Source organism: Acanthochromis polyacanthus, chromosome 11, assembly GCF_021347895.1.
Source record: "Acanthochromis polyacanthus isolate Apoly-LR-REF ecotype Palm Island chromosome 11, KAUST_Apoly_ChrSc, whole genome shotgun sequence".
Lineage (NCBI taxonomy): Eukaryota > Metazoa > Chordata > Actinopteri > Pomacentridae > Acanthochromis > Acanthochromis polyacanthus.
The window spans coordinates 10849338-11137695 of NC_067123.1; the positions used below are offsets into that span (position 1 = coordinate 10849338).

At 38.2% G+C, this 288358-nt stretch overlaps 8 protein-coding genes and 2 long non-coding RNA genes across 13 annotated transcripts; 5 read left to right on the top strand and 5 right to left on the bottom strand.

The window, feature by feature from the left end:
• Nucleotides 1-43761: 43761 nt before the first annotated feature.
• si:ch211-191i18.2 (uncharacterized protein LOC564095 homolog) lies at nt 43762-68758 on the top strand. 3 transcript variants are annotated; one of them, XM_051956068.1, is made up of 5 exons: nt 43762-44014; nt 55705-55791; nt 55911-56107; nt 61162-61258; nt 65654-68758. In XM_051956068.1, exons 1-4 carry the CDS (start codon nt 43951-43953, stop codon nt 61222-61224), a joined length of 411 nt encoding a protein of 136 aa, XP_051812028.1. In that variant the 5' UTR covers nt 43762-43950; the 3' UTR covers nt 61225-61258; nt 65654-68758. The 3 variants fall into 3 exon arrangements, with proteins under 3 accessions (XP_051812028.1, XP_051812029.1, XP_051812030.1); XM_051956069.1 differs by having other exon boundaries at nt 61162-61254; XM_051956070.1 differs by having other exon boundaries at nt 61162-61232.
• Nucleotides 68759-72693: 3935 nt separating this feature from the next.
• LOC110968369 (uncharacterized) lies at nt 72694-188710 on the bottom strand. The gene is made up of 4 exons (XR_007945240.1): nt 180510-188710; nt 178231-178284; nt 175568-178101; nt 72694-73160 (listed from the first exon to the last, which is right to left on the bottom strand). It is a non-coding gene; the product is annotated as an uncharacterized LOC110968369 (long non-coding RNA).
• Nucleotides 78680-83720, top strand: cart4 (cocaine- and amphetamine-regulated transcript 4). Its single transcript, XM_022215266.2, has 4 exons — nt 78680-78820; nt 78910-79063; nt 82491-82574; nt 83395-83720. The coding sequence occupies exons 2-4, from the start codon at nt 78923-78925 to the stop codon at nt 83500-83502; spliced, it is 333 nt and encodes a 110-aa protein (XP_022070958.1). The 5' UTR covers nt 78680-78820; nt 78910-78922; the 3' UTR covers nt 83503-83720.
• LOC127536228 (zinc finger and SCAN domain-containing protein 31-like) lies at nt 94080-97828 on the top strand. Its single transcript, XM_051956045.1, has 2 exons — nt 94080-94390; nt 95368-97828. The coding sequence occupies exons 1-2, from the start codon at nt 94216-94218 to the stop codon at nt 96279-96281; spliced, it is 1089 nt and encodes a 362-aa protein (XP_051812005.1). The 5' UTR covers nt 94080-94215; the 3' UTR covers nt 96282-97828.
• Nucleotides 98772-105224, top strand: LOC110966038 (gastrula zinc finger protein XlCGF8.2DB-like). Of its 2 annotated transcripts, none has more exons than XM_022215265.2 (2): nt 98772-99167; nt 103102-105224. In XM_022215265.2, exons 1-2 carry the CDS (start codon nt 99086-99088, stop codon nt 104040-104042), a joined length of 1023 nt encoding a protein of 340 aa, XP_022070957.2. In that variant the 5' UTR covers nt 98772-99085; the 3' UTR covers nt 104043-105224. The 2 variants fall into 2 exon arrangements, with proteins under 2 accessions (XP_022070957.2, XP_051812015.1); XM_051956055.1 differs by having other exon boundaries at nt 98772-99100.
• mindy1 (MINDY lysine 48 deubiquitinase 1) lies at nt 112233-136526 on the bottom strand. The gene is made up of 12 exons (XM_022215263.2): nt 136397-136526; nt 133274-134141; nt 130665-130916; nt 129675-129898; nt 128559-128616; nt 127918-127982; nt 126712-126870; nt 125804-125906; nt 124923-125065; nt 120941-121135; nt 120698-120865; nt 112233-119703 (listed from the first exon to the last, which is right to left on the bottom strand). The coding sequence occupies exons 2-12, from the start codon at nt 133641-133643 to the stop codon at nt 119638-119640; spliced, it is 1803 nt and encodes a 600-aa protein (XP_022070955.1). The 5' UTR covers nt 133644-134141; nt 136397-136526; the 3' UTR covers nt 112233-119637.
• LOC110966036 (saxitoxin and tetrodotoxin-binding protein 2-like) lies at nt 140859-145683 on the bottom strand. Its single transcript, XM_022215261.2, has 6 exons — nt 145480-145683; nt 143147-143286; nt 141574-141758; nt 141306-141431; nt 141081-141200; nt 140859-140979 (listed from the first exon to the last, which is right to left on the bottom strand). The coding sequence occupies exons 1-6, from the start codon at nt 145633-145635 to the stop codon at nt 140918-140920; spliced, it is 789 nt and encodes a 262-aa protein (XP_022070953.2). The 5' UTR covers nt 145636-145683; the 3' UTR covers nt 140859-140917.
• On the top strand, nt 147420-151145 carry LOC110966035 (uncharacterized). The gene is made up of 6 exons (XM_022215260.2): nt 147420-147699; nt 148800-148930; nt 150022-150086; nt 150589-150753; nt 150835-150939; nt 151041-151145. The coding sequence occupies exons 1-6, from the start codon at nt 147583-147585 to the stop codon at nt 151073-151075; spliced, it is 618 nt and encodes a 205-aa protein (XP_022070952.1). The 5' UTR covers nt 147420-147582; the 3' UTR covers nt 151076-151145.
• Nucleotides 188711-191006: 2296 nt separating the features above from the next.
• Nucleotides 191007-206350, bottom strand: LOC127536249 (uncharacterized). Its single transcript, XR_007945239.1, has 2 exons — nt 203927-206350; nt 191007-202164 (listed from the first exon to the last, which is right to left on the bottom strand). It is a non-coding gene; the product is annotated as an uncharacterized LOC127536249 (long non-coding RNA).
• Nucleotides 206351-266135: 59785 nt separating this feature from the next.
• LOC110971568 (toll-like receptor 13) lies at nt 266136-283336 on the bottom strand. Its single transcript, XM_022221937.2, has 3 exons — nt 279268-283336; nt 273913-274030; nt 266136-269687 (listed from the first exon to the last, which is right to left on the bottom strand). Exons 1-3 carry the CDS (start codon nt 281753-281755, stop codon nt 269447-269449), a joined length of 2847 nt encoding a protein of 948 aa, XP_022077629.2. The 5' UTR covers nt 281756-283336; the 3' UTR covers nt 266136-269446.
• Nucleotides 283337-288358: the final 5022 nt, after the last annotated feature.

The window sequence follows — 288358 nt, forward strand, 5'->3', positions numbered from 1 at the left end:
AGACCAACTGCACATGGCTGCACGTTTTTGTTTTTGTTTTTTTAATGTCACTCAGGTAACTTCCTGTGTAGGAAATTAGCTCGGCATTGTTTGCTGGCTGCTCTTAGAGGAAGCTAAAATTTCTATATTGTGACATAATAAGCTCCACCGGATACAAATTTAAACATTGTTATCATTGTGGTGGTAATTATTCTCTTTACTTGGCCAGTTTAGGTACTTAATGTCTAGATTAACTTAACAAGGAGCTAGCCAGATGCAGCTAACCAACAGTCTGCCCAACTAGCTTATTGTTAAACGGAATTGCCTAGAGGTAAGGTGATCAAATAGTTATTTTTTTGGAAATGCTGAATTACTGTACCTGGATGTAAACTACAGCCTAGTTTCTGATTTAACTTTAGTACTCGGTTAATCTGTTGTTTGCTAACATTGCCTCATCTAAAGTTTGACTCCACAATAGCTGTTTAAAAAAAACGCCAGTGGAAGTCTGATTAATCACCGTTTTACTGGTTTAAATCGCGTATTTTTTAAAAAATGTGATTGAAGTCCGACCCCTTAGTGTTTAGTAGCGTGTTCATGGCGAACCTGGAGAACTCATTGTTGTGTAACGTTAGCATGCTAATCAGGTTAGCACACAGATCTGAGGATCACTTCTACTTCAGGCTGAATGCTGTTTGTACTGACATTACGCCGTAGTGTTGTTGCGCGTATTTTGTTCTCAAATAAATGTTCAAGGATGACACGGGGGAGTTTTATACAGTGTTTATTAACAGTATTACAGTGGTTACAACTAACTGTGTCTGCAGGAACAAGTATTACTCCGCCCCGTCTGCATGTAGTGCCATAAAAAGACACCAGCTGAAGTGAAATGGCGGAGGGATACGGTAGCGCTTTTAACGCCAAACAGCTTCAAACCAAACGTGTGCACGGGCTAACTGCTAGCTGCTGGCACTCTGAAGATCACAGATTTCTCATTTTATTTAAAGAAAACACGAATTTTTACGCCGGAATTTTAACGGAATAAATAATTACTTAGCATATTAAAGGTCCGTTTAAGGTAAGTGCGCGCCTGTTTTGTATATTACAGAGTTACTGAAGTCTCTTGAGTGAGCTTCCCTGCTAGTTGTGAACCTATTAGCACGGTTAGCTTAATTGCTAAGCAGACAGAGGAGGTTGGAGGGGGGCTGGTGGAGGAGTTTAGCAACACTGCAGTGAAACACACCGATCTGTTTGTTACTTATGTTACCTTAAGTCTGGATAAGTAGACAGAAAGTAAGTAAAGTTAGTAACCTGAGTATTTAGCACGCTCTGTTGGTGCACTGTGTTGGTAATGTGTTTTAATTAGCTGTGAATGGTACATTAGCATGCTAGCCTAGCTTGCTAATTGCATGAAGTTAAATCTTTCAAAGCCATCCTGCTTTCTGTTAGGATCTGGGTTAGTAAATGAAATAGTAACTTGGTTAGGGTAACTTTAAATGCACATTTTCAGTCATGTTTTTACCAAAACTATGATGGAAAGCTAACTGGAGTTCCTTAATATTCCAGTGGGCATTAGCAGCTTTGAGCTAACACTTAGCAGTATGTTAAAATAGAGCAAATGAAAAAAAAATAAAATTATTAATACAGTATATAATATTCAGTGCTTTTGGATGTTCTGGAGAGCTGAAGCAATTAGTGAATCGATAAAGCAGTCAAATGACCATACAGTTATTGTTAGCTTGTGATAATTTTGTTAGTGTTTAATTAATTTTTGTAACAAATAAATATAAAATATGTCTTGTTTTTACCTTTTCAAACAAATAGTTTTAAAGTTTTTCTTTGTCATAAATGTCCTTTGTCATAAGCAGCAGTAAATAGAATATTTTTGTCTTGGACTGTTGGGCAGATTGAACATTTTAACTTAGATCTTTTGATTTCTACATCCTGAAAATATTCAAAGAGAACTAGAAAATATTCCAGTGTGAGAATATTTTTGCCTAATTTTATTTGTCTTTATCTTTATTATTTACTTTTTTACTTTTGTGATCACTAATGATAAAAATTGTAGGTAGTTTTTTTGTCAGTCAGCTGATTGATTAATTTATTAATTGTTGTTCTTCATTTAATAGAACAAACTGCAGTGATATGAGGAGTATTTGTCTCCCAGTTTAGTGTTCAAAAATAATAGTTATGACATTTAAAAGTGAATTCATTCATTCTGACTGTGTCATCAGAGTTTTTTGATGGGCTACTGTAATGTGTTGGTTTGTTTGTTATATTGAGCTGCAATGAAAGAAATTATTGATTATTTTCATCATCATTTATAATTTTCCCCCCTAGTCAATGTGATTGATTATTTTAATCATTTGTTCATATAAAGAAAAAGAAAAAGGCCCCATTATGAATCCCATATTTCTAAGTGGTCACTTGCCCTTCACCCCAAAATATTCAGTACATTGTCAAGTATTTCTATATTTGGATCGTCATTAGCTTTAGCCACTGAGTTATTTGTTTTTATATGTTTATATTTTTTTGGCTTTGAAAACTTTATCTTGTGAAGTCTAAACAATTTCAGATCAATTTTTCATTCACAGGAGGTTCATTTTTCACTGCAGTATTAAGTCCTGCACCTCTATGAAAACAGAACTATGACTAGAAGTAGAGAGAAGTCAGAAATGTCTTCTGTTTACTATAATGAGTGATAATGTCATAAATCATTAACAGGTAAAAGTTTAAACATCCAATAAGTTGAGTAAAACTGGAATCACCTTGTACAACATCTTTTCCAATCTCCAGAGGCATTATGAGTATAGTTTCTTTTTTTTTTTTTTTTTTTTTTACAAAATCTGGTGCAAAGGGTTTATTATTGTTTTTAAAGGAAGACATTTAAAATAAAGGAATTTTGATGAAATGATACAATTTTAAGCTTAGATTTGTTTTGTTTCTTTCCTGAACTGAAATGCAGACGACTGATTAATAGTTCAAGGACCCTCTGAAAGGTGAAATTTTCTCTTTTCTTTCAGTTTTTACAGTTTCTGGCTGTGATTAATGTCGCAGTTTTGGTGTTTTTTGTTTTGTACCTGCTGACGGGCCTTCAGGTTCAAAGTGTTAAATAACTAAATAAGTGAAATTTGAGGATCAGGTTTGAAATGGATTAAAGTTTACATCTCATTTATGCAACTGTCCAAAAACCAATGAAAATCAATTTAAATAAAGTAAGAAAATCAAACTGACAACAGAGCATGGAGGAGTAGAGCTCATAAATAATTTGATTGTTAAATTTTTGATGATGGGTTTAATAGTTTAGTAATATTTTCAAAATCTAAATCTTCTAAATACTGTGTGATTTCAGCATTTCTAGTCTGAGAAGTTTCTTTTTTCTGTTTTTCACCCAAGCAAAATGAAGAGTTTATCATTTCTGTGGTTTGTTTGACACAAGAAAACATCTTGATCAAATACTATCAATATATTTTTCAGACCAAGTAGCTGGATTAATCAAGCAACATAACAGCAAATCCTGCTAATTAAAGTTTATAATTAATTATTTTATTAGACTAGGAGTTAGGGCTGGGCAATATGGCCAAAAAGTAAAATCTCAATTTTTTTATTTTTATTTTTAGTCATCTTGGACGATTACGATTTTAATCGATTGTTGTTGTTTCTTTGTGGTCTATTTGCTATGACTAGTGCTAGCCATGCAGCACTCCCATAGCTGCGAGCACTCTTCCCATTCTTTAGGATGCCTCTGCCAGAGGTGCTGAAAGAGGTTAGTTGTGCTGCTACTCTTCGTTTTCACAGTACTTTTGCAAACCTTGCACATGACTGTAGTTTGCTCTGTGTCAGTCTTGTCAAAGCTGAACCACTTCCATAATCGATCTAACATGAGGCCCTTTTCTCGCGACCAACTCTTCGTCTGCTGTTGTCCGCCATGACGGGGGTGTGAGTGTTTTGGCGGAAGGAGATGAGAGGCGGAAGCAAACGCCAGTGCACAAATCGTAAAAGGCAGAAGAAGAATCTGTATTGTTATATATTTAAGCTCACCTTGATTTTTCGATTTGGCAAATTTTCAAATCGTCACGTTTTAAAAACGCGAATTAATTCGATTTATCACCCAGCCATACAAGGAGTCAATCAGTTGAGTCTGGGTTTACAGTATTTCACACAAAAGCTGGAGGTTATATGTTTAATGTTGTAGATGAGGTGTGTCTGACAGGTGTGTCCTTCCTGCAGGATGATGGAGACTGCAGCAGGAGGCTGTACTGACCTTCTGATGGAGTGTGATGAAGAGGAGTACATTTGGCCTGCAACATCAGCAGAGAGACGTGAAGAAGAAGCAGAGGAAAAGCATGAAGGTTAGAGTGGTTCAGAACATGTCAGTAACTGTGGGACTCATAAACCAAACAAACCAGCAGATGAATAGAGCAAGTGTCTCAGCAGAGAGATCCTTACTGCAGTTTGCTAAATGTCTATTCCAGGCAGTTAGTTTCTGTGTTTCCTCGCCATCAGACTGAAAACCAAAATTGATTCATTGAGAAATCTTTTTTGGGGGGCCCTGAGAAACAGTTTTATTCTTGTTTCTGGAGGTGGAGAGTACAAAATTCGTGTAGCCTGTAATGACACTATAGTGACACAACATAATGAAGAATTCAGCAGCCAGTAAATACATGAGCTCAAGTGATTTCAGGATTTTCTCTGTGTCCACCAGTAAAATCACTATTAGAAGTAAAACTGCTGTATCAAAGTCAGATCGCAGGTTATAAAATATATTAAATATTAAGTTCTACATGTCATAAAAGCTTTATTTTATGCGTGTCTTAGGTGTGTTGAATGTGTGAACCAAGCTTGTGTTAATCGTGTGTGTGCAGGTTGGCAGGCTGCTGTCGAGGAGCAGATTTCCTCCCAACCAGTCAGGATCATCCCCATCCCAGCCCAACCGGTGGAGAGCTGCAGCCCCACCAAAGCCAGCAGCACAGTGAAGGTAACTGGCCGTGCCGCATGATGACGCTGCAGTATTTTAAAAGTGGAACTTCACTTCTGTTTAACTGCTGCTCAGTGTTTAAACACGTAATGTGTTCAGTCTGCAGGTGCTCCTCTGAGCTTCATGGTCAACGGACAACAGGTTCCTCTGCTGCCTGGAGGTCAGTCCACCTCAGGGTGTAACTCCTTTTTATCAGGCCAGTGGAGTGATTTTTTTTAACTGTTTGTGGCTCCTCTTTTTACTGACAGATGAAACTTTGTATAAATCCAGTTCTGTAAGGTTCAGACCAGTAATGACATCTGTCATATAGAACCACCTGCACATGAGTCACACATCATTATAAAAGGTGAAACTGAATTTAAAATTTCCAACTTTTTATCAATTTCCTGCTGCAAACAGCCATGTATAGAGATTTAGTGTCTCTATGTTTATAGCCCAACACTTAAGGTGAAAAACAATGGATCTGTAGTGAACCAAAGCAAGTCTTGGTGGCCTGAAATTGGACCTACTTCTCAACTAATTGATTGGTTGTGTGGGGAAAGGTCACACAACCAATCATCTTTAGTAAAACTAAATGGACCACATTGAGTTTACTTTACCTGCAAGCCGTATTAGCTGAAATTAATTCCACATAAACATTTAAAGCTAGTGTTTGCAGTATTAAGAGCATATCAAATAATTTGAACCTAGTTGTGGTATACTGAAATAAAATGATTATAAAAACTAACCTTCCTATATTCATATGATTTCTGCAAACAGAAGTATGTCAACTGATGATTGCAGCACAAGAGCTATTGAGGAATATAACACAGACAAGTTAGTTACTGTTTTTAGATGATCTGACATGTTGGTTGTTGAGCTGTGAAATGCAATCTGCCCTTGACACTCGTTTTTTTGGCCATCAGTTGTGGTGTCTCTCAGTTTGAAGCCAAAGAATAGGCTCAGTAAATGTTAAATATGTTCGACCTTGTACTCTCATTAGGTTGGGCTGGTTCAAAGTGGTGAAAACAGAGAGATGTTTGCAGACAATCTGTTCTTCCTGCTGCCAAAAACAATGTTATGATTCTGAAAGGCTGTTCATGTAGTGCTTTTGTTTTTATGAAAGTAACCACCATAATTGTCCAACCAATGGAAATTTGGTCAAAAAAGAGAATATCAACATATCAATCTACCAGTCCACCTGGACATCACAACCCTTAGACACTCAAATCCAAACCCAGATGCTGATAAGTGCTTAACAAACAAACAACAACTCAAATCAGATGAAATGAGTTGACAGCTTTGCCAGTTTCAAAATTGTTTGGACTTTAATACACATCTACAAACACATAAAGCATAGGTTACTCTTAATGTTAGAACATGTTTTCATGTGGATTTATTAATCATCCAGTTTGATACAGCTCATAACTGGCTGAAAGTGAGTTAGGAAATCTGCTAGCGACATCATTCAACAAAACAGTAAAGAACAGAGAAAGAAGACGCTTTGGTTTCTTTATGGAGTGACGGCTCCTTGGTTAAGTGAGACCCAAGAATACTATCAAAAGCAACAAAGAAGTGTTTAGAGTGATTGATATGACCAAGTTCACAGACATGGAGCAAAACAGCTTTGAAGTGTTTAAATGTTAATATTAGTCTGGTACCTATTTTGTCAAACCAGCCATTGTTAATGTTAGAAATACGGGTGTTGGTCACTGTTTAAAAAGCTGATGAAAACCATTTTATATGATCAGAAGCTGTGGAATCAGTCGGTGAATGTTGGATTCAGGTGCAGTGGTGTATGAATGTTTTCTATGTGCATCCTGCAGGTGGTGGTGCAGAGCTGAAGCTTCGCTCTTATCCTAAAGGTTCAGCTAGCGGCTTTACCACAGTCCACATCCCCGTCACTCTGACCCTCCACAGTCCATCAGGCATCCAACACATCAACACCACCGCCTCCCTGTCTGCCACCGTCAGCTCCTCCACACATTCAGCTGCTTCTGGTGCACCTGGCCCCACCCCATCATCACAGGTAGACCACAGCCAGCTGCAGAAGTGGACACAGTCAAGTCTTCTGTAAACTGAAACCGATTCTCTATGTCCAGGTGTGGTTTCAGGTGAAGCAGCCCAGAAGGTTCTTAGCAACCACAATGTGAACTTTACATCCAGTCCCTCTCAGATGAGACTGAAGACTCCGGCCTCACCGAAAACTACACCCCAACACAAGCTGCTTCGCAAAGGTTTGTTTCATCATCTGAAGCTGAAAGCATCTACTGCTTCATAAGAGAGAAAAGCTTTATGTTGGCTCTAGTCTGACCTGCAGAGACGCGAGCGCTCCAGGAAGTGAAGAATAAATACGGCAGTAATGGTTACTGCCTTTTTCTGGTGATGTCAATCACAGCCAGAGTCTGTGAAGTCATAGTTCTGAGTCACAGTCAGTGTATAGGGAACTGTTGGAGCTGATCCTCATTCTACCCACAAGTAGACTATGTGTTAGCTAGCTTCTGCACATTCGTTGAATGAAGCGATAGGAGAAGGTATTTAGGTCTCGGTCAGTATATTTATTGCAAGCAGATTGAATATAGCGTACAGAGCTCTGAATCCAACTTCCTATCCCTGACAGCAACAGAGTTCGTTGTCAGGTCATGAAGTCTGACACGCTATTCTTCCCCTGACCCAGCCTTATACCTAGTTTTCACAGGTGCATAAGCATTCAGGGTGTGTTTTTCTTCTGATTGGTTGTCTTCTGCGCGCATCTGACCCCCTCCTTTGCGTATGAGCAGCCATCTTGTTGTCCTGCTCCTGAACTGGATGCTGTGCTCCGAGCCCCACAGGCGTGAAGATGGTTCCTCTTTGTGTGGGAGGATGAAACCTCAGCAGTTGTTCTTATCTGTGGAACAGAGTCTTCCTAGCACAACCATGAAACAGAGTCTTCATCATAACTTTTCACCTAGTACTTTTTCACTCCTGTATACCTCCCTTATCCAGTATTTTTCCATCATCATAAACAGTGTTAAATATTTATAAAAATCACTAAAATGACACCAATTTATCAGCCAGAATCTTTAAAAGCAGGAATAATAATTTGATTTTTGGCATTCTTTGAACTATCTGTGAACCTGCAGTTCCTTCAGGTCAACTAAACCAATTGAAGCTTGAAGTCATATTTGATCCAAATCACTTATTTTCTTGTTTTTATTTTAGAAAATTCTCCAAAAATGCACCATTGAAAACAGATTCTGTAAAATCCACTCTCTTCAGCACAATCTTGATGCTATTTGTGGCTCAGTTGCAGCAAACTGTCACATGATCAAAATTCAGAAACTATTTGGCTGCACTGCAGGCTGCATTCAGACAGAACAGACAAAATTTGGATGAAGACAAGTTAAGATTCAGGAGAAAATTCTGGGGAAGATTTGGTTGCAGACTCAGGTGAAGACTCAGGTGTGTTGTTGTCGTTTCTCCCATCAGGTGAGCTTCGTCCTGTCCCTCCTCCAGACTGTCCGGTCTGCAGGTCTCAGTACAAACTGATCACAGAGCTGCGAGGATTCATGTGTGTAAGTCCTGCAGACACGCCCACCACACCTGTACCTGTGACATCACACAGCCTGACCCTTCCCACTAACCATCCTCTTCCTTCATCACATTCCCTCTTCGTCCTCCTTTTCCTCCAGCTGTGCAGCCCAGCCATCGCTCAGAGTCTGCAGAACCTGAAGCAGAAAAAGAAGCAGCCCAAACTTACCAGGAGGAGCCGAGAGAACAAGACGTCTAATAAAGTCTCCAGGAATCGACCAGGACTCTCTGCTGTTAGTTTACACAACTAATAAACACATCTGACAGTTTGGTAACTTTATTTGAAAATCAAAGTAGCAGCCCCTGTTTGCAGTGCTTCACGGATTTACAGATATGACTCTAAAACTAATTTCATGACATTTGAGTGGCATCATTCCTTTGTCTCTCCTCTTCAGACGAGTCGCAGATCATCTGATGACTTACAGTTGGACCAGTTCTCCAGCCCTACGCCCCCCTTCACCGCCGTCAAGCCCCTGAAGGAAGAGGACCAGTCTGGACCTCTGCCCGAGCCCCCTCACGGCAAACTGGTGATACTGGTGGAGGATTTTTATTACGGTTCCGCCCCCGGACGAAGCTCTGATATTCCCGAGCCGCTGAGCAAGAAGTTCAATGGACCATACCGCTGCATCCACTGTGCTGAGATGCTGCACAACAACATCATGTGAGACTCGCATATTTAATTTCACACACCTGTAATACAACACGGTGCTTTTCTCTGTTAAAGTTAGAACCGAGTGTTGCTTTCCTACATAATAAATGCTGCTGATCTACATTATGTCATCATAAATACTGTCAGATCTGATGGTGAGGGAGTGTAACTGTCTGAACTCCAAATAGATGCTGAGCGCTTTTTGCAGCTTTCACATTTTCATTGCAGTGTAAAATCCTTCACTTCTATGGAAACAGACCAACCATGACTAGAAGGAGAGAGAATTCAAAACTGTCTTCTGTGCAGTATGACAGTTATAATGGCATGAATCATAAAAATAAAGAAAAAATGTTGAATTTCTTTAAATTTTTAATTTACAAAAAATTTTAAGTCTCATATTCAAATGACTGTTGCTCCTAAGACAGTCATGGCCTCTCAGCCAATTACTGCAGAAGTTTTAATTTTTACACTATACATAAGTCCTTTGCACTAAATAGATTTTGTTGAAATATATTGATTTTAAGGTAGATTTGTTTAAGTTTAAATGGAAGGTTTCAGATGATGGGTTCAAATACTGTCAGAAAATTTTCCGTCTTACAATTCTCTGACTGATAATTTGTATAATTTTGGTCATCATTATTTTCAACATGCTTTTCAAACTGCCCGGTGGATTTTGGGGTTAAAACATGCCCCCAAATTACACTATTTAAAAACTAAAAGAATCATTGGATTTTCAACTTCCTGAAGGTGCATGAACTAATCCTGTGTGAATTTCAGCTTTGTCAGGAAAATTAACCAAATCTAAGCCCAACATCATGACTTTTAATCAGGTTATATTTTATTTGCATGATTATATTTTAACAAATTAGCCAAAAATATACTGATTGCATCACATCCTGTAAAAAAAAATCCTAAAATTCTGCACTCCTTGGTGCAGCCATGAAGTCAGTAGTTACTCCGTTGTGATCGACTTTCACATGAAAAAATTCTAAGAGTTTTTGGATCAACTGCAGGTTGTGCTTACCGAATAGAGAGAAGACATATGTGGTAGCAAATTAAAAATATAAAATATCTTGGTGCGTAGGGTTACCATTATTGCTGTTATTGGGAACAACTCTAGACTCTTGTTTGTGTTGATTCTGGGCTCTTTTTAATTTTTGTGAAACAAATGATGAAATTATTCAAATAAATGTTTTTCTATTTTACAATCAAGGCATTATTGAGTTCATTTACTCCTAGTCATGGTTGTTCTTAGGGCTGCAACTAACGATTATTTTGATAATTGATTAATCGGTCGTTTTTGTTTTTTTTCTCGATTAATCAGTTTATGCACTTCCATTTTAGTTTTGCCTTTATTTTCCAATGTAAAATATTAATAAAGGGCCTTTGTCATTTCACGTACGTTTTAAGAGCTTTTAACTATGTTACAATGTCCTAAATTCTTCAAAAACCTATAGTTGGATTTTAGTATGTCTCAATTAGCAGCAATCAAAACACTGACTCATCAACACATACATACTCATACAACCATCCAACGTCACAAGATCTTAAAGGAAGTTTCACCAAGGCAACATTTATACTTTAAAAACATCTTTCCTGTAAAGAAGCATTTTCTGGGCACCCATGTATTTTAAGCTATACCACAATAATATCACAAGTAAGGACTCCAAAAGTAGTGAACTAAATTTAAGGTAGTAATTTGAGAACAGAAAGAAAATAAAAACAATTTTGCTGTTAACTGCATTTTGTTTTTTCCAAAAAACACAGATTTCACCTGAGAGCGAAGGCAGGGGACACCCTGGACAGGTCGCCAGTCTGTCGCAGGGCTACATATACAGACTGACAATCACACTCGCATTCACACCTACGGGCAATTTAGAGAGTAACCAATTAATCTCAGCATATTTTTGGACTGTGGGAGAAAGCTGGAGTACTCGGAGAAAACCCACGCATGCACAGGGAGAACATGCAAACTCCATGCAGAAAGATCCCAGGCTGGGACGTGAACCGGGGATCTTCTTGCTGCAAGGCGAAAGTGCTAACCACTACGGCACTGTGCAGCCCTGTTACGGATTTTCTCCCTTGGAAACTGGCTTCTCACCGAAGTATGTGAGGACCTCATGTTGGACTTTCCCAGTGAGTACACAGCCGCTGAGCGTGAATCTATGACGCTGAGTGAACATCACGTGACCTAAAGCAACGCAACCTATTGGTCGTTTGCTTCTTCTCCTGCAGTTCTGGTTGCGTAAAACCTACACTGGCTCATGACTGCCACACCTGGTCACCGCGATTACAGGCTGGCTTAAAATATGCACGAAACATGCCGCTTACGGTAAAAATAGACTTATTACCCAACTAATCGATGACCAAAATAGTTGACAACTATTTTAATAATCGATTAAATCGATTAATTGTTTCAGCTCTAGTTGTTCTGCTTCCATGGAGGTGCTCGACTTTACATTACAGTGAAAAATGAGCCAACAGTGAGTATAAAACACCCAGAAACTGATGTTTAGAAGGTTAAGCACTGCTGCCCTTAATAATTTCATTAGAAACACCCTCACATCTGTTTTTGAAGGAGTTTACGACATTTACAGTTTCACACAAACCAAAGCAGAGCCTCCATATCTGGACCTGATGGACACGTGAGTTTTAGGTTCCTGACGTCTGCTGTCCGTCTGTGTTGCAGGTTGATGAGCCACATGCTGCAGCACGTGTCCAATATGGACTCTCAGACGTCGTGTCCTCACTGTTTCCGTCACTTCACGTCTCTTATCAGACTTCAGAAGCACTTGGAGGCTGTTCACAGTCACTATGAGTCAACAGGTCTGTACCACAGTAAAGGGTCTTTACTAGGGCTGGGACTTTAACGCGTTAATTTCAAGTAATTGTTAACAGAAGAAATAACGTGTTAAAACAATAACACATTTAATCGCACCTTTCTCAGTTCTCTAACTTCTGGCACACTGGTAACACTGATACACACTGAAGCCCGGTAGGTGACGGTAATAAACCTAAAAATTTGCCAGCTGCAAGAAAGATACACAGGATACACATAGTGAATCAGCGCTTAAAGTTTAGTTAACAGTGATGGAGGACAAGACCACATTGAGGTTGTTGAGCAGAAAGTTTTCTTTCAAAATTTTTCCTGATGTCAGCTTAGATAAAAGCGTGGCTGTGTGCAAATTGTACGACAAAGAGTTTTCTGATCACTGCAGCACTTCAAGCCGGCGTTATCACCTCAGTGCAAAACATGTTGCTGTTAGCACCAGAGCTAACGTTAGCTATGACAGTCATGCTACTGGCAAACGGTGTAGCCATCCCACAGTAGACCACTTTAGAAGACAGTGAAAGTCTTGAGTTTACAAAAAGTCATAAAATGTTGAATATAATCACTATAATTGCACTTTGAGTTTGCAGTAATCTGTGACTGTAGTAGACAGATGACAAATGCACAGATAGATATAAACGAAAGAAAAACATTTTTGTTAAGTTCACTTGTATGTCTCTTCATCAATTCAGTTAGACCCTCCAGAAAAATGTGGGCAAAAATCCTTGATTCCGCGGGCTAAAATCCTTGATTCCGCGGGCTACAATCCTTGATTATGCGAATAAATATGCGGGGGTTTTATGCCATTTTATGCAGGGAAATTGCGGAAAGTTGCAAAATATGCGAATAGTTGTGAAATATGGAAAAAGATGTGAAATATGTAAGAACTGGGAAAAAAAGGTGATTCTTCTCCTACATCCTGTTACTAGACTACCACTGAATGAAAAAGAGCAATATAAAGATAAACAGACATACTACATGCAAGACACATCACAGTAAGTGCTGCCAATGTTTCATTTATTATCAGCTTAAGCATGACTTAAACATTCCTCAATCACAAATTTCTCAGAAATAAAACATTCTTTCTGCTTAGTTATACTTTGAGGTAGAGCAAACTAACCTGCAACACGGTTGATTTTCTTCGGTGCTCCAGAACGATGTTTAGATGTTGGGTACTGTTTAGACCGGTCTCTGGCTGAAATATTCGTAGGTAAATGTGATCTTTGAGCATTCGCCGTTCTTGTTTTTCGTCTCTGAGCGCCGCGCCAGTGTTACCAACTCCTCAGTAAGGAAAGTCGCTGTTGGCTGTCCTAGAAGTCGCTAAATGACGTCATAGCCTAATTTCCATATTTCCCAGTTTGCATGTAAGTCTAATCAAGGTTGTAGGAGAGAAGAATAACTTTGTGGAAGATACCAAAAAGTGAGTATAAAACACCCAAAATATGTTTTTGTACTAGAGGCTAAATGCTGTGGTTTATTTTAGTATGACAGTGAAGAAAAAATTTTCATTTATATCTTTCTCTGTAAGTCTGGATGGGAGCTGTAGTGACTTTGCGCATGAGCGATTCATCTGTCGTCTCGCCGTGGAGTGATGTGTAATCTAATCAGACACTGGGACTGCTGTGGGGTTACTGGACTGACAGCCTGTGCTTTGGGACGGGGGCGAGCTCAAAGCAGCACCTGCTGCTCATTGAAAACAGTAACTGCAGAATGATCCGAGTTTTCCTGTCAGAGTCTCCAAACCGGCAGAAAAAGTCGCTAGATTTGTCGCTAGTCGCTTTTGACCAAAAAAAAAGTCGCTAGATTTAGCAAGAAAGTCGCTAAGCTGACAACACTGCGCCGCGCTCCGCATCAGCTCGTGCTTCTAGTGTGTGTGTGTGAATGCGCGAACTGATGACGTCAGGCCGGGCGTCACATAAAAACTCACTCACAACTCCATTTACATTGGTTATAGTTTTCTCATTTTATGCAGAAATTGTGAAATCAAGCAGGACCCACATATTTCTGTTTTTTTTTTTCGTGGAAATGTGAGATAATTGCAGGAATTATGCGCTGTTTTGCAGTGATTATGCGGCCTTTTGGGAAATAATTGACCCCCACATAATCACTGGCATTTTGGTGATTAATGCGGGAATTCATGCAATCGCATAATCACGTTTTTCTGGAGGGTCTATTCAGTCATCAGCCAAGTAGTATTTGAGTTGAAAAACTTTTTTTATTGTGTCAAATATTACTATTTGACAAAAGTGTGATTAATCATGCTTAATTGATTACAAAGCCTGTGATAAATTACTTTTTTTTTTTTTAAATCGTGTCCCACCACTAGTCTTTACACTTTATTTCAACATGCTGTGGGTTATAAATGTGTCGGGTTAGTGTTACATGAGTACACTGAACCTGGAGCTTGTGCTAACATCAGACTCTGACGGATCAGGTTCTCCAGGTTGTGACTCTGGAGGTTCTGACAGATGCAAGATTAAATGGCCAACAGTGACATGTCTCAACATGGAAAATTATAGACTAATTAAATGCAAATGCAAATTAAATTAAACACGAATATAAAGAGATTTAGACATATTTACCCAAACACACAAACTAAATTGTCTTTGAGCTCAGTCAATCCATTGTCATCGGCATCTTTTTTTCTAAATGAACCACATAAAGCCGCACCTCTTCAGTCTGCGTTCGTTCCTCAGTCAGCCAGCTGATTTATATAACCAAGATGTTCAGTAAAACATTGTGTTTGTGCATCAAAGTACATTTTTTTACTCATAAATTTACTCATAAACTTTTCAACATACATGAACATCCTTTACATTAAAACCAGTGAAGTTCAGTTGCCCAGATGTGTTCCCTCTCTGTCTGTTTATACACCGGAGTGTATTGTAAAGTGACTGCTGCATCTGAGTCACTACTGGTTTCATAGTGGTATCGATTTTACAGACTTTGGTTACAGAAGACTTTTTATTTGTGGAAAATTTCTAAGTGAAACAGTAAAATATGTTAGTGATAAAAACCTGAGTAATAATGAAGCAAAAAATGTGCATGTTTAGAATGTAATTTCTCTAAAATGGTTTGAGCATAGATCTTTGTCCTCGGTGTACAAACTAGAGCAGACTGAGGGTACGGTTTAGTGTTTAATTACTGTGTGATGCTGTTTGACCTCTCGCCGTTCAAACAGGCAGCTGCTGAACTCATGACCAGCCTGTTGTCACTGAGCATCACTGTGTTTGTTTCTTTTCATGTCAGTTGCAGGGTAGAAACTTTTTCAGGAATATTACTGAAATATGTTAAATTTATGTTGGACTCAGTCTATAGCAGTTTGAGCCTCCAGCAGCTGTACAATGTGATTGTTTTCAATAAATCATTTCAAATCTTTGATTCTGAGTCCGACTCAAAGCAAATACTGGACCTAGACTCTGCGTATTCATCCACCTACACTGTTTGACTTTTGGTAATCTCACTGTACAGACCTTGAGGCAGCAGCTTTGCGCTGTATTCAAGGTTAAAGTGAGTCTACAGGTCATGACATGAACACACTCTACTCTTGGTGTGTTTCTTTGTTGTAGTGACAAATTGTTTTCTTTTGCAGTGACGTGTAGGATCTGTGAACTGTCCTTCAGGAGTGAACCGGCCTTCCTGTGGCACATGAAGACGACCCACAAACCAGGAGAGATGCCTTACATCTGCCAGGTCAGACTCAGGGCATCAAAAACACACAGTAGCCGTCATCAGCAGTCAGTTTAACATGGGTTAACCTGGGTTTCTGTGCCCTGCTTTCTGTGTGCAGGTTTGTGACTTCAGGTCGTCCTTCTACTCAGATGTCTGGTCGCACTTTCAGCAGGCTCATGCTGACACCAAACTCCTGATGTGTCAGTACTGCTTGAGAGTACTGCGCAGTAGCCCCTGCTATCAGCAACACTTTGCCCGCCACCAGGTACACACTGGTTACTCACTGTACTCACGGGTTACTCACTGTAATCACGGGTTACTCACTGTAATCACCGGTTACTCACTGTACTCACTGGTTACTCACTGTACTCACTGGTTATTCACTGTAATCACCGGTTACTCACTGTACTCACGGGTTACTCACTGTACTCACGGGTTACTCACTGTAATCACGGGTTACTCACTGTAATCACCGGTTACTCACTGTAATCACCGGTTATTCACTGTACTCACTGGTTACTCACTGTAATCACCGGTTACTCACTGTACTCACGGGTTACTCACTGTACTCACTGGTTATTCACTGTAATCACCGGTTACTCACTGTACTCACGGGTTACTCACTGTACTCACTGGTTATTCACTGTAATCACCGGTTACTCACTGTACTCACGGGTTACTCACTGTAATCACCGGTTACTCACTGTACTCACTGGTTACTCACTGTACTCACTGGTTATTCACTGTAATCACCGGTTACTCACTGTACTCACGGGTTACTCACTGTAATCACCGGTTACTCACTGTACTCACGGGTTACTCACTGTACTCACCGGTTATTCACTGTACTCACTGGTTACTCACTGTACTCACCGGTTATTCACTGTAATCACCGGTTACTCACTGTACTCACGGGTTACTCACTGTAATCACCGGTTACTCACTGTACTCACGGGTTACTCACTGTACTCACTGGTTATTCACTGTACTCACTGGTTATTCACTGTACTCACTGGTTACTCACTGTAATCACCGGTTACTCACTGTAATCACGGGTTACTCACTGTAATCACCGGTTACTCACTGTACTCACGGGTTACTCACTGTACTCACTGGTTATTCACTGTAATCACCGGTTACTCACTGTACTCACTGGTTGCTCACTGTACTCACGGGTTACTCACTGTACTCACGGGTTACTCACTGTACTCACGGGTTACTCACTGTAATCACCGGTTACTCACTGTACTCACTGGTTGCTCACTGTACTCACCAGGTACCCATTGACCATACCAGGTACATTCTGTAAATACCATTCATGCACTGTACACACTGTATGCACAAAATACTCATTCTACATTGCAGGTGCATGCTGTAAACACGTGGTACACACTGTACACAGCAGATACACACTGTATGCACTAGGTACAGTCTGTACACAAAAGGTGCACACTAGGTACTCACTGCACAGACTGTACACACCTTAATACACCAAGTATCCACTGTACACACATTACTAAAGAGGTACATACTCTACACAGCAGGTGCACACCTTACTGTACATGGTACCATTGTGCACATCTCACTGCTTAAGGTATGCACTCTACAGGCCTTTCTACATCGGATACACACTGTACACACCAGGTACATCGGGTACATGTTGTACACACCAACTAAGGGCTGTACCGCAGTATTAATGTGTGTGTTTGTGTTTGCAGAAGAAACACGTGCTCGGCTGTGATAAATGCCGTCTTCGTTTCCTTTACGTTAAAGAACGCATGGAACACGGAGCGCTGCATCACAGGACTCACATCAGACCTCCTCAGCTCAGCGGGCTCAAACCTGGAACCAAGGTACACCTCACCTGTCCACCTCTCACCTGTACACATCACACCTCAACACCGTAGACTTATTTCACAGCAGTAGATGTCAATCCATAACCATCTGTACAGTTTGCAGTTGGAGTGTCTGTCTGAATGAGCTGTGAACGTTTTCAGTTGTAGTAGATCAGACTGGGGCTCCACCTGAACTGAACAGGCTTTCTTTGTCTGCAGGTGACTGTCAGGACGTATTCTGTGGTTGTGGGGGCTGCAAATGAAGAACCGGTAAAAATGAAGAAAGTTGCTCCGTGCAAGGTGAGAGAGAAAACACTGACAGTCGGCCACATTAACTGTCAGTTAACTATCGGCATTCTTGCATTCTGCGCACAAGGGAACCACGGTCTTAATCTCTCGTCCACACTGTTTTCTTCTTTGCTGCTGTTTTTCAGGTGGTAGATATTTCCTCACCTCCACCTGCTCAGACGATTCCTAGGACGAGGAAAGTGGAGAGTCTGGGACCGCTGCTGTCCAGCCTGAGTCCAGAAATGTACAGATCCTTGAGATCATTTAACAATCTTCACAATGCTTAAAATCAAACAATCTATTTGATAAATAGTAGACTCTGCTTTCTTTCATTGAAAAAATATTTATCTATCTTTTCAAAGAAAACATGCATTTCAAACCCAGCAGCCGGTTTAGGGCTTCAGGTTAACCTGTAGGGTTTTCACTAAAGCTATAAATCCGGCACAATGCTTTTAACTTGTTCTTTAAAGAAATTCATCTGCACTAAGATTTGTTTGTTTTCCAGTCAACCTGCTCAAATCTAAATGATAAAACTCTTTAAACTCATCATTTCCTTATTTCTACACATTTTGTAAACCCATAACCCATATTTGAGGTTGATATCTAAAATTCTATTATGCAAACAAAAGTACTTACTTCTATTCTATTCTTATTCTATTGATTACATGACAACAGTTCTATTCTTCTAATAGTACTACTACTTAATACTGAGAGCTGCATTTGATGACAGACTTCACTTTTAATTTCCGAGCAATTTGTTTAGATGAAAACAAACTGCAGATATCGGCCTCCACACAGCAGGGGGCGTCGCTGCACAGACTAAAGCTTGACCAGTCACATGTCTCTCTTTATTTCTGTGTTTCAGTGTCTCTCGCCCGTTTCAGCACTGCATAGAGTGTCTGAATTTGGTCCCAGATCTCAGGAATCACTTCCCATCACTGGTGCGCTGCTCGCTGTGCAGGTTCATCACCTGCTGCTCCACTTCCTACGCAAACCACATGATCAAGTATGTCTGCACCAGCTATATAATTGTATTAGATTCAATTATATTAATGTGCAGATTCTCAGAGTGCAGTCTGACGTCTTTTAATTTCTTATTTTATTTGTAGCTGTTTTGTTTTTGCAGAGCTTTTATTGTGTGCGTTAGAATGGAAGACATCCTTTGTGCGTCGTTTCTTGGCTTTATTTATATTTTTATGTGTATTTTACATAGCTTTATCTTTTAACAATCTGAACTCTAAGCAGCTTTTTCTTTTACTCAATGTAGAGTCAATATTCTCTGCAATATAAAGTCCTGCAACTCTATGGAAACAGAACAACCATGGCTAGAAGTGGAGAGGACTCCAAAACATCTTTTGTTTACTTTCATAAAGTTATCATGCCATACATCATAGAAAAGGAATATTCTGCCTTTATGTTTAGAAAAATAGAAGAAACTTGGCATCAACATGTACAACATTTAGCCAAGTTTCTCCAGATGTTAACAGTACTGGGAAAAAATTATGGCTCAACAGCATACTTTAGATAATACACTATTTACATTTTTTATTTGTTTACATATTTGTCATCTGTCTGATCAATGTAAACACAACCTGCAGTTCAGATGAAAAACGTAAGACTTTTTTCTTGTGACTGTACATCGCAGAAATGTGAGTTTTCACAGCGAGACATGCATACATTTTTTCACCTTTTTTAACTGAATTTGCTGCAGATTCTTCATTTTTGTGGAGTTTTTAAATGACACATATAGAACAATTTTAGGCTTAGATTTGTGTTTTTGTTTTTTTAGTGTAATAGTATCTCAAAAATAACTATCTTTCTGTTTTTTTTTTTTACTGATTTTGGCCAATTAATTGTGCCTTTTTGTCAGTTTTTACCCAAAAAATACATTTAAAGTTAACATGCCTGTTAGATCCATGTGTGGTTTTGGGGATTTGTTTACTTTGTTTTGCTTTTGCTTCAAGGTTCTCTGTAAACAAGTTGATATTCTTACTATTGTGATGTTTGTTTTTGCAGTAATCATGCGACCTGCAGGAGGAACCCTCAGTACCTAACCATCTTCCAGTCAGGCCCGAGGTGATGGAGAACATGATGTAATCGTTTTAATCAATCCAATTTGCGCGCATTTGCATACGCTGAAAAGCTAACCTGTTGTGTGTGTGTGTGTGTGTGTTTGTGTGTTTCAGGTTGTCAGAGACGTTGAGGTGTGAGTCCTGTACTTTTTCCACTTACAGTGGAGATGTGATGGCCAATCACCTGACGGAGAAACCAGAACACACCTGCATCATGTCAACAACCACAGGTAACACACAGAGGAGGACTGCTGGTAAATTTTTCTGCTGCCGTGTTTGCTTCTAAACATCAAGATGACCAGAATGAACCTGCTGTGACGTGTGACTCAACAATTGTTAAGTAGATTTTGGTCTCAACGACATTTCTGCTTCCTTGTGTGTCGCTGTGGTTTCCTTTCAACCCTCTGAATCCCCAAAACTCACTGCAGGTTTAAGAGACATGCAGTTTAGTAAGAAATAGAATAAAATGACACCATTTATAATAAAAAGAAGCTGTAAAAACAGAAAGAAGCATCAGGTTTTTTTAACTTTCTGGTGGTATTTGAACTACTTACCGGTGGGACTCCATACAGAGCCAAGAAAACTTGGTTAACAAAGTGACTTCATTTCTGTTAACTCTTATTGGGTTTTAGGCTTTGTCCAGCCAGTGAGCAATGAAAGTCTGGCTCTGCTGAACTTGCTTCGTAGTACATCCCTCTGATCTTCAAGTGTACCTTCTATTTAGTGAAACTCAAAAGTTGCTGTGAAGGTTGATTTAACTGTGGAACTGAGCAGAACGACTCTCACGAGGAACAAACTGTGTTTTATTTCAGAGCGGAGCGTGAACGAAGTCGAGAAAGACAACCCCTACAGGTAAACTCAAAGGAAACACACCGATCAATAACAGACAGATCAGTAGCACAAAATCAGAAACTGATCAGTGAAATCAATAAAAACACGTAAACTATGAAGACAAGCTTTTTTTTCTCTTGTATCATTGTTTCATCCAGGTCTAAGTTATGTTTTTTGATCAACTATTGGTCTTAATAGAAATCTTTTTGTTTCCGGCTCAAAGTTGAGGGATGTACTACGAAGCAAGCCCAATGGGCTTTGTTACGACGAAAGACAGGGTTTTCATCGTCACAAAGGCAGTTCTCTTTTAACCGGCTAGATCGCCATAGGGCTGGCCCGAATAGTGGTTTGTGGCCTCTGGATATTCGGGCCCTATTAAAGATGAATATACAAATATTCGTTCCGCCCCGTCTGGTCTCCCGGTTCCAAATTTTGCCTTCGTTTGTCTTCAGTTAAACTGAAGAATTGCCAAACAGCGGAGGTCTTCAGTGTCTTGTCTTGTGTTTATGCTACGAAGTGAAGCGTGACGTCAGAGTCGACAGCCACCTGGCCATTCAGGTGGTGGTAACAAACATGGATGGATGAGCCGAGATGAGCCGAACATGGCGAGATGAGCCGAAGTGGGCCGAAGGCGAAGGGAGGAGACGACCTCTGAATATTTTCGTCTGGGGGGAGAAAGGGGTCATCACATAGACATATGTGTATATGTTTATGTGGTCACACAACGGGATGAGCCGATGTGGGTGAAGGCGGAGGGAAGACGGTAACGCCCCATGTTTGTTTCTCCCGGTAACGTCCGACGGGGGGGGACACCGAACGAATATTCGGCTATTCGGGATAATCGGGTCCAGCCCTAGATCGCCATGGTAACTGATTCTGTACAGCTAACCTCATCTGGAGGAAGTTCTGTTCAGAGTTAAGGATTTAAATTGGCTGCAAGAAGCATTTCCCTTTTTGCCAATTCCTGACAAAAATTAATATATACCTTGATTTGAAAGAAAAAAATACAATAATAATAATTTCAAAAAACTAAAAAAAGTAGATAAAATGATAAATATCAATTGCTAAAGGAAAAAAATTAAAACAAATTACAGAAAAAATAAAGAAAATTATTGAAAATATAGCAAAAATGCAAAATGGATAATATCTATTTTTAAAACAGAATAATACAAGTAATATATGACAGAAAATAATATTAGCAATGAATGAAAAATACATCTAAAAATATCACGTAAAAATACAATTATAAAATACAACAATAAATATGACAATATTTCAGACAAAATCTAATGACACGGTCTACAGTAAACAAAAAATAATGAAGCATTAAAAATAAATTGGTCTTTACATAACAACATACACACAAAAACGGCAATAGCAATAAATACATAAAAAAGCAAAGTATGAAGATAATAGAACAACATTATACCCAATAATATAGAAAAGATAAAAAAACAAAACAGATAAAGCCATCCGTTTCACCCAATGAACGACACTTGAAACATGACAACATGATAATAAAAAGCTGTGATTATTAGTAGGAGGTTGTTGACATACGGACTGGATAAAAATCAGTGAGCAGCAGGTTGTAATTATCAGCATCTGTAATACAGATGATCAATAACTTAACGGATAACACCATGGTGACATGACGGTGTCGTCTGATCAAACTTCTTTTTCTTGTTCTTATTTATATACCGTTCTCTGTCTGCTGCTTACCACCCTCCCTGTTTAATGGATTATTTTATCAGGATCAAATCTGATCAGAAATCAACTGAGACAGAAACTGCTTGAATCCTCTGTTTAATGTTTTTCTTCCTCTATCTTTGTTTTCCCATCGCTGTCTCAGAGTGACATCATCCAGCGGGCAGGGCGGCACTTTCATCCCCATCCACCTCCTCCCCTCTGGGCCGAACTCCACCCAGCTGTCCGTCAAGCTCCTCCCCTCCCCCTCCCCCCTCTGCTCTCCACCCGCCATGACCATCAAGTTCCTGGGGTCCCGCTCACAGCCTGTGAAGGTGAGACACCACGGACACGTTTTAACGCTGATATTGGTGGTGGTGATGATGACGATGCTGATAATAAAGGTGTTGTTCTTCCTCCTCAGCCTTCGGTCCCTTCTCTGTCCATGCCCCAGCTCTGCACCGTCCTCACCGCTTTGTGTCACGGCGTCTCTCGGGCGTCTCTCCGTTACCAGGTGAGTCCCACTACGATCCAGTCATGGATCGGGCAGCAGCTTCGGTTGCTGGACCTCAAGGAGTGGTCCTGGAAGACAGACAGCATGGCGGAGTGGGTGCTGTATCGCAGGGAGCAGCAGCTGATCTTGGGCGAGGACGTCCTGCTGCTGACGGCCAAGAGGACTCTGGGAGAGGACAGCCTGCTGCTGGACCGCTACACCTGGATCGTGGACTTCATGCTGAGACACGACCTCGGACTGCAGACCTGCAACAACAACAGGCTCAAGAGCATCAGCGACAACAGCCGCGCATTCGTACAGGCGCTCTGCTCAAAGGTTAACATTCACTAGCTGCCAGTTGTCAGTTATTAGTTATCACTGACCAGTCATTGGTTCTCAGTAATTAATTACCATTTACCAATCATCAGTTATCAGTTTTTAGTTCCCACTTAGCAGTCATGAGTTATTTATTTATCATCACTTACCAGTCAACAGTTATGATTCACAAGCCATCAGTTACTAGTTATCAGTTATCACTTACCAGTCATTGGTTATAATTTGTCAGCAATCAGTTATTAGTTATCACTTACCAGCCATTACTTTGGTTACCTGTTATTAGTTATCGCTTACAAGCCATTGGTTATCACTTACCAGTCATTGGTTATCAGTTATTAGTTACCACTTAAAAGTCATCAGTTATCACTGACCAGCCATTGGTTATCAGTTACCAGAGATTAGTTATTATTTACCCGTTACCACTTACTAGCTATCAGGTATCACTTCTTAGTTACCACTTACTAGCCATTGGTTATTAGTTATCCTTTACTAGCTGTTTTCAGTTACTAATTGACACTTCCCAGTTATTAGCCAGACGTTGGCTCTCGGGTATTAGTTCACACTTACAGCCATCATTTATCAGATATTAGTTATCACTGATCAGCCATTTTCAGTTGTCAGTTACCAATATTTAGTTATTAGTTCACAGTCATCACTTACCAGCCATTGTTTAATATTTACTAGTTTTCAGTTGTTGGTTACCAGTTAGCGCTCATAAACCATCAGTTTCCACTAATTAGGAGTCAGTGATCAGCCATTAATTATCTGTCACTACTTCACTGTCAAAGTTATCAGTTATCAGCAACTAAAACTGTTTTGAGTCATCACAGATTAGTTACCAGTAGTCCATCATTAGTTATCAGTTACCAGTTGTCAGTTATCAATTACAAAATATTGTTTTCAATTACCGTGTATTTTTTACGGTTTACCACTTTTTTGGCATTATTCATTGGATATCAGTTATTAATGAGAAGTTACTTGTTATCCTATTTACCAGTTAGCAGTTAACAGGTTTTAGCCATCAGTTACCAATTTTTGTACCTTGTACAAGGTTGTAAATTACCATTAATCGGTTACCTGTTGTTACTTCTCAGAAGTCCCTCATTATCAACTACTGGTTATTGGTTTTCACTTACTAGCTATCAGTTACTGTTTATCACCTGTCAGTTAAAAACCTCCAGTTTGAAGTTACTGGTTATCTTGCACAAACTAAATTCTTCGTCTGTTTTGTCCCTCTTCAGATCCAAAATCGAGATCTGCCTCCTCGCTGCTTTGGCTGCATGGACGAGCTTCCCGTCTTCATCAACCTGGACCAATTCTCCAAACAGAATCTGTCTGCCTTCCAACTGTTCAGGTCACCCGAGGAAAAACCTGCATTTGACATTGTCTTGTCGGCTCTGTCGGACGGCAGCTTCCTGCCCCCTCTGCTGTTCTTCCAGGGAACTGTGTCACCTCTACCTGAAGGGTTTCCTGACAACGTACTGCTGGAGGCTCGGCAGGAAGGCTTCACCGAACAGGACCGTCTGCAGATCTGGGTCGACAAGGTCTGAGCTGCTAATGTGGCAGGAGGGATTTACTGTCCAACAGTTCTGTCATCTCACTGCTGCTGGTCATGTGGCATCCTGTTTTACCTGTCCCACCTTTATCTCCAGGTGTGGCGTCCACATATGACCTCCCAGCTCGACCACGAGTCTCTGCTGATGGTGGACATCCATCGAGGTCACGTGACCAATGAGTTCAGAGACGCTCTGACCTCCGCCTCTACCGACGTCATCTTCATCCCGTTAGGGTGCTGCGCTCGTCTGCAGCCGCTAGACGTCTGTGTGGTGCCGGTGGTCAGAGACTTTCTGCAGGTACTCTTACCTGTCCCTGTTTACCAATCCATCCTCTCTCACCTGCATTATCTGTTTTACATTTCCCTCTGCTTTTGTGTCTCTTACGTTTCTCAGGTCTTACCTCTCTCAAATGTCCAACCTCTCTCACCTGTGTTACCTGTCTCACCTGTCTAACTTTCCTCAGGTCCTACCTCTCCTGTCCAACCTCTGCCCCCTGCCCCACTTGTCTGATCTGTCTCACCTGTCTTTCACATCTTACAGTACTCAGCTATCTTACCTGTGTTATGTTGCCCACTTGTCTGACTATTCCAGCCTCTCACCTGTGTTACCTGCCCCACCTCTCTGACCTGTCTTGCTTTTCTCACTTGTTTAACCTGTCCCACCTCTCTGACCTGTCTTGCTTTTCTTACCTGTTTCGTCTGTCTTACCCCTCTCCCCTGTCCCACCTGTCCCACAAACTGATGCTGTAATGACATGTGGGCGGTCTTCTTCTCTCCAGGCGCGGTGGATCCAGCTGGCGTGTGATGGAGGTTTGGGCACTCTGCATCTAGGTCAGCTGGCTCTGACTCTGGCCTGTTGGCTCAGTGAAGTTGCATCCACCCTGAACTCTCAGTCGGTCATTATGCGCAGGTGTGAACATCTGGATTTAGTTGTAGCTGCTGTATCACAATGTCTGTAGGTGTTGTGACTGTACGTTTGTCTGTCTCAGGCTTTTGTACACTCAACTCTGAAGGTAGATCAGTGTGTTGATCTTTAGCTTCTAAACATACTTTACAAAGTGAAAGCTTGTAGATTCTCTAGCTGTAAACACTTGAACTCACCTGTGTTTATATAGAAGTTCAAATGTATCAGAGTAACCTGGACATTTTCTCGTTGCTAATTACAGCAGGTTAAACCACACAAACTGCCTTTTAGAGCAAGATAAGTCATTAAATATTTACATCTGCTGTTAAGCCAGCAAATATTATTTGATGTTAAGAGTTAATGTTGTGGTCAGAAAAATTAGCTTAAGCAAAGAAGACGGAATTTAGCATTAACAAACTACCATTAGCTTATATAAGCTAATATTAGCATGTGTTTGCTTAAAAATACGTTATAGCAGCATAAAAATACCACCGTTTGCATTAAAAACTACCATCAGCAAATTTAAACTAATATTAGCATATCCTAGCTTTTTCATTCTGACAGCACTGTTACATTATAAAAACTAACATTGACACAACCAACTACTGTTAACATAAAAAACAGCTTTTCGTTTCCATAAATACACTAGCATTAGTATACCATTAAAACCTACATTAAGGTTTATTGCATTTTTTAAATGAAATATTAGCTGTTAGTGTGGCTTTTATTATTACTGTTAGTGCACATTTATTAACGCTAGCCTTAAAAATGACTTTCGTTTACATGTATAAACTGACATTAGCATTTGTTGGCTTAGAAAACCTTTTTCTAATTAAAAAATGGACATTAGCATGAAGGAACACTAACATGAGCCTGTGTTTTTTTAAGTAGTAGACTTTCTTCAGCAGACATTTCCATACATTAGCTGAAAATACAACTGTTAGATTTTTTTATTTAAAAAAAACATTAGCCAACAGTAGTTTAATAACATACTTTTGGCATAAAAACATTCCTATTTAAATGTATAATGTAGCAATAACGTAATTGTAATGGCACTTATTTAAGCTAATTAATTGCAATGAAAACCAGTATTAGTGGAACAATGCTTACATTTGCATAGAAGAATTTTTAACTCTAAAGTGTCACCAAAAGAAAAACAAATGTTGGTGTTTACGTTAATATTGGCACATCATGACTCTGGTCATTAAACATCTGCAGCACTCATGCATGTGCATGCAAATGTAATCTGGAAGTCTTCATCATCATTTGGCCATGTGACTGTGACGCCAGCGTCTCTTCTTTTGTTGGTTTTGTTATTAACAGCGGTCTGTGTTGTCATGGAAACCTTTCAGGTCATTCAGCCTGGTGTGTAACCTGCAGCAGGAGGAAGATGGACAGGAGGCAACGGGGATGATCAAGGCTCTGACCGACGCTCTGATTCAGCCTCTGGACACCAGAGTCCCACAAACAGAAATAGAACCAGAACATCTGGAGCTGCTGCTGGTGACGGAGGAGAGGAAGGAGGATAAAGGTGAACAAAAAGAAGAGGAGACAGAAATCGAAATTCCGGAGTTGGTGAAAAGTCTGCCTGCTTTGTGTGAGACGTTAGAGGGCGATCAGGACTCGTTGCATGGTTTCCAAGACGACTGAGCCACCACCACCATCTTCTTCTTCTTCTTCTTCTTCTCCACTGACATGAGCTGCTGTTGAAGATCAAACTGTGACGTTCTGGTGAACGACACTGGAGGAGTGATCCTGATTATTATCAACTGACTGAATGGCTTTAAAAGAAAACATCAGAACATGGTGAAAAATACTTAGAGCTTTTAAAAGTGCAGATTTTTCTGACTAACACTCCCAAAAATCATCTTTTTCCTGTAAAGTCGAACAAAAACAAACAAGAAATTCCCTCATGTAAGAGCCTCGAACAGTAACTGATTTATTTGATGTTTTATGAACTTAAGGGAAAACTGCAATGATGTCCTCCTACACTGATCAATAATTTTGTCACTGATTGTGACTCAGCAACTCTCAGTGCATTTGATAAAACGTGTTGAAGGAAGCCTGCATTATTGTACACATAATGTTCAGTAACCGTCAGGAACATTAACATCTGCCGTTCATGAATTGGGATGTGACATTAATTGATAATGTTCAGATCTTTAAAGGTCAAGTATTGATTCCAGCTTCAGGATTCAAAGTTAGAAACTTGTTTCATTGCTGTTTACTTTGTCAGTAGGCTTTTTTGTTACTTTTCTATTGAAACATTAATTATTCAGATGATTTGTATTAAAATAAAGACACAGTGTTCAGACTAAGAATTTTATTGGTCTTCAAAGAATCCAAACCAAACCTCAGTCAATTATCTTCTAAATTGACATTATTCTGCATGTTGGCCACAAAACGTGATATTATTGATGTATTTGCTAAATGTGTTTTCCAATCACTAGTCAGAGCAGCTAATATGAGTCCACAACATATCCCAGTTTATAAATAATTCAAATTAGTTATTGGATTTTGTCTATTCAGATATGGTTGAGCCAAATTTCTGCAGCAGCAACTTTAAATGTCCTTATTTCTATTTCAGTTTCAGCATTTTAAAATACATCTTAAATGCATTGAGATTCAAGTGAGGCACTGGAAATTTCAAGAGCAGAACCGAATTGTTTTGTTTAAACACTTAAGGGACCTGGCTGTACAAACTGTACAAACTGGAGCCACGCTAACAGCAGTTAGCCTGCAGAAGCTGGTGTACAACTCCCCATACGTACAGCACTGTGACCTCAGCAGCAGCATTAAACGTCCCTGCTGTCACAGTTAAATATAGTACTCATGAGAAGAAAATCACTTTCTCAGCATGCCCTACAGCAAGGCAGCGACCCCCAAGGACATCTTTGACCAGCTGGGAGAAGCATGATGGGAAGGATTTCAGGACCATTTGACCTTCATTGTCCCCTGTTTAAAAATAGTTTCAAATTACAAAGATCAATCCTGAGAATCCCACAACAGTCCATAAAGTTAACGCCAACGCTAACTGCCGCTGACAGCGAAAAATCCACCGGGAAGGCTTCAACCCAAACTGATGCTAGTGTACCTGAGATTCCCAACAGAGTCCAGAAAGTTGACTCCAGTGTTAATTAATGCCAGCAACCTATTTTTGCATTTGTTTCTACACCTCTCCAATAGATAACGTAAATAAACAAAAGCATTCACAGAGCGCAGTACTCTGCCAATGCTGCTCAGTTGTATGATTCCCGACAAGTCCGCAGTGGTAGATTTGTAGTAGGATCATGTGATCATCAGCAAGCAGCTGACAAAGTGTTCACTTGTCATATTTACAGTGATTCCGCAATGGTACAGAAACTAATCCAGATTATAAGCCACATGACTGCCAAAATCTAATCAGGTGGTTCTTCTGTCATTTCTCACATTGAAAATTTTATCCAAATCCTGTTGTTAGTTTTTGAGCAGTGCTGCTGACAGACAGATGGACAAACGTACGCTGATTGTCACATAACTCTGCCGTGTTCCTTGGCGGAGTAATAACCAGTAAACACAGAATGCGTTAATCTGACGCAGAGGCTAACCAGAGCTAGCTAACTACTACTTCCTGTAAGCTTTGAGGCCAGGTAACTCTTAAAGATAAGTACAATTTATTTTAATAGCAGCCTTCAAAATCAATCTCAGAAATTATACACAAAATCATATTTAGTAAGATTAGCTCCAAACACATCATATAGCATTGGCACATATTTCTTGGATGCCTTTGGATTTTAGGTGGGATAATGGTTAGCTAAAACTACAGTATTTCATGTGCCACTGCTTGTAGCTACCAAGAATCAAGCTGTTAAAACTTGGCAATCAGTTTGTTGGACACTGGCTAGCAGTTCCCTCCATATTGTTTCCCATTTTGAAGTAATTCCGAGACCAGGATGTGTTCCTAGGGTGCCTGCTTGTTAGAAAGCTAATGTGACAGTCAATAGCATTAGCGCCCGAAAAAATTGTTGACAGTGTGGAGATTAGAAAACAGATTTAGTTAAAACAGTATAATCATGCTGGCTACCGTTAGTGTAGACTTACTTATTATACATATTACATCTTGGTTTGAGTTTATTACATGTAATTTCTGAGAAAACAACAGTAATCATTTTTGGAAGAGTCAATGACACTGAAAATTCATCGGGGTCAACACTTTTAACCTGAAATTTATTTACTCTATTAAGTGGCAGCAGAGTAGCCTAGATGCGCTAGACAACCCATGGCAATAAATTTAATTCTCTGCCAGGGTGGGTCTAGTTACCCTCCATAAGGCTCGAGGCTGGATTCTCCTAAAACTGGCCGGACGAATCACCATGAAGTGTAGAGTCAGAAGGCGGGCGTAACTAAGTGACGACAGAGGCGCGACGATTCTGACAGAAACAACCGGCGCACAATAAACAGTTATCTTTCGACTCGGCTTTGGCCACAGCCCTTAAAGATTTGAAGCTAAAATTCAACTTGAAAGATAAACAAAGGACGGCACTGAAGTGTTTCATTGAGAAGAAAGACGTATTTGGACTTATGCCGACGGGATATGGCAAATCCTTAATATACCGGTTGGGAAGCTAATGGGACTTAGCCACAATCTGCCGGCGCTCTAGGAACTCCGTCAGCCTATTTGTTGCACTGATTGGTTGTATACCTACCCAATTGCTGCAGTGATTTGAAAGACAACCTTTTAGCCCGCCTCCTTCCCTGTCGAGCGGCCCTAGACCCTTGTGCCTTCAGAACATGGGTCTAGCTTGGCTAGGCTAGCAGCAGAGTTCACCAACATTCAATGTAAAAGTCTTAAAAGTTTCATACTTAAATTATCACAGAACAAAATAGTGGTCTCCAGAGTTTCACATTACAGCAGTACAAACAGCTTAAGAAAAACCCACCAAAGGCACTTTATGTTGGTTTTAATCTCTCCTTCTCACTACTCACATATATTGTGTTTTAAAACAGTCAAATTGCCCATAAAGCTTTTCATGAAACTCAGCCTATTGGGACATGTTGACCAAATTGCTATTAATTCTATAACTTTATCTCACAAACTCACCAGACACAAAACTTAATGACTGTGCTCTAATTCAGTTTTGTTTTCCTAGAATTTGAAGCTACCACCAAAATAGAAGAACAGTTACACAATAGTGGGAAATGATTTATTAGGGAATTGAACAACTGACTTCAATAGTAAACCCTCATGTTTTAGTTTCAAGTTTAAACCTGCAGATTTCTAGCCTAGCCACACTAGACCTAGCTCTGAAGACGCAAGGGTCTAGGAACTCTCGACAGGGAGGGAGGCGGGCTAAAAGGTTGTCTTTCAAATCACTCTGCAGCAATTGGGTAGGTATACAACCAATCAGCGCAACAAATAGGCTGACATAATTCCTAGAGCGCCGGAAATCAGAGGATGCGGTAGTTCGGTGAAGCCTTATTTATACAGTCAATGGGTGAAGCTCAAGTATATTACAGACATGTTAACAGAAAGATTATTCAGAGTCGGTGCTAATGGAGCTGAACAACTGTTGTCATTTTTGTTGTCGATCCTGGCAGAGAATTAAATTCGTTGTCGTGGGTTAGCGTGGCTAGGCTAGTTGTTTCTGGTTGTTTCTGTCAGAATCGTCGCGCCTCTGTCGTCACTTAGTTACGCCCGACTTCTGACTCTTCTGACTCTATACTTCATGGTGATTCGTCGGCCAGTTTTAGGAGCATCCAGCCTCGAGGCTTATGGAGGGTAACTAGACCCTTGCATTTTCAGAGCTGGGTCTAGCGCGGCTAGGCTAGCAGATTTCTACTTTAATGTCTAAACTTTTGCTTCTATTTTGTACAGAGCTGCATTATTCAGTCACATAGAGTTTGTCAAAAATCATTAACATTACTGAACTATTTGTTCAAATAGTCTATGAATAGGAAAACAGTTGTTAGTGGCAGCCCTAAATCATAGTAACAGTCATGAACACACTGTTGTTTGTTGCGTCTTTTGTTCTCCTCTGTTCTTCTCCTGTTTCCAGTCATCTCTCTTCCTGTCATCTATTCAGAGGAAATGCTCCGTTAGTCTCCAGATGGTTTTTGGTTTTTATGGTTTTTACAAACAGGACGTGTGTGTGTGTGTGTGTGTGTGTTTGTGTTTGTATTTGTGTATGTGCACAGCTACTACATATCTGAGAGGCGGTTTAGACCTTGTGAGGACATGTCAGGGTCGGTAAACGTCCTCACAGAGATAGAGGTGTGTTCATGCGTGAAGCTGTGTGGTCTTAATGACAGTGTGTGATCACCATCAGCGGGATTAACCTGATCGTCTGTTAAACTGGGTTTCCCACGATGCATTTCAACAGCGGCTCTGAGTCTGCTGATCCTGATCTTAGAAAATCATAATTCTGCTGCAGTGACAGTTTAAATCTCCTCATGTTTTAACACAGACAGGTTTTATGGTCACACCAACGTTGTTTCAGCCTCAGGGGTCAGAAAACACACAAAAAATCACATAAAGTAGAAAAAAATGAAGCAAAAAAACCCAGACAATCCAGTGAACCAATGATATATGCCTGGAGACATATGAGACAGTTTATTCATTTTTTTTCTATATTTTTTTTAGATTTGGAAGTGCTGTAGTTTCTCTTATTTATGTAGTTTTGTAACGGGTCGATGCTTTTCCACTGTTTATCTTGACTTCTACATGTTAAAGACATTTACATGTAAACAAAGCCAGAGTTTTGCAGGGGTTTTACAATTTTCTGCAGCATGAACAAAATTGAAGACTTTAAATGGATGAAATGACACATCTGGAAAAGAAAGAAAAACACGTTCCATGTTTTAAATTCCTCAGGGTAGCCACTGTTTGAACATCAACTGTTGGAAGGAGACTGTTGCAGAATTTATGGCTAAAAATAACCTCTGGTTCATGAAGTCCTGAGCAGAACAAAACCTCCTTTTGTAGTTTCAGATATTTACACCAGAGTTATAGAAAACATCTAAATGAAAATGTTTTAACTGTATATAATGAAAGATATATTTGATTAGGCTTCTGACCAGTCAGATCATATGGAAAATTTCAGATTGTAGATACAGTATTTTGAATTTTTTTTCCCACATGAACCTAAATGAACACTTCCTACTGCTCAGAATATAACTGTAAATGTTAAAAACTTGTATTTCGTCTCTAATTTTTTGTATCCTGTGAGACTTAAACAGATGTACTTTTAATTAGATGTTCTTATTCATCACCAGTGTTTTACAGCAAACTAAGAGCTGTCTTTAATGCCAGACTGATCTACTTGATTATAGGAAGGATGTCAGGACTGTTTGACCCTTGTACCCTGGTCACATTCAGTTTTAGAGTGCAAAGATCAATCCTGAGAGCCCCAACCAGAGTCCAGAGAGATAGCTCTAATGCTAACTGATGCTAACATAATGAAGAATTCCACAAGAGTCCAGTAAGTTAGCAATAGCGGTAACTCATGCTAACATACTGTACCTGAAATTCTCACTGGCATCCAGAAAGTGAACTCTAATGCTAACTGAGGCTAATATACCTGAGTTTTTACTAGAGTCCTGAGAGATAACTCAAGCCCTAACTGATGCTAACATACCTGAGATACCCAGAGTCCACAAAGTGACTTCCCATGCTAACTTGTGCTCACATCCCTGAGATTATCACCAGAGTCCAGAAAGTTAGCTTCATCACTGACTGACGCTAACATACCTGAGTTCCTACTAGAGTTCAGAGACAGCTCCACCCCACAACTGATGCTAATGTGCCTAGGATTCCCACCAGAGTCCAAAAAGCTATCTCCACGGAGCCATATAAACGAAAATGTTTCTTCACTGTCATGCTAAAATAAACCACAGCATTTAGCCTCTAGTACAAAAACATATTTTGGGTGTTTTATACTCACTTTTTGGTCTCTTCCACAACGTTATTCCTCTCTCCTACAACGTTGTTTACAATTACATGCAAACTGGGAAATATGCAAATTAGGCGATGACGTCATTTAGCGACTTCTCGCGACTTTTAGGACAGCCAACAGCGACTTTCCTTACTGAGGAGTTGGCAACAGTGATCTCCAGTGCTAAATGATGCTCACATACCTGAGATTATCAACAGAGACTACAAAGTTAGCTTTAGTGCTAACTGATGCTGACATTCCTAAGATTCCCACCAGAGTCCACTAAGAACTGTTGCTATTGTACCTGAGATTTCCACCAGAGTCTGGAAAGTTAGCTCCAGTGCTAACTTTTGGTAACGTACCTGAGATTTCCACCAGACTTCATAAAGTTAGCTATAAGGAAAGGTGATGCTAACTTACCTGAGATTCCCTTTGGAGTCCAGAAAGATAGCTTCTGTGCTAACTCTTGGTCACATACCTGAGATTATCACCAGAGCCAAGAAAGTGAGGGTAACTGGTGCTAGAGTATAAGATTCCCACCAAAGTCCAGAAAGAACTGATGCTAATGTATGTAAGATTTCCACCAATTTTGAGAGGTAGCTCTAATGCAAACTAATGCTCACATACCTGAGGTTTCCACCAGAGTTCAGAAAGATAGCTCCAGTGCTAAATGATGCTAATGTCGCTGGAATTCCCACCAGGTTGTAGAGCTACATTAAGCAAGCATCTCATTTTTAACATTTCTGATTCAACACTTGTTTAATAAAAACAGGAATATATAATCAAAAAGAAACCCATAATACAGAAATCTGACACAGAAGGTAACCATTAGCACAGAAAATACCGAGGCTAAAGCCAATCTGTTAATAAACTGGATAAGGTGATGTTTTGATTTATTCAAAGAATCTCAATATTTCTTTTCTTTTCCAGAATAATTCGTATTTCCATGTATTTAAAGTGGAATCTTTGGAATAATTCTTTACATTAAACTCTACTTTGAAGTCAGTCCATCAGGCTCCTGTTCAACAAATGTTTTTCTTGTAGAATTGCTGATTTTATCAATACAGAGTCAGTATTTCCCAGTGTCCTGTAGTGTTGTACAGTGCACTTAAGTATCAACATTGTGAATAGTCACCTTACACCTCCAAAAAGCAAATTAATTCACTTTTTCTGTTGCTTAACACAAATAGAAAACTCGCTTGGATGTAATTTTCCATGACTAATCTAAAAGGAAAGTTTGTGTGTCTCGTGTCTGTAGAACATAATTCACTTTGACGTAAGGGGTTCTTAGGTAAACAGAGTTTTTAAAAAAGTGTATTTAAATGACACAGAGTTTGTTGACATGCAGCTCTGGCAAGGAACAGGGGAGAAACACTGAAAAAGATGATTTGGTTGCAAAGAAGAAATAGAAATATGGAAATATTTTGGCTAAAGAAAGGAAGACGTTGACCAAAAACAGGTACTCTGTTGCCACCACACCAGGCAACGAGACTAATCTGTTTGACCATTTCAGTCAGCAACACAAAGCTCAAAAACAAAGATGAGAACAAAGCCGGATCTGAATGCCAGAGCAAACAAATATTCTGGATGTGTTAGACAATGTTACACAAAACAAAAAAGGTTCCACTGGGATTTTTTTGCCCCTTTGATTATTTTCTTCTTTCCAAATAGAGTTATTCAAGTCGTCTGGTAAAAAGTCTTGCTTTTTTTTCATATTTTAAAAAACAAAGCCATGTATCGTGTGCTTGATGTAGCTGTTGAAGCTGAAGCTGAAACTGAACGTATTTGTCTTTTAATTGATGAAGACACAGAAAAGTAAACTTCTTTTCTTTTCTTTAGACATTACTGATATCGTTTTTATATAACTTTTGACACTTTATAATAAATAATTCGCAATAATGGGCTCCTCTTTGTCTCCTGACGAGCCCAAATGACTCATCTTGCAATAGATGACTAAACCTTCAGTTTGACCTTAACCTTCACAAACCCAAGCGGTTTCTAGGCTTTTTTCAATGCCACATAAAGTCTACATACCATACATATTTCACTACTTATATATTTACTCAGTTTCCATACTTGTGTCTCTGCTCTGTGTAAACACAGCCTAGAGATTTTTTGTCACAAGAACGTTGGTCACAGCTCAGTTAGTGATGACTTCAAAGTTTTACTGAGGAGTTCAGAATTTTTAGTTTTTACAGAATCTGGTTAAAGCAATTAGTTTATTTTTGGCAAAATTTTTTGATAATAAATTATGATTTTAATATTATTTATTCTAATTTACCTGGTGGAACAGATTATAAAATTGCTGACCGATTAAAAGTTAAAAATAAGAATTTATTTCAGTATTTACAGTTCCTGGCTTTAATAAATGGTAGAATTTGTTTCACTCCTATATCCTGTGATATATTATCCAGCTATGAATTTGGATGTACTGATTTATTCAAAAGAATACTGCGGAGCTGACTACTCTGACTATGAGTCAAATGTTGGCCTGTTTTTAGTAAGATTAGACAGTCCTGTTATAATACAATATAAAGGAGACAACAACCAAGATTGTGATTAAAAAATCCTGGTGTGGCTACAGGAGAGATAAATCCATGTGGGAGTTTACTTGTATGACAAATGAGAAAACACAATGGTGAGCCAATATCTTTTTGCTTTCATAAACTAGTTTTTTTAAAACAATACTTTCATTTGTTACTTTGATGACTTCTATTTGAGTCTTATTTTGAACAGCTACTTTTACTTGGATACCACCTCTGGTCATCCCAGTTGGAAAGTTAATCCATAACAATTCCCATTAGCAGCAATTAGCATCTGTTAGCATCCCCCTGCCTAGCATTAGCATTGTGAAAGGTGTCCCAGCATGCAGCCTGTTGTCAGCATGAACGGCAGGAAGACGCTTCCTCCACCGTTTCAGTCTCAGAGTCGATCAAAGCAGCTTTGATTTGTTGGTTTGTTGTAGCTTCAGTTACTCGTCACCTAAGTTCCCGGCAGACAAACTGAGCGCTGCTTCCTCCTGCCAGAAACTGCAGGATTTAATCTGATAATCACTGCTGCCTCGCAGATAAAACCTCCAAATCTCACATAATTACAGCTGAATCATGCTGATGTGGAGCCAGAACTCCCACACAGTCCTGCACTGCTGATCCGTGGTGTTTTCATCTTAAAATCAGGTGCTTTTCACTCAGGCGCTGTTTCATCTGGACAAACATCTGAAACTTACAAAGTGGCTGCTGGTTTAATCTGATTTAATCCAGCTCTCACACCAGATTACATCTTGAACCCACCGCTGCTGCTGCCCGATTGCACATCTGAATGTTCAGCTAAACCAGTCATCACTAAAAAGTACATTTACCCCCGATGGTACTTTAAAGTTAACAAAAGGCAAGAAAAGTAGCTCAACCAACTTAAAAAACTAAAACTTTGAATTGATTAGAAAATATTCAGTGTTGTAATAAATAGCTATAAATAATGGATTACATGGTTAGAATAACTAACTTTTATATGATATGTGGTGCTAACCTAGTTTAAATATTAGCTTGTGAGCTAACTAGCAGCTAGTGGGAACGTCCAGTAAAGCATTTTATGAAGTGTCCTTGGTAGCAATTTAAAGTATCAGATCAGTGTAATTTTGTCCAGTACAGAGATGGTCACAAAACCTCTTTAAAAATGTTAATAAACCTGTATTATAGTAATTATCAACAACAGGTTTTGCTAATATTAGCTTAAGCTAGCTGATAATTGGTACCAATTATGTTCTATTCTCGATTCGAAAACACAAACTTCAGCTATTAACGGGCTAATGTTTGTTTGAGGCAGCAATGGATGATATGTTAGCTTGCGAGCTAACCATTAGCAAGTGGGAATGTTTAGTGAAATGTTCTTGAAAGCCATTTTTAAAATTTTCATAACAGTTTTATCTTGTGTAGATCATGATAATCCAATACATGTTTCGCCTAGCTTAACACAAAGACTGGAATCAGGTAAAAACTGTATGCCTAACGCTCTTAAAACTAAGAGAAAAGTAAATAAAATCTGCTGCAAATTTGCTTATTTTCAGTAACAACAATCACGACAGCCTTGGAGATTGTTGTTAAAGCTGTATGATAGTCATTGTCAACAACAGGGATTCCCAATAAACCATAGATGTCAGCTGTTAACAGGCTAATGTTTGGTTAAACTAGTAACAGCCAATATGCTACCTTACCGCTAACCAGCAGCTAACAGGAATGTTCACTGTAAACGTTTATGAAATATTTTTTGTTACTATATTGAAATTTCAGATTAATTGAATCTCACCCAATATGTGCTCGACCGAGCTTAGCAAAAAGACTGGAAGCAAATTTAAACCATTAGCCTCGCACCATAAAAACACAGTTTCTTCATTTCTCTTGCATGTTTTGCTTTCAACAAAATGTAGACTTCCTCGTCGGTTAAGTGTTAAAAATTACATGTAATTTTTTGGAAATTTCTCATTGTTTTCGATGTTTTTTTTTAAGTGTGTCATTGCTTTGAAAGAAATTATCCTGATAAACTCATGCAGCTCTCATGCAAACTTGCTGTCCAGTCTGAGTGTGTCTCAGCTGATATAACAAAGAGACAGTGTTGATACCTGATAATATCTTGTGACTGTTTGCTATTTACGAACTGGAACAGGATGGAAGCTGACAAATAAAACGTCAAACTCATTGAGACGTCCGTATTTGGTGACATCATGATGAGGTCATTATTAGGTGGGTTTCCCAGAGAACTGAAAATAGATTCCAGAGTCTATTGTTTGGCCTCAGCTGTGAGAGAGAAAACAAAGAGCTTTTATTACCCGGAGGGAGGAACTCTGTAAAAGATCGGACCACACATTTTTGCAGGTTTTAACCCCATAGATACAAACTGGATCAGTTTCAGCGGAAGCTGCTCTGCTTCTCCTTCTGAACCTGTCGAGTCCGAAACATGAGCCGGTTCTTTGCGCTGTGTTCGAGCGCTGCTGCAGCTGTGGGGCTTTCCTGTCTAATGCAGACAATGTGTTGTGTTCGGGGGGACAGGACCAGACAGGAATAATCAAATGCAAACACACCTCAGAGGTGGAAAGCAGGAATTTAGCCCTGAGATCTGACAGGTTGATGCTCTGCAGCTGTTTGAGATCTAAACAGCTTTTACAGATCAGCTTTACAAACTGCTTTCAGGTCACAAACACGAACGCTAATATCATCAGAGAACTATTCTGTATGTGTCAATGTATATTTAACACTGAACCTTACTGCGGAGTGTTTACATAATAGGAAGGAACAGCATGAAACATTAAGATACTAATTAAAAGACACTAAAAGTTACATACGTAAAGCTTAATTATTATTTCTGATCCTTATTGCTCATCTGCTTTATTTGAGGCTGAGAAAATTCTCATGTGAACATAGTTTCAACTGAAGAAGACACTTAAATGTGTAAACATCTTGAACAATAATAATGTTATTGGATAAAAACACACTTTTTGCTAGCTTTGCATTGAAGCTGCTAAAATCTGAATTATAAAACACATTAAATTTGCAATTTGTCATGTTCTTGGACTTTTATGTCCATCAGTGAACCAGAGTTCAAGCTGATATTTAAACTACTGAGGTTTTAATGTCTACATGGTGCATTTGGCTGTGGTAAAAATAGGAGGACATATAATATTTAAGACGCGGTCTGCTTGCATGATTAAATTGTATGGTATGGTTTTGTTTTGCTGCATTGTAAAACAGCATTGTTTAAAATCTAGGAATTTGTGAAAAGTTAAAAGAAAGTCTAAAGAAGTCTAAACATTACAGTTCTTTTGAAACAGCTGAATGGAACAATATTCCTTTAATGACAATGTAACGTGACTATTTAACATAGCTTAGCTTAGCATAGCATCAACAGTCACTTTTATTTATTCCTGTTAGCTTCAGAGCAAGAGCCTCTGCATTTGAGATGTGAATGCATTAAACCTGCATTCTTTCTCAATGCAGTTAGCTAAAGCTCCTTTCAGACATGCTCTCCTTTCTGTTAATCTGGCCATGTTGACTTTATGTCTGAATAAACACCCTGCTCACTTTTACGTTAAAGCCTTGAAGTAAATCTTTCTAAGTCAGATCGAGCAACATTTCACTTTCAACATAGTCTGAACTACAGCGTAAACCATTAATAGGTAGAAATGCACAAGTGACAATACTTTTGAGTTGTGTGAAGTGATTTTGAGAAAACCTTTTCTACATTTCAGCATCAATATTGCTCTAAAGTCAAAACAGAGCAAAAGACGCAATTGGAAAGTCACGAAATACAACTTTTTACAGTTTCACATCTATGATGAACCAAAATGTCCATAAAAAAGAATAAACTGTGATGGAGACAGAGACTGTAACACTAGAGAAAGATGAATGTAATCAAGTTTCAGTTTTTTGGTTAACTAAATGTTAGCATGAGCTGAAGTTCAGTTTGTTGCTTCTAGTTGTTTAGGAGTCTTTCCTCTGAGCTTATCAAACACCTACAGCATCAGACAGCAGTCGGATCCATGTTAGCGTCTGCATGCATTTATGCCCAACAGCAATAACTTCAGTGCAGGAGGTCCTCGGTTTATGACGTACAGTGTTTCGTCATTACGTTGGAACTGGTTATGTGGAACTAGTTGGAGAGTGGAGCGGATGAATACATCACTGTGTGGCGAGCGGAGTGGATGACAATGTCATCACGCGGCGCTATAAGACAGTTGTATGTTACCTTGGATTGTGCTACATTCTCTTAACTTTTTCCCCTTCATTATTGCTCCCAAGCATAAGTCAGACTCTTCTGATGGCAGTGCTTCGAAGAAAAGGAAAGCCGTCTCCATGAAAGTGAAATTAGATATAATAGAACACTGAAGTTGTAAAGACAATGCAATATATTCTGTTATCTTCTTGTAAAATGACTCATACATGCATGGAAGTCATTGGTATTCATGACTATTCTGAAGAACTGATTGAACACTTTCGCCTTGCAGCAAGAAGATCCCTGGTTCGAGTCCCGGCCTGAGCCCAGGATCTTTCTGCATGGAGTTTGCATGTTCTCCCTGTGCATGTGTGGGTTTTCTCCGGGCACTCCGGCTTCCTCCCACAGTCCAAAAATATGCTAAGGTTAATTGATTACTCTAAATTGCCCGTTGGTGTGAATGCGAGAGTGATTGTTTGTCTGTATATGTAGCCCTGTGACAGACCGGCGACCTGTCCAGGGTGTCCCCTGCCTTCGCCCGAGTCAGCTGAGATAGGCTCCAGCACCCCCCGCGACCCTAGTGAGGATAAAGCGGTGTATAGAGAATGGATGGATGGATGATTGATATCGTGATGCTTGTAACGGCTTTGTTTGCATTTTTGCTGGAGTTCCAACTTACGGTGAAAATAGACTTAAGTAGATCCGTAGGAAAGGAACGCCAACATAAGTTGAGGATGCCCTGTAATTACTTGTAATTCTAAATGACTCCTGACATTGAGACAGGAAGGATCAGGTTTTATTAGCAGCTCACATTGAGGACTTAACTTCGCCTCATGCAAATGGGCGTCTGTGACATGGCCGTTGTCTTCAGGTTTAGTCTTGAGCTACATCACATCATTTGGGATGTTTTTATTTAATTTTTGGTAAAATACTTGTTAGACTATCATCAGATATGGGCAGACATTTTAGAATTTTATACATTATTAAAATCACTTGATGTTCTGTCCAGTCTGTATAATAAATATCACACCATGACTCACTGTTGTGGGTATGTGTACATGAAACTGTTAGGAACATAAAAGCCATAGGAATGTCTGAATACTAAAATGCAGCCATTCTGACAAACTGATGAAGCAGAAATGTCACATATTTCATATGTGAAAAGGGTTTAAATGTTTAGGAATAAAAAAATAGACAGAGTAGCCATTTTTTTCTACGTAGACAGGAAGTAAATAAAACAGGAAGTGAGGTGATAAATCAGACAAACATGTGAGCTTCTAACAAAGACAACATGAAGAGAGTGAAATGAGGGTTTAAAAAGGAACAGTCCAGCTTCTGATCATTTTTGCTCTAAATTAAAATGTACTAAAGCAGACAGAGTGGCTTTGAAGCCCAGAACCAGCTGGAAGTGTTAAAGTTTTAGTCGCAGCCTCTGAGCTGATCTCAGCAGCAGGACTGGATTTAATTCTTTCCACCACCTCTCTGGTTCAGATAAGTCTTCTTTTTTCTTGCCAAATTTCCAGCCTTCTTCTCCTTTCTCTTACCTCAGTTCAGAGTCCGTCATCCATCATACTCTCCTCCTCCACCTCCCAACACTCCCAAACCTCACATAAACTCACCCACAAAGCTCAAAACACTCAAGTGCAAAGAAATGAAATGAAGAGATCATTTCTACACTGTACAAAATGGATGTTTTTAAAGTTAAAAATGATTTATTGATTTGTTTAGTAAAGTTATTTTGCCACATTTTTGAAGAAGTTTTGTATCACAGAAAATGTACGTGTGAACTTTTTAAACTGGACAAACTGTGTCTACATCAAACATCTGCACAGTTAAGATGTTCCTCCACAGCATTTGACTATAAAAAGACACGTTTTGTACTTTATTTTTATGTTTACTTTCATTTTTACACGTATATATTTTTACACACATTTGCTGTTGTTGGAAAGAAAAAATGTGTATATTGAGGACTGAAAAGTCCCTAAGGGAGTTAAGATATCCTCAGTTTTTTAAAATTCAAGTATTGTTTTAAAATGACTATTTATTTTGTTATGAATGTATTTATTTCTGTATTTGTATACAGTATATATACATTTATTTATTTTACATTTTTTCAGTCTATTTGATCATTTATTTATTTTTAAAATTGTAATTAATTTTATTATTAGCATTTTATTAGCATGGGGGCGGCATGGCTCAGTAGGTAGAGTAGCCGTCTTGCAACTGGAAGGTTGCCGGTTCGATCCTCGGCCCATCGAGCTCATGTCGAGGTGTCCCTGAGCAAGACACCAAACCCCTAATTGCTCCTGATGGGTTGTGGTTAGCGCCTTGCATGGCAGCTTCCCCCATCAGTGTGTGAATGGGTAAATGTGACATATCATGTAAAGCGCTTTGGATAAAAGCGCTATATAAATACAACCCTTTACTTTATTATTCTTGTTTTGCTTTTATGAATTTTAACATAATTTTTCATCTATTTTAATTAGACTTAAGGTTTTTGAAATTATGGTTATGTTTTGTTTTTAACAATCTTGTCGTGCTTTTTTGTCAGTTTTATTTATTTTTATAAGTTCACCTTGATTATCTTATTTTGCTTCAATTAATTTTAATGTACCTTATAGTTCTCTCTCTCTCTCTCTCTCTCTCTCTCTCTATATATATATATATATATATATATATATATATATATAATATCGAGAACATAAACATGCTTTTCAATGTATTTTATCTGTCTTTTCAGATATTTTAGGGATTTTCTTTGCTTTTATGAATCTTGACGTACTTTATTTCCTCACTTTTTTGTACCGTTTTGTTTGCTTTTTTTCAATGTTTTGTTTCTTTTTACTCTGTTTTATCTATCTTTTATCGTTCCATTTTTTATAACTGTCCTATTTTGCTTTGATTTTTCTCTCATCCTGCCTCTGGTCATTATAATTGTTTATAATAGCGTTTTCTCAGTTCCTGTTTTATCGAATCCTTCAGTTAAAAACAGCATTTATAAGGTGGTGGTGGGCTGGTATTGTTTGTATTGCCTTTTTTATTCCTTCTGCTCTGTAAAGCACTTTGTTACATTTCATTTGTATGATAAACGCAGCACAAATAAAGTCTAATTAACTGCTTGATTGATCAAATAGCCTTTAACCCCCATCTGGAACCCACATCCTTTCTTTTCTTTCTGGTTTCCTTTCAGTCTAACTGAAAGCAAAAAATAATCATTTTTTCTTCAGTATATGCTATTTAGTCTCTCTGAATCTCCACATCGGAGGTGTACAAGTTTGTGTAGAGACACAACCGACACATGAAAGCTTGAAATGAGGCGGAATGATCCTTTAAGTGTGTTTGTAGTAAGCCTGTTTTTTTTTTCTTTGTTTCTCTCTCCCTCTGTGACTCTGAATGTCTCTCTCTCTTCATGTTTGGCAAACGGGGGGAACAGACTTGGCAGGAAAACCAGAGCAGCCCTCCTCTCCTCTCCTCCCCCTCTCCTCTCGCTCTCCTCCCCCGTTCCTCCCAGTGTTCATTCAGAGCTCAGCCGTTCAGACCATCACACCTCTCTGAGCTTCTTCTCTCTCTACTGCCTCTTTGTCTCTTCTGTCACATCCATCCGTCCGTCCATCCATCCATCCTCCCCCTCTTTCCCTTTCTGCCTCCCCCTCTCTCTCTCTTCCCTGTCCTCTCTCCATATGAACCATGTCCAGCTTCAGGTTTGTGTCTCTGCTCGGAGTCTCAGTGCTGCTGCTGCTGCTGGCTGCTGGTGAGTCTTTAAAACTGAGCGTTGCAGCTGTTTTAACTTCCTGCTCTGCATGAATTTATTCCACTGTTTGACTGTAGTGGGACATGTTTACCCCCCTCCGACCCCACGGCACCGGCACGCTGGAGGTCTTCCTCTTCTGTTTGCAGCTTCATTCAGCAATGAAGAAAACCTCCACTTTTTAACAAACCTGCAAGAAAAACAGCTGTAAATATTTAAAGTGCTGAAGGTTTTAACAGCAGCTCTTGTAAACTTTCACATTTTTGTTGCTCATAAACTGCTAATAGCTGTGTATTTTCATGGTACAGATCTTAGTTTGAGTTAAATTCTCTGACTTTCAAGTAGTTTCTGGGCTTTTTTTGCCCTCACTGTGGACTCATTTTCACTTCAATATCAAGTCCCACTTCTCTATTTAACTGTTAGAAGTAAAGAGAACTCAAGCAGCGGCAGTTTCAATGCCATTAATCATAAAAGAAAAAACTGAATTGCCTTGATTATTTACTTTCTGAAATGAAAATACCTGGAATCAATATGCACAGCATTTTTCCAAGTGCCCACAGATATACCAACACTGGAAAACAAAGTGTGGCTTTACATGATGCAGATATTTCACTACTTTTTAATTTGTGTCCAGACTTGTTTCCCCTCTGCTTAGTGTAAACACTGCCTGCAGTTCAGCAGAAAATTCCCAGAATTTTTGTCAGGAGACCCTTAGTCACAGCTGAGTCACGAGTGTCTTTGTGATAACGTTAATGAATGGATTTTTTTTTTTTTTTTTTACAGAATTGGGTTACTAAAACGGTTCATTTTTTGCTTTTGTATTATTTTTTTAATGAAATGTTTCAATATTAAGCTTAGATTTGATTGAGTCCTGGTGGAAGAGCATGTCATTGATGAGCAGCTCAACTATCGCAAAGTGGAAAATCTGACAGTTCTCTCTGTTTTTACACTTTCTGGCTGGTAAATGATGTAACGTTGGTGATTGTTTTAAAAAGCTAATCTGTCTCTCAATACAGAAAAACAGCAGCTTTTATATATTTGTCCGCTGTAAAGCTGCTAATAATTCTGAGAGCTGCATCTGCGTGATACAAATTAATTAATTATGCTACAACAAGTGGTTTCAATATAAACCAGCGTCCACACAAACCTACAGTTTGTTTTAAAACTTGTGCAGTTCTGCTTGAGTAAAATTTTAAATGCAGGACTTCCATTCTGTGGTTTTATTTACGAGCTACAGAATAAGGCATTTCTCACAGTCCTGCAGCTCTCAGCATCAGAAAAATGTGTCTCCTTGTCTGACCTCTATTTTTATTTAGAGCTTTTATAGTATTTCTCTTCTCCTCCCAGTTTTTCCTTCTCTTGGCTTGTTTTTTTGTGGTTTGCTGCAGGCAAAGGAGGTATCAGAAGTTTAGCTCAAACTGCCAAAGCTGTTGGTGCAACTTCTGAACTTGTATAATCCATGTTTGAATAGTCACTGTGATTGAATGCGAGTTCATCCAGGTTTCATTCAGATCATAAATCTAAAAGGATGCTTTTTTAAAGCAACCCTTCAGTAAATATCATTAATGACATATAATGATTCAAAATATGTTATTTCAACCAGAGTTATAATGAAATAATTTTACCTGCTGTCAGTTTAAGTAAAAAGGCTGCAGATTTCTAGGTGAAACCAGGTTGTTGCTGCAGAGTTACTGAAGTGCCTCATGAGATCATGGTTAGAAATGTAGTTAGTCTGTTAATGTGCAGTTTACTGTCCTGCAGGGAATTGATGCTCTGTGTGCTGTTGTTCATTTGCAGCCTAATTAAAGGCTGTAATTGAGGTTAATAGAGCTCAGAAAGCCAAACAGTTCAATAGGCGTCTGTAAAAGTCTTTGATAATTGCAAAAATGTTTCTCTACTTATTCACCTGAATAGTTTCTGGGTGGATTTTTAAAAAAACTTCTTTGGCTCCTGTCTCATTTTTTCATTGCAACATAAAGTCTTGAAACTCTATGAAAACAGAACAACCACGACTCGAAGGACAGTGAACTCTGAACTGTGTTTTGTGCAGCATGACAGAGTTAAGCCATAAATCATTAAAGGAGAAGAAACTAAAGTTGGCTTTCTTTGTTATCACGTACAGCATTTCTCCAAGTGTCCACATGTATTACCAGTACTGTATAAATAAATACTGACACTACACGCTGTAAATATTTATCTGCTTGCATTTGAATTTGTTTCCATACTCATCTCCTCTCTGCTCTGTGTAAACGCAGCATGCAGATCAACTAAAAAGTCACAGAATTTCTGTCAGGTGATTGTTGGTCACAGATGAGTCACGAATGTCTTCCTGGTTGCAGCAAAGAGCCCAAATTTTTTAGTTTTTTTTTTTACAGAATCTGGTTAGAGCAAACTGTTAAGTCATGGCAAATCTATAACTGAGACATCTAGAATGAAACAATTTTGATTAAATATCAAATTTTGCTTACAGAGCAATGTCACAGATGAGTAATTGTGGAATGCTTGAAAGTTAAGAATTCTCTCTGTTTTTACACTTTCTGACTGACAAATTGTGTCATTTTGGCATTTTATTTAAGATGGCATAACTTTTAAAACTGCTGGTAGGTTTTAGAGTTTTAGAGGGTTTATCAAATAAACACAGTATATTTACATTAAATTCAGTTTTCAAAATATTTTGTGATGCTGTACAGATATAAATACAAATATGACTGTGTGAAGAGTAATGTAACTCCCTGAGCATCCTGTTTCTGTTAACCTCCAGCTGTTTAAAGGTTCACCTGGCTGCAGTGATCTTCAGGTGTACTCTGCAATGCAGTGGTGGGCGAAAAGACAGAGAGAGTCCATGTGTTGGTGTAAAGATGCTCTATAAAACTGCTTTTAACTGATGAGCTTTAGTCTGAATGATTCAAAGTTATTCTTCACCAGACTTCATAGACAAAAATCCAAACGTAACTCATTTATTTAGATGTTAAACAGCAGCTTAAAGCTTCAACTGATGACTCAAAATCTCAACAAATGGGACAAAAACTTTGTTGTTCTCAGTGTTTCTGCTGCTTGGATTTCATTTTTGCTTCATTCTAAAAGTTTTATTGCTCATTGTGACGGCTGTGCAAACTTTTTTTTCATGTGTTTGCTTTCGCCGATTGTCAGCGAACACATCACAGGCTTCCCACAGATTGGTCTTTGACAGTTCTGTGGTCACCATGGTTACGGGGATCAGCGCTGACAGATGTTAACAGCTGTTTCAGCGGCTGTTTGTCACAGAGCTGAAAGAACCGACAGCCCCTGAACTGCACACAGTTTTAATTCATGTGTAACTTCTCTGAAGCTCAGCATGTGTGTGCGTTTTAGCATGTTCGTGTGTCTGAGCTTGTGTGTGAGCGTGTTTTTGAGTTAAACAGCTGGTTTGTGTAAAATATCTCTGAGGATCATGTGACTTTGCCAACAAACGCCCCCGCACTCTTTCTGACCCCCCCAGGCTTTTATTTTCTTAACTCCCTGTTTCTTCTTTTCCTAACCTCCGCTCCTTCACTCCCATATCCAAGGACTATCTTTCACCTCCTTTTCTTCCCCTTTTTACTTCTGTCTTTACTCACTTTCTTTTTTCACCTCCTGTCTTTTCACTTCACCTATTTTGTCCTTCTTCTTTGTTTTTCTTACCTTTGTTTTCTTTTAATGAATCCGTAAGAGAAGAAAAACCACAGCTCCGCCCACACAGTTTGACTGGCAGGCATTGTCAGTGTGTGTGTGTGTGTGTGTCTGTGCATGCGCGTGTGCGTGTGTTTCAGCTGGTTTTCATTTCCTCTGCTGTGATGAAACTTTTGTGATTGACAGGCTGTTAGTGATGACATACTTCCTATTTGGTAACAATTAACAGCCCGCCCCCTCACTTCCCATCATCTCTGTGTGTCTCTCTCTCTCTCTGTGTGTGTGTGTGTGTGTGTGTGTGTGTGTGTGTGTGTGTGGTTATAGGGTCAGTTCACATTAATCTATAAAGATGAAACTCAAAGAGATGAAACATTCAGACTCTGAAGCTCCATCTTCACACCTCAGATATGTAGCTACCAGATAATATATGTGTATTTCTATATTTATGTAGTTAGGGATGCAGTCAACCGAAGAAAATTCATTAGATTCAAGTTTTTTAGTAGCAAATCATGTTTTTTAGTTGTTACAGAGTAACTTTATTGTGTCATGTCTGTGTATCATGGCTACATTAGTCCAATATGCTTTTTCTTTTAGCTCCGTTTTTAGTCTCCACCAGCTCCTCAGGGAAATATGTACACCTGTGGTGAACCAATGAAAAACCTGGTTATTAAAGAGCTCCCAGTCTTCACATCCAGCAACTACAGAGAAACAGTATCAGTCATTTCATGTCCAAAAAAAGCCTCTTTTATCTCTGTTTTGGTCTCCACCAGCCCCATAGGAATCACATAGGCCTCTAGTGAACCAAACATAATCTTGGTGGACTGAAATTGATTGGTCACGAGGCAAATAAAGCAAATATTTGTAGGATCTGGGGAGGCTTTGCAAAAAGGAAATTGATAATAAAGAAGTTAGTGTTTGTTACTTGTTACAGAGGAACTTTATTGTATCATGTCTGTGCATCGTGTCTAAATTAGTCTAATATGGCCTCTCTTTTTGCTCCATTTTGGGTCTCCACCAGCTCCTCAGGGAAATGCGCTACCAGTCAAAAATTTGGACACACTTTCTCATTCAATGGTTTTTATTTAATTATATCGTAAACAAAAAGTGTTAATCTTCAATGTTAATCTACAATGTAGAAACTAATACAAATAAATAAAAAGCATTAAATGAGAAAGTGTGTCCAAACTTTTGACTGATGGCGTACACCTGTAGAGAACCAATGAAAAGCCTGGTTACTAAGAGCCCCCAGTCTTCACATGCAGCAGCTTCAGAGCAACAGTATTGGTCATTTCATGTCCGAATGAGTCCAGAAAAAGACTCTCTTTTATCTCTGTTTTTGGTCTCCACCAGCCCCAAGCGGAATTGATTGGTTGCAGGGCAAATAAAAGAATTTTTGTAGGACCTGGAGAGGCATTACAAATATAAAATCGATAATAAAGACTTCTTTAGCACCAGTTCATGTTTGTCAGTTGTTAGTTGAGTCCAATATTCTCTCTATTGGCTCCATTTTTGGTCTCCACCAGCTCCTCAGTAAAGTATGTATTCCAATAACCTATAAAGTAAACCAGTAAAATCTTAGGGGACTAAAATCAGATTGACTTTTAATCAGTCGATTGGTTGCAAGGCAAATTCCCAATCCAATTTTTCAAGGAGGAGGTTTACTAATGTAAAACCTCCAACAAGTTCTTTAAGTAGCAGTTAATGTTTATTATATGTTGGTACACAGCTGCTAGGATTCACATCTAGCAGGATGTTCAAATGAGTCCAGTCACTTCCTTTTAGCTCTGTTTTCGGTCTCCATCTGCTCATCAGGGAAAAATGTCTGTTGTGACCTATTACCAGTTTTTTCAATGAATTAATAACTAATAATAAAAACAGCTCTCTAGTAGCAGTTAATGTTGTCATACGGCCACCAGCAGCTAAAGAGCAACAATATTTTTGATTTCATGCCAAATTAGTCCAAACAGTCTCTTTTTAGCTCCATATTTGGTCTCCACCAGCTCCTCATAGGCCTGTAGTGACTTAGAGAAAATCTTGGTGGACTGAAATCATACCGACTCTTAAATCAACTGACTGGTTTGACAAAAAAAAAAAAACTAACTAAATTTGCTCAACCTGTTTGCCTTGTAAGCCTAAATAAATTCTAAATTAACAAAATAAAACCTAGTATTTGCAGCATATTAAATCATTAAACCTGGTTATTTTATACTAATATAACAGACTTGTAGCAGACCATATTTGGATGATTTCTAATAATTAAACTATATCAGCTAATGATCCCAGCATGAGAACTTTTGTAGAATATAAATGCAGCCACACCGTCAATTTCTTTGACATGGTGTTAGATAGTTTGAAGTCAAATTAACGTTCACTCAACATAAAAGTCAGACCCAGCAGTCTCCATTAGGTCAGGTGAGTTCAAAGTAAAGAAAACATGGGGGCGTTCACAGGTGGCTTGTTCCTCCTGCAGCCAAAAATAATGGCTTAATAGCTTTTTTGTCTTTAATAAAGCAACATTTGGGACTGTCAGACCAGAGAGAATTTAGTAAATAGACCGACCAGTCAAGCTAGACACTAATAGTTCTGCAGTTGCATGTTCTGGTGATTTGGTGAACTGTCGCCTTAATCTGGTGTAAAAGAGCAAATCTGACAGATTAAAGATTATCACAGACTGACCTCCTTCAGTGTGTGTGTGTGTGTGTCTGTCTGTGTGTGTGTGTGTGTGTGTGTGTGTGTGTGTGTGTGTGTGTGTGTGTGTGTGTCTGTCTGTGTGTCTGTCTGTGTGTGTGTGTGTGTGTGTGTGTTTTATAGAGGAAACAGGAAACAGAAGCAGCAGCGGCAGGAAGTAGTTTCAGGTTCACCTGCAGAGTCCAACAGCTGTTTTTGTGTTTGACTGAGATGAGTTGTAGCTGCTGTTGTGTTGTGTGTCAGCACGCACGATACATGTCAACTAAACGCAATATACAACCGCAGAAATGCACTTATGGAGGAAAATACAGCCAGAGGTGTTTTTACAAGCTACAATAATGTAAATATAATGATAATAAAAGTCTGTTTCTGGCTAAACAACTTGTCACAGCTGCAGGTTTAATAGCTTCAATGTTTGGATCATAAATCATAAATAAAAAGTCACTGAATTTATTGATGTGGTTGAAAGTAAAGGACACTGAACATACATTTTGAACAAACTGCTGTGTGTTAGTTGGCTTCTAAAACATCCACCCACGGAACTTCAAGCAGTTTGTGAGTATTTTATTTACTCACATGTCACATTTTTACTCACTGTACGCTCATCTTTTGCTGCAATAAAAAGTCCGGCACTTCTATGTAAACAATAAAAGCATGACTAGGAGTAGAGAAATAGTCCAAAATGTCTGAAAATAGGTCCAGATGGACTCACAAATTCATGCACTCACAAAAAAATCACTCACAGAAATAATTTAAATATGTCCTAAAGGATTTGAAACTTGTTCAAATGACCCAGAAAGCTTTTCAGAGTGACTCAGAGATGTCAAAATAACAAAAAATACCCCAAATTCATAGAAAATATTCGTGATTAATTAAAAATTAAGTAGAAATTGCCCAAAATATGTCAGAATTTGTCATCATTCATCCTTTATGGAATCAACACAACCATGACTAGAAGGAGAGAAAAACATCAAAATGTTTTCTGTCCAGCATGGCACTGTTATAACTCCACAAATTATATAAAAAGCGAAAAAATTAAAGTTGACTTTCTTTGATTATTTTACAGATACTGAAAAAACTGGAATCAACATGTTCAATGTTTTGTTTTGTTTTTCCCAAATTCAATGGGACAAAAAGTCGCTGAATTTTTGCCCCATGATTCTTGGTCATAGTTGAGTTATTTATGGCACCTCAGTTGCACAACACTCAAATGTTTTATTTTGAAACAAAATCTGTTTAGACTAAATGGTTTATTTGGGGGAAAATTCTGTAATAAGGCATTTAGGATGAAGGGATTTTAATGAAATTTAGATTTAATTTTCCACAGAGGGCAGCACATTACAGATGAGTAGTTCAAGGACCATCGGAAAGTTGAAAATCCAGTTATTCTTTCTGAATTACAGATTTTGTTTCTAATAACGGGTGTAATTGTACCGATTTTCATTTTAAAAAAACCCCAAAAACAACAAGATAAGAGATGGTTTTCAAACTCACTGGCTGGTTTTATACTCACAGGATTGAATCAAACTAATGTCTGTATCACACAAACAGCTCTCAGTATTTTTAGCAGGTTATATTGAACAAATATGTGAAATCAGAAGTTTTAAAGAACTGCTTTGTAATTAATAACAATGTTTTCCAACCTCCGTTTTTATCACAGCTTTGTTCATCGTGTGGGCACTTAAAAAAATTATGACATTTACTTTTTACAATCTGAAATCTGGTTAACTGGTGGATAAGAGGCATGGGAACCAAGAAATGTTACGTTTAAAGAGTTCATAATTCAACATTTAGCATATTTATTGGAAAAACAAACAAATGAAGTGCAGATAAAGCATAAAACGCTCAGCTTATTCTGTTTTGAAGAAAAAAAAACACAAATCACAAGATTGTTTAGATAAAAACAAATAATGCCTGACTAAAGAGCCTTTTTTTTTATTTAAAAAATACCAAACATTTTAATAACAAAATATCAGTGCAACAATATAACAGTAAGATGTTTAATTTAGGAGCAGCTTCTGCAGCAGGCGGTTCCAGAAATGACGTTTTATTTGTTTTTCATCGTGTATGTGACATAAAACCCAAATGAATCCTGCTGTTCGGGGAGGACGACGCTCTGTGGTCTTTATCAACTGCAGGTCAAACTGGTGATGTGAAACTTAGAGGATCAGCAGAAACTTTTTTCCCAGGCGGAGAAGCCTGATGGATGAGAAGGAGGAGGAGGAGATAAATCCTCAGGGATCAGGATTCCCATCAGACTGTAGCTGAAGGTTTTTCTCATCAGTCCGTCCTGATAACGTCCGTCGTCTTCATGTCTGCTTTTAAATCCACCTGCTTCAAACAATCAGCTCCACCCGCTGTTTGAATAATCAGACGTGGACGGAAACAGCCTTTAATCACATTTTCTGAAAATTAGTGCTACGGATCCACAAAAAACAATCATCAACTTTCTGCTTTATGAGAGCGGCTGGATGTAGATGACTCCTTTAAAGAGACCTTTTTTGCTTTTGATGTCCCTCCTTCAGTGTGTTTGTATAGCTGCTTTTCTTTCCATATAAAAGTTTTCAAACTTCCACACCAAGGGGAGGATTATTTGAAATTTGATGGGTGGAATGACACTTATACAGATTTTATTTTATTTTTACAGTATGAAAAAATTGCATGTTTTTGGAACTTAAAGGTCCCACATTGAGCCTTTTTTTCAGCCAATTAATGTAAATCTTAGATGTTCCCAGAATGTGTCTTTCAGTTTCTCAGCTCAAAATATCACAAATATGGTTAATTTCAACTTCTGGTTTTAGTCCTGATCTAAACGGGCTGCTTTGATGTCTGTAGCTTTAAAATCTCTGCCCCCTTAAATCTCTGCCCCCTTCAGGAATAAAACTCTCTAGGCATCTGTGATTAACAGCACTGAGAAAAACTGTTCAGTGCATAGTAACTGAATGAGTGCGTAACCAAGACTTTCTGTCACAAATTTCTCTCTAAGCATCATTTCACATGGAAATACTGCACTTTTTTTAAACTCGTGTTTGGTGAGTTCATTGGACAACATTGTTTTTTATAAAATCAAACAGAGCAGCGAATTGGAAATGCTTCTGAAATGACCACATCAAGTGTTGATGGGTTTCGTTTTTGACATCATTTAATACTTGCTCTGATGTTCGAGAACAGAAACTAAGAAATATATGTCAATCAGAACAGTGGTATTAGGAATTGAGCTGTATTAAAATGCAGAATATGTGAGCACAGAGAGCAGGAGAGAAGCTAACCTGCTGAGTTTAGGCTGCACTGAAACACAGTAGCCCACAAAGTCCTTGTTTACTTGTTTTGAGTCACTCTTAAAGTTTCCAACATTGCTGAATATCTCTCAGCTTTATAGTTTCAACAAAGTTCTGACTTGTGGACATCCAATCGAAGCTAATAGTAATGTTAGCCAAATTAACAGCACAACATGCTAACACCAATGATTTTCCATTTTGCTGTGGTGACATTACCATAAAAATCCACTAGACCTTTAGCTTCTCACATCCTGACAGTTAAGTCTTACAGCCAACATCAGAACATTTGGTGTGTTTGACTTTTAGTGGAGACATTTTAGAGTTAGGGCTGCACAGTGGTTTGGTGGTTAGCTCTTTCACCTTGCAGCTGGAAGATCCCATTCACGTCCCCACCTTCCCGTGATCTTTCTGCATGGAATGTGGATGTTCTCCCTGTGCATGAGTGGGTTTTCTCTGGGTACTCCAGCTTCCTCCCACGGTCCAAAACATGCTGAGGTTAATTAGTAAATCTAAATTGTCTGTAGGTGTGAATGCAAGTGTGATTGTTTGTCTGTATATGTAGCCCTGTGATAGACTGATGAAATCAGCAAGGGTAGGCTCTAGTCCCTCATGACCCTATGAGGATTAAGCATTGTATAGATAATAAATGGATTTTAGAGTTAGGAGAAGCATCTCCATGAAGTAAATAAACCTGGTGGACTATGAGGCGGCTCTTTCTGAATGGTTCATTTAAAAGCAGTGAGGAGGCGGTTCCAGCTAAACGACTATTGTTTTCTCAGTTTCTTCGCTGCAACTGAATAAAATTCTGATCGGCCTGAAAAGCTGGAAGGGGCTCGAGGAAGGGAAGAGTCTCATTAGGTTTATTTCAGACCTCCCAAGTTTTTAAAGCAAAACATAACAAAATGCATTTCTTTTTACCATCCAGGATCTTTGTTGTCTCTAATAGAACCTAAAAACACAATCATCAGCCTGTAAATGTTTGAAATGTGGACTCTTTAAACAACTACTCTGTGTTTGAACTCTGTTCAACAACAAAGTGAAAACACACTCTGGATGCAGAAGGCAGCCAAACACTCCCCACAGTCTCTACTGAAGGAAAAATAACTTTCATACATGCAGACCTGGAAAAAAACAAAATAAACGGGAAACATGAGACAACATCTCAACACTGCGGTGGCTTTGTGATTCATTTCTTCTACACAAAACAAAAATCAATCAAATACTGAGGATGTCTTGGTGCAGGTTAGAGGAAAACATGATGTGGTTAATGTCACTTTTACTGACTGCACATAAATGCATCACCAATCATATGCAGTCACTAAGATTGTTTGATATTGAAATGGCAATTCAGCATAGGAACATTTCATCTTAAGATGGCATTTTTCTTTTGTTTATTTTCCTCTAAAGTAAAAGTTTAACTTTTAAATATGTTTTTGTGTTTATACTTACGCACAAATATAAGATTTAAGAACTTCTTTTACTGCTGGAAATGAGTTTTGTTCCACACACATGTATTTATATGTATTGATTACAGTGGATATCAGTTTAAAATAGTTTTTTGTTTTGTGCTATGCAAGTTTTAACACACAAGATACTAGAAACTAAAGCTGAAATAAATTAAATCTAACATAGAACTCAAAAAGAAGTGAAAGGAGAACAATAAAGTATAATTTTTATAATGTGATAAAAAAAACTTTTTTTAGATAATCAGTACACTTGTCTTTTGCTTTGATTGTTATTCTTTTTTAACACAATAAACACACAAGACACCACAAATTACAGTCACCAAAGTCACCATATGTCATAAATTTTTAAAAAAGATGGTTAAAAATAAAGATATACAACCTTCTGAATTGAAATATAATCATCAAAAGATTTAAATATTGTTTTTATTAATTGTTTTTTGGCTATCATTTAGCTAAGTGGCTACAGTACAACATCAAGGGCACACTTAGCCTAACTTAGCATAAAGAGTGGAAACAGGGGAACTGTTAGCTTAGCTCAAACTCTGAGGTTGTGTGCATCTTTGTGGCCTGTTGTGTTCTGACTAATGCTAACATTATCACATTGTGTTTTTAGTTTGTGATGCTCAGTATTACGGTGACTTCACGCAGGCTCCAGACTACGACTCCGACTACAACGCCACCTTCGAGTACAGCTTCTACAGTAAGTCACAGTCTGGCATTAGCCACAACCAGCTAGTAGCAGATGAAGTAGCATAAAAATACAAAAATGTTTAATGTTCTGTCATCCCTCTGATGACGAATGTTCGCTGGTGTTTTCAGGTAACGCCAGCAGTGAGGACCTGGACAGGTTCAGCGAGCGATTCATGGACGAGGATGAGGAGGATGGGCGGGAGGAAGAGGACACAGGAGGGCAGCAGGGGCAAGAGGAAGCGACAGTTACCATGGCAACCACCAGAGGTGTCACCGTGAGGGGCGGAGTTCACGGCCGTAGCACCGCATCACCTCCTGTTTCTCTGGTAAGAACATCCAACCAGTCGAAACAGTACGTATGCTCAACTAAAGTTAATTTAAACCAAAGTTTAACCAGTTAAACCAGACCTAATCCAACTTCAGTTACAAAATCAAACTAGGTTTAAGTCAAAACATAACTGAACCATTTCAATCAGATGTAAATTCTGTTAAACTAAAGTTAAATTTGATTTATGCCTTAGTTATTCTAAAATTAAATATCAGTTAGACCAGGGCAACTTTAAACCTCTGAAGTTAAGTTAACCCCACCTAAACTTTACTTCATCGAGTTAACAAGTTTGACCTTTTTCTACCAGGTTTATGTTCCCTCAGTTAAATCAAAGTTAAGCCTCGACAAAACCAAAGTAACATCTTGAATTTAATCTCAGAAAAACTCCATTGCCCTGAAGTTAAACTTCACTTAATCTAACTCAGAAGTTGAACCAATATTGATCCAATTTTACCAATTTGTACCTGTTTTATGTACTCTCAATTAAACCAAAGTTAAACCATGATTACACAAAGTTCAGTATTAACCTCAGTGAAGCTACATCAACCTCAAAATGAACTTCAATTAATCAAATTCAGAAGTTTAACTAATGTTAAACCAATTTCACTAATTTCTACTAATTTTATCTTCTCTCAGTTACACCAAAGTTAAGCCAAAGTTAAACCTCGATTAGACCAAGTTGAATATTAACCTCAGTGAAACTATATTAGCCTTAAGTTAAACTTGACTTCATCTAGTTCAAAAGTTAAACCAAAGTTAAACCAATTTTACCTACAGTGTTTCTACCAGGTTTGTGTTCGTTCAGCTAAATAAAAGTTAAATCTTGATTAGACCAGGTTAAATTTAAACCTCAGTGAAACTTAAGTTAAACCTTATTTAATCTAGTTCAAAAGTTAAACCTCACATTAAAGTTAAACTTGAGCCAAACCAAAGTTAAACCTCAGTTAAACCAAGTTGATTTTAAACCTAAGTGAAACTCGGTTTCCTTTTATTTAACCTTCACTTACATTTTCTGCCAGGTTTTCGCCCTCTTAGTTAATCTGACGTTACATTACAAAGGTTACATTTCAATTGGACAAGTTTGAATTTGAACCTCAGTGAAGCTATTTTAACCTGAAGTTAAATTTAACTTCATCTAGTTCAAAAGTTAAACCAAAGTTATATCAGTTTTACATATTTCTGCCAGGTTTATATTCTCTCAGTTAAATCAAAATATAAAAATCTAAACTTTAGTTAGACGACGTTTTTTCCAACCTTGGTGAACATTTCTTAACCTGAACTTAAATTTAACTTAATCTAGCCAGAAAGATAAACTAAAGTTGAACCAGGTACTACAATTTCTGCTAGAAATGTTCTGTTAGACCAAAATTAAACCACGGAGGAAGTCAGACTTTCATTAAACCCGTTCAGCAGTTAAACATAAAGTTAACCTTCAGTTAAAGCCGACTAAAAGCATATTGAAATTTGAATTTTTCCCATGGTTAAACTTGGCTTGAGTGAAACCTATGCCAGATTTCCATTAAACTAGGTTTAATTGTCCACAGGCACAGTTTTAAACTGTGGTTTTTTGGATCACGTTGTTGGGTTTAAGCAACAGAACCGACATGAACCTGATGATCCGGATCAAAGCGGTGGTCGGTCTGATGCTATTTATAAAAGTTCTGACTCAGCAGGTGGATTCTGTTAACAGTCAGAGTCCATCTGGTTTCTGTAAGAGGATCTGAGCAGCTTCGACAAACATGAGTCTCCTCAAATCTGAGTGTTGGTGAGTGTAAAGACAAAAATAGAGTCAGAAGAAAAACTAAAAACCAGAATGAAGTAAAGCTGCTCCATCAAAACAGAGGTTACATCAGAAAAGATCCTATAGTTTGTTGTTTCCTCTGTACAGAAATGTATAATAAAAATGTTACAGCGTTCCCATAAGTGGATGTGATGGATGCCAGTCTGTGGTCTGTGCTTTTCGGTCTCTTTGGGTTCAATCGGTCTGGTTTTCTGCGACGTTTCACAGATGAATGAGTCTCAGTGTTCACTTATTGACACCAGAACCATAAATCTGCTTGAAGCAGATCCACCAGAGGAGAAGAAAGTTCACCAACTGGTGTTTGTCTTTGCTTTAAAACCGCAGACATGAAATTATCTGCAAGAAAGCCCCAGAATTGGATTTGTGTCTATTTGTCCCCACTTGGATTGTTTCAGGATTTAGATAGAGTTGTTGTGCCCTGAGTATCACCTTCAAGGCTGCACAGTCTGTTCTCTCTGCTCTGGTTGGTTTGGGTCTGTCGTATCCACAACAATTAATCCACCAATAACTTGTTATACGTACAAAGACTTAGTGTAAGTCAAAGGTGACCAGATAAACCAGGTCTAACCAGCTTAAACCTTTTTATAAAACAAAGTTGTTCCTCCTTTGGGTTGTTTGCTAAACCAAAAATAAATTAAAAACAGCCTCACATACATTAAAGTCAGGTTTAAGTTTAACCTCACTTTAAACTCAGATAGCTTAAAGCCAAACCACATCTCACTTTGACACGTGTTAAACCAGAATGAAACTGAAGTTAAAATCAGTTGGAAATTAGCCCCCCTTTTCGCTGAGTACACACTCTCTATCCTATCTGCTGCAGTTGATTTTGGTGCTTCATACCCACATCAATCAATCAATAATATGCTGTTGGTTCAGAGATTTAGTGCAGTTCAGAAGTAACTAAATCGACCAGGTATAACTAACTTAAACCCTTTAAAAAAACAAAGTTGTTCCTCTTTCAAATTGATCATTAAACCAAAATTAAATGATAAACAATCTGACATTTTAAAGTTGGGTTTAAGCCAAACCAGGTTTAAGTTTGACTTCAGTCAAACCAGGATGAAGCTTCAATCAAGGTCAAATGTCCCTTTTTGCCCAGACTTTTGCCTCCAAGGCTGCACTCAGCCTGTCCTATCAGCTCTATGCCTGTTGTACACATTAGTGCAATTCAAAAGTGATCAGTTAGACCTTGGTTAACCAGGTTTAATCAAGTTAAACCAAAGTTAGGCTTCACTTAAGATGTAGTTGACAGTTCAATCAAATTCAAAACAAAGTCAGCCTCAGATATCCTTGGTGTAACCTCCTCTACCTGCTCTGATGGTTTAGATTTGAACCTACTAACAACAATCAGTCAATAATACAATATTTATACAGAGCCTTTCATACAGAGCAGTTCAACCAATTTAAACCAGACGTCTTCAAGATTAACTTTAGTTAAAGCAAAGTTAAACCTTCAATAAACCACAAGTTATTCCTTCCTTCCATACTTGATCATCAAACCAAACTTAGATAAAAGCTAAGCTCAGCTAGATAAAAGGCAGGTTTAAGCTAAACCTCAGTTTAAGCTCAGAAAACTAAAATCCAAACCAGGTTTAAGTTCTACCTCGGTTGCACCAGCATTAAACATGAGTCAGAGTTCTGTTAAACCAAAAGCAGGGTTCTGTCACCAACCACAACAGTCAATCAGTCAATAACATGTTATCTGTGCAGAGATTTCATACACATTAGTGCAATCCAACCAGGTCAAACCAGGTTTAACCCATTATCTATACACTGCCTAATCCTCATTAGGGTCATGGGGGGCTGGAGTCTATCCCAGCTCACTTAGGGTCAAAGCAGGAGACACCCTGGACAAGTCACCAGTCTATCACAGGGGTACATATACAGACCAACAATCACACCCACATTCACACCTACGGGCAATTTAGAAATCACCATTTAACCTCAGCAGGTTTTTGGACTGTGGGAGGAAGCTGGAGAAAACCCACACATGCACAGGGAGAACATGCAAACTCCATGCAGAAAGATGTCAGGCCCAGGCCGGGACACGAACTGGGGATATTCTTGTTGTGAGGCGACAGTGCTAACCACTACTCTACCGTGCAGCCCATCAGTCAATCAATAATACATCATTTGTATAAAATCTGTCACACACATTAGTGCAGTTCAACCAGGGCAAACCAGGTTTGACCAAATTCCAGCTAAATTTAATGTTCGACAAACCATATTTATTGATTTGGAAATCAAACCAATAAGCTGTAGCTGATAGGCCATATATATATATATCCTTCTAATAAACAAAAATCATGTTAAAACAAAATCAAACTCAAGTGAAGGACCGTTAGAAAAGAGACTTTTAAGTTTTGACTCTCAGGCTACATACCCTCTGTCCATAAAGGTCAGAGCAATTCATAGCATGTTAAAACAGTAAAATAACACACAAAAAAACTGAAACAGTGAATAAATAAAATCCTGAAGGAGCCACAATTAAATGTATAAAAAGCATTACAAACAATAATAATTTAAAATTAGATTTCCACAGTGAGACTGTGGGAACTCACCTCTCTTTAGTGGAAAAAGACATCATGTAAATCATTCGGTTTATAGTTATGTAGATTTGGTTGAAGAAAATCTGCAGGAACTGAATGTAAATAACTGTGATCAGAGTGTAAATATTGATCTAGATGTCATTATTAACATTGGTCAGGTGAAGTTTTTACACTAAACAGCTGCAGGGAAACAAACCTTCCTCTCAGGTGAACCAGAGACCAACAGCAACACCTGGTGGCTTCAACATATTAGACTGAACACAAGCTGCTCAAAGTAACTCCAGAAACTCAGTAAATACCAATAAAACTGCTGTGACTTCGAGGATAGACATATTTGCATATTATATGTTTAATCAGTCTGATAGTTCAAACACAGCAGATATAAAACACCTCGTGAACTTATTCTGAGAAGCTGCCAGCAGGAGGCGCTCTCTCTACACTAAATATTAGTGAATAAGTACATATTTGACATGACATCTTCACAAATACATTGCATGTTTAAAACTGTTATCAGTAATGTCTCTGTTTTTATGCATTCCACGAACTCTGTTTAAAGCTTTTTGCCATTTTTGTTTTTATTCTTTATCTCTAAACATTTGTTTATTTCCCGTTGTTTTACTTTGAATTAGACTATTTTTTATGCTTCCTTGGGGTCCTAAGGGTTTTGACTGGATCCACTGACGGTGTGTTTAATGTCTGCAGGAAATCAAGACGCTGGTCTGGACTCTGATAAGCCTGATGAGTCTGAACTTACTGCAGCTGTGACACTCACTGTGAGACACAAACACACACTAAGCAAGTGAGAGACAGACACACACACACACACACACACACACACACACACACACACACACACACACACACACACTATGTTTTCTATCATTGTGGGGACATACCATTGACTCCCATTCATATCTAACCCCTAACCCTTACCCTAACCCTAACCTTAACCCAGACCAAAACAATGCCTAACCCTAAAGAAACGTTTTGGTACTTTTACTTTTTTCAGTAACAACAACATGGCCAAGAAAACACTGTTTAAACTTGTGGGGACCAAAATGAGGTCCCCACAAGTGACATTGTTTTCGGTTTTCCTACAGTTGTGGGGACATTTGGTCCCCACAAGTATAGCCAGCACCTGACGACACACACACACACACACACACACACACACACACATCAGCAGTAAGAAAATGAAAGCTACAACAAAGAAGGTATAACTAAAACTAACTTAGACTTGAGTTAGTTGTAACATTAATACATGAATTAAAGAATTTAAAATTTGTCTGTAGAGTGACACGATGACGTGTTCAGAGACGATCATGTGTGCAAAGTTTTGCTTCGCACCAAAATTTCTCTGAGTTTGGTGTCAGATTCGAGGATTACAATCGTCAGACTAATAATAAACTCTGACTGTGAGTCTGTTTCTGCTGCTGCTGACATTTAGAGTAAAAACTATCAGATCAAAGCTGCTGAATAAAAACTGATTCACACAAAAGTTTGTCTGCTGTCAGGATTAAAGGTTTTTATGAAGCGTCCTCATTCGCAGAGCGTCAAATACGCCATTTAGTCTCAGAGATATGCTCGAAGTGTCCTTTGGTGGAGGTGCTGCAACATTCGTCAACATTCAACACTGATATATGAGTTTTTCCATCTATGAGGCTGAGATTCGATGTTGGATTATTTTATCTTCATATAGTTTCATTTCATTTTGTCATTTGACTCTGTTTTTCACTTGCTGTTTGGGAAAAGATCTTGCTTTTGGTTAAAATACACCCTTTTGTGACATTTAACCATGGTAACTTCTTTTTGCCTGAAAACCAGCAACAATGACGACACCAGCAGAGAACATTTGGACTCTCTGGACGTCTATTTCTGACGTTCCACGTTTTTTAAAGAGTTTAAAACTACCTGTACATTGAAAAATTAGGTTGGAAAGTATTTAAGCACTCATTGTTTTTGCTCTGTTACATGTGAAATGATGAAATCTGTTGTTCTCAAGTCGCAGTTAGCTGATAAACTCTATGAATCAAGCATTAAACTTTGAGTGAACAGATTAAAACCATCAGTTGTGTACAAAGTCATATTTACGTGTAAAACCAGCATTTTCTACTCTAAATTTTCCCAGTTGGAGCTTTTTTTAGACAAAATCATCTGTTCTTCTGCAGGAATTTAGTTGCTTCAACTTGAAAAATAACTCCATTTGCTGTTTATATTCATGTACAATGAATTTATTTTGATGATTTTCTTCAAATTAGTTATAATTTAACTGTTCACTGACATGTGGAGTCCCTCAGGGCTCAATCACTGGTCCTCTAAGTATTACATTTAGACCAAGGGTGCTCGATATTTGAAAAAAAAAATGGCAATTTGATTATTAGTTTTTCTGATCGTATAAAAAATTAATAAAACAGGAATTTTCACCGGATGACTTGAATAAGTCTATTTCAAGAGAAATAATTGTTGTAGAAGGATTGGGGTGTTTTTGTTGAAGACTCACCATAGAACAGGGGTCGGCAACCCGCGGCTCCGGAGCAACATGCGGCTCTTTCAGCCCTCTGTTTTGGCTCCCTGTAACTTTGGAAAATAAATTGTTCTGCCTTTCAGGCGCGTTTCAATGCATTTTAATATAGAGAGTTTTATTGTGAAATTACCGCTCTTATTTTGACGTGTCACTCCACCGGATGTGCTGCTGGAGTTTTCCCCCTGCAGAGAGACAACACGGAGTTTCCGATTCCCACACGTTTCATGCCTTTTTTGTTTTACTCCTGGAGAAGCAACGCCTGTAGTTTCACGTCGTTTTGTACTCAAGAATGCCAAGTCTGTATATTAAAGCTCCACTCCAAGAAAGACACGTCTTGTCTTTGAGTCAAAAGTACTCATGGATCGGGTAATACACGTTACTCGCAAGAACACGGCTCGATGTCACATCCAGGCAGCAGGTCAGAGAGTCAGAGGAGTGTCGTCTTGGAAAATAGGACAGCGACTTACCGGAGAAAAGTTATTAGCTTAAGATAAATAGATTTTACAAGTTAAATAGACATTCGCAAAATATTGATTTCCAGCTAACATTATGTAACACATGAGGTCCAGGAGTAAAAATGACATTAACCAAGTAAGATAAATATTAGTGGAAGGACACAATTAAAAAAATGAATCTGTCTAATTAGAGGCTTTGTAATTAATTAATCACGACTGATTAACAAGGGCATAGAGGTAAAAAAAAAAAAAAAAAAGCGATATATGCAGTGTTGTCTTCATTTTAAATGCCAAAAGGATTTTGCGGCTCCCGGTGAGAAACAGGTCGAAATGGCTTTTTGAGTGTTAAAGGTTGCCGACCCCTGCCATAGAAAATAAGAAAAAAATTGAAAAATAACTTTTTACTGTGAAAACATATTCAGTGTTAAATAGTTTTTTGCTTTAAATGGCATTTGGATCTGGCTTTGAACTGATCATACAAAACTTTGTGTTGATTTAAATGGTCAAACAGATGAATCATGTTGCTTCATGTGGTCACAAGACAGAGTGAATATTTTGGTTGATGCCACAATTTTTGTAGCTGAAATATTTCCATACACCAAACTACGACTAAAATGATGATTGCAATTATTTTTGATTGGCATTAAAATTAACATTTTCTTTCATTGATTTTTGTGTCAAAATATTTTTCTTGCACTTACACATTCAAAAAACAGAACTCTGCTTTCATTTCTGTGTTACATTTCTGCTAATGTCCAACTATGCATCAAAATTAAGCTTAAAGTAATTTTCACCTGTATTCAGAGCATCTCCTAGCAGCTAAATATTAATAAAACTGAACCCAAAATACCCTATTTGCTGAACATCTGCTTGTCAACAGACACTACATTTTCCTGATGTTTCCCAAATGCCTCACATGCAGGCTACAGAAGATGCTAGTTACTCAACTGTGCATAGAGAAGCTTCTAGTCTCCATTCAGTTCAGCAGCTCAAACAGGCATGTGGGCAAAAATTGCCTCAAGAAAAGCTAAAATTATACTTTCTAATGTCAGATTCACTGAAGTTGAAACTGAATTTCAGTTGAAATTGAAACAGACTGAACTGAAGCGTCAACATTACAGTCAATGTGAAAAGCCGAAACCTTGATCACGATTCATTTTTCATTTGCTGTGCATCCTTTCATCTGCAGTTGCATTAGTTTTTGCAACCAAATCTTTCTTTTCAGTGTTTCTCTTTTGATAATCACTTATGTTGCTGTGCAAGTCTCTTTTTAAAAAATTGTTTAAAACAAAACTTAGTGTATCCAAGAGTCCTGAAGTCAGAGGGAACTAAAAAAGCCAGAGCACTGTCAGAAATGCAGCATTTATTTAAGAAATGCAGCATTTGTTTATTAGTTATTGATGATCAGAAATCACGGCAACATAGAATGTGGTCATTTAATATAGATGTACCCACAAACAAAAGGACCTTGCACTGAGCACAGGCGTGCGTTATGCATGTGTACATTATGTATGGATACCGAATCGCATGACCTAAATATGTAGTGGGCGACAGGAATTGGTGGAACTCGGAAACACTTTCACAATTTAATCAATTGTACCTTGTATCGTCAGATAAATCCGCAGTGGTGGATTTGTTGTAGGATCGCAATCATGTGATCATCAGCAGGCAGATGACGTAGTGTTCACTTGTTGTCATAGTTACAGTGACGCCATGCCACTATCTCTCAATGAAATAGAAATCTTCAACAATCTGTGAATACAGACTATAAGCTCCATCACTGCCAAAATTTAATCAACTGGTCCTTGCGTCATTTCTGACCTTCTCTGAAAATTTCATCCATATCTGTTCATTTGTTTTTAATTAATTTTGCTAACAGACAGACAGACAGACAGACAGACAAACCAACGCCGGTAGTCACATAACTCCGCTGCGTTCCTTGACAGAGCAATGATGGTTAAACATATTTTTCTTGTAGATGAGAAGTGGAAAGAAAGAACTGTTTTGAGTTTTCTTTTGTATCAAGCAGCAAAGAAGTTGTACCATGAGGAGTTAGTTTGACTTCAGACAATTAATGATGCATATTTACAAAACTACAGTGTGAAAATGCACATGTGATTCTATTCACACAGCTAAAGAAACATTCAGTCGTATTTTCTTCTGATGATTTTACGTAAAATTGTTTTTTGATTGGAGATGTGTTTGTGTTTTCCAGCTGTCATCAGGTGTGTGTGCGATCACCTGACCCGAAGTGGGCGGAGTCACTTTAACCTCAGCAGAGAGTGAGCCCCTCCCCCTTCTAAACATGGCTGCCCAGGTGGATTTCAGCCAATCAGAGACCATCTTTATTTCAGCAGCGGAGCTCTGAATTCATAAAACAGATTAACTTTATCACATGAGGAATCATATATTTCAGCACCTGAAGGTGGCAGAAAGACAACAGGACCAAGGTCTGAACAATACATTTTATCTGCTGGCAAAAAATATGGAGGTTTATTTATGCCAAAACTGTATAGTCAACCTGTCTTCAAGAAATGACATTTATATTCATAACAGCAGGTTAAAACTTTAAACGTTTAATTAATGAAGAAATTATGTTAACTGATGTATTTGTTACTTTGCAAAAAACACTGACACCAAATGTACCGGGCTTTGCAAAAGTTCTGTTACACTCGGTTTCATGATCTTTAGAGACGTTTACATGTCGGAGTGAAAAATTCCATTAAATAAACTGAAAGTTCTACCTTATAGGCAGGTGTCCTTAATACAAATTTTTTTCTCCGGTGAAGTTGTATCAAGATGGAAGTCAAAAGAGTTGAGATATCTGCTCTCCTTTGTGCTGAACATCAGCCGGATGACCGTCCACAGAGTTGCGGAGAGGCTAAAGAATGGTGAAGATCTTTCAGGTCTTCACCATTCTTGAAAGATCACTGAAAGATCTTCACCATTCTTGAGCCTCTCCGTGACTCTGTGAACGGTCATCCGGCTGATGTTCAGCTGCTTGGCTCTGTCAGACTTGTTGTGGCCAGCATGAAGGAGAGCTGATATCTCAACTCTTTTGACTTCCATCTTGATACAACTTCACCGGAGAAAAAAATTGTATTAAGGACACCTGCCTATAAGGTAGAACTTTCAGTTTATTTAATGGAATTTTTCACTCCGACATGTAAACGTCTCTAAAGATCATGAAACCGTGTAACAGAACTTTTGCAAAGCCCGGTAATAAAATAATTTTTGTTTCCTGTGAACATACTCAACCTTGTAGTCAACCATCCACAAAATTTAATGAATCGTGCATTTGTTAGAAATTTGCAAACAGAACATGAACAGTGTCACGCTTTTAATTGTTCATGTTATGGCCTGTTTTGGATTTCAAGATCAAATTGTGTCTTATTGTTTGTTGTTTTTACTACAGTTATTTAAAGTAATTAAGACCAAAACCTGAGAGAAGGGTCTATTTATTATTCCCTCAAAGAAGAATTGGGAGCCTGCAACCAGTCAATGATTAGTGATTTTTCAGTGTTCATAAAAGCCCTTCTTATTCCCAAATGACTCATGTGAAGATATAAATCTTTGAGTGTCCAACAGTAATGAATTTAAACAGTTTATTGTTGGACTTCAGCGCCCCCCATCCACCCCGACCTCCTCCTCCAGGCTGGAGAAAAAAGAAAGCAACAACCTGAAAATATAGTTCCACTGCAATGCAAGAACATTGGGTTTTGTAGGTCCTTAGCAGCCAAGAAGACCAACTAAAACTATGCAACCACCTTGTTTAACCCACTGAACCCCGAGAAGATGTTATTTGTTCCATGTCACATTTTAATTCACTGTGGGCTCATTTTTCACTGCAGTATAAAGTTCAGCACCTCTATGGAAAGAAAACAACCATGATTGAATTAGAGAGGACTCAGACGTCTCTCCTGTGCAGTTTGACAAAGTTATAATGGCATGAATAAAAGATGATATAGTTGTTTAGTCAAAAATAAATAAATAAAACAAAAACTGGAATCAACTTTTTTTTCCCTCCCCAAATGTGTAGCTTACCAATAATGGAAAAATAAATGTGAAGACACTAAAGATTTTACTTCTTATATTTTTAATTAGTTTTCATACTTGTCTCCTCGCTCTATGCTAACACTGCCTGCAGTTCAACTGAATAGTCTCTAAATTTTTATCACATGACTGTTGGTCACTGCTGAGTCATAAATGCCTTCACAGTTGTGCTGAGGAATGTAGGATTTTTGTTATTTTACAAATTCTTGCTGGAGCAAACAATTTATTTTTAACAAATTTTTACATGAGACGTAGAATAAAGTAAGTTTGATGATATATCATAATTCTAAGATGGGATATGATTCATTTTCTTGACAGAAACTTGTCAAAGACAATTCAAGAATGCCCTGAAAGTTGAAAATCTGAAGATTGTGTCTGTTTTCAGTTTCTGGCTGATAGTAGTGTTATTTTTGTATTTTTTTAATAAAATAACTTGACTGTCAAACCCACCAGCAAATTTTGGGTTTCAGAGGGTCAAACAAAACTAATGTCATGAGACTCATTTATGACTGCAAAAATAAATTATGGAAATATTTTTTTAAACTACTATTACGGACTGAACTCTAGTTTTGATCTAAATAAACTTCCGTAATGTTGATCATAAATAACGAACAGTCGAACCCTTTAACGTTAAGGGCTGCTGACAGATTCTGATGGTGACGACACATTTTTTTATAAAACAATCCAGATCCTCTAAACAAAGAGCACATGAACGTCCTGTTGTGTCTGTAAATGTGATTATCTCTCTCTGTTAGTTTGCTGTTATCTTATAAACTTCACTCCTCCACAGTTTATCTCTTGAAGCATTCTCACATGCAGTCTCACGGTGAATCAAACACCAGCACTTTTGTCGACGAGTAGCACTTATTTAGTTCTGTTGTTCTGTAGAGAAAATGAACGCTAAAATACAGATGCATTATAAAGATTACCGTAAATGAAACTGGGCATCAAAAACCACTTCAGTTTATATTTTAAAGCATTTGTCACTTTGTTCTGTCAAAGTCCATCAGTTTTATCAGAAAGTGTTTGTAAACAGATGAAATTTAAACGTTTATTTTGATATTTTAAAACTGTAAACACGACAACAGCAAGAGAAGAAACAAAGGAAAAACTTTTTAAAATGGTTTTTATGCGGTATAAACAGGAAAAAAGGAATGTGACAGAAAAAGCTTTAGAACAATTTGAACAGATGTTGTTTATTAGCTTTATTGCTTGTATTTGTTTGTGTAAAAATTGTTTGCAATAAAATATAGAAAAATTATCATCAGCTTCTTGTTGGGTGTTTTTCTTTAACATCTGATACTAGTGGTTAATTAATGTCTTTTTGTGGCTGCTTACATTTAATTTTGATAATTTTACATCTTTGTCTTATTATTTTATGTCACATTTTGGCCGTTTTCTTTTTTTTTCTCCTTTTCTTTTTAATTTTGGTTGTTCTACATCTTTTTGTAGTTGTTTTGTGGGACATTGTTGGTCTTTCTGTGTCTCATGCTAATTGTTTACATTTAAAGTTGGCTGTTTTATTTTTGGTTCTTTTGCATCACATTTTGGTCATTTTCAATGTTATTGTGACACATTTAAGTTCATTCGCAACTTTTTGGCGTGGCCATGCCTCATATTTTTGTGATTTTATGTCTTTTTGTAATTGTCTTGCATTTATTTTGGTCATTTGACATCATTAGTTGGTCATTTGAATTTCTTGTTGTTTGTTTATTTTGATTATTTATTATTTTTATTTATTTACTGATGAATGTGTGATCTTTAGTCCTCCGCAGAAATGCTAGGAACTTAAATTTTTTTAAAACACCACTTTATAAAACACTGGTCAGTTTGGTTTTCAGGAAGTGAACTGGTGAATATTGATTATGGATTGGTGCTGATTCATTCTCCTGGACTTCAATTCTTAATGTTTGCTTTTATAAATCTGACAGATGAGGATGTTATGAAGCCACTGTGACTCCCTCAGTTTGTCTGCATGAAGCCTTCTAGTTTCGCACCTTGTGGTTTATTTCTGGTGCTGTGTGACGAGGTTTGATCGTGATCGGAGATGTCTGTTAGCAAGGACGAGTCCGTCGGTGTTAGAACTCACTGAGAGTGTTGAGAGGACGAGGTGACGGATGCCTCAGGCTCAGCGGTTATTTCAGTCCAGGAGGAATCTGCACGAAAACACAAACCTGCCGAGAAATGATTCTGAAATAGTTCTTAACGTCTGAACATAGAAACATGGACAAACGTTCCACGTTCGGGAGGACAAGAGTGGAACATATCTTCATCCTTCTGTTTCACCCTTTAAACTACAAGTACAAGAACATCTTCGATGCAGAGCTGTCCTCAAAGTATCAAAAAGTCCCCACAGAGCAGAAATATCCTTTCATTGCAGAAATGTCCTCCTAATGCAGAAATGTCTTCACAGTGTAGAGATGTCCTCATAGTGCAGAAATGTAGTCTTAATGCAGAAATGTCCTCAAAGTGCAGGGATGTCCTCCTAATGTAGAATGTCCTTACAGTGCACAAATGTTGTCCTAATGCAGAAGTGTCCTTACAGTGTAGAAATGTCCTCATGGTGCAGAAGTGTCCTCAGTGTAGAACATTGTCACAAAGCAAAAATTCTCTGACAGTTGAGAAAAGTCCTCTTAATGTAGAAGTATCCTCATTTTTCAGAAACGTCTTCACAGTGTAGAACAATCTGACTGTGTAGAAATGTCCTCACAATGCAGAGATGTCCTTCTAAATCAGAAATGTCCTCACAGTGTAGAATTATCCTCATGGTGCAAAAATGTCCTCAGTGAAAAATATTCTCTCAATTCAAAAATGCCCTGACAATGTAGAAAAGTCCTCTTAATGTAGAAATGTCCTCATGGTGTAGAAACATCATCCCAGTGCAGAACATTCTTACAGTGAAGAAATGTCCTCATATTGCAGAGATGTCCTCTTAATGCACAAATGTCCTCATGGTGTAGACATGTTCTCACAGTCTAGCTTATTCCCACAGTGTACAAGTGTCTTAGCAATGTAGAAATGTCCTCAATGTAAAACATTCTCAAAGTTTAGAAATGTCCCCACTGTTTTCACAGTGAAGAAATGTCCTAACAACGTAGACATGTCCTCACAGTGTAGCTCATTTTCACACTGTCTAAATGTCCTCACAGTGTAGACGTGTCCTCACAGTGCAGAGATGTCCTCCTAATGCGGAAGTGTCCTTACAGTGTAGCAATATCCTTAGTGTAGAACATTCTCAAGATGCAAAAATGCCCTGACTGTGTACAAAAGTCCTCTAAATGTAGAAATGTCGTCATATTGGAGAAACGTCTTCACAGTATAGATTCTAGAACATTCTCAAGGTGTAGAAATGTCCTCACAGTATAGAAACGTCCTCACAGTGTAGAAATGTTCTCACAGTGAAGAAATGTCCTCAAAGTTTAGCTTATTCCCACAGTGTACAAAAGTCTTACCAATGTAGAATGTTCTCATAAAGTCGAACACTCTCAAAATGTAGAATTTTCCTCACAGTGTCAAATGTTGTCACAGAGAAGAAATGTCCTCACAGTGTAGAAATGTCCTTACAGTGTGGAAGATTCTCACAATGTCTAAATTTCCTCACAGTGTAGAACATTCTGACAGTGTAGAAATGTCCCCGCAGTGTAGAATGTTCTCTCAGTGAAGAAATATCTCCACAGTGTAGAATGTTCTCACAGTGAACAAATGTCCTCACAGTCGAGGTTATTTCCACAGTGTACAAATGTCCAAACAATGTAGAATATTCTCACAGTGTCTAAATGTCCTCACAGTGTAGATAAGTCTCCACAGTGTAGAACTTTCTCATAGTGTAGACATGTCCTCACAGTGTAGCTCATTTTCACAGGGTCTAAATGTCCTCACAGTGTAGATATGCCACCACAGTGTCAAATATCCTTACAGTGTAGAACTTTCTCACAGTGTAGAATTGTTCTCCTAATGCAGAAATGTCCTTACAGAGAATAAGTGTCCTCTTAATGCCTTACTGTCTTCCTCGTGCACAAACATGCTCATGGTGATGTTTTAAATCTGAAATGTGACCACATGGAGTCGGACAGACACTCTGAGAATCAAAGGTGTGTTTGATGTTTTAGTGACCTTCAGTGAAAGTCGTCTGTCGGCAGATAAAACTGAGACGCAGCATCAGCACTGAAACTCAAACACACGCAGCAGGTTCAGCTCTGTGGCGACAAACTGTCCTGATTAAGATTGGTTGTTTTTTGCGTGTTTCACCATTTTACTTATTTTTGCGGTTGTTTGCATATAATATTGGTTGTTTTGCCTCCCACTTTGGTTGCGTTACATTTTTTTCTGGTTGTTTTGCGTCTCATTTAGGTAATTTTGTATTTTTTTAATGTCTCATTTGGGTAGTTTTATACCTTTTTCTGGTTGGCTTGTGTCTTTGTTTGCTTGTTTTACATCATTTTATATCATATTGCAGTTATTTCTGTCTTTTTGTGGTTGGCTTGCCTCATTTTTGTCAAAATACTTGTTTTTGTGGGTGGCTTATCATATTTTGATAATTTGTCTTTTTGTGATCATTTACTGTTCCATTTTGGTCATTTTACACTATTTTGTGCTTGTTCACAATTTCTGTGGGTGGTTTTGTATCATATTTTGGTCATATCACATCATTTCCTGATTTTTTTTTTGTACCTCATTTTGGTCATTGTGCATGTTTTAGTTTCCGTTCACATTTAATACTGGCAATTATGTGTCCCATTTTGGATGTTATACATTGTTTTGTGGTTCATTTTTATCACACTTTTGTCATTTTACTTCTTTTTATGGTTAGTTTGTGTTTCATTTAGGTGATTTTATGTTTTTTTGTGGCCATTTGCATTTAATTTTGGTTGTTTATAAATCAGAAAAGTCCTGTCCTAAGGATACTGTCTAGTTTTGATCTCAGAGGACGAGGCCCACGTGTAAACCATACTGAGGAGGACAAACACTCAGGGTGGGCTGAGACAGAGAATATTTCACAATGGATGAAGGAAAATATGTCCTGTTTACTGCTGAAGCCCAGTTTTAGATTAATGCCAGTTACAGAAGAGTGCATGTAAGGAGACAAACAGCAGCTGAAACACAGTAAAACATGCTTCTGGGAATTTTCCAGTCTGTTAAGGTTTGGATGCCTGCAGTGAATCGGCTCCGTTCTGACCGAGGAGAAGCAGATCTCCATTTCAGAAATGTAACCTGTTAAATCCAGAATAGAATTTAAAATCCTTCTTCTGACATATAAAGCTCTTAATAACCAATCTCCATCATATCTTAAAGATCTGATAGTACCTTATTATCCTAGTAGAACTCTTCGCTCTCAAGCTGCAGGCTTACTTGTTGTTCCTAGAATTTCTAAAAGTAGAATGGGAGGCAGAGCCTTCAGTTATCAGGCGCCTCTCCTGTGGAACCTGCTCCCAGTTTGGGTTCGGGAGGCAGACACCCTCTCTATTTTTAAGACCAGGCTTAAAACGTTCCTTTTTGACAAATCTTATAGTTGGGGCTGACTGGGTGACCCACAGGGGTTCGGCTTGTGTCTTCATTTGCACAGCTGACTCCCTCTTGGACGTCCCTTCGTTCTGCCTCTAGTCATGCTGCTATAGGCCTATAGGCTGCTGGGGGACTTTTCTTGACGCACTGAGCCCTTCTCTATCTACCTTTACATTTAATATGTATACCGTTATTGCAGTACATTCACTCTGTTTCCCCCTGTGCTATTTCTCTGGGAAATAGCACAGCTCTGGGACCAGTGTCCCTGGTCCCAGAGCTGGATGCTTCAGATCTGCGGTTGATGTTCCACCAACTGGTCCAGTCTCCATCATGTCCACTGTGGGATGCTGCTGCTGACCTTCCTCCAGCCCTCTGCTTCCAACTCCCCTTTTCCACCAGTCAACTCTGCATTGCCTTCACTATACTGTTATGCTAACTTACATACTGTTTGAATTTTACTGCTAGCTATATATGGAGTATGTTTAATGTCAGAGTCGTACATCATAAGAGTAAATTATGAGTCAGTTTTCAATGTTAGCTTATACTTTGTCTGTGTCACATATCCTGTCATGCATGTATCCAAATGTGTGTTGTGTTTTCCTTGCTTTCCCACCCCTCCCTCTTCTCCCATCCCTCCCCCTTGCCCTCCTCTGTCCTTCTCAACCCGCCCGGCCAGCAGGCAGATGGGTCCCCCTATATAGAGCCGGGTTCTGCTCAAGGTTTCTTCCCTGTTAAAAGGGTGTTTTTCCTTGCCACTGTCGCCTTTGGGCTTACTCTGGGGGTCAGGCATTTGGGTTCTGTAAAGCGTCTTGAGACGAGTTGACTGTAATTGACGCTATATAAATAAAATTGAATTGAATTGAATTGAATTGAATTAACCGAAGTTCTGTGTTTTTAGTGACGCCTCCTCCTGCTGCTGTTTATTCACTTTATTCTCGAGCTGCTGCTGCTGCTCATTTTAGTCCTGAAGGTCACTGAAACTGAAGCCGGAGGTCATCCTGTCTTCTTATTCACAGCATGAGTGTGACGTCAGATTCAGCCTCGACTGTCAAGATTCAGAGATTTATCTTCGGCCGCAGGTTGAAACGTAGCAACGGTCCTGTTTTCATTTGTTTTCATTTCGCTGCTACAAAGGACCTCTGACTGCATAAAACCACTTCTGTAACACTCACTAACATTCATCACGCTTATTTCACACTGAACTGTCAGAGTGTTTGTGCTGCTGCAAGGCTGAAAAGTTTAAATTTATAACATTTTATTCCTTTACATTAAAAAAAACAGAGATTCACAGAATAATGCTGAAAGTAGTAATTCTTAGTGACACAAATACAACCACAATGAAACCAAAAATGCATCACTGCCAACAGATGCATAAAAAAAATGACAGACAAAAATTACAAGCACAGAGGGATGAAATAAATGACCAGAAAGGCATATAGACAACTATCAAGAGACATAAAATAATTATAAGGCGACAAAAAATGACCACAAATTGTAAAAAATAATGAACACAAACACAAAAACAACTGCAAAAAAACAACAAAACAATTAATGCATAAAACAACCACAAATAACACACAACATTCTCAGTAAGACAAAAAAATGACCACAAAGAGACAAAAAATGACCACAGTAGGAAATATAAGACTACAGACTAAAAACTGACAAAATTAAACAACAAACCAATCAGCTTAAGACAGAAAACAACCAGAAAGAGACACAAAACAACCTCAGAGACAGGAAACAACCAAAATAAGACAAAAAACTACCACAAAGATGCAAAAAAATTTTACTGTAAAGTGACATACTATAAAACAACTACAACTGGAAAAAACAGTCTCCCAAGACCCAAAAATAATCACATCGAGACAGAAATCACAAATAGATATCCGACTACAAGAGACTCAAAACTACTACAAAAGAGACTTTTGTACAAATTACTTGAGCACAGACTGAGCTGAACACTTCATTGTTTTATTCACATCAATGTGTTTTTGTTTTTAGAGTTAAGATTTTTTAACTTTTATTTCACATCTTTTCCTTTGTTTGGATAAAATTTGCAGTGTCTGGCTTTCCTCCTGTCAAATGTTGGAGCGTGTTGCTGCAGTTGTTTCCCAGCAACAAGTTGATTCATTTTTACTGGAACAAAAGTTTGTTTAGTTTGGAGGCTGCAGTCTATTTCACTAAATCAGACCAAGTTTATTTGCAGCGTCAACAGATGAAGCTTTCTCCTTGTGTTTTGTGGATGTGGGTTTCGGCTGCACGTGCAGACTCTGCAGGATGTTTCTGTAAAACAAACTGGACTTTAAAGGTGGAAGCAGAGGACACGTCTGATGTGAAGGTGTAAACAGCCACAGAGTGCAGATAGGACGTTTCGCTGCTCTGACATTTAGCTGGTAATGAGTGCGGAGATGAAAGCAGCGAGTCGAGCTGCAGGTCGCTGCTCGATGCAAATCAGACGGAGAAAAGGGCACAAACTGTTTCCTCCTGCGTCATCATTAAACTCAGACCTGCTCCGAGGTCGGCCGACTGCCCCCAGGTGAGGTGCATCATGGGACGTGTGTCAATAAACAACAGTGAAAGGAAACAGAACGCTGACCTCTGACCCCTAATGAGCAGCAGCGGCAGCTTAATGACACAGAAGCTGGTAATGACTTTTCTCTCTTTGTGTCCAGGTATGAGACCGAGTCATCAGAGAGCAGCCCTGTTTCTATATTCACATGACCTATTGTTTAAAACACAGATCACAGCTGTTCTGCTGATCCGAACAATAAACACAAACCGTAATTAGATTTTTAAAATCCCCTTAGACACAAACAGACAATGGCTTGACGCTAAATCCCCACAAACAGACAAAAAAACGACAACCACAAAGTGAAACAAAACAAGCATAAAGAAACAAAAATTGACCACAAATAGATTAAAAAAAAACTCACCACATTGTAAACGAGAAAAGCACTCAGAGAATGCAGTACTACGCCAAAGCTGCTCAGTGGTAACATTTCTGATGAATAAAATGTTCATAAAAAATGACCTTGTGCACAGGCATGTGTTATGCATGTGTATGTTATGTACGGATGCCGAATCATGTGACCTAAAAATGTAGTGGGCATCTGGAATTGACAGGACTTGGGCACACCCTTGCAATTTAATCAATTGTTCCTTGTATCATTTCTCATGGATAAGTCTCAACAAATCCCAGTGGATTTGTAGTAGGATCACAATCATCTGATCGTCAGCAGGCACCTGACGCAGCGTTCACTTGTCATGGTTACAGTGACGCCATGCCACTATCTCACAATGGAAAATCTTTAACAAATCCCTGAATCCAGATTACAAGCCGCATCACTGCCAAAACCTATTGAGGTGGTCCTTGTGTCATTTCTGACCTTCCCTGACAATCTCATCCAAATCCGTTAGTTTGTTTTTGAGCAATGCTGTGCAGACATACAGACAGATTCATGTACACCAGTCTTCACATAGCCCCACCGTGTTCCTTGGAGGAGTAAAAAGTAACTACAAAGAAACCCAAAACAACCACAGAGATATGCAAGACAATCACAAAGAAACACAACCTCCCCAAAAAAGATGCAAAACAACCAGAAAGAGACAAAAAAGTAAAAATGACAACTAAGAAACTACCTTCAAAGAGACACAAAACAACAACAAAAAATATTTGAAATGACTACGAACAGATGACTTAAAAGAAACAGAAACAAGATACAAGAAACAACTACAAAGAGACAAAAAACAAACAAAACCTACTACAAACAGGCGGCTTCAAAGGAACACAAAACAACTACCAAAAAATGACCATAAAGGGTAAAAAATAAACACAAAGAGACAAAAATGCCTGAAAAGAGACAAAAAATTTAATGAGATGCAAAAAGAACACAAAGAGATGCAAACCTACTATAAAAAAGACTATGAAGATACTAAGAATGATCATATTAGCGTCGTAATTATGTAATCGTCAGCAGGCAGCTGACAGAGTGTTCACTTGTTGACATAGTTACAGTGACCCCTGGCTACTATTTCACACATAACACAGAAATCTTTTTAAAAAAATCTGTGGATTCAGATTATACACTGCATCACTTTCAAAATCTAATGAGGTGGTCCTTATGTCATGTCTGTGTCATGCAATGGGGCGGGTGAACCCAAGCAGCAGGCAGGCAGGCAGATAGATGAATTAAATAACGATTAGAGATAGGAATATATATATATATAAACAGAAAACTCGTAAACTGAAGCAGGAAGGAAGTGACGGGGAAAAATACACTAAACTGAACTAAACTAAGGGCGGACCCAAAGGCCGAATTAAACTAAGCATAAAACAAAACTAAATTACGGGTGAAGGGAGACTCACGGAATGTCCAGGACTAGGGAAGGCGGAAGTGGGCAGAACTGATGGAACCGAAGAAGAGAGTGTGGTGAGGGCAGGGAAAGGCAAATAGTCCAGAGGGGGGAACAGAGTCCGGGAAGTGGTGTGCCGGAGACAATGAACGGAGAGCGGGGATGAAGGCGGAGTGCGTCGTAGGGCAAGGGCGATGGAACAATGAACCAATGTTGAGCTGCGTACGGAGCCCAGTTTTATATGGCGCTGATTGTTCATTCGTGCTTCGTGCACTCAGCACAGCCGCTCATCATTATCTTGATGAGCCGGCTCGTTGCAGCCAGAGGGGCATGACAGTCTGACCTTCCCTGAAAATTTTATCCGAATCCGTTAGTCCGTTTTGAGAAAATGTTGCACACAGAAAGACAGGCAGACAAACAGACAAACGTACGCAAATTGTTACATAACAAAGAAACCTAAAAATACTACAGAAAGCCACAATGCACTGCTGCCAGTTCATATGCTGATCTTTATGTATTTTATTTATTTAACTTTATTTTATTTATATTGTATTTTGGAAGTGATGCAGCTTATAGTCTGGATCCATGGATTTGTTAATGATTTCAGCTGTCGGAAATGACAGAAGGAACGAGCAGCCTTGGTGGACAACTGCTCTCTCGGAGTGCTTTTCTTGTTTATTCTATGGCACTAATACAAAGGTGTAAGAGAAACGTCTTTCCTCTGTATGCCCTGGATTTATGGAGAAATTGACAATAAAAATTTGATTCTGTTCAACATGACTACAGACGCAAATTGACTGCTAAGGGACAAAAACAAATGAAAATGACTAAAAAGAGATGCAAAATTACTGAAAAGTATCCAGAAAATGTTCTCAAAGAGATAGAAAACGATCACAAACAGTGCAGTCATGAGGTCATTGGTACTGTCAGTCCAGGTGTGTTGCTTCCTGTATAAAGGGAGCGGGGCTTATTGATCTGTAATTAGAGCAGCTTTAAGTCGTGACGTTGTGAACTCACTAATGGAGAAACATCAGACGATCTGTGACCTGTTGATTGGAGACAATGATGAAGAGTCGATGCCGTGATCCTCCAACCTGCAACTCTGAGCCACTACACGACCTCTGGCCTCCGAAGTGTTTCCACGACGACGCTCAGCATCGACCTGTTTAATATTAACTCAGAGATGCACTATCAATCACGGTGTGGCACGTCCAGGAGCTTTATCCGATGAGCTGAATACATGAATAATCTGTGAGCAGGAGGCAGGAGGAGGAGGAGGAGGAAGGTGAGGAAGAGGAGGAGGGTGAGGAGGTATAAATAGGAGGGGGAGACAGCAGAGCTCATGAGGAGGAAGAAGGAAGAGAAAAAGGACGAAAGAGAAGAAGCTGCTGGAGAACAAACTACCTGCGGAACTGAAGAAGAAGAAGAACTTCGACCACATTCCTGCAGGATCTTAATCTGTTTCTTTAAAGTGAGTTAATTCTGAACTTCATTCATTTTTTAATGCTTGTCAGCTGAACATGTGTTCATGTCAAGTTAAAAACTGTCTGCTGTCTTCAGGTGTGTTTGGATCATGGAGAGCGTCCGAGCCGTCGTCTACCTGTCCGTCTGTCTGTCTGTGCTGACATCACTCTGCCAGGGTCAAAGGTCGGCCGACAGTCAGTTGCCATTGACGCCAGACGAGCCAATCCTTGGACTCACAACCAACGAGCTGGTGAGTCGTCTCTCTGTACACAAGATTTCTGCTTCAGGTTCTTATTTTGAAAGTTTGAAATGCAGTTTAAAGTAAATATTTGAGTTTTGATGGAAAAACAGCAAAAAATTAAATATTAACTCATCATTAATTTTGAGTAGAGGTCAGAGTAGTAGTAAATACCATATATATAAATATATATTGAACTAAATAATTTCTACTTGGTCTGTATCCAAAAGAACAGGCATTATCACAGAAATTGAAAAATATTATTAAACCTTAGCTTCCTAAACTCTAAAAAAAAAGTAACAGCTCTGCCTTGTAAAAGATCTTACAGACCAGCTGTTACACAATGGATGGAGAAGAAGTAGAACCTTCCACTAGAAAAGTAAAGTACAAATGAAACGACAAACTAAGACAAAATGAGGATGTTCAAGACCCTTTATTCATTTGGAAGTAAAACATGCAGCTTTCTTTTTTTACAATGTCAGCTGTCATCTGTTGGTTGGAGGGAGCAGTTTGATGGTAGCTGATGTATTTTGGTCATCTTTTTTACACTTTAAGCCACACCACCGTTAATGTCTTTGTTAAAATCTGACATAAAAAACATTAATTTTATCTCATTTTGTAACTGATTTATTAACTGTCCACTGGCAATTTTCTGTCATATATATATATATATATATATATATATATATATATATATATATATATATGTATACATACAGAAAAAGTTGCCAGTAGACAGTTAATGTGGCTAAATTAAAACAAAAAAAGTGCTTCAAGGCTGTGAGGTTTTTCAAATTACATTTGAAAACCTCAAACTTTAAGTCATAAAGGAGATCAGAAGGTGAATCTGTTCCAAATTTAAGTATTACAGTGTATTCAAAGATGATTAAAGAACAAACTGAAATGAATTAAAGTGGAAAGGAACAATTACATTTCAGTTGAATTTTGAACTTCTTGAATTTTAAGGTGATTAAATGTAATGAAGTCAGGAAGGATGCTGAATTTGTTGATTTTGTTGTAATGGAGGAGGTCAAGAAAGTTAAATAAAAGATTGAGTTCAGTCACAAATAATTTTGTTAAAGGTAAATAACAGAAGCAACACAGCAAAGGGTTAATTAATTAACTGAACTTGATAAAAGAGGGGTTAGCTGTACTTTTAAACATAAAATATTGAAATTAAATCAAAAAATTATGCCAATTAATGTGGTCAAGTGGTGGATTTACACAAGATTCAATAACTTTATTGTCATATACATAACAAAAACACAGCGGTGCCTGAGTAAAGAAATTCTTATTTTGCAAGATCCTTTCACACAACTGAAATAAAAAATAAAATAAAATAGAATAGAATAAAAACAGGACAAAGGCTTTATCAAAATGTCAAAAATTACAATTAGAATTTAAAAAAAATAACAAATACATATAATTTAAAAGCATTAAATATACAACATAAAATTAATTAAGGTGAAAATTTTGATTAAAAACTGTTTACATGGATAAAATTATTAAGTCATGGAGGTTACAGTTAAAATAAGACATAATGAAATAATGATGCTGTTAATTAGGGTTAAGAAGGCCGATAATATAGGTGATGAATGAAGGTCGCATTAGACTGATGAAAGTGATGAAGTTTATCAGAAAAATATTTAAGGTTTATTGGCTAATATTTAGAAAAAAGATAAATTATATTAAATTATGTGGGTGTTAGAATCCTGGTTCAGCTTAAGGTCACTAAAGGTTATTAAAGGTCACTAAAGGTCATTAAAGGTCACTAAAGGTTATTAAAGGTCACTAAAGGTCATTAAAGGTCACTAAGGGTCACTGCAGTTGTACTGTCTGAGGCACAAACGTGTCCACCAACCTCCAGTGTTATTTCAGAGAATTTAAGAAAATCATAAAACATTTCATGTTTTCTTTTTCCTTTCAGCTGTTTTCAGTTTTATTTTCCTGCATCATAAGGAAATCTTCTTTTCTGTGAAATTATTAATTCATTTATTCAATTTAAATAACACAACCAACATTTAACAACATTATTCTTGTTTACTTGTTCTTTTCCTTCAGTTACATTTATTAGTGAGCTCACTTGTTATATTTGTTGAATGTGCATACAAATATTGTATTATTTTTTTAAATTAATTTTCTGTGGCTTTTTTGAATGTGTAGGTAGATAAGTTTATTCCCCCTGAGGATCAAATGGTCAAAATGGAAAAAAGAGATAAAGACAAAGAAAAGGAAAAACAAGAAATACCGATGGAAAAACTGAAACACATTAATTAAATAAGTCATGATAATAAAGATAATTAATTTAGCATCCAGAATCTACCATTAGATTAAAATAAATATCTATTTGTGACTACTGGCAACTTAAATAATCAATAGATTAATAAACTATTTGGTTGGCAGGAAGGTATTTGTGTATTTGGTGCTAGTCTTTTTTTTAAATTTTCTTTTGGTTTTCAGGGAATATTTGCATTATTCTTAACAATTTTCTCACAATTTATTTGCTTAAAAATCTATTAATTATTAATAAAAGTAGCTGTCAGACATACCGATAATGAAAATAATTGCTCGTCTTAGTCTCACGGTTCTTCTGTGACAGAAAAACACAACCATACATGAAGTTTTCGGTCTGTCAAGGACCTAAAACACAGAAAAAATATTGATGAAACAACATTTTTACTGCTGTATCAACGGAACAAACTGAGAACAAATGTGACTAATCAGATTATGCAGGTTTAAATATCTTAGTGTGAATGTGTTTTGTTTCCACAGACAGCATATCTCACAACTGTCACCCACACACCCATAAACACAAAGTGAAGCTCTGATTTTTACATCTGAGGCCAAGCTCAGATGTTCTACAGCCGCTGAACGCCTCTGTTGTGTTGAAGTTGACCAGCTGTTTGTGTAATAGATGAAAACAGACACTGATTGTGTAACAGTTCTGATGTTGACTTTCAGGCTGAGACAGAAAACAGATGGTCAAATAGTTTTAGATTTTAACATCTGATAACATGAAACAGGAAACCACTGATGTGTTTGTTAGAGTTGGAGTGTAAATACACACAATATATACAACACCTCACAATATACACACAATATATCCAACGCCACACATTGTCACAAGATGTGTGTTTGTTTTATTGTCTGTTAATGTGTGTTACTGTGCATTTTTGCATTAATTTATGTTATTTTGTCTGTGAGGGAAGTTCTATTAACATGTGGCTGTGTGTATTTTTTATGTTTATGTGTATGAACTTGTGTGTCCTTGTATGTTTATGTGTTATATTTTGTGTCACTGTGAATATTTATGCGTCTGTGTGTGTATTTGCGTATTTGTGTTTGTAAACTTGTGTCGCTGCGTGTGTGTGTTTATATGTCTGTGTGTTATAACGTGTTTTTACTATATGTGTGTGTGTGCGTGTGTGTGTTTGCGCAGGCTGAAGCTCTGCAGGGTCTCCTGGATGAAGCCGACAACAGAGTCGGTCTGTCTGTGGAGAAGAAAGCCAGCGTCATCCCACGGGTGAGAATAATTATTTCTTCTTCTTCGTCTTCTTCTTATTATTATTATCATTATTGATAATAATAATAATAATAATAATAATCCTATTATTTACTTAGCAGTAGTGGTGTTAGTAGTAGTGCTAATGGCTCTAATGTAAATCTTGCAAGAACTAAACAAAAATGCATAAAAAATGTGATTGTAAGAAACAGTGCAAAGTCATACTGCATTTAATTTGTAATATAATATTAGGTTGCACCTGTTAGCTCATATTGTCACATTTAGTTCCAGATTACTTTTGCAAAATTGTGGTTTGAATTTTTAGAATAATAGCACATTAGCATCAGTTAACCTAAAATTCATATTCTCAGAATAATAGCGCATTAGCTTCGACTAGCCTAAAATTCAGATTGTCATATTGTTTATACATTAGCTTCAGTTAACCTGAGGTTTATATTTTCCAGATCAATAGCACATTAGTCTTAGGTAGCCTGAAATTTCTATTTGTTAGACTCATAGTGTGTTAGCTTCAGGTAGCATAAGGTTCATATTATCAGGCTGCTGCCACATTAGCTTTAGCTAGACTGAGATTTTTATTCTCAGATTAGTTGCATGTTAGCTTCAGTTAGCCTAAAATTCATGTTGTCAGATTAGTAATACAGTAACCTCAGATAGCTGTGATTAATGAAGTGAACACAGTAGGAAAAGATCAAATGTAGCACTTTGTTTTGTTTGAGATAATTTTTTTATTTTATTTTATGCGCTTTTGTTTGATTCTTGTAACATTTTGTCTATAATTTTAATACTCATTTATTTCACCATAAATGTCTCTTTTCTTCAGTGTGATGTTGGCGAGCGCTGTGCGATGAAACACGGACCTCGGATTGGTCGACTGTGTGACTGTCTGCGAGGAACAGCCTGCAACACCTTCTTCCTGCGCTGCTACTGAACACACACACACACACACACACACACTTTAATGCTTTCATACTTGTGAGAACATAAACCCTGAACTAGGTATGAATTCTGTCCTCACAAAGATAGAAGCAAACATTGTCACACACACACCTGGCTGTCTCTCTGCATGTTTGTGTCTTTGTGTTAAGATTTCAGTGTCTGCCCTTCAGATTCATTTATTTTTGTTAATAAAGACTCTTCATAAAGCTGCATGGCTCCAGAGACATCTTGATTTAAGCTGCTCATACTATGGAGAGAATTTTGTTTCTTTATTATTCAATCAATCAAAAAAGGTTTTGCAACCTCAAAAGAGAATTGAGACCAAAAAACATAACGTTGCAATCAAAAAATAAAAGATCAATCAAATAGATCTGAGACCAAAAAAATTTAAGTGGCAACCCCCCCAAAAAAGTTTTGAGATCAAAACAGAACAGGTTGCAAATGAAAATATAATAATTTGAGAACATATTGACTTAACTTCACTCAAAACTAATATTTTTTGCTTGCAAGTTCAAAAGTTTTGCTTGCAAGTTCAAAAGTTTTGCTTGCAAGCTCAAAAGTTTTGGTTGCGAATCCTAAAGTTTTGCTTGCGAATCTGACTGAACCAAATGGGCGGGGCCAACGCTGGTGGAAGAGACAAGAGTTCCTATTGGTCGGTTTGACCTTGCTCCACCGCCAGTCATCGCCGCTCCCCTCTGTGCTGTTGCTGGCTGCTTCCGTGCTAGGTAAGTTGGTAGCCGGTTGCACACAAATTAATTATGCTAAATATTTTAGGCTACAACCGGCCGTACATTCGTACCAACAATAATTATAAGGCCCGGATAGTGCATGCACGCTGATTAGCATTGTTGTCTCGGCTTGTCCCGGCTTGAGCAGGGTAGCCGGTGACATGTCTTTGCCCGGTGAGGGTAGGGAGCATATGAGGCGGATACAACGCAAGGCAGTGATTGCAACATGGAATCACGGGGTCACCGTTCCTACAAAACAGTAGCCCTGCTACCGTTGACTATGAAACTTTATTGACTAATGGCGGGGCCAGTTTCCAGCACATAGCAGCCTGATGCTGTGAGAGGGTGGAAGTGAGCCCCGGAACTGAGATTCCGAGGGTGGGGTGCGGGGGGCACGTAAACCGGCCACGCGAGTATGGATCTTTTCCACATTTTGCACATTTTTCTTTCAGTTTGGGCCTCTCAGTTGCACTAACATGGATATTTCGCCCTCCCTAACAGATATTTTTGTAAAGGGATAAATATATGAAGGTTTTCCTAAATATGCCCTGCAAACCGGTGTTGTAGAATTTTCACACTCCCCGGAAAAATCTGACTCCCCCTTCGCGTGAACGCGCGCGACTTACATTTCACTCTGTGGCCACTTGATGGGTTTTCTGTTGTACGTTTACTGTTTTTGCTGTTTTTTTTCTACAGGTTTTCAAGTTAAATGTGATTAAGTACCGAACTGCAGACATGTTTTCCTATTATATATGATTAGGTGACATGTTTCTCCTCCTCTTCTCATCCGTATGTGCGCACCCTAAATGGCATCGGGGGAGATCCTACGCTACTCTCAGCTTCACTCCTATGAGGACATCAGGACAGGACAGGGTGTAATCGCCAAATATTGTTCATATTCCATCAGTGTTCTAGCCTAGCCCTGCTAGACCCATGTTCTGAAGGCACAAGGGTCTCGGCACGCTCGACAGGGAGGGAGGCGGGCTAAAAGGTTGTCTATCAAATCCCTCTGCAGCAATTGGGTAGGTATACAACCAATCAGCGCAACGAATAGGCTGACATAATTCCTAGAGCGCCGGAAATCAGAGGATGCGGTAGTTCGGTGAAGCCTTATTTATACAGTCAATGGGTGAAGCTCAAGTATATTACAGACATGTTAACAGAAAGATTATTCAGAGTCGGTGCTAATGGAGCTCAACGACTGTTGTCGTTTTTGTTGTCGACCCTGGCAGAGAATTAAATTCATTGCCATGGGCGCGGCTAGGCTAGTTGTTTCCGGTTGTTTCTGTCAGAATCGTCGCGCCTCTGTCATCACTTAGTTACGGCCGCCTTCTGACTCTACACTTCATGGTGATTGGTCCGGCCAGTTTTAGGAGAATCCAGCCTCGAGCCTTATGGAGGGTAACTAGACCCACCCTGGCAGAGAATTAAATTCGTTGCCGTGGGTTGTCTAGCGCAGCTAGGCTATCAGTGTTCTACACGTGTCAATAAAATAATTGTTCACTGAGAAAACTTTATATCTCTTTATTTAAAATCGGACTCTCCTAAGAATGCAAGATATGGCATCAAAATATGTCTGGTATTTATGTATAAAGTCTTTAATATAAGTATAGTTCTTAAGTATAAAGTCATTTGTTATTGTTGTTATTTTTATTGGGCCAGTTAACAATATAATAGAATTGAAATTCTTTATTTATCCCATATCTAGGAAATTATTTGGTACAACAGCTAAAACACCAAATCACAAGTTTTTATAAAAAGAAAAAAACCTAGTAAATTAGTCTGTAAGAACAGTATAATAAAATAAGGGGCTAAATGATCACAGTATGGCAGATTAAGAACAGAGAGACTATTTCAAAACTAGGACTTTAACAGAAATATGCAGGTTGAATTAACTGTGCAGATTGTATGATATGAATTAAAATCTGGAGTCAGATTTTTATTGGGTCACTTAACAAAATCTGACTCCCCTACTATTTGGGAATGCAAGAGGTGACAACCTCCAAACTTTGTCAGCTACAACATCTGCACCTCTGCTGCTGCTGTGTGAAGTATCAAGTATGCAGTCATTACAGGAGAGAAGTTGTAGGGGGAGTCAGATTTTGCTGGGCCGCTTAACAAAATGCAACAGCACAGAGGCGAGCCACGATGACTGACGGTGGAGCAAGGTCAAACCGACCAATAGGAACTCTTGTCTCTTCCACCAGCATTGGCCCCGCCCATTTGGTTCAGTCAGATTCGCTAGCAAAACTTTAGAATTTGCAAGCAAAACTTTTGAGCTTGCAAGCAAAACTTTTGAATTCACAGGCAAAACTTTTGAACTTGCAAGCAAAAAATATTAGTTTTGAGTGAAGTTAAGTCAATATGTTCTCAAATTATTATATTTTCATTTGCAACTTGTTCTGTTTTGATCTCAAAAAAATGTTTTGGGGGTTGCCACTTAAATTTTTTTGGTCTCAGATCTATTCTATTTGATTGATCTTTTATTTTTTGATTGCAACTTTATGTTTTTTGGTCTCAACTCTCTGTTTTGGTTGCAAAACTTTTTTTGATTGATTGAATAATAAATAAACAAAATTCTCTCCATACTCATCCACCTGTTAGAGCAGGAGTGTCGAACTCATTTTAGATCAGGGGCCACATACAACCCAATTTGATCTGAAGTGGGCCGCATCAGCAAAATCAGAGCATAATAACCTATAAATACCGTAACCACAACTTAAAATTTTCCTTTTCTTTTCGTGCAAAAAAGTACATTCTGAAAATGTTCACATTTAATGAACAGCCTGAACTTTGTTCAGACAAATAAATGCTATTTCACCAACATTATGCCTCAGTTTATCATTCACAGTGTATCTGCAAAGGCACAAAACATTCAGTCACAAAGGTTAAATGCTGCAGTATATTGTCCACATCTGGAATGGAGATGGGGTTATAAATGCACACAGGGTTTAAGAATCAGGCTAATTTACTGGGTAGGTTTTATGTGGTGCAGACAAAGAATCTGGGCTGCCAGTGAATTCCCAGTGTGAGGGATGACCTCATATTAGACAGTTTGGCCAGTATTTGTGCTAAACTTCTGTCTCTGGAACAGGAAATTCTCTTTTTACATTGAATTTTTTACACAAAGTTACTTTTGCGACGTTGAATAAATCCCCCTGTGGTTGTTGTATTTTACTTTATGATCAAAACGATTTGTCAACATCTAGAAATTATTTTAAATTTACATTCTTTTTCACATCTGTGTAGTAATCCTGGCTACCTGTACAGGAAGAATGTTAAATTGTCCCCCTGCCCTGTGAACATATAAAATTTATACATAAAGGAAGTGGCATTCCACTAATTTAGAGGAAGTTTATGTAGCTTGGAAAAATAGCCTAGTAATTTATAAAAAAGCTCTTTGTAATGCCAGGACTACATATTATTCATCTTTAATAGAGGAGAACAAGAACAACCCCAGGTTCCTCTTCAGCTCTGTAGCCAGGTTGACAAAGAATCAGAGTTCTGTTAAACCTTGTATTCCCTTAGTGTTGAGCAGTAATGACTTCATGAGCTTCTTTCTAGATAAAATTGTTATGATTAGAGAAAAAATCAATCTGGCCCTTCCTACAAATGTCGCAGATGCTTTAGAATTGGCTGTTAGACCTGATGAATATTTAGAATCTTTCACTCCCATACATCTCTCTGAACTAATTTCAACAGTTTCTACATCCAAAACATCAACATGTCTTTTAGATCCTATCCTGACTAGACTGTTCAAGGAGATTTTACCTTTAATTAATTCCTCAATGTTAGATCTGATTAATCTCTCTCTAGTAACAGGCTATGTACCACAGTCTTTTAAGGTTGCTGTAATCAAACCTTTTCTTTAAAAGCCCACTCTAGATCCAGATGTGTTAGCTAACTATAGACCAATATCCAACCTCCCATTTCTTTCTAAAATTCTGGAAGAACAGTTGCAAAGCAATTATGTGAACATTTACAAAGGAATAGCTTGTTTGAAGAATTTCAGTCAGGCTTCAGAGTGCATCATAGCACAGAAACAGCTCTGGTAAAAGTTTTCTAATGGCCTTCTCATAGCATCAGATAATGGTCTGGTCTCTATACTTGTTTTGTTGGACCTTACTGCAGCATTTGATACAATCGACCACAAATTTCTACTACAGCGACTAGAACATTGTATTGGCATTAAAGAGACAGCACTGGATTCGTTTAAATCTTACTTATCAGACAGGTTCCACTTTGTGCATGTCAACAATGAGTCATCTGAGCATACTAAGGTTAATCTTGGAGTCCCTCAGGGTTCTGTCTTAGGACCAATACTGTTCACATTATACATGATTCCTTTAGGCAATATTATTAGAAAGCACGGTATTAATTTCCACTGTTATGCTGACGACACTCAGTTGTATTTATCTATGAAGCCAGATGAAACTAATCAGCTAGCTAGACTTCAAGACTGTCTTAAAGATATAAAGGCCCGGATGACCTTTAATTTCCTACTACTAAATTCAGACAAGACTGAAGTCATTGTATTTGGACCCAAACATCTTAGAAACTTGCTTTCAAAGCATATACTTACTCTGGATGGCATTACATTGGCCTCCAGTACTACTGTGAGGAACCTCTGAGTTATTTTTGACCAGGACATGTCCTTCATCTCACACATAAGACAAATCTGTAGGACTTCAATTTTGACTATTGTAATTCCTTATTATCAGGTTGTTCAAATAGCTCTCTCAAACATCTTCAGTTGGTCCAAAATGCAGCAGCCAGGGTACTGACAGGAGTTAGCAAGAGAAATGATATTTCCTTCATTGACTTCCTGTGAAAGCTAGAATAGAATTCAAAATTCTTCTTCTGACATATAAAGCTCTTAACAACCAATCTCCATCATATCTCAAAGACCTGATAGTACCATATTATCCAAGCAGAACTCTTTGCTCTCAGACTGTGTATATTGAGACAACCTGACCATGTGTTGTTTTCAGAGTTTGAAATGCTGCCCTCTGTGCGGCGTTATAGAGAACCTTACGCTAAAACACAGCGCTATTCTTCATCCTTTATACCTACAGCTATTGGACTTTTAAACAAGGATGAAACTCATCTTAAAAGCAGTTAAATCTTGAGGTGTGAACTATTATGACTGATTCCCACTGTGTTATGTGTTGCATTTATTTTTATTATTTTATTCTTTTTACTTATGTTGAACGATTGTTTGGAAAGCTGGTATGCTGCAAATGAATTGCCCCTAAGGGGATAAATAAAGTTTTCTGAATCCTGAATCCTGAATCCATCATATCTCAAAGCAGCCCGATCTCACGAGGATTTGTGAAACTGTCACGTAAATTTTTGTTTTGGTTTCGTGCGCACCAACATGATTTCGTCATATTTCTAATTAAACAGTTGCTAAAACAACAGTGAAAATGCTTCTTGCTGTTCAGATGAAATTTAGCTGAAAACTTGTTTGTAAAGGCAGCAAAATGTGAAACCTACAACCAAGAAATTATTCAATCAATGAGTAAAAACTTGTTTGTACAGCACTTTCCATATAGGTTAGTACAGTTCAAAGTGTTTCACAGGTGACTGAAGGTCAAAACCAGTTTAGATTTTAATGGAGTGAAGAAAAAAGAAAAACAGATTAAATATCAAAAAAAATCACAAAAATAAAAACAGAATCAAATGTAACAGCATAAGTACAATAAACAAAATGAGAAAAAAAACGAGTAATTTAAGCTGACTGAGGTGCAAGTGACAATATGAGGAGTGACAAGGCAGTCAAACAAATAACAATAAGGATTGAAATCTCTCAGATTGTTCACATATTTCTGGTATTTTGTCAAAATATGTCTTGAAGATGAATCAATCCGACGTTCTGAAGAGGAGTTTCCAGTTTCACACTAAAAATATGTTTTCTGTAGCAGAGACAGACGTAAACACACAGAAACACCAGACTTTCCCTATCAATCACCCTCAATCGATCAGTCCTCCCCGATTAGACCCCCAGTGAGGCTGATCAGCCCCGGGGCCTCGTTACTCCACAAACGCTGATAAAAAAGACACGACAGGAGCAGCAGCATGCCACCACCTTCTCACCAACCTTTATTAACATTGACGATGACGACAGCAGCTGCACAACTGCCGACAAACTACAGGCCTTTAAATGTTTATGTTCAACTGGATCAAGGAGCAGTTAGCATGTTGATTAGCAATTACACTTAGCTAAGTGTAATTAATTAATATGGACTAAAACAACAGATAAAATTTAAATTCACAATAAGGAAAATACAATTAAAACCACAATGGAAGTCTTCATGAAAACAGAGTTAGCAAGTCAATGAGATAGTTAAATTAGTTGAAACAATGTATAGTATCTTTTTACATCTCCAGGGTCAGGTGGTAGAGTGGGTCGTCCAATGATCGAACGGTCGGCGGTTCGGTTCGCAGTTGTCATACTGGTTAGCAGATGAGTTAGCAGTTCATCAGGTCTGTAAACAATTTTTAGATTGATTAGCAGGTCAATTGTTAGATTGATTAGTAGGTCAATATGTTGATGTTCAGATCAGTTAACATTTCAACTAGCAGGTCAGTTAGCAGATTGATTAACAAGGTCAGGTACCTGACTGAATTATGGATCAGTTAACAGACTGATTAGCGCAACCATTTGCAGGTTAAGTAGCGGGTCAGTCAGCAGATTGAATAATGGAGTTAGCAGATTAATTAGCCGACCAGTGAATTAAATGATTAGTTAGCAGGTCAGTTAAAATATTGATTTCCAGTTCAGTTTGCAGTTTGATTAGCAGGTAAGGTGCTTATTAGATTTATTAGCAGTTCAGTTATCAGGTGAGTTCGCAGGTGAGGTAGCAGACCAGTTACAAGTTATCATGTATTTTGTTATAACTATTATTGTTATAATTGCTTGTTTTCCTTTCTGTCTTTCCTTTGTTCTCTGTATGTTGTGTCCAGGTGTAGACAGCTGGTATAGAGTGAATTTAATTCAGTGTTCTCCGCTGATGTTCACATACAGATGTGCTTCCATCAGCTGAGCGCGCTGTGATCATCCAATCAGAGAGGAGCTGCGTCCTATTCACCTTTAGTTTGAGTGTCGATCAGACAGTGGGAGCTTATCAACGAGGATCACAGACGGAATGGCATTTCGGTTTCAGCGTCCAGCCCACAGAGATAAGACACTTTAATTACTGCAGCGAATCCACAGGAACAACATCAGGATGATAGGAAGGAGGTCTGTTCTGCGTCTCTTCATTACAGTCAGTCAGAGCTGATTGCTTTTCAGTCATCTGAGGAGAAACACGACTCCCGTGTCCTTCTGAGGACATTTACACCAAAATACAATAGATATTCACAATAACATGGCTGCAAATGTTTGACTTTTATTATGAGAAATCTTAATTTATGGTCACCTTAGAAACTAGGACGAAATAAACATAGGCTTAAAACTGCTCTGTTTACTAAAAAAAATATATACTATTCATGAGATTCTGTCAAAAACTGAAAATTGTCCAACATTCACTCAGCTATGACCAAAAGTAATGTAACAGCAATTCAAGGATGTTTCAGCTCAACTGCAGGCAGTGTTTCCACAGAGCAGAGAGGAGACAAGTATGGAAACTACTGTACAATGAAAACAGTGAAATATCTACAATATGCGGAGGCATCATTTCATTTCTGGCATTGATAACAAATGTGGGCACTTGGGAAAATGTTGTACAGTATATGTTGATTTCAGGTTTTTTTATTCAGTATTTGTAAAAGAAGCAATCACAGAAATTCAACTTCTCTTTAAATGATTCGTGGAATTATAACTGTCAACCTGCACATTCGGCATTTCTGAGTTTTCTCTACTTCTAGTCATTGTTGTTCTGTTTCCATAGAGATGCAGGAGTTTATATTTCAGTGAAAAATGAGTCCACAGTGAGTGAAAATGTGACAGAAGCAAAAAAAAAAAAAAAAAGTCCAGTTAAGTTCAGAGGCTTAAACTCACATCCAGCTGCTTCAACAAACACATGTGGACTGTTTGCCTCATTTCTTTTCATGTTCTTGACTTAAATTTGATCGAGTTTCATTTCAGCGTCCCAGAGCAATCACAAATATTAATATCAGCAAATTACACAGCTTAATGGAATGACAATTATATGAGATTTTTGCATTTACTTTCCCACTTTTCATTAGTTTCGTACGTCTCTTTTCGTCTCTTAAGAGGATTCTCTTTGACACTATTTTAACAGTAGTCAGTTTTGCATTTCATGTGTTTATGTCTGATTATGTGACTGTAGCAGACTGTTCTTGGATAATACATAATCTTATACTATTGTCAGTTCGTCCTGTGTAGAATCTCAATATTTTCTGATTTTTAGACATGCACAAGGACCAACTTACACTACCTGTTTCATGAGACAGGTGCGTTGCAGAGGGCCAAACAGACTCATGGACACTGGCCAAGATGCAGAAATACATTTCCTTTCAGTGTGAGACCTTCATCAGGGAGCAGTGAACGTAATGAGTGATGTTTGGGATGCATGCCTCTCTTACAGTTGCTGTCTTTAAAACGATCAGCCCTAGTTGCAGCTGTTTGTCTGCCCTGTTTTATAAAGACAGCTATATTTTTATAGGCATACTGGTATCAAAAGTGTCAGAATGCAGATGTTGTTGCAAAAGAGGCAAAAAAAAAAAGATCATCATGTTGATTTGTCAGGACAGAAATCAGCAGGTTTATTTATGAAGGAAGCAGGGTTTAAAGCCAAGTGGGAGAAGTTAGGAAAAAAAACCCCAGGAAAACAGAGGACTAAACTGCAAACCATTAATATGAAATTTGAATAATACAGCAGATACATATTTCTGTGTATACTAAGAAACAGTGTGTTGTTCTACTCTGAGCGGATGGAAGGAAACTGATTGAAAACTTTAGAAAGCAATTAATAAAAAAAGAATAAGAAGTGTTTTTGAATACTATTAGAGTATCTCATAATATCTTTCTTTACAGACAGTGATAGATTTAATAAGGAATTTAAGAATTAATATGCAAATTGAGCCAAGAAATTCCAGTACTTACAGAAAAGTGCAAAAATTGTTAGTATTTCCCATAAAATAGTGTATTTTATACCATATATAACATATAATAACATTCATATGTAACACCTTTAAAAACACAAAAGCCAAGCAAAAGTAGAAAAAGAAAGCAAAATAATAATAATAATAATAAAAAAAACAAATGTCTTTTAGAGGGGCCTTAAAGATGTAAAAAAAATTAAAAGTAGGAAATTTATCAATTTTATAAACAGAAGAAAAAGTCAGACAAAATGGGAGGGAAAAAGATTAGGTGAAATCAAAATAAAAATAAAATCTCTCACTAGATGATTATTTTTAAAAGATATTAAAAACATTAGACATTCTGATAGATTAATAGCTTATCAAAGAAATAAAAATAAAGTGTTGAGAAATGATGGTATTTACAAAAAAATTATTATTTTTAGCTTTTACAGAAAAAAACAGCGCATTTAAAATGTACAAAGAAGTAAAATGTGAAAATAGAATTAATAATAAACATATTGGTCAGGATTGTAGCATACCTGTCATATATAACACCTTTAAAGACACAAGCAACAGCAAAAGTAGGACACCTAGAAGTCAAAACCAAACTAAATTAGACTAAATAGAGCAAAATAAAAAATAATATACTAAATTATTCCTTGTTTTTATTTTCATTTTCTTTTTTAGATATATTATAAAAACATTAGATATTCTCATCAGTAAAGCATCAGTTCGTTGTTTGCAGGCTCTAAATAAACTTCTAATAAGAAGAGGATGATCTGACAGTTGGGGACCTTTAATCTGAACTGTCACCCGGCAGTTGTCGATGACCGTGTCGGTGCAGCACATAGACGAGACCAGCGGAGAGTAAACAAACCTCCGGTTTCTGACAGCTGCAGAAACACCAAACCCTCCAGAGTGAGAGGAAAATGTCCGGACTGCAGGGTTTGAAGGCATTTATCAGCCAGCGGCTCACCGCTGCGGTGGACGACGTCCTGGGACACCTGGAGAGAACCTTCCGGGAGTACGAGGAGGAGAGGGAGCGCCGCCACCGGGACCTGCTGGAGGTGTTTCTGACGGCCGAGACGAAGCAGCGCGGTGCAGGTCGGTTCTCCCAGCTGCTGGGAAACATGTCAGCTGAGCTAAGGGCTGCTAATCCTCTTGTTACACTCTGTTAGCTGCTGCTAAGAGTAATACCCGGTTAGCTGCTGTTAGCTCCTGCTGCTAAAGTAAACAGCCTGTTAGCTGCAGGTAGCTGCTGCTAAGGTAAACAACCCATTAGCTACAGTTAGCTGCTACTATTGCTAATGTAAATAGCCCATTAGTTATAATTAGCTTCTGCTGCTGCTAAGGTAAACAACCTGTTGACTGCTGCTGTTGCTAATGTAAACTAGTGGCTACAGTTAGTTGCTGCTACTAAGATAAACAGCCTGTTGACTGCTGCTATTGCTAATGTAAACACCCCTTTCGCTGTTGTTAGTTACCGCTGCTAAAGTACACAGCCTGTTAGCTACAGTTAGCTGCTGCTGCTAAGGTAAACAAAGTGTTGGCTCCTGCAGCTGTGGTAAACAGTCTGTTAGCTGCAGGTAGCTAAAGCAAACAGCCTTCTCGCTTCCAGTAGCCACTGGTAAGGTCAAGAACTTACTGGCTGCTACTGTTGCTAGTGTAAATAACCCATTAGCTAGAATTTGCTGGTGCTGCTGCTGCTAAAATGTATAACCTATTAGCTACAGTTAGCTGCTGCTGCTAAGGTAAACAACTTCTTGGCTACTGCTACTGCTAATGTTAACAATCCATGAAGTACAGTTAGCTGCTGCACTGCTAAGGTAAACAACTTAATGGCTGCTGCTACTGCTAATGCAAACAACCCATTTGCTACAGCTTGCTGCTGCCGCTGCCCAATGTAAGTAGTCTGTTAGCCATAGCTAATAACTGGTCAATGGTTGTTAAGTTTTTGTTCCTGTGGAATTTCTAGAAGCATGAAATTATCTTTTACTTGATATTAAAAAAATGTCTTCTGATCTTCTGACATAGACTGTTGAGACTGGGTCAACATATACGTGTGTTTTCCTATGTTTCAGTGTGTCCATCAGATGTTCAGCAGGTTGTGGTGAATGTAGACCAACAGCAGAAGAGGAGCTTCTGTCTGGATCAGGAGGACGCTCATATTAAAGAGGAGAAGGAGGAGCTGTGGAGCAGTCAGGAGGCTGATATCACTGAGTTCCCCTCCTCTCCTGTCCCTGTGAAGAGTGAAGATGATAAAGAGAAACCTGAGTCTTCACAGCTTCATCACAGCCACACTGAGGAGAACAGGGATTCTGTGGGAGAATCGGAACCAGAACCACGTTTACAGTCAGTCACTGGAGACAAAGCTTCAGACTCTGAACCTGAGACTGAAATCAGTGACGACGACTGTAAACAGAGCAGAGACCCTGAACCAGACTCTGTGCAACATCACCGCACTTCAGTAAACGAAGGTGGAAAAAAGTTGTTTATCTGCAGTGAATGTGGCCGAAAGTTTGGTCGTAAAGACAGCCTGCGGAGACACATGAGATACCACACCGGAGAGAAACCGTACAGCTGCTCCGTTTGCAGCAAAAGATTCTCTCAGAGGCCAAACTTAATCCGCCATATGAGATGTCACTCAGGAGAGAAACCTTTTGGCTGCTCGTTCTGTGAGACTAGTTTTGCTGTGCGCAGTGCTCTGGTGAACCACATGAGGATCCACACAGGGGAGAAACCGTTCAGCTGCTTGTACTGTGAGAAAAGTTTCACACAGAAGGGAGGTCTGAAGAAACACATGACTGTTCACACAGGAGAGAAACCCTACAGCTGCCCAGTGTGTGAGAAAAGCTTTTCACAGAAAGCAAACCTGACTTATCACTTCTCAGTGCACACAGGACAGAAACAGTTTGGCTGCAGCGTCTGTGATAAAAGATTCACGTGGCAGTCGCAGGTCAAAAGCCACAAATGTGTTGGAGAGAGCAGCAGCTAAAACTGCAGAATTGCCAGAATTACTGTAAATAGAAACAAAAGTCAACACTCTGCATTCCCACACTCCCAATACAAACTTCTGAACAAGCACATTTATGGAATATGACTATAAAACAGGGATGGTGGTTTTTGCACAGCTACAGTGTGCACATGTGCACAGTGCACATTTATAACAAGAAAAGCGCTCAGAGAGAGCAGTAGTCTGGCAGGGCTGCTCTGTCATTTTAGGATTTCTGACAGATAAGTCCCAATAGGTCCACAGCGGTCACAATCATGTGATCATTAACAGGCAGCTGACATAGCGTTCACTTGTCATAGATACAGTGATGCCTGGCCACTATCTCGCTATGATACAGAAATCTTTAACAAATCTGTGAATCCAGACTATAAGCTGCATCACTGCCAAAATTGGATCACTTGGTCCTTGTGTCATTTCTGACCTTTCCTGAAAATTTCATCCAAAACCATTTACCTGTTTGTGAATAATGTTGCTAACAGGCAGATTGAAGGACAAACGTACACCAGTCGTCACATTACTCTGTTCCTTGGCGGAGTAATAAACTAGTGTATCCGATTGGATGATCTAAAATCGTTGAATGTCCTTAATGACAGAATGATTTCTGGATGAAGGATGAAACTTGCAGAGTAGCAGTGCAGCCTTTGGGTGGGTTGTGTCCTCCAAAATACTGAAAAAGCACCAATCTGCCCCCCCCCACACACACCCCCCACCATACAGTAGAAAATATGTTAAATATATTCTCCTTTAATGAACATGTTGGTGCATCTGTCTGTTGTAATTTCCTGTAATTAATTATTAACACAAAAACCTTGTTTACCATCAGATCCTGGGTTTTTGACATTATTGCTGCTGTGTTTGAATGCAAATCGCTTAGTTTAAAGATGCATTTATGGCTTGTCCTGACATGTGATGCTGCAGGTATTTATTAAAGTCAAAGGATGAACTCTGTAATATACAAAGGTTATCTGTAGGTTTATTAATGTTGCTGTAGAATTTTGAATTACAGCCAGTGAAACATGATCATTACAGTTTCAGACCTGCCTGAGCCACATTAATAGCTATATTTTAGCAGCTATGCTAACATACTGTGTGACTGATACCTGTGGAGACGAACTGAGGCTCTAAACATTGCAGTTTTCATTCTGGAACGATTTCTGTGCAGAAATGTGAAGCTCACTGTAAACAGCAGCTTTACAACGCATGATGCATAAAGACTGGCTGGATGCATCTTGTAATGTGCAACAACATATTCTTACCTCCCTCTGATGCTCCAAGTAAAGCACAAGTCAGCTGTCTTTATTACGGGTTTATTATGGCAGAGGAATTATTTGCTTAAAAGTGTCTCGAAATGAATCAGTTGTTTATTTAATTTAAGCTTGTGTTCTAATTGTATTATGGGATCTGTGTTCCCCCAAATGTCTGATGCCATCGCATGAGTGTGACTTTTACAGCACGTCTTGGTCATGATGGCGGTCATTCACTCTGGATGCAGCAACAAACAGTTCAAATAAACGTTCAGTGAGAAATTAGTTTTGTGTTTTTGTTTTCTGTCGCTGCTGTTATCAGAGAACTTCAGCTGTTCTGTTTTAGTAGCAGAGCTTCAAATTGAGCATCACAGCTGAAATAACATCTTACAGTAGCAGAACTCTATATAGTTTCTAGATGGTTGTTGTTTCAACACAATAGAACTGACTAGAAGTAGAAAGAATTTAGAAATGTCTTCTGTGCAGAATGACACAGTTTACAAACCAGTAGGAGATGCTATTTGCTGATAAATGCTGCAGTTAAGTGGACAAACACTGATTGCATTAAAGGCATATTTCATTTGCTATATCAGTCTGTTGGACATCATAAATGTGTAAAATATAAATCCTGTGTACTGCAGAGGGAATTAGAATGTTAATAGTAACCAGTAGATGTCTTTGATGTCTTTATTATCCAACAAATAATATTCAGTATAAGTAAATACAGTCAGTCAGGTTTGAAGGTTTCTGAGCTTAAGCAGTAGAATTTGTTTAACAACAATAAGTCAGTCTGACAGCTTTGATTTTCTACTTTGATCTCTGAGAAAATTATCCTCCAAAAATGACTATATAAGGGTTAAAACAAGGAAAAATAACCAACAGTCCTCTATTTTTTTCATTGAAATGACAGAATAAATAAAAGAGTGTTTTCCTAAACGGAAGCTGGAAGCTGCTTAATTCATTCTAGTACAAAGTGAACTGTGTTGATTGTTTTCCTGTGAAAAGGCAAATGTACAAATCTTATTATATAAATGATATTTTTAACATCTATTTTATCCTCATTTACATTAAATATGAACAGTTGCTCCAGAACTAAGTTACTTTCAAGCGAATGTAAATTTGAAAAATAATCACAACAGTTCAGTAAATTCTGTTTAAATGGTCGTTTTAATTCAGCTTTATTCTTAAGTGTAGCGCCGCTGGGCTTTTATTTTGAAACTGTGCTACAAGCGACAGATGCATGACGGGGATTGAATCATGGCGGCTCAGAGGAGCAGCAGCAGAGGTAGCGCTTTTGTAAACAGAAACACACCGCCTCCTCTGAGTAAATCCGTTCGGAGCTCAGCGGTTCTGACTGAGTCCTCAGATCTTATGTGTGTCTGATTAACGGTGCTGAACGGACCGGATGTTACCGCTGACCGGCAGCTGCCTACCTTAGCTTAGCATGCTAGCCGGCAGCAGCGCACCGGTGACGGAGCTGAGCGGCGCAGCGGCAATTTGAAGGACAGCAGGCGGTGTAGAGACGCAGCAAGTGGAGGGAAAATGTCCAGGATCCAGGTACTGACGGTGGCGGGAAAACCGGCTGATGGTCCAACCGGAGGGTGGCCGTATTCTCAACTTTACGGTGACAGTGTTTGTTTTTGTTGTTGTTATTATTTACATCAGAGCTGCGGCTACCGGTTACTTTGAAATAATGTATAGGTTGTTCATGTTTAGTAAATGAAAAAAACCTGTCCAAAATATAATTATAATAAACTTTCTAGAGCTGGAACTGTTGCTTGCTTTTATAGTCTGGTGTACTGATAATTATTTTGTAAAATATTTAGTTGAATAAAAATGCAAAAATAATGATCTTTATAAAACGTGAAGTTTATCTTTATGATGAGTTTATTTAAAGAATATTTTTAAAATTATTTAGTTTATGAAACTTCAAAAATTCTCAAAAACATTGAAAAATTGTTGTAATCTTTAATAAACATGCTGTTGCAATTAAAGAATTTTTTACTAAATAATTTACAGATTATCATTTTACTAATTGTTTAGTCTGTAAAACTTAAAAACTATCCAAAAATATAGCAATATTAGTCTGCAGAACACAGAGCTGCAACTACTTAGTTTATAAAAGTTTTTAAAAAATGTCAAATTAAATATTTGTAGAACATAGAACTGTAACTAATGATTACATTTATAATTAAAGCTGCAAGCAGCGATGGACGGGTCCTCGCATCCACGCTGGTCGGCGAATCCATGCACGTCCACCAGGTGGCACTGTGACTGAGAGTGTGTGCCGGCCTCTGAATCACATCTGGACCAGAGTTTAATCACAAGTAAAATTTCAGCCAGATTGGAGCATGTTCAGACTAGTTATACAGCATTTCCTGCCCATCCACCACCAGGTGGCGCTGTAACTCAGAGTGTATTTCAAACAGTGAATGTGATGAGGGTTGGACTCTGATCAGTCATGAAAAGTTTCAGGCTGATTTGACCATGTAGAGGCCAGTTGTACAGCATTTACTGTCCATCCAACAGGTGGCACTGCGACTGAGAGTGTCTGTTGGCCTGTAGATGTGATCAGGAATGAATTGTGATCACACATGGAAAGTTTGAGGCAGATTGGAGCATGCAGAGGAGAGTTATACAGCAGTTGATGTTTCTTGGCGAAGCATCAAAACTCTAATGGTCGCCATGGCCACGCCATTTGGATTCTGGTTAAACTTTTGCTAACTTTTCATCACCAAGTCCTGTTGTGTGGACTGACAAAATTTCAAGTCTCCTGGAATTATCCCCTTGGAGGTATTAACTCAAAAATGAGAAAAATCATCAAAAATCTCACAATTAATCCAAGATGGCCAACTTCCTGTTGGGTTTAGGACATGGCTCCAAGAGGCTTTTTTGTGCGTCCTGATGTGCTCTATAAGCCTCCCAAATTTCATGGATGTAGGTGAAACGTGCTGGGGGGGCTGTTTGTTAAAAATACTGTAGGGGGCGCTATAGCATGTGCAGTGCCGAGATGCATACGGTGTTGTTCCTTGGGTCGATGGTGATGTGTGTGGTAATTTTAGTGAGCATTGGAGTATTTCTAACCTGTCAAACAGCACTTTGTTTTGCATGGCGATATTTGGTTGCTACGGCAACAGCGTTGCATGAAATGTCACACCCTTGAGAGTGTGGGATTGTCAAGAGGTGAAGACTCGACTGACCAATTTCCAGCATGATATCACCACGTTTGGGGCCATTGTACCTGAAAATATAAGGCCTTAAACTTACTATTACCAACAGGTGGCGCTATGACTTTTGCAGAATTTATGAGTGTGGATGTGTTCAGACTGGACCTGGTGTCCATCATGTGAAGTTTGGGGCAGATAGGATCTTGTTCAGCTGAGATATGAATCGTTAAATTTTCATGGCGAAACATCGAAATTGGTTTGGCCGCCACAGACACGCCCTTTGATGACAAGTCACCATTTTCACTGGGATGCATCATCAATGTGTTCAGGCTGTTGTCACCGCATTTGAAGTGAATATGATCAACCGGGTAACAATAGGGCATGAAAGTGTAAAAGATGTCTATTTCCTGAAACCACAAGGTGGCGCTATGACTGTCAATGAATATCCCTATGTGGATGACATCAGGACAGGACTGTCATCATACATGTAAAGTTTCAGGCAGATTGGAGCATGTTGAGAAGAATTAGACACCACTTCCTGTTTCATGGCGAAGGATCAGTTTTTTGAGGCTCCGCCATTGCCACACCTTTTGGCTTCTGGTTGAGTTTTTGATAACTTTTCATCAGAAAGGTCTGGTGCATGTACTGGCCAAATTTCAGTTCTCTCAGACTTATCCACTAGGAGCTATTGATTTTGACACATGTACAGCAAATTCAAGATGGCCGACTTCCTGTTGGGTTTAGGGCGTGGCTGTGATTGACTTTTTGGTGTGTCCTGATGTGGTGCATATGCCCACCAAATATTGTAGCTGTAAATGAAACATTGTGGAAGTTGGCCTAATGACCACTTTTTCAATTTTGCAGGTGGTGCTATAGAGCCATTTTGCCACACACATGTGCAACTCCCATAAAATGCCAAATTTCACGCGTTTTGGGATATGATAAGGCCTCCAAAAAGGCAATTCATTTGCCGGGAGAAATTAATTTTGACAAATTTACAGCAAATTCAAGATGGCCGACTTCCTGTTGGGTTTAGGGCGTGGCTATGATTGACTTTTTGGTGTGTCCCGATGTGGTGCATATGCCCACCAAATATTGTAGCTGTAAATGAAACATTGTGGAAGTTGGCCTAATGACCACTTTTCAATTTTGCAGGTGGCGCTATAGAGCCATTTTGCCACACACATGCGCAACTCCCGTAAAATATCAAATTTTTCGCCAGTCCTGATGTGCACACCAAATTTCACGCGTTTTGGAATATGATAAGGCCGCCAAAATGGCAATTCATTTCCCGAGGAGCGATTAAGTTTGAAAAATTTACAGGAAATTCAAGATGGCCGACTTCCTGTTGGGTTTAGGGCGTGGCTGTAATTGACTTTTTGGTGTGTCCTGATGTTCTGCATATGCCCACCAAATATTGTAGCTGTACATGAAACATTGTGGCAGTTGGCCTAATGACCACTTTTTCAAGTTTGCAGGTGGTGCTATAGAGCCATTTTGCCACGCACATGCGCAACTCCCATGAAATATCAAATTTTTCGCCAGTCCTGATGTGCATGCCAAATTTCACGCGTTTTGGAGTATGATAAGGCCGCCAAAAAGCCAATTTACTTTCCGGGAGAAAAAAAAAAAAAAAAACCCTAGGGTTTCAATAGGGTCCTAGGCACCGCTGGTGCCTTGGACAGTCGGTGCTCTTGCACCGCCTGTCCTTCGCACCCTCGGTGCTCGGACCCTAATAATAAACCCTAGGGTTTCAATAGGGTCCTAGGCACCGCTGGTGCCTTGGACAGTCAGTGCCCTTGCACCGCCTGTCCTTCGCACCCTCGGTGCTCGGACCCTAATAAACTAATTTACAGAGTATTTTTGTAATTTATGTAGTTTATGAAACTTGTATCATACAGAATATTAAAGTATGTGAAACGTATGCTGTTTAAAAATACAATATTAATAATAATCTTTACAGAGCAACATTTTAGTCAAACCTCTGAAACAGATCAGTCTTCTGCCTGACGATCTCAGGTTGCGAACAGGGTTGACCAAAAATGTCAGACATACAATACAGAGAGAGGAATGGCCTTTAAAATAATCAGTATTTTATTTAGTTGGCAATTATATTGGTCATTAGTTACTGTAATAAAATAATATACATTGTTCCTGAAAACGACATTTTGTGTAAGGAGCATTAGTGCTGCATGATGTATCATTTCAGCAGCAACTTTGTGATTTTGCACACAGTAGTCACATGAAGTAAATCAACTTAAACACATAGTGATGCAATGTTTTCTGCTGCTTGATTAAAAAATAAATTAAACTGCACGGTTCTTCTACAACAGAGTCCTGTCTGATAGTTCAGGACTTACTTTGATTAAAGGATTCTTTTTGTTTCTGCAGAAGTCCAGCAGATGTTGGTGAATAAAGAAGACCAGGACCAGGAGGACCCAGAGCTGCTTCACATTAAGGAGGAACAGGAGGAACTGTGGAGCAGCCAGGACGATGATATCAACATGTTCATCTTCAGTCCTGTCCTTGTGAAGACTGAGGATGATGAAGAGAAACCTCAGTCACCACAGCTTCATCACAGCCACACTGAGGAGAACAGAGACTCTGTGGAAGAACCAGAACCAGATTTACAGCCTGAAGACAGAACCTCAGACTCCTCAGAGACGGATGACAGCGATGATGACTGTACTGAAACCAGGGAGCCTGGTTTAAACTCTGTGAAACATCACCAAGACTCCTTCACATGCTCCGACTGCGGTAAAATGTTTGTCCACAAGACGAATCTGAAACGACACATCAAGTGCCACAATGGAGAGAAACCGTTCAGCTGCTCGTTCTGTGGTAAAAACTTCTCTCGGAGGGAACATCTGATCGCTCACATGAGATGTCACTCAGGAGAGAAACCGTTCAGCTGCTTGGTTTGCAACAACAGTTTCAGCCACAGCTGGTCGCTGGACAAACACATGAGAGTCCACAGTGGGGAGAAACCATTCAGCTGCTCGCTGTGCAGCAAGACTTTCAGGCAGCGCTCGGACTTAGCGGCACACTTCAGGATTCACACGGGGGAGAGACCCTTCTCCTGTTCAGTTTGTAGCAACAGTTTCACTCAGCGTCACACTTTGGTTCAGCACATGAGGATCCACACTGGTCTGAAGCCTTTCACCTGTTCAGTCTGCGAGAAAAGATTCTCACGAAAGGGACACATGACGAGACACATGGCAGCTCACACAGGGGAGAAACTATTCAGCTGTAGCGGTTGTGAGCAGAGATTCACGTGGCAGTCGCAGTTTAAAAGACATGAGTGTGGTTCAGAGACCAGCAGCTCGAAGTGAAGCTGCAGCAGAAACGTTTTCCTGCAAACCTCTAAGAGCAGGTACAATAAATTTTCTAGAGAACCAAGTCTGATGTTCTGTCTTTTGTGATCAGTCCTGAGCAGCAGATGTTTTAATTTTAAGTCAGCCCCTCCTCACAGTTTTGAAGAAGTAGTTCTACTGTTTTTAAACTTAGCATCTGAGAGATGAGACTGTTCTTATGTGGGTATAAGAAAGTTGTTATTTTAGTTTGGCATAAAAACCAGAAACAGGACGAAGCAGCTTGTCAGACTGTTTAAGAATCCACTGTTGAAATTTACCAGTTAGCATCTTGTGTCAGTTGTTAAACCCTTTGAACTCCCAAAATCCTGGAGAATTTGAAAGGCATGTTATTTTTTTTAATTGTACAAATTTTACAAAATGACACCATTTATCAGAGCCAGAAACTGTAAAAAAAAAAAAGAAACAGAAATAATTGTTGAATTTTGAACTTTTCTGATGGTCCTATTGTGTGATTTCTGGTTTCGTCTGGAAAATTTCCTAAATCTAAACTTAAAATCATGTTGATTATTTCATCAAATCACTTTATTCTACATGTCTCATTTTTATAATTGCCAACAGTAAACTATTCGCAGTAGCCAGATTCTATAAAGAATAATGAAATAATAGATAATCTCGGTGCAGCTATGTAGCAGAATAAGTCATTGTAGGGGAATCTTTACAGCATCTATTGTGCATTGTGTATTAGAGTACCAGAAAAAAACAAGCAAGATACTGTCCCTTCGTTATCTGCAAGTTTTTACATGTCGGTTCAGATAACTAGATTAACATTTTCATGACAATTGAGTGTTATTTTCCTCAAAAAACAGTAATAACAGTAATTCTGGCTTCAATCAACAGCAGTTTCAAAATGTCAAGCTCTAACATTGCTTTGAGGTTTATAAATGAAAATGCCTCTCATGTAATGTGGATCTGTTTCACTGGGTTTGATCTTGGAATTATTCTTAAAGATCCTCCTGAGTGTTGTGCTTCAGAGTTGCTCAAATGTATTTGGCTTTGTTTGTGGGTCTTATACTGAATCTGTTCAGTACATTAGTGCTATTAAATCATATTTCAATATTTTGTTTTGAGATTAGTTTTCTTCTGTAAATTTACTATTATTAGTAACTTGAGAATGTTGTAAATAAAAGACTGGACTTATGAGTCGGTTCTTGCCAATGAATGGAGAACAGGAAGAAGACGCTTATTGTGAAATCTGCAGGGATGTGATTTTTCCGTGAATTCGCGGAATTCTGCTTTTTTGACGTTTCAAAAAAAAAAAACCTATTTTTTCACCCCAAAAAATCTGATTTCGTTTCCCCCAAGGTACGACTTTTAGATATTCCGAGACCGTATCAGGCATGTTATTTGGTGTATCAATTTTGAGACCCAACGTAAATCGCCCAAATTCGATGAGAAAAAAAATATGGGGTGTAAGGGGTATAGGGTTGGATCGCACGTAGTTGTCAACAGTGCGCTGGCAAAAGCACGAGTTGGAAACAACGACTGGAGAGCATTATCGAAAGTTAGATGTAGCTGGGAAAGCGAGGTGCATGGTGTGCGACGATGAGACAAAACAGCGACAGAGGATGCCAAGCACTGATAGACCACATGAAAACGAAAAATCATGCCAGGAAATTGTACAAAAAGCGTTCTAACCACCAAATGCCCAGCAATTTTTTCACCCGGCGGAGGGAAGAGACGCGACAACAGGACCAAACATACGGGATCAGTAGTGTGTACTTGCAACCATAGACATAATAAAGAGTAGACGCCGCTCGGGCTGCTGCGCAGCGAGAAATACGGCTGCCCTCTTGGTCTGATCACCCACTCCACTCAGCGCTGTTTGACAGCGCATTTAATCCATCTTAACTCTGAATATTACTGATTTTCACGTGTTTTTATTTTAATTTTTTGCTGCAAATGTCATACATGTAGCTATGATACAGGACAAATGGTTCGCCGTATTTTAATATTCATAGCGGGATTAACAGTAATAGAATATTCTGATATTAAGCTCTGCTGTAGACAGGTATTTTGCAAACACTAAACACACACTCACACTAATATATGTTAGAGAAGCAGATAATGGCAGTGAAGTCAATTAGCCTATTTTAATAATTTGAAGAGACAATATATGATTACGCTATATATACATATATAAACAAAATACTGACTAATGAACACATATTTCTATATAAAACAATAAATAAAAGTTATATATCAGAGAAAATGAATATATATAAATCATAGATGGAGTATTAATATAATCAATATATCAGAGAAAATGATTATATAAATCATATATAGACTATCAATATAATTCATACATATATATTAAAAAGATATATCAGAAAATGATTATATATATATATATATATATATTGTTTTATATAGAAATGTGTTCATTAGTCAGTATTTTGTTTATATATGTATATAGAGCCAACAATGTACTCAGTAAGTTCTTAAATCTTTTTGTTTTGAGTCATGATGAATGGTATCTTCTTCATAGATTGTGAATTTCTGCTCCTCCTTAGTTTATCATATTACATATTGACTTGAATACATGTGTATATGATGAATATAATGAGTTGTTTCTTTTATGTTTACTTGCTATTTTAGTCCACTTTTGACACTTAACACTAAAACCCAGGAGCTTCGGGGGGCTTTGCCCTCCTTGTCCCCCCACCGGGCGCTGCCCTGGACCCGCTGACCCCCAGACCCCCGGCTGAATTTTTCAGATAATTTCACTTTCCTCAAATCACATCCATGAATCTGGCGCCGGAAGTGGTCGCATTTACAAACTAATATGAAGTTTTCTGAGAGAAAAATGCCACGATTGGAGAGTTTAAAGACATTTATCAGCCAGCGACTCACTGAGGCGGTGGACGACATCCTGGGACACCTGGAGAAAACCTTCCGGGAGTACGAGGAGGAGACGGAGCGACTTGTCCAGTTGACAGGTGAAGTTTTCAATCCTGGAGCTAAACTACACCGTTGCGCTGCTAACGCTGATGCTAAGCTAGTGTTAGCCGCCAATAGCTTCACAGCAGCAACTTCAAATCAAATTCAGCGAGGAACCAGATGCGACAGAAGTTCTAAAAGTAAAAATACAAATAAAAAGCCTACAAAATACTGTATAATTGTAATTTCAAATATTATTTCCACCGAAATAGTACTTTCTAATGCAGAAATTCATTTTTTTTCAGTCAAAATAGTATTTTATGTGCAAGTGTTTATAGTTTTAAAGGTTAAGTTACCCCAAAATACCTCTTACTGTACACTTATTTATATTTTTTTAAGGTTTGTTCCACCCAAGTCGTACTTTCTAATGCATTGTTATGGTTTTTGAACGTTGTTTCAGCCAAAATATTATTAGCTATGCAAGTAATTATAGCTTTAAAAGTTTATTCCACCCAAATAGTACTTTCTATACACATATTTGTATTTTTGAGGCATATTCCACCCAAACAGTGCTATTCTGTACAAGTACCCACAGTTTTGAAGGTGAAGTCTCCCCAAAATACCATATTCTGTAGAAGTAGTTCTGATTTTAAGGTTTACTTCACCTAAATAGTACTTTCTAATAAATAAGTTCTGGTTGTAAAGGGGTGGACCTGGGATCTTTCTGCATGGAGTTTGCATGTTCTCCCTGTGCATGCGTGGGTTTTCTCCTGGTACTCCGGCTTCCTCCCACAGTCCAAAAATATGCTGAGGTTAATTGGTCACTCTAAATTGCCCGTAGGTGTGAATGTGAGTGTGATTGTTTGTCTGTATATGTAGCCCTGTGACAGACTGGTGACCTGTCCAGGGTGTCCCCTGCCTTCGCCCAAGTTAGCTGGGATAGACTCCAGCTCCCCCCGCGACCCTAATGAGGATAAAGCGGTGTATAGAGAATGGATAGATGGACGGTTGTAAAGGTCTGTCTCACCCGAAATAATATTTTCTATCCAAGTACTCATAGTTTTGAAAGTGACATCCCCCTAAAATACCATTTACTGTACAAGTATTTAAAGTTTGTTCCATCAAAAGAGCAGTTTCTGTACATGTGTTTTTGTTTGTAAGATTTATTCCACCTAAACAGTAGCCTCGCCATGCTACACCCATGTTTCTGACGGCACAAGGGTCGAGGGAGGCGGGCTAAAAGGTTGACTATCAAATCCCTCTGCAGCAATTGGGTAGGTATACAACCAATCAGTGCAACGAATAGGCTGACGTAGTTCCGAGAGCACCGGCGGATTGTGGCTAAGTCACATTAGCTTCCCAACCAGCGGAGCCAACTGGTATATTAAGGATTTGCCATATCCCGTCGGCATAAGTCCAAATACGTCTTTCTTCTCAATGAAACACTTCAGTACCGTCCTTTGTTTATCTTTCAAGTTGAATTTTAGCTTCAAATCTTTAAGGGCTGTGGCCAAAGCCGAGTCGAAAGATAACTGTTTATTGTGCGCCGGTTGTTTCTGTCAGAATCGTCACGCCTCTGTCGTCACTTCGTTACGCCTGCCTTCTGACTCTACACTTCATGGTGATTGGTCCGGCCAGTTTTAGGAGAATCCAGCCTCGAGCCTTATGGAGGGTAACTAGACCCACCCTGGCAGAGAATTAAATTCGTTGCCGTGGGTTGTCTAGCGCGGCAAGGCTACCTAAACAGTACTTTTAGCTTTAAAGGTTTATTCTAGTTTCTAATTAAAAAGTTAAGGTTTTTAAGGTTAATTTTACCCCAAACCTACCTTTATATGTGAATAATTTTGTTTTTAAGGTTTATTCCACCCAAAATTCCACCCAAATAGTTCATTTTCGTGAACACATTATGGATTTAAATGTTTATTTGATCCAAACAACACTTTCTAATGCACAAGTAATGGTTTTGAAAGGTTGTTTCACCCAAAATATTATTTTCTATGCAACTACTTGTAGTTTTGAAAGTGAAGTCGCCCCAAAATACCACTTTCTGTACAAGTAGTTTTGTTTTCAGGGTTTATTTCACTCAAACAGTACTGTTGTAAGAACAGGTTAAGGTTTTAAAGGGTTATTCACTCAAAATTTTACTTTCTGTGCAAATGGTTTTGCTTTTAAAGCTTGCTCAATCCCAAGAGTACTTTCTAATGTTCATTCCACCCCAAATACTACTTTCTAATGCACAAGTTATGGTTTTGAAAGATTGTTTCACCCAAAATATAATTCTCTATGCAAATGCTCATAGTTTTGAAGGTGAAGTCACCCTCAAATACCACTTTCTAGTATTTTTGTTTAAGGGTTTATTCTGCCCAAACAGTACATTTGTATTAACAAATTCTAGTTTTAATGGTCAAGTTTAACCAAAATCTTATTTTTTTGTGCAAATACTTATAGTTTTAAAGGTTTAGCCAACCTCAAAATACCAGTTTCTGTACATGTCTTTTTGTTTTAAATGTTTATTCCACCAAAATAATCCTTCTGAATGCAAAAGTTGTGGTTTTACTTTCCGTGCAAGTGCTTTTGTAATAAAACAAAAACGTGTTACTTTAAAATGTAGATAGTGCCACATTTTCATCATCGACTTCATCAACTGTACCGACTATTAATGGAAGCTCCAGTGGAAAGCATAAATTGGTCCTTATTGGTGCTAAAAATGGGAAAGAAAAATCATAATATGTAACTCTAATACACAAAGCTGAGTTTTTAAGGGTTCAGTCAATGACTGTGGAAGAACTTTAAAGATTATTATGGACTGGATGTTCACACTGTTTAAACGTAAAGTCATGGTTTTGTGTAATTACTGTGTTTCTGCAGACTTCCGGCAGCTTTTGGTGAGGAAAGAAGACCAGGACCAGGAGGACCCAGAACCGCCTCACATTAAGGAGGAGCAGGAGGCTGATATGACCAAGTTCACGTTCAGTCCTGTGAACAGTGAAGATGATGAAGAGAAACATCTGTCATCACAGCTTCATCACAGCCACACTGAGGAGAACAGAGACTCTGTGGAAGACCCAGAACCAGATTTACAGCCTGAAGACACAACCTCCGACTCTCCACAGATGGACACCGGCGACTGTGACTTGTCTCGTTTGAACTCCGTTAGTGACACGTTCAGCTGCAGTATTTGTGCTCAACAATTTAGGCTGAAGGTGAACTTGAAGCTTCACATGAGAACCCACAGACAAACAACAACTCAGATACGACAAAAGCAAGACGCACGGTTTGGAGAAGACAAATGTAACACAGAATCCTCTCAAGAAGTAGAACCTACAGATGGAAACGACTGTGGAGGATCAGAACTGGCAGGGAGGTCTGATCCAGTTGGAAGTTTACATCCAGGTCCTGCAGTCTGTGCTGAGCCTCAATCAGGAACAGTTACTGATACAGCAGACAGAAAACCCTTGAGCTGCCTGGATTGTGGTAAAAGATTTGGCACCAAGCAGCACCTCAAGACGCACATTAGATACCACATCAAGGAGAAACCATTCAGCTGCTGGGTTTGTAAGAAAACCTTCCTGTGGAGTGGACTGCTGGGTTATGTGTGCGGCGGCGGCGGCGGCGCAGCAACTTCCAATCGCTGGGCCGTTTACAATCGTCGTTAACAAGCTATCGTTAACGTCGTTACCATCTCGCGGGAGTATCAGCGACAATAAAGTGTTCAGACTTGAAATGAAATCGGTGGAAATCAGCAGATCCGCGGAAAATTCCCATCCCTGGACTCTACACTTCATGGTGATTCGATTACAGTACTGTACATGACTGCTCTCACTGAGTGGCAGCTAGCATTCAGCGCAGTGGATATTAGCAGCCGTTCGATATTACGACTCGCCGACCATAAACATACCTCACCCCCCAAAAAATTTTCTCCTCGAATTTAGACGATTCACAAGAATGACCCTGGCAATGATAAAATCCGCAGAATTCCGCGGATCCGCGGAAAATTCTCATCCCTGCATATAAACATGTCAGGCACCAGCTGCAATTTGTTTGAATCTCCTAAACTGTGTCGCAACACTAGTGTTTTTGGGACCAGTAGATTGCTGAGCTGCAACCAGGATCACCAACATGCCACAGTTCAGGTTGTTTGCTCTGAATGTTCTCCCTCAGATTTCTCATGTTACAGAAGGATTCTGCTTTGACACTCCGACTCTGGAGGTTAAATTCATGGAGAAACCAGTAAGTGTGCTGTAAAACTTACTGCTTCTCCTCCTGGTGGTAGCTGTAGACATTCCCTTACACATTGAGTTTAAAAAGTGAAGTCACCTCAAAATGCCACTTTCTGTTTTTGAAGGTTCATTCCACCCAAACAGTACTTTTCTGTACAAGTACTTGATTAACAAGTTATGGTTTAAAAGGCTAATTTCACTCAAAACATATATTTTTGTACTTTTGTTTTTAAGGTTTATTCTGCCAAAATGTTTCTTTCGAGTGAAACGTGTGGTTTTTTGTTATGTTTTGGAGTAAATTTAACACACTATGATAATTATAACTACTGTGCAAAAGTTTGGGGTCATCCAGGCAATTCATGTTCTCCATGAAAACTCACATTTTTATTCATGTGCCAACATAATTTCACAAAGGTTTTTTTTTTTTAAATCATCAAGCAGCCTTTCTCCACCATTAGCTAACGCAACATACCATTAGAACACAGGAGTGATGCTTGCTTTCAAATAGGCCTCTGTACTCCTATGGAGAGATTTCATTAAAATCAGCTACAGTAGTCATTTACCACAATAACAATGTGGAGACTGGATTTCTGATTCATTTAATGTTAGCTTCGCTGAAAAATACTGCTGTTCTTCCAAAAATAAGGACATGTGTGTGACCCCAAACTTTCAAACAGATTTAAAAGGGTTATTTCACCCAAAATTTTACTTTCCGCAAGTACTTACAAGGGTTTATTCCACCCAAATAGTACTTTCTTATGAACAAGTGCTGGTTTTAAGAGTCTAATTCAACCTAAATATTACTTTCTGTGCAAATACTTACAGTTGTAAAGGTGAAGCCCCGCTTGGGAAAAAAAAAAACATCAGTAAGGTTTTAACGACATGTTACAATCTGATGTGTTTACAACATACTGTGTTATGTTTTCAAAGACTACAACTGTGAAGTTTCCTTGCAGGATGTTTGAAACACTGAAAATAACCCAAAACCAAAAGGAGAAAAATGTTCATGTATTTATCTGTAAACGTCAATGAAGAAACAAAGCAGAACTGAGATTCTGTTTTTATTGACAATTTGACAGGAAGACAAATTAAATACAAAGCTTGAACAGAGCATGGCATGGCGGTCCTTCGGTCACACTGAAGAAAAAAGAACTTTAAAAAATACCCAACGATGACAGAAATAAGTGGCGACGCCTGAAACACTCAGTCTTGTTGGGAAAGTTAGGGCTGAATGTTTTAATGTAAAACCGCTTTCAGACAGTTTTCACTCTAAGATGTTAGCAGTTTTATTCACCGTGGTTTTAAAGACGCTCATTAAAAACAGGACGAGTTACTGATTTCACCTCACCTCAAAAACGTTTGTGTCTGATCAAACAAGAAGAGAATCGAGACGAACACAAAGTTTAAACCGTCTGAGAATCAGCGGAGTCACAACACGGCTCTAATTTGTCCTCTTAAAATCCATTCAGGGTTTTAGATTTCTGTTTGCGTTTGTTTCCACAGCAGATTTAAAATGTTAAACAGGCCTCTGGTTTCTATGGAAACTACCAGAAAAAACACCCATTTTTAATGGTAGAAAGTCTAGATTCAGACTCTGATATTTATCATTTTGATGCACCAAAGCCATAAATACAAAACTTAAACAAAAGTTTTTGTAGAAATTATGAGACACACACTCAGAAATCTGAAATAAGTTACATTTCTGACTTTTCATGTTTCTTTAAATCAAAGAAAAGAAAAAAATCTGAACATACACATTGAATTATGATTAACTGACACAATAACAGAATTAACTCCAGGAAGTCGAAATTACTAGAATTCTTATTTTGAGACTTTGAGTCATAAATATGAGGTTAAAACTTTTCACTTGTGTGTTAAAATAAGATAGGAAGTCATAAATATAAGAAATCATTCTTTAATTATTACAACATAAACAAAACAAAATTATGGTTTATTTAATCAGATTAAGAATTCTAACTAGGACAAAATAATGTCTTATTATTTTGTCTCTCTCATTGCATTGGACTTTATTTTCCTGGCAGCTTCAGGCTTCTACATAGCAGCAAATTCTGCTCAGTTTTTTTGGGATCAATAAAGAAAATCAATTCTACAGATGTTTTCTACGAAAAGACAATCAGGAAGATCTCTTAGCAGTCAGTGAACGCATCGTCACTTTGAGTTTTCATAGTTTTAATTATTGTTTTTGCAGATTTTATCCAGATTTTAGAACATTTGACTTCTCAACGCTGATCAAACCTTCATATGTTGTATTTTACAGCTGCAAAACTTTCTCACAAGTTCCAAAAGATTTTTACTTCTTAAAATTGGTGTCATTTCAGTAAATATAGAATTTTTTTTTTCTGAATCATCAGTTTTTGAAATTTTCATTAGTCTATGAACTACTAAGTTTTAAATCGCGCCATTACATCAAAATCCTTTATCCCACGTCTCGATTATAAATTAATTAAAACTATTTTCTCAGATCACATTCTGTAAAAAAAAAAAAAAAAAACTGCGCCCCTCAGTGATTCGGCTACGACAAAGTCATGTGACAAAAATTGAGCTTTTGGCTGAACTGCAGACAGTGTAAAGCAAGATATGTATGGAGAAGAATTAAAAAAGAATTCAATGCATTTAACCCTAAACAAGGTTCTTCTGTCAAGGTGTTTCTACATAATTCATGCCAAATTACAGACTTTGTTTCACGTAAACTGCTACATAAATTCACTTTTCTTCATATCTTAAATTTACAGAAGCGATGAACTTGTGAAATAATTTTAAAACCTTCAGTTTTTCTATACTAGTCATCAGGGTTCATTTTCTGCATTAATCTGCTGGGAAACAAATCAGTGGAAATCTAAAAGCAGTTTTGAATTAATAATCAACTCTGTCAGTTAATTCCAGCAGGCGTCTGTTTTCGCCGACTTTCTTTTTTCAAGTTCAACTTCCGTCTGCATTAAAAAGTGATTACTGGATCAGTTTCACCAGAAGACGTAGTGTAACAAACTCAGCAGATCTGACCTTATTTCTAGCACAGTTCTCGTAACATCTGCATTCAAGTTTGCATGCAGAAGTTTCCTGTAAACTTCCTAAAAACTTTTAATTTCCCAGAGTTTCTTCTGATGAAACTGATCAGTAAAAGTCAGTAAAACACGGATTACAGATTCAGTTAACGTATTTTCCAACAGTTTTCCTTCATTATTTTCAGGTGCCACTTTGCAGTAAATCTGTGTTTTCAAAGGCTTTTCTTTATTAATGGTCAATAAACCCTTTAATCCAATAAAACCTGATTCAACGTGTGCGTGTAGAGGATTCTTCAGGCCCCAACAGGTCAATAAATAGTTAAAAGTCAATAACTGTTGGGCTGCTGTATGTGGGAATCCTTGACTTGAAAAAAAGAAGGAAACGTTCACTATTCATTCTGGAAATAATTAACGGGCGAGTAGTCGTATAGTCGGCAAAAGTATTTGTACACTTTCTGCTTTTCTTCGCCTTGTATCACAAAACGGAATATTTTTGAACAAAATGAGACATTTGAAGACGTCACCTTCTGCTAAGCAGTGTTTCTGATGCTGAAGAATAATTCTGCAGATGAATATATCTGTGATTAGCTCAGCTACTTCCAGATTCTTACTGTCAGTTTCAGTTTGAAAACAAAAAATCTGCCCTAATACACACTGTTTGCACACATTGTTTCCCTGAATGTCTAGAAAAATAAAAAAAAGTTTGGAATGGATACGTCTGAGTGATCCTTTAACCCTCTGAATCCCAAGAAAAATCGCAGAAATGACACCATTTATCACTAGGAAAGCATAGAAACACGAGGAATAGTGGCATTTTAATTTTGTTTCGTCTGATATATTCACCATAAAACACCAGAAAAGCTGTAAAATACTAAAGATTTTTCGCTCATCAGCACGCCTGAAGAGCAACACCTGACTCAGCTGTAAGCAAAAACTGTACAATCTGAAAGAATTATCGGTTTGCACTTCCCATTAGTCCTTGAGCTACTCACTTTGGCAAATCCAAGCTTTAAAATCGTACTATTACATCAAAATCACCTAATTCCACCAGTCTCGATTATAAATTCACTAGATTCTTCAGATCAGTTTTTGTCCATTTTTGTACAGCATATAGTCAAAGAAACACAATGCTGTGTTCTCTTTGCTATGATGTATTGCCCTATTATTTTGAGTTTCAAAGTAAAAGCCCTGAAGCCTTACTACTGAGAATAAAATTGAACTGAAAAGTCACTGAACCAGAATTTATTCAAAAGAATGTTTATTTGTGAGTTTGGAAACAGGAGCTTCAAAAATCACTGAGTTGACGTGGTTCTGATTTCATGTTGACGTCACTTAATTCCGTTTCAAAATATCATTTAAATCATGACGTCTGTATATTTGATAACTTTTCATAGTAAAGAGAAAACAAACATATCTAGTTCTCTTTCAGTGTGAAAACAATGAAAAATATAAGGTATACCAGTCCCTCCAGGAATTTGCGATGTTGCGATCACACGAATTCACGCAAAATCAACCAATCTCCGCGAATTTTGCGCGGCCTTGCAATTTTTTTCCCAATCACCACAACTTTCCCGCAATTTTGGCCTGCCTCCCGTGAGTTCCACCAATCATAGCAGTCCCCAGCACAAACATAATGCATGTAGGTCACCGAATTCACTTCCTGTTTATGGTTTGAAGATGCAAACATGTGAGATACTAATGTCTCTCATTTACCAACAAAAATTACTGCTGAAGACCGTGATCAACAATTAATTCACTGATGTTCTTCACCAAAGCGGAGCTAAACTGTTTTACAACCGTGCAATATTGTGGTGGAATACAAAAAAAAGAAAAGAATTATCGATGGATACCACTTTTTTTAAAAACACGAAACGTATTAGAACGGCTGAAATGAGCGGACAACAGAGCAGACAGATCACCATGATGGAAACTGTTGCATCCAGATCCGTTAGAGCACTGAAAGAATGAAGGTAAATTAGATTAATTATTCCACCAAAGAACACGGCGGAGTTATGTGACGATCAGCGTGTGTGAATCCTTCCTCTGCTACAAACATCACTTAAAAGCAGACTCAGGGATTTAGATGAAATTTTCATGGTCGGTCAGAAATGACACAAGGAACAAATAATTAGACTTCGGCAGTGATACGGCCTAAAGTTTGGATCCACCGATTTGTTAAGCAATCATTGCGGCACGGCATCTGATGGCAGCATGGTAACCATGGCAACAAGTGAACGGTACCTCAGTGGCCTGGTGACGATCACATGATTGTGATCCTACAACAAATCTACCACTGTGGATGTATCGGAAATGATACAAGGAACAACTGATTAAATTGTGGGGGTGTTTCTGAGTCCCATCAATTCCTGTCGCCCCCTGCATAGTTAGGTTACATCATATTAAACTATACTGACAGTCAATAGAAACTTTGAGGTAGAAATGTACACAGAATTCTACTTGTAGGGGGGCTGTAATTATTCATTGTGGATTTACTGATGATCAAGTGCCCTGGTAGTTGAGATAATGATGAGTTGTCATTTTGTCATGATTCATTGCACATGGGTTGGTCACTTTGCAAAAGTGAACCAAATACACACCAAGCAATACTCAGTGAGTGTCTGCACAATTTGAGAATGGGTTTTGAAGGCATAAAGGCCCAAAAAAGGCCACCATTGTTAGTCCAGTGAACAGCATCATGCCGCGTCTATCACATGAACAACGTCTCCGGGCACTGGGTATGGTGGAGGCCGGTTTGAGCTACAGTGATGTAGCCCGGCGTATGGGCTGTTCCCAACCCACAATCAGAAGCCTGGTCCAAAGCATGCGCCGACGGATTGCTGCCTGCATCGAAGCAAATGGAGGCCATACTCGGTATTGACTGTTGTGACTTTGTGTTTGGCAGGTGCCGTTTTCTTTTGTGAAATTCTTTATTTTGAAATCATTCTTGAAACTTTAGATTTCTGTTTCTGTATGCCAATATGCTAAACAAATGATTCATATGAAGAAAATCCAGTTTCGGGCTTCAAAATGAAAATTATGTTGAAAAATATGCTCTCAAAGTTTCTATTGACTGTCAGTGTAGTATCTGGCTGCTGCTAATATCCCACCATGGTGTGCCAGCTTTTGTGGAAATGGGTTGGAACGTTAAATAATTAATTTCGGAATAAATATTGTCAATTACAGTGTTGAAACATGTTCTATAAGCTGGAAAAAATGCAGCTTTTTAGCAATTGTCACTGTCTCCCGCAATTTCATCACAACAAATAAGCTTAAAACATCGCAACTTTAATCGCAAATTTTTCGAAAAGCTGCCGCGAATTCAGGCATTTTCGACCGCAACAATCACGAAGAACGCCCACGAAATCCTGGAGGGACTGGTATACATAACGTGTAAAGTCAAAAAAATTTTATAGTACTGGACACTTGCTGCTTCCAGTTTGTTCAATTATTGTCAAATGTCTAATTTAATTTTAACCTTTTATTTTTTCTAGTTTCATGATTTTCAACATTTAAACTGTGCATTTTTTTCTAATCATTTTTCGGTGGGTATTTTAATTATTTTCATTTGTTTCATTAATACTTTTTAGGTTTTACACATAATTTGTCTTTTTTTACATTTTATTAATATATACTTTAGACATTTAAGGGAACATTCTCAGTTTTTTGCCATTATTTTTATTTTGCTGATATTTTATTATTTATGAAATACTTGGACAACATTTTCTATTGTGCTTTTTTTTTTTTTACATTTAATCAACATTTTTTCAATGCTGTTATGTAATTTAATCCGTTACTTTAAGCTGTTGAGCTCATTTTCAAGTCGTCACAGTAATTCTGCTTCATTAATCAGATGTTGATTCCAGGCGTGAACTAACCGTGACGTCACCCGTTGGTTTCAACGCAGAGAAAATGAAGCCTGGATTTTGCTACTTCCTGGTCGCCATTTTGGATTTTTTGGAGCCAGTAACGTAAAAAGCGTCATCAAACTGGCTGGACCGGAGAGCAACTAGGGGCAGGACCAGTCAATGGGCGGGCCAGACTGAGAGCTGAAGACTCTCTTATCCCGCCCACATTTTACCGCAGAGGCTTCTGCCTCGCCCTAAAGGATCTGTCAATCATTCCAGACAAGACTGTCTATCAAGTATAGCCACGCCCCCTGGCTCCGCCAACTTTAACGATTTATTTAAAATTCAGTATTAATTTATTTTAAGATCAGCCACCTGATCTCTCATTTTGACCATGAAAACTAACAGGAAAAAAATCCTGAGCTGTAGAAAATCAGTCTATCAAATTTTATTTTTTCCAGTGATGAACTGGGGTCTATGGAGAAAAAGCTTTTTGGAGCCAACCCAAGCGGACGGCGTGATGTTGCAAGTTTTTGACACTTCCTGGTGGGCTTAATTTTTGGAGCCAGATGCTACGTCCATCTTTATATACAGTCTATGGTTAATTCCCATAGAGGTGCAGGACTTTATATAGCAGTGGAAAATCAACCCACAATGAACAAAGAAACACCTCTTTGTTCAGAGGGTTAACATGCTGTGTTCATGTTGGTTTGCACCAAGATAATACTTCTATAAACAAACTGTAACGTGTACTTTCTAACAGACGGACATTTTACATCTTGCTCATAATGCTAACACAAGCATTGTACCCACATCCTGTTTTCTGGTCCCTGTACAGACCCAGTAATTGTTGCATAAGTTGCTATAGGGTTACCTGTTGTGAAGAAAATCAACACAGCAGCTCAGAAACTAGTGTTTTAGACACTCTGACACAAAAGCTCACAAGCTTAGATGCTCTCAACAGAGCAGGAAATTTTCACGAAGCTTCTGCATTTCCAGGTTTTGTTTTTGAAGGATGATGATTCTACTATTTTTTGTACTCCTTGTACTAAAATTTATTTCATCCAGCCCTAAACGTACCCTGAAAAACCCCAAATTAAAGTCACATTTAACGATAAGTGGGTTGAAGCTCAAGTGACGTCTTCAGATGTCTTGATTTGTTTGATCAACCGTCCAAAATTTTAAAACATCCAGATTTCTTCCTTTTACAGGTTTGGTTTAACAAAAACAAGTTATCAGATTTTGTGTATGAAATCTTGGTTCCGACTGTCGGTAACCCAAAGTTGTTCTTATGTAAAGGTTGATAACTGATCAGTTGTTGAGTTTATTGATGATTAATAAACGTTTAGTCCTTTGTAAAGGCAGATTTATTCGTTTCACTCATTTATACAAACTGGAATCTGACACAAAACCAACCGTGACCTGTTGAATAAAAGCACTGGGGTTTGGCATCGAGCTCACTGTGTGCGTTTGTGTGTGTGTGTTTGTGTGTGTGTGTTTGTGTGTGTTTGACCTCCCCACTGCAGACACACTGGACTCGGGGAGTTTAACGTTGTTGTAGACAGTGATGATGATGATGAAGAGTCTATAGGAGGACACAGTCTGAGTCTTTGTCTCTCCTCCTGGCTTGCTGTGACCCCTGACCTCTGACCTGGAAAAAAAACAGACCGTCACCACGACAACAGCAGCACGTGTTTATGAAATCATCTGGATCAAGTTGTTCATAAAAAACAAATAAACACACTTGTACGTTTGTGTGTCACATGTTAATATTTTAAATATTTTTGAGGGATATTTCTCCGTTTCTTCTGGTTTGGGGGGTATTTTTGCATTTTATTTACATTTTTGTAAATTAGTGGGTTGTTTTGCTTTTATTGAAAAATAGATTTTCCTACTTACTAGTATCTTTGTTCCTTCTTTTCAAATATTTGAGATTTGGGACATTTCTGTTTTGCTTTCTTGGGGGAATTTTTATTGGTATTTTTCCACTTTTAAGACGTTTTATGAATATTTTACGGAATCGTTTAAAAATTAGACAATTCGAGGACAATATCCCCCTTTTGCTGTGTTTTGGACTGTTGTGGGATATTTTGTGATACTATTTTTTAAATTTCATATCTTACATATTTGGGAGACATTCTTGTGACATTTCATGAATAGCTGTCAATACATGACAGTCAAATATATATTCTTAAAATATTTAGAGAACATTTTCTGGAGATTTTTTAATATTTTGGGGCAATTTTGTTTTTTAGAATTGTATTCCTTTATTTTTTCGAGTTGTAATCATTTGTAATCATTTTTGAAAAAGTTTATTTCTATTTTTTCATTTTTATTATTTATTAAATACTCAAGTGGCATTTTCGACTCTGCAAATATATATTTTTACATGTATGTTTTAAAGGCTCTCATTGTAATTTAATCTGTTACTTTCCGCTGTTCAGCCCATTTTCAGGTTTTCACAGTAATTCTGCTTCATTAAGCAGATGCTGATTTATTCAGCAGCAATATCTGAACATAGTTTCTGAGATTTATTAAATTAAGAGATTACATCTTGATTTAATCAGAATATGACCAGTGGACTTGATGCTGGATTCCAGTTGGATAAAAGTCTTTGAACTTTGACAGACATTTGCTGATGTTACCTGCTGTGCTGCCTGCATTGATCCCTGTTGCTGCTGTTGCTGCTGCTGCTGGAGTTGCTGCTGTTGCTGGTATTCCTCCTGCTGGAGCTGTCGGGCCAATTCCAGGTCACTGAGGGGTCCGGGGGTGCCGCCCTGCTGCTGCTGCAGGGAAACTGCCACCAGGTAGTCCTGAAGCCGACAACATCGATCAGTGACGTGTTAATTTTAACTGACCCGTTCATTGGCGTCTTCTGGAGGCCTCACCTGGTCGATCTGCCTCTGCTGCTCCTGAGCACTGGGGGGCAGGTGGGAGGTAGGCGGAGCTCTCTGAGGAGGATGACACAGTCTGAAGTCGGAGTCGCAGAAGTTTCCGTCTCCTTCCACGTTATGGAGAGACTCCCAGACCAAACCCTCCTCCTGCAGGAAGCCCTGGTCAGTCACCAGCAGGTACAGGTGGCCCTGAAAGAGACAAAACTTTATTAACAACAGGTACAGGTGAGCTGCGAGGGAGAAAACTTTATTAACAACAGATAGAGGTAACGCAGACAGGGAGAATACTTTACTAACAGGTACAAATGACCCCAAGACAGAGAAAACTTTATCAGCAGATCCACCTTGTGTTTAATCATGGTACAGCTGTGTGTGTGTGTGTGTGTGTGTGTGTGTGTGTGTGTGTGTGTGTGTGTGTGTGTGTGTGTGTGTGTGTGTGTGTGTATACTTGTTTCTGCTATCTCGGTGGGGACTCATGTCACGGTGGGGACCCAAAATGAGGTCCCCACGGGGGGAAACAGTGTTTTCTTGGCCATGTTGTTGTTACTGAAAAAAGTAAAAGTGCAAAAACGTTTCTTTAGGGTTAGTAGGCCTGCCAATGATAATCAATTCGACGATGCATCGCGAAGCGGGGCTTACCCAATGCGGCATCGATGCGGCAACGTCACATAATCGATTATCTGTGTCATTGTTTATTTTCTGCCCTTCCATGTTAATAAAGTTGTAAACTTTCAGTTACTTCTGGGGGCATTTCCAGAGCAACGTTACAATGACATGCGCAGTACGTTGGGCTACAGCTACAAGCAGCCGCGTCCCGCAGCAGTGCTAAAAATAGCAACACAACACCAGCACGAGAGATGGCTCAGGAGGAGTTGGTAGAAAACCGGGTGCTAAAAGACGCACCCCAAACTTTTAAAGCGGACATCTGGCAACATTTCGGATTCTACGAAGTTGATGGGAAACTGGACAAGACTCACGCGGTGTGTAAAACATGCCACGCTAAAATTAAACATGTCGGTAATACAACAAACTATAAGAACCACGTTGATCGTTGGCATCCCGAGTTGAATTCAAAAGCAAAAACAGTTGAGCCATCCCAGCTAAAAATATACGAGTTGCTCACGTCAGTGTTGTCTCCCACATCAGAGAGAGCAAAGAGGATCACGCGAGCAGTGGGGTGTTTCATAGCGAAAGATCTACGACCCTATTCAGTCGTAGAATGTAAAGGGTTTCGCCATATGATTAAAACGCTTGAGCCCCGGTACACTCTGCCGACAAGAGCTACGTTCACTGATACTGTAGTTCCCACACTGCACAAAGAAACCAAAGCAAAGGTAATGGAATCATTGAGCAAAGCTAGTCATGTAGCCATTACAAGTGATGCCTGGACTTCAGTCGCGACAGAGTCCTATGTAACTATAACTACACATTGTATTAGTGAAGATTGGCAGATTGTAGGATATGTGCTGCAGACGAGATCAGTCTATGAGAGCCACACTGGAGCTCATATGGCGAAGCTATTGTTGGATGCTGTGGAAGAATGGCAGCTAGCAGGGAAAGGTGTTGTGCTGGTGACGGACAATGCCGCCAATATGTTATGTGCTGCTGAAATTGGAAAGTTCCCCCATGTCAAGTGCTTTGCCCATACGTTGAACCTCGCTGCACAGCGGGCGCTTAAACTACCAACGGTAGCCAGGCTTCTGGGAAGAGTCCGACGTATCTCAGCATACTTCCATCGCAGCACAAAGGCTCTGCACCTATTTGAAGAAAACCAGAAAGTTGTTCTCAAACTGAAAACTCCACTCAAACTGATAACTGATGTCAGCACAAGGTGGAACAGTGCACATGACATGATCGAGAGGTTCTTGCAACTACAAGCTGCAGTGCATGCCACCCTGCTGTCACCTGCCTTGGATGTGGATGAGGATGACATTGTCACTCTCAGCAGAACAGATCTGGCTAATGCAGAGGAAGCAGTGAAGATCTTGAAACCAATGAAAGAGGCCACTCAGTTGATGGAACAGGCACGCAATCCAACAGTCAGCCTCATTGCCCCACTTCACGCCCAAATCCTCCAGCGCATGGCAGACACTATTGGAGACCCACCAGTGATCCGTGATGTGAAGACTGCCGTCAGAACAGATCTCCTTAAGAGGTACAGCACTGATGCAGAGAAGAAGATTCTTCTTAGATCCTCTGCCCTGGATCCTCACTTTAATTAAGTTGCTTCCTTTCCTGCCAGAGGAGGAGAGACTGGATGTCTACGCAGCAGTCACTTCAGAGGCTGCATCCTTGGAGATAATTAATTTGAAATTAATTAAATTAATAATTTCTGTTTGTAAAACGTATATAATATAATAACTACCAATTATAATAATGTAATTTTATGTTAAACAGCGACATAGTCAGTAAAATATTTAAGACTGAGGAAAAATAAGAAGAAAATTTGTTGTGATGTGAGCTGAAGCATTGGATGAGAAAATGCTAACTGCTGCTGTTCTTTTGCTCTTATTTCTTTTTTCCAAAATAGGAGGTGGAGGACAGAAGAAGAGGACGTGGGTCAGAATCAGTCCCTGGAGGAACAGGAAGTTCAGGGACCCAGGAAGAGTTGCTGTCTGTGGATGATGATGTGTCAGCAGGCCCCTCTGCTCCCAAGAAAAGGAGGACCACCGCATCACTGCTTGAAAGTTTGCTGGGAGATTCATTCAGTGGCAACCGTGAACCTGCAATACAGGTCAAGACCCCCTATGCAAAGGCGGAGGAGGAAATGGACTTGTACTGTAAGTCTTCATCTGTGGCTCTCAAGGAGGACCTCTTGGACTGGTGGCATCGCCATGCAGGCTCATTTCCTATCCTCTCAAGGTTGGCAAAAAAATACTTGAGCATCCCAGGGACAAGCGTGCCTGCAGAGAGAGTGTTCTCCACCACAGGAGATATTGTCACGGCAAAAAGAAGCACTCTTGACCCAGAGCATGTTGATCAGCTTGTGTTCTTACATGGCAACCTTGAAATTCCAAAATGCTGAACAGTGAGAAGTTATGTAGGCTTAGGTCAAACTGTATATTTCCTCACTCTGAAACAGATTGACGGTGAACCCAGACTAAGACGTTTGTAAAGAAAAAAAAAGTAGTAGGCCAGGCCTACACGTTTTATTTTTGGTATACAATTTATTTTATTTGCACAAATTGATATTTTGGTGTATGCAGCTGATGTAACTGATTCTCAGGTATATTGTCCTTGTCTTAAAGGCACTAAGCAGCTGCTGTTTTTCTGTTTCTTTTTTTTGAGAGAGAGAATTTACTTACACTTCTTGAAAATAAGTTTCACAGTAATAATGCACTGCAGAGAAGAATAATATTGTTCCTAGGTCCTCTGTAGAGGCTTCCTTTCCTTAAAGGAGAAAAGTTTTGGGTGGGAAATGGTAGTAGACTAGGCCTACACCTTTTATTTTTGGTTTACAATTTATAATTCATTTTATTACAAATTGATGTTTTGCTGCTTGCAGCTGATTTAACTGCCTGAAGAAGTGGTAATTATACACAAATAGTAGCCAGTTTATTAATAAATTTTGTTGCTAAATATATCTGACTACTTGTATTTACTCATGACTGATAAAAAATGAACCATGTTGTTTGCAGTAATATAAAATTTAGATGCATCGCAATGCATTGTAGAATCGAATCGAGTCGAATTGTGACCTTGCCGAATCGAATCGAATCGTGAGGGCAGGACCAATGCACACCCCTAAGGGTTAGCCATTGTTTTGGTGTTGGTTAAGGTTAGGGTTAGGGCTAGGGGTTAGATATGAATGGGAGTCAATGGTAAGTCCCCACGGGAATAGCAGAACCAGACATGCGTGTGTGTGTGTGTGTGTGTGTGTGTGTGTGTGTGTGTGTGTGTGTGTGTGTGTGTGTGTGTGTGTGTCTCCACCTTGTGTTTAATCATGGTACAGCTGTGTGTGTGTGTTTGTCTCCACCTTGTGTTTGATCATGGTACTGAAGTGGTTGTTTCTGAAGAACACAGAGATCTCTCCTTCTTTGGCCGTCGTGTTGAGTTCACACAGACCGTGATACGATAATTGAGTCGCTGTCGACTCCAGAAACTGCTCCGCCACCAGACCTGCACAACACACACAGATACAAATCATTCATATATAGTTAAAGAAATGCATACTTTAAATATTAATTACATGCATTCATTGCATACAGTTTATATCTGATTCTATACTACGTACTGTTAATATACATTCACATGAATATATACCGTCATCTGCTTTAATAAACATGCTTTAAGATCTTTATATGAATACATACTGCAAGCACATGTTGATATGAATACATACCAGTTGTCTATGCTTATATAAATACATATTTATGGAACTGCATAATGTTTGTGCATGAAAATATTAATGCACACTATTAATACACAGTCACATAAATATATACTGTTTATTTACATTTATAGAAATGTATTATTTTAATACACGTTCATGTAAAAACATAAACTCTTATATAAATACATGTAATTTTTTACGTGTTTTTCCATATACATTTTAATATGGATGTATATAAATGCTTATTGTTTATATCAGTTTAAGTAAATACATACTGTTTATATATATGTTTGTATGTTTGCATGTATTTATATAAATGCACACTGTTCATATGCATTTCTATAAATATAAACTTTTTCTGTAACTTCATAGGAATGTATACTATTTTTATATGTTTCAGCAGCGACATTAAATCTGCTGCCAGGTGAAGTGAATAACTCTAATGATCACTCTGCAGTATGTGTTTGCGTTGTGTAGTTTTATGTTTATATTTACATGCATGTGTGTATTCTCATGCATGTTACCTTCACCGACTCGACTGCTGTCTGCAGAGTGTTTGTAGTCGATAATTTTCTCCACCAGCTGGTTGTAACTCAGTTTTCCCACAGCGGCCACCATCTCTGTACTCTAATACACAATATATACACACACACAATACACAAATACCATCATTTTTTCTTCTGTAGATGGAATACTGTAAAAATTGTAACAATACATGACATGAACTCCAGCATACTTCACATGCTCTAACTGTGGTCATGTTAAACAGTGACTCCACCTTGTGATGCAACCAGGTACTGCAGCTAAAATACAATATGCATGTACCCGTCTCCTGTCTTAGCAGTTGAAATATTTTTAAATTGGTTAAACTATTGACAGTAATACATCAATTAATAAATAATCTTTAACAATCCCTAGTTTCCACAGAGCAGAGGGGAGTTAAGTATGGAAACAAACAATCTAAGCCGTGAAACATCAACATAGATTTACCATTATCTTCCAGTATTAGTAACATCTGTCAGCTCTTAGAAAAATGTTGTACATGTTGATTATCATGTTTTTTTGTATTATTTTTTTCTTTTGTGAAATTAATAATCAAACATAGCTAACTTTTTTCTTCTAAATGATTTATGGTGTTCTGTGTCGCACTCTACAGAAGACATTTCTGAGCTCTCTCTAACAAAATCGGCTTTCATTTTCTCTCTATGTATTTTTTTGCATTATAATCATGTTGTGCTACAGAGAAGACATTTCTAAGTTATTTTCTTCTAGTCATGGTTGTTTTTCCACTACTTCCGTAGTTGTACACGTTGTGTACATAGTTGTATATTGTAGTGAAAAATGAGCCGACAATGAGTAAAAATGTGACATGAACAAAAGCCAAAGCTGCTCTGAGGGTTAACGAGCATGTAACTAGCATGTAGCGTGTTACCTGAGGGTCGACCAGCCAACCGTGGTACAGCGGGATGTCCAGCAAGTCGAACACGATGCACTCTGGCGTGTATTCAAAGTCCGTGACTCCAGTGAAGCGAACATTGACGTCGAGGCCGGTGGAAAGCTTTGGGAGGACCGCCATGGCATCACTCATGTTCTGTAAACACAGTCAGTACATTGAAATTTGATGTGTGGACTCAAAATGATTGATTCTCAGTTTTATATTTTACATCTCCAAGTTTTACAGACATACAAACACAGTAAAAATGGATTTTCACCATGTGGGACTAGGGATCGACCGATATGGATTTTTTAGGTCGATACTGATGCCAGTTATTGGTAATAAAGACTACCTGACAGCCGATATTTGGCACCAGTTAAGGTCATGTCTTAACAGCATATGATAGCAAAGAACCTGTCATTCATAACTAGACCTTTATCTTTAAGTGTGACTATAACTGAACATGCAAAATAGAAATAGGAGAGAATAAATTAGGATGTTTCCTGTGTTTATGTGGGATCAACTGACATTTATCAGTTTGTATCCAGTTCTTCTCTGTATTCATAATATTTCACAGCTGTATCACTTTTACTGTCCACTAAGGTTCAGTTTTTAAAGCTTTATTAATTACTACTTTTCAGACTCCATTTCAGGTTAATCTGTGGCTGCCATCTAATTTAGCTGCTAGCTTAGCTGCTGTAAGAGAAGCTAATTTCCTGGTTTGTGTTTCTTATTCAGCTTTTGCTGCGTGAGATACATTTCGGAGACCACGGAGAGAGAGGATGCTGCATCAGATGTGAAGTATGGCATTTAATTTATCAATAAATCGTACAATAAAACACTGACACTCAGAAAAAATTCGACAGATCTGCCACGACAATCGGCCAAGTCGATAATCAGTCTATCCCTATGTGGGACCCTTAAACATTTCAAATGATTTCTCTAGAATCAGGAACCAGTTCTCAATATCCCACTAAGAAAGAGTAAAACAACTGGTTGACTGATTAATCATTTCACATTTCTGTCTTTTTTTTAAGCATAAATCATTTTCTGTTCATTTGTAGAAAGTGAGGACATTTGGTGTGGTTTTCTCTGCTTCACTGGGCTGGTTGAGGTTTCCAGTTAGAATTAGGTCAGTGAGCGTAGTCGCACAGACAGAAAAAACATACAATTGTGTGGGTGTGTGTGTTTTTCTTTGTGCACCTGCTGGAAGTTGAGCTCCATGCCGTCAGTTTTCTCTCTGGGTGTGACAGACAACACACACTCTCCTGCAGAACAGAGCAACACAAACAGCAGTCAGGAAACATCGTCACAGCTGCTGCCTAACCAAAAAAAAAGTACACCTCAGGTCTGTTTGTTCAGGTTAACGGTTCAAATCTGGGCCAAACATCTGAACTAAAACCAGAGAAGAGGTTCTCCATTTGGTCAACTGATGGTTAATCAAAAACAGCTAAACATCTTCTGTTTCATAGACATAAAGATGCGTTTATGTATTTAGTCGGTTGTTGGATTTCTGGCATCCTTTTACTAGTTTTTCACATTTCAAAACTATACAGCTGATCCTTTATAGAGCAATTAATCTGGAAGTATTCTCATTATCAAAGAATTATTTTTTTAAAGCAATTGTTGTTTTGAGTTTCTGAAATGTGGGAAATATGGAAGAAAACTGAATCTAGCTGGAATTTTAGCTGTTGGTTAAAACCAAACAAACATCTGGAGACACCACATCGGTGCATGGGAAACTGGGACAAACACTTTCACTGTTTTGTGATGCTTTACAGACAAAACACTCAGAACATCTAAAGAACAGATTCATTATAATATGAACCCAGGTGTGATCTCACCCAGGTGAGCCATCAGGTCCTCAGTAGTGACAACTTCAGTCTGAGCAGGAAGCTTCGCCTGAAATAACAAGAAAATCATGTTCTATTGAGTGGGATTTACCCTTAGTAGTCTGAGAGGCATGTTAACTTATCACCAAAATGGTATCATTTATCACAGCAGAAAGAAATCCTTGAATTGCTCATTCTTTTATTTTACTTATTTGACCTTTATCTTATCAGGTAAAAATGTTTGAGAACCAATTCTCATTTGAAAACATGACTTGGACTCTGTTGGAAAACAACCCAAACCTAACCTTAGAATTGTGATTTTACAAAAATTTAAATCACTTTATTCTGCATGTCTCATTTAAAAAAAAAATCACAAAAATAAAAGGGTTGAAACCAGATTCTGCAAAAAAAAAAAAAGTGACATTCAGGCTGAACTGTAGTCAGTGTTCACACAGAACAAAGACGATGTAAGCATAGTAAAAAATACATGTAATAAAACATTGTTATTAGAGTCACCATTTTCTGGATAGAAATTTTACATGTTGAATCCAGGTTTTTCCTTTTCTTGTAAAATAAATAATAGAAAAACATCTGCCTATATTTTTTCTTTCTTTATGATTTATGGAATTATAACCACGTTCTGCTACAAAGAGGACATTTCGAGTTTTCTCTTCTTCTAGTCGTGGTTGTGTTGTTTCCATAGAGGTGCCGGACTTTATACTGCAGTGAAAAATGAGCCCACAGTGAGCAGAAATGTGACAGGAGAAGAAACTGCTTAGAGTTCAGAGAGTTAATGGGTCAGTTCTCCTAATTACGATAATCATGATGATAACACTTCATCCTTTAATGAAAAGTCACATGTGGCCTTGAAACTGCTCATCAGTCAGCTGTCCAATCACTTTTGAGGCTGTGAAAAAAAGCAACTGTGCAAAAAAAAATGTCTCTAATTCCACAATATTTTAGTTAAACGCATTGAATTTAAAGTCTGCACTTCTGTCACATCTGGATTGCTTCATTTCAGTTACACTGTGGTGATGTATGAAGGCGAAACTATGACTGTCACTGTCCTAATATTTATATGGCATGTATATGTCTGGATTGGCAGTCGGTTATTGAGGTGTGTTTTACCTTCCAGCGCAGGAAGAGCGTGTTCATGATGGCCAGCAGGGGGCAGGGTCCGTTCTCACTCTGGGTGATGATGGGCGTCTTCTTCTCCTTCCAGGTGATCCACTTCACCAGGTAATACGCTGGCATGGAGGGTCCGGGCTCTGGGGCAGCGGCAGCAGCAGCAGCAGCTGGAGGAGCAGCAGCAGCAGGAGGTGGAGCAGCTGCTGGAACAACAGCAGCGCCCCCTGTGGACAGGAGGACAGCTGTACTGAGAAGTAGCTTAAACACATTACAATCAGGAACCTACTTTGACTCCACAGTGTGTAGTTTTCCACACTGAACACATCATCCCAACATTCATACTATCTGAACTTTCAAAGAATCAACAGAAAACAATTCAGAATTTAATTAAGTGTAGATATTCATCAGTCCACAGCTCATCACTGGGTGCAAACCCACGGGCTGAAGGGTCCAGGAGTCATGGGGCTGTGTGAAGTAAATACGAAGATTTCTTGTTGGAAGGAGAATCTAACAATTTCAGAGAGACTTAAGATGACCACAAAGAAACAAAACAAAGGAAAAGAGCCACAATGTGACCCAGAGACGTCCGTTTGTTAAAAAAGACAAAAGGAAAAAGAAAATTAGTCAGCTGTATTCTGCCGCTATTTTGATTAGGGCTGTACGATATATAGCTTCACCGTCGACTTTGCGATGTGAAGTAAGGTAAATTAACTCAAACACATCAAGCTTTTTTGCTGCTTGACACAAAAATAAGACTTTCAAGACTTAAAGACTTCAATTTTCCCTGATTAACCCACAAGAGAAGTCTCATATACTCTGATTTAAGAGTTCTTGGATACACTGACTTTTTGGTGGGCTTCATTATTTCACATGTAAAAGGTCAGATGTGACTGAGGAGAAGTGATAGAAGTTGCAGTCCCACAACTGAACCCTGAACGCCTCACAGAGCAGAGACTACAGTCTGACAGTAAATATCAGTAGATGCCTCACCAGCAGCTTCTAGCGCCTCGTCCTCCTTCAGGCTGGGGACTTCGGTGGATGGAGAGCAGCCTTCCACACCCAGAGCTGAGTAGGACGAAGACAGGCCATCCTCCACGTCCAGGGAGTTTCCTGTGGCCGTGACCCCGTCTGACAGCTCCAGACTGGGGATGGAGAACGACGCCGAGTCGGTGGACTCCCGCTGGTCGTCTGAGCCGCCTGCTGTCGCCAGCGAGGAGCTTTCCTCCAGATCCAGGTCCAGACCTGCAACCACACGACAGGGAGGACATTAAGGATCATGCACACCTCCAGCTCTTCTGTTTTTGGACAGATTTACAAGTGAGAATTTTTCATGTCCTGGTCCTTCATACAGCTCCTCAGCCTCTGAAACAGGCTGTTTGAGTCTATTTAACCTTCTAAATCAGAGTCGCAGATGAGTTTAAAAGGCATGTGACTGTGTTAATAGTAGCCTTTAAATCAAGGAAAAAAAATGTTCTGTCTTATAAATTTGTTTTCACACCTTTCACCATGAAATGCTGACAACTGTGAAATATTATAATAATTGTATAGGAAAGATTGTCTGGAAAATACTTACTTTTAGATAAGCAACATTTGTATTCACTCAAGTGCTCACATACAGTCACCCACTGCAAAGGTGGTGAAGAAGGTAAACATTTGGGTTTGTCGAGTCTTAGTCTGAAAATTTTAATCTGTCAGATAAATTTATAAAATAAACAATACTTTGGGATCTTGTCCTTAATTTTTCATCTTGTTAGGCAAATTTTCAACGTAATTTTTTTTCTCTTTTGGCTCCATCTTTGTTGTTTTAAACATTTAATAACAGTGACCAGACTGTACTTTACTCATGTGGACATTTAAAAACTGTTTTCTTTCACCACCAAAAACAAACAAACAAAAATCACTTAGAGTATCAACAACCAAAAACTTAAAAATATATGACAGTAAAGTGTCATTAATGTATTTTACCCATGCAAAAATATGCATTTAATATCCTTTATTTATATACTGATTGAAAAGTAAAAGCCCAACTACGTAGGGACAAGACATGAAAGTGTTCTGTACTGTTAAACTGCATCACGACTATCAAATAAAGATGAGCCTATGAACTAATTCATACTCAACACTGTGCAGGAAAATACACACAGACCTGTCACTTTTCATTGTACTGTATAATACTATGCTCCTTTATTGCACTGAGATTGTGTTACTGTATTTAATACTTTCTTGTGGCTACGTTTGGCATATTTTCAGACACTTGCAACAAAGGCTGCAGGTAGTGGCTGAAAAATGTGACGTCAGTTTGATGGGGAAGTAGAGGAAACATTTCAGGAAGCATTCTTACAGAAATTTGTTTAGTGTTGGACCTCTGACCCTGAATAATTTTTACTTCTGACATCAGAACTGAATACAAGTGAGAGAAAAATCTGAGAAAGCATTATGTGTGCGCTCTAATATCTGTTCCACACTTTGCTCCTGCTGTTGTAAACAAATCTCATGAATATTAGAGGTGTTTTTGGTTCCTGTCATTTGTCACACTTTCACCCCACTGGCCTGCAGCCAATCAAAACAAAGGCTGATTGAGGGCGTCTCCTGCTCCACATAGTCTCAGCTTCCTGAATGTTAACCAGCTGGAGCTCAGCTTTACTACGAACCAGAGATACACAAACATCTTTCTACATGTGCAGCCACTTCATCACACTGCTGTGGACTGAGTCTGGAATGTTCTCCCAACATGTACCGTCAGTAGAGTTTTAATTGGTAAACAGGAACATAGCAGCTACTAGTACTACAGCAGTTTAAATACTGTTTACATGCACAGCACCATTAATAATTAAGGGATTAGTGATCGTTAGTTAATTATTTATGAATGAGTTATGGGTCAGTTATAATCAATCAATAAGAACAACTTTTAGGGTTTCAGACTGCAGAACATCCTGCCTCTTTTTAGCTCTCTAATATATGTTAAGTTGGTGTCTCATTTGTGCAATAATAATTGTCTTTTGCAGCCGTCTTGTCTTGTTGTTCAGTTTATTCAGGTTTTTTTTGTGTATTTTTGCAGTGGTTTTGTGTCTCTTGGTGGACATTCCTCCAATGTTTTTATCCTAAAAGTCTATTTCAACAGCTGACAGATCACTGGCTTGGCCAAGCATCAGATTAAATATTCACAGTTTTGCCGATAGTTGGCATCAATCATATTTTTTAACCAATGCCTCAAAACATAAATGAATTAAAAATGTGTAGCTACTTCCACATAAAACAAACGCAGACAGAGCTGTTGTTCTGCTGTTTAGTTACACTGAATCTCTATTTAAATCAAATGTTTTGTGTATAACATGGCTCTGTGTGTTTCTGCAGTTATAGTTTTGATTACAACATTGTAAAAAAAGAGGGGATGTATTATGTCGTATAATTCAGTATAAATGTCGACAAACACTCGTCAATAACTGTCACTTTCTAATGAGTCATCAGTGTGCATGACCCTTAAAGTACGTTAACAATTCACAACAGGTGAAATAATATATAAACCATCAATAAACAGATCTCTGCTTGTTAAGCTGTTGTCCATGTAAATATACATGAGCTCTTATCAGGCCTCTAACCTGGATCTCCTCCTCTGTCCGGCCCTCCATCAGTCCTGATGTGTCGGAGCAGAGCTGACAGACCTTCCTCTTCTGTGGTGACGGTGGTAAGTGTCCCATTTTCAGACGATAGACTCGGCGACGACTCTGGTGGTGTGGGCGTGGCCTCCTCCTCATCCTCCTTCTCCTCCTCGTCTTGCTTATGGACTTTAACAGGAAGAGGTTGGTCGGTGGTGCCGTTACTGCTCGGTGCTTCTAAGTCTGACCCTTGTGCTGTCATGGTTACAATCAGTTCTTTGGAGAAGCTTTCCAAGCCAACAGTTGGCTCATCTTTGCTGCGTTCGATCAGCAGGTCAGTGGCAGCTGATGGCTTTGAGCTGGACTCCGCCATGATGAGCCAATCGTTAGACACTAAAGAAAAAACAAAACAAAAAACGAGGTTCTGTGGTTTCACAGGACAAACACCAGCTCCTTATGTACACAAACAACACGTGTAGAAAAAAATGATCATGAAACAGAGGCCTTCATGAGGGAAACACGTCCTCAACTTCAAGCCGTTTGGTCAGAAGGTTGAGTTAAGATGGTGGCGAGGCGGTGAAGGTGGTGGGCAGAAGCTCCAACATGGCCGCCAGGACACACTTAGGAGACAGTTACTTATCCATCAGCGTGTCCACCGCCTGCTGAAGGTTTCACAAAACGAACATCTATCCGAGACTGAACATTACGCACAGCTTCCAGTGGCGTCACGTCTTCGTCATAAATTAAGGATCATTAAAGGCAGGAAATATGAAGAAAAATATGAAGTTCGTCTGCTCGGCTCAAGACCTTCACTGTCAGAGCTGCAGGACGGAAGATTTAAGGTCTTCTGTCAGCAGACGTCCTGTCAGACCTGAAGAGAGAAACAAGAAGAATAAATCATCACAGATGTCTTTGTGGCTGTTCAGTGGCTCATTGTAGTCATTTTGTATTTGTTTTTTTCATACAAACTTGTTCAATCGGACAATATTCCTATTGCTACTGATGAAGTGTCTATCACAGGTCTATGCTGCTATTGTTTTGTCGCCCAAGTTTAATCAAACTTTTTTCTTATTGTGACAGGTTTTAAAAGAAACCTGGACTTCTTTTGGAGTCCCATGTTTTGATATATTTTTACCACGCTGGTGAGTCTGTCTAGAGTTTTGCGCTTTAATCTATAAACGCTTGTTTACATTCCACACTGTGCTGCAACTACACAGTAAAATATTTAAAATCTTAGTCTATATAAAAATACAATACACAAAAACAAAGCTTGCAAATGGTCTGCTTTTCTAACTTGCAGAAAAAAGCATTTCAATTTATGTTGCTCTAGTTAGAAAAGGGTTAAGCTTAGTCACAAGTGTGCACAAAAAGTTTCTGAGCTGTGCTACTGATGACAAATTCTCAACCAGAGTTAATCCACACTTGAGTCAGCTGTGCCTTTAAAGGACAATGACCAGTAGTGTGACCAACACACAAACAGTCCTTTGACCAGCGACTATAAAAGCAGCCCTTAAAATGCAGCTTTATTCAAATGACACGATGCCACAGATAGCAGAAAAATAGGAACAGGCTGTTGGCTGCTGCAGGTCAGTCAGGACCGTAACCAGGCACTTGACCATTTGTCTTCTAGAAAATCGTTTCAGATAGCATGCAGGACGATCTGCCACATGACCGCAGACCATGTGTCGCCACCCGAGCCCATTATCATCATATCTGGCTCTTCCATCTTAAGAAATTTTCCATGTTTGTCTACAGAGACTGCTGATGTAGCTGTTTGTGTTCACAAAAAAGAATACTTTCACAAACTGAGAAAAACTCCCTGAAGGAAGCTGATCTGTGATCTCAACACTCACACCTAGGCTGTGAACTAATGGCCTAACAGTGTTGTAATTGGCTCCAGTGACTGCCCACATTTTTTGACACTGGCAAGATGGAGGACGGTCTTTTTCACCAATAAATCTCACTTTCAGCTTTACAGAGGATGGTTGGCATGGCATTTGGTGGCTACAGGTAAATGCAATGCGAATGTCAGCGTCTTACGAAGAGCAGGTGGAGAAATTGGGGTATGAGCAGGAATCTGACGAGGACAAAAAACTCATCTGGATTTCATAGATGGCAACGCCCAATGATATTGACATGAAATCCTCACAACAATGGTTCCATCACCTGACGTCCAAACAAGACAACGCCTGCCGTCACGTTACCTGAAATATGAACTGCCCTTCTATGGTAGCTGAAAATGTTCCAGTCCTAAAACAACTGCAGACTCTCATGACATGTAATCCAACAAAACATCTGTGAGACACTCTGGATTGATGTGTCCCGCAAGAAGTTTACCAACTTCACCAAGTTGCAGCAATGACCACCATTTTATGCATCATGGATATGTGACAATACGTGATGCAAATGGTGGACACAGTCATGACTGGCTTGTGATTTCTTGTCTTGGACTTCACTTACCACCTTCATTTCCAATGTACAGTACTGGTTTGTTTTATGACATCCATTCTGTTGTAGGGATGCTGTGTGTTAAAACGACAACTAACTATTCCCTAATGGTAAAAACTCTGGAGAGCATTTAATAAAATATGATATGCTGCATTTATACTTGATAGTGGCAGCCCTGAATCCACAGTTTGTATGAAGCGAGGAGGAACAGTGTGTTTCAGTAAACAGCACTGAGGACAGTCATTAGTCAGCCAAACAAGTGCTTAAGTTTCCCATAATGCTCCTCAGTGAGATAAGAGAGCAGAGAAGCAGCTCAGCACAGTGTCACTCTGACTAAACACGTTTCACAGTTAAAACTAGGCACTGGAGTGTGTGTACTCTCTGCTGACAGTGTTATCCCGACAGGCGTCCTTCACAACAAACGTCACCTCAGCAGAAACCTGACAGAAACCATGAAACCAGCAGCCCGCTGCCGCCTCAGCATTAAGCAGCTATCTGCTGTGACACAACAACTCCTCGAGCTAGCCATCCTGATGCTAGCTCTCCAAGCTAACTTAGCCAAGTTAGCTTTGTTCCGCTAAGAGTCAAACTTCCCCGTAGGAGCCGGTACCCGATATACAGCATTGAGCCCCGCATTCACATCTGAACAGAGAGTCGGTTAAATGAGACGCAACTTACCAACAGCAGTTGAAGGTCTGCACAGTGCGCTGACGCTGGCTAGTGGACGGGCATGATGCTAGCTGTTTACATTCCTCTCCGCTACTCTCTGCCAGGCTCACAGGCCCCGCCCACCACCTCCCTCTACCTCACATCCGCTCAACTTTAAAAGGCTGCGTTAGCCTTTAGCAACGGGCTAGCTCCGAACTTTTTATTGTAGAGACAACACACCAGTAGTAAAACAACGCCGCTTTGAACACTCGCAGTACAAAACACGAATAAAACCAGGATAACCCGAGCAGAGAAGGAGAGCTGACAGGCCGCATTAACGTAGTTAAGTCACAAGGTTAGGTTAGCAGCAGCTAGCTAGAAACTATATGCAGCTATGACAAAGCAAAACTCGGTTAGCAAATACAGCGTTTTAAGAATAAATACGTAACCTGCTTAAATACATACAGCCGGTAGCGTTACTTTTCAGCCATTCGAGCTCGACTAGAGACGCTGATAAATTCGGCATGAAAGTAATATCCCAATAACACGTATTTATGACAATTTACAAGAAGTTTTGCGAGCTTTAGTTGGCTTGTTCTCTGAAAATGGCCCGAACTGAAAAACGGAATCGTATTTAACTATAACCAATAATCAAAATAGCACCATCAATTGGTAAAACAATGGTATGTGGCATCAAGTACTTCCCATTATGATCAATATATTTTTTAAACCATTTTCGAGAAGACTTTAAATCAGTCAGGTCACAGGTGCAGCTTCATTAAGTCGGACAAAGTTTTACCGTTAAGGTCCTCCGCCAGTCTGGTATGTTACATTTGTGTATGACGATATCTGTGAGGGGCAGGTTTCTCTTTCCTGTCGTTCAGGTCACATCATTGTTTACAAACTCCGCTCGCACGGGTGACGAGGGTTAACGAACGAGCCGAATGAGTTTGATCAAAGAAACTTAAAAAAACCCGTTTCTGTTTTGATTTTTAATGAATCTATCTTCTGAGATAAAACTGCATTAATGTCAGATAATAGTGATGCTTTAAAAATTCTAACAATATTATATATATTTTTGCTATGATTTTAAAATGGCTAATTTCATCTCAGTTGTTTTGTGTCTTTATGGTCATTTTACAAGTTCAGTTCACTTCCTGTTTATTTTCTGCATTTATTTGTTGTCATTTTCTGTGTCTTTATGGTGCTTTGTGTCTCACAAGATAGTTTTGTGTCTTTTTGTTGCCATTTTACATCTCCCTATAGATGTTTTTTTGTTGTCTTTTTTGCATCATCATGTGTTGCCATGTCTCTCTCTGTGGCTCTGTTTCACTTCTGTTTGTTATGGTTTCGTGTCTTTTTGTGGTCATTTTGGTTCTGTTTCTCTACATAATTTTGCAGCTTGATATGTATTGTTGTGGTCATTTTGAGTTTTCCTTGTATCTCTGTGGTCGTTTTGTGTCTCTTTGTGGCTATTTAGCATCTTCCTCCAGATGTTTTGTGTTTGTTTGCATCATTATGCGATGCTCAATGTTTGTGGTTGTTGTGTATCTCTTTTAGGTGAAGTTGCATCTCCTTTTGCTCACTTGTTTCTTTTTGCATCATTTTACATCTCTATCTGGTGGTGTTTGTGTCTCTTTGTGGTCATTTTGCATCTCCTTCTACTTTTTTTTGCGTCTCTGCATCCTTTTGCATCTCTCTGTGATTGTTTTGCATTTTTCTGTCATCATTTGGTGTGTGTTGGTGATTGTGTCTCTTTGTGGTCATTTTGCTTCTCCTCATAGTTTTTGGTCTCTTTTCATCATTATGTGCTGTTATGTGTCTCTGTGTGGTAGTTTTTTTTGTCTCTTGGTGATTATTTTGCATCTTCCTCCAGATGTTTTGCCAATCTTTGCATCATTACGTGTTGCTAGGTGCCGTTCTGTGGTTGTTCATCTCTTGTGGTGATTTTTGTTTTGAGTCATTCCATGTCAATTCAACAAATGCTTGTTGCACCACTTTCTCAGATCCTCCCAAAAAATTTTTTGGGCTTTATTTGGGTAATTTTATGAACAAATGCAAAGTATTATGGTTATAAACATACAGTATAAGCAGTAATGATCTAATCTAATACCCATAGTCAGTCCAAACTTAATCCTCGCCTATGATTTTAGGGTTTTAAACTACTAAAAAAAGCAATTTATACTCCTTTTACATGGTCAGAATTTTTTCCCCTTCCAAAACTTTTACCCTTCTGGTGAGAAAAGTATAGAAATGAATGAAAATAAAAAAATACTGGACTGTGGAATTTCCCAAAATATCCTTATTATTTCATGGGCGACTTTATTTTGGGTTTTTCATGCCTCTATTTTAGGACTTATTCTTGTGAAAAGACATTGAAAGAATGAATTTTCTTCTTTACTAATGAAAGTTGCATAAGGTAAAAGTTTTAAAACATTAAAATAAAGCTTATTTATTGATTTATAGGCTGTTGAACTCAGGTGTAGACCCAAAATAGCCTAACTTTAGGCATTAAAAAGTGCATGTGGGATACATGGTACGCGGTTCAAATTTTTTTTGGAGGAACTAGTATGTGTGAAGTATGTGTGAACTTACTTTCATATTTGTTTCTTGTGCCAAAGATGAGCAACTGCTGAATCAATTTACTATACATTTTGATCCTCGTTTTTGTTTTTAGGAACCATTTACATGACCAACTAAAGATGAAAGATGAATCTGAAGCATCAGCATCGTAGTATAAGTTACAAAGGGCATATCTGAAGTTAATTATTATATAGACATTGTTTTTTCTTTCATACAGTAACTGAATAAGAAGAAATGGCATCACTCCCAGACTGCATTCTCAGGACAGCCTCGGTATCGTATTTGACTTATCAGCTGAATTTGAAGATTTGCAAGTGAAATTCATGCACCCAAAAGGTCCCAGCAAGAAGTTCACATGGCCTAGAAAGGATGACGTAGTGTGGGTGCCTACAGCCCACATCCTCTGTCCAATCACTGCTCCTTCAACACGCCGTGGTGGACAGTACCACATATCTGGTGCAGATGATGGCCTGATTTCAGAGAAATTCAAGCAGTTCAAAGGACAGAAATAGTGGTGTGATAAGTTGGGGACAAATTACATGTTTTACATGGGACCTAAGGCAATATAACTCATTTTAACTGCAATATATTAGTTAGAATTCCTAAAAAAACGCCTATAAAACATAGTGCATTTCTTGGTTAAATTGGCCATGAAGGATTCAAGAAACAATGTTGATACTTCAGATATCAATTATTCGGATGTTTATTGTTATACAGACAAAGTTTCATGTTTCTACTCCATGTCCCACATTGGTTTCTGTGCCAATATATGTATGGTGTTTTTCAGTCTGTTTCATAAATAGGCATCGTTTTGAGGTCTAAGGAGACTAGCTAGCTCTTGGATATTTTTAGGTTAGAGAGAACTTTTAAGGTACTTTGAGATTTTTATAACATATGAACCTTGTTACTTATTAAAATTTGTGAAAAAAATGCCTAAATTCTTGAAAAATGCCATTTTCGCCAAATTTTTAAATTGCCCTGTACCACAGAGAAATGGGTATATTCATTCCAAATTTTTTTTCCTGCTCTATTGTTAAGGTGTTTGAACCCTTCAGATCACTTGTAAGTCTATATCATCAGTCAGTTCCCAGTATTATCTTCCTAAATCAAGCCTTTCTACCTAAAATATCAATTTCCGAGTGGAAAAATAGGGATTTAAATATTTTATAACTTAGCAAATAGCAATCATATGATGTTAAAACTTTGCAAGTAATCTATTCTTATGTTGGGATAGTTAAAAAAAAAGTTTGGAGATGATCAGAGGAGGTCATGCAACAAAATTTCCTCAGATTTGTTGAAATGAGATGGAAGGACTCTTTTTTCTATGGCCATTTTGCATCTTCTACTTGTTTTAAGTGTTTATGTGGTTATTTTGTGTTTCTTCTACTAATTCTGTGTCTCTCTGTGATAATTTTGTGTCTCTTTATGGTTATTTTTGGTCTCGTTCTAATTCTTTTGTGTGTCTTCGCATTAATTATAAGTGTTTCTTTTTTTCTGTTTGTGGTTGTTGTGCATCACTTTGTGGCCATTTTGAATTTCTTTGCGGTTGTTGTGCATTTCTTTGTTGTCATTTTGTGTCACTGTGCTTTACATCTCATTCTTGTTGTACTGCGTCCCTTTGCATCATTTGTGACTTTCTGCAGTTGTTTCGCTACTCTTTCTGCTGGTTTTTGTGTCTCTTTGTGGCCATTTTGCATCTCTTAGTGTTCATTTTGCTTCTCTTTGTGTTTTCAAATGAGCTCTGGGATTTATAAACCAGAAACACTCATGAAGCTGAGCTGATTGTAACTCTTGACAACACCTAGAACCATAGTCCACTCATCTGTTTAAAACTTGATAAAGAGAAAACAAACAGATTGTTTTCTTCTTTAATTTCGAGCCACATGAAAACATCAAAAGCGACACATGCTCAGGGTTCACAATTTGCTTTTATTTTCTTTAACTTTCTCTGATTTGCTTCTTGTTGGTTCAGTGATCATTATCACTACCATGACCATGGTCCTCTGGAGCAGATTTCTTATGAGCGAAATCTGCAAGGAGAGAGGATGATGTTATTTGCTTTTTTTGTTGCACTGATAAAAAAATAAAGCATATGTTTTGCATTATTGTTATTGTTATTGTTTCACATTACCTGAATGTCCGTTGTAGCTGTACGGTTTGTCATGAGGGAATCCCAGACACTCAGCATGTTCCTTGTGATCATCGTGGACGGACTTCACCTTCTCGTCGTCCTGATGGTGCCCGAACTTCCCTGATACACACAAACACACACACCTCAGTCAGACTTTACCTGTTTGAATGCGCATTACAGCCTTAGGTTTAATTGTGACTTTGTGAGTTTGTGTGTTTGCGTTACTGTAGCTGAGCAGGAAACTGTAATCTTTCATTTTGTAGAGCAGCAGCATGCATTCAGGGCAGGTCTCGAAGAAGGTTATGTCAGCGGTGTCACTGTAGTTTGCATGATGTCCATCAACCTCCAACTCTAACACACACACACACACACACACACACACACACACAACAAATGATGTTTTTAATGATTTATAAGCAACAAGGACTGAAGGTTCATGTTGGACTCCGGGTTCAATGATGGTGGTGTGTGTTTGTGTGTTTACGTCACTCACCGACGACGTCTACATGGATGATGTCGTGGTGGTGGTGGGTGTCATGGTGGTGGGTGTCGTTGGTGTCGTTGGTGTCGTTGGTGTCGTTGGTGTCGTTGGCGTCATGGTTGTGGTGGCTGTGGTCATCAGCTTTGTGGGGCAGCGTCACATTGATGAAATAATCACGACGCTTTGGATCCTGAGTCCTGAAACACAAACCGGCACAATTTATTTATTCATTTAATTTACATATTATTATTTTTATGGTGTGTTGAAATTTTATATAAATTGTATTACTTACTTTGATGCATTTTTCTGGTGTTTTTAAAAATATATTTTATTATATTTTTTTCTTTTAAATTTTCATTTATCAAATACATTTTTAATTTCAGTTTTGTTATATCTGTGTCCTTATTTTCTTAATTTTCTCTTTATTGTTATTGTGATTATTATTTTGCTATCATTTATTTTTTCTAGTTATATCTTATCTATTTTGTCATCTTTCTCTTTTGATATTTTTGTCTTTATTCTTTAATTTTATTGCACTGTATTTTATTTAGCTTTTTCATTTATCATTTCTATTTGTTATTTTATCATTATTTTGTTTATAGTTTTCTTTGATTTTATCATTGATTTTTCTTTGTGATTGCTTGTTTAATATTTTCATTTTGTCATTTTGTTGTTTTGTAATTTTTATCTTTATTTAGTTTTAATAAAAAATAATTATATTGCATTTTTATTTGGCCCTATTCAATTATTATATTTTCATTTTGTCATTTTGTTGTTTCTTAATTTTTGTCTTTATTTTTTATTCTTTTATTGTTTTGTTTTTTTTCCTATTTTTTATTTAGTTTGTTTTTCTTTTCTGTTACTGGTTTTTCTTTTGCTATTTTTTACTTTGTATTTTAATTGAATCCTTTTGTTCTTTTGCAGTTTTTTGTCATTATTTCATTTTTTATTTCATTATATTGCATTTTTATTTTGCTTTTTTAATTTATTTTTTTAAATGTATCTAGTTTTTTCTAATCTGTCATGATTGACTTTTTAACTTACATTTTTAAAATAGTTTTTTTTAAATTTGTATTTTGCTTGAATTTTTTGTTTACTTTGTTTTTATATTTTATACTGCTGTAACTCAGAAAAAAAATTCGCAATTTGGGATAAAGTGTGTCTGCATTTAGCATTGCGTCTAAGCTTGTAAAGCAGAGGCGAATAAAGTACTCAGAACCTGTTCTCATGTAAATGTACCATTAACACAGTGTGAAAATATTCTGTTACAAGTAAAAGTAGCAGAAGTAGAATGCACAATATTATATTATTGGATTCTAATTATTGATGCATTAAAGGTTTCATCACATTAATGTTGCAACCGATGAAGTTTTTTTTAAACTATTTCATATCTGTTGCTTGTGAATTTCTCCTCAGAGATCAATAGTTTTATATTATTCTATAATATTCCATCATAATGTATTTGTCAATTGGAATTAGTATTTTTCTGCAAAGCCACTAATCAAATAAATGAACCGGAGCAGAAAGTACAACGATTGACTGAGGATGATGATGTCACTCCTGAACCTGTGATGTCAGAACTCACTTGTACAAGTTCCTCTCTGTGAAGATCAAAGTTTTGTTGTCAGAGTGAAACTCGACGTGGGAAGTGTCAAGACTCGCCAGCATGTCGTGGCCTTCGCTATGATTGGAAACGGACCAGAACAGAACCCACTCACCGTTAAGCTGCAGGAGGCAAGAAAAAGTCAGAACCAGTTCCTCTGGGAGTTTTTATTTATGAAAACCCAGAAATAGCAGTTTTACAGGGGAAATCTGAACAAATTCTTTCCACAAAATAAAATATATACACTCTTGGTCAAAAATTTAGAACATTCCAATTTTTCAGTTGTTTTATTGGAAATTATGCATGTTAATGACTCGCTGTACTCTGACATGAAAACATAGAGCAAAAAAAAAAAAAATTAAATAGAATCAATTTAGAAACCAAAATGTTTTCTAAATTTTTGTCTCCACCTTTGGCAGATATAACAGCTGAACACACTCGTGACATTCTTTCCACAATGGAAATCAAATATTCTTTAGAAAGTTCTTCCCATCCCTCTTGCAGAAGTTCTCATAAATGTGTCGCACTTTGCTTTCACTTCTCTGTCCAGTTCATCCCAGACCAGCTCCATAGGCTTTAGGTCTGGAGACTGTGCTGATGAAGAAAATAGCACACCTTTTGTTAAAGATACCTTCTAGTGCCACGTGTCACTCCTACATTCCATTATCCAAGGTCATGCACAACTCTTTTGTCTTTTATTTGTTACTGTTTGTCAGACCTTGTCTTATGTGTTGTTGTCTGCCAGAGCCCTTGATTTAGTTACCTTTTGTTCTTTGTTGTATTACCCTCTGTTACTGATTAGCAACCGAACGCAAATTAACCACTGCTCACCTTTGTATTGAGATACGACCCCCTCCCTACTCTCTGACCATCCCTATAAAATGTGGACTCTGCAAATGTTCTTGGTCGGCTTACTTTTACAGACTCAAGCTTTGTGTTGGTAATCTGGAATACCAGTAAACTCCCCACACTACAGCAAACTTCGAAAGACAGAGGGGGTTGTAAGAATCAAGAACAGTTGGGACACCGTAGGATTGGTTAGCAGCAACTTTCACTGCACGATAAACCGCCATTGCTGCAGAACAGCTTTAAGTTGTTAATCCATTTCTTGTTCTCTGAAAAAGGCCTTTTTATATAATTCCAAAATGTACATTATTTTTTAGTCTTGTGTAACCTTACCCCCCCCCCCCCCCCTTTTTTTAAACCTCTGGCAGTTCACCACTCTCCTTTGTACCATTTCAAGCTATTCATTCTACTTGAGCTATCTGATTTTTTTTAAATGAAAATTTGGGATGTTCTAAAAATTTTCACTGGCAGTCTGTGTAAATTAAAACGATTAGAGGTGGAATAAAAAAAAAGTTCTGTGCTAAAATGTTGACGTTATCAAATATCAATATTATATTATGAATAAAAAAGTTTAAAAATTATAATTTTGACATTAAGCTACAAGTGTTCCGCAAAAATGTAATGCTTTGTTAACAAAAACAAAGGCAAAATTATCAGTTAAAGAAAGTCAGATGTTGATATAAAGTTAACAGTAAGACTAGAAAATCTTTTTTTTTTTAAATGGTAAATAACCACACAAAAATCTTTACATATTAAAATAAGTCATTAAAATTCAAATCTTAAGAGTAAAATGAAGACAGAAAAAAGATTGAGTTTTAAAAATCTAAATTTTGATATAAAGTCAACAAAATATATAAACTATTTTTTAAATCTATATAAAATATCTAATATTGATATTTCATCATTTCAGCTTTTTAACACAAAAACCTTTTTTTTATACTTTATATATATATATATATATATATATATATATACATTACTGTATGGAAAAGTGCTTGAGCAGATTTCTCTCTTTAAACTTTTTTTCTGCATTTTCAACAATAGATTTGGTTATTTTTTCACCTACAGAACTACAAAACAAAGATGAGTAGTTCAAGGACTGCTGGAAAGTTGATAAACTAACCAATGTATTCCACTTTGACAGTTTCTGGCTCTGGTGAATTGGTTTTATTTTGGTTGGATTTGGACTTTTGGCTCAATGTCAAAATGTAACTTTTTTAAAAGTTTTTTTAAGATCACAATATAAAAGAAAAACCCTTTTTTAGTATTTCTGAGTTTTCAAGAAGAAAGTCGGTCATATTTTTCCCCTTACACAACGAGAAAACAAGGATGTGTAGTTCAAGGACCAGTGGAAACTTGATAAATTCACCAATGTACTCCGCTCTTACAGTTGAATTCATGTGAATTGGTTTAATTTGGGATGGATTTGAGGTTCTCTGTAAACAGAATGTGATCAGAACCACACTCACCTTGTGCAGGTCTTCCACTTGGATTTTGTGGGTCAGATCGTGGCAGGGGTCCTTGGTCGGTTGGACCACGTCAGTGGCTGGTGTTGGGTCTGGGTCTGCGTTGGACCCGACCGCCACCACCAGCAGCAGCAGCACCGCTCGCTTCATCATGCTCATCCTGCTGTGAGACTGAAAACAAATACACCGTGCCGTGAGCTCTGAGCTCCGATGACCCAGGCTGCTCAGTTTATAAGGAAACAGGCCCACGCGGCCATGGCTCGGTCCAAAGTGTGTGTGTGCTCAGTGGGTGACTGAACTCTGAGTCAGGTGCTGATTCATGGAGTGTATTTCAGGTTCGGTTTGTTTACGGAGGTGGAAAGGTGACTCTGTGGTTTTAAAGTCCTCCAACTGTTTACACCACAAAGAATATAAAACTATTACCAGGAAAATGATCAGAGAACAACAAAAATAACAGAAATGTACTGAGTCTGGTATTATTATGATGCATTTGTATGGAAACAGCTTTAAAGTGTTCAAGACTTCATATGGAGTCAGACAGTTTGGTCTGCAGCTAACATTTGGAAGCATTTTAAAACTATATTATTTTAAATTTAAATGAGAAATCAGAATCTGGAGCTCAAAAAATAAACACTGAAACTGGCTGCAATAAAATTAGGAAAATTAAATACTTTAGGGGCAAAATAACAAACGAAAAAGGCTTGATAAAAAGATTTCCTTCACTTTTTATCACATTTTATGGGAGAAATCTGCACAAGCCATTTTCTCCAAATATATTCATATTTTTACATATAGATTAAAATGAGAAATCAAGATCTGGAACTCAGATTAATGAGGAAAGAAAAGAAAATGTTTGTTGCATTAAAATCCAGAAAACATTTTCACATTTACATAAATTACCAGAAATACAGGCAATTTTTTGACATAAAGCCATAAATATGACAATAACATTTATAATTTTTTTTAAAAAGAAGAAAATTACTATAAAAAAGTCAAAATTATCAAAATATTAGATAAATCATGATGAAAATCTTGATTATGAGTTGAAAAGATCTAAAGTTTAACATAAAGCCAAAAGTATGTCAATAAAATATATAAACTATACCAGTCAAAAGTTTAAACACACCTTCTCATTCAAAGCTTTTTACTTGTTTGTATTATTTTCTACATTGTAGATGAATACTGAACATTGACACTTTTTTGTTTTCAGCATAATTCCATATGTATTCTTTTATAGTTTTGATGTATTCAGTATTAATCTACAATGTAGAAAATAATTAAATATAAAGCATTAAATGAGAAGAAGTGACCAACTGTTGGTAGTGTATATTAAATGAATGACCATAAAAAAGTCAAAATGAACAGTCAAAAATTAGACAAAACCATAATAAAAATCAAATCTTGACAATGAGTTTTAAAACAACTACGGCTTTTAAAAATCTAGATTTTTACATGAAGCCAAAATACATCAATAAAATATATGTTTTAAAGAAATCACTATAATAAAAGACAAATTTCAAAAATATATTTGATATAAAGCCTTGAAATATGACAATAAAGTCTATGTTTTAAAAAGTCAGGTTCAGGAACTCAAATAAGCAAAGACTGAAGCTGGTCGTTGCTCTGAAGTTAGAAAACATTTGCACATTTGACAGATTTCCAGGAAATAAAGACTGAAAAGACTTGATAAAAAGATGTCCTTTACCTTTTACCACATTTTGTGTGGGATTGTGGGGGCTGAGGGGGGCGGACATGATGGCACCGGTCACATCCAATCAGATTTTGCGACTGTAATCGGTGGTGCTGTTTGCTTCCATTTCCAAGAACCTGAAATCAGAGATCAGAATCAGAATAAGAAATCCAGACATGCTGACTGAGAATCACTGTAAGATTGAGGTCTTTCTTTGATCAGTGTTGCTGCTCATTAACAGGTCAAAGTTTGTCTGCAGCTGATTTAATCATTCCAGACACTCAGATCCCCTTTGAACCACCAGACAAACATCATTACATCACAGATATTTGCAGCTGCAACAGTTTGCATAAAAGTCAATGAAAGACTCTGAGAGGCTCAGTCGATTCCTGGAGTTGGTCTGAAGCTGTTTGATCATGAAACTGTGGTTCGAAGCCCATTTCCTGTTTGCGTTGCTGTCTGTGAGCAGCTCGGCTCTGACGCCTGAATGTGAGGACTTGGTCAAGCCTTTGCCTCTGAATGAACACTCTCAGGTAAACCTGCTTTCATTCCTGCCTTCAGTCTGTTCCTCTTCATGTTGTCAAAGTCGAGCTCCATCGCTGAATACATGAAGAGCAAATCTGGCCACTGCTCTCCTACAAACACGATAAAACCAGCTGCTGAAAACCTCAGAGAAGACCAAGAAACAAATTAAACAAGAAAGGTCATCATGATTCGTTTTCTAAAGAAACGTCTAACTTTAACTCAAAATTCATAATTTAATGTCAGACTTCCAGATTTATTGAAGTAAGAATTCTGACTTTGAAGTTGGACATTTAAAAAAAGAAAAGGAAAGAAAGAAAATCCTATTTTTAAGTCTGGCTTTAAATAATTCAATTCAATTTTATTTATATAGCACCAATTACAGTCGTATTGTCTCAAGACGCTTTACAGAACCCATATGCCTGACCCCAGAGCAAGCCCTAAGGCGACAATGGCAAGGAAAACACCCTTTTAACAGGGAAAAAATCCTCTAGCAGAACCCGGCTCTTTATGTGGGGGGACCCATCTGCCTGCTGGCCAGGCAGGTTAAGAGGGACAGAAGAGGTAGAGAGATAGAGGTAGAGAGAGGTCGAGAGGGTTGCCAACTAATTTATTGAATGGCCAGTTGAAAATATCGCTGAATGTAAAAATTGAAAATTAAAAAAAATATTTCAAGATGCTCATCACAGTCAGCAGTTACATCATGGAGTGTATATATTAGCTTAATGTAATCAAGTAGTTTACTCAGGTTAGCGACACTGAGCTGCCAACTGAAGCTATCAATATGTTACGTAACGTTAGCTGGCCAGCAATAATTTGTGAACATCTCTTTACCTTGTAAAATCTATCATGAGTTATCTTAAGAAAATCAAAAATCACCTGAAGAGAACACTAAAATAGTTTTTTTTGTGAAACTGACTCACATTTTGCAATTTCAGTTTTTTTCTCTAATGTGATACTTCAATAGATATTTGTTCTTTTGCTTTCTGATTTTTTTAAACAATCATAAGCTTTGACTTTTTGAAACAGTAAGTAGGATTACTTATTAGTTTATCTATTAGATTAATAATTATTAGATTATGAGTGTGACACTAGATGAGTTTGTGTGCAGGTGTACGGCAAGTCGAACTTCCTCCTCGGCTACATCGATCATGACAGTTTTAAAACCCTCTTGAAGGCGTACGACAGCTCCTGGATGAACGTCACGTTTTCACCGTTTCGCATGACTCAGGGCAACAGGATGTGAGCTGATTTTTGCTTTTTCTCTTTCTTATCTCATTTTCCACTCAGTTCATTTTGCGTTTCTTTTTAGTCATCAAAGTCATTTTATTTCTCTTTTATGCTGTTTTATTATTAGTTAGATTAATTTTACACCTGTTAAATTTAGTATTGACTTTGTTCTTTTTCTTCTTTACATCTCAAATTAGTTTTATGTCTCTTTGAAGCTGCTTTACATCTCCTAATAGGATTTAATTCATTTTTAAGCCGTTTTATGTCTTTTTAAATAGGGTCCGAGCACCGAAAGTGGTGCTAAGACCCTATTTAAACCCATGAGTACAGAACTGTATTGTACACAGTACAGTATGCAAATGTTTACACCACATCTGCATCAATTCTTTCAGCCTGGTCAGGCGACAGGACCTCATCAACATCACAAGCTGTGTTTTCTCTGGAAAGAAAGACCTAGTGTGTCTGGCTCTTATATTCTCCTCCCACCTCTGTGACCTGCCCACACTTCTATTAAAAAATACAATATTAAATATATTTTATACTTAAAATACATAAATGCAATTGACAGTCTGACACAAAAAAGAAAACATATAATTACCCAAAGAAATACTAAACAAAGCTCAAACTTATTCAATAATCCCCCTGTATCTCTCAATTCCACCTCATCAAATAAGTGAGAACTGCTGGTTTTCTGTGGCTGCATCATCATGTGTGCACTCCATGGAACACGCCCTCCTGAAGGCAGCTCAAGAGAGAGAGGTTAACAGGTTTTCCCTCCAACACAAAACAAAATAAATGAATAAACTTGTATCAGTCTGTACAATATGCATGTATACTTTCCTTAGTGAGGGGGATGCTCTCCAGCTTCCTCACAGTCTCTCTCATTCATTTTATGTCTCTTTTAAAGTTTATTTTTGTTTCTTTCTCAATTTATTCCACGTTTCTTTTGAATCTTTTCACCTTCCTTGCTAGTCTCTCAGTCTTTAGTCTTTTAAAGTTTCAGAAGAACATTGGTAAACTACAGTTTGATCATAAATAAAATAACATCTGAAGAAATATAAACCCTGCTAAACATACTTTCTTTGTGCTTTTGTTTTCCTCAGAAATGGAACTTGCTTCGAGTCAGTGGTGAACATGACGTTGGAAGACAACACTGCAAGAATTCAATGTAAGCTTGTCAATGGAATAATGTCTTTAAAAAGATGCAGTTTGATTTTAATAATTCAATGAACAATTGTATGGAAATTTTAATTTCAACATTTTTTAAATTTAAACATTTTCTGTATCTTTTTAGTAGTTTTACATCTCTTTTTCATTATCTCTCTTTTTCATTATGGTCCTTGTAAAAAATTGTTCTTATGTCTTTTTTTTTTTTAGTTTTATGTCTCTGCTCAAACACTTCTATGTCTTTTTTTAAAAGTTTCTTTCAGGTCACTTTTCAATTAGTTTTTCATCTGGTTTTAATAATTTTATGTCCCTTTCCTTTTGTTTTACGTCTCTTTAAAGACATGTTATGTTTCCTCTTCGTCCTTAACCTTTAGTTGTTTTCATTAGTTCTGTTTTCCAGGAAATTAGATTTTTAGTCTTTGAGTTAAACACACAGTATTTGTTTCAGCTGAAGAAAGCTGTTGATTTTATTCAAATGTTTCTGACTTTGCCTCTGTTTTCAGTGCCTGGCTTATCTGCAGACTACAAACTGCTGTCATCCCACGATGGCTTGATGCTTCTTAGCGCCAACATCACCGTGGCAAACTTGCAGAAAGTCCTTGAATCACTGAAGGTCGAAGCCACAGTTGATGCTGGGGAGGCCACCATTCACGGTTTTTACCTTTATGGTAAGAAGGAACCAGTCCTAGACAGAAAGTAGCTTGTTTTATACCCACAACATTTGTCCATTTTTGTCTTTTTGTTTGCAGCCAATGAAACGACCGTGACGGACTCAGATCTGGAACATTTCAAGAAGCAGGCGAACTGCCTTGGGTTCACTGGAGAACCAGACTTCCACTACAATCCAGAGAAAGGTGCGGCACTTTTAAAGTCCTCTGATCAACTCATGAAATCAGTGTGAGCCACTAATGTGTGATATAAGATGGGACTGAACTGTTTGTGTTTCTCTCTGCAGAGTTCTGTGAGGAAGGCAAAGGCAACAGGGTGTAGAAACCCCGATGTGAGAACAAACACTGAAACTGAGGAAATAAAGAGACAACAAGCATCTTTACACCTTAAACATGCAGTCTTGTGTTTCTTTATAGCATAATAAAATGCTTTTACACTGAGGTTTTCAAATTGTGCAACACCTCCTCAGCACTCACCTCAGTGCCAGTGGGATAAACAAATGCTGATCTAGTCAATCTCAGCTTCTCCTAAACACACAAACTGATCAAAAGTCACTGTTTGCACTACCTTTAAGATTTCTTTTTCACTGAAAAGGAGAAGCTCTCCAATCTCGTTATACACTGTATAATGACGATAAAGAACATTCTATTCCATTCTATTCTATTAAGCATCACAGAAGACTTTGTCATGGAGGCCTGTTTCTAACTAAACCTCCATAATGATTTCTGCTTGCCAACACAGAACTGCCCATAATCCAAATGACCACATCCTCTGGTGGTATTCAAGTATAGTATTAAACAGAAAGAGGCTCCACCTGTTGGAACAACCAGGTACTACAGCTAATCTACTACACATTTTCTTATGTGCATATAGAAAATACAGCTTTTCAACATCTCGTGGTGTTTATGGAGGCACTCAGTCAACACTACAGTTGCAGTTAAATTTGGTCAGCTCTGGTGAAAGGTCAGTAAGCAACATATTAAACTTTGTCATGGTGGCCTATTGCTTGCTGAACTTCCACAATGCTCTCCGCTTGTCAACATGAATTACCCATAGAGCAAATGACCACTTCAGGACAATACTATATTAAATAGCAAGAGGAAAAAATAGTAAGAGCTCCACCTGTTGGAACAATCAAGTTCTACAGTTAATCTGCGACATATTTACTAACATCACAAGTTAATATTTAGAATGACAATCTGTGTGTATCTGTGGTTATAAAACACTACCTACATAAAAAAAATAACTTTCAAAGAAATTACAAACATAAAAATAGAAATACAACAAGTCAAACAGATCCAAAAATATTCAATTAATTTACCTCTCAAAAAGGAAGAGCACCATGGCAAAATGCCAGTAATGCGAATTTTTGATAGTTTCTACATCAGTAATTGACAACATTTTCTGTCAAAAATAGCTAAAAAAAATAATACAAACTGGGGCTTGGCTGCAAAAGGGGTTCTGTTTTATATGGCAGTGGGACATATGAATGCTGATCTAGTCAATCTCATCATGACAGTAAACCCATTGCTAGCTGACTTCCACAGCGCTCTCTGTTTGCCAGCATGAACTACCCATAGCCCAAATGATCACCTCCTCTGGTCGCTACTTTATTAAATAGCAGAAGGTGTGATAGTAAGAGCTTCACCTGCTGGAACAGCTAGGTACTGCAGCTAATCTTCAACATATTTTCTGATTTACATTGCAGAAAATTAATGTTTTCAGCATCTTTTGTTGCTTATGGAGGCACTGATTCAACAATACATTTCAAGCTTTATGTCAAGGTTCATGACCACCTACAGAACACGACGGAAAAACTTGGATGCAGAGATGCAAAATTTTTCTTAATGCATTGCAGAACTATCCATTGTCAATTATGTACACTGGATGGATTATAAGAACTTTAATGTACTTCAACTGTGTATCGTCAAGGAAAATGGTGTTGGAGTGGAGCTCAGTATCGGCCGATACTAAACAATGACTTGGATCAAATTAGGCCATAAAAGCTTGTTTGGAATATCTCTACTGAGTTTCTTTGCTTCTGTTGTTCATACAAGCAGAGTTACAGCTAAACAAAAATATACGTAAGTATGTAAATTTAGCTTTTTACTGTTATTATAGTACATCGGCTCATGAAATAAGATGAACAAGATTCATTTCCAGCAGTCTAGTAAATGCAAGAAGCGTAAAGACTGTCGTGTTCTTGGTATCCGGGGGAAAAAAAGCATTGAAAAAACAAGATTGCTCAGTAAGATGAAGCAAATAACATGGAATTACAGCGGTGGAATAAAGTTTTCAGACACCCGTATAGTTTTATACAATCTATAATATTATCATAAAATATTTGTGGGAAAGTCTTTTTTGTGTTTCAAAATGTGTGGCTGCATCAGACAGGCACAAACAAATAATGTTATTTTTTGTTTACTGTTTACAAGAAAAACTAACGAAACTGAATTCTACCAAAATTACCCAAAACTCAAAATTACTTGTGTATTGTTATGGAACCAATCAATTTTAAGTTTATAATGGCTTTTTTAGAATTTGTTTAGTATTATGGCTGTGACTGTACTAAAAGAAACTGCACTTGAAGACGAAACAGTGACTCTTAATGCAATATTTCACAAATGCATGGGCTGTCCGAAAACTTTTTTTCCACCACTGTAAATCAGAGAATCTTTTGTAGAAAGTTACAGATAGTCCATCCATCTGTCATGCATCCATCCATCCATCCATCCATCCATCCATTATCTGTTCACCACTTAATCCACACTAGGGTCGTGGGGGGCTTGAGTCTATCCCAGCTGACTTGGAACGAAGACAGGGGACACCCTGGACAGGTCACCAGTCTATTACAGACACAAAAAAGTACGTTCACATTCACACCTACAGGTAATTTAGAATCATTAATTCACCTCAGCATATTTTTGGACTGTGGGAGGAAGCTGTAAAACCCACACATGCACAGGGAGAACATGCAAACTCCATGCAGAAAGATCCCAGTAATCTTCTAGCTGCAAGGCAACAGTACTAACCACTGATGCACTCTGCAGTCCAGAGATGATCCATTTATATAATAAAGCCAACCAGATTTTGAAATCAAAAAATGTGGTTCTCACACTTGGTTAGATCTGCAGTTTTTGCTTTGTGCTAAAGTATCTCCATCACACATTGATGTCAGAAGATTTTATTACATCATAAAGAAGCACAGACCACACATTTATTGTTTAATGATGTTTGGTGTCTCTTTACTTCTTCAGTTTCTGACAAACAGGTTCATTCTGACGTTAGAAGTCTGGAACAACAATGCCTTCGCCTTCTTGACAGAAACCTGCAGAGAGAAACACAAACAGTTCAGTCACGTCTTAAATCACACATCAGCAGCTCACACTGATTTCATGGGTTGAGTGGGTGAGTTCAAAAATGCCGCACTTTTCTCTGGATCGTGCTTGAAGTCCGGTTCTCCAGAGAACCCAAGGCAGTGCGCCTGCTTCTTGAAATGCTCCAGATCTGTGTCCTTCACGTTTTTTTCGTTAGCTGCAAACAAAAAGACAAAAATGGACAAATGCTTTGGGAATAAAACAAGTTACTTTGAGTCACGGGTTGGTTCCTTCCTACCCATCAGGTAAAGAGCACGACCGGTGACCTGCTCGGTGTCAGATGTGTGATTGATTCCCATGTCCTGAAGGAGTTTCCTTAGGTTTTTAGCAGAGCTGTTGACGAGGGCGAGCAGGCAGCCATCGCAGGTCGGCAGAAAGTAATGGTCAGAGGTCATGTTGGGCACTGGAAACAGGAATAAAGTCAGAAAAATTTAACTAAAAACTACAGCTTTCTTCTACAAAAGATGACATATAGACAGAAGACCTAGTGGCTGGAAATGAAAATGAAAACTACTGAAACCTTAATAAGAACTTAATAAGACTCAGGACCAAGATGTAAAATAAGAAAAAGACATAAGCAACTGAAATCAGGCACAAAACTAATTTTAAAAAGAGATGTACAACAACTTTTAAAAAAGAGATATGGAATCAAATAACAGACAGAAAATACCTGAAAAACATTTTTTAAAAATTAGATGTAAAAGAACTTAAAATATATAAAATAACTAATTTAAAAAGAGATGAAAGTTACTTTTAAAGAGATATGTAAAAGGAGGTGTGCAACAAAATCAAAAACAACAGATAAAAAAAGCATTAAACAACTATACAGAGATGTAAAACTAATTAAAATAAGCCCAAAATCACTTTTAAAAGATATACAATTTCTGTAAAGATGCAGGCATACAACAAAATGACAAAGCCATAAAAAATACATGTAAAGGGAGACTCAAAATAACTTTAAAAGAATTGAAATACAAATAATAATAATGTCTCACCAATCACCTGGACCCTAGCACCTCCATCCTACGTAAAGTAAACCCAACAAAGCAGCTGGCCCAGACAGGCTCAGAGGAGGGCTACTGAAGGACTGCTCCATCCAGCTAGGTGGAGTGTTTAACAGGTTGTTTCAACACCTCTTGGATTCAGACATTGTCCCAAAACAGTGGAAGGAATCCACCATCATTCCTATCCCCAAAATCACCAAATCGAAAGACCTGAAGGACCACAGACCAGTGGACCTGATATCGATCCTCTGTAAATGCATGAAGAGAGTTGTGTATCATCAGCTGTTGGGTGAGTAGATCCAGTTTGCCAACTAAACAAAAAGAGGTACCGGTGATGCAAGTCTCATTTTTTACATCCAGTTGCTAAACATCTGGACTCCACACATCCACACACAAGGGGTTTCTTCATAGACTTTCCAGCAGCCTTTAGCACTGTAAATAAGGACACCCTGCTACACTGCCTCTCTGACCTCCAGGTTCACCCCACACTGATTTTTAAGTTTTAAATATGTTGGGACAGAGATTGACACCTGCCTGTGCTTTGGCCAGCACGTGGATCGCATTCACACGTCTACAAAAAGGCACAGCAGCGTCTCCACCTGCTCAGGACGCTCAGTTCTTCTAACATCAGCAAAGACATTTTAACCCTCGTTTATACATCACTCACTGAATCCATCCTCACCTATAGCATCTCAACCTGGTTCAACTTGCTCACCATCAAACACAAAACAAAACTCTCCTGGATCATAAATCAGGCCAGTAAAATTACTCAACAGTCCAACGATGTTGCACGGGGTGCAAAAAAGTTTCCCCCCACTTTCGTGCAGTAAATCTGGGTACTGTTTAGCCCGGTCTCTGGCTGAAATATTTGTAGGTAAATGTGATCTTTGAGCATTCGCCATTCTTGTTTTTCGTCTCTGAGCGCCGCGCTCCGCATCAGCTCGTGCTTCTAGTGTGTGTGTGTGAATGCGTGAACTGATGACGTCAGGCCGGGCGTCACATAAAAACTCACTCACAACTCCATTTATATTGGTTATACAGGGTGACCCAAAAGTTTGGAAACAAAGTTTAACTGCAGTGTCTATTTGAGTTGGGGGTGCATGAATTCACTCTTATTTTACCCATTTTTTTTTATAGCATAATAAAATAACTTAAAAGCATAGTATTTGCCGAGTGCAATAACTCGGAAGAAAATGAATAGAACCATAAGGTCCAGGTATGCTGGAGCATAACTTCAAAATGCAGGCCATCAGTGTCGGATTTCAAAACTCTTGATGGTAAAGTATCTGACAGCTTTAATTTTTTTAAACTTCCAAAAGTACTATGTGGCAACATTTACTGGCCAGTTTGAGGAACCTTCATAAGCATGAATGAAGATACATTCCAGAAGATACCAGTGTAACCAGCTGGTGGAAACGTTCACAACAAACATGAACATGTTGAAATATGTTTCTTTTACACTAATCTATTACTCTTCTGAATATATCTGTGGTACTGCTTTATTGTAATAACATATATTATTTGGATTATAGACTTTTCATTTGTTCCAAACTTTTGGGTCACCCTGTAGTTTTCCCATTTTATGCAGAAATTGTGAAATCAAGCGGGACCCGCTTATTTCTCTTTTTTTTCATGGAAATGTGAGATTCTTGCGGGAATTATGTGCTGTTTTGTGGGGATTATGCGGCCTTTTGGGAAATAATTGACCCCTGCATAATCAGCGGCATTTTGATGATTAATGCGGGAATTCATGCGATCGCATAATCGCGTTTTTCTGGAGGGTCTAAGAAAAGGAGACAGAGTACTACTTAGAAGAAACAAGATGCAAAATGACTAAAAATATATTCAAACTAATTAAAAATATGCTTAAAATATCTTCAAAAGAGACATAATAGAACTTCCAAAGAGAAATTAAACAACAAGCAAAAGATATGCAAAACAAATTATAACAGATTTTTAGACAATAAATCAATAGGTCACTAAAAAGGAAGCCTGTAATTTGAAACTTGTCAGTATATTAAATTATTAAATGAAACTTACGTGATGCTCTGGCAGTGTCTCCTTCAAAGGTCATCTTCATTCTGGAAGCAATGCAGGTTCCATTTCTGGGAAAAGCATCAGAAGAAGAGGTGAGTTTAAAAATGAGCTTGATCAGTCGAAAACCAACAATCTTTAAACTGAATATATGTCATAATATGATAGGAATTTAGGTACATCGACTTTCACAACTCAGCTGTCTCAAGTAATTTTAAGAGATTTTATTGTGGAGATAAAATAGAGCATCATTGGAACAGAATTAAGAAACAAGTGCGACAAAAGCAGAATACAAATGTGCGCAACAAAATAAATATATATAAACTTTTGCAGGTTGTTTTCTCAGATCTTATCTTAATTATGAGAATACCATAATTTACAGGCATTATTTTGAAATAGATATCAAACACCTAACTCATGGAATTCTATTCAAATAATGGATGGAAACTACAATATTATAGGGTTATATTTAAACAATTTCAAATGAATGAGGACTAAGCGACAAGACACGACTAAAAAGTGACAAGTGGAAAGGTATAAAATGTCTTAAGAAATACATAAAACAGATTAAATTAATTAATGTAAAAAGAGAAATCAAAAGAGGCATAAAACAAATCAAATAAAGTCATGCAAAACAAATTTAATAGCGATGTTAAAGAAATTAAAAATGAGACAAACTGAGATGTAAAAAATATGGAAAAATAAAAATAAAACTGACTAACAAACTGAAGTGAAATAAAAATGACACAAAGCAAATTTAAATATAAATGAACAATAAATTGAAGAAGAGATGGCATTTTCTAAAAAAACCCATAACAAATAAAAAGAGATGCAATAAAAGACAAAATACACACACCTGGAGTACAGAGATGAAAACAACTAAAAGACACACAAAACCAACTAAACTGATGTAAGAGATGTGAAACAACTTCAAACAAGTTCAAAAACAAAAATGATTTTCTTTTCTTCTTTAGGGTTATTGCACTTTATTGTAGTGGTTAAGACAGAAGTCTACATATTATTAGAACTTGGGATGTGAGGATTATATTAATGTAAAGCAAATATAAAGCAAAATGCTCCAAAACAGTACACTACAGTTTGTAAAAATGTAAGAATATGTCCTGGTGGACTTGCACAATGGTAGGTCTTAAAGGGTTCAAAGAAACATAAATGTTTCAGAAGTTTCTGTGTGTTTGTAGAATTCTGAACTCACAGTTTGTCTCTCTGGCTTATAATGACCTCATTATGGCTGGTCGTTGTTACGTTTGCCCAGTAGCTGTCGGTCAACTTCATGATGGCTCTAAAATCTTCCTGATCAGCGTAGCCGAAGAGGAGGTACACAGTGCCGTTCATCTGCACACAAACACAAGGTCAGGAACATTCAACCCACCAAATGTGTCCATAGAAATGACTCAGAACTCTTCATCCGCTTTGCTCCGTCTTTGATCAGGCTGCTCGTCTTTCAATTTGTGATTTTTTTTTTTACTGTATGAAGAAGCTGTGAGAAACAGACAACTGTGAAAACAAGACCGTGTATTTTCCTCAGAAACTAAATTTTAGAATTCTTTCAGGTCTGACTTTTTACTTAGAATTTTTACTTTTTAAAAAAAGTCTGATGTTAAACGCAGATCCTACTTTTTGTTAGCCTAGCCGCGCTAGACCCAGGTCTGAAGACACAAGGGTCTAGGAACTCTCGACAGGGAGGGAGGCGGGCTAAAAGGTTGTCTTTCAAATCGCTCTGCAGCATTTGGGTAGGTATACAACCAATCAGCGCAACGAATAGGCTGACGTAGTTCCTAGAGCGCCGGAAATCAGAGGATGCGGTAGTTCGGTGAAGCCTTATTTATGCAGTCAATGGGTGAAGCTCAAGTATATTACAGACATGTTAACAGAAAGATTATTCAGAGTCGGTGCTAATGGAGCTCAACGACTGTTGTCGTTTTTGTTGTCGACCCTGGCAGAGAATTAAATACGTTGCCGTGGGTTGTCTAGCGCGGCTAGGCTAGTTGTTTCCGGCTGTTTCTGTCAGAATCGTCGCGCCTCTGTCGTCACTTAGTTACGCCCGCCTTCTGACTCTACACTTCATGGTGATTCGTCGGCAAGTTTTAGGAGCATCCAACCTCAAGCCTTACCGAGGGTAACTAGACCCACCCTGGCAGAGAATTAAATTCGTTACCGTGGGTTGTCTAGCGCGGCTAGGCTAACTTTTTGTGACTTTAAAGTCAGAATTCCAGCTTTTTAAAGTCGAACATTAAACTCAGGATTCTGACTTTTGATGGCTTTCAAGTAGGAATTCTTTTATTAGTCTGACAATGAAGTCAGAATTTAGAATTTTTAACGTCAGACTTTAAACTCAGAATTCTATCTTTTAAAAATCTAACCTTAAACTTGCGTTTAAGACTTTCATAAAGTCGAACATTAAACTCAGAATTCTGATATTTACAACTTTAAATTCAACTTTATGACAGTTGTTAGTCATATTAATATTACTTTTCAAAGTCTGACTTCAAACTCTGAATTCCAGACGTCAACCAAATTTTTTTTTTAAAAAGCAAAATGAATAAAAAACAGAGACAAAACAAATGAAGAGTTGTAAAATGAATTTGATAAGAGACGATTGATATTTGTTTGTTTCTTTTTTCATGCTTGTCAAACAGCTGGTTTTGTTTCATCTTCCTCTACTCTGTTCATTACAGCCATGTGTAACAGAGCTGATAGCGCCACCATCTGACGAAACTACGCAGACTAGTTTATTTGCTCCAATCCTAATTTTGTGTTTTGTGTTCATTTTTGCAATACTTAAAAACATTTGCTTAAAATTTACTTCATAATTAAATGGAAACATAAACAGCAGAGTTATCTTGTAAACTGAGGCGGCTTCTTCTTTTCGTTTTCTTCACTGGTTTTCTGAGAGGAAAACATGGAGGCAGGAATGAAAATGAGGTTTACCTTTGGGATTTCATCCACTTTCAAAGGTTTGATCAGCGGCTCACAGTCGTCTGGGTCGGTTCTTCGGCCAAACAGCTCACAAACAGAGCCGCGAAAAAGAAAAGAGCTTTCATGATGAAGAACGGCTTCGGAAACACTTCAGGACTCCACTGAGCCTGTCGGAGCTGTTTGGCTTTTATCACCGCAGCTGCAAACCTCTGGCTTTTCCCAGTATTTACATAGTCATTTTCTTTTGTTTTTTGTCCGTAGAAAACCCATTCTGCTGGTTCAAAGGGGATCTCAGGATTTCGGCAGTAAAAAAGACACACAAAATAAAAAATACAAAATATATAAATGCATATTTATTCCCAAAGCAAAAAAAAAAATACTGTGAAGGTACAATCAAAAGCTCATAAAAAAACAATAATTTTGCTGAATTAAAATACATTTTCAACACTTAATTTGACATGAATTTGTTTATTTTTGGTTTTTGAACATTTAATGACAAATAATTACGTGTGTGAAAACAATTAAATTATGATATTGTTATTAAAATTATTGTATTGCATTGTATTGTAAAAGCTGTGTTTTGATGACATGATACACTGATGGAAAAAAGTTTTATTGTGAAAATGTACGTAATTATACAAGATACACCCTCGTCAAAGGTTTTGCGACACTTTCTCATTCAAATAAATTAGAACTCGTCTCAAAACTTTTGACAGGGGGTGTATGTCTCCTTTAACACACAAATCTGTAAAATTTCAGAACCAATGCTTCTTTTTCTGTTGATTGTCACTAATTGCATATTAATTTAAATAAATTTATAGCTCGAATTATGCTGAATTAATTTTGAATTTAACCAAATGAATACAAAGAAAATACGTTTTGATTTATATTAAACAGTTCATCAAGTAATTTAATGGTTATTCGCAATTGCAAAGTTTATTTGAATGTTTTTATAGATAGATAGATAGATAGATAGATAGATAGATAGATAGATAGATAGATAGATAGATAGATAGATACTTTATTGAATCTGAGGGAAATTCGATTTAATTTGACATTTACATCCATTTGGGATATTATTGATATATTTATGTATATTTTTAAGAATATAATGAAAACTACTTTGAAATTTGAGTGTTTTTTCAGTGTGTGTCCTTAAAGGGTTTCATGCCACAGTTGCCTTTGTGCATCAATCGTTTACTCATTTGTTTAATTGACCTGCTGAACAAGGACACACAAACACAAACAGAGCGGCATCCATGCGATAAGATCCGGATGAAACCAGCAGCAACAACAAACACAGCGAAGTCCTGAAAATAGAAAAACTAATCATTCTCACATTTCCAGAGTGGAAACAGAAGAAATAGACAGAATCTGGACATTTAGATAAAAATAATACATGTTTTTTTTTTTTTTATCACTGCCATTAAATTAGCAGCGTCAGTACTGAATAAACAAACATCAAACTATTTTTGCTGTATTTGAATCAGCAAAAATTCTCACTGTTTTTCAGATGTTTGCTGTTATCTGAAAGAAAGAAAGAAAAACTTCTACATTAAGGATTAAATAAGCAATTGCTTTATCAGTTATTTTACAGTCAATAACTCATAAAATCACAGAATAAAGCATTAATTCACATGTTCATTTTTGAATTTCAGGACAAAAATTGTAATAAAATTCACAATGACAAAAAAAAATCATTATTTTACAGATATTTGTCATTATTTTCATTTTTTGCAGTCTTTGGATGTTACAGTATTTCACTGTTTTTAATATATTATGTCCAAATAATACTTAACTCTTTTGCAATTTGTGACCACAAAATGACACTATTTATATTGTTTTTTAATTAAGCTAAACATATAGATTTTTTAGTGTTTTTTATGTATTTTTTTGCTATTATTCAAAAGATCCACTGGACTTTAAGAAAGTGGATTGACTTAAACAACTTTGGATAACCATTACCTAGATGAATGAGAACCTACACAGATGTTATTCAAAAGAAAAAGTATGTATAATAAAAGCTAAAAAATTATAAATAAACTATCTATTCTATAGTTTTTCCTGTTTTGTTAATTTAACTTTTGTTAAATTAGATAATATCTAGTAAAATTTCTGAAAAGAATATAAATTTACACACTGACTGTACATAACGTCCACCTTAAAAATCAATATTTAAAAAAGCAATTTCCTGAATAATTTCTTTTTATTAATTTTTTTTGCCCTCACTTTCGCAATTGTCATTTTGCATGACTGTGTGTATATATTTGTTTCAAAATGTGTAAATACCTGTATATATATTTTTATTTGTTCTCTTTTCCTTATTCCTAGAGTGACACCAACAGTTGAAACAAATTCCTTGTATACTGTGTGTGCATTTGGCCATTAAAGCTGATTCTGATTTTGACAGTCATCTTCTACTGTATTTGAAGCCACAGAAAATGAGATTTAGCAGATATTTGCTTTTATTTGCACATTTCTGCTTCTGAAATTAACAGAGGAACTTGCTCCTATTCAAACTCACATCATGCTGCTGCACCTTAACCCATTGTGAGGTCATTTAGGGTCTTTCAGCAGAAACCAGGAGGGTCGTTCAGGGTCGATCAAACTCTGTCCCCACACCACCCACGTAAATGTTACACAACATATTAGCATAGCGGCTAAAACACATCGATTCATGTGACTCAGGCACAGAAACATGTTAAGGTCTGAAACAGCAGAAACACAAATAAACCTACAGAAGTCCTGTTGGCTGCCCACAGACAGATGCATTTTGAATTGTTTTTACTTTTTATCCCTCTGACTTTGTTCATAATTGCTATCCACTCACTATGTTTGTGGCCATTTCTGGACATTTGGTCCAAAAATGACATCCACCTATGTCAGAACCGTCCCTCATCTGCTCCATTGGAGTGCAGTAAGCCTGACACTCAGCATTCGTTCCCCCCCTCCAACACCATCATTAAGGTTGCCAATGACACCACTGTTGGCCTCATCTCTGGGCGTGATGAAACAGCGTACAGGGAGGAAATACAGGAGCTGGCAGGGTGGCGTTTCAGGAACAACCTGGAGCTGAACACTAAGAAGACCAAAGAGATGGTCACTGATTCCAGGAGGCATAGGGTATCCATGCTCCACTATGTGTTAATGGTGTGGGTGTGGACAGAGTGGGCTTCTTCAAGCTCCTGAGGACTCATTTATCTGAGGAGCTCACCTGGACTGCCAACACAGTCGCACTGGTTAAAAGCAATAATAACAATAATGATAATAATACATTTTATTTGTAATGCACTTTCATTTAGGCAAAATCTCAAAGGGCTACATTGAAGATATAAAACAGATAAAAACAAAACAATCATGTAATAGAAACGAAACAATCGGATAAAATAATAATTAACAAGAAGTTTTACCAAACTTGGACCGCCCGGCGAGGTCATCTGTATGTCATGGCGGAAACCACATTTACAAAGACGACCCCTGTGACCTTGAAAATTAGGTCAAGGTCACCAAATGCGAACTTGATCTGTGTCTTATTATGGTACACCTGTGTACCAAATATGGTGAGGCTACATCAATATTTATCAAGTTAAGAAACCAAATTGTTACAGACAAACAAGCAAGCAAGACCATGCAGCTCAAAACAATACCTTCCGGAAAACGACGTTTTTTCCGGGCGGTAAAAATAGAAACATTAAAAGCTTTGTTAAAAAGAACGGTCTTTAGGCCTTTTTTTAAAAAAAAAAAAAAAGCATCCACTGTCTGTGGAGCTCTCAGGAGCTCAGGGAGGGAGTTCCATATGTGAGGGGCGGCTGAGGTCAAGGCTCTATCTCCCATGGTCCGGTGTTTGGTTCTGGTTGGGTGGAGGAGGTGACAGTTATTAGTGTAGAGGATTCTTTTTGATGATTGGTGACAGGTATGCTTGAGCATTGCCATGAAAGCACTGATGAGTGAGAAGAGCAATTTTGTAGTGAATTCTGGAGGATATTAGGAGCCAGTGGAGTGAACAGAGGATGGGTGTGACATGGTGTTGCTTCTGCACTCTCATCAGGATCCCTAGCAGCGCTGTTCTGAATATACTGGAGCTTTTGCAGGCTCTTGCTAGGGATCCTGATGAGAAGTGTGTTCAGTCCAGCTGGGAAGAGAAAAGATGTGGATGAGTTTCTCTGTATCAGAAAGGCTGAGGGTGGGATGGAGTTTGGCGATATATATCCATCCATTCTCTATACACCGCTTTATCCTCACTAGGGTCATGGAGGGTGAGTCTGACTCAGGCGAAGGCAGGGGACACCCTGGACAGGTCACCAGTCTGTCACAGGGCTACATATACAGACAAACAATCACACTCACACCTATACGGGCAATTTAGAGTAAGTAATTATAACCTCAGTATATTTTTTGGACTGTGGGAGGAAGCCGGAGAAAACCCATGCATGCACAGGGAGAACATGCAAACTCCATGCAGAAAGATCCCAGGCCCACCCCGGGATCTTCTTGCTGCAAGGCGAAAGTGCCAAACAGTACACCACTGTGCATCCCAATGAACTAAAATGAAACCCGAAAGCGGCTTTTCTGTGGACCCTGTAAGAGCAGCTAATGACCACTAGAGGGAGCCACAGTTCAACAATCTGAGCTGAGGTCAGCTGCTTTATTCTAATGTCACTTTTACTGGAGTGAGTTTGTATGTTCAGATTAATTAAAATTAGTTTTAATCCACAAATAAATGATGAGGCATAAATAAATGTTAAGTTCAATAACTTCATTAACTTTTACTAACTCTAGCTGCTTTAAACTTGTAAAATAACTACAGAAAGAAGAAAAAGGTTTTTAAGAAAATGTATCATGGCTGAAAAGACATAGAACAACTGAAAACACATACAAAAATGTAATAACACATAAAAGGAGTATACATGTAACAAAGACTTTAAAAAGCATAAAATGACTATAAAGACATGAAGTGACGACAGAGATTAAAAAAATGTTCAAAGATGTAAAATGACATAAAACATTATTTACAAACATTAAAGGACAAAGAGGGTGTAAAACTGAGGGAAAAAACACACAAAAAATCTCCCAGAAAAGTAAGAAAAAGCAAAATGATAAAGAAACAAACAACCTAAAAAAAAACCCAAAAAGTAACTCCAGAGACGTCAAACAATTCCTAAAAATAATGAATAAAATAATAATTAAAAAATTAATAAATGAAGTCAAATGATCGAAAAGTTTACAAGGAAGAGGGCATAAAATGACCGACAAGACAAAACAATCACAAAAAACAAAACAAAAATACATCAAATGGCAAAAAATTAAAAATGACAAAAAAGTGACTAAAGAGATGTAAAAACATCCAAGAAATAGAAAACTAAAAATCTAATAATAAAAAAGTAAAATGACCAGAGACATGTAAAATGACAAAAACATTATTTTAAAAAAATGCAAAATGACAAAAGAAACAACCTAAATCACAAAAGTGAGGATGTTTTCGGTTGCTTGGGTCCACCAGCTAAAAGCACTTCTGCTTTCCTTTCATCTGCTGTGAACTGCTTTGGTAGAATGTACATTTGTCTTTGTGCATGAATAAAATAATATCAATCTGATGAATCTGACTGACAGGAGAGTGTAAAATGACAAAAGAAACAAACCAATAGAACAAAAAAGTAAAATGAGATAAAAAAACATAAAATGACCAAAGAGACATAAAACAACCAAAGAAACTAAAATTTCTTATTGAAAAATAAACATAAAATGACTGAAAAAGACGTAAAATGCTGACAAGACCAAAAAAAAGAACTTGTAAAATGTGTAAAAAGATGGACATAAAAAGGACATACAACTAGCCTAGCCACGCTACACCCATGTTTCTGACGGCACAAAGGTCTAGGGAAGCTCGACAGGGAGGGAGGCGGGCTAAAAGGTTGTCTATCAAATCCCTCTGCAGCAATTGGGTAGGTATACAACCAATCAACGCAACAAATAGGCTGACGTAGTTCCTAGAGCACCGGCGGATTGTGGCTAAGTCCATTAGCTTCCCAACCAGCGGAGCCGCGGAGCAACTGGTATATTAAGGGATTTGCCATATCCCGTTGGCATAAGTCCAATACGTCTTTCTTCTCAATCAGGGCCGGCTCTCCCTATACGCGAATTAAGCGGCTGCTTAGGGCCCCGCCGCCACTAGGGGCCCCCGAATTGACTGTGTCTGATGGTCTGACCACAGACTGCCATCTAACATTACTTGCTTCGGAATAACCTGGCAACCACGGTGGTTGCCAGAGGGGCCCTCTGTCCCCCCGCACTTTTTTCAGCCGTTACAACAGCTAAACCCGTTATTAGCATCCAGTAACGTGTTTTCCCGAGCCGTCTTTGAATGCACCATGAACGCATGCTAACGCAGGTGTTCCACAGGAGACGTGCTGCTGTGCTGAGCAGTGCTGAACGTGCGTCTGGAGTAATGTTTAGCAAACCAGCCAGAGCCAGCAAGAAGCAAAAAACTTTACACAGTTTTTTCCAAACAAACCGTGTAAGTTGTGTGACCTTGTTGGATGCAAACAATGTTGGACTTGTTAGCTAAATGATGACAAGGTAAAACGTGGCAATATATATCAATATGTTAAGCTAGTTAACAATAATTCAAATGTTGTTGCCTCTGTTACATTACTGCTAATTAGTTTATTCTTGGAATAAACCCAGTCCTCTTTAATTTCTGGGCAGAAGATGTGCTCACAATTGCTCTCCATGTATTTAAGTCTTTTGGTCCCAAAAGAGGAGAGTCAGGGAGGGGAAAAAGAAAAGGCTATCTATGGTATAAAAGTGGTTAAATTTACAACTATTTTTACTGCTTCTCTTTCAAATTCTATCTCAGAATTTTGATTTTCAGATTTTTTAATGATTATTTCCATAACAAAGAGCAGAGTCAGGCAGGAGATGGACCAGAGGCGACGGCCAGCAGTAATGTTGACCATGCAGGGTCTGCAGAGATGAAAAAAAAAAAATATATATATAAGTGGCTGAGAAAAAAATATGTATCTTTGGGTTAAAGTGATTTTGAGGTTAAATTCTACTGCAATTTTTACTCTTCCTAATGCTATTTCAGAATTTTCTTACCACATTTTTTATGTTTATTGCCATAACAGAAAGAGCAGAGTCAGGGAGGAGATGGATCAGAGGCCAGCAGCAGGGACAAGGATGTAGGGTCTTTACAGGTAAGGAGAGATTATAACTTCCTGAAAATAAGATATCTATAGCAGGGAGAAACCAGGCAGTACTGAATCATTTCATGTTCAGTGTTTGGCACCTTTGGCTACTCGTCCAGTAGATGTTCAAGGGACATTGTTGTCAACTTCAACTAGAGTTTGGCCACTAAAACTTTAGATTTTATAGTTTAAAGTTTTATACTTTATAGTTTAAAGAACTAGCCTAGTTGGTCCCCTGGTATTGTACTGTGGCTGTTAGGGATTATGTGGTTCTTTAGCCACTAAGGACGGTGCAATTAAATGTAAGAGAATGATAAATCGCTCTGAAAAATTTGTCCCCCTCACTTCTGATATGGTGGTTATGCCCATGCCTGTCTTTATTCCAATTAAAATATAAATCATCATGGTAACATATCAATTTAAACTGGCTTATTAGAAAACTATACGGGAAAAATACAGGAAAGAAAAAATAAACCAGCAGTCAGTTGGTGACTCCATGCTTCGTGTGTAAGTTAGGCCACAGTGACACCACGGACACCGTTTCAAAACTTGATAAAATTTACACTGGTCTGGAGAAGCCACAGATGGAAAAGCAGTAGCACTAGAGATGGCATCATGGCTCCAAAAAGGAAGTTCAGGAGTGGGCTGAATATTTGCTGTTAATCATGTGCATGTGTGTTTTAACCCAATTACAAGCTGTGCACGTGATTGGTAGTTGCCCTGTGCATGTTTTGGAGGCCACAAAAAAAATCTTGCTTTGGGCCACCAAAGTCCTAGGGCCGGCCCTGTTTCTCAATGAAACACTTAAGTGCCATCCTTTGTTTATCTTTCAAGTTGAATTTTAGCTTCAAATCTTTAAGGGCTGTGGCCAAAGCGAGTCGAAAGATAACTGTTTATTGTGGGCTGGTTGTTTCTGTCGTCGCGCCTCTGTCGTCACTTCAGTTACTCCCGCCTTCTGACTCTACACTTCATGGTGATTGGTCCGGCCAGTTTTAGGAGCATCCAGCCTCGAGCCTTATGGAGGGTAACTAGACCCACCCTGGCAGAGAATTAAATTCGTTGCCGTGGGTTGTCTAGCGCGGCTAGGCTAACATACAACCACTACAGAAACAAAAAAGACAGAAAAATGAGGATAAAATTCCTTAAAATAAATTAAATAGCTGAATAGATATAAAATATTAAACAAAGAGACGCTGTGCTGGTGTTACTGAAAATAAAATAACAGGTTTTCTGTTTGAATCGGTTCTACATTAGAATAAATAAACATTTCAGATCAAATTGCTGAGATGAAAACTCTAATTATCTGAACTTAACCTCCTGAACACGTCACATTGTGGTTAAAAGACAGACTGACAGAGTTTTATTGTTGTTAAAATAAGTTATATTTGAGTGAGGAAACCTGCAACTTCAGGAAACTAAAGCTCCTGATTGTTTCCTAAATCCTGATTAAACACCAGAAAGAGTTCCGTCCTTAAATCCTGGTGTGGATAAAGCAGCAGCGACGGGGCAATAAAAGCATCACACAGAGAGGAAAAATAAGCAATTTCCTTCCAGCACATATTAAATAAAAATATAAAGAGAGTGAAGCGTGAAGGAGGAAGTGTTTTAATGAGGACATCAGAGCGGCTTCCTGCTGCTGACAAGGAAAGAAACTGATTCAATAGAGTTTAATTAAAGGCTCATTACACCGCCTTATTTCAGCTCACTGTTTTCATCCCTTTATTCTGTTTTTATTATGGTTCTACTGTATTTTTACGCTTTGTAACTTCAATCTCTGAGTTTTTTATGTCTAGATTTGATTATTTATATTAGCATGAAGTAAAACAACCACAGCAATGTGAACTAAAAAAACAACTGATGACTAAAATGACAAAGAGATGCTGGTTGGTAACTAAGAGAAATAAAAGCTGACCACATTTTAGAAGTTTTTGTTCAACAAAGAGGCGAAACAACTAAAAAACACATTAATCAATGAAGGTTTTTTTTTTTGCAAAACAACTAAAATGATAAAAACCCCAAAATAAATGCAAAGTTTTCGTTTATAGTAAAGAAAAATGATTAAACAGAAATAAAATGACAAAATGTTTCAAAGACACGACTAAAAGATGCACAAATTTACTCAATTTTAGTAGTTTTTCACAAACCAAACACACAAAACAACTAAAAGAGACAAATTGATTGAAATTTTGCTGTTTTAAACATAGGCGTTTCTAGCCCATTTTTGGGGGTGCTCAAGCACCCCTAAACTGAATCCCAGCACCCCTAAAGTTTGAGAGATTTTTTTTATTGCATGGCCTTTTTTTAACAAACCAGAAAAGTGTAAAAATCATACAGCACTTGGTTGATACGTAATGTTTTAACAACAAAAATACAGCACTCCTCTCCCCTTATCTTGTCTCAAAAATGGTTTGATCCCGCCCAAATTGGGCTCTGAGCCTCTACCTGCAGAGCTAAGCGCTGCCTCCCACAGAAGCACATGTTCCATAGTAGTGTAAGTACCTGGTTAAAATCAGGATACGTGGCACAATTCTTAACTTCTACCATTCAATACCAACACATTATTATCATTACGTCCTACGTCCTAATCCTAACCATACATTAAGTCCTTGTGTTTGCTGCATTTAATCACATGTCACTGTTTATGTTGTTAGGTAGGAGTTAGCTGACATTTTCTCTAGCTAGCAAACGTCACAGGTCGTCAGTGTCTGTTTGAACTGGACTGAGAGAAGCTAGCTGTTGTGTCAGTGCATGTGTTAATATTAAAGCCAAGGTGCTACTGACTAGCTAACTGACTGGATGCCAATTAAGTCCTATTGTGTGTGTGTGTGTGTGTGTGTGTGTGTGTGTGTGTGTGTGTGTGTGTGTACGTGCCCATGTTTTTGCTATATTGTGGGGACCAAATGTCCCCCCCAACTGTAGGAAAACCGAAAACTATGTCACTTGTGGGGACCTCATTTCGGTCCCCACAAGTTCAAACAGTGTTTTCTTGGCCATGTTGTTGTTACTGAAAAAAGTAAAAGTTCAAAAACGTTTCTTTAGGGTTAGCCATTGTTTTGGTTAGGGTAAGGGTTCAGTTAAGGTTAGGGTTAGGGTAAGGGTTAGGGGTTAGACATGAATGGGAGTCAATGGTATGTCCCCACAATGATAGCAAGACACACACACACGTGTGTGTGTGTGTGTGTGTGTGTGTGTGTGTGTGTGTGTGTGTGTGTGTGTATACAGACAGACAGACAGTCTCATCATGGCCATAAGATTGATTTTTTTTTCTATTTTTAAAGAGCCAGGTTCAGGTAAGAGTGTAAAATGAAATGGTTTATCTATCATGAGTAATGTTGTAAGTTGGATCAATGTATCAGAGTTTATATCTCTTATTAGATATAAAATGCATTGTTTGGTTATTTGCCTTTAGGTTGACAGCACAAAGAGAAAGAGGACGTTATTTATTTGTATTCTTATTGGTATTTTTTCATATTTATGTAATTTTTCATCTAGTTGAATGCAATCTATTTGTGTATGATTGTCAGTCCAAAGAGGGAGAGACGAAAAAGGGGGAGGAGAGAATGCAAGGTCAGGAATAACCAAGTAAGAAAACAAACAGAGAATAGAGGCATGCACAACGATGACAAAGAAAAACATCCTTTCACAATATAATTTTACATATATGTCATGGAAGTTATGTGTTCTCCCCACATTAAATGCTTTCCAGAAGCACACTTAACAGATATCAGTGGACTTCATTTTAAACAGGACGTCTTCATTACATTTTCCTAATTATCTATATGCTTTACTATTTGCTTAATTTCACTATACGAGGAGGAGAAGAACAGGGAGAGACTCTGGGAGATGAGAGAGAACAGACCAGGGAAAGAGATTCTGTGCATCGCATTTCAAATAAAAGTCAAAAATAAAGTCCAAGGTCCATTCTTGGTGTTTTTGGTGCTCAGTATAGGGGGCTGGTTTACTCCACAAACATACATGCTGTTTATGTGTATGTTAAGGAGCTGCTGCATCTAAATTAGTAATCTTTTCCCAGAAATTAGGGGTGTGATAGGTTTATTTTAAGATTCCAGTGCATTCCTCCTTTGCTGTGACTCAGCATTTAAATAACCTTTATCAGATTGGATGGTTTAGTCACAGACTTTTTCAAAAAGTGTTATGCTTTTCTTTGACAAATGTGGGAATTAAATTGCGTTAAAATGTACAAAACAGTGAAATTTATCTTGCCTGGCCAGACACCTCTGGGTGCTCAGCACCCCTAAACCTCTGATCCTTGAATCGCCCCTGGTTTTAAATCAAATTAAAGAGACATACAAAACAAATAGAGACAAAAGCAAGTAAAAGCAGCATAAATTAATGGAAAGATATAAAAAAAATACAGCAAAAGGAACAAAAACAACAAAAAATATAAAGAATATAATAAATAAAATAAAAATCTAAGAGTGCAAAAAGAGGAAATTTAGTTTTAGTAAAATAACTATGAACAGAAAAATAACTTAGGAAACATAAAATGACAAAATATGAGCAAAACAATTAAGGAGATGCAAAGAGGGGACTAAAGAGGCATCAATTAACAAAGTTTTAGTTTAGAACCAAAACAAGTTGAAAACATGTACATTAAGCTTGTTGCTTTTAGGAAAAAAACTGAAGTGAGTAAAAAAAATTGCAGAAATCAACCAAAAGACAGAAATGCAAAAAGAAAAGAAAAGGAAAAAATGTAAAACAAAGAGATGAAAAATAAATAACAACTGAAAGTTAAAGAAAACAGCTAAAGAGAAAACTAAAGAGAAAAATAAGTAAATAAAACATTTGTTTTTTGTAAAATAACTAACACACAGTTTTTTGAAAACAACTAAAATGACCAAAAAAAAACACAAACTAAAATGCAAAGTTTTGTTTTTTTGTAAAGAACAAAAACTAAACAGACACAAAATGACAAACTGGCTCAAAGAGACGACTCAGTTTAAATAGTTTTCATAAACCAAATGCACAAAACAACTAAAAGACATAAACTGGCTTAATTTTTTTGCAAATAAGTAAATAAGAAAGTGATTTTTAGGCAAACAAAGAATGTAATATGACAAAAGATGATGCACGATGATGCAAATCAACTAAAAGCCGTGTAAATCCACTTTCTTATTTGTAAAACAACTCAAAAATTGACCAAATTTGTGTTATTTTCAGTACAGCTACAAAGAAGTGAATAAAGAGATGCTAAATAAATGTAGTGGTTTTCCATCTCATGACAAATAAACAGGAGAAACATCCAAACACAACCAGACCTATAGCAGACATGAATCCACTTTAACTCAGTGATGAATCAGCTTTTAGCATCTTTTCTGTGTTTATTATTATTGATGAAGTTTTCACCTTTTTCGTGTTCATATTTATTTTTCTCTCTGCAGCTCGTTAAAAACCTGATAATAAACCGATCACATTTCACGATCCCATAAACCCGGACGTGTTTCTTCTCTTCTTCACCTGAGGGAGTGGCTTCCATTGATCAGACACATTTGATCCATTAATAATCAGCCGTGGGAGGCGGCAGGGCGCATCCATTAAATATCAGCGAACACCTCCGTCATTTGTAGAACACGACGTATTGATTAGCTGCCTCATCAATAAATGAGGCCGCTGCAGCCTCCGTGATGAAACGGAGTCTGTTAAAGAGAAAAATCCTCCTTTGATCCTCTGACGCTGTCTGATTGTTCACATTTTACATAATAAAATGTGGATTTTTGTCAGTGGAATGACCACTTCAACTCAATTTAACCCAAACCACGCTGTAAAAAATGTTTAAAAATGAAGTTTTTAACTGCGACCTGGTTTGATTTGACAGATTTTCCCTATTTTGTGTAATTTACAGATAACTGATAAAGAAAGAAAGAAAGAAGTTCCATGTTTTCTGTAAAGAAGAAACAATGCAAGGAAATTCTGAAAGTAAATTCTGTAGTTTAAAAATTACAATTTGTTCTTTTACAACATTTGTCAATAAAATGATACCATTTTCACTGTGTTTTAATCAGAAAAAATATTGCTATTTTACACATATTTTTCATTATTTGACAGAAACATTATGTTGTTATTATGAAAGACTGAAGAATAAGAAAGAATTGTCCAGCTGTTTTTACATACAGATCTTTTCCATTTTCTTAAAGTTTAGAAAAATGACTAAAATGTGTGACACAAAATGATCATGAAGAGACACAAAATCACCACAATGACACACAAAAAATCACAAAGATGCAAAATGTCCAAATATAAATACAAAATGTCCATAAATAAACACAAAACAACTGCAGGAAGATGGATAATGACCTCAATGAAACATAAGATAACAAAAAAGAGACAAAATAAAGTGATGCAAAATGACCAACAATGTAAACAAATAAACCAGAGAGATACTAAATGACAATAGACACAAAACAATGATAAAGACACACAAAATGACCACAAATAGACTCGAGAAAATTGCAAAATTACCACACAAAGACACAAAATGGCCATAAAAAGGCACAAAGCAATCCAAAAGAGACACAAAATGACCACAAATAGACACAAAATGACCATAAAAAGACACAAAACAATTCAAAATAGACACAAAATGGCCAAAAAGAGACGCAAAATACCCTCAAACAAACAAAATAACCTCAAGAAGTTGCAAAATGACCACAAATAGATGCAAATTGACTCCAAACAGATGCAAAACAATTGCAAAAAGATGCAAAATGACCAGAGACAAAATTAAACACAAAGGGATGCAAAACAACCACAAATACACACAAAACAACCACAAATAGACACAGAACAGCTACAAATACAGACAAAACAACCACAAATACAGACAAAACAACCACAAATAGACACAAAACAACCACAAATAGACACAAAACAACCACAAATACAGACAAAACAACCACAAATACACACAAAACAACCACAAATACAGACAAAACAACCACAAATACAGACAAAACAACCACAAATACACACAAAACAACCACAAATAGACACAAAACAACCACAAATACAGACAAAACAACCACAAATACACACAGAAACAACCACAAATACAGACAAAACAACCACAAATACAGACAAAACAACCACAAATACACACAAAACAACCACAAATAGACACAAATAGACACAAAACAACCACAAATACAGACAAAACAACCACAAATACAGACAAAACAACCACAAATAGACACAAAACAACCACAAATAGACACAAAACAACCACAAATAGACACAAAACAACCACAAATACAGACAAAACAACCACAAATAGACACAAAACAACCACAAATAGACACAGAACAACCAAAATGAGACAATATAACTCTCTTAACGTCTTAAGGACATTAAAACCTGGATGACTTTTAACTTCCTACTGTTACATTCAGACAAAACTGAAGTCATTGTATTTGGCCCCAAACATCTTAGAAACTTTCAAAGCAAATAGTTACTCTGGATGGCATCACATTGGCCTCCAGTACTACTGTGAGGAATCTTGGAGTTATTTTTGACCAGGACATGTCCTTTAACTCACACATAAAGCAAGTCTGTAGGACTTCCTTTTTTCACCTGCGTAATATTGTAAAAATCAGGAACATTCTGTCTCAGAGTGATGCAGAAAAATTAGTTCATGCTTTTGTTACTTCCAGGCTTGACTATTGCAATTCCTTATTATCAGGTTGTCCAAATAGCTCTCTTAAACATCTACAGTTGATCCAAAACGCTGCTGTGAGAGTACTGACAGGAGTTAGCAAAAGAGATCATATTTCCCCCATACTTGCTTCTCTTCACTGGCTTCCTGTTAAATCCAGAATAGAATTTAAAATCCTTCTTCTGACATATAAAGCTCTTAATAACCAATCTCCATCATATCTTAAAGATCTGATAGTACCATATTATCCTAGTAGAACTCTTCGCTCTCAAGCTGCAGGCTTACTTGTTGTTCCTAGAATTTCTAAAAGTAGAATGGGAGGCAGAGCCTTCAGTTATCAGGCGCCTCTCCTGTGGAACCTGCTCCCAGTTTGGGTTCGGGAGGCAGATACCCTCTCTATTTTTAAGACCAGGATTAAAACGTTCCTTTTTGACAAATCTTATAGTTGGGGCTGACTGGGTGACCCACAGAGGTTCGGCTTGTGTCTTCATTTGCACAGCTGACTCCCTCTTGGACGTCCCTTCGTTCTGCCTCTAGTCATGCTGCTATAGGCCTATAGGCTGCTGGGGGACTTCTCTTGACACACTGAGCCCTTCTCTATCTACCTTTACATTTAATATGTATACCGTTATTGCAGTACATTCACTCTGTTTCCCCCTGTGCTATTTCTCCGAGTGTCCCTGGTCCCAGAGCTGGATGCTTCAGATCTGCGGTCGATGTTCCACCAGCTGGTCCAGTCTCCACCATGTCCACTGTGGGATGCTGCTGCTGACCTTCCTCCAGCCCTCTGCTTCCAACTCCCCTTTTCCACCAGTCAACTCTGCATTGCCTTCACTATACTTGTTATGCTAACTTACATACTGTTTGAATTTTACTGCTAGCTATATATGGAGTATGTTTAATGTTAGAGCCGTACATCATAAGAGTAAATTATGAGTCAGTTTTCAATGTTAGCTTATACTTTGTTTGTGTCACATATCCTGTCATACATGTATCCAAATGTGTGTTGTGTTTTCCTTGCTCTCCCACCCCTCCCTCTTCTCCCATCCCTCCCCCTTGCCCTCCTCTGTCCTTCTCAACCCGTCCGGCCAGCAGGCAGATGGGTCCCCCCTATATAGAGCCGGGTTCTGCTCAAGGTTTTTTCCCTGTTAAAAGGGTGTTTTTCCTTGCCACTGTCGCCTTTGGGCTTGCTCTGGGGGTCAGGCATATGGGTTCTGTAAAGCGTCTTGAGACGATTTGACTGTAATTGATGCTATATAAATAAAATTGAATTGAATTGAAATTGAATAACTGCCAAGACACAAAAATTAACCACAAATAGACACAATACAACCACAAAGAGACTTAAAATTGCCCCACAGTGACATAAATGACCAAAAATGAAACACAATAAACCCCTCATACCAAACCTCTACTGAAGGCTAAACAGCTGCTGGACTTTCAAGCATCTCTTTTGCAGCCATTTGGAGAAACTGCATTTTTTTGGAAGTGGCTTCACCTTTCAGCCCTAAAAGATGGAGCATGAAGAAAACATGAAAAGCTTTAGCATCTTTCACAGGTGCATGCTGGGACTTGGAGGCGTCAGTGCGGCTGATGCTTCCATAAATGGATTCCTGTTGCAGAGCTGATCAGAAACCTGCTCAGGTCTTCACACAGTTTCATCTGCTTCATTAAAATGCTTCGGCCTCGGGCGGCTGCGTCGCTTCACAGGCCTCATGCATTTACACACCGCGAGATAAGGTGAGACAGACACACACTGAGTCAGCACAGACCCTCAGCAGCTCCAGTATTTACACTGTCCTCCTCCTTATCTGCTGCAGTCACTCAGCAGCAGCTTTTACACCCGATACTCATTTAGAGCCCAGATTCATGGACGGATTACACAGCAGACACACAAGAGTTAGAAAGATAGCCGCTGGAGACACACAACATGACTAAAAAGAGACAACATGAGATGGAAAATGACCACAGAGACACAAAATGACTATGAAAGGACACAAGACAATCAGAGAGAGAAAAAAATACTGAAAACACACACGAAATGACCATAAAGAAACATAAAAGGGACACAAAATGAAAACACATAAAAGCAAAATGACAAGGAAATGCAAAACAACCACAAAGAGACACAAAATGATTTTAAAAAGACAGAAAAACGTGTTTTAACAAAAAATATTCTCATTTTGAAAGAAACTCCTCCTTTTCTCTTTTTAATGAGAAACTGTAATTCGTACAAGAAACGTTTAATCTTTATGAGAAAGTTTTTCAACTGAAACAAAACCGTATTTGTAGAAACCTTCATTTTCACAAAAAGAAATTCTGAGAGACATTCTCGCTTGTATGATACTTTTGTGTTTTATTAAAAATTACCCACAATTGTAAAATAATTTTCTTGTATACCAAAAAAGTTCTTGATTTTAAGAAATTTTTCTTTGAAAAAGACACTGTTATTTTCCAATAAATTATTTGCCATCTTAACAACCCATCCCGTTTAAATTATTATTTTACAAAGGAAACGAGTCATTCTGCTTTTTTTAAAACCATTTTAAGAGAAGGTGTTGGAATATTGTTGTAGCCAGAACATCTGTACGGTGCAAAGATGAGGAAAATGTTCATCTGCAGAGACTGATAGACCGACAGCGTGATGGTAAAGACATGTGACGCTGTTTAAGTTCTCTGTTGCTTTATTCTTGTGTGTCTGCATCGCTGTGTGACCTGTTGGCCATCAGCTGCAGAGCTTCAGGGAGTCTACAGTGGGTGCTGGGCGGCTGCCTGCGGGGGGCGCTGTAGGGGCAAACCTCCACACTGGTCCTGCCGTAGTTCACCATCAACACTCTGATCAGCTGAGATGCTGAAACACAGTCGAGTCACTTCAGAGAGCTTCAGACTGACATGAAAAACTAAAGTGGAGGTAAAGAACAAACAACCGACCGCAGTGAAGCGTCGCCTTCTGTTTGGATCTCTGGAACACACAACAGCATCACTTTCAATCCAAAGTTCTGTTTAAATGAGCAGAAACACTCGGATACATACCGCCAAGCTCACAGCTGTACGACGTCTTTATCCAAACATCTGGTCATACAGAGTTCGGATGCATGACAAATTCATCGGCACTAAACAGCTGCAGCGACCATTACACCTGGAAAAAAAACAACACCAGCAACAACAACAACAACAACAAGTATAAAACAGCAGTGTAGTGCAAAGCTGAAATAGAAAAACGTTTCATAATTACAGGATTTTGATCAAACAAAAGAAAGCAACCTACCAGCAACTACAGAGACACAGAGTCACAAAACAACCTCAGAAAGGCACACAGCATCTAAAAGGAAAAGAAAGAGATGCAAGTGATCACATAAAGACACAAGACGACCACAAAGAGACTCAAAAAGATGCTAACAATCCCAAAGAAACTCAAAAATATCACAAAATATGCAAAACGTCCAAAAATATCCAAAAAAGTGCAAAGAGATGGAACACTATTACAAAGAGACACAAACAGACACTAAATGATCACAAATAGACACAACAACCACAAAGAGACACAAATTGTCCACAGAGATGCACAACAGCCACAAAGAAACACAAAACAACTACAGAGAGATGCAAAATGACCAGGAAAAAAAACACAAAACACATAAAACAATCACAAAGAACCTCAAAATGACCAGAAAAAGATTCAATACGACCAAAAATATGCAAAGTGCAACGAGACAAAACACTATGACAAAAAGACCCAACAATCACAAAGAAACACAAAACACACTAAACGACCACAGAGACTCAAGTTGAGAAAAAAAATAACCACTAAGAGCCATAAAATGATCAGAAAGATTCAAAGCAGCCAAAAAGAGATGCAAAAAGACTACTAAGAGAAATAAAACAACCACAAGAAGCCACACAATGACTACAAAGGGTCAGAAAAAAACACATACACACGAAGAGACACAAAATGACAACTAAGACAAAACAACTGCAAAAGGCCAGACTGCAAAACGAACCGAAAACAACAAAAACAGGCACAATTATCACAAAGAGACTCAAAAAGACCACAAAAATGTGCAAAACAAGCAAAAATATGCAAACAAATTACAAATAGAAGAAACACGATTACAAAGACACACACATAGAGAGCAAATGACCACAAACAAACACAACAACCACAAAAACATGCAAAACAACCACAAAGAGAGGCGAAAGGACAGTAAAGAAACCCAAAAAGATGCTTAACACACAAAATGACCACAATGTTCTGAACATTTAACCCAGCTAGAGTCCCTATATTAACCAGAGTAGCGACAACTGGGGATTTGACGCCATTTTGTTTCCATTCACTGTGCCACGCACTAATGCACCCGTGACTGTGTGTGTACTTGCTTCGCTATTTGTGGATTGCTTACTGATTTCAAGACATGTTTTGGACAAAATATTTTACTGGTTTGTTTTGTCTGGATGTCCAAGGTTGGATTATGGCCGTTTTTTGTGGAATATTTTCATCTGTGACTAGTTATGAGCCTTCAAAGGTGAGTTGTGCTGTTCAAGTTATTTGCTGTTTGTTGGACAAATGTGTTTATATTACCCGCTGTGGTAATCACATCTGAAAGTGGTTTATACCGGCGGATTCATGAGAATCTAAGCTTTCCATGGGTGTATAATGTTTCTATCATCGAGTTTGCAGCTTCGGTTAATTTAGCAAAATACTTTTGCACATCTCAAGACGGCCCGAATACAGGCCACTGAAGTTTAACGGGGTAACCCGTTAAACTTCAGCGTCCCGTATTTCATGCATCTCCATGCATGAAAATGGTCAAAGTCAAAATAACCACAACTGCTTAAAATCACATCAAACTTTTCTATCTGTCATTCACCCATACATCATAACATGAAAGTACATACATGTGACTAACCTGGCACAAAAACGATGATGAAGTCGGTTTCCATCCCACTCTCCGGACTTTATTTTCCCACAGTTTCCTTCTTTCACTATTACTGGGAAATCTAAACATGTGGAATCCCTTCTCCCATAGATTTGTGCACCCAAAGGCACAACAGCCTGTCATTTTTCAGGTATTTAGGAAGCGAATAAAGACCTAGAATTACTCTCTGCGGTGTAAACAACATTAGCAGGCAAACCCGCCGTTCATGAATAGGAAACAAAATGGCGCCCATAGATCACTTGACCAAAATTTTTTGGACCCGTCATGTCGCTACTCTGGTTAATATAGGGACTCTAAACCCGGCTGTGCAGCAGCGCCCCCTGGTGTGAAGAGTCCAGTCTGTTTTGTTGAACTTACTCATTATTATTTGTTAGTTACTTTTTACTTTTAACTCATAAATTATAGTCAGTAGTAACTTTTGAGTTACAAATATGTGAAATTAGTAGTTTATGAGCTACTGTTGTTTTGCATTTAAAGTCTTAAAGTTAAATATGACATCAGATTTGTGTCTTCTAGTTTGGCTTCATGGATTCAGGCTGTTCTGATTTTATATCTGGACTCATGCAGTGTTCATGGTCAGTCGGCTCATTTTTGCCTCCTGCTGTCATACCTCGTCTTCACAATGTTGAGTAGGGGAGTGGAGGAGCAGAGCGGCGGCTTCAGTCGATTCGGAGGAACACCATCAACACAAACCTCCGCTTCTCTATGACTCACTGTTACATTGTGCACCACGATCAAATCGCTGTCTGGAAACCAAACACAGAGTGGATGAGAGCAGGAAACTGGCTGTAACCATTTGTAAAAAACCTGCAGTCACTGTTCTTCATACAAATGCAGTTTATCTGATGTTAACATGAGGAATACAAATCAATTGGTTCTCATCCAGATTCTTTCTTTTCTTTTAGCTTAAAATCCTCGGTTTGTGTTTCATTCCTCCACTACAGCTCACAAAGAAACACTGAACCAGAGCTAGACAAACAGAACAGCCACACAGAACAGACAAAAACCGACAAAAACAACTACCAGAACCCATAACAGGGAAAAATTGCACAAGATAAGTACAGAGAGGCACAAACTGACCATAAAGAGACACAAAACAGCCCTAATAAAGCTCCAAACAGACCCAAATCTACTAAACAGAGACATAAAACAATGAATTAGACATAAAACAACCAAAAACACACAAAATGACCAAAACAAGATGTAAAAGCCTGCAGAGGCGTAACACAACCAAAAAGAGATGCAAAGAAATATTAAACACCACCAATGACTCACCAACCACCAAATAACCAACAAAGAAACACAATTTGATCACACAGACACGCATAAGAGACACAAAATTATCACAGAGAGATGCAAAACGACCACAGAGACACAAAACAACCACAAAGAGATGTATAACTACCAGAGAGAATCAACAAAGACAAAGAAAACATCAGTAAAAAGATGTAAGACAACTGCAAAGTGACGCAAAATGACTACAGAGACAAAACAACCCAGAAAGAAAAAACAACCACAAAGTGAAACAAAGTAGCATAAAAACACCACAAAACCAAAAACTCATGTAAAACAACCAAGAATAAATAAAAAACAACCACAGATACAAAATGACCACAAAGAGACACAGAATCACACAACAATCAAAAATAAAAGACACGAGAAACAAAACTACCAAACAGAGAAACAAAGAGACATAAAACCAAAACAACAGACAAAATGACCAAAAACAGAGCTAAAACAAGGAAGACAGAGCCATAAAACAAAAATCTGCTCGTGTCATAGACTGTGTGATGTCAGTTGGAAAATGTGGCTTCCCAAAACCTGCACCAAAGCAATTTCTAGGTGTGTCCTGACTGTCACCATGTTCAGATTTCACTGCCATGAGCCTCTCAGCCAAGTTGTGCCGCTCACCTGATGGAGTTAAATCACTGAAGAGTGCAAGTGGTACCGTTTCTGTAGTTAAATACCACAGATGACGGGATAGAGCAGTTATGGCACTCTTTGATACGGTTGGATTGATTGCCTTGTATTGCAGGGATTTCTTGTACAGACTCAAGTCATTCCAGGAGTGACCAAATCTTCACCACTGTTATCTTCATCTTGACTGCTTTCACTGTCAGTCAGCTGAACAGTTTTACTAGCCGTTTCTTTTTTTTCTCAGCCTTCTCTTGGAATTCCTTTTGTTTTAGCTCTCGGGATTCTTTACGCTGGATCTGGGATGCCAGTGCCTGATCATGAACACCAAATGAGGCAATTCTGTCAGTTTTCATTGACTGAAGAAATTTGATATCTTCTTGGTTTTTCATAACTTGCTCTGCATCTCTAGTCCACAGGGGAAAAGTCTTCTGCAGATCAATTTCCATATCTTTCAGTTTCGCCAGTACACTTGGAGATGAATGGCGGTCTACTGGTATTTCTCGAATTTTAGAATTCTTCCCAACTAGTTCTACAATTTTCTCACAAGCTCGTTTCTCTGAAATCATAGGGATGTTTCCTTTCTGATAAAATGGAATTATCTTGTCCAGAACAGTCTTTGCATTGTCCCTTTGTGTTCTATTGGATGCTGTGCCCTGCGCTGATCCTTCATGTTGATGGAACATGTAACTTCTTATCACCTGCTCATTGGTTGGCAGCCTGCAGCCTGTAATTTCTTTATCCATTCTTGTTATGCCCGCTCCAAGACCAAATATAGCAGCAGATTCACGAGTATTCCTTACTGTTTTAACTGCTTTTGCCATTTTGTTGTGCTTTGTCAGCAGACGAGTGTATGACTACATGCTGCATTAGAGCAATACTTCTAGATTAGAAACCATGTATTTCTGAGAAACTGAAAGTAAAAGTGCAGAAGAATGATATTTACCACTTAAAATTCTGGGAAAATGCAAACATTAATGCTTGGCATTGCTTGCCATAGTAATATAACCATTTATTCGAATATTGCCATTATTTCAAAATTTTATGGTCAATGTGGACCCGGTAGAATTTATCCAAATTTCAAAATATTTTATACAGTGTGTTTTTATTAGGGGTAGAACATTTATATTATATAGCCATGGCAATATTTTTTACTTGGGGGGTTTGATGCACCCTAACGACCATCATTGAGTAGTCAGACGAGTCTTGGTATTGGTCGTTGGAATAATAGCCCTGAACAAACCTCACAGAGGTTTAAAAGCTGCGGCAACACCAACCACCACCAGAACTGAAGAAGCCTCTTGGATGAGAGGTGAAACGTCTTCAAGGAACTTTCTTAAAGTCCAGTGGATTGATTTAAACTACTTTGGATAACCATGACCTGGATGGATGAGAATCTACACAGAGACCAAAAAGAGGCATAAAACAGCTATGTTCACACTGCAGGCTCAAGTGACCCAAATCTGATTTTTTTGCCCCTATGCGACCTGTATCTGATCTTTTCATGACAGTCTGAAAGACACAGATCCGATTTTTTCAAATGCAACCCAGGCCACTTGGATATGTGGTCCAAATTCCAATACGTATAGGATCTTTTGCCATGCGACTTCAGTCTGAACGGCCAGGTCGCCGTTCAGACTGAAGACATAAAACATAAAACAACCACAAATAGACACACAAAGGTGAAAAGAGTGACAAAACAATTAAAAATATGTAAAACAATCGAGGACAAACAAATCAACCACAAACTGATACAAAATGTCCACAGAGAGACATTAAATAACAAAAAGTCGACACAAGATGACCAAACGGATGTACAAAACAACCAAAAAGAAACACAAAATCACAATTTGTCACAAATGACCACAAAACAAAACAACCAAAGAGCTGTAAAACAACTACAAAGAGATACAAAGCAGCTTCTGCTCTGATATTAATGAAGAAAAAGCAGCAGAATAAAGCTGGTGAACTGATCCGGAACCTGTTTCTGAGTTTAAACTCAGGTGAGGTTTTACCAGCTCGAGTCATCAGGCTGCAGCAGGAAACAACTGAAACACAAACAGACCGGCACAGGAAGCAGAAAGAGAGCAGGAGAACCGGTGTTTACGTAAAATATGGAATTCTAAACAAATGCACTCAGTCTGTGTCTGTTAGAGAATAAATCAATATAAAATCAATAATCTAAAATCAATTCAAGAGTCTGTCACTCATGTAGAGCAACCATCAGTCGGTGAACAGCCTCCATGACAGACACACAAATACTGATCAACAACACACACACACACACACACACACACACACACACACACACACACACACACACACACACACACACTGCAGCTGTCAATCATGTGACCCCTCCCCCTCAGGATGTTGAACAACAAACATGTTCTGTTCACACGTTATGTGCAATATTTAATTTGTGCATATTTTGTGTCTCCTTTGACTCATTTAACATCTTTTGTGTCTGTTTGTGTCATTTTATTTTATTTTTGTACATATTTGTGTGTCTTTTTCCGATTATTTTGTCTTACTTTCAGTCTTTTTGTGTCTCATTAGAGTTTTTGCATCTTTCTGCCTCTCTGTTCGCGTTTTGCATCTTTTTGTGATTATGCTGTGGTGTTTTGGTTTATTTTGTCTCTGGTTGTGGTTATTTACGGGTTTTTTTGTCTCTCTGGTTATGTTTTGTCTTTTTGGGTCTCTTCATGGTTACATTGCATCTTTTTGTGATTATGTTGTGCCAATTTGCTTCTCTTTGTGGTTATTTTAACTCTGACTGTGGTCATTTATGTTTTTGTGTCTGTATTTTTTTGCATTTGATTATTGTTATTTTGTATCTTTTTTGGTCTCTGTGGCTCTTCTGGATCTCTGTGTGGTTGCAGTGTAACCTTTTGTGTCTGTTTGTGGTTATTTTGTATCTTTTCGCTTCATGTTTTGTTTTTTAAAGAGTCTTTTGGTGTCTCTGTGGTTACTTTGCATCTTTTTTTGTTTGTTTGTAGTTATTTCACGTCTTTTTTATATTTTATATAATAATAATAATAATAATAATAATAATAAATTTTATATTTTTTATTGTAGTCTTTTTGAGTTTCTTTGAGGTTATTTTGCATCTTTTTTTGGTTCTTTGTTGTTGTTTGGTGTCTATTTAGGGTAATGTTGTCAGGTTTTTTTGGGTCTCTGTGGTTATTTTGTGTCTTTTTGTGGTTATTTTACTTTTTTGTTTCTCGTTGCGATTATTTTGTCTCTTTTTGTGGTTACTTTACATCTTTTTGTGTCTCTTGGCACCTTATTGTGGCTCTTTGTGGGAAGATTGCATCTTTTTAGCATCTCTTTGTGGTCAAGTAGTGTGTTTTTGAATTTGTGAGTCTTCTTGAGTCTCTTTTAGGTTATTTTGCATTTTTTGCATCTCTTTTTGTTTTTGTTTTTTTTGTCCTTTGGTGTCTATTTGTGGGGATTTTGTGTTTTTGGGGGTCTCTGTGGTTATTTTGTGTCTTGTTTCCGTTTATGGTTATTTTGTGTCTTTTGGTGATTATTTTGTCTCTTTGTGGTTATTTTGTGTCTTTTGAGTCTCTTTGTGGCCAGACTACATCTTTTTGTGCCTCTTCGTGGTTATTTTGCGTCTCTTTGCTGTCACATTGAACTGGTCGAAGCAGGAAAGTGACTGAGGATTGTGTTTCCTCTGCAGCTACATGTTGATCTGGATCCCAGCACTGGCCCACAGATGGAGCAGCAGAAGAAAGAAGTTCATCTTCAGAGAGAAGAAGATTTACTTAACAAGTTCACAGCGTTTCGTGAAACTTGAGCTGAAACTGTAAAAACCACCTGCACAGTTGTTGTTTCTATATTTGCTGCTGACACACAGACACACTGGGTTCACTGTGTGCGATGCTGCCGATGGGAGACGTTGGCACTCTCTCTACTATTTTCAGGTTTGGTTGCCATGGGAACAGCTGGATTGGTATTAAAGTCACCGGGTTGTGGTGATTGTGTGTGTGTGTGTGTGGACAGGTGAACGCACACACACAGTTTCATTTCTGTCTTTGTGAGAACCATCAGACCCCAAACTGAACCTGATTTCTACCCTGAACACTAAAATCGAGTGTCAGAAACTTAAAAATGGACATAATCCACAAAAGCACAGTTAGTTTATTTGTATTGTTTGTGTTAAATGTAAAACAAAGAAGCAGATTTTCTAGTTTAATTAATGCAGCGATCAATATACAAATGATTCGACTTAACAGATGCTTCAGTTAATATCCATCCTTCCATCCATCCATTCATCCAACCATCCATCCATCCATTATAGGGTGAAGGCACGGGACCCCCTGGACATTCACACCTGTGGACAATTTAGAATTATCAGTTAACTTCAGCATGTTTTTGGACTGTGGGGGGAAGCCAGAGTGCCTGGAGAAAACCCACACATGCACAGGGAGAACATGCAAACTCCATGCAGAAAGATCCCAGACCAGGAAGTGAACCAGGGATCTTCTAGCTGTGAGGCGACAGTGCTAACCACAAATCCACCGTGGAGCACACAATCAACAGACATAATTAAATTAAAAATACATGATTTGTACTCATAGAACTCTGTTTTTGGTACTCCGATGCACCTAAATTGAGTTTTCCTCCTTGTTTTTGCTCAGTTTTGGTCTCAACCACCTCTATATATTTTCGTCTTCATAGCCGATACATTGTTGATTTTCTTTATCAGCTATTTGGTAACTTTACATTTCTGCCATTTGGTGGTGAGAAAGCAGCAAAGAGTAGCTCATCATGTCTTCTTCTTATTGTAATAGTTTTGAGTTCTTTTGTGCAGATATAAGATGAACAGATAGATGTTGATTACCTTGACAGCTCTCGCCTTCTTCAGAAGCGTCTCACTGACAGCCAGACGTCAGGTAATAAACATCTGTCTTTTCATGTCTGAACAAAAGAACTCAAAACTTCAGCAGCAAACAGTGTTTGGACAGGAGTGTCCAACTGATTTTAGTTCAGGGGACGCATACAGCCCGTCTGTATTTACACTAGTACGTTTTCCAAGTCCGTGTTTCTTTTCATTCTATTTTATTCTTCCTCACTTACTTGTCATACATGTATATATATATATTTATATTTATTCCTGTGAGTTTATTTTATGTTACTCATTCTCATTCTTTCTGTTTCCTGTCAGACTACGGAAATTTGCAGAGTTTCTTATTCATGCGAGCTGAAATATCAAAATGTTTGCATTAAAACATCAATAGATAAAGTGAAAAACTCTTGCTTTCCAGTACCTGGAGTTTGGTTTCACAGCCAGCAGGTTCCCAGGAGAAAACTCCTCCTAAGAGATAAAAAAAATAAAAAAAACCTCACCCTCTCCGACGAGCTCAGTCGACTCAGTGATCTGAAGGCAGAAGTTCAGGGTGAGAATGCATCAAACCTCAGCCTCTGCAGGGCTGAAAAAACAAGTAGATAAAGTCAACATCACCAGACCCACAGAGGACCCAAAGTTCCACGTTTACTTCACATCATCGCCCGGTTAACTGCAAATCTGTTGAGATTTTGCGTCTATAAAGTGGTACATTAACTCCATTATATCCTCCATCTTTAGTTTGAGTTCTAAATTGTGTTTTACCAATTTGCTTCTTTTTTATTTATGTTTAAAGACCCACCGAGGAAGATTTTTATGCTCGTAACAAAGTCTCATATTAATGTGGATGAATCTTCGTTATTTACACTTATTAATGCCCCCATTTTCGATTCATGAATCATTTTGGTTTTGTAAATATTTGTATTTTATTAATTTTTTGTCGACTCGTCCAGAATTTCCTGTGAGAGACGGAGCGATTTACAGCAAATACGGTGCGCGTGCGCTGACGGAGCGTAGCAGAGCGGAGCTAGTTGTTTTTAGCAGTAGCAGAGCGGAGAGTTGGTTGAGAAGACGGCACACATGGAGCGCAAAAGGAAGCCAACGGAGCAAAGTCTGCAAGCAAAAAGGTTGTCAGATCGACAACAAAGCAAAAGAAAAGTTCATCTTGGACAGGCATTTCAGAGGTGGAGAGAATTCCAGGAGCAAAAAGGAATCAAAACAGACGCTGAGCTGGCTGTGCTTCTCGTCGACAGGTACGTAACTTTAGCTCTTTGTAAGTTTGATACAATTCTTTTGTCTTTTGTGTGTGTTGCTTGCGATGTGTGGTTAGTAGACTATGGGATTAGTTTGACTGGTTTAGTTGACTAACTTTGTGGCAAAAACACTGTGTGGGTACGACGGTTTGCGACAGTGCACGCCAAGGCTCACGGGAAATGGAGCGTTGCTTCGGCAACGCTACATTTCCGCTAAAATCTTCCTCAGTGGGTCTTTAAAGTAAGTTAACAGACACAAAACTTCAGTAAAAGCTGTATTAAACCATCATAGAAGAACTGTAAGGTGACAACCAACAATTATGTTCATTATTCAGGCAGTTTCTTAAGAACACTTTGAACAAAGACGCCAAAATTCCTGCCAGCAGCATCTCACATCTGAAAACTTGGTTATTTTCTGTGACAGAAAAGTCATTATTGGAGGTTTTTGACTGTTGTTCAAACAAAAAATACATCAGAGCATGCTCACTTTGGCTTCAGGGAAGAATGACGAGCATTTTATAGACTGACAATCTATTATTACAGGAAACAAAATAAAAATCCGATGTTGGTGATAAAAGTAACGGATGGTTGCAGCCTCACAGTTCCTACACACCGGGAAAACATTTTTTAAAAATTAACAGTATTTTTTAAAAAACAATTTACTATTAAATTTCAGATTTTTCTCTATTTTGTTAATTAAATTACAGATAACTCACAGAAGCATAGAAAAATAGCATTAACTTACAAAAAAAAACTATCAAAAATTGTGTAATTTTACAAACTGGAATTTGTTCTTTTACATTACAACAATAACATTTTAAATATTATTTTACATATATTTGCTGTTGTTTGGAAGAAAAAATGTGCACAAGAATTAAAAAATTGCAAATATTTTTTCTTAAAATACAGATCATTAATTTAATTACAGTCAATGAAGGTTTTTATATAAATGGTAATTTGTACTTTAAATCATTTGCCTGTAAAATTACTGTATTTTAATCAGCAAAATGTATCATTATTTGTTATTTCAAAGAAAAATTATGTCGGCTATATTAAAGACTGATTAAAAAAAAGGTAAAAAGTTTTCAACTGCAATTTTACACATTTCCCACAATAAATAGTAAAATCACAGTAAAATATCTAAACAGGCAAATTATAATATCTTTACCATAAACATGTCCCCATCAAAAAGCAGTAAAATGTTTTGTTTCTGCGGGGTTTTTTTTGCAACGCGTGACTTTAAAATGACAGCCTTTCTGCATTTAAATCTATTATTATGTAATTATTTGACAGATATTTACTGTTGTTTTCAGTTTTTGAATGCTACAGTAATCCAGTATTTTCCACATCCTTTCTGACAGATTTCCAGAGGTCTTTTTCAGTGTGCAACATCGAGTTCATGTTCTGTTTTAGATGCACAAATTTCCAACCAATTTATGATCAATTAAAGCACGCAGACCAAAATGATGTCTGGTGATTTAGTTCTTGTTCAGGCTCAGATCAGGTCTTTATGTCCGTCAGCCTTGCAGACGTTCAGCTCGTTGTATTTTGTTTTCCGCCCGTCGACCATCTGTCAGCCTTCATGTGAGCTGACTCACATGCAGATTATGGAAATGCAGCTAATATTAGCTCTCCATATGAGCGTCCTCTCAGCGACGATGCGACTCTTTAAAGGATTCTCCAGCATCTTTACGCTGTTTGTTCTGCAGCACGAAGGAAGATCAAACTGAATCAAACCGAGACCCTGAAGGCTGAAACCAGATCCAGGGTCGGTCTGCAGCTCATCAGTCTGAGGAAGAAGTGGAGAAAAGACCAGAGGGCTGACTAACGTGTGCTGACAGTAAATCACCAAACAAAAAACAAGAAACACAACCAAAAGTAAAACAAGACTAAAAAAACAAGAAATAACTCTAAATAACTGACAGACAGAAACAAATAATAAAAAACAAAAATAAAATAAAAAGACAATGAATAAAAAATAAATACAGAAAAACAAAGCAAATAAATCAACAAGCAATAAACAAGACAGAACGAAGCAAAAAAAACAAAAAAACAAACAAAAGCAAATAAAAAGCAAAAAAAATAAAGAAAAACAAAAAAACCATTAAAACTACACACAGCAAGACAAAAAAGTTGGAAAAAAATACACAAAAATAACAAGCAAATTGGCAGAAAAATACAACAACTAAAAACTAAAGATAGAAAAATAAAACAAATAAATCTCCAAGCAATAAACTCACAAGACAAAATGAAGCAACCCCCCCTCAAAAAAAATAAATAGGAAAAACAAAAAATAGTCAAGAAAAATGGTCAAAAAAATTACACAGAGCAAAACAAAAAATGGAAAAAATAAATTTTTGTACATTTCTAAGAAATTACAACACAATAAACACCCCCCCAAAAAACAAACAAACAAGAAAAACAGAACAAAACTAAAAAATACAACAAAAAGCAAATCAAACAATAAAATAACAACAATAAAATTCAAACACAAAATGAAAAGACAAGAAAGAAAAACAACAAACAATACAAAACAACAGCAAAACAAGTAAATTGGCAAGAAATACAACAAATAAAAAATAAAGATACAAAAACTAAACATTACATCTTCAAGCAAGAAACAAACGAGTCCAAATGAAGCAAAAAAGTAAAAAAAGAAAAACGAACAAAATTTTTTAAAAATACAGAGCAAGACAAAAAGTTAAGAAAAAAATAATAAAATAGCATCTCTAATAAACAATAAATGCTTCATGAAACCAAGAAAAAATAACCAAAATATTTTTTAAAAAGTAAAACAAGGAATATAATGAAAAATATAACATTAAAATACAAAGCAATAAAAACTATTGAGAAATGAATCCCCAAAAATAAGAAAGATAAAACACATCAATAAAAAATGAAAAATATAATAAAAGCAAGATATATGTAACAGAAAGCAAAACAATAAAATCAAATATAAAATAAAAAAAAAAAAGAGAAAACGACATTTAAAATAAGACCAAAAAAAACAACAAAACTAGCTACCACCCGGAACAACAGACAAGTGAGGAAAAACAACAACAAAATGAGAAAACTAGCAGAGAGAGACTCCGTTTTGGTCCAACAGTGAGTTTTATTTCTTTACAAAACAAGAGCGCGGACTCATAAAGGAGCTCAGACAGAAGGCAGGAAGGAAAATCTACGCTTCAGTTTGGACACGACAACTTTCAACCACTTAGAAAATATAGAGGAGCTCTGATCACACAACAAACACACAACCTGCACATCACCTGCACTGAGAAAAAACTGCAGATAAGAACACAAAAATAAAAAAAAGAGTCACCGTGTTGCACAGCTTTGAGATAAAACCTTTCAAAACCACTGAAATCATTTTTAGCTATTTCACATTTTGAAATTACTCGCATTTTGTTTCCAATCTTGTTTTAAAATGAAATTTGTTTTTTACTGTGCTGCAATGATGTGACATTTTAGTTTTTGCTATTTATTTAGTTATTTTAACCCTTAGATGTCTAAGTATGTTGAAAAATGAAAACAAAGTAGAGGCTGACATCTTTGTATTGCTACTCCGTGTAATATTCCTCTTTTTCAATCATGAAAATGTTCAAAATCTGTGATAAAGTGAAAAATAGACATATTTCAAACATGAATTATTTTGTGTGGAAAAAAATATGATACAAACAATGACGTAAAATATTTTTCTTAACAAAAACGACAAAAATGGCTTAAAGACATCGATTCTTATATGGGACACTTAAGGAAGAGTGTCGAGTCCAATCACTTGTGCACCTAAGGGTTAAATAACTGCTTTATCAATAACACTGAAATTATTTACCTTTTACCGACTTTTATTGAAGTAATAATGCAACTTTTATCTTTCAAAAATTCATCTTAAAACATGTAAATAGCCTTTTACGCTTTTTTGTTGCCAATATTTCTCCTTTCCTTTCTGTTTTGACTACAGCGGTGTTTAAATTTCACTTGATTTTGAATTTATTTTCATTCTAGTTTTGTTTCTCTGGTTTGTTTTTACAGGGAAAAGATGAAACAGCTCACGTGTCCACAAAGCACCGACTCCGAGTCTTTATCAAAACTAAAAACTTTGCATCGATAAAGTACAACATTAACATACAGACTGAGAACACCACAGATGATGCTTTCATTGTCTGCTCTGCTTTGCATTTTTTTTTGTTGTTGTTGTGTTGCGACTTGAAAAAGAACGTCACCAGAGAAATGAAACACTGCAGAGAGAAAGAGGCGCGATCCGTACGAAACCTGGAAAAAGCGCAAATTTACACCAGTTACTTTGTTTCTGTGACATTTTTTCAAAACGGCTCCTTAATTAAAAAAAAAGTTTTTAAAACAAGAGGCTTCACAGTTTCATCTGGAGACACACAACTCCAACACAACCCTGTCCTTAAAGGGAAAACCCATCTTAAAAAGGCCAGACAAGTCTCTTTGTGATGTCTCTTGTTCTAGTGATTTTGTGTTGCTTTATGGTCATTTTGTGTTTGTTGTCAGTTTGTTTCTGTGATCAGTTTGCATCTATATTTGTAGTTCTTTTGTATTACACTATAGTTGTTGATTGTCTCTTTGTAGTTCTGTTGCAACATTACTAGAGTGACTGTGATAAAATTGTGTCTCTTTGTGGTCATTTTGTGTGTCTTTTTGGTATTTTTTTTGTCTCTTTGCAGCCAGTTTGTCTCTTTTTGTTGCTGTGGCACCGGCATATAGCTGTTTTGAGTCTTTTTGTAATGCTTTTCTGTGTCTTTGTGGTTTGTTGCTTCTCTTTGCAGTCATTTTGTGTCTCTTTGTAATCATTTGAGTCTCTTTGTAATCATTTGAGTCGCTTTGTGGTCATTTTATGTCTCTTTGTGGTCATTTTATGTCTCTTTGTAATCATTTTGAGTCACTTTGTGGTCATTTTGTGTCTCTTTGTAATCATTTTGAGTCGCTTTGTGGTCATTTTATGTCTCTGTGGTCATTTTGTGTCTCTTTGTAATCATTTTGTGTCTCTTTGTGGTCATTTTGTGTCTCTTTGTAATCATTTTGAGTCGCTTTGCGGTCATTTAGTGTCTCTTTGTGGTCATTTTGTGTGTCTTTTTGGTATTTTTTTGTCACTTTGTAGTCAGTTTGTCTCTTTTTGCTACTGTGGCACCACCATATAGCTGTGTTGAGTCTTTTTGTAATGCTTTTCTGTGTCTTTGTGGTTTGCTGCATCTCTTTGTAGTTATTTGGTGTCTTTGTTGTCATTTTGTATGTGCTTATGGCCTTTTTTTTGTCTCTGTGTTTGGGCTCTTTGTAGTTACTTTGCCTTACAGTCTCTCTGTAGTGATTTTGTGTCTTTACCGTCACTTTAGTCTCTTTGTTGTTGTGTTGCATCCCACTGTAGTTACGTTGTGTGTCTGTGTGGTGCTTTTGGCCCCGGGGCCTCCTGGTGTCCGTTATTCTGACTGTGATTCAGGGTGGATTTTCCCTTTAAGTACAGAACTTAAAAACAAATAGTTTGTTGAAGCAGCAGCGGCAGGGCAGAGTTCGGCTCAACAGCTGCAGCCACACAAACACACTCACACACACACACACACACACACACACACACACAACAGAAAAGAAAACACACAACAGAAAAGAAAACACACAGCAGAAAACACAAATCCAGTCCGACTCCCTTAAAGGGTAAAAACAGCAGCGTTGGAGCTGCTGGAGTTTCTAATCCTATGTAAACAGGCTTAGTGTAAGGCAAGGAGGAAGAGGAGGATAAGCAGGGAGGGATGAAGGTGTGGGAGGAACACTGGGTGAGGAAGAGGAGGAAGAAGAGCAGGATGCAGATGGCTGAAAGGCAGACTGCAGAATTAAAGGGCTCAGACACACTAACTTGTGCTGTACACCGGAATTGTGAAGAAGAATATTTCCCTACCAGCTGTTGGTTCGTTCTGCAAACCATGTACGGAGGCCCAGAGACGACTTTATTTCTGTTTAAAAAAAAAAAAAAAAAAAAGAAAGAAAGAAAGAAAAATTCCACACTGCTGTCTTTTATTCTGTTCCTCACCAGTTACAGAACTTTTAATGCCGTTTTATTCAGTCAGTTTTTTCTTTACCAGTTTTATTCATTCAAAATCCAGAAGTCACTCTGATATATTTTGGTGTTTTAATTGTTTCTTGGTGAGTTTTACTCTCTGTATTTATCATCCCGTATATATTTGACTTTAAAGAAAGGTTCTGTTTAAAAAAGTTTTGCTGATTGTGTCTCGTGTCGCTGTTTTGTTTCTTTCTAGTCATTTTTAGTCTCTTTGTTGTGATTTCAAGTCTATTTCTTGTCATTTGCTGTCACTGTAGTTTCTTTGTTGCATCTTTGTGGTCATTTTGTGTTTCTTTACGTTCATTTGGAGTCTCTGTTGGTTGTTTTGTGTCTCTTTGTGGTCATTTCGTGCCTTTCTGGATGTTTTTTTTGTCTCTGTCATTTGCATTTCTGTAGTTCTTTTGTGTGTCTTTATGCTGGTTCTATGCCTCTGTGTGGTCCTCTCTAGTGTCTTTGTTGTCATTTTGTGTTTATTTGTGGTTGATTTTGTGTCTTTGTGGTTGTTTTGCTTCTCCTGGTGATTGTCCCATTATCATTTGCACTTCCATAATTACTTTTCCTTTTTGTGCTAATTTTGTGGTCATTTTCTGTCTGTTTGTGGTCATTTTTTTGAATGTTTGTGGTCATTTTGTGGCTGTTTTGTGTTTCTTTACCATCAATTTGCATCTCTTTGTGTCCCTATGGTCATACTGTATGCCTTTGTGGACATTTTGTGCCTCTTTGCGGTTCTGTTGTATCACTTTTGTATCAATTTTGTGTCTATTTGGGGTCATTTTGTGTCCATTTTTGGTTGATTTTGTGTCTCTGGGGTTGTGTCACAACCTTTTGCAATTCTGTAATTAGTACTTTTGTGGTCCTTTTGTGGCTCTTTGTGGTAGATTTTGCATTTCTTTGTGGTTGATTTTATGTCTTTGTTGTTGTTTTGCTTCTCCTGGTGCTTGTCTTGAGATCATTTGCACTTCCATGATTAGTTTATGTCTTTTTGTGGTCATTTTATATCTCTTTGAGATCACTTTGCATCTCTTTGAGGCTATTTTGTGTTTCTTAGTGGTTGTTTTTTGTGTCTTTGTGTTTGTTTGGCCTCTCCAATTGGTGGTCTCGTGATGATTTGCATTTCTATAATTATTTTAAGTCGCACTGTGTCCCTTTGTGTGAATTTTGTGTCTTTTTCTGGTTGATTTGATCTCTTTGGTCATTTTGTGTCTCTCTCTTGTCATTCACTGAATTTTCCAACAACAAATCTAAAAAATAAAAGCCTCCATCTCATCACACGACTGTGTGTTCTCACATTCGATTAAGGCATCGTGTGCCACGTTTGTCTCTCTGCTGTCTGTCAGATTTGACAGCATTTGTGTTGCTGTTTTGTCTCCAAACTGTGTGTTTCTTCCTCTCAGGTTGGATAAATGAAAATGTCTCTGCGAGCTCGTTTGATGTTGCTGCTGGATGCAGTTGGCCTGTGGCTCTGCCTGCTGTGTTTAGCCATGGAGGCTTAATTGATGTCTCGCCTTCTCTTTCCTCTCGCTGCTCTCTCATTCTTATCTTGATGGGTTCGGCTAAATTCGCCGTCACATTTCCAAAGAAAAGCAGACAAAGCGGGAAGCTGGATTCTGTTAAGAGTTTTCTCATTTGGCTCTGACTTGTCTGTCTGCGCCTTGTTTTCATGCGTCCCTGTTTGCTGTTTAAGCGGATAATAATTAAAGGCGTCATTGCCATCGTGCTACATTAACAAGCAGCTCAGTCATTTAGCTGAGGGGCTAATGGAGCCGTTAGAGCTACGCTGACTCATCTCCACCTGTTGATGAAGAGCTGCAGCCCCAACTGAACATTCAGGGAGACAAACGTTCATCAGCCCACAACTTCATCTGTCCAACAGTCAACACATTAAGTCCTTTAGACCGTCCCCGTGGTCTCTGTGTGTTTCTTTGTGGTCGTTTTGTGTTTCTATGGTTTTCATTTTGCATCTTTGTGACTGATTGTGTCTCTCTGTGGCTAGTTTGTGTCTTTTTGTAGTCATGTTGCGGCTATTAGTGTCTCTTTGTGGCTAGTTTGTGTGTCTTTGTGGTCATTTTGTCACTCTTTGTAGTTATATTGTCTCTTTCTGTGGTCATTGAACGTCTTTCCTGGCCATTTTGTGTGTCTCTGTGGACACAAAGAGCCGGGTTCTGCTCAAGGTTTTTTTTCCCTGTTAAAAGGGTGTTTTTCTTGCCACTGTCTCCTTTGGGCTTGCTCTGGGAGTCAGGCATATGGGATCTGTAAAGCGTCTTGAGAGAATTTGACTGCAATTGACGCTATATAAATAAAACTGAATTGAATATTTTGCAGTCATTTTGTGGCTATTAGTGTCTCTTTATGGCTACTTTGTGCGTCTTTGTTGCCATTTTGTGTCTGTGGTTATTTTGTATCTTTCTGTGCTCATTTTGCATCTTTGTGGCTGTTTTGTGTCATTTTGCAGTCATTTTGAGGCCACTAATGTCCCTTTGACCTTTTTGTGTCTCTGTGGTTATTCTGTGTCTTTCTGTGCTCATTTTGAATTTTGTGGCAATTCTGTGTTTTAGTGGCTATTTTGGGTCATTTTGTAGTCATTTTGTGGCTGTATGCGTCTCTTTGTGGGTATTTTGTGTCTCTTCTTGTTTAGTTTGAGTCTTTGTGGTTATTTTGTGCATTTTTTTAGTTATTTAGTGCGTCTTTGTTGCTATATTGTGCCTCTTGTGGTTATTTTGTATCCAGTCATTTTGTTTGTGGCCATTTGCGTCTCTTTGAAGTCATTTTCTGTCTATTTTTGGCTCTTTTACGTCATATTTGGTTACTTTATGTCTGTTAAAGCTCAGACTGACTGATCTCCACCCATTTAAATCTCAGTGAAGCGAAGCTTCGTCAGTTGATCCATTTATCATCCACACTTTCATTTAAGCCTCCAACAAAAAGAATCCTTCAGACCGTCACGGCTGTATGGCTTTAAGAACAGATAAACAACCTGAAAACAAACATTTAACCCAAAAGACGGACCACAGAGGCAGGTATATTCACCTGTATGCCCTCACAGTGCGACACCAAATATAAACACCTTTCCAAAGTGCTGCTAAAGTTCCTGCGACTTAAATAAAAGCCTGCACACAGATTGTCCCTTCTGCAGCAGCTGACAGCAGAGTAATGAGAGTTTTAGCTATTTCAGGGGGAGACGAGAGGGTGGTGAGGAGATAAGACAGAGTGAGACGTCTTACTCACAGAGAGAGTTATTTTCTGCCTTTATCACTATTTTACTTTTTTATAAGCCTTTGCAACTCAAATGTATTTCACCTGTCGAGCCGAGATTAAAAACTGAACGAGAGGGAGGAGAGCGAGATGAAGTGGGTAAAGGGGGAGAGTCTGAGAGACAAACGGGGATGAAGGAGGGGAAAAGGAGGGTTTAGTTCGGCAGTGAGTCGCTGTGAGAGTGTTTGTGTGCGGACGAACAGGCAGCTGATCCACTGCATCAGTGCATGTGGTGTTCATAAGCGTGTGTGTGCTTCAAAGACGTGCATGTGAGGCGGAATCGACTGCATATCATACTGCGTGTGTCCTCACTGTGGGGCAGACTAACATCAAGTGTATGTTTGCACTTTTATCTTTGTGAGGACGAATCAGAGCGTCGCACATCTGCAGCGACGACGTTTGCTGCTGTCAGGGCGTTTCTGTAAAGGATGGAAATGTTTGGACGTTATGTTAAAGCAGAACAGAAACAGAATTTATAAGTCAGTCATGTTTGGCTTAAATTAAGACTTAAAAAAGAGTGGGAACATTTTCTGTTTCAAAAAAGGAAAGCTAGAAAGTCTAAATCTATTTGTACAGTAGGACTTTTTTCTGTATGACATAAATCAGTACATTCCTGTGCAATATCACTACATAGTCAAAGGATTCATAAGTTTATCACCTCTCAATAGTTGAACAGGAGATTATTTCCTCTTATGAATTTTAAAAAACAAATACTTCAGAAGGGTAATATAAAAAATACAGGCCCAAAAGGTGAAGTTCAGTACAACAAAAGTGAACATAACTGTGATCTCTGAAAACACAAGTTAGAACACCTGTAATCTCTGAACTAACCTGAGATTTCTAATCAGTCTAACTGCATGAACCTGGTTCAAAAATGAGCCGTAAACATCAGCACTGTCTCAGTTCGTGATCTGTGTATTATGTCCATGTGTATGACTACATCATGGCTCCACACGGAAAAGAGTTGCCAGAGGAACTAAAAAATCTCACTTTGAGAAGGGAGTCAGGAAAGTCGGCGACCAACTACAAAGTAGTGGAAACACAGCTGCAGCAGTAATCAGGAGGTTTAGAAGGAGGCGTAGTACCACTAATCAGGGTTGCAGTGATCTGAAATAAATGAGACTGTGCACTGCTTTCACAATGTCGCCATAGAAAACAGACAGACAGCTGCTTTCTGGTAAAACTTAGAATTTTTGAAGTACAAATTTGGACATGTTCTTTTTGATTTAACTTTAAAACAATAAAATAACATGCAAGCAGCAGCTCATTGGGCAAGTTGTTTGCAAGAATTGCAGTTATATATCTATACACTACTGTTTCAAAAGTTTGGGGTCACCCGGATAATTTCATGTTTTCCATGAAAACTCACACTTTTATTCATGTGCTAACATAACTGCACAAAGGTGTTCTCATCATCAGTTAGTCTAGCAACATGATTAGCTAACACAGTACAACATTAGAACACAGGAGTGATGGTTCCTAGAAATGTTCCTCTGTGCCCCTATGTAGATATTCCATTAAAAATCAGCCGTCTCCAGCTAGAATAGTCATTTAGCACATTAACAATGTCTAGACTGTATTTCTGATTCATTTAATGTCATCTTCATTGAAAAAAACTGCTTTTCTTTCAAAAATAAGGACATTTCTAAGTGAATCTATCTATCTATCTATCTATCTATCTATCTATCTATCTATCTATTTTATAAATTTGACTGAATTTAAAAATCTATTAAGTTTTAAGTTTTCCTTTTTGATCCCAAAAACTAAAAAAATTGTAATATCAGTCTCTATAAATGGCTTCCAACAAAAAAACTTTTGATGCTCTTCAACACAAAACTACAAAAATACCTCAATAAAGAACGTGGAATGAAGCCTGATGAATGCTAAGAGAACATTCTTTTGTCAGATGAAGATAGACTTGTTCGGCACAGATGGAGTCCAGCATGTTTGGTGTGAACTCAACCAGGACTGCCACAGTGACTGCATAGTCCTGACAGTGAAGCACGGAGTGTGATGATATGAGGCTGCATGAGTGCAAGAGATGTTTGAGGAGATGATATTTATAGATGTAGCCATGAATATCAGTGGATAAACTATAATGCTGGCTGACGACTCCCAGCCTGCAGAATCTTGGCAGAAGAAGAATATTTCAGCACGACAACGATCCAAACCACATTGCCAAAATGACAGAAGTATGTTGCCTGACTTGAATCCAACAGAACAACTTTGTGGTATTTTTAAGAGAACGGCAGAGTTTTGGTGCATTGAGTCTAAACTATCCGTCATGTATTTTTAACACAGTAAAGCTCAACGGTTTTTAATTTGACATCAGAGCAAACACCTCCTGTTCAACTTGAAATGCAGTTAGTGAGAGGTCATAAAATGTTGAATTGTTTTACATTTAAGTCATATCACACAGAGATGTACTCACTTCTGTAGTGTACTGTGTATCTGTCATGTCTTTGGGTTAAGACTAATATTTTTTTTTTAAGTTTTAGGAAATAAAATATGCCCAGAATGAACCTCACAAGTATAGAAGTACAGAAGCGTATCAGCATGGACTTCACATTCTCAGTAAAAGATTGAAGGATTTTCACTTCACCTCAGACACGCTGATGTGTGAGGAGGACTGAAGAGCTGCGTTCAAGAGCACAAAATCCAGCTTCTGGAAAAATAAAGCTGACGGCGTCTCATCAGCTCCATCCAGCCAATCTGAAAGGAGCTTTTATCCTCATATGGAACAAACACATCTTCATCTAGACTCAGAGTAAAAAAAAACAAATTCTGACAAATTAAAACAAAAACAACAGTTTGGATGAAGCTGAAATGGGAAAACAAGCTGAGGCTTTTTCAGCGATGTAAACTTGAGACAAAAGACAGAAAACACCAACTGCAGATTTTAAAGTAAATCAAAGCAGCTGCATTGGGAAGATTTTATCATTTCGATTTGGACAAAAGAAGAAAAAAAAAGCAGAACTTTTGTCCAAATTTAGATGAAAATGTCAACAGTTTGGACAGAGATGTGGTGAAAAGGAAATCTTTGATTGTTTTTTGTTCAAAAATGATAAAAGATGCTATAATACTACATTATAAAACTGGCTGAACCTCTGTCAAAATTTAGACTTTTTTTTTCAGAACTTTGTGGTAAAATTTGGCTGTTATTTGAGAAAAGTTTGAGTAAATCCATTTTTTATCCAAATATTGACAAAAAAAAGCTGAACCTATTCTGAGCTGTAATCAGCTGCTTTTGGGCAAATGTCAATGTTTTTTTGGATAAAGTTTGATTTAGAGTTTTTTAAAAATTAATATTTGGATGTTTCCTTTTAATTAATCCTTTTAGTCCTTTTATTAAAATTCAGCACATAAGCAGGTGCTTGTTTGATTGAGGTTCATGGCAGAACTAAAATTTTGCTTTTTTGTGTTAATTTTCAATAAAATATTTTAGGCTAATTCAAAAAACAGATGAACAATAAGCAGCTGCTTTTGGGACACATTGTACATTTACATATTTTGAGCCTAAATCTGATTTTTTTAAACCTATTTTTTAAAATTTCAATTCCACAAGCGATCAGTGGAAATCATTTGGCTAAATGTCCATGGAGTTTTTTGACAAAATGAAATATTTCTTCAGAATAATTTCTTCAGATAAAAACAAAACAAAAATGTGAATAAGCCCTGTTTTTTTCCATTAAAACAAAGCACAATTTAGTGACGTCTGAGGGGAGCCAGACAGTTTACTGTCAACCACTTTTTTAGCAATTCTTACCAATTTTTAATTTTGTTTTTGATTGAAACCAGAAGAAATCAGAGCTGCAGGACGTCGAACTGCTGCTTTTGGATCAAAACTTTATTCCAACATTTAGGGCAGGAATTTGACTGAAGCTGATTTTAGGTTGGGGTTTGGGTAAAGAGGCTCCACTCAGACTGTAGCTGCTCAGAGATGACAGCAGCCGTAAATGTGAGGTGAGTGTGGCATGTGGCAGCATTTGAAATATGCTTTAGAGGGAAAACTAAACAAATCTAAAGCCATGTTTTACAAAGTCTATACAGAAATCACGAGCGTCTCTGAAGCACAGCGGGCGACATAACACCGACAAAAACACTGTTTAAAAATGACGAAAAGCCTCAAAGAAAGTCTGCAATTAGAGGCATTTGGAGGACGAGTGTGAAGCCGAGCTGATTTTTCTCCTAAATGGATGCAACATCTTGGAAAGGAAACTCTTCAGTGATCCTCAGTTGTGTGCCGACGGTGTCCTGCTGGGCAAAAAATCCAAACTGCTTTTTCATATTCCGCCTGTGATGTCTGGGAAGGCCTCGCCTGGGATCAGACGGAGCCCCACATCTCATAAAAGTTCCCAAAAAAACTGAGGAAAGGAAAAACTTTTAACAAAAAAAAAAAAAATCCATCCGCAGTTTCAGCGGTGGAGGTTTCAGATCCACCTTCCACCTGATCCTGCTGCGATCAATCAACAGAGGATCAACAAGCAGGACGAGCAGGCTTCAGGAAAACACAGAAATCCTCACTTCCTGTCGGTGTTTTTCACTTCAGGCGGAGGCTCGGTCGCCCTCCCGGCAGGAAGGACCCCTCCAGAGAGGAACTTTTACAGATTGAACAGGTTTGGAGAAGGGAGGACTGTCATTGGCTCAGTCTGAGGCTTGGGATCCCCAGCAGAGCCGCCGTGAGACTCCAGAGCGGTCACGATTGGATTGTTGTCAATGGCTGTTTGCGGCGTCTCCATCCATGCAGGAAGTGAGGCGTTCAAACCTCCCAACGGGAAGAAGCCCAGAGGGGAGCGGTCTTTCATCTCCGCTGACTTCAAACCGCCGCTCGGCTCAGAGGTTTGACGACAGACCTCCGACCACGATGAAGCCCATCACAGCGGAGTCAGAGCAGGTCGCCTGAGGGGCTTCGCTGCTGCTGCAGGAAAACACAACAAAAAGACATCACTGCAGCTGCACTGTTCTTTAAACTCCCCTGAAACTGCAGGAAAAGGCTGCTCTGAAAAAATGTACCACTAAGGGTGAATTCACCACAAACTATTCACTTCCCTGGAAAACAGACAATCCAGAAAATGTGTTCTTCCAAGACAGTTACATTTTAATTTTCGTCTTGAAAGATAATGTTGTTGAGCATCTGATTTGTCTCAGCAAGGATTTTAATCGATTTCTGAGCTCCAGCTGATGATAAATACTCAGATTGTGTGTGACAATCCGATTTTCAACATCTTTAACTCAAAATTCGAACAGTTTATACGACGCTCTGATGACTTTTTAATGGTTTCAAGGTTGGATAATATTTTTATAATGGATAGATTTTACACTACTCCCATAGAAGCTAAAATCAGTGGCAGATTTTGTTGCTTGAAGTCAGTTTTTTCTGCATAAAGGAATTCTGGCGCTCTCCCAAGGAGGTTTTATTTTACCCACTGGCAAAATGACGAAATCTGAGAGTAAAAAAAGATTTTTAACCAGTTTTTGTTCACCTTCCTTCAACAAAATCACCAAGATGACACCATTTATCAGAGCCAGAAACTGTAAAGTCAGAGTGTATCATTGGATTTTCCAGTCTCTGACTGTCTTTAAATGCATCATGTGTGACATCTGCGTCCATGAGAAATATCAATCAAATCTAAGCTAAAAGTTGTAATGTTTCATCAAAATGGTTTCATTCTTATCTTACCGTATCGTATCGTATCTTACCTTACCTTATCTTATCTAACACTTTAAGACATCAATGTAATCCACATATCCCAAGTTTTAATATGTATTGATTTATATCTTAACTACTACAAAAAAATTGCTTAAAGGTGCAATAAGCCTAAAATGCAAATCATTTCAGTGTGTTTCACATATATTTGAAAACACAGAAATTACATAGCTGTATCCCTCAAATTTGCAAAAAAATTTACACAATATCCCGAGGTCTCGTTTAAAAAGATTTTTCTTATGTGTGCTATACTGTGTATTTTTACAAACCCATCACTAGAATGAAAAAGCACTCTGAGACATGGTGAATTTGGGAAATGTTAGTGTAACTCACCAGATGCAAAAAGAATGATGGATCTCTCTTATCTGGTTTCAAATCTACCATCAATCAAAAATGAATGCGCAATCATAGCCCCCACACTATGCTGGGCTCTACAGTGTTAAACAATCCCCCAAAATTTGACATTAGAAGTAGTAAGATTCTGTAAAAAAAAAAAAAAAAAAAAATGTTTTAACTCTCCAGTGAATACATGATTGACTCCACTGCAGCCAACAGTCACAGGAAAAAAATTCAGTTTTCTCGGCTGAACTGCAGGGTGTGTTTACGCAAAGAAGAGAGGAGACAAGCATGAATAAATCAAAATTTGAAGTAGTGAAATATCTATAGTATGTGGAGTCACCGTCTGCTTCCAGTGCCAGTAACACTTTGGAAAAAGTTGTAGATATATTCAGTTCAGGTTTTTCATTTTTGTAAAACTAATAAAGCCATACTGCAAAAGAAGACATTTAAGAGTTCTCTCCTTCTAGTCACGTTTCCACAGAACTGCAGGGTTTTGTATCACAGTGAAAAATGAGCCCACAGTGACTGAAAATAAGACCAAAACAAAACAAAACTGCTTGTTGTGAGGGTTCAAATCCTGCTCTGTGGCTCTGAAGGAGGCTCAGATAAACTGGTGTTGTGATGAGAAACCCACCTGTGGATGAGTAAACCAGTGTGACTCTCAGCTGCAGTCGGTTTTCAGCCCAACAAACAGCTGAAGCACAAATGTGGCCTTTGTGGTGGTTAATTGTTTAGTGTCTTCTGATCTGCTGGCTGCAGGCAGAGCTGAGCGCCGATCGGCTGTGTGGTGAGACGCCTGGCGATTCAGACATCAGCTGGCACTGAAAACACCAGTTACTAAGCAACGGCTGGGCTGGCAGGACAACGGAGAGTCGCTGGGAACCGACTCGTCTCGATTCAGCACAGCCTTCAGCTCTCCTGGGTCTCCTCCTCCTCCTCCTCCTCCTCCACAGAAATAACACAGCATCTCCTCCATGAGCTTCACAAGCTGTCTGAACAAGTTCTTGAAGTCTCTTAACAAAAGTTCGCATTGTCAGAAAAGGGAACGAAAAGTTGAAAAAAATAAATAATAATTCTTCTCCCGTGAGAGACAGCAACCCTAACGTGCTGCCCGGCAGGCAGTTTGACGAACATGGAAGTCGTAGAAATGCATCGTGTTCTCGCTGCAGCGCTGCAGCTTCCTGCGGTGCTGTTGGAGAGCTGCAGAGCGCAGGGATTTCTACAACCTTCACAATCTGAGCAGAAACCACAGCTGCAGAATGGAGCTCAAACGTGTGCTGCGTTCAGGTGCTCTCACTAAATGCTGCACTGATCAAAACTCCAAACACACGAAGAAAATTTATCTGCAGCGTATGAAACACGCTGGCCAGTAAAACAAGGCTTTTCTTTCAGTTGTTTTGTCATTTTTAATCAGGAAACACCTGAAATTTCTTCATTAATTTGACAATTTTTCATTTAGACTGATTGTGTTTATGCAGCTGTTGTTTTTTGCCCAGATGTTCTACCTGCCAGGCAGACTGAGGCGACATTCGGACTGGAAGCAGCAACACACCAAGCGCACTTTTCCCCTATCTAGTTCTGAGGGGTTTGAAAACTTCACAAGCCACAATAATCTTAATAATAATATAACATCAGGCTAAAGTGGCTGGGAAGGAATTCCAAACAACTTTCAATATGTTTCATGTGTATTTTAGAAGTTTTCTACAGATATTCTGATTTAGGATCCTAAAGAGCGACTTTCACTTTCAGTATCTGCTAAGTCTCTTCGCTGTTTCCTAACATTTGCCCTTTAATTTTGTCAGATATGATCATATTTCTGGCTTTAACTGAGAACCGGTTCTTTGGTGTCACGCACTCCAATGTCTGTGCTGTTGCTTTCTCAATAATAGACGAGTTAAACCATCCTGTGACCCATTATGGGACCTTGATACCAAGTTTGGGAAACACTGTGGCTAATTAATTAACTCTCTGAACCCCAAAATTCACCAGTGGGTTTGAAAGGTGTGGAATCTTTTTTTAAATCCACAAAATAGTGCCATTACTCAGAAACTTTACAAAGAGAAAGAATTGCTGGATTTTCACCTTTCCGACGGCCCTTGAACTAATCATATGTGATGTTCCGTCAGCAAATTTTTGCTTATAATGGTGACATTTTATCACAACCACTCAATTCTACATGTCTCATTAACAATTTGTCTAAAATAAATGGTTTGTTTAAAGCATATTCTGTAAAAAACAACAACTCTGTGCTCTTTGGTGTAACCACCAAGACATTTAAAACAGTCAAAAATTCAGGAACTGCAGTCAGTGTTTACACAGAGCAAAGAGTAGATAAATGTTGAAACTAATGAAAAATGTCAGCAGTAAAATATTTATAGCATGTAGAGACACATTTTTACCACTGCTGGGCACTTGGAAAAATGTTGTACATGTTGATTTCAGGTTTTTCCACTTTTTGTAAATAAAATCTTATCCTTTTGTTTTTTCTTTTCTATGACTTATGGCGAATAACTTTGTTCTCCTGCACAAATGATATTTCTGAGTTCTCTTTACGTCTATCCATGGCTGTTGTGTTTCAATAGAGGTTTAGAACTTCACATTACAGTAAAAAATGAGTCCACAGTGAGTAAAAATGGGAGTAAAAAACACTGAGAAACTACTTAGGGTTCAGAAGGTTAATGGGTGTCTGTCTCGCTGCCTCCCAAAGGTGGAAAATGTTCTGTAAACATGAATTTTATTTGGCTGCTTTGGCCCAAAGAGCTGACCAGCAACGCTTATCACTACTAGTAAATGAGATTACTGGAGCTTAAATCAGCAGCCGATACTTTGAGAGACAAACCTAAGGGGGAATTAGCAGGACCGCAGGGCTCAAATGATATTCAGAATTGAAAGTATTTCCTTGGTAAAGATTCCCCATCATGCTATCTGCTGTCTGCTTGATCTCAGAGCAAAACTTTGGGAGGGAAAGTGTGCGCTGGTGTTGCTGCTTTATTCTCTCAGTGCGATCGTCGCCTCAGTTTCACCTTTGGTTCGTCAGGGTTGCTGCCTCTCAGGCTGCCTGTCAGGAAATCCGGTAGTCGAAGGTGTCCTTCTCCATGTAGTCTGTCCAGGTGGAGGACGGCATGCTGCGGTACGGATCTAGCAGGATCCGGAAACAGCGAACGATCAGCAGGCCCAGGAAGATGAAGAGGATGAGGACGAAGACGAAAGCCGCCCTCTGCTCAAGCGTGAGGAAGGTAGCGGACGCCGAGGAGGAGGAGGACGAGGGGAAGTCCGATTCAGAGGCAGAGAAGGTGCTGCTGTACAGGTCGTCAGCCATGTTGGGATGAAGAATGATGGATCGGTTCAGAGGATAGTCTTCCTCCGTTTACAGGAAAACATCGCAGAAGAAGAAGGTTGGAGTCAGAGAGGAGGCACCTGCAGAAGAAGACAAAAACACTGTTAAAGCCACATATTTATAGAATAACTAATCAGGAGTAAATGATCCTGTGAAGCTTTGCACAGGGAGACGCAAGTTTATCACAACAAAAAATGTCAAATTATAGTACAGATTTCAACTTTATTACTGTCATTATCACTTTATCTGCACAATAATTTTTCCAAGTCTATAAAATGCATTAAAACAGCAAAAAACGTCTAGAAAAGGAAGGAAAGAATCAAATTCTCAAATAAAAGAGGCTACAAACAGAAAATCTTTGGCTTTTTGTGATTGGAAAGTTGTTCAAATAGCTGTTTCTGTTGATTGAGTAATTAATTAATAAACTAATCACTGAAGCAGTTAAGTTCAAGAACATGATATAAATGTAATGTTTCAAAGAAGAGATGCATATTAAATGATATAAACTGAAATAAACATATTTGCTTGTTATTGTAAGACTTTCTGAAATCCAGACTTTGTCCTTAAATAAAAAAACATCAATTTAACAAAGTATGAAGCTGCCAAGCGGCCAAAATATAAGAAAAAAATACAGATGACAAAAAATCTTCACTAATAATTGTGCAAACTATTATGATGGAACAGAAGAAAATATTGTTTAGAAATTTATATTAAAAATGAAATTTTAATTTACATATAAAGTGATTTAATCCTGAATTGTCTCTGGGATTTCTCCTTTAAAGTGTATTTGACATATAATTAAAAATGCATTTCTTTTGATCTGCAGAATGTAAAATGGAACGTGTCTGTGAAAAATGAATGTTGTCTGACATATTCTAACCTACTGGTCAAAAGCTAGATTTGGTTTACAGGTCGGGAGACTTACTTTGAAACACAACATTTTATTTATTTATTTACATTTTTAGAGACTTTTAAAATAAGAAATATAATAATTTTAAGTTTAGATTTGGTTAAATTTCCCAGATAGCAAACTATGGGTGAATCAATGTTGAATCTATGTTGAGACCTAACGTAGAAATTATACAGAAAGCGCAAGGTTGATAAAATGTTGAGTCAATGTTTGCTTTTCAACCATAAATCACACTTTACCCAGATAGCAAAAGATGTTAAATCAATGTTGAATTAGGGTTAAGAAGGTTGAATTGTGGTTACGGTTGAAGACTGATGGTTGGATCAACGTTGATTCAAAAACATTTTGTCAACATTGAAGTTTGTGTTTAAAAGATACCATTGAATCTACATTGTATTTTGGTTTAATTAAAATGTTTGACAGGTCAATGTTTAATTAATGTTGAATCTATGTTTGCAAACATATAATCTATGTAAGCAAACGTTGACTCAACATTTTATCAACCTTGCGCTTTCTGTATAATTTCGACGTTAGGTCTCAACATAGATTCAACATTGATTCACCCATAGTTTGCTATCTGGGTTCTGACCAGACCGTACATGATATGTTGAAGGACAGTGTTAAAGTTGGAAATTTGTTGGAAAAACCTTTTTTATTTCCAATTTTGTGGCTGACAAATGGTGTTATTTTGGTAATTTTTTTTTTTTTTTTTTTTGGGGAGGTGGGGGGTGGGGGGGGCAAAGATACCTTTCCAATTTGCTGTCAGGTGATAGGGCTGAGATGATTAAATGAGAAACTTGAAGAGTTCATTCTCTGGAGACCAACTGTGGTACCTGGATATTTCAAACCAATGTATACTTTTTGTTTTTTCAAATATCTATTTTATTCCCACCCCAACACTTCCTGCTATTCCCACCCCCTCATCCTCCCTCTCACCCAACCAGTCGAGGCAGATGGCCGCCTTCCCTGAGTCTGGGTCTGTCGGAGGGTTTTTTCTTCCCACCGTCGCTCGCAGGCAATCCAAAGGAAACGTTTGATTGTTGGGTTTTCTGCTCTTTGTAATTTGTAATGTACCTTACAACGCTAAGTGCTTTCTGATGACATTTGTTGTGAATCTGCGCTACATAAATGAGACTGAACTGAACTGAACTGAAGTAGAACATGTTGGCTTCATGGTGGTTGCAGCCAAGTAACAACACTCTGCGCATCCATGAATCCATCTGTTTCCTTTATTTTTTTCCAGAGTCAGGTCTTGGTGGCAGCAGTTCAATCCAGATGTCCCTCTATCCAGGAATGTTTTCCAGTTTCTGCCGGGGATTCCAAGGTGTCCCTCGTCCAGATGAGATATGCAATACCACCAGTGAGTTCTGGATCTACCTCAAGTCTCCTTCCAGCTGCTCTAAAAGCCTCCAAAGAAAGACACCCCAATGAAATGTTCAATCATTAGTGATGGACAGAAGTATTTTGAAGAGTCCATTTTCCTTGTAAAGCCGAGCTGTTTCATAAGTAAATGTCTCTCCAACTTCAGAGTCTGCTGTCGTTCTCCTGCCAGCAGGCTGTGGGCGGCACTGTGGGTGTCGTTTGTTTTAAGCTCATCGTTCTGGAGAGAAGCTCTTCATTTGCTTCCCACATGCAGATTAAAGCCAAACTCAACTGTCTTCAAATGTTCTCTTCCCATGTCCAAAGCCGGAAGGTGAAAAACTGCAAGTTAAACTGTTCACACCCAGAAGAGCCAAAACTTGCGTCTATCCGAAACTGCAGCAGAGGTTTGTGACCGCTGACTAGCAGCGAAGAAAGTCGTCCTCCAAACATCTGTTGCACTAGGAGGATATTTTCAGGTCTGACTCAGCAACAAAGCAAAATAACTATGACGAAATTAAAGTTGCACAGTTAAGCCCAAAATACTCATACCCACGCCGAAATTTGAATTTTTAGTGATTTTTATTTAGCTCAGAGGTCTCGCTTAGCTGGAAATGACAGACAAGTGACAAAGCAGTGAGACATTGTTTTAGAGATGTCAGTGTTGAAATTGTACTCCTACTATTTCTGTAGGTTTTGCTTTTTACATTTTCACTAAAAAATTTTAATTTTAATATATTACATTTAATAAATTTAATACATTTTCTTAATGAATGCTGTATTATCATTCGTCATGTGCTGATGTTGCTTTTAAAGCCACAGAAACATGATATGGACCTCAATGTGGCAGTTGTATCTGCCAATTTGATATAAAAATGCTATTCTAATTCATCCAAGCTTGATTTAACAGGTCTGCTGGTTGGAGGTCATTATGCACCTCAGAGGACTTTGCCATGGTTCCCGTTTACGAGCTAAACCCCCTACAATGTTCTCTCCTTGCCAACCCAAACCTGTCCACCTCCTCTGGTATTGAAAAGAAAGAGGTGCCACCTGATGAAACAACCAGGTACTACAGCTAATCTACAATATTTGAACAACAATTACAGTCTGAGTGATGAATGTGAATGAAGCTTTATTTGTTTAACATTAAAAACAGATTGAATGCTATATGTTGGACAGGAAAGCTTGCCAAAATGTGAGAAACAATCTATAATAGTCTAGAGCAGGGGTCGGCAACCCGCGGCTCCGGAGCCGCATGCGGCTCTTTCAGCCCTCTGTTGTGGCTCCTTGTAACTTTGGAAAATAAATTGTTCTGCCTTTCAGGCACGTTTCAATGCATTTTAATATAGAGTTTTATTGTGAAATTACCGCTCTTATTTTGACGTGTCACTCCACCGGATGTGCTGCGGTTTTCCCCTGTGACATGAGAGGGCAAAGCTGATGCAGAGAAGATGGAGAAGCAACGCCTGTAGTTTCACATCGTTTTGTACTCAAGAATGGCAGAATGTACTCCAAGAAAGACACGTCTTGTCTTTGAGTCAAAAGTACTCATGAGTACTAAGGTAAACTATGGATAATTGTCTTGCTCAGTATCTACTCTTTGATAGGGTAATACACGTTACTCGCAAGAACACGTCAAGCATCCAGGCAGCAGGTCAGAGAGTCAGAGGAGTGTCGTCTTGGAAAATTGGGCAGCGGCTTACCGGAGAAAAGTTATTAGCTTAAGATAAATAGATTTTACAAGTTAAATAGACATTCGCAAAATATTGATACCATTTCTACCACTATATAAATTCACTGAATAAAGATGGTGGTTTGCTACGGCATAAATGCTGCATAAACACTGTTTTTCATTATTAGCATACTGCTGGTGCTTCATTGGCCACGTTTACATGAGACCTTTAATTCCTCTTTAATTCGGAATTAAAGTTAATTCACTTTAAAATCTCCATGTAAAGACTTAATTCCAAATTAAAAAGTTAATTCCAAATAAACTTAATTCCGAATAAACTACCTGGTTTATTCCGATGTTAATTCCGAATAAACTATTTCCTGTGTACGTTCTATTCATGTATACACTTAATTCCACTTTAGTTAATTCCGGTCATTCTGCTCATTCTGCTGTCATGCTTGGCTCCTCACGTAGCGATGACGTAGCAACCTACACGTTCTGCGACAGAAGTAGTACGTCATTGTCGAGTTGCTGTTTCAAAACGACAATAAAAAGCAAAGTGAAAAGCATCCTTATTAGTTGTTCCTCCATGTTGTTGGGGAAAAGAAATGCCGCAGCAAATGGAGTTTGTTTTCTTCTGGTAAACAGGGATACATCACGCACACTCCCTGTCCAATCAGAATCCTTTCCAATGCTCAAGCGTTAAAGCAGAATTAAGGAAGGGGAATAAACGTGCGGTCCATGTAAACCTTAATTCGGAATTAATATTTCCATGTAAATGCAAAGCACAAAATTTCAATTCCAAATGAGTTAATTCCTAATTAATAATTCCAAATTAAAAAACTTCATATGAACGTGGCCATTTACTCGCTCTCTGGATCCAGGCGTGTATCAGCACATATGAAGCTGTCATTAAACTACTTTATCTGCACTAGTTAATCCATTTGCCTTTTCAAATATCTATTAAGCTCTACTGTTTATAAAGACCACAGCATAATTATTCCATTGTTATTTTACTGATAACGACCTAATTATGCTAGTAACACAAATTGTCCAACATGAAACTCTTAGTAACCAAGTGCAACGACAGAGCAGAAAACTGTATTTTGGGTGGAATAAACCTGTTAAACCATAATTTCTGAGTCAGATGATATTCTGGTGACATACACTACCATTCACAAGTTTGGCGTCACGTAGAAATGTCTTTATCTTTGAAAGAAAAACACTTTTTTCAATGAAGATGACATTAAATGAATCAGAAATACAGTCGAGACATTGTTAATGTGGTAGTTGACTATTCTATGATTTTTAATAGAAGATCTCCATAGGGGTACAGAGGTCCATTTCCAGCAACCATCACTGCTGTGTTTTGATGCTACATTGTGTTAGCTGATGGTGTTGAAAGTCTAATTTATGATTAGAAAACCTTTGTGCAGCTATGTTGTCCCATGAATAACAGTGTTTTCACGGAAAACATGAAATTGTCTGAGTGACCCAAACTTGTGAACAGTAATGTAAATCTGATAAAACCAAAACTGGTCAGTGAGCATGTACTATTTGGGTGAACAAAACCTTTAAAATTTTAAGTTGCACGCTGTAGCGATCTTCCATTTTGCTTTGAATGTGTTCTCTGAGCACGGTCATGAAACTGCAGCCTCCTCAGAAACTAAATATCGATCTCTGTTGTCTTCCTACCAGCCCTTTGAGGTTTTTCACAGTGTGGAACTTCTTGTACTCTTTTGATTCTGCTTTGCACTGTTGCCTTGAAAACATTCAGCCACAATACAATACCACTTCCAACTGATTCACTACCGACTACAGAACCCTGCAGTGGGTTCGAACACTCTGTAACATGGTACATATTTAGAATAGTGCATTTTCTCAGTCATTTGCAACAATTTCAAGGCTTATGATGAGAAAAGCGCTAAAAGAAATATCTAAAAACTTTTGAAATTCATCATGAAAATCTCTTCTGTCTTATTTTCAGCCACAAATTGGCCAAATAAAATGTGCATGAATAATCTCGGGCTTAACTGTACACTCTGTCCAGCTTTAATTTAGTTTTCCTTCAAGTAGCCTCCTCTCCCCAGGACTCGATGTGAAACTTTTCCACGACTGTGATCAGCTTTAACGAAGACGAGTGCCGGACGTCTGCCGGTGATTCGCTGAGTCTGCACTCTTAAAGTCTCTCCTCCCACCCTCGTTAATATTTCACCTCTTCATTCTTATTCAGTTCAGATTCTGAACTTCTACAAGAGACAAAAACAGAAAGGAGTGTATAGAAGCAGCTCTATGACCTTGGGGAGGAACTGATCCCTTAAAGCTGATGTTTATCATATGTGCGGTTGTTATTTACAGATTAATTTGCAGCCATTTTGAGCCGATTCACTGGTGCAGAGGCTGAACACTGCAGCCTGATCTTCGTCTTTGTAATGCGGGAAATAAAGGCCCAGAGTCCCCGCGGGCTTCGGCTGCTGCCTCTGAAAAAATGCGTGAAAACCTAAAGAAAAGTAATGAGATCTGAAGGAACAAATCACGCTGACCTCGGAGGTGTCGCTCCCACTATGAGCGGCCGACACAGCGAGCCTTTGAAGAGACCATCTCCGGAAAATCAAAGCAATGTAAAAAGTTCTGGTAGAAGTTTTGAGCCCGGTGAAGGTCGGAGCTCCACTTCCCAACCGTGTAATGACGAGTCGGTCGCGCTCGCAGCGATTTAAAGGGTCAATCCGCCCGACTTCACACATCAAGGTCACTTCATGCTCAGTTACATTCAGAAAATCCTCAGAATCTTTAACAAATACAATTCTCTCAAGTGATAGACATTTTAAGGAGCAATTACAACCAGGTTATTTGATGAAAACTTGTTTATAATCCTGAAACAAGAGCAATCCGAGATTTCTGACCTCCGCCAAGGGAAGATGATACGAAGTTGGAAAATCTAAATCCGGATCCAGAATCCAGATCCTTAACCGGATCAACACAAAATGTGAATGAAGTCTTCCTTGGGCCAAGCTCCACCTCTGGTGAAAATTTCATGACGATCCGACAAGTAGTTTCCGAGAAATCCTGTCCACAGACACGCACACAGACAGACAAATAAACGGACCCGATCGCATAACCTCCTTGGCGGAGGTAATTAGACGGTAAACGTACAATTTGTTTTAAATGGACACGAGTCTCTCTGTTCCAGTTACAACAAAGTTACCTCAAATAATTCAAGACTGAATCGTCTCACAGTAATTGCATTACTTCTACAGCATTTAATTTTTTGTCATTTTGGTTTCAAGGGCGGTAAGTTTAAAGAAAGTCTGGACAATTTTTGAGTTATTTTGGAGAATTTTTGTTATTTGGACAAGTTTTAAGTCATTGTAAACATTTTGTGTCATTTTTAGACCATGTTTCACTCATTTTAGTCAGGTTTTGAGTCTTATTTGATCATTCCTTAGTCATGTTTGAACAGTTTTCAAGTAACTTAGACAATTTTCAAGTTATTTTAAATTTAGACACATTTTGAATCTTTATGGATAGTTTTAATGTTTTTTTTTGGCAAATTTGGAATAATTTTGGACAATTCTTCAGTCATGTTTCGACAATTTTCAAGGTATTTTGGGCAATTTTCAAGTTATGTGGACAACTTAAGTAAGTCATTCTGAACAGTGTAAAATCCTTGTAGACAGATTTTGAGTCATTTTTAGACCACTTTTAAGTTATTTTGGATAAAGTCTGCATCTTTTTTGAGAATTTTCATTTTTTTGGACAAATGTTGAGTCATTTTGGACAATTTCCAAGTTATTTTGGACTTTTGAACTTTAATTTTAAGCGATTTTGGACACATTTTAAGGAATATTGGACAAGTTTCAAATCATTTTGAAGAAATATTGATAAGTTCTGTTCAACTTTCAACTCACGTTGGAGAAGTTTCAAGAAATTTTTGATAATTTTTAATTCATTTTAAAAAAGGCTCGATATATGCTGGACAAATTATGAGTCCCATGTTGATGACAGCACCCCCTGGTGGCTGGAGGGGGAACTGCAGGAAGTGTACACTGCCTCCTCAGTTATTTTTGGATTTTGTTGTCTTTGCCTTCTTAGTTTGTTTTTTACTTTATATCTGGCCAGTTGTTTTGAGAGATGTTGCGAATGGATGAGGTGCGGTGTCGCCATGGTGATGGCCACTAACTTCCATCGCCTAATCAGTGGCTGGGCCTCCGTAACCATGGCAACACGGCACGCATCGCGGTCACTCTGGTGTCAATGAGCACAGATGTTGGAGGGATAAGGTTTGTCGGTTTGACTCCACATTAATACGACATGTTTCACTTCTGCTGAACCCTGAATGCTGCTTCTGTTGCGTAAGACGTTTGCTGCTGCTGCTGGAGGTGGAAACAAAACGAAGCGTCCTGCTGTAAAATGTGAAATGTGTCGGTGTGGAGGCAGAGCGGAGGAGTGAGAGTGGGCGAGAGAGGAGGACGTCAATCTGTGTGGGAGAGAGAGAAGCTTCTGCAGAGCTCAGAGTCGACATTTAACATGTTTGTTGTTTTATTGATCAACTCTCTCAGGTGAAACCAAACTCATGCTCAAACGAATATTCCAGGTCTCCTTTAAAATTTTGCTAAAAATGCACAGATTGTTCCGAACTTATTTGGACAGGTTTTTATTCATTTTTGAGCAAGTTTCAAGCTATTTTGGACAAGTCTGAATTCATTTTGTACACATTCTGAGTCATTTTGGACAAATTTTGAAACATTTTGATATATTTTCAAGTCGGTTTGCACAAAATTTAAATCTTTTTGGACAATTTTGCAGATTTTTGGACACATCTAAACCAAATCTTATAAACACATTTTTAAATAAATAAAATAGATAATGAAACATTATGTCTGTTACCTGAATCTGAACACTTTTATACAAACAGAGAGCTGAGGCAGCAGGAAGATGAAAACAGCAGCCGTGAGCTTGAAGGTTTAACAAGAGCAATGACAAAACTAAACTTGTTTCATTTAAATCAACAGATTTTTAACCCTCTGAACCCCAAAACCTGCTATTGGCATGAAAAGGCATGTTATCATTAAAGGAGAAACCAAAAATTTACACCATTTGAAATTGTAAAAACAGAAAGAAGCGTCAAATTTTCAACTGTCCTTGAATGCATCCTTTAAGGGTCCACTGGGAAAATAAACCAACGTTCAATTTAAAAATTTTCTCTTATTTTTTTAAGAAAAGGGCCAAAATGACACCATTAATTAGAACCAGAACATTGTCAAGATGGAAGTAATCATCCCATGGTCCTTGAACTAATCATTTGTGACACATTTTCTTCATGAAACTAAATCTGAGGATAAAATCATATTTCATTAAAGTCACTTTTTTCCAATTGTCTGTTTTAAAAATGTTCTCAGAATGGATGTAGACAGATTTTTATTCATTCTGGGCAAGTTTTAAGTTACTTTGGACAAGTTAAAATTCATTTTGCACACATTCAGAATCATTTTTTTGACATCATTTGAGTTATTTTGATAAATGTACAGTAGTTTTGGTTGATTATCAGGTTATTTTGTCTTTTTGTGCAATTTTCTAGATTCTTGGGCAAATTTGGGACAAAAGCTAATAGCAAGAAACTATCAACAGATATTTCTCATGATTTTTTTTTGAAAGAAAAGATATATTTTAGGTTTAAAGAATGGTACATCAATTTTTAAAATGTTATTTCACAATTGTTCCCATTTTGCTAAATCATACAAAAAGTATTTTAGAAAAAAAAAAAAACCGACCAAATCCGTATCTACATTTTTGCAAAAAATGATTTGTTCTTTTACGACATATAAACACAAATTCACACAGTTTTACTGTGTGTGAATGAGCTAAAAAATAAACACTAAAAAGTTTTTAGTGTTGCTGTTATAGATCTGGATCAGCTGGATTTATTGTGCTTTGATCTGGCACCTTTTCTGACAGTTTCACCATTTTTCTCTTTTTTTTACGGAATTGTTTATTTACATTGCAGGATTTAATTTAGGAAGCTGTACGCCAAGTTTCAGAGACGTAGCACTCACAGATTTTTGAGATATTTATCATTCTTCATGATGTTTTTCCTCCTCTAAGTAAATTTTAAGATAAGCTTTTAACATTGTTGCAGACAAATCCAAAAGTATCTGTTCCTCTGAATAAAACGTGTCGGACAGAGTTGGGCTGTTGGTCTTCATCCGTCAGAAAGCAGCCGAGCAAAGTGAAACTGAGCCACGCATTTGAAGGAAATGAAAGCTGCAGACGATCAGCAGTGACTGAACATAAAACCACCTCAGTAAAAACAGATGTTAGAGTCACGTCTCGTCTTCCACAACAACTGTTCATCACGTTTATCGTCTCTCTGCAGCGTCACACGTTTCACACGCAGCGTTTCTGTTAGAATCCATCACGACGAAAAGTGATCACGGAGGAAAGTTTGGAGATAAACATGTTGCATCTGTTCTACAACCTTCAGCTTCCCTCTTGGGGGATTTTTCACCCACAACCTCTGACAGAGTCAACGCATGAATCGAAGCTCGACTTTACCTGCGGAGTGAAACAAACGTGGCGAAGCTGTTTGGCCTGAAGCGCTACTGAAGGCCGGTTTGGTTGGAGGATGTGAACCTGAGAAGCTGCTGTTTGCATGTGAATCAGGCGAAGCTCAAGAGACACAACAAAGCCACTTTTTCACCCAAAGACCTGAAAGCTGGTCGATTCTGTTTTGCGTCTCCCCTGAAGTTTACGCACTTGGAAGGACGAGATGAACGTCAAGGACTCGGATGAGGACCTGAGATGTTCTAATAACAATAATTTGGTAGCAGACGCTGCTCCCAGGACATAAATATTCAGCCACCTGAACATTCACCCTGCTGCTGTGTGAGTTTGTCTCATTTCATCCACTGACAGCAGGAGATAAACATCAACATGTTTCCTGTAAACTGAGAAAATTAATAGTGTTGTAGTGAAAACAGACTCGACACAACACCGACCTGCAGCGAGCGTTAGCCGACATTAATATTTCATCTGGAACATCCAGAGCAGCAGCAGCAGCGTAATGAAGAGCTTGTTCACATCTTTAATTTATCTAATAAATCACTGCTGACTGACTACAGTTTTATTTACACGTCTATAAATTTAACCCTCGGAACTCCAAAAATGCTACCTTGACAAAAATACCAAAATTACACCGATTATTAAAGCAAAAAACTGAGAAAATCACTGGATTCTCAACTTTTCGACAGTCTTTGAACTACTCATTAGTGATGTCCATCAGAACATTATTTACTATTATTACAGAATTCTGGCATGGACATTCTGTACGGTTTTTGCGTGTTAACATGTAAATTAAAAGTTTGTTTTCTGTAGTTTTACTAATTATCTTTAACAAAACAGCAAAAAAGTAAAAGAACAGTTAAAAAAATCTGCTCCATTTTCCAATCCTTAATGTACATAGCGTTTTTTTATAATAAGCCCTATATCAGTAAAATAACTTGCATGTAGCACAGTGTTAGCCTACGATGTATCTGTCCTTGATGTTGTCAATATATGTCATTCTCTGTCATTCTCGATTTGATGGTTGCCAGCATTGTTCTTCTCGCATTTGCTCTTGTAAGCGCCTCTTCATTGGTTACTCTTTGTACTTACGATATCTTTAGTGTTCTTTGTAGGAACCACACTTCCGTTGCCTGGAGTCTCTTCTGCATATTGTTTGATATTGTCCACGTTTTTCATCCATATAGCAAGATTGACCAGATGTAGCATCAGAATATTCTTAGTTTTGTCGGCATACTGATGTGTGTATTCATGAAGTTGGTCTTTTTCTTGTTAACAGCATCCTGGCTATGGCAATATGTCTCTTGATCTCCTGGTCTGATCTGCCATCTGATGTTAGCTTGCTGCCGAGAAAGCTCAAATTCTCGCTCATTGTCTCCTTTTGCTGTTATCTTACATTCGGGTGGCTCTGTTTTCTTTGATACTGTCACAGTGAATGTTTTCTTTGTGTTCAGTGATAAAGCCAGCCACCACTATCCTTCCAGGTTTTAATAATGCGTTTGATGGTTCAAAACCTGATTTCAGTAGCTTCAGAAATCTCCTTAGTTGTATTCCTTGCTTGATGCAGGTCAATAATTTGACCCTTCTGAGACAGATTAACATTTTTTCTATGACCACAGGATATGTGTACCCACATGGTTGTGTAAGAAATAAGAAGCTCCTCACTGCATCAGCTGGGGTTAAATAAGTTGTTGCAGCTGAAACATATTCATCACTGCAGTAATTATCCAATGGAAAGCTCTTACCTATTTGCTTAGCTAAATCCAGGTGGGGACTTTTTTTTTTGGAAAAGCAGTGTATTTCACTGTGCTGAATGTATCTTCCGTGTCACTCAGCTCTACTTGCAGCTCTGTGGCAGTTTGGAATACAGGTTAAAATCTGTTTCAAAAATCTCACATCATTAGTTTTCGGTTCCACTTGGCAGGTTTCCACGAGAGACGTAAAGAAAACAATCGGATGTCATGTTTAGCTGATGGACTAACCCTGTGTGTTTGTGTGTGTGTGTGTGTGTGTGTGTGTGTGGTCAGGTGCTGGCTATACTTGTGGGGACCAAATGTCCCCACAACTGCAGGAAAACCGAAAACAATGTCACTTGTGGGGACCTCATTTCGGTCCCCACAGGTTTAAACAGTGTTTTCTTGGCCATGTTGTTACTGAAAAAAGTAAAAGTGCAAAAACGTTTCTTTAGGGTTAGCCATTGTTTTGGTCTGGGTTAAGGTTAGGGTTGGGTTAGGGTTGGGGTTTAGGATTAGATCATTGCCTATTACATGGCACGGGCCTACCAAACCCAAATAAAAGTTGCCCCTCCATGAGGAAGGGGCAAATAATGCTATAGGGGCCTGCCCCTGCTATGCCCAGTCCTCTCCCAGCTCAGACAACCCAAAAAGGAAACAAAAGAAACCTCAGAAAAGAAAACCATCTGTGTACTCCAGGGAAGATTACACTACCTTTGTGTGGTTTTGAACCCAGGGTCCTCAGTTTGAGAGTCAGGGTTCAAACCAGTGAGCTATAATCTGTTTGTTCTAATTTTAACATGAGAGGCCTAAATAGTTAAGGTTAGGGTTAAAAAGGGGAAAGACACCCATCACTAATCCAGCTGTCCTCACAGAGTTTTGAACCTGGAGTTCTCCATCTAAAGGTAGAGGTTCAAACCATTGCGCTACCGTTCTTTTGTTTCAATTTAAACCTTTCAAAAGCTCCAATTAGTTAAGGTTAGGGTACAGGAAAAGGGTAAGGGTTAGAGTGCACAGTGAAAAAATAGAAAAAGAATAAGAAAGAAAATTTTTTTTTAATCAAGAACGGGACTTGATCGAAGAACTGGGTATTGTTTTATGATAAAGAGTAATAAAAGTGGGTTAGGGTTAGGGTTAGGGGTTAGATATGAATGGGAGTCAATGGTATGCCCCCACAATGATAGAAAAACATAGTATGTGTGTGTGTGTGTGTGTGTGTGTGTGTGTCTGCGTGTGTGTGTGTGATGAGCTGATTGCATGAATAAAACACCGTCATCCGTCTGCTGTTAAATCCAAACTGGAGACTCTGTGAAACTACATCATCTCCTAATTGAATTCTGTCTTGCGTGAAGGCAGGACACACACACACACACACACACACACACACACACACACACACACACACACACACTCACGAATTGTGAAAACAGCAGAGCAGTAAATTGACGCCATGAATAATCCAGCGTTTTGTTCGCTTTTCTTCATCCTGCTGAGTTACGTCTCAGTTTCCCAAAATGAAAAATTAATCGGCTGCAAACGAAGACAAAATCCTGATGGAAGGTTCGTTTAGATCATAAAGTTCAGGAGATAGTAAGTAAATATACAACTAAGGCTGAAACTAACAATGATTTCCATTGTTGATGGATTTGTCGGGTATTTTCTGGATAAACTGATTCGTTGTCTTATCTATAAAAACAAAACGGTGAAAAATGTCGATTAGTGTTTTCCACAACCCGAAGTTATTCATTGTTCATTTTGCTATCACAGAGGAAAGAATCCAGAAAATTTTCATGTTTAAGAAGCTAAAATTTAGCTGTTTTCTAAAACTAGTTGTAGATTTATTTAAGGATTGACAACTCATCAAACAATTGCTGTCAGAAAATGGCAAAGAATGCAAATCAGTGTTTTCAGAACGCAAAGATATTCCGTTTACGGTCACAAAGGAGTAGAGAAACTGGAAATGATTCACATTAGGAAGCTGCAATCTAAGAACTTTGACATTCTCTATTATAACAAATCACTCAAACTAATTAATCTTCTATCAAAATAGTTAGTGATTAATTTAAAAACTAAATAAGAAATTAATTATAGCAGCTCTTGCAGAAGGCATAAAACCTTGAAGCTATGTGAACTTTGTGTAGACTATTTACTAAAATCTAAATGCAGCTGATGAACACAGGAGAAGCCGGTTATCAGCTAATAATCATCAATATGAAAACTCAGATTCTGTGTGAAACCTTGACTTTTGGAATAACACCTTATTATCAACTAGCGAATTCAACATTACCATGTTGGGAAAATTTTGAAAAAAAAAAACTCAGCTCTAGAAAATGTGTGCAGTTTTGATACTTTCACAATAAAAGCCTGCTGTGAAGAAGCCGCCACAGTAAAAGCATTGCAGGAATATTCAGAGGATGGCTTGAGAGTTTTTCAGGTTATAAACCAGGATTCTGTGTTATTATCGAGGACACACAGTGTTCCTGGATGTGTGTGTGTGTCTGTGTATGGTGTGTGTAAATGTGTGTGTCTGTGTCGCCTCTCTCAACACATCTGGATTTAAAAATATGTACATACATCCTGTCAGTGTGATGCTGCAGCTCTGAATGACAACAAGCCTCCGACTGCCGCTGCTGGAGGCTGAAACAAGAAAACCACTGCAACATCAGACACGCAACACACACACACGCGCGCGCGCACACACACACACTGCAGTCAGAGCTTGTGTAGCTGCTGTAGGACTGAAGGTGAACCTCCGACTGCGTCAGAGTCTCAATTTATTAAAATGACTGAACACAAACAGACGAGATTCTACATCTGGATCAGAACCAGAACCAGAACCAGCTGTCTGTCCGTCAGAACCAGCTGTCCATCTGTCAGAATCAGCCATGTGTCTGTCTGTCTGTCAGAACCAGCTGTTTGTCTGTCAGAACCAGATGTAGTGTGTATTCGTCTGTCAGAACCAGCTGTCTGTCTGCCAGAACCAGCTGTTTGTCTGTCAGAACCAGCTGTCTGTCTGTCAGAACCAGCTGTCTGTCTGTCAGAACCAGCTGTTTGTCTGTCAGAACCAGCTGTCTGTCTGTCAGAACCAGCTGTTTGTCTGTCAGAACCAGCTGTCTGTCTGTCAGAACCAGCTGTCTGTCTGCCAGAACCAGCTGTTTGTCTGTCAGAACCAGCTGTAGTGTGTATTCGTCTGTCAGAACCAGCTGTCTGTCTGTCAGAACCAGCTGTTTGTCTGTCAGAACCAGCTGTAGTGTGTATTCGTCTGTCAGAACCAGCTGTCTGTCTGTCAGAACCAGCTGTTTGTCTGTCAGAACCAGCTGTAGTGTGTATTCGTCTGTCAGAACCAGCTGTCTGTCTGTGAACAGATTCTCCAAACAAATAGATTTTTTACTGAGCCCACAGTCACCCTCAATCATTACAGATAAATTAATGGATCAGAACCGGCCTGTATCGACGACAGACACTTTATCAATAGCAATTCGACAAATCATTCAATAATTTCACCTGTTTATTTTTTGGTTTTCCTTGCTGTCTTTTGTTTTCCCTATTTATATTTCTTCAAAACCCCATTATTCTAAAGGTCTCTTATAAAAATATGCCAAAAATTAACTGTTTGCTTGACGCAGATTCTGTAAACAAGCAAAAATTCTGCACATCTCGATGTAACCATGACGCCATTAGTTACTCAGCTGTTACCAACGAAAAGATAAGAAAAATTCAGAGACTTTTTGGCTGAACGGCAGGTTTACACAGAGCAGAGATGAAACAGGAATGGAAATCAATAAATTGTAAGTAGTAAAATATCTATCGTAGGTAGAGTTACCAATTTCCTCTGTATTAGTAAAATGATTCTTTTTTTCATGCTTTTAACATTTGTTTTATTAATTTATTCAATCAGAGACCATGCAATTATCATGGGACCCATAGAACTGATGCATTACATACAGAGTGTAGCACAGCACTAATTTACAACTCCCATCCCTGGTTGGGCTTTTAAGTAAAAGTGGTCAAAGGACCAACAACACAAATAAAAACAGCACAGACAACAATAAAACCTATAACCCCTACCCTCCCACGCACACACAAACACACACACACAATGACACAATCTCAGACAGTCAGACCTTATAGATTTCATAGATGGGTACATTCTTGGTTTTCTTTCAGCCAATGCTTCACTTTTGCTTTAAAAGTTTTAAAATCTGTTATCCTGTTAATGTCATTTTGTAATGTTTTCCAGATGTGACAGCTTTTGATTGAAAAGGCGGTCTGTCCAAATGTAGTTTTGCGGTAAGCTACAGTATTTTGCAATTGTTGTTGGTGGAGCTTCTGGTGACCCTGCCGTCCTGTCTTTAGATGAATCGACAGAGAAATCAATAAAAATCAACTTTGTTTGTTTTTTATGAATTATGCAGGACTTTGTATTGCAGTGAAAAATGAGCCCACGGTGAGTTAAAACGTGACAGGAGCAAAGAAAAGGTCCAGAAAGTGCTTGGAATTCAAAGAGTTAACAGACATACTACCCCACAACATGAGTAAAATAGTACGCACACACACGCACGCACACACACGCACACACACACACACACACACACACACACTACAGATGTATGTGTGCAGTCACACTTTGTGCAAACACACACCCACATATTCTCACTTTTTTCCAGTCAAACAGTATTATTGGCTGCTCACTGCATCATGACAAGCGATGATGTCACAGGTTAATTAGCATATCACACACAGTGATGTGCAGTGTGTGTACGTGTGTGTGTGTGTGTGTGTGTGTGTGTGTGTGTGTGTGTGTGTGTGTTTGTGTGTAACAATCACAGCTCCGTGGATTAGCTCTGATTTGTCAGCAGACTCTGTGGAAGTCGCAGCATGAACTTTGTTCCCCTCCGTCGGGAAAAGTCGGATTTATCGCCGGCTGCTTCTAACAAACGAGCTGGAAACGCCATTGAGGTGTGTGTGTGTGTGTGTGTGTGTGTGTGTGTGTGTGTGAGTGAGTGAGTGTGTGTTGCTGACGTATTACTGCAGCGAGTGGAGCTTCTTCAAGGAAATCATCACTTCTGTCGTGTCAGTCTGCCAATTTAATTAAAGCTTGAGTTAATACTAATTACAATAATAATGTGGGGCTTTGTATGGAATTTATTGCAGTTTTCACCACTGGCAAGTACTGGCTTACTCAAAATATTTGCATGAAACTGACTGATTCTTGAATTGGGTCTGGTGTGCATTCATATTTCATTCGTGAGCAGAAAATGCATCAGTATTCATTATTATTGCTCCAATACATGAAATCTAATGTTAAATTAAAAGATTTTTTAATTGACTTTGCTGTACATTCAAATGTGACTTGAATCAGGACATAAATCAAAGTTTATCATCATTTTTTATCTACATAAAATTAGGTTTTAAATGAGCAGATATCTGAATGGAGTCTGGTGTGAACTGAAATGAATGTATGAACAGAAAATACATCAATATTCAAATGCAATAAACATCATCATGGTTCAAATACATGCACACATAAAACAAGCAGATATTTGAACAGAGTTTGGTGTGCGTTCACGTTTGATTTGTGATCAGGAAAAGATTTAGATTTCGGTCATTTTCAATATGTAAACTTGTACTAAATTAGCAGATATCTGCATGGTGTGCATTCAGATTTGATTTGTCAACAGTAAATGCATCAATATTCATCGCCACTGTTCACCTACATGGAAACCGCAACTCAACTGACTGATATTTAAATGGAATTTGATGTGGATTCATATTTGATCAGGAAATACCTCAATATTCATCATCACTCTTCATCCACATGCAAGATAAAACTAAATTATCAAATATTTGAGTGACTTTTGGATTTTCGGGCCTTCATATTTGATATTTGACCAGGAAATACATCAGCATTCGTCATCACTTTTCATCTCATGCAAACTGACCTTACAATAGCAAATGTTTGAATGGAGTCAGGTGCAGTCTGAATCTCGCAACTCTAATTTGAGATCAGAAAATACACTGATGGACATTCATCATTATCAAAGATTATCGCTTGTCAATATGCAAATTTATTTATAATTAGCAGATGTCTGAATGGAGCTATTATATTATTCCTTATCAATGGAGTTTGGTGTGACCTGAATTTAGTTACTCGGATATATGAAAAAATACATCGAATAAAGTAGCTAAAAATTAATTATCATTGTTTGGCAATGGTCAAACTCACACACAATTAACAGACATTTGCGTTGAGTATACTGTGTATTCACGTTTGATTTCTGATCAGGAAAACATCAAAATTCAATCACTTTTGATACCCAAACTGCTAATAAATTAGAAGATATTTTCATCTTTGAATCGCACACTCATATTTGATTTGTGATTATGTACAATACTCATATTCATCATCATTGTCTACCTACATGCAAACTTCCATTAAATTAATAGATATTTGAATGGAGTTTGTGTGAAATGAAACTAGCTACTCTGACTTAAAATACATTCATATTCTTCATCAGTGTTCAAATGAAGGCAAATTACTATTAAATTAGATACGTTAAACGATACTGGTGGGGGCTGAATGTAGTGACTGACTCATGATTAAAAACAGATTGGAGCAAAGATTTCAGCATTGATTATGATTATTCATATTAAATTAGCTGATATTTGAAGTCATTTTTAACATGCAAACTGATCTCAGATGAGCAGATATGTGAATGGAGCTTGTTGCATTCAAATTAGCTGCTATAACTAAAGATGAGAAAATACATCAGCATTCATCATCCCTGTGTAAATGCATGCAAGCTGATATTAAATTAGCAGATATTTGAATGGAGCTTGGTGTGGACTGAATTTAGCAAATCTGGTTTTTGATCAGAAAATCCATCAGTATTCATCACCAGTGTTCACCCACAGTACATGACAACTGGTTTTAAATCAGCAGATATATGAATGGAGTTTGGCGTGCGTTAATATTTGATTTGTGATCAGGAAATACACATTATCAATAATATAAAATGACATTGAAACAACTGATATCTGAATGGAGTTTGGTTACGAGGAAGGAAATGCTTTAGATTCAGTATAAAAACTGTGCACAGGCTGTTCTTTGTTGGTATTTCTTTCACACACACACACACACACACACACACACACACACACACACACACACACACGCAGTAATGATTATTGATCTGTGGTCGTCTCTTCTGATCTCTGGTTGTAATTGATCAGTGCTACTTTCAGCCCAATGTGAGTCACCGGGCGCCAACTGGACGCCAACACACACACACACACACACACACACACACAGACACAAAAAAAAACCACACAAAGACACACACACACACCAAGACACACTGCTGCTCACACACACACAGACAGCTCCTCCCTCTCTGTAGGGAGGTGGATTAGCAGTGCTGAGCTACAATCTGTTTGACAGATGACTCTGTGTGTGTGCGTGTGTGCGTGTGCGTGTGTGTGTGTGTGTGTGTGTGTGTGTGTGTGTGTGTGTGTGTGTGTGTGCGTGAGTGTGTGTGTGTGTGTGTGTGTGTGTGTGTGTGTGTGTGTGTGTGTGTGTGCACGCCATAAAAGGATGCTCCATCATCATCATCAGTGTCCATATTACACAACTATAGCTGTTGACTGCCATTACCCGCCTATTACTGTCAGACATAATTGTATGTGTGCGTGTATGTGTGTGTGTGTGTGTGTGTGTGTGTGTGTGTGTGTGTGTGTGTGTGTGTGTGTGTGTGTGTGTGTGTGTGTGTCCTATTACAGATGTGGGGAAAACAGCTGTACATGGTCACATTGTGGAGACCCTTTAGGAGACAAAAACAGCCCTCATAAGGTTGGTTTCGTGAACAGTTAAGCTGTCTGAACTTTGTACGGTGAGTTCAGTGTCCATTATTACTGCATTCAGTGCTGCCACGCCTCATATTTCTGTACTTTTCGTACCTGTGCACATACTACATGCTGAACACACAGCACTGTGTACCCATACTGAATTCATATGCAGTTAGAACCTGACACAAAGAATAGCCTGTCAGAATTTTGTACATTTTCTCGCCTCCTCTAATGACTCCGACAATGTGTCCGTGACTTTGACTAACAGGAGCATGGAGGCTGCAACCATGGCGACAGTAAAGACAGACCGACCTCTCAGTTTCACCCACAGAGAGGTCACCATTTTAAGAAGCTTTAGACACATTTAAGATGACATGAGGCTCCAGACTGCAGCTTATTAGTGCTCTTTTTTCAACACTTAGACTGTGTGATCTACTAAACAAACAGGTGTTTATGCATAATTTTAACGAGTGGCTTGTTCTTCTTTTAACCCTCTGTACTCCAAAACCCAAGGAGGGATTGAAAGGGATGTCTCCTTTAAAGAAATCTGTAAAACAACATAATTTATCGAAGCCATGAAATGTAAAACTGTTTGGACTTACAAGGTTGATAAACTCGATAAGTTTTCTTTGTATACAGTGATACTGGCTATGGTTAATTAATTAGAAACAGGGCATTTGTGTGTTTTTGGTGTTTTATATGTGAACATTCATATTTTAAGGCATTTTTTTTGATAAATGTGCAGCAGTAAAAACTCTATTTCCCTCTGAGTTTAAGTATAGAAGTGCAGGACTTCATATTGCAGTGAAAAATGAGTCCACTGGAGCAAAAACGTGACAGGAGCAAAGAATCACCTGGAAATTGTTTGGCGTTGGGAGGATTAATAAACACAATGTCTACGATTTCTTGTGTTTACAGTAACATTGGGTGGGTTATTTTATGAGAAGCAGAACTTTTTTTTTTTTTTTTACATATTTTGAATGTTTCAAATGTAAAATATTGTATTTTTTAAGTATTTTTAGATTAATGTGCTGCAGTAAGTAAGTATAATCTGATACAGGACTTTATTTTGCAGTGGAAAGTAAGCCCACACTGAATAAAAATTTAACAGGAGCAGGAAAACACCCAGAAACTGCTTGGAGGTAACAGGGCTAATAAACTCAGCATCTAAGTTTTCTTGTGTTTACTGTAACATTGGGTAGATTATTTCATTATGACCAGCACATATTTAAAAGTATTCTGACCATTTCACATGTGAAAACCTGTAATTTGAAAGTATTGTCAGATAAATGTGCTGCAGTAGGTAAGTGTAATATGGTGCAGGACTTTATACTGCAGTGGAAAATGATCCCACAGTCAATAAAAGTTTAACAGAAGCAAGAAAACACAACGTTAATACACTCAACAGCTAAGTTTTCTTGTACTGTCAGTAACATTGGGTGGACTATTTTATTAGAAACAGAACATATTTTTTAACGCATTTTTAGTGTTTCATATGTGAAAATCTTTATTTTTAAGTATTTTCATACAAATATGCTCAAGTAACATGAGTATAAAATGGTGCAGGACTTTATACTGCAGTGGAAAATAGTCCACAATGAATACAAATTTAACAGGAGCAATAAGACACCCAGAAACTGCTTGGAGCTAACAAGGTTAACAAACCCAATGTCTAAGTGGTCCTGTTTTTACAGTAACATTGGGTGGGTTATTTTATTAGAAACGGAAAAGATTTTTAGATGTTTTGAGTGTTTCATATGTGAAAATCTGTATTTTTAAAGTGTTTAAAGATAAATGTGCTGCAGGAAAATACTATGTTTCAGTTTGAATTGAAGTATAAAATGGTGCAGGTCTTTATACTGCAGTGGAAAATGAACCACCGTGAATAAAAATTGAACAGGAGCAAAGAAAACACCCAGAAACTGCTTGCATCTAACAGAGTTTTTGGACATTTAAAGCAGGAGGAGAGTCTCAGTCCAGTGGACGTCTGGTGTGTCATTAACATCAGTTAATCACATGACAGCGAACACTGCGTTCTGACAGCGAGCTCATCGATCTCTGCGGCTGCCGACTGTCTGAGCAGCAGCAGCTCGACCGCTGGACGCGCTTCCTAACGAGGGAAAGTGATTGTTGCCACGGCGATGCCTGACAGCTCGTCAATAAGTCATCTCAGCAGGTAGACCAACGGGCGAGAGACTACCGCTGCCCATAGGGCTCGATGAGAGAGAGAGAGAGAGAGAAGGAGACAGAGAGAGAGAGAGGGAGGGCATCAGGCTGAACATTCAAACACATTAAATTAAATAAAAACTCTCAATGTACTGACCTTAAGCTGCGGTGCTTGGACTTTGCTCAAGGATTTTCTTTCTATTTTATACTTTACTACTCAGAGGATCACATTATCTGACTTTAAAAATAAAGGTTTTCATAATTAACACATACGAAAGGCCTAAAAATTGCGCCATTTGTAAGAAATTATCTGACTTTACTACATAGGTGAGAAGAGCTTTAGCAGTTTGTCGAAATACTTCTTCTTGTGCGACGTTTCACTGCTCTTCCTTTGAATGAATCAAGTCCTTTATGTGGTTCCGACTCAAAAATGAACCCAGACCAAGCTTTCAACTGTAATAGTTCACCAAAATCCCTTCATTCTACATGTGTCATTTCAAAATTGTCCCAAAAATTGCATCAGATTCTGTAAATATCGAAAGAACGGCTCAATTGCAACTGACACAAGACAAAAAAATCTTCAGTTGAACTGCAGGCTGTGTTTTCACAGAGCAGTGAGGAGACAATAAAGGACACTGAGGGGAAAATAAAACATATCTAATCAATAAAATAAATGCAACCTGGCTCAAAAATGGTAAACAGAGGAGCAGATTGTCAGCAAGGTGTAACAGCATACATTCAGCATGGGTTTTACAGAGTTCATGTGTAGAGGGATGTGAAAATGTTCTAAAAATCGAAGTATTCAAATATTTATCATATTTTTTTTTCCCCCAGCACTTTTAACTCCTGAGGGCACTTGAGAAACTACTGCCCATGTTATCCCAGTTTTTGTGCATTTTTGTAAAAGAAATTATCACAGAAATTCATTTTTGGGGCATAACTATGCGATTCTGCAGAGAAGACAAGTTGAAGTTTGGACACGTTTAAATCCATTTTGTACACATTTCAAGTCAATCTAAAACAATATTTAAGTTAGTTAAGAGTCTTTTAGGATAATTTTCAAAACAATGACAATTTTATAGCAATTTTTGGACAATTTCTGAACTATTTTGTGCAAAATATGAGTTTTTCTGGACAATTTTTGAGATTTTTGAACATATCTTGAGTAATTTTGGACAATTTTTAGTTGGGACAAACATTAATTCTTCAGGTTTGACGACAGTTGAATAGAATAAATAAAAAGTTCTAATCAGATTTGTAAAAAAATGTCTGCTCTCGTTGGCACAGCTGTGAAGCAATTAGTGATTTGGCTGCAACACACAGTGGTGTCCTAATAAACAATTCATTAAATTAAAAAAAAATCCAACTTCTTAAAAATGATTTTTGGTAGCAGAACTGCACAGTGGACATTATTGTGAAGTGATGTACTTGTTTTGTGACCCTTTGTGGTTGTTTTGTGAGGATTTGTGGTTGTTTTGTGACCATTTATTTCAGTTTTGTGGTCCTTTGAGGTTATTTTGTGGTTCTTTGTGGTTGTTAAGTGGCTCTCTATGCTCGCTTTGCGGTCCTTTGTACTTATTTTGTGGTTCTTTGTACATGTTTTGTTGTGCTTTCTGGTAGTTTTGTAGTCATTTGTGGTTGTTTTTTGGTTCTTTGTACGTGGTAAATGGTCATTTGTGGTTTTTTTGTGGTCCTTTCTGGTTGTTTTGTGGTCCTTTGTGATTGTTTTATGATACTTTGTGGGTTGTTTTGTGCTTCTTTGTATGTGGTAAATGGTCATTTGTGGTCGTTTTGTGGTATTTTCTGGTTGTTTTGTGGTCCTTTGTTGTTGTTTTGGGTCTTCATGTATCTCTTTGTTGTTGTTTTGTGCCCATTTTGCATCTACTGGTTGTCATTTTGTGTCTCTGTGATTATTTATCACCTATTTTGTATCTTCTCTTTATGGTCATTTTGCATCTATTTGTGTGTCTGTAGTCATTTTGTGTCTCTCCTGGTTGTTTTCTGTGGTTGTTTTATGTCTCAGTGTACATCTTTGTGATGGTGTTGTGTGTCTTTGTGGTCATATTGTGTCTCTCCAGTACATCACTGGGTTACTGTGGTACTAAACAAAAGTTGGGTGTGAGGTTTCTCAGGTAGATTGTCTTTTAGGTTTAATTAAACAGAGTCCATCTGCAAAATTTGAACACCTTCTCACATGTAACCATTTGATTCTTTGCTTTCAATTATTTTAATACTTTAATACGTTTTCTGTCATGTTTGCACATTTGTCGCTATTTTCTGAAAATGAATTAAGAAAAGCAGAATAAATAATGAGCAGATTGAGCCATATTGATAGTGGCGTTCTAATTAGTGGACAGTATGCTGTATTTGAACACCTTGTTATCTTGTTTTATGTGTTTCTTTTGTTTTCTCTGCCTAAATGAAAACATTAATTGTTGCTGATGTTCAGTGGACTTGTGTATGTCACTAATAAGTTGGTATAAATCTGGATCTTCACAAAGTCCCGGCCTTCATGAATAGACCTTTAAACCTGCAGTTTGAAGCAGTTCTCTGTGGCTGATGTGTTTCTAATGACTGTGTTTGACTCGGCCTGATGTTTTCTCTCCCTCCACACTTCATCTCACTTTATTTCAGTGCTGTAATTACTTTGTGTGCGTCTCATCTCCCTGTTGATGAAATGTGTCTCTCTGATAGTACAAAGTGTTGCGCTGTCACCGCCTCTCCTTTCTCCTGCTTTGTGTCTTCCTCCCTTCTTCCTTTTGTTCTTTTTTCAGCTTGGTTGTGGTTCTTTGGGATTAAAATGTGTTTTTGGCTCCTGAACTGGTTCCATCTGTCGCCCAGTCTGCGGCTTCGTCTTCGTCTATCTACACCCATCACCCCGTTTACACTCCGTCACCCCTTCAACCCTTTCAACTCTGCATCCTAAAACAATCTGTACCTTTAATGCTAGTGATTTTCTGTCTCTTTGTTGTAATTTTTGTCTTTTTGTGGTTGATTTTTTTAATCTATTTGTGTCTGTTTGAAGCTTTTTTTTGTCTTTTTGATGTAATTTTATTCTTAATTCCTGGTTTGTTGTCATTTTATGTGTCTTTGTAGTTATTTTGTGTCTCTTTATGCTTGTTTTTGTCGTCTATTTTTGTCTCTTTGAGGTCATTTCACATGCATACGTTTCATTGTGGTTATTTCTGTCTCTTTGTGGTTGTTTTGTCTCTGTAGTAGTGTATTATCCTTTTATGTATCTTAGTGGCTGTGTTGGGTCTCTTTGAGGTCATTTTTTTATCTGATTGTGTATGTTTACAGATGTTTTGTGTGTCTTTGTGGTACATTTTAATCTGTATCTTTGTAGCTCTGTCGTGTCTCTTCTTGTCTGCAGTAACTTTGCGTTCGTTTGCGTATCTCTGTTGTCGTTTTGTGTCTCTTCATGGCCACACTTGCTGTAGCTGTTTTAACCTAGTTGTGTATCTTTGTGTTGTTGTTGTGTCTCTTTGTGGTTGTTTTGTGGCTCTTATGGTTGTTTTGGCTTCTGTTGTGTGTTTGTTTTTTGGGCTCTGTGGTCAGTTTGTATCAATTTATTGCTCTTTTGTGTCTCTTTGTTCTTGGTAATCACCAATGTGTGTGTCATTGCGGTCATATTGCGTCTCTGTTTCAGTCTTCGACTTTTTGTGGTAAATTGTCATTTATTTGTCTATTTTCACAGTCGTGCCGCATCTCTTTGTGGCAATTTTATACCTTGTTGTGGTTGCTTTTCATTTCAGTGTGTCTCTTTGTGGTGATTTTATGTCCCTTTGTGGTTCTTCTGTGAGTCTTTGTGGTTATTTTGCATCTCTTTTTGGTTGTTTTTCTGATCAAATTCAGTCTCTTTGTGGTCATTGTGTATTTCTACTTTTCTTTGTGGCTGTTTTTTGTCGCCTTGTGGTTATATTGTGTCTCTTTTTGTTGGTGCTTTGTGGCTTTTTGTTGTGGTTATGGGTTGTGTTGTTGTGTTGCAGTTTTTTCTGAGTATCTCTGTGGTCATTGTGTGTCTCTTTGTGTCTTTGCTGTTCTTCTTCTTACCTAATTCTGTCTCTTTGTGGACATTTGTTTCCTTGTGCTTCTTTTTCGTCTTGTTCTGGTTTTGTGACTCTTTGTTTTTGTTGTGTCTGTCTTTGGGCATTTTACATCTTTTGTGGTCAGGATATGTCTATTTACAGTTGTCTATCATCTATTTGTGTCTCGTCATAGTCATGTTGTGTCTCTGTCATTGTTCTCTGACTCTTTCATGTATCTCTGTCTTTGTAGGGGTTTTGGGGTAGTTTTTTTTAATCTACTTGCATATATCTCCAGTGGTGTTGTCTCTTTATGGGCATTTTTTTGTCTTTTTGTAGTAATACTTCATCTATTGGCAAACTTTGCGGTTGTGGTGTTTCTCTTTGTGTTTTATGTCTCATTAAGGTTGTGTTTGTCTCAGTGGAAAATTTGCATTGCTTTATGGCTCTTTTTGATCATTATTTGTCTCTGTGGTTGTTTTGGTTGTCTTTGTAGTCACTGTGTGTGTCTTTGTGGTAATTTTGAGGTATTTTTTACGTCTCTTTCTCTCTCTTTCTTTACTTGTACTTCAGTTACTTCTCTCTATCACTCAGTGTCTGTCCCTGTCCTATCCTCTTCTTCTTCTCTCTATTTTAAGTGTCTGCAGCTCTGAGTCTATTTGTGTCTTTTTGTTCTTTCCCACCTGTCTGTCTTTTCCTCTGTAATTAAATATGGACACATTCTCAGATCATCACATATCTAAATATAAATGCCATTAAAACAGGTCTGTGTGGATATAAATACTCTGACAGCTCCTATCTCTTTTCTTTTCTGTTCTTTCCTTCCTCCGCCGTCGCTCGGCAGCTCAGTCTCAGGTGCGTACTGAGCGCGTGCAGTCCGCCCTGGGACTGTTTTTTTGGATGTCGACAGATTTAGCGTCACGCCGGCTCGCCGCCTGTTTACACTCGGCAGGTTTTAACACCGTTGTTGGTGTGAAAACCTTTTCCATGCTGCCGTCTCTACAAACGTGTGACTGCAGAGGCTTCGTGAGCATCACAAACACTCTGATCGTGCAAAGCTCATTTGACATGTTGACCATGAACCAGCCTCAGCTTCAGGATTCACAATCAGGATGATAAAACCAGCGAGCAGCTGGATCATCTGTTCCGTCTCAGCAAACACAGACAAGAAACAGAATCTGCTGATGTGTTCTGAGTTTAAAGTAAAAAAATATATGCAGACAGAAAACATCCTGTCTTCTCCATGTCATCAATGATTTTCGATATACTTACTACAAAGTCTGGAGCTGCTGCTGTATTGTTGGTATCATAACTGTGTTTACAATCTTTAAAGCTATATAATCAGAACGATGCTATTCAAAATACACAGAGATGAGCATTTTGAGTTGTGGGGGTCACGTTTAGGCCAAAACTAACGTATAAACTAAAATAAAAATGCTGAATGTTTCCCTTCTTTCCCATTGAAAACAAACTCAGTTTCTTTGCTGTACTTTTTTGTGTCTCTGTGTCTCTTTTTGTTACATCTTTCTCATTTTTTTGTTTTGTTGTGTCTCATTATGGTCATTTTTAGTTTCTTTGTGTCTCTTTTTTGTTATTTTTTGTCTCTTTTTGGGGTTTTTTTGTCTGTTTTTCATAGTCATTTTGTTTTACTTAGTGTTTCTTTTTGGATATTTTTTGTTTTCTTTGTTTCTCATTGTCATATTCCTTTTTGAAGTTTATTTATTGCTGCTTAGTATCTCTTTGTGATCATTTTTGTGTTGTTTGTTTGTGTCTTTTGTGTTGTTTTTTTATCTCGTCTTGGTTGTTTTGTGTCCTTGTGGTCAGTTTCCATCTCTGAAGTCATTTTGTTGTTTCATTGTGTCTGTGGTGATTTTTTCATTTCTCTGTGTCTCTTTGTGATTGTGTTCCCTTTGTTTCATTGTGTCTGGCCATTTTGTTGTTTCTTTGTGTCTTCTGTGGTTATTTTTTTTTAAATCTTTCTAGCCATTTTGTGTCTGTGGTCAGTTTGCATCTCTTTATTGTGGGTTTTTTGGCTTCTTTGTGTATCTTTGTGGTCGTTTTTGTTGCTTTGTGTCTCTTTTTGGTAACGTTTTGCTTCTTTGTTTCTTATTGTCATTTTTTGCTTCTTAGTATCTCTTTGTGGTCATTTTGTCTCTTTGAAGTCATATTTCATTGTCTTTGTATAGTTTGTTTTCTTTGTTTCTCTAAGGTTGTGTTTTTGTTTTTCTTTGTTCATCTTTGTGGGCATTTTTTTGTTTCTTTGTGTCTATTTGAGGTAGTTTTGTTTTTCATTATTTGTTTTTGTGATTGTTCTCTTCTATTTGTGTTTTTTTGTCTGTACTACTGTCTTTGTGGACTTTTTTGTCTCTTTACAGTCATTTTGCATCTTTCCGTCCATCTTTCTTTTTAGTTGTTTTTTCACACTTTGGGGTAATTTTGCAACTTGCAGTCATTTTGACCCTTGAAGAGGGCTTCACAAACTGACAAAAATGTTGTTTTTTCTTCCACAACACAAACAAGTAACACTTTTCTTTGTGTCTGTTTATGCTTGCTTTTGTCTGATAGACTAAATCAAAACAAAAAGCATCATTTGAAACAAAACTAAAAAATTATGAGGCATGACATTTATATTTTACATTAAAGCACAAAAAACAAATCACAATGTGATAAACGGACAAGTATATTTAGTTTTATTTTCTGTTGCTTCATCATAACAAAGGTTTTACACATATCGTCATCATTAGGCTGTGTATCCATGTTTACTGTGTTTATCTGCAGTAAATGCTGTAGTAAGCTTTCTTATGTATCCAGAAAACAGCGTCAAACAACATTAAAGTGCAAACATGAGCTGCTCACTGAGAATTCAGCTGCTTTCGCGAAATTGCTTTGACTAAATTGAGGTTAAAATGAGAGCGAACAGCAACCTGTAGCTACATCACAACAGACATTAATGAGCTCAGTGGGCGCAGCTCTGCTCACGGTTGTAACAGCTCAGTGTGAAACGAGAGCCAGACGACTTTTTTTTGTATATTTTGTCTCTTTCTGCAGTCAGTTTGTGCTCATTCTGGCTCTTTGTGTTCTTTGCGGTCTGTTTTGTGTCTCTGTGGTAATTTGGGGTCATACTGTGTCTCTTTGTCAACATCGGAGTTTCTTAGTTGTCATTTGTGGTCGTTTTATGTTTCTTTGTTGTCAATTTGTGCCTCTTTGTTGTCTTTTTGCATCTCTTTGTGACCATCTGAGTCTCTTTGTTGTCATTTGTGGTTATTTTGTGTCTCTTTGTGCTCATTTGGCATATCTTTGTCATCAGCTATAGTCATGTTCTGTCTCTTTCTGGTGACTGGGCATTTCTTGTTGTCAATTGTGGTGATTGTGCATCTCCCTGTCATCATTTTTAGTCATTTTGTGTGCCTTCGTGGTTGTTTTGTTTTTCTTTCTTGTGATTTGTGGTTGGTTTGTGTCTCTTTGTAGTCATTTTGTGGTAATTTGTAGTCGTTCTGCTTCTTTTGTGGTAATTTTAGGTCTCTCTCTGGTTACTTTGTGTCTCTTTGGGGTCCTTTTGGGCCTCTTTGTGATCATTTGTTTTCATTTTGTGTCTCTTTTGCATAATTTTGTGGTTGTTTTGCGTCTCTGTGGGTTTTGTTTGTCTCTTTGCAGAGGAATGAATACAGATTAAATTTACGATGCGAGGACGAGGCTCCAGACAGGATTTAAACTGCAGGCTGTACTTTTAGCACAAATTATCATGATTATTATTATTATTGTGGACTGGATTAAAATGACTGAGCAGGGCAGGGTGTCTTCTTATTGATCCGATTTATATTTCAGCATCCTTCAGGAGGGGTTCCTGACCCTCCAGCTCTGCTTCATCTCATGATTTAAATACTGCTTGCTGGATCTCTGCATTAATATTTGCTTTAATGACACTAAATATAAAACCTATTGATTCACACATTAAAAAGCCAACATGTTGCATTCAGGTATTGCAGGGAAAAGACACCTCCTGACATGAAATTTAACCAACATTAAAATGTGTTTCCATGCAGAGATCAGAGCGACTTGAAGCGGCCACAGTTTTCTCCGTGTTTACCGGCTGGAGACGCCATCACACGCCTGCCACGCACGCCGAGGTCTACGACACCGCTAACCCCGCTGCACCACCCTGAACCCTGCCGGACCCACCGGACGCCTGACAGGCAGAATTCAGGTAAAATCACAAAATGAAAGGGAAGTTGAGACTCACCCTGCAGTGGTGGCGGCGGTGGCGGTCTCGGGGCTCGCTGGTCTCGGTCGTGGCGTCGGGGTCACCGCCTGCACTCCAACGCAGCCGAGCTCTGAAGCAACACTTTCCTGGATGAACAAGTTGTCAGCATCCTCTCGCTGCCTCTCCGGAGGGGAGGGCAAGCAGGAACGGGGCGAATCCAGTCGTCTGATTGGATGCTTTCTTTTCTTTCTTTTTCTTCTTCTCTCTTCTTTCTTTCTTACATGTTGTTGGTTTTATTTTGGCGAGAGGAAAAGCGTCTCCCTCCCTCTCTCTCTGCTGCTCTGGTCGCGCCGCGCCTTCTCTCTCCTCTGCCTGCCTTCGACAACAACTGCGAGGAGGATGCTGGCTGGCGCTGGCTGTGTCTCGTCGCCCGTGGCAACCAGTTGCTATAGCGATGGACCCGAGCTCATTGGGAGACGGAGGTGATGATGGAGACACGGGGAGACCTATGGAGGGACGGAGAGACGCCGGGTTTGTTTACATGAAGTTCACTGAAGAAGAGATCAGAAGGAGGAAGAAAAAAGCAAAAGAGGAGAGAGAGAAGGATAGAAGGAGGAGGTTATAGGAGGAGGAAGTCTTATGTGTCTTTGTAGTCATTATCTGTCCCTTTATGGTTGGCTTATGACTCTTTGAGGTCGTTTTGTTTCCCTTTGTGACCGTTTTACATCTCGTTTTGGTAATTTCCGATCTCTTTTTAGCTGCTTTCTGCCTCTTTATAGTCATTTTGTGTCTCTTTGTGGTCATCGTGGTGGTTCTGTTTCTCTTTGTGGTCATTTTACATCTATTTGAGGTTGTTTTGTGGCTCTTTGTTGTCAAATTTTGTCCATTTTTAATTGCTTTCTCTGTCTTTATAGACTTTCTAGGTCTCTTTATAGTTGTTTTTTGGTCAATGTGTATCTTCTTATAGTCATCTTCTCTTTTTTTGTGGTTATTTTGTGTCTCAGTGTGGTCATTTTGCATCTCTCTTTGCTAATTTCTGTCCCTTTTAGTTGCTTTCCGCCTCTGTATAATCATTTTGCATTTCTTTGTGGTCATTGTGGTTGTTTTATTTCTTTTTGTGGTCAATGTGCTTAGCGATTTTTTTTGTCTTTTTGTGGTAATTGTACATCTGTTTGTGGTTGTGTTGTGATTCTTTGTGGTTAATTTCTGTCTCTTTGAGGTAGCTTTGTGTCTCCATATAGTCATTATGTGTCTCTTTGTGGTTGGTTTGAGATGCTTTGTAGTTGTTTTGTTTCCCTTTGTGATCAATGGGGATCTCATAGTCGTGATTTTTTTTCTCTTTGTGGTCAGTTTTCTCTTTGTGGTCGGTTTGTGTTTCCTTGCAGTAATTTTGTCTCTTTGTGGTGATTTTGTTTTGCATCTCTTTGTCATTAATTTCTGCCTGTGTCTTGTTGTACTCATACTATGTCTCTTTATAGTCGTTTTGTGACACTTTGTTGTCATTTTGTGTTCATCTTCCATTTCTTTGTGGTTGTTTTGTGTCTTTGATCATTTCTCTTTGTTAACAGTACAGTAGTAATTTCACAAAGGTTCTGGTTCCTTCTTCCCCACAAATACATCTTACCAAAGCAAATGTTACAGTTACAACAACCCAGACAGACTTAATTTTATATTCTAAAAACGTATGGAAATGACGTTCTGCAAAGTAGTAGTAAAGAGATTTTTTTGTTCAGTCCAGTGTGATTCCTTAACATTTTTAAAACATTTTCCTCTAAATATTGCAGTGAAAATGCTCTGTCTTAGTTAACTTTTAACCTTGTCTTAACATTATTAGAAATAATAAACATTCTTAAAACATTCTTCAAACATTACATTCAAACTTTAAAATCTCATTAGAACTTGTGGGTAATGTTAGCCAATGTTGTGAGAACGTTCCCTGCTGAATGTGAAAACTATCCATCCATCCATCCTCTATACACCGCTTTATCCTCACTAGGGTCGCGGGGGGTGCTGGAGTCTATCCCAGCTGACTCAGGCGAAGGCAGGGGACACCCTGGACAGGTCGCCAGTCTGTCGGGCTACATATACAGACACACAATCATGTGAAGACTAGTTAACTGTAAATAAGTTGACTGCGGCAGTTTAAAAGTGAGATCAGGACATGGTTGGTGTTTTTTCTTTTTCAACAAATCCTGTTCATGCTCCTCAGCTTCTCTGAGTCCAGTGGTTCCTCCTGAACACATAAATATTTAAAGATGCCTCACAAAGATATCGTTTGGTTCATAAAAGGCCAAGTAAGGTCCTAAAACAGCTGATCACTGCAGACTTAATCACAACAATGGGAGGAAGGTTAACCTAGTTTTTAGTGAGTACAGATTAATGGCTAACTAACGAATCAGTCACCAACGATTCTGATTACTGACGAATCAGTTCAAGTTACATATACTGACTGCAGCTTCTTAAATGTGAGTATTTTGTTTTGTTTTACAGTGAATATATCTTTGGATTGAGGACCAAACAAGACATTCATCATTTTGGGTTTTGGGAAATGCTGATCAATATTTTCATCAAACACATCAATTAAATAAGACAATAATCTATGACACAAATAATTATTAGTCCTAGCAGTGAGTAAATGGGGAAGCAGAAAGAAGATCTATCAGACACTCAGAATTAGTTTGAATTGAAACATAAGATTTGTTAACAAGATTTATCCTAAAACTACAAGACTAAGCCTAATCGATACTGGATTTTGGGGAGGTATTAAAGAACACTTGAATATCAATATACTGGTAAATACTCGACCTGTCCTGGGTGTCCCCTGCCTTCGCCCGAGTCAGCTGGGATAGGCTTCAGCACCCCCCGCGACCCTAATGAGGATAAAGCGGTGTATAGAGGATGGATGGATGGATGGTAAATACTCTTTGTACATATTTATCCATACGTTATGTCAGAGTTAACCTTGCCAGCAAGTTGATTTCTCGCGATATTTGTGAGTTCACAAATCTCTCAAGAAACCATCTTGCTCCGCTCCCGCATTCACTGTTCGGACAGAGCCAAGTTGGCACGGGCCAATCACGCAGCAGTATTCGTGTGTGGGCCGGGATATCCGGGTGTGAAGACGACACCAAGCGCCAGTAGATCAAAACAAACATGGCAACGGAGGACAACGATCGTGTAGATGCTGCTATTAAGTCGGTTTTAGCTGAATCTCCTATCGCTTCTTTGAAGGAAGAACAACGAGAGGCGCTTTGCGCATTTCTGGATGGTAAAGATGTTTGTGCTTTTTTACCTACGGGTTTTGGTAAGAGTTTAATCTACCAATTGGCTCCCCTCGTTGTGAAGATCCCGCGATTGGTTAAAAACAAACCTGTCAGAGGCGGGACATACTGTTGCATTGTCCAATCCGTGCCTCTTTCCTCCGAACGGATTTACATGGAGCGGTCCCAGATTGATATTGTGGAGTACTATCAAGTACTACACAATTATTAATCTGGCTATTGCCAGGTTATGTCAGAGTTATTCTAACAATGACCTCACTGGTTCCCCAGTGAGGTCATTGTTTAGGAACTTTCCAGTGATGTATTTCAGAAAGAGGTAGCAACTTCCTGTGAAGACACCACTTCACTCTGCACCACTCTCTGCTCTGCTACATGTGCTACAGACAAAGCTGAGAGAGTTGTAAACAATAAAGTCTGAGTGCCCCTTGCTGGACAAGCTATGTAATGACACCATTTCTAAATTATCCCTTATCTTTATTACTCCACCAAGGAACGCAGCCGAGCTATGTGACGATCTCTGTCTGTCTGTCTGTTAGCAACATTACTCAAAACAGATTTGGATGAAATTTTCAGGAAAGGTCAGAAATAACACAAGGACCAAGTGATTAGATTTCAGCAGTGTTGTAGCTTATAGTCTGGATCCACGGATTTGCGATGCGATGTCGTGCCACTATCATGCGAGATAGCAGCACGACATCACTGTAACTATGACAACAAGTGAACACTACGTCAGCCGCCTGCTGATGACTGCATGATTGATCCTACTAAAAATCGACTGCTGTGGGCTGTTCGGGACGTACAGGTTGGAAATGATACAATTAACAATTGGAGGTGTTTCCGAGTCCCATCAATTCCTGACGCCCGCTACAAATTTAGGTCACGCGATTCTGTATCCATATGTACACATGGACAACATGCCCGTGCTCACCACAAAATAAGTTTTTATTAAAGATTTCATCTGTCATAACTAATATGACTGAGCAGCCTTGGCAGAGTACTGTGCTTGGAGTGTTGTTCATTTTTAACTTAACATTATTGCATATCGGGTAATATAGTCACTGATATATTTGCCATAAGTCTATTCTAGCTGTGCTTAGAAAAAAGTATTTTTGTAAATGAATGTCAATTAGCGTTCTGGTTTGGGGATTCTTTCAACTTGAAATTACACTTTGTTTCTTGAATTGGTATCACAATTTCAGTAACATTGTGTGAAATTCTAATCTTTTTTTGGATTAGGATTAGAGGGTACAGACAAGGACAGAACAGTGGAAGTGTTAGGACAAAATCCTGTTTTTTACATGTTAAATGAGGGTAAAGCACATGCTTAAGTTGGAAAATTGTAAACTTTAAGATGATAAACCTTAAAATTGAGCTGCAGTAAATCAAACTGTTCATTTAGGAGGAATCAAAACGTGAGTACATCTAACTTAAACCTGTGGCATTAATGTTTGTGTCCTTAATTCATGTATTTACCTTAATCTAGATCAACTTGATTCAACTGTGTGTAATTAATATAAGCAACAAATTTAAGTTAGCTCAACAATTCTGTTTCTGAGTGTCAGCTGTCAATACACAAAAACATTAGATAAAGATAAAGTGAACTTGTGAGCGCTCTCTAGTGCAAAACTCTGCTTCTTACCAATAAATCCGACTGTATATCATCAGTGTTTGGTCTTTGAACAACTGTTTGTGTTCTGATTGTGTTTCTTCTAAATGCAAAGAGGCGACATGTGACTGTAATCAGCACAAACCTAAAATTATCGCAAACACTGTTGTGTGTGTGTCGGCAGCTGCACTGACACACAGCTGTGTTATCGCAGGAAGTTAATGTAAATGCCTGCAGTGGTGTTTGATGGAGGCGTCAGCGCAGCAGCTGCAGGAAAAATCACAGCTCAGTGTGTGTTTGTTGTGTGTGTCTGTGCCTGCGTGTCTGTATGATGTGTGTGTGTTTGTGCAGTAATTATCACCTCCGCTGGTGTGTGAACTTCAGGTTTACAGAAAACAAAGAGCAGCTCGAGGTTTGATGCTCCTGAGAGAAGCTTTTTTACTGTAAATCGAAAGCAGTAAGTAAATAATTGGAAACCTTGAATGAGCCGGTCAATTCAGACTCCCAACTGGCTCCACGTTCTGTCTTTGAGTCGATCAATAACAGCAAGAATGAGCAGAAAAACATGACAGATGTGTAGTTCAGAGGTATTCTGTCCATCAGAGTTCATCTCTACACGATAAAACACCTCCAACTTCACAGACGGACTCTGTATTCTTTAAAAAAACACGTGTATTAGGTCAGATTTCTGCAAATATCAGTGCAGTTATTGCTACAGGATTAGTATCGATCAGTCAGATCCATCTGCTGGAACGAGCAGCGAGGCTCTCAGAGGAACACACAAGACTGCACAACAATAATTATTGCAGAAGACAGAAGGTTAATGAATGCTTCCTTAATGCACCAATCACAGTTGAGCATCTTTAAAGGGCTTCTCACAGCAGCTGCCAAGAGCTGATATTTCACTGCAGACTCAGTCCAACAGTACAGTTGAGAATATAACCAGTCGTGTTTTAGTGGTTTTAGATCTACACCTGGGACTTGTTCTCCATGTTAACTCTCAACCCCAAACATAAAAAATCATCAAAATGACATAATTTATCAGAACAAGAGGCTGTAAAAAAAATGCTATAAAAACAGAAAGAATCATCAGATTTTTAACTTTCTGATCGTCCTTGAAGCAATCCTGTGTGGCGTGCAGTTTGGTCAGTAAAGGTTGCCAAAATCTGAGCACAAAATAGAGATATTTCATCAAAGTAATTTTATCCTGCATGTCTCATTTAAAAAATGCCAAAAATAAACCAAATGCACGGACTAAATTGTATTAAAAACTAAAATTGTGCATTCTGAAGTGTAACTGATCGGCCATTAGTGACTGAGCTGTGACCAGCGACAATGTGGCTAAAATGCAGGGACTGTCCAGCTGAACTGCAAGCAGTGTTTATACAAAGCTGAGCGGAGGCAAGTTTAGAAACAAATTAAAAAGCAAGTAGTAAAACATCTAGGACTGGTCTGAACAGCAATTTCTGGGCTTCGTATATTCGGGGCCAATTAATGACGGATATCCGAATATTTGGCTCATCTCAAAAAGAAATTTTCAAGGAAGGTCAGTTGATTAGATTTTGGCAATGATGAGGCTTATAGTCTGGATCCACAGATTTGTTAAGGATTTCTGTATCATTGCGAGATAGCACCACGGAATCACTGTGATGATGCCGTGGTGCTATCTTGCCGTGGGTCATAGATGCGGTGATGTGAGCATCACCGTATCTATGACAACAAGTGAACACTACATCAGCTGACTGCTGACATCACATGATTGTGATCCTACTACAAATCAACCATTGTGGACTTATCGGGACTAATCCGTCAGAAATGATACGAGGAACAACTGATCAAATTGTGGGAGTGTTTCTGAGTCCCATCAGTTCCCGCCGCGCGATTCGATACCCGTACATAATGCAGACATGCGTAACACACGCCTGTGCTCAGTGGAAGGTGATTTTGCTTGTGGGTACATCTATATTAAATGGCCACATTCTATGGTGCTGTGATTTCTGCCGTACTTTTTTCAAGATTTCAGCTGTCAGAAAAGACACAAAGACTGAGCGGCTATGGTGGAGTACTGCGCCCTCAGAGTGTTTTTCTTCTTTGAGAGTGTGTGACTTAAAACTTCAAGAGGCCACACTGCGCTAGTGCACGATGATCGCTAAGCTGTATTTGTGTTGCTCTACTCTACACAGACAGCTACTGCATTAACAACAGCAGTGGAAAGCAGTGATTCTATAACTTCGGTGTACTGCAGTGTTTATGCTTTAAAATGTGGTCTCCTGTGAAGCGTACCTAAATGTGCTGTTTTTTTCCGCTCATAGAAAAGAGCGCATGTAGAAAAAGCATCACTATGCGTCATCTGGGACAAATCTGACAATAGAACACCCGAGCTTAACGTTTTTCAAAAATTATTTTTGGCTGACAAGCAGCAGCTATTGCAGTCTGCAGTGTGGGGCGTTTAGGGTACATCGGTAAACTGCAGCGTCTATGGATAAGAAAATGTTCAGCAAGTGATGCGTTTTGTCGTGACAAGGTGGGAGGTGCTACAAGTGAAAAAGTGAGTATGAAGTGCTGCTGTAGTATGTAGAGCCAATGTGTTTTGTCCTATGTGCAACATCTGCGGGCTCAAATGTTTGACATATTGATTCCTGTTTTGTTTTTTTTTCCAGTTTGTGTAAAATAAAAGATTTTTTAAAATGTTTTTTGGTAATACAGCTGTGTCAAAATGCAAATGACATGTTTGAGTTCTCTCTCCTTCTTTATGGTTGTGCTATTTCCACAGAGGTGCAAGACTTTATATTATAAACCATCACAATAACAACAATAATAATAATAATAAATGAAAATTCGCCTACAGATGCCTAAAAGCTGTTTGCGGTTCAGAGGGTTAAGACTCAGAGCAAGTAGCAGGACAATGAAAACCTTGAAAGAGGATAAAGAACAAAATGTTCTTCAGTCTTTTTCTACTAACCTGCTGTTTAATAGGACACAGAGCAGCTAATGTGTCCGGTCCTTTTAAAGCAAATATGACGAGGGCAGGATGGAAAAACAGCACAGGAGGACCAGCTGGAATAGCCTTGACCTTCACTGAAGAGCTGCTGTCCACCAACATGTTCATCTCCTGATTCTAGAGGGGAGAGGAGGAAAGATATTCACTCAGTGTCACTGCAGAGGTGACGTGACTTCACTAGAACTGAGCTGAATTCTGCTGTCTGTGGCGCATAACACAGGTGTAATTTTAGTATTTTGTTCATGACTGCTTGAAGGCAGTGACTAGAAACGCTTTCAAAGTTCTGCCAGGGCCTGAGAAACACGACCACTTCAATGACCTTCTGATCACAAACCCAGAGACAATCAAGCAAGACAAAGGAGACGAGGCAGAGCAGTCAAATAAAAATTAGTAAAAATGATGAGTTGAATGAATAATCAGCTAGATTAGCATGCATATCAAATAAAGCAACGTAAAAATTGAAGAATAAGACTGAACATTAATGTTAGAATTAAAAAAAATGTGAGATTATTTGAAGTCCGTCATCTAAGTATGTTTGCATTGAATAAACCTGCTCCAGAGGAGATTTAATTTTACAGGTGTGGTGTTGTGATGCTTTGACGGATACTTCAACACTACAAATCATCAACGATTTAATACAAATGAAATGTAAATGCGCATACAGAGGACGGACTCCTGAGGGCTCTGCTATGAAGCCAGATTAGTGGGTGAGCTGGTATGTTGAGCTGATGGTGGCTCTCTTTAAACCTGCTAGATCTCCATGGTAACATACGCTGCAGAGCTAGCCTGGTTCAAGTTATGTTGAGAGTTTCGGGTTCAAATCGGCCATAAGAAGTGTCTCCTTTTAAACAAAGCATTTCCTCACGTTTATTTATGAGCGACACAGATTCTCAGCTGAAGAAGAATGTTTTATCTGGAAACCTGTTGAGCTGTATGGGACTAAAACCACTGAAAGAAGCCGTTACAGTACTGTACACTGTGTGCTTCCCGCTGCCATGGGAACCCACATGTATTTAGTTGGTGATGCAGAAATCATATAAATATGTTTTAAGTTTGGTCCCTATTTGCTGTTAAGTCCGTTTCCGTGCTGGTACAGCAGCTGATAGAACACAGATTAGAACCTTGATTAGATTATTAGTTTTAGTACAGAGAATATTTAACCAGCAACATTAATTTCACATTGAATTGCCCAAAAATGACAATGATTTCCTGCATTATGTAACAGTGGCAGACCTAAATCCACTTCAATACAACATCTTCTTTACATAAACGAAGTCTGAAATTGTCAATAATAAGCTGCATTGATCAATAAAATAAATATAAAACACCAGCATTCCTGCCTTACATAATATCCAGTCAGCTTTTACCATCAATTGTTATTATATTCCTCATTGTTCTTTCATAAAACAACCTGTTGACTGAAGTAGCTGCACACGATCGTTTCATTTTGTGCGGAGGGAGAATCCAGTGAAGGTTTACTGGTTCTTGATGTGGAACTTATTGTTGCTTTCATAAATAAAATATAAATTGTATCTTGTTCTTTACTCTAAAGATGCATGTATCTGCTGTTTTATGCTACTAATCCTCTAAACTCCAAAATCAGCTGGTAGGTCATTTTTAAAGGAAATCTGCAAAATGACGCCATTTATCAGCAAAAGCAAACCTGAGCTCAAATATATAACAGATGAGATATTTCTTTAAAATCACTCTATGCATTTTCTCTAACAAGTTTCAGTCAGCAACTAAAATATTCTGGACTCCCTGACCAAACTGGAAGGCCATTAGTGACACAAATATGACAGATATATCATTTCATAAAAACTCAGGGACTACTCAGCTGAACTGCAGGCAGTGTTCACGCAGAACGAGACTAGCGTGGAGTAGAGTTGTGATTATTTCTTTTTTGTGAAAAAATGTCTTACACATTGATACCATTTTGTGCTTCATTTTTTGCAAAACAATAATAAATTTGTTTTTTTTTCTTTTTATTTGTGGTATTCTGTGTCAAATTCCACATCAGACATTTCTGAGTTCTCTCTACTTCTATTCATGGTTGTTTGGTTTCCATAGAGATGCTGGACTTTACATTATCCTAAATAAATTAGTGTAATGAATGAGTAAAAATGTGAAAGGAGCCAGAACTGTTCAAACAAGAATGAGTACATTTGTCCATTCAACACAGTGACCTTTAGTTCGTATTCGTCATAGTTTTCTGCTTTTTATGTAGTGTTAGTCTTGTTTTCATGTCAATAAACATTTTTTGTCATAGCTGTTGTTCCTGAAGTTTCCACTAGTACACCACTTTATCGATCGATTGTTGTGGTCCTGATTAAAAGTGAGTTGTGAGGCTTCTCAGGTTTATGGAGGGTTACTTGTGTTTACTGCAGTGAAAAATGAGGCCACTGTGAATTACAATGTGACAGGAGTCAAAAACACCCACAAACTGCCTAGAGTTAAGAGGGTCACATCTAAAAATGAAGTAAATTTTCTGTTGAACTGACCTTCACAGCTGCAGAGTTAACTTTAAGACACAGACAGAGTGACGTTATATATTCCAGGTCAGCCAGTACCAGTTCTTAAAACGTCACTCGGCCGGATTTGTCTCTCCGAAATTAATTACTACTTGAATTTACAGTTTTTTAATCATGTGCTCAACAGAGTGAGGATGAAGTCCAGCAGAGTGTGACTGAGAGCCACGGGACAGGATTAAAGTGCTGCAGTGGAGCAGCTCAGAGCCTTAAAGCTGAGGGACAGTCTGCACTTCATCCAACCTGACATCATTGTTATCATCATTACTGTCTATACTGTGTCTGTTGTTTGTTGCAGGATCCTACACTCAACTCCACTCATTCTGGAAACTTCAGAATTTAAAGGGAAAGTGACTTTCATGGCTGTCAGGGGTAGACTTTGACCTGCAGGTGGCGGTACAGAGGAAACCAGGGGATCACCAAAGTCAGTAGGAGTCATTCAAACGTCTCCAATCATCTGATAATAATATAATTTAAAAATGATGATTATAACATTAATAATAATAAAATCATTTCGTTGTCATGTATTAAATAAAGGTTTATCATGCCTGAAAGTGAAATTTGAAACTCTATGTAGCTTCTTGCTTCATTTATCACTTTTACAACAAGGTTTATCTGAGCTGGTTTTGGAGCTGGACCTGGTCTGATGTAGTCTAGATGATATAAAAAACAGAGAAAATTGCCCTTTTTGCATTTTTACAACAAAATAAAGGGGGGGAAATGTGTTGCAGACCTGAAACTGTGTTTTAAACATAGTTGGGTCATTCCAGGTGAAATGACCAGATATTCCTTGGGGGTGTTGCTGCACCATTTTCAAATTAGTCCTAAATTTGCATGCCATTAGATAGTCACAAAAGTACTTTCTATGCAAAATTGTAGGCCTGTACCTCAAATAGTTTCTGAGTTGTGGGGATCTGAAATTTTCAGAATTTGGGCTATAAAAAGCCTCGCCAGCGTTTTTTTTTTCATCTTTAAGTGGTCATTTCTCAGCCTCTAGACATACCAGAGAGCTGTGAGTTGGTAAACAAGGCCTCTGCATGTAGCTAGTGCCCCACAAACATCCCCAGGTGTTTCCCTACACTCTGCAGGCCGTGGGGGCTTGCTAAAAATGCTACAAATGAAGAGATGCCTATTCACGAGTGGGGTTTGGGACCTTAAAAGTACTAGAAATACTGCACAGAAGTGTTCTAACACCCCTGGGTTCCATTCTACACAAACTTGTGTGATAACTTAGCAAATTGGAGCTTTCTAGGTACCTCAGTTTGAAAATATGAGTTCCCAAAGTTGGACGAGATTTTTAATTGGCTATTTTTGGTGGCAAAAATCTCAGTGTGGGACAGGTACCAGAGACCCCAAATTTTTCTACTAGACAGTTCCATCTGTCTTCTATCACTGTACAAAAAAGCAGCAGGGTTATATTTGTAGTTACTGAGATATTCTTACTCAAAATGGCATGGGTAATGTCAAAATCGTTTTTTACTTTAAATTGGGATACAAGTATTAGTAGTCATTCCAATGGTAGTATTATGTATGTTTTGTTCTTTTTGAAATGTTAGTTGTTAACAACTAACATTTCAAAACCCACTCGTGAGTAGGCATCTCTTCATTTTTAGCATTTTTAGCAAGCCCCCACGGCCTGCAGAGTGTAGGAAAACACCTGGGGATGTTTGTGGGGCACTAGCTACATGCAGAGGCCTTGTTTACCAACTCACAGCTCTCTGGTATGTCTAGAGGCTGAGAAATGACCACTTAAAGATGGGAAAAACGCTGGTGAGGCTTTTTATAGCCCAAATTCTGAAAATTTCAGACCCCCACAACTCAGAAACTATTTGAGCTACAAGCCTACAATTTTGCATAGAAAGTACTTTTGTGACTATCTAATGGCATGCAAATTTAGGACTAATTTGAAAATGGTGTGGCAACCACCATCTGGTGAAACCACATGGAATGACCCAGTTCAGGTTCTCAGTACTGATCTAATACAGATTTGACAAGGTTCTGGCCTAGACCTGGTCTGATGTCATCTGGATTAAGTGGAAAGCAGTGAAGCCTTTTTTGTGTTTTCACTAATCACAAACCCCTTTACAGATCTGAAACTGCATTTTAAACAGTTTGAAGTTTATCTGTGTAATCTAACTCAGGTCTGGCCAGGCCAAGTCTGCTGGTTTTTGATGGAGAATTGGTCTGATGTGATCTGGACTGAGAAAAAAGCAGTGAAATTGCCCATTTTTGTATTTTTATTCCAAAAAAAGAGAAAAAACAAATCCATTTTGCAGATCTGAAACTGTGCTTTATACAAAGTACAGGTTCTGTTCTGATTAAGTCCAGATTTGACAGGATTTTTGGCCTGGACCTGGTCTGATGTGGTCTGGATAAATCAAAGAGCTGTGAATCCATCATTTTTAGTGTTGATGGATAACTGATAGTCAAAGTCCAACTCAACTGCTTTTGGATAAAGGCCTGATCTGATGTGGTCTGGGTTAGCTTAAAAATTAGTTCAATTTCCTTTTTGTTTGTCAAATAAACTTTTCACATGCATAAAACTGTACTTTAAACAGACTTTAGCTTCTCTCAGTAAACCCAGACCAAAGTGTTCCAGTCTGGCTCCAGTGGTCTGGGATTTAGACCTGGTCTGGACTGGCCTGGGTGTGATTAAAACGTGGATGAAAAACGTTCATCTGTGTTTAAACTTCCTTGCGTTTCTCTGTAAATGAAGCTGCTTTAGGACTGTGCCCTTTAAATGACTTTAAATAATTACTGTTTGCACTTTATTATCTTGATGCTACATGCTTATGCTAATTGCTAAAACGCGTTAAGTGTTTCCAGCACATACAGGATCCCAGACTCACCTGTGACCCAAACAGCCATTTTACAGGTGTTTATATCTTATTTTATCCTAATTTAACACATTTCTTACCTGCATGAAACTTTTTTAGGACCACAGGAAGCAGAGGGTCGGACATGAGCCCCGTCAGCCTCCACTGTGAGCGGACATGTGTGAAGTCTGAACGCCCTCTGCTGGGCCCTGAACGGTAAAACAGGCACACAAATCACATGAAAGCACGCAATATCATTTCAATGTTTTTTTCTTTTAATATCCCAGCAATCCAGTGATTTTTATCTGTAAAATACCAAACAAACATACAATTCCGCGTAATGGTTAGATTTTGCAAAAATACACAATTTTAAGCCCCCCCCCTGCAAAAAACAACAACAAAAACAAACAAAAAACAAACAAAGCAAAACAACACATGTAAATATGAAATTAATTTAGTGGTAGTCTTCTGTAAATACAATGCTTTAGTACAAACAGGAATTGGCAATAGATAATTTGACCTTTTATATAAAAATTCACCAGAAACATCTATTGGTGAACAAAGTTGTTAAAGAACTTCCCCCAGAAAAATCACATTTTAGTGTGTTTTTATAGGTTATAGATTCTTTATTTTATTCAGTTTTAACACCTGCAAAATATATTTGATATATTTTCTATAATATTAAGACTGAAAGGTGTTTTTTGTTTCTCCCTGTAGTAGTAGTGAGGTGGTTCTGAACATGGAGTGTAGTTTTGTCTTTATTCCAGCAGATGGCAGTGTTGGATCAGAGATTCTTCCAAGAGAAACATGCACTCTGCATTAAAATAAAGAAAAACACATAATATACTGGGCTGCACAGTGGAGTAGTGGTTAGCACTTTCGCCTTGCAGCAAGAAGATCCCTGGTTCAAATCCTGGCCTGGGCCTGGGATCTTTCTGCATGGAGTTTGCATGTTCTCCCTGAGCACGCGTGGGTTTTCTCCGGGCACTCCGGCTTCCTCCCACAGTCCAAAAATATGCTGAGGTTAGTTGGTTACTCTAAATTGTCTGTAGGTGTGAATGAGAGAGTGATTGTTTGTCTATATATGTAGCCCTGCGACAGAAGGCAGGGTGTCCCCTGCCCCCGCCCGAGTCAGCTGGGATAGGCTCCAGCACCCCCCTGCAACCCTAGTGAGGATAAAGCGGTGTATAGAGAATGGATGGATGGACATAATATACTGATTAAAGGAGCTTCTGTGTTTGTTTTATATGCTATCTTCTCGAAATGATGACACACAATGAGAATTGCAGACACTGAAAAGGCCTGAAATTAGTAGTTTAAACAAGGTTTCTGTTAGAATTAGCTGAGTCAATATTTGCACAGAAGGAATTTGAGATAAATGTGAGCAAAAACTGTTGTTCAGGTGCAGCTTTCAGCACAAAAGTGATAATATAATGTAAGATTGATAATATAGCAATGTAGAAATTTAAAAGTCTGAATATACCAGGATGATGCATTACAACACAAGCATAATGTGTGTGTGTGTGTGTGTGTGTGTGTGTGTGTGTGTGTGTGTGTGTGTGTGTGTGTGTGTGTGTGTATTTACATACATACCTTATAAAACAAACATGAACCTGATCCAAATAACAGAGTTCAACATGTTTTGATCGTGTGGAGGGATTTGATATTGACAGTCACAATGTACACATATAAACTGAAAACTTCTATTTAGTGCAGGTGTATCAACAGACAAAGAGATTAATTGGTGACAAAAAGTAAAGTAAGTTGAATAAAACTGAGTGCAGCAGGATACAATAGGCCACAAATGAAACCAGATTTGTTGCTGATATAACCAGGTTTTAGCAAAACTGCTGAAGTTTGTGGTTCAGAATGTCTCTGAATAAAAACTGCTGTATTTTGCCACTGAATAGTGGAAATGCCATGAATTTCTCACCTGTTCAGTTGTGTTTTAAATGTCAGCGCTACTGTTCACACTGTATTACAGGACTATTTCTGTAAGAGAAAGCATCAGCAGGTGGCGCTGTTCACCTTCCAGAAAACAACTCCCAGGTCAGCAGCACATTTTCTTGATGTTCCTCAAAGTGTTAAACAAAATCAGAACATTGTATGTGATTAATAAAAGGCATTTGTTTTTATTAAGAACTGTCATTAAATAAGTCAGAATCTTAAAAAAAGTTGTTCTGGGATTTTCATTTATTAATACATTAGTGTAGCATATATAGTATAAAATATTGTTATATATACAAATGTATAAGTAATAAATAGCAATAATGTGCATTCTAATGATAATAGTATATCGTTTTACCAGAATAGAATAGAATAGAATAGAATAGAATAGAATAGAATAGAATAGAATACGTGATCACACATGTGGAAATAGACGGACAAAGACTGGAGTGGTCACGTGTGTAGAAACAGACACACAAAGAGTAAAGTGGTCACATGTGGATTATAAGGGAAACAGCTAAACATTGGACTGCTCTTTTGTTTTTTAAATGCGCTGTGGATGCCACTGTCATTGTATTTATAAGCACGGGAAGGACCATCAGTTCAACGGGAGGGACTCACATGCACTTACAATGCATTAATATGTGCTATCATACAGGAACATGCACGCACAAAATCTTAAGACAGAGAAACCTGGATCTCAACACACAGGACTCCATGACTCCTCTGTCTTTACATAGCAGATAGTTGTCTGAGTCTTTATTTATGCTCTTTTTATGTTCAGAAACATAGTTGTACTAAATCTGACGGGTTCATCCTCTGAGCAATGGTATTAAACAAACGCTGCTGTTAAAAATTTTGGGGTCACTTAGAAATGTCCTTATTTTTGAAAGAAGAGCAATTATTTTCAATGAAGATAACATTAAATGAATCAGAAATACAATCTAGACATTGTTAATGTGGTGAATGACTATTGTAGCTGGAAATGGCTGATTTTAATGGAATATCTACATAGGGGTACAGAGGAACATTAGAAAACCCTTGTGCAATTATGACAGCGCATGAATAAAAGTGTGAATTTTCATGGAGAACATGAATTTTTCTGGATGACACCAAAAAATTTAACAGTCGTGTACATATATATTTATAGATCTGTCCAGTTCATACGTGCATCAGTTGTTCCATCAGGTGAAATCGGAGCAGATATTTCTGATCAGATCAGTGAGAATGTGAAAGCAGCAGCAGCAGGAGCCTCCGAGGCTTCACAGCTTTATTAGAAATCCTTCACACGGTGAAAAAAACCCGATATAAAGTTGGTGAGAGGAGTTTCCAGACGTCACACACTGAAAATCATCTTCCCCCCTCGAGGACGACTGACAGCCGAGCGACGCCTCATACACAAACATATCCCTCCACTTCCTGTTTATTTTCTGTCTCTCTCCATCTCCGCCCGCCTCAGTCTGTCAGTCAGAAGAACAACAACACCAAAACTGTGTCTCACTCTGCAGAAAATACTCTCTCAGCAGGAAACTATAGGTCAGATTTAATCTGCTGTCTACAACCATTGTCACTGCGGGACGCTGTGGACTCCTGGAAGGCAATCTGTGATCTGTTGATCAGCAAATAACTGTCTTGATCATTTATTTAACCCTCCGACCAGAGTATCTGGGAGTTTGCTTTTTCCCAGTAACATTTTCACTGGTATCATTTTTCACTCCAATATAAAGTCCTGAACCTCCTTGAAAACAGCCGTCATGAAGAAGTAGAGAGAACTGAAATTTCTTCTGTACAGTGCGGCACAGTATCAATGCCATAAATCAATAAAAAATAAGAAAAAAAGAACAAAAATTCAAACACCTGCAATCAGCATGTACATCATTTTTCCAAGCAACTACTAAAAGGATCAAATAACCACAATTAGACATAAGCTAATCAAAATGGGGCACAAAAATGAGCACAAATAGATAAAAATGACCACAAGTAGCAAAAAATCACTACAAATGAGCATAAAATGCAAAATACAAAATGACCACAAATGGACACAAAATGACCACAAATAAATAAAAAATGACATCAATGAAAGACAAAATGATCACAAGTAAACACAAAATGACAAAAACATTTTAAAAAATTTATCACAAACAGACAGAAAAAGCCACAAACAAGTAAAAATGACCACAGAGACACAAAATGACCTCAAAGAGAAAAATTGTCACAAAGAGACTCAAAACAACCAGAAACACAAAAAAGTGATCTAAAATAGATACAAAATGACCGCAAATACATAAAAATGACCACAAATACATAAAAGTTATCTCAAATAGATACAAAATGACCACAAAAGCATAAAAATGACCACAGATAGGGAAAAATCACCACAAAGGTATATAAAATAACTACGGAGACACAAAATGACCACAAATGAATAAAAAAGTACAAAATGACCACAAATAGATAAAAATGACCACAAGAGACACAGAATGTCCATAAATAGACATCAAAATCCCACAAAAAGATAAATATTACCACAAAGAGGTTCGAAACGACCACAAACACAAAAAAGTTGTCTCAAATAGACACAAAATGACCACAAATACATAAAAATGACCACAAATAGACACAAAATGACAACCAAGAGACACAAAGTAACCACAAATAGATAAAAATGACCACAAAGAGACACAAATCTAGTTTTCTTTTAACTCTCCGTTCGGTCGATTTTACAGCTGCTCTTTGTTTGGTCAGAAGATATTCAAATTTCCATTTTTCTATTTAACTTCCCATTAATTCAATCATAAAAGCAAAAAAATTAAACAAACAAAAACAGAACAAAGAACTCTTCTGAAAGCTATGCAAATCTATGTTTTTGTATAAATGGAGGCATTGAACTGTCTTTGAGATAAACGCTGCTTTGATGTCAAACAGATCTAATGTTACAGAAACTGGTGGCTTTGACAGGAAAATGTCTCACAAAGGTCTCTGAAGCTTCGCGATTTAACTTTTCAAGCTTCACGAAACGCAAAGTTTCGCTTTAATGGAGCCAAATTAAATGTCTTAAGGTTTAAATAGGAGTTTTGTGCATGAAGGTTTCTGTTTACGGCTGGTCATGAAAACTGCTGTCAGAAGACAAACAGGAGGAGAAGTGATGTTTAAGCCCATAATTATCGTTATCGGAGCGGACAAACGAGGAGAAAAAGGTCAGAGCAGAGAAAATGCCACGGATTGTGTCTTCAGCTGGTGTTTGTGTGGATGTCGAGCCGTTTCATCAGAAGCTCTAAGGAGACGTTTGAGGACAAAAAGACGTCAGAGGTTCATTTGCGAGACTTGAGTCACTCAGACTTCAGAGTCCTTCTGTCTGTCTGCACAAACAATCACCCCTAAATGGCAGCACACAGTCTGGGTGGTCGGGCTAATTGTGACATTTTGCCGTGTTGATTAACAACAAATACAGAAACATTTATCCAGCATACAAATTAGCTTTGAAGAAAAGAAATCGTTGGTCATTAGATGTTTACTGTCTGTTTGTGGCTGTTTCATGTTTTTTGATGAGTTTGTCTCGTTCTGTGGTTGTTTTCTGTCTTTTTGTGGTCATTTTGTGTCTCTTTGTGATTGCTTTGGTCTCTTTATGGTTATTTTGGGCTTTTCTGTGGTTGTTTCGTGTTTTGTTTTGATGGATTTGCGTCTTTTTGTGGTCACTTTGCACTTCTTTGTAGTTGTTTGGTGTCTCGTTACAGCTGCTTGTAGCTGATTGTTTTCTGCCTTTTTGTGGTCATTTTGTGTCTGTGGCCATTTTGGGCCCTTCTGTGGTTGCTTTGCGGTTTTAATCATGGGTTTGTATCTTTTTGTAGTTGTTTTGCATCTCTTAGTGGTCATTTTGTGTCTTTTTGTGATATACATGTGTTTTGTTTTGATGTTTGTGTCTTTTTGTGATCACTTTGCATTTCTTTTTAATTGTTTTGTGTCTCTTTGTGGTTGTTTTGTATCTCTATGGACATTTTGTATTTTTTGTGGTTCCTATTGCAGCTGTTTGTAGTTGTTTTCGATCTTTCTGTGGTTGTTTTGTGTTTTTTGTGGTCATTTTGTCTCTCTTTGTGGTCATTTTGGGCCTTACTGTGGTTGCTCTGTGATTTTAATCATGAGTTTGTGTCTGTTTGTAGTCACTTCATTGCATTTCGTTACAGTTGTTTTTTGTCTTCTTGTGGTTGTTTTGTGTCTCTTTTGATGAGTTTGTGTCTTCATGTCGCTGCATCATTTTGTGGTTGTTTTGTCTTTTTGTGGTTCCCTGTTTGGTTGTTTTGTAGCGTTTTTGTGTCTTATTGTAGTCGTTCTGTGCCTTGTTTTAGTTGTTTGGTGTCACTTTTTCATCATTTTGTTTGTTTCCTGTCTGTATGTTGTTGTTTTGCCACTCTTTGTGGTTGTTTTGGATCTCTTTGTGGTCAATTTGCAGCTTTTTGTGGTCTTTTCTCTGATTGTTTTGTGTCTATTTCTGGTAATTTTGTGGCTCCTTGTGGTTGTTTAAGGTCTTTTTCTGATTGTTTTTTATAGTTTTGGACCCCTTTGTAGTTGTCACACATCTCATTGTGGTCAATTTGCATCGCTCTGTGGTCATTTATTGGGTTTTTGTGGTCGTTTTGTTTCTCTGCGGTCACTTTGTGTCTCTTTGAAGTTGATTTGTGCTTCATTCCAGGCATTTTGTGTTGCTTTGTGTTGCTTTCTGTGTCACTCAAGTTAGCCAGTGCCCAATAAGGCCAAGTCAAGTCAAAGTGCTCAATAATATTTTGTGTTTTAATTTTTTGTTGGAACCTCTTTTGTGGAAGTAATTAACATTAAGTTCATATGTGTGTTTTGGCACGTATGTACAAAGCAATAATAACTCATAGACACAGTCATAGACCACGTTCTGCTGCTGTGGGGAAAAGTTAACTGTCTGTATCAGTCTAAATATTATTTACAGCTTCAGATGGTGTTGGACATTAAGAGTCATGATGGAAATAATGGGTCACTTTAATCTCCGGCAGCTTTTAAAGGAGAATATTAAAACCATAAATTGTAGCTGCTGTGAATTTATTGGGTTTAATATCAACAGAGTGAAACCATAAAACGAGCAGCGGCGGATTACTCCATCCATAAAGCAACAATCAGTGGGATCACATTATTTTATGTTTGTGGGTTTAATCAGTTAGAACCTGTGACTGAGACACTTCGGGCTCCAAGACACAGACGTATGAAATTTTCAGAGTGTTTTTGGCAGTTTAGAGCAGCAGTTTTTTGTGTTTGGTTGCTTTTTTCTGTCTCTGGATTCTTTTTCTGTCCTTTTGTGGTGCTTTGGGTGTCTTTGTGTTGTTTTGCATCGCTTAATTGAGATTTTGTGGATGCTTTGCTTTGCTTTAAAATTGTTTTGAGTCTCTGTGGCTGTTTTCACGTTAAATGGCAGTTTTGTATCTTTGTAGTTGAGTGGTGAATGTTTTCTATTTGTGTAGTAGACTGAAGTCGCTTTGCAGTTGTTTTGTTGTCTTTTCATGATGATTGTGGTCATTCTGTATCACTATGTAGTCATTTTGTGTCTCTTTATGGCTGTTTTGCATCTATTCGTGCGAATTTTCGGTCTCTCTGTGGTTGTTTACTGTCTTTTTGCATCTCTTTGAGATCATGTTGTGTCTCTTTACAATCCTTCTGAGTTGCTTTGGGATCATTTTGCGTCTCTTTGTGGTTGTTTTGCATCTATTTGGGGTACTTTTGAGAGGCTTTGTGGTCATTTTACATATTTTTGTGAGACTTTTGTGTCAAGTTGTAGTAGTTTTGCATCTCCTTGTGGTCATTTTGTGGCTCTTTTTTGTCAATTTCTGTTGCTATGTATTTGTTTTGTGTCTCTTTGTGGTTGTTTTGTATCTATTTGTGGCAATTTTGTGTCTCTTTCTAGTTGTTTTGCATCTATTTGGGTTAATTCTGTGTAGCTTTGTGGCTATTTCCTGTCTCTTTATGGTCATTTTACATGTCTTGTGAGAATTTTGTGTCTGTTTGTGGTACTTTCATTTCACTTTCTACTCATTTTGTGTCTCTTTGAGATTGTTTTGTGTCTACTTGTGGATACTTTGCATCTCTTTCTGGTCGTTTTGTGCATCTGTGGTTATTTTTGTTCTACGTTGTCTATTTGTGTTGCTATGTGGTCATTTAGTTTCTCTTTATGGCCATTTTGTGTCTCTTTGTGATCATTTTGTGTCTCCTAGTGGTCACACTGAGTAGCTTTGGAATCATTCTGTGTCCCTTTGTGGTTCTTTAGTGCCTCTGTTGTTGCAGGATTGACTCTCCAAGCTGAAATCTTTTTCGATTGCTAACACGCATTGGTCCAAACTGAAGTCATATGTTCAAAACTCTTAACACAGTCTGCAAAACAGCAGTCCAGTTGGACCGAACTGTGAATCACTTTCCATTGCTTTCACACAAAATGCATTCAGTGACCACAGTCAAACAAATTCATGAACTCTTTTCTCAGTTTCTAGTTCACCAGCTGCAAAACACTAGACCTTTACAGCACATTTTTCAAATGCTAACACACTGTGTTCAAAACATTTAAAACTACAATCAAAACAGAATAATGGGGAAAACGTGGAATTTCTGCTGCAGCCACATTGAAATCTATGAAAAATCATATCAAAATAAATGAAAAGATTAGGTAATTACACACAGCTGAGTGTAGTTGTCAGCTGAAAACTGATGATGGTTTGCTTTTACATAAACCTCTCATTGGCCCGTACAAGACAAAGAGACTCATTTCTTTTTTAGATGACTTTCATATTCTACTAATGCCAGCAGTGGAGATTGGTCAAAGGGTAAGAAATACTACATTTGCTGTTGTGTGGGACAATGTGGCATTCCACCACTCTGCTGCAGTGACTGTGTGGTTCACTGCACATCTTAGGATGTCTGTGCTGTTTTTACCTCCATACTCGCCCTTCTTGAACCCCACAGAAGAATTTTTTTAAGCATGGAGGTGGAAAGTTTATGATCACTCTCCACACAACCAGCTCTCCTTGCTGGATGCAATGAATGCTGGGTGTGGAGATATTTCTCCTGAGGCCTGCCAGGGGTGGATCAGACACTCAAAAAGGTTCTACCCCACAGTGCATCAGAGAAAATCTAAGATGTGATAAGATGTGACGTGAATGGAAACATGTGGCCAAATGCAGACGTCAGGAGGGGAATGTTACAGTTTACATGTGTTGTTGGTTTTTGAGTTTTATCTCTTGATTTCTATTCTGCCCCCTGAATTCTGAGATTCTGCAGTTTTTTTTTGTTGACAGTAAACTTTTTATCTTTTGTAAGGTCCCAAAGTACCGATGCAAAGAAAATACGTCAATGTTGTAAACTGCTGCATTCCTGATTCATTCTTGTTGCAATATATTACAATGATTTAGAACATTCAAATTGCAAAGATCTTATTTTATAATGAAATACTGATTTATCTAAAAAGAAATCATTCAAATTTGAAATATTACAATTTATTTCATGTAATGCTCTCTGTTGTTAGTATTTTGTGGTTCAGTGTGCTCAGAGTGACAGTGTTTGTTTCCAAAGTGAGACTATTTGCTGGTGTTGTGATTGATTGAGCTTATTTTAAGACATGTATGAAGTGTTTTAACAGTTTTGGGGATGAAATTAACTGTTTTGCTGAGATGCATGATGGAAATTCAGGCTGTGCTAAGAGTTTTGAACATGTGACTTCAGTTTGGACCAATGCTTGTTAGCAATGGAAAAAACTGTAACAATCAGTCTGAGGTTACAAGGCCTTTCCAGTGATGCATTCATGACATATGCACACACTCACTATGAAGAAGGAACAATAAAATCATCAAAGTACAAACTATAAAGAGACAAAAAAGAAACTGCTTAACAAAACTAATTTGCAAAATGTATTATGTTTGGATATACTAGAAAATTTTAAAAAAAAACATACACAATTATACTCATCATACACAGAAATTGAACTTTTTCCTCCATGATTTCTCTTTTTGTACAATTTAACATAAAACAAATTGCATAAAAGTGATTGCGTCCTTAATATATTCTCAGTATTTTCTTTTTATGTGTTTTTTCTGCATTATTTTCACTTCCACCCAGTTTTCCCCAAAGCTCAGACTGTTCTTTTCATATGCTTCTCTGTTTTCTCACTGTCCTGTCTTCTCACACTCTGATATGGAAGTTTAAACTGCTGCAACTTCATTGTAATTTTGTGTGTGTGTGTGCGTGCATCTGCGCGTGCGTGCATGAGTGTGTGTGTGTGTGTTAGTGTGCTGCGGCATTAATGAAGTCTGAATGTAATAAAGCTGTTTTTCCTTCGGGAGCGGACTGATATCACAGTAAATAATCTCCCCGTCCCCACAACAATAACACACAGGTCTGCTATATTACACTGTGCCTGAGCTGGGACCCTCCATGTTCCTGTGTGATGATAACAATAAAGTCTGATGTGGAGCTTTGTTGTGGTTTCGCATATCTCCAACATAGGAAGCTGAACAATCAGAGAGGGTTAAAATTAACATACAAAATCTTCTTTAACACACATTTCGTGATCAAATCAATATAGTATCTGTGTTTTTGCTCTCTCAGTGATCATTGATTTACTGATGATGCAAAATATTTGCTTCTTAAATGTGTAATTACATATTTTGTCTCATGTGACAGTAAATTGAATCTTTGAGGATGTTCAGACAGTGGAACATATGCGTGCAACCCGGATCAATAATCTGTAATCAGGAGCCTGAGCAAAAGCAATTCTAGGCTTGAAATGATTCGTCAATAAATCATTTGTCGACTGATAGAAAGATAATCTGCAACCTTTTCATACTGATTAATGGAGTTCATTTAAAAGCAAAATACTGAAGAAAAAAGGTTTATATACATTTTCTGACTCCTAATAATTCCAATAATCAATCATTAAACACCACTTGGTCCTGAATAAGTCACAGCAAATGGATGGTTGGATTAATCAATAAATCCATTAAGGGTCAGAAATGAGTACAATATATTTTTGTTAAAATAACCAACATTTTTTTTTAACTAATGACCTCAAATCAATATAACTTTGTGTATGAGAGGTGTTTTTCTTTCTTTTGGTGCTGTAACACCCATTAATGCGTCAAATGTATGTCTCTCTATGGCTAATTTCTCCACCTTTATTGTAGAGCTTTATGAAAACTTACCAGCAGACCTCATTAACAATATATTAATCCATGCACGTCATTTAAAATGAACCTGAATTATCCTTTAATCGTCAGATGACGCTCCGATTTATCTGGTGACCCTTTGAAGGGGCCTGACCCCTATTATGGGAGTCAGATAGTAAAAACATTAAAGAATCAGGATTATAGTCAAATCTCAATCACATGATAAGTTTTAATGTAAAGTGAAGCATTTTTAATTGGATGGTTTAAGTACATTTTGCTGATAAAAATCCAACACTTTGAATGCAGATGGACCTTAATCTCTGAGTCAGTTTAACCCCCCTATATTGGTAGTTTTACTTAAACAGGGCAACAATTCCCACCCTGAAGGTCGAGTACTCCTGGAGTTTATTTAAAGCAGCCCCGGGGTACGTGGAAACATTAAGTCATGTGAATAAACAGAAATTACAGTTTAATTGAAGAATTAAGAATATTTTGAACAGATCTAAGCAGAAAAAATAGCAATTAACTTATATTGAATAGTAGAACAGACCATCAAAACAAATGAATAATTGATTCAAACATAGGTAAAGGTAGAAAATAAATGAATGGTTGAAACGGCTGTCCAAATGTACGTTAAACAATAGAGAAGTATTAGCTAGCAGTGTGGATAAACAATTGGAGACTAGTGCTAAAAGTATGCAAAAGTTTTAACATACCTTCTCATTCAAAGTTTATTTGTATTATTTTCAACACTGTAGATTAATACTGAAGATTAACATTTTTTTGTTTACAACATAATTCCATATGACAAAATAATTAAATAAAAATCATTGAATGAGAAGGTGTGTCCAAACTTTTGACTGGTATGTGTAATAGTTGAGAATTACAGCATCTAAGCAAATAAAAAGATGCTAGCTAAACATTTGGGACAAACAGTTAAAAACTATTTGGTGTGACCATTAGAATTGTTTCCCAATAGCTAAATATGAAAGCTACCTACCTAAAACTACAGATAAACAATTAGAAACTGTTTTCAAAACGTGTGGCTAACAGTCGAAATTTTTAGCTAATGGCATAAAATAAATGATTAAATTGTTGTTCACATAAATGACAATTAGCTGATATACAAATAGGTGATATATACCTAGCTAAAATTGGGAAGAAAGAGTCAAAGTTATTAGCTGAATGAAAGTATGGCTGTCGAAATAAACTAAAGTGGCTGAACAGCTAACATAGCTCATTAAAACAATGGATAATCAACTAGAAATTATTAAACAACAGTGTAGAGAATGAAAAAATAAAGTCCTTAGCTAAACATTATGGACAAATAGTTGAAATAGTTAGCTGAAATTGGGAATAAGCAGATCTTTTTCACTAAAAGCATATCTATCTGTTGTTTGCTCACAGTATTAACAGTTCAAACTGTGAGCTTAAAGTGTATAAATGGATCAAATATCTAGCTCAAACTGAATATGGCCATCTTTTCAGATGAGCATGTTAGATTATGAGAGGTGGTGTTGATGAAGGGTTTCTTGTCCACCTGACAGGCCTGTAGGGGGGACGTCAGATCAAACAGGTCAGGATCTGTGGGCCTCTTCAGCACTTTGGGGGAAAGTGTTGCATCTGAAGCAGTGAGCGTTTCATCATGGCTGATCCATGTCCGTCTGCTGGACGTGTTTTGTGGGAGCAGCAGAATCTCGGGCTGCAGGTGTGCTTCTGTGTGCTGATGATGGAGGTCAGGTGAGGTGTAATGGCAGCGGATCTCAGCCCGAACGCTTCCTCTCTCCTCAGGATGGAGAGCTGCCACCTGATGACGGGTTGCCAGGTAACAGCCTTATCCTGGACCATTAAAGTTGCGTTGTGTGTGAAAGCCCTTCAGTCGATGTGTCTCTGTTGGTTTGTTTTAATGTGATTCCAGTTTTACACTTCAGCTCTTACTTTATGGGCTTAATTTAGCCTTTACTATCCTTTTTATGTTTTAATCTCCTTTACTGCAAAGCACCTTTCATTGACTTTGTTCACTCAATTTAAGAAAAGTGCCAAATACAGTGAAAATGAAGCTGACCCAGAATGGACCAGAGCATTCCTCAACAACTGGTCAACTATATTTTTGTGATTGTGCTGTTGGCATAATGTTCAAACATATTCAGCAGCTGTATCTTTGTTTGTGGTTAACAATTGAAATTATTACCTAAAAGTGTAAATAAACAGTTGAACTATTTAGTAAAAATGTTGATAAATAATTGGAAATTGTCAGCCAAAATACCGAATGGGATTAACAGCTCAAATAACTCGCTAAAACTATATGGATGACCAGCTGGAAGGTATTAGCTAACAATGTAAATAAACACTTAAGGAAAAAAGTATGACTTCCAATTAAACTGTTCTCTTAAAGCATGGCTAATACTCGGAACTGTTAGCTAACAGTGTGGTGAAGGCAAAAAGTTGACAAATGGCTAAAATACCTAGCTAAAATGGTGGATAAACAAAATTCTTTGTTAAAACTATGGATAAAAAAGATTGAAATTGTTAGCTAAACATTGTTGGCAAATAGTTAGCTAAAATTGGGAATAAACTAAAAATATCATCTAAAAGTATAGCTATTGTGAAATCGTTTGCTGACAGTATGAATTAACAGTTGAAACTATTTGCTTAAAGTTGATAAACAGCTAAAATACCTAGGTAAAAGGAAGAATAAAGAGTTAGAATTTATTAGCACTATGATAAAGAAATAAATAAAGTGGTTAGCTAAACACTAAACAAATAGCTAGAAAATGTGAATTAACAGAAAATAGTAGCTAAAAGTATAACTACTGTATAATTGTTTGCGAACAGTATACCAGTTCAAACTATTAGTTTACATGGAGTTTGCATGTTCTCCCTGTGCATGTGCGAACTTTCTCTGGGTACTCCAGCTTCCTCCCACAGTCCAAAAACATGCTGAGGTTAACTGATTACTCTAAATTGTCCATGGTGTAGTGAGTAGTGAGTATGATGGTGACATGTCCAGGGTGTCCCCTGCCTTCACCCTAAGTCAGCTGAGATAGGCTCCAACATCCCCGCAACCTTAATGAGGATTAAGTGGTGTAAAGATAATAGATAGGTGGAAATATTAGCTTAAAGTGGAGAAACAGCTAAAATACTCTAGCCTAGCCGCGCTAGACAACCCACGGCAACGAATTTAATTCTCTGCCAGGGTGGGTCTAGTTACCCTCCATAAGGCTCGAGGCTGGATTCTCCTAAAACTGGCCGGACGAATCACCATGAAGTGTAGAGTCAGAAGGCGGGCGTAACTAAGTCACGACAGAGGCGCGACGATTCTGACAGAAACAACCGGAAACAACTAGCCTAGCCGTGCTAGACAACCCACGGCAACGAATTTAATTCTCTGCCAGGGTCAACAACAAAAACGACAACAGTCGTTGAGCTCCATTAGCACCGACTCTGAATAATCTTTCTGTTAACATGTCTGTAATATACTTGAACTTCACCCATTGACTGTATAATGTTGTTTTCCGTGCTTTCCCACCCCTCCCTCTTCTCCCATCCCTCCCCCTTGCCCTCCTCTGTCCTTCTCAACCCGCCCGACCAGCAGGCAGATGGGTCCCCCCTATATAGAGCTGGGTTCTGCTCGAGGTTTTTTCCCTGTTAAAAGGGTGTTTTTCCTTGCCACTGTCACCTTTGGGTTTGCTCTGGGGGTCAGGCATATGGGTTCTGTAAAGCGTCTTGAGACGATTTGATTGTAATTGACGCTATATAAATAAAATTGAATTGAATTGAATTGAATTATAAATAAGGCTTCACCGAACTACCGCATCCTCTGATTTCCGGCGCTCTAGGAGCCTATTCGTTGCGCTGACTGGTTGTATACCTACCCAATTGCTGCAATGGGATTTGATAGGCAACATTTTAGCCCGCCTCCCTCCCTGTCAAGCGTCCCTAGACCCTTGTGCCTTCAGAACATGGGTCTAGCAGGGCTAGGCTAAAAATACTCCGCTAAAATGGTAAATAAACAGAAATTATTAGTTACCACTATGTGGATAAAGATCTAATGAAATAGATTGCTAAACATTGTAGACAAATAGTTCACTAGAAATGCAAATAAACAGAAAATATTAGTTAAAAGTGTCACTATTATACAATTATTTGCTAACAATATGAATTAACAGTCGAAACTATTAGCTTAAAATGGATAAATGGCTAAAATACCTAGCATAAAAGGATGAAAAAATAATTAGAAATGACTAGGTAACAGTATACCTACCAGTTACTAGAATTACAGTTACAATACAGTTACAATACTTAAGCTTTGACTTCATGGGCTTAATTTAGTCTTTACTCTCCATTGTATGTTTTACTCTCCTTTACTGCAAAGCAGCTTTTATTGCCTGTGTTCACTCAATTTAAGAAAAATGCCAAATACAATCAGTCTTATTCAGCAGCTCTATCTTTGTTGTCTTGACACCATCATTAATTTAATTTGAAGAGAAAACTCCATCCCTTTTTAACACCTCTACAGCTGAGCAGTCAGTGCAGGCTGTGCTTGTCCGGTTGTTTCTTAGAAGCTGCAGGAGGATTATAAATAAAATATAAAACACAAAGAACTGAAAACCAGGTAAAAGAAATGAGCCTATTGTAATTGGACTTTAATTAATTAGACTGAACACTGTTCACTAATGATGTATGAGGAACACACAAAGACACTGCCCGGTCTGATCAATACAGACATATTAAGGAAGTATTGATCGAGGAAATTAAAGGTATAATTAATCAGTGAGCAGCTGCTCTGGGGTCTTTCGATTCTGAACCAGATTAATGCTCCTGATCAATACCACACTGTTGCCGCTGCTAAATACACAGCGGCTTTATGCTGCTGATCAATAACACGGTGATGCTGCTGTCTGCCGCTGTGTTCGGTGATCACAGTCAAACACAAGAAGAACGCAACGCTTTCACCTTAAATTACACCCAATAATACAGCAATGACAGCACAACACTAAGGTCCCATTAATCAGATAATTACAATAAGTGAAATGTGAGTGAGTGAATACAATGGAAGAAAGTTACACACAACAGTTCATTTACATTTAATTAACTAAAAAAATACAATAAATACATGAGCTCTTGGAATAGTTATAATGAAATCATCAAATAATAATTAAATGAGTCATGATTTAATACGGCTTATTTAATATCTAATTAAACTAATTAATTAATGAGAATTGTTACAAACAGCAGCTGCAGCACTCCTTTATTATGTATAGGAATAGTTATTACACAGTGTAGCACACTAATGCACTCACAGCAGCAGGTCAATATTTTCAGTGAATACACTTCATCATACTTTATTGAAAAAAATGGTAAAACATATACTAATTTTTATTTAATTTATTTTGACTTTGCTTTTGAAAAAATCCTATTTGATCTGATTAATTTTGCTGTTTTCCTATCCTCATGTCTTTTGACTTTATTTTTTCTTTTACTGTATCTGCCTTTAAAAAATAAAATAAAAACAAATAAACACTTAGCAATGTATAAATAAAAACGGTATTTACTTTATTTGTAGGAAAATAAAATGGAAAAATAATAATGATCTTTATTGTTATTATAACTGTTGCTGATGTTATCATTGTTCTTCTTATAATATGAACTTTTACTCATGCTAAAACCTGAAATCACTTAATACATTTATTTTCATGAAAATGTGCAACAATAAATTCATACATTATTTTGAAAGGCATTTTTTTTTCATTTCATAGTGATCTTGTGAAAATAAAACTGAAATAAAATGAATCATAATTCTTTAACTCTCTGAAATCCAAACAGTTTTTGTTTCCGTCAGATTTTTTACTCACTGTGGGCTCATTTTCAGTCCTCTATGGAAGCAGCACTACATACTACAGATATTTTATTTCAACACAGCCTACAGTTAAGCTGAAAAATCTGTGAATTTTTTCCCCGTCTGTTTTGTGCAGCTCAGTCTCTAATGGCTTCATAGTGGCACAGAGGAACACAGAATTTTTTGCGTTTTTACAAACTCTGGCACGAGCAAAGAGTTTATTTTTGGCAAATTTTTAGATGAGGCATGGAGAATAAAAATGGTTTTGATTAAATATTACAATTTTAAGACGAGATTTCATTCAGTGTAACAACTGAACTGCACCCCAGACATAACTAGAGCAAGGACTTTTGGAAAATTTAACATCTCAGAGAGTTCATTTCCATTCTGATACACTTAGCTATGAGATAGATTGCAGGGGAATTGGGAGATAATCTAATAAATCAAAGAGCTTCATATGCATGAACACATCATATTTTGGGTTAATGAGCAACTTGTTTACACGGAAACAAACTGTGGGGAGCAGGATCCTCACCGCAGGGGTTAAATTCTGACAGATATAACTGACCAAAAAAATCAAGGTTGTCCACATTACGAGTAAAACAAACTGCCGAGGAAACAAGAACTTACTTTGACTTTTATAAAACACCATCTACAATAAAGGGAACAGCTGCCTGAGTCCCTTCCACTGTTAATTTTTTATTGCCTTGCTGATCTTAGTCAATTTCCACTGTAGTTCTGCCTGTAAAAAAAAAATCCAACACGAATAACCTCGGCCATCCTGTTTATTTGAGTGTCTTAAGTGCTGCTTATAAGGAATCTTTGGATTTGCTGAGCTTTCCACGTATAATATTGTGGGTTCCTAATCTTAAAATTTAAATTGGTCAGGTTCATTAAAAATACTGAACAGTTTCAACCTTAATATTTAAATTCCACCACAGTTGTTGAGATATGTTTGCAAAAGTGTGATTTCTTTACTTAAATCACCTAAAGTGTATTCCCAGAACTACACTACTGTTCAAAAGTTTGGGGTCACCCAGACAATTTCATGTTTTCTCTCAAAAATAAGGACATTTCTCAAGTCAAGTCAATTGCATCCGTCGGAATCGGTGACATGAATAAAGTTTCTTCCTCCAGCTCCCTCTGTCCGACATTGCACTCTTTGTCTGCCAGACTAGTGTCTTCTTCAAGCACCTTCCTTTATGTTGTGCTTGGCCTGCCAGCCCTTCTGATAGTATCAGGTCTCCACAACAGTACTCAACCAGCTGCTTCATTGTGTCTAACCACATGTCCAGCAAGGGCCAGTCTACGTTACCTAATGATGGCTGACAAGCATGGACATTTCTAAGTGACCCCAAACTTTTGAACAACAGTGTATATAAACATATACACAAATGCATAATTACTATAATTAGACCCTCCAGAAAAACGCGATTATGCGATCGCATGAATTCCCGCATTAATCACCAAAATGCCGCTGATTATGCGGGGGTCAATTATTTCCCAAAAGGCCGCATAATCCCCACAAAACAGCATATAATTCCCGCAAGAATCTCACATTTCCACGAAAAAAAAAGAGAAATATGCGGGTCCCGCTTGATTTCACAATTTCCGCATAAAATGAGAAAACTATAACCAATATAAATGGAGTTGTGAGTGAGTTTTTATGTGACGTGCGGGCCTGACGTCATCAGTTCGCATCATTCTGCAGTTACTGTCCTTAACAAGCAGCAGGTGCTGCAGTGAGCTTCTCCCCATCCCAAAGCACAGGCTGTCAGTCCAGTAACCCCGCAGCAGTCCCAGTGTCTGATTAGAGGACACATCCCTCCGCGGCCAGACGGCAGGTGAATCGCGCATATTTTTGCATATTTCACAATTATTCGCATACTTTGCAACTTTCCGCAATTTCCCGGCATAAAATGGCATAAAAACCCCGCATATTTATTTGCATAATCAAGGATTTTAGCCTGCATAATCAAGGATTTTTGTCCCCGTTTTTCTGGAGGGTCTATATAATAACTGAAATAACAACATAGCAAACTAGGCTACGCCATCTTTGAAAGTAGAATTAATGCCCATATGAAGTTAAAGAACAGGCTCAAAGAAAACATGCAGCTGAATGCTCACTTCATGCCATCCTACTTAAAATCACCTGCAGGTCCGGTCTCAGAGTTCTGCTGGTCCGGTCAGGAGGTTGGTGTTCTCGGCAGGAGTGTCTTCCGTCTCCAGAGCTCTCTGGACGTTATGCCAGAAGACTTTTGGGTGTTGTCCAGCCTGAGGCCAGCTCAGATAGGTTCTCCTCTTCACCAGCTTCCTCATTCGGTAGTACGGAGACAGCTGCCAGGCCGGGATGTCCTCCAGAAACAGCAGAATCAACACGTCCTTCTTCTCGTCAAACAGCCGGAAGCTGCAGCAGCAGAACAAAGAACCAAAAACACCAGGATAGAAAGACAAACACATCAGGATAAACGGAAACACAGGGACAGAAATACAGAAACACCAGGACAGAATGATGAAAACTACAGCACAGAAAGACAAAAACACCTGCACAGAAATACAGAAACACCAGGACAGAAAGATGGAAACACCAGGACAGAAATATAGAAACACCAGAAAGACGAACATAGCAGGACAAAAAGATGGAAACACCAGGACAGAGAGACAGTGCTTGTCATACAGCTTAATGAAGATGCAAATTAGAAAAAAAATAGTCCTTAGCTGACAGTCGGCCATGTTGACAATATGTCATGCATTAATCATTGAAATAGATGAATGTCAGCTGCATTAGTTCAGTGAAGACTAGAAGCTTCTCTGTGCACAGCCTCCAGTGTGAGGTGTTCAGGGAACATTGCTGAATTGTAGCGTCTATTGATGCATGTGACACATTAAGGGAACATCGGTATATTGTACCATCTACCGGTGCATGTGAAGTGCTTCAGGAACACTGGAAAATCTACTGAAGCATGTGAGGCATTTAAGGAACATCAGTGAACTCTACAGCCTACTGAAGTTGGCGTGCTCACCGTTTAGGGAATACTGGTAAAGTGCGGGGTCTATAGATGCATGTGGGGTGTTCAGGGAACATCGGGGAATTGTAGTGTCACCGGATATATGCAAAGCATTGAAGGAACATTGGCAAATTGTGAGGCATTCATGGAACATCTGTGACTTTACAGTCAACTCACATACAGTGCCTTGTGAAAGTATTCGGCCCCCTTGAACTTTTCAACCTTTCGCCACATTTCAGGCTTCAAACATAAAGATATAAAATTGTAATTGTAAGGTCCGAGATACTGTTGTGGAGAAGTTTAAAGCCGGATTTGGATACAAAAAGATTTCCCAAGCTTTAAACATCTCAAGGAGCACTGTGCAAGCAATCATATTGAAATGGAAGGAGTATCAGACCACTGCAAATCTACCAAGACCCGCCCGTCCCTCTAAACTTTCACCTCGAACAAGGAGAAGACTGATCAGAGATGCAGCCAAGAGGCCCATGATCACTCTGGATGAACTGCAGAGATCTACAGCTGAGGTGGGAGAGTCTGTCCATAGGACAACAATCAGTCGTACACTGCACAAATCTGGCCTTTATGGAAGAGTGGCAAGAAGAAAGCCATTTCTCAAAGATATCCATAAAAAGTCTGGTTTGAAGTTTGCCACAAGCCACCTGGGAGACACACCAAACATGTGGAAGAAGGTGCTCTGGTCAGATGAAACCAAAATCCAACTTTTTGGCCACAATGCAAAACCATATGTTTGGCGTAAAAGCAACACAGCTCATCACCCTGAACACACCATCCCCACTGTCAAACATGGTGGTGGCAGCCTCATGGTTTGGGCCTGCTTTTCTTCAGCAGGGACAGGGAAGATGGTTAAAATTGATGGGAAGATGAATGGAGCCAAATACAGGACCATTCTGGAAGAAAACCTGTTGGAGTCTGCAAAAGACCTGAGACTGGGACGGAGATTTATCTTCCAACAGGACAATGATCCAAAACATAAAGCCAAATCTACAATGGAATGGTTCACAAATGAACGTATCCAGGTGTTAGAATGGCCAAGTCAAAGTCCAGACCTGAATCCAATCGAGAATCTGTGGGCAGAGCTGAAGACTGCTGTTCACAAACGCTCTCCATCCAACCTCACTGAGCTCCAGCTGTTTTGCAAGGAAGAATGGGCAAGAATTCCAGTCTCTGGATGTGCAAAACTGATAGAGTTATACCCCTAGCGACTTGCAGCTGTAATTGCAGCAAAAGTGGCGCTACAAAGTATTAATGCAAGGGGGCCGAATAATATTGCACGCCCCACTTTTCAGGTTTTTATTTGTTAAAAAGTTTAAAATATCCAATAAATTTCGTTCCACTTCACAATTGTGTCCCACTTGTTGTTGATTCTTGACAAAAAAATTAAAATTTTATATCTTTATGTTTGAAGCCTGAAATGTGGCGAAAGGTTGAAAAGTTCAAGGGGGCCGAATACTTTCACAAGGCACTGTATGTAAGGTGGTTAAGTGACATTGGTAAATTGTGAGGCGTTTAGGGAATATCTGTAAATTGTAGGGTGGACCGATGCATGTGAGTCATTCAGGGAACATTTGCGAATTGTGCGGTGAACAGATGTACGTGAGGCATTTAGGGAACATCTGGAAATTGCAGTTTCATGTAATGCATGTGAGAAGTAAAGGGAACACTGATAAACTGTACAGTCAACCCAAGTATGTGAGGCATTTAGGGAACAACGATGAACTCTACTGTCTACTGAAGTTGGCATGCAAACCATTTATGGAACATTGGTAAATTGTGGCGTCTACAGATGCAAGTAAGGTGTTTCGGGAATTGTAGCACTGATGGATGTATGCAAAGATTATAAGGAACATTGGTAAATTGTTTTTGTTTTTTGATTTTTAAAAAAAGGGGACCAGAGAGTGTGTGCCAACTACTGCGGTATCACACTTCTTAGCCTCCCCGGGAAAGTTTACTGTAGGGTGCTGGAAGGGAGGATCCGACCGATAGTCGACCCTCGGATTCAGGAGGAGCAATGCGGATTCCGTCCCGGTCGTGGAACATCGGACCAGCTCTTTACCCTTGCGGAGCTGCTGAGGATGTCATGGGAGTATGACCTGCCAGTCTACATGTGTTTTGTGGATCTGGAGAAGGCCTATGATGTGTCCCCTGAAGGGCTTTGTGGGGGGCACTGCGGGAATATGGGGTCCCGGGCTCATTGCTACGAACTGTACGGTTCCTGTACGACCAAAGTGAGAGCTGTGTCCGCACACTCGGCACTAAGTCAGACTCATTTCCGGTGGATGTTGGACTCCGCCAGGGCTGCCCCTTGTCTCCAATCCTGTTTGTGGTTTTCATGGACAGGATTTCAAGACGCAGTCGTGGTGGGGAGGGTTTTCGGTCTGGGAGCCTCAGGATTGCATCTCTGCTTTTTGCAGGTGATGTGGTTTTCTTGGCGTCCTCGGACCGTGACCTCCGGCACTCACTGGAACGGTTTGGAGCCGAGTGTGAAGCGGCAGGGATGCGGATCAGCAATTCCAAATCCGAGGCCATAGTTCTCTGCCGGAAACCGGTGGATTGCTCCTTCTGGGTTGGGGGGAGTTGCTTCCCCAAGCGAAGGAGTTTAAGTATCTTGGGATCTTGTTCACGAGTGATGGGAAAATGGAGTGAGAGATGGACAGGTGGATTGGTGCGGCGGCAGCAGTAATGTGGGCGTTGTACCGAACCGTCGTAGTGAAGAGGGAGCTGAGCCGTAAAGCAAAGCTCTCTATTTACCAGTCCATCTACGTTCCAACCCTCACCTATGGCCATGAGCTTTGGGTAGTGACCGAAAGAACAAGATCGCAGATACAAGCGGCTGAAATGAGCTTCCTCCGTAGGGTGGCTGGACTCAGCCTTAGAGACAGGGTGAGGAGCTCAGACATCCGGAGGGAGCTCTGAGTAGAGCCACTGCTCCTTCGCATCGAAAGGAGCCAGTTGAGGTGGTTTGGCCATCTGATTCGGATGCCTCCAGGGAGACTTCCTTTGGAGGTTTTTCGAGCACGGCCGTCTGGGAGGAGACCCCGGGGTAGACCCAGAACTCGCTGGAGGGATTATATATCCCATCTGGCCTGGGAATGCCTCGGGATCCCCCAGGAAGAGCTGGAAAGTGTCGCTGGGGGGAGGTACGTCTGGAACGACCTGCTTCGTCTGCTGCCTCCGCGACTCGGCCCCGGATAAGCGGAAGAAAATGGATGGATAGATGGATGGATGGTAAATTGTGATGTTGACCAATGCATGTGAAGCGTTCAGGGAACATCTGTAATTGCAGTATTAAATAATGCATGTGAAATGTTTAATGGATTTTGCTAAATTGGAGAGTCTACCAATGCTTGTAAAGCCTTTAGGGAACATTAGTAAATTTCAGCATCTACCAAAGCCTGCACGGGAAGCACTGAGTGAACATCAGTAAATTGTAGCATCTACCAAATCTTTCATATGACGTATTTAGAGACCATCGGTTAATTGTAGCATCGACCAGTGCATGTGAAATGCCGCTGAAAATACTGAATGCACATGGAACAGTTTTGGTTGCACCTAAATGAAAACGTTAGTCTGAGTTGCTGCTATGGTGGAAGAGAGCGCCCCCACCTGGCCATCTGGATCTCTCTGGAGCACCACTCGCTCTGCAGGTAGCGGCGGCTGATCACACAGATGGTCTTTCTGCTGCCGTAGATGGCGTCTGTGATGTTCTCAATGATGGGTTTACCTGTGGACGGAAGGAATCGTCTGATTCGCAGCTTTCTGACAATCCATGAAATAATCTCATACCATATGCTGTTTGGTTGGAAAAACTAAATTATTTATATTTATTCTCCATGTCCAATCTAAAACTTTAAATAATTAAAACCACCTACAGTAATCAGATTTAGTAAAATAAATACATTAATAAATTATGCACTCTGCGGTGCAACCATGAAGCCATTAGTGACTCAGCTGTGACCAGAAGACAAAAATTCAGACTTTTCAGTTGAACTGCAGGACGTGTTAACAAAGCCACAAAATAAAAATGTAAATAGTCAATATTGTATATTATATGTGGAATCATCTTTTATTTTCCAGTATTGATAACACCTCAGGCCACTTCTTGGACATGTTGATTCCCCATTTTTTAAAATTTTTTTGACAAGTAAATAACAAGAGTAATTCCACTCTCTGTTTACTTTTATGATTTATGGCACAACTGTGTTTATTTCTGAGTTTTCTCCCCTTCTAGTCATGGTTGTTCTGTTTCCACAGAGGTGCTGGACTTGATATTACAGTAAAAAAAAAAAAGAGCCCACAGTGAGTAAAAAATGACAGAAGCAAAGAAAATGTCCAGAAACTGCTCAGATTTTTGTTTACTCTTGTTTTAAACCTTAGATGTATAAATGAGTCAAAAATGACCTGATGAAGTCATTTTCTTGCAGTATCTTTTTAATGAAAAGTTTTGTCATTTTATATTGTTCCTCAAAAAACATGTTTTCAATATCACAACATTTACATTTTTAAGTTTTCTTAAATATTTTAAAAATGATTTAATCTTGTATTATTAACCCAAGCTCTTTGTCACTGAAAATATCATACAAGAGGTGATGCAGTGCACAAACCTGGAGGAAAAGAGTGCAAAAATGTCTACAAAATGCATGCTAACATTGTTCCATTGGTATATTGTGTAATCTTCTTCTTTTTCGATCATCAAAATGTTCAAAATCTGTTATAAAGTGAAAATAAACAGATTTCAAACATGAAATTTTTCTTGTGTGGACCAAAATGTAATATACACAATAATGCAAATTATTATTCTTAACCAAATGAAAAAAAAAAGGTAAAATACCACACTGATTCTGATACAGGTCATTTTTGACCCATTTATGGAAGACTGTAGAGTCCAATCACTCATGCATCGAAGGGTTCACAGCTACTTTCATCGGTGCTCTGTGTTTAGGTGACACTTATGAAGATTTTTTGATCCACTAACTCACCAACTTTAACTTCTGAAACATTGTTTGTCCCTCTTTAAAACAAAGAATGCATCCTGTAGTAAACTGTTAACTGTATCTGACTCTGCAGTCCAGGGAAGCACCTGAAAATCTGAGAATAGCATCGATAGTTCATCAGATCCTACTTTGACACCACAGACCCACAACAGAACCTGAGGAGTGGGTTTGATGAAGTGAATATCAGCAGATCTGAAACTGACGTTAGAGGCTCAGACAGAAGAGAAGATGTGAAACCCACGAGAAAATAAACCGACTGTCTGCTAGGAAACAGATAAGAATAAGAGGAACGGACACCATATCTGGTGAAACAATGAACTCAAATGCAGTTTAAGACCATCACAGACTAAGGTGACCCTAAATCATCAGATCATTTCCAAAAATGCTGCATTAATAGAATCAACATAAACAAGGAAAACCATCAACCCATGTGTTGTGCATTCTGTCACCTCAAATGTTTGGGTTAAATGTGAAAGGTTGTTGAGCTTCTACAGAGGATATGAAACTTCTGTGAGATGTGTTTGTGGGTCGTCAGTAATTCTAAAAAAGAAATACAGACATTTTGAAATCTGTAATCCCCTTGAACCCCAGGCTACTTTAGGGTAGTTTCACTTCCACTATATTTAAGCTTGTTTCTTAGAAGTAGTAAGGACTAACCATTCATGCTCCAGTGCCTTGTGAAAGTATTCGGCCCCCTTGAACTTTTCAACCTTTCGCCACATTTCAGGCTTCAAACATAAAAATATAAAATTTTAATTTTTTGTCAAGAATCAACAACAAGTGGGACACAATCGTGAAGTGGAATGAAATTTATTGGATATTTTATACTTTTTTAACAAATAAAAACCTGAAAAGTGGGGTGTGCAATATTATTCGGCCCCTTTACTTTCAGTGCAGCAAACTCACTCTAGAAGTTCAGTGAGGATCTCTGAATGATCCAATGTAGTCCTAAATGACTGATGATGATAAATAGAATCCACCTGTGTGTAATCAAGTCTCCGTATAAATGCACCTGCTCTGTGATAGTCTCAGGGTTCTGTTTAAAGTGCAGAGAGCATCATGAAGACCAAGGAACACACCAGGCAGGTCCGAGATACTGTTGTGGAGAAGTTTAAAGCCGGATTTGGATACAAAAAGATTTCCCAAGCTTTAAACATCTCAAGGAGCACTGTGCAAGCAATCATATTGAAATGGAAGGAGTATCAGACCACTGCAAATCTACCAAGACCCGGCCGTCCCTCTAAACTTTCACCTCGAACAAGGAGAAGACTGATCAGAGATGCAGCCAAGAGGCCCATGATCACTCTGGATGAACTGCAGAGATCTACAGCTGAGGTGGGAGAGTCTGTCCATAGGACAACAATCAGTCGTACACTGCACAAATCTGGCCTTTATGGAAGAGTGGCAAGAAGAAAGCCATTTCTCAAAGATATCCATAAAAAGTCTGGTTTGAAGTTTGCCACAAGCCACCTGGGAGACACACCAAACATGTGGAAGAAGGTGCTCTGGTCAGATGAAACCAAAATCCAACTTTTTGGCCACAATGCAAAACCATATGTTTGGCGTAAAAGCAACACAGCTCATCACCCTGAACACACCATCCCCACTGTCAAACATGGTGGTGGCAGCCTCATGGTTTGGGCCTGCTTTTCTTCAGCAGGGACAGGGAAGATGGTTAAAATTGATGGGAAGATGAATGGAGCCAAATACAGGACCATTCTGGAAGAAAACCTGTTGGAGTCTGCAAAAGACCTGAGACTGGGACGGAGATTTATCTTCCAACAGGACAATGATTCAAAACATAAAGCCAAATCTACAATGGAATGGTTCACAAATGAACGTATCCAGGTGTTAGAATGGCCAAGTCAAAGTCCAGACCTGAATCCAATCGAGAATCTGTGGGCAGAGCTGAAGACTGCTGTTCACAAACGCTCTCCATCCAACCTCACTGAGCTCCAGCTGTTTTGCAAGGAAGAATGGGCAAGAATTTCAGTCTCTGGATGTGCAAAACTGATAGAGATATACCCCAAGCGACTTGCAGCTGTAATTGCAGCAAAAGGTGGCGCTACAAAGTATTAATGCAAGGGGGCCGAATAATATTGCACGCCCCACTTTTCAGGTTTTTATTTGTTAAAAAAGTTTAAAATATCCAATAAGTTTCGTTCCACTTCACGATTGTGTCCCACTTGTTGTTGATTCTTGACAAAAAATTAAAATTTTATATTTTTATGTTTGAAGCCTGAAATGTGGCGAAAGGTTGAAAAGTTCAAGGGGGCCGAATACTTTCACAAGGCACTGTAGTTAGGTTTTCCAACAAGGCAATGACCCCAACCACACATCAAAAATAGTGAAGAAATGGTTAAATAAAGCTAGAATTCACGTTTTAAACTGGTCTCCGCAGTCCTGATTAAAACCTCATCAAGAACCTATGAACTGTGCTAAGGCTTGGTTCTTGATTAAAGAAACAGGTCTGTGTTAGAAAACCAACAAATTTAGTTTGACTGTACCAATTCCATCAAGAAGAGTGGTCAAAGATCCAACCAGAACCTTGTGAGCGGCTACCAAAAGCAACTAGTCGATCAAAATGGGCATTTCACAACGTATTGCTGATTAAATATTTTTGAACTAGCAGATTTTGTCATATTTCCAAGTAAACCTGCAGTCAATCTATAAAAGAACCAAATTTCATGATGGACGAATACATGGACGAATACATTGTTTTTCTTGATTCTTGATGTGTTTCAATGACTCTATCTCAGAAAGTTGTTAGTTAAAGGAGTCGTTAGAAACTCAAGACTGTCATGGTATATGGTCTATACAAGCGTATGTAAACTTTTGTTCATGACTGTGTCTCATCATACAAAGTTGGCAGTAGGGATATCTTTTCATAATTGTTTATTGGAGATTGTCTGAGATCTGGTAATATCAGAATTAAGATGATGGGATATAGAGAGTGGTATCATTGAAAGGGTGAATTCCACTGTTGATTTTGAGAGCTAAGCCACTGTTATGAAACAGTTGGGACTTCGTGATTTATCTAGCTAACAATGCGGTGAGTGAAAATGAGTGAAGAAATTAGTAACAATATTATTTTACTGAAGTTTTGTCTTCCAGGGCTGCAGTGATTATTCAGCATAACTGTAGATATCCATATAGAAAATGGTACAATTCTTAATTATCACATGTTTATTTTGTTTTTGTTTTTTTGTTTTTTTCTACTTTAGTGCAACAATTTTTTTTCAATATCACTTATACTTACATTATGACTTCAGTTTGCATTTCGAACTGTGATGTATTATACTGTCACATACAATTTTATCAGAATTTGAATTTAAATTAAATTTTCACTTTGTTTTTCTGACAAAATTATTTGTGTACATTATGCAGCTAATCAGTAAAATAGTTGTTAGATCAATCAATAGAAATATATATTTATTAGTGTCAGACCTAATGCCTTGACAATGGGATTACTTCTGTATGTACAAATACGTAACAATCATCCTTGCAAAGCTGTGGTTCCGTTCTTTTTATGACATTATACTAACACATCTATGGATAGATATGTTCATGAGTAGTTCAAGCCAGAGTGTCTCAAATGTCTCACTGACACTTTGTTGTCCCTACCAACAACTACAGTTGCTGAAAAGGTAAAGCACTGCACTTTCATTTGCTATCACTAGACATCACTGCAATAAATACTTGGAAGCAGTTCAACTGAAAGGAAGGGAAATTTGTATGTTGGACTCTAAGGGTTAAAAAGAAGAGTCTGCATTTTGCACCTTTTAGTGGTTTTACAATCTAAAATGGTTGCAAAGTTAAATACAGTTATACTGATGTATGGGCTTCAAAGTGAGATGCCACCATAGAAATAATGGTTAAGTGTTTTTTTTAACCCCATCTGTCAGTCAAATGCTTTGGATGATGCGATAAATGGAAGCAGGTAGAGGTAAAGACAAACAGAGTTTACCTGGTTGGAAGTCCCTGTGGTGCAGACAGAGTCTCCAGCCTTGCTCTCCTTCTAGCACTGGAAGCATCTCCTGGAAAACCCAGTCTTCGTTGTGGATGTTGTATGACACAAAGGCATCGTAGTGATGAGAATCTCCCTTCTTCCTCTTCCTGCTGTCGTACAGGAAGGCCAGGAAGAGGTGGACGGCGTAGACCAGCTGCCACCTCAAAAAGTGGTAGGTGAAGGACATCAGGAGAGTCAGAAGAACCAGACAAGTGCTGGAGATAAAGCAGAGAAAGTTGATGTCTGTCCTGCAGGTCTGGATGTCAAAGTCCAGCAGCATGTTTCCTTGTTTGGCTACCGGGAAGGAGCACCTGTACTGATGGGCGTTCACTACCTGAGTTTGGTTGTTGATCTTCACCCATTGGATGAAGCCAGCATTGGAGCAGTCACAGGTGAAAGGGTTGTTGTTCAGGTCCAAGTACGTGAGCGCAGGGAGAGACTGGAAGACCGTCTCATTGATCACCATGATCTTGTTATCGCTCAATTTCAGAGATCTGAGGGTGGTCAGGTTGGCCTGTGCCAGAAAGTCCAAAGACTTGAGCTTAGTCTCAGAGAGATCCAGAGTCTGCAGGTTTGTGATTGGGTCAAACATTCCAGGGTCCAGATTGGACAAATCTGTCATACCCAACTTCAAACTCTTGAGCCAGGGGTTGTCCCAGAAGGTTCCTGGATCTGGAGCAGAAATATAGACGTTCATAGCTGTAAAGTCCTCTAAGTGTCTCATAGTTTTAAACATGTCGGTATGTACATCAAAGGGTAAGCCATAGTGGTCACCGCTGCAAACTACTTTAAAAACCTTCAGAGAAGGTAAATGGAAGAGAGTCTCATTATACCAGGCTAGAGGGGGACTTTGGAAACTGTCACTAATTTTAAAGTAGATTGTAAGATTTTTCAAATGCCGCAATCCTTTGAAATTACTTTCATAGTACAGTGGTAGAGACAGAAGAAGAGTTTCAAGGTTGTTCAGTCCGTCAAATGTGTCATGCTTCACCCTGTTAATATGATCCGACGTCACATTCAGACATTTTAGTGATTGTAATCCTTGAAAATCTCCTTTTTGGAGATTGGTTAGAGAATTTTTGCTCAAATCCAAGAACTCAAGCTTCTGAAGTCCTGTTTTGAAGGTTCCCCCGAATGTCCACAGCAGGTTGTTGCTCAGGTCTAAAACCTTCAGATCACTGAGATGTTCAAAGACGCACCCCTGCAGTTTGGCAATGCGATTGTTAACAAGGCAAAGTTTCATGAGGCGTGTTGTGTTAAGGAAATCTTCGCAGCTTAAATCAAAGATAAGATTGTTACTCAGATCCAGGATCTCCAGGGAGTAAAGGCTCTTAACGTCATCTGGCACCTTGGTGAACCTGTTGGTCCCAGCAGCCAGGGATGTCAGCCTTTTCATGGATTCAATTGAGCCTTTTGGTAGTTTAGTGAGGTAAGTGTTGGTTAGGTCGAGCTCACAGAGCTGTGAACAAGCAGTGAGGTTTACAGTAAAGTTGTGGAGATGGTTGTAACTCAGATCAAGCTTCCTGAGTTTTGGTATTTTGCAGATCTTAGCTAACAGACCTTTCTGAATCCACCTGGTCACGTAACTCAGTTTGAGGTGCATCAGTGAGTCGAGACTCTGCAAGACTTTCTGGATCTTTACAAAGGACATCCCAGGAGCATTAAAATACAACTGAGTTATGCTCCTCAGTAAAGTTTTGTCCGGTATGTCCCATGTCAAGTTGTTAGCACAACGGAAAAAAATTATAACCTGAATCTGAGGGAAGATTGGAGTAGTGATGCTGAACTTCTGCAAGTGTTTGGAGGAAACATCCAACATCTGCAGGCCAGAGGACATGTTCAATGGCAGGTCTTTGGTTTGAAAAGAGGAAAACAGGTTGTCACCGATTGTTAGATTTTGTAGGTGTGGCAGCTGCAGGACGGGATGAATGTCAGTGATCTGTCGGAGACTGTTGGAGTCTAACAGCAGAGTCTGTAAGCTGGTCAGGAACCTGAAGGCCAAGGGATGAATAAACTCGATCTTGTTGCTTGTGAGTGAGAGAATAGTGAGGTTGGACAGTCCCTGAAAGATGCTAGCTGACAGGTTGGTGAGCTTGTTTTGGTCCATGTAAAGCTTTCTCAACACCACCAAATCGATAAAGGATCCACCATCCACGTGAGCAATGTGATTATCTGCCAACTGTAAAACTCTCAGCTTTGACATGCATTTAAAATCACCTCTGTTGATCTTCTCCAGGTGGTTGTTTGAGAGCAGCACTGAGACGGCAGCTCTGGGGATGTCGTCAGGAACTGTCACCAATTTACGTCTCAAACAGTTCACAAAAACATCAGCCAAGGGGTCATCAAAATAATCAATGCTGCAGTTCTTCAGAGAATAAGCCAATGAAGCGTTAATAAGCTGCAGCAAAGACACAAGAAACACAATAAGACCTCCCATGGTGGGCATGTGTGTTGAGTCACTGTGAGGTTGTTTATCTGTAGAAGATACACAAACACAAAAACAAGTTTTTAGGCATTAAAAGAGAAGCTTTATAGAGGTAAGGACGGTGCCAATGATTGGTTGTTCAATAACTGCAATATCTGGTTAAACAAATACAAGGAGAGACAAAGGGCCATAAAAAGACACAAAAAGAACACAAAAACACAAAATGACCTCCAAAAGAGATAAAATCAAATGTCTATATTAGATCTAACAGTGAGTGCAATCAAGGTGATCTCCCAAAACGCTCGAATATCAAATAAAACCACGGGTAGAATAACCAAAGACAGAAAGAAAAACATAAAAAGACACAAAACACACATGAGGAGACATAAAACCACCACATACCAACTGAAAACAACAATAACACAACACAACACAAAGCAACCACAAAGTAATATAAAACAACTACAAACACAAATGACCACAAAGGGAAACAAAACAGCTATACAAAATAAAGAGATACAAAATGACTACAGACACAAAATGAGCACAAAACAGAAAGAAACCAAGAGTGCAAAACAACTATAAAGAGGCAACATGACCACAAAGAAACACAGAAAACCTACAGAGACAACATCACCGTAAAGAGACACAAAATGACCACAAAGAGACGGGAAAAGAACACAGATACGAAAAACTATTACAGACGCAAAAAATCACCAAAAGACACAAAACTACAAACGCAAATCACCACAGAGACACAAAATGGCAACAAAGAGACAAAACAACTACAAAAAGTCAAAATTACCACAGAGAACACAACAAACAGAGACACCAGACAACTATAAACAGATATAAAATGACAACAGAGACAGAAAATAAAACTATTGGAAGACAAAAAGTGACACGACACACAAAATCCCCACAAAAAAGTAACAAAACAAAGAGACACAAAACAACTACAAAGGGACAAAATGACCATAAACAGACATAAAAACTATGAAGTAACAGAAAGTGACCACAAAGACACAAAACAATGACCAAAGACACAAAACTACAAACATGAAGTACCACAAAGACAGGAAACAACCACCAAAGACACAGAACTACAAACACAAATCACCACAAAGACACACAAAGTGATCACAGAGACACCAGACAACTATAAAGAGACATTAAATGATCACAAAGAGACACAAATTAACACAAAGAAACAAAACAACCACCAAAGACAAAAAAAACTACAAACGCCATGGTTTTGTTTTGCCTTGTAGGGGGGAGGGTGGGATTGACTATGGGGAGGGAGATACGATTCTTTTCTTTTTGTTATTACTAATCCGTTAATAAAAATAATATGAAAAAAAACTACAAACACCAATCATCACAAAGACACACAAAACAACCGCAAAGAGAAACAAAACAACCACAAAGAGACATAAAACAACTACAAAGAGACACAAAACAACTACAAAGAGACACAAAACAACCACAAAGAGAAACAAAACAACCACAAAGAGACATAAAACAACTACAAAGAGACAAAAAAATACAAATAGACACAAAACAACAACAAAGAGACACAAAACGACTACAAAAACATAAAACTACAAACACAAATCACCACAGAGATACAAAACAATTGCCAAGCCATGTAGTGACTATAAAAAGAAATAAAACAAAGAGACACAAAACGGCCACATTTCTTCTCAAACATTCAAATGTGATATTTGGTAGTGTATTAATGCAGGAATAACAGTTAAATATTAGAAAGGACAGAAGAATGAAAGTTTGCAGTACTTACAGTCTATTTCCAGACCTCAGCAGTGAACCTGAGAGGCATCGTCTCACTTCCCTAATATTTAAAAAGAAGAGAACGTCTGACTTCACTGCCTGTTTTAATCTGCGGAATTTCCTTAATTTTACAAAACGCATTGATGTGAAAATGTCACATTTTCACTTCCTCCTCTCAGACATGGACAGTTGAATAAAACAATGTCTGAGTTTTTGTAAATGTACTTTCTGAATATCAATATAATATGGTAAAAGGGAATGGAGGTTACATCAATCCTAACAGACGACAACGAGTCATGTCACCAACGTGTCCGTCAGCACATACAGGAAGTTATGTTTTCACAGATTTTTGATTGTTGAAGGTTAACTTTGAATTGATAGGCCGAGGACAAATCAGTTTATTATCCTTATTTAAATTAAAGATCTAAAAATAATATAAGGATACTACTGGAATAATTTTAGTTTCCTCATAGTCATTTTAAGTCTTTTAAAGGTCTTTATGTGTTAATTGTGTCTCTTCTTGAAATCATTTTGTGTCGCTTTTCTGTCACTTCTTTGTCTATTTTTTCGTCTCTGGTTATTTTATATTTCTGCCTTCATCTTTTTGTGTTAATGTCGTCTCTTTTTGGAGTCATTTTGTGTATTCTTTATATGGTTTTGTGTCTCAGTATTTTCATTTTGTTGCTTTGTTATCAATTTTTTGTCTCTGTTGAATCTTTGAGAATTTTTGTGTTAATTGTGTCTCTCTTTGCAACAATGTTTGCCTTTTTGTGTCTCTGTGGTCATTTTGTGCCTCTTTGTGGTTGTTTTTTGTCCATTTGTTGTCATTTCCTGATTGTTTTTGGCCATTTTCAGTTCTTTTGGAGTCATTTTGTGTATATTTTTATGTTTTTCTGTCTCTGGCGTTATTTTGTTACCTTTTTGTGTCTCTGTGGTCATTTTGTGTTACTTTGTGGTTTTTTGTCTCTTTGTGTTGGTTTTGTATCTCTTTGGGCTATATTGTGTTTCCCTGTGGTCATTTTGTCTCTTTGCAATCCTTTTTGTCTCTGAGATCATCTTGTGTCTTTTTGTGTTTTTTTTGTGTCTCTGGATTTTTTGTGTCCTTTTGTAGTTGTTTTGTTTATTTTCATGGTCATTTTGAGTTTTTTCATCTCTTGGGGTAATTTTGTTTCACTTAATTGTTGTTTTTGTGTCTGTGCTGTAGTTTTGTGTCTCTTTTTTGGTTATTTTTAACATAGCTGTCTTTGAATGTAAAATTTCTTTGAATTTTGGTCAATCATCATGACTACAGTTACTGTTGGTTGTAATTTTGACCAGAAGTCTCCAGTTTGCAGTGACGAAAAAAGTTGTGTTTATCTGTTTTCTTCAGATTTGTTTAATGATGAATAAGGATGGCAAAGCACTTGAATATTCAATGTTAAAATTTGAAAACACACACACACAGCATCAGAGTTAAAGTCCACAGCCCTCTTCTCTTCTTTGAGTCATTTCTTCTTCTTCATCTCCTTGTGAGCGCGGCCACCACTGGCAGGTGATAATTACCACTTCCTGTCAGCCTTTCTTCTTCTGTGTCTCCGCCATTAAAGTGAGAGCTGATAATTAGCCCTCAGTCCTCCCACAACTTTCATCCTCTTTGCCTCTTCTGAGTCGCTGAAGCCGCCGCTGCTGCTCGAGTCTAAGTTTGTACGTGTAAATGAGGCTTCCTGTCACGGCCACCCACAGGGGGCTTCTGGGTAACGCAGTTCAAAGAGACGAGGAGGTGACAGGAGTCGGAGCCGTCTGGGTGATGTCTAACACACAAATACATAAAAAAAATAAGTCAGCTGTCAGTTTGACTTCAGTTTCAGCTTCATGAAGTTTTCTGAGTCGACTGCATCATGTCAAATATCCTGCAAATCACAAAAGGAGGCAACTGTTACCATGGTGATGTGACACTCTATTAACCAAGCATGATTGAAACTGTGTTGCTGAAAACAAATTTACTTTTGGCAACACAATTTTTTTGCATAATGATGAATCATTATGTTTTAACCATAGTGACAAAAAACATTGTTACACAAAACTGCTAATTGCTTAGTAACTATGGTAACAAACGAAGAGACATGAATTAATTTATTTTTACTATATGGTGACATCACAACGCATTATTGCAGACATGGTGATATGATAATGACAGTCAGCTGTTGCTATGGTATGTTACTGGGCTGACTGAGCAGTTGCCATGGTGACACTACAATGAGAACTGGATTGTTACCATGACAGCAAGCAAAGCAGAAATCTCATGTATCTGTAACAACAAAAATATGTTTTGTTACCGTGACAACATAAAAAATAAACTAATTGCTTAACGGATAAGAAATTGTTGATTGTACTGTTACCATGGTTACATCACAATACCAGTTGTGCTGTTACTGCGGTAACAAACAACAAAACAATGAATTTGTTGCCATGACAACCGAATAATTTTTTACATTTTGATAATGACTTGAAATCGATTGTTTTGTTGCTGTGACAACAGCATTTCGACTAATGTGTTTTTTGTTGTTTTTTAAAATCCTCATAGATCCGAGCAGACAGGAAGTCTGAGGAGGCCTCTCATTAATTATGTGCATATTCCTGACGTTCATATGCTAATAAGGAGCAGGCGGCCCACTCAGCAGGTCACACTCTTGTTAAGATAACTGACTTCCCACAATCCTCATGGGAGTCCATCTGCATAATTAAACACAAGTGTAATTATGTGTGTATGTGTGTGTGTAAGTGTGTGTGTATGTCTGCATATTAAACAGGAAGTGCAGAAAAGTCAGTGACGCCTCATCATCACTTCCACTGATGTAGCGGTTAGCAACATGCTAGTGGAAACCAGCGGAAACTCTTGAGGGAAGCCAAATTCAGCTACAATAAGTTAAGTTTTCATAAATATATCCACACAGATGTAGATGAAAGTGTGTTTTCCTCGATGATTAGTCAGCTGACAATTATAATTTCAATCAATTTTCAACAAAACAGTAAAGAATTCTCATCTTTTTTCGAGTTGCAGCTTCTCTGATGTTTATCATTGTCACTTTAGATGTTAAAATTTTGGTTGTAAAATTTTTTTGAAGATGTCTTTTGTGATTACTACAAATTTGTGATTAAGAAAAACAATTGAGAGACCCCTAAATAAATATAAAATTAAATGTGAAGCAAGCTGTAAAGCAAATACAAATCTGTAAAATGCTAAACACAAAATCACTAAAACATTTAAGGAAATGAGTTACAATGAAAGGTCAAACAACCAAAAAGACCTAAAAGGAAACAATATATCTCTATAAATGAAGGGAAGCTGATTTATAAAGGGCAAGAAAACCACTAGAAATACAAAAAGTGTACCAGTAATTTAAAAGTAAATATTCAGACATTAACAGATTAAAAACAATTATATCTGATTACAATATGTTAAATAATAATGGAATAATAATTATGGATTAGATTTATATAGCGCTTTTTTGGCCAAAAAAGCTCTGACTTTTTGACTTTTTTGTTTGAAAATTGATTGAAATTATAATTGTCACTTTTCCTGTAATCGAAGAAAAGCTTTTAATGTGTCACCAATGTCTAAATGCCACATTTGTCCAAGAATATTCACAGTTATCAGCTCTGAGTTTATTTAAAGAGCTGAACATGCTTCTTGCTATCTAATTATCCTTCATCTGGAAATGAAACCTTGTGGAACACAAAAGAGGATCTAACACAGTCATTATTCAGCCCTGAAGCTTTTAACATGAATAATAAAATGGTGGACTGTTTTTGTGCCACTGAGGTCTCCATCAAGTGTCCTTGACTTGCTCACTTGTTATTAACTGCTCAAAAAAATGCTTGAAATGCAAAAATTCAGAGTCTCTGGAGGGCTTTTCTGATGTCTGGGTTTGTTTTCAGTAAATGCATTGAGGTCTGAAATGTGTCTGAATGACTCTTCATCGCATCACTTCAGACGTTTAAGTGCTGCTTGAAAACCAACAAAAGCTCTTTAGCTTGGTGAGGAAGTTTGCAGTGATGCTAAACGCTCCTGAAAGAGCAACGAGAGGCCGTTTGTACTGTTTTAGATGCAGACGAGGAGCCAAAGCTGCTGACATCAAAACGCACAGTCAGACTTGGAGATTTAAATCGTTTCAGTGTGGAATAAAAAAAAAACAAATCTAAAAGATGGAAAGGAGAGGATGGTTTTGATTCTCATCACTGACCCAACATTTCAGGTTCTCTTTTGTAAGTTTCTACGTTTGTTGCTTTGAGCTGCATTGGTTTTGTTGACAGTTCTGACTCTGAATCAACTTTATTGGTACATTTATATGTGAATGGGGGACAGCAGTGACTTGTGGTAATGTAAGTTGGGTTGTCACGAAATCACATTACTGCAACTAAGCATCTCCTCATCAAGTTGTTTTTTTACCCTGATCTAATCAGAGATTTTTTATTATTTGCCAGTCTATTCTGACACTATATTCCTAGTTAATACATGCTTCAAAAACATTAAAGCTATTAAAATTATTTTAGTGTATCTTCTTGATAACTGAAAGAAACAAAACTGAAAGTAAAATGAGCCCCATGAGCCTCGAAAGACGTACTAACCTGAACTTTCTACATGAATGTATTGTACAGTAGTTGTAGTACCTGGTTGTTCCACCAGGTGGCTTTTCCTACTGTAAAACACTGTATGGAAAAAAGGAGGTGTTAATTTAGGCCACGGACAATTGATGTTGGTAAGCAGAGAGCATTGTGGGAAGTTAGCTAGCTTGGGCACCATGACAATGTCTTCTGTGGGGCTTAATGACTTCCGTCAAGATTTTGTATGTATTA

Excerpts from the sequence above, each read along its gene's own strand:
- si:ch211-191i18.2 (XM_051956068.1), top strand. The coding sequence starts at position 43,951 with ATGTCCAGCTTCAGGTTTGTGTCTCTGCTCGGAGTCTCAGTGCTGCTG. Across the intron at positions 55,792-55,910 it reads CTTCGAGTACAGCTTCTACA|GTAACGCCAGCAGTGAGGAC; the intron begins GTAAGTCACAGT and ends TGGTGTTTTCAG. Across the intron at positions 56,108-61,161 it reads CATCACCTCCTGTTTCTCTG|GAAATCAAGACGCTGGTCTG; the intron begins GTAAGAACATCC and ends TAATGTCTGCAG.
- cart4 (XM_022215266.2), top strand. The coding sequence starts at position 78,923 with ATGGAGAGCGTCCGAGCCGTCGTCTACCTGTCCGTCTGTCTGTCTGTG. Across the intron at positions 79,064-82,490 it reads GACTCACAACCAACGAGCTG|GCTGAAGCTCTGCAGGGTCT; the intron begins GTGAGTCGTCTC and ends GTGTTTGCGCAG. Across the intron at positions 82,575-83,394 it reads AAGCCAGCGTCATCCCACGG|TGTGATGTTGGCGAGCGCTG; the intron begins GTGAGAATAATT and ends TCTTTTCTTCAG.
- LOC127536228 (XM_051956045.1), top strand. The coding sequence starts at position 94,216 with ATGTCCGGACTGCAGGGTTTGAAGGCATTTATCAGCCAGCGGCTCACC. Across the intron at positions 94,391-95,367 it reads GACGAAGCAGCGCGGTGCAG|TGTGTCCATCAGATGTTCAG; the intron begins GTCGGTTCTCCC and ends CCTATGTTTCAG.
- LOC110966038 (XM_022215265.2), top strand. The coding sequence starts at position 99,086 with ATGTCCAGGATCCAGGTACTGACGGTGGCGGGAAAACCGGCTGATGGT. Across the intron at positions 99,168-103,101 it reads GCCGTATTCTCAACTTTACG|AAGTCCAGCAGATGTTGGTG; the intron begins GTGACAGTGTTT and ends TTGTTTCTGCAG.
- mindy1 (XM_022215263.2), bottom strand. The coding sequence starts at position 133,643 with ATGGCGGAGTCCAGCTCAAAGCCATCAGCTGCCACTGACCTGCTGATC. Across the intron at positions 129,899-130,664 it reads CGAGGCGCTAGAAGCTGCTG|GGGGCGCTGCTGTTGTTCCA; the intron begins GTGAGGCATCTA and ends TCCTGTCCACAG. Across the intron at positions 120,866-120,940 it reads AGCAGAGGCAGATCGACCAG|GACTACCTGGTGGCAGTTTC; the intron begins GTGAGGCCTCCA and ends TGTCGGCTTCAG.
- LOC110966036 (XM_022215261.2), bottom strand. The coding sequence starts at position 145,635 with ATGAGCATGATGAAGCGAGCGGTGCTGCTGCTGCTGGTGGTGGCGGTC. Across the intron at positions 141,432-141,573 it reads CATCCATGTAGACGTCGTCG|AGTTGGAGGTTGATGGACAT; the intron begins GTGAGTGACGTA and ends TGTGTGTGTTAG. Across the intron at positions 141,201-141,305 it reads CAGTTTCCTGCTCAGCTACA|GGAAGTTCGGGCACCATCAG; the intron begins GTAACGCAAACA and ends TGTGTGTATCAG.
- LOC110966035 (XM_022215260.2), top strand. The coding sequence starts at position 147,583 with ATGAAACTGTGGTTCGAAGCCCATTTCCTGTTTGCGTTGCTGTCTGTG. Across the intron at positions 148,931-150,021 it reads ATGACTCAGGGCAACAGGAT|AAATGGAACTTGCTTCGAGT; the intron begins GTGAGCTGATTT and ends TGTTTTCCTCAG. Across the intron at positions 150,087-150,588 it reads CAACACTGCAAGAATTCAAT|TGCCTGGCTTATCTGCAGAC; the intron begins GTAAGCTTGTCA and ends CTCTGTTTTCAG.
- LOC110971568 (XM_022221937.2), bottom strand. The coding sequence starts at position 281,755 with ATGCCCACCATGGGAGGTCTTATTGTGTTTCTTGTGTCTTTGCTGCAG. Across the intron at positions 274,031-279,267 it reads CCACAGGGACTTCCAACCAG|GTAAACCCATCATTGAGAAC; the intron begins GTAAACTCTGTT and ends TTCCGTCCACAG. Across the intron at positions 269,688-273,912 it reads AGAGAGATCCAGATGGCCAG|CTTCCGGCTGTTTGACGAGA; the intron begins GTGGGGGCGCTC and ends CTGCTGCTGCAG.